The 284,646-nt window shown below is 52.2% G+C and overlaps 3 protein-coding genes and 2 long non-coding RNA genes across 29 annotated transcripts in view; 2 read left to right on the top strand and 3 right to left on the bottom strand.

The window, feature by feature from the left end:
- Positions 1-36,109: 36,109 nt before the first annotated feature.
- On the bottom strand, positions 36,110-42,034 carry LOC110366162 (uncharacterized). The gene is made up of 3 exons (XR_002426287.2): positions 41,503-42,034; positions 41,168-41,386; positions 36,110-37,115 (listed from the first exon to the last, which is right to left on the bottom strand). It is a non-coding gene; the product is annotated as an uncharacterized LOC110366162 (long non-coding RNA).
- Positions 42,035-43,996: 1,962 nt separating this feature from the next.
- NR3C1 (nuclear receptor subfamily 3 group C member 1) lies at positions 43,997-102,935 on the top strand. Of its 3 annotated transcripts, none has more exons than XM_065029405.1 (9): positions 43,997-44,360; positions 46,478-47,666; positions 80,780-80,943; positions 83,655-83,771; positions 87,132-87,401; positions 90,084-90,228; positions 95,413-95,543; positions 98,000-98,157; positions 98,964-102,935. In XM_065029405.1, exons 2-9 carry the CDS (start codon positions 46,492-46,494, stop codon positions 99,114-99,116), a joined length of 2,313 nt encoding a protein of 770 aa, XP_064885477.1. In that variant the 5' UTR covers positions 43,997-44,360; positions 46,478-46,491; the 3' UTR covers positions 99,117-102,935. The 3 variants fall into 3 exon arrangements, with proteins under 3 accessions (XP_064885477.1, XP_064885478.1, XP_064885479.1); XM_065029406.1 differs by lacking the exon at positions 43,997-44,360 and adding an exon at positions 44,450-44,569; XM_065029407.1 differs by lacking the exons at positions 43,997-44,360; positions 98,964-102,935 and having other exon boundaries at positions 97,981-98,157.
- Positions 102,936-112,130: 9,195 nt separating this feature from the next.
- ARHGAP26 (Rho GTPase activating protein 26) lies at positions 112,131-239,054 on the bottom strand. 3 transcript variants are annotated; one of them, XM_065029409.1, is made up of 23 exons: positions 238,628-239,052; positions 219,525-219,620; positions 218,704-218,765; positions 218,167-218,238; positions 216,869-216,970; positions 213,845-213,955; positions 212,937-213,041; positions 212,242-212,371; positions 211,773-211,873; positions 209,062-209,156; positions 201,116-201,194; positions 183,800-183,836; positions 177,385-177,450; positions 176,790-176,864; positions 169,882-169,969; positions 168,723-168,781; positions 167,748-167,853; positions 152,412-152,571; positions 145,376-145,514; positions 140,224-140,377; positions 118,734-118,844; positions 116,129-116,220; positions 112,131-113,674 (listed from the first exon to the last, which is right to left on the bottom strand). In XM_065029409.1, exons 1-23 carry the CDS (start codon positions 238,779-238,781, stop codon positions 113,586-113,588), a joined length of 2,283 nt encoding a protein of 760 aa, XP_064885481.1. In that variant the 5' UTR covers positions 238,782-239,052; the 3' UTR covers positions 112,131-113,585. The 3 variants fall into 3 exon arrangements, with proteins under 3 accessions (XP_064885481.1, XP_064885482.1, XP_064885483.1); XM_065029410.1 differs by lacking the exon at positions 118,734-118,844 and having other exon boundaries at positions 238,628-239,054; XM_065029411.1 differs by lacking the exons at positions 112,131-113,674; positions 116,129-116,220; positions 118,734-118,844 and adding an exon at positions 118,851-123,125 and having other exon boundaries at positions 238,628-239,054.
- Positions 239,055-266,038: 26,984 nt separating this feature from the next.
- LOC110366164 (uncharacterized) overlaps positions 266,039-284,646 on the bottom strand; it is a 61,275-nt gene continuing 42,667 nt past the window's right edge. For 9 of the 20 annotated variants that reach the window (XR_010466029.1, XR_010466033.1, XR_010466043.1 and 6 more), the window contains 4 exons: positions 282,214-282,329; positions 281,474-281,612; positions 278,786-280,207; positions 266,039-276,286 (listed from right to left, as the gene is read on the bottom strand). This is a non-coding gene — a long non-coding RNA (uncharacterized LOC110366164). The remainder of the gene's footprint in view (positions 276,287-278,785; positions 280,208-281,473; positions 281,613-282,213; positions 282,330-284,646) is intronic. The other 11 variants (XR_010466035.1, XR_010466030.1, XR_010466045.1 and 8 more) reach the window with 11 other exon arrangements.
- On the top strand, positions 273,201-279,768 carry FGF1 (fibroblast growth factor 1). Of its 2 annotated transcripts, none has more exons than XM_005512443.4 (3): positions 273,201-273,369; positions 278,052-278,155; positions 278,952-279,768. In XM_005512443.4, exons 1-3 carry the CDS (start codon positions 273,201-273,203, stop codon positions 279,144-279,146), a joined length of 468 nt encoding a protein of 155 aa, XP_005512500.2. In that variant the 3' UTR covers positions 279,147-279,768. The 2 variants fall into 2 exon arrangements, with proteins under 2 accessions (XP_005512500.2, XP_005512501.2); XM_005512444.4 differs by having other exon boundaries at positions 278,955-279,768.

Genomic DNA, 284,646 nt, shown 5'->3' on the forward strand with positions numbered 1-284,646 from the left:
TCCCTCGGCCCAGCAGCGGTGCGGGGCTGCAGCAGCACGTGTCGTCTCCAGGCTGCAGCTCAGCATCGTCTCTGCTCTTGGTGCTGTTTGCTTAGCGCCTGTTCCTGAGCCCCTGCCCAGAAGGACAGACTTACAAGACCAGGCAACAAAGAGGTTTCTCCATCAACCACATGGTGACTCTGAAAGATTATGAACAACGTAACATCTTCTGCTCCCAAAATCCCGCTCCTGAGTGCCAGAAGACAGGACTGCGCCTGGGGAAAAGCCGAGTGCTGCGCTGAGCATCCACGATCCACTGCTGTGAACATCCACGATGTGCTGCTGTGAACATCCACGATGTGCTGCTGTGAACATCCACGATGTGCTGCTGTGAACATCCACGATCCACTGCTGTGAACATCCACGATGTGCTGCTGTGAACATCCACGATGTGCTACTATGAACATCCACGATGTGCTGCTGTGAACATCCACGATGTGCTACTATGAACATCCACGATGTGCTGCTGTGAACATCCACGATCCACTGCTGTGAACATCCACGATCCACTGCTGTGAGCATCCACGATCCACTGCTGTGAGCATCCACGATGTGCTGCTGTGAACATCCACGATCCACTGCTGTGAACATCCACGATGTGCTACTATGAACATCCACGATCCACTGCTGTGAACATCCACGATGTGCTGCTGTGAACATACACGATGTGCTGCTGTGAACATCCACGATGTGCTGCTGTGAACATCCACGATCCACTGCTGTGAACATCCACGATGTGCTGCTGTGAACATCCACGATCCACTTCTGTGAACATCCACGATCCACTGCTGTGAGCATCCATGATGTGCTGCTGTGAGCATCCACGATGTGCTGCTGTGAACATCCACGATGTGCTGCTGTGAACATCCACGATGTGCTGCTGTGAACATCCACGATCCACTGCTGTGAACATCCACGATGTGCTGCTGTGAACATCCACGATCCACTGCTGTGAACATCCACGATCCACTGCTGTGAGCATCCATGATGTGCTGCTGTGAACATCCACGATGTGCTACTATGAACATCCACGATGTGCTGCTGTGAACATCCACGATGTGCTACTATGAACATACACGATGTGCTGCTGTGAGCATCCACGATGTGCTACTATGAACATCCACGATGTGCTGCTGTGAGCATCCACGATCCACTGCTGTGAACATCCACGATGTGCTGCTGTGAACATCCACGATGTGCTGCTGTGAACATCCACGATCCACTGTTGCTCACAGCAGAGAGAAGATCCTGAAGAGGACTGGCGGTGTGGGCTGGCCCAGCATGGACGGGCTGCTGCTCCCTCACTGCAATCACTTGCAGGACATTTTTTTATTAATATGTAGCTTAGCACCTGGTTTGAATTTTCTGCAACTGTCAAATTGTTTTAAACCCCTTATTCTTTGACCGATGAAGACTGTAGAAACAATTTTTCTCTTTTTTTCCCCCAGCTGTTTGATTCTGCTCCAGAATCGAGTAATTGTGACTCAGTCTGACAAATGCAAAGTGCAAGATCTCCCCTCTCGTCTTTGCAAAAGCATTTTGGGGTCATTTCTCCAGCTTTGCAAAAGTGCAGCTCAGGAACATTCACAGATTTCTCTGCCAAAAGAGCTCTGTGGCAGTAACTCCAAATAGCCGGGGAAACACTCGGCTGAGATAAATCAGCACGGCGGCTCTGACAGCAAACATCCATCTTCAGCCCAGACCACTTAATGGCCATGAGCTAATCTTCGGCAGAAATACCAGCTCCAATTTTGCTTCAAACAGGTGGAATGTCAAATGATGAGTGTTGGCCAGCTGAAATTATTTTGATCTTGATCAGAACCACAGTTTGAGCACGAGGTCTGAGGGCAAAGACAAAGATTAAGTGTCATTCTGCAGAAAAATGATATAATTGGTTTGGGGGAAGAAAGTAACTGAACTCCTTCTTTCCAAGACCCCTAGTCGGAATTATTCCAAGTGCGGGAGTTCAGGTCTGCTCCGTACCCAGCTGAAACGCACAGGTTTTCAGAGCATTGGAAGCAGATATGGGAATTTTAGACAGCTGATAAAAGTTACACTCCAGACAGTGAGTGACCTGCAGCTCCAGAGAGAAGCGCTGCTGCCCCAGCTCCTCATCCTCGGTGAGCCCGGGGCTCGCAGGGGCCGTCTGGTGCTCCTGGGGTGACCGGTCCCCACAAACCCCCATCTCTGCTCACATCCTTGGCAGGCTGATCTCGCAGGCGGGGTCTCCCACTGGCCCCTTGCCCTCCTGCCTCAGTTTCCCCGCTCTGGCGGAGGAAGGGGAGGATGGGGGTTCATATCACTCTGATTCAAACGCTGGAGGAAAGAGCAGAGGATTCCTGCTGCCCACTGTGATAATATTGAGTGATTGCAGCACCAGAGGCACTGGCAGTCTGGGTCTGCAGACAGGCGGGTCCCACACCCGCTGAGCCGCGGGCACATGGGGCTCCCTGCAGAGCCCCCGTCCGCACACAGATCCGCGGTACCTGCCCGCTGAATCACCCAGCGCATCACGCGGTTGTTTAGGTGCCGCATTCCTCCCACTTACCATTTTCTTTTATGCCATGACATTTTTTATATCCCTTCCACCAGTTCCCTGTGATCTCATCCAGAATTAACTGAAATTGTGTTTCCTAGCCTTTTAACAACTATTAGAGTGGCTTTACCAAATGATTGCTAAAAAAGACTTTCAAGCTTCCCAAACATAATCACATATTAAAAGAATAAAGGAAATAGCATGCTGTGCTAGAGTGACTTCACAGGCTTTTTTCTTTCTACCAATTAATGGCTTTGAATGAAGCTGTAATTGAGCAATGACTAATACCGAAGGCAGAGATTGTCTTCTCTCTCTTGTTTAGATCTTGTGCATCACTTTTATAACAATGCTGAATAGTAAAAATAGTAATAATAATAATAATACTACTAATACTATGTTGTGGTTTCTCCAAGGATTTCTATTTGCTTATTAAAATGACTGTACCAATCCAAGGGCTCTTAGGAAGCCAGTAGGGTTTAGGAGATTCAGGATTCAAATCAGGATGTTTTTAAAAGTAAAAGCCAGGCCAACAGGGTGGTAGTGCCCTGGGGCCCGGTTCTGGCAGATCCCTGCTTTACCTGTCCCGTTTTATGGATGCAGAGATCAAAATACAGAGATTGAGTGAGTGTCCTGAAGCAACAGCCCCTGGCATCCATCCTGCTGCAGCAGCCACGGCTCTAACCCGTCCCCGGTCCCTTTCCCCCTTCCCCTCCCTGCTGGCTGTGCCCCCGGCCGATGAGCCGGCACCAGCGCCATGTCCGGCTGGACGGTGACCCTGGGCAGGAGGGCTGATCTTGGTGGATCTTGAGCCAAATCACCATCCTGCTCCAGGGCCCCCTGTGGTTCCAGCGGTGCCGGTGCCAGCCCCCACGAGCTGCCAGCGCGGCGCTGCTGCCATGGCTGGTGGGGCCCACGTGGTCCCCCAGCACCGGCCAGTGCTGCAAGCATCCTTCATCCCGCAGGCGGGCGGAGGGGAGCAGGTGCTGCTCTCCTCTTCAGAGACCTCCTTCAGCCAGGCAAGGGGGTTCTCAGTTCCTGCAGATGAGTGTGTTGATTATAAACACGTGATGTACTTAGAAAAGTGCTGTTCAATTTACCAATAATGCTGTATTTATTTTTCCCAACTGTACCTAGTCACTAAGTCGTAATTCTGCAGCGGATTGGCTGCCTGCAGTGGTTTCTCAGGAAACTGGCAATTAAGGAACAGGAAAAACGTCTGTGAGTCACCAATAGTTATAAACAAGCAGAGGAGATTGATTGGGCTGCAGCAGTAACACCCCAGCCCCGCTGGGTCCCTGGCCACCGTGCTGGCGCGGCCGCCTCGCTGGCTGCGTGACGGGGCCCGAAGGCACCGCTGCCCCTCTGGTGCCATTTTGGGGTGGATTGCCTGTGTTTTGGTCCATTCCCAGCGCTGACGCGGTGACTGTCATCAATAGCATCACGCTGTGCTGCCGCAGGGATTCCTGCCCCTGCTGCCGCAGGGCTGCGGCGGGTGCCCGCGGCTGGGGCGCTGGTGGGGGCGCTCGGGGGGCTGAGCAGACACGGAGATGAGGTTCTCAGGGACGGGGGTCGGTGCCGGGGCTGGGAGACGGTTGGACTCCATGATCTCGAGGGGATCTTCCAACCAAAATGATCCAATCATTCCATGAAACGCTCTTCTCTTTTTTCTTAACCCGTCTTTCAGCACTGTACACACTTAATTTCTGTCAGTCGTCCTGTTACCTGTTTCATGCATTCTGACATACATTAATCTGAAATATAAAAATCTGACTTCATATTAAAGCTAATCTAGAATTTTGATTTAGTAAATTGGACCATGCTCAAGGAAATCAGAGTGAAATATCACCTTGTTAAGTTTAATATCACCAGCCTACTGATAGGTATAATATGGCAATTTCTGGTGAGTGAATTACCAGAAAGTTTTATGTGCTGTATCTAATCACCATTTCTGTCAGACAGAAATTACCACCTACCTCCCAAGGGATGGATTTTTTCTTACTGTTCTTCTATACAACTGTGAAATTAATTATGCTCTTTGGGGTGGGAGTTTCTGAAAAAGACACAGGGGGTGGTTCTTGGGGAATTATCTTACTAATGTTACTTCAGCCATCTAAATAAACACAAGGAATTCATTTGAAAGGCAGATACAGTCATCAAATGCTTTGATTCTGCATATGAACTCTTTCCCGCTTCAAAGTCTCATCCTCATTATTTCGCATCAGCTCCCCTCTTCATCCTTTTTTAAATGCCCTCTTCTGCTCAGCACCTTTCAAACAGTTCCCTAAGTGGGTTGTTTTTTCCACTGGCCCTTGTTGAGCTGCATCATTATTCTGCATCTTAATGGCACTCTAATCTTCTTCCTAATTACATGTAATGAGTATTTCGGAGTTGACAGAAGTACATCAAGACCTAATAATAAAGAAAATGACTAAATCTAGTCTTCCAATTATATTCTATTAGCTCAGATGTTTGGCATCTAGTAGATATAAAAATAGGCATTATTAAAATCCTCTAATCTTCCCTTGGTATTTCAACCCCTACCCCACACTATGTTTCCACAGTCATATCAACAACCGCCTTCTCGGCCTGAGCCAAAGACTCACAGAGTCAGAACGGAGTATTCAGTGTGAACTCCTGGCTGTGCCAACAGGCACCCGGCTTCACCGGGACCAGACCTGTCCCTCAGCTCTGAAGTTCTGGAGCAATTAAATATGCCCATAGTACACAAAGGTGCTAAAAATGCTGATCCTCAGCATGCAGCAGGAGTGAGCACTTCTTAGGATAAGGATTTTTTTTTCCCTGTTGCTTATTGAAAAGAAACAGATTTTGTTCATTCTCTAAGAGATTTTTCTCTTATTATCCCATTAGCAAATACCGTGTCACTTACCACCTCCTTCCAGAAGCGCTGGTTATAGTGTACATACAGATAGGACTTTCTACATGGCAGCTTTTCCTTCCATCCACTCCAGTGCTTTCTTACCCGCGATGCAGCCGTGGGTCAATACAGAGTGTGCGCCGCACTGCCTGCCGCTCAGAACTGGAACAGCTTTGATTATTAATTGGTTATTAATTCCATATAAAACAGGACTTTAGAATGGACACCAGCGGTGGCACAGGATGGTGGCGCGGGTGGAGGGGCTCCCTTGCTGCAGGCTTTGGAGTGCCAGGTCTGACACCTGCCACTGAGCATACCGGGGAGCAGTGGCCACAGTTAACCAGAGTGAGCGCCAAACAAGCAGCATCCCGCAGGGTGCCCTGGCCAGCAGCCGGCGTGGCAGCACGCACCGGGGCAGCGGCGCGGGAAAACCAGCGTGGGACCTGGGTGCTGAAACCAGACCCGCGCTGGAAGCGTTTCTGAACAGCTGCTTCTGCTGAAACGGTCGGCCCCAGCTGACAGACACGAAAATAATCATAAGGACTTTTGTAAGGACTATCACCTCTCCTTTTCCTCCCCCAGACCAGAGAATCGCCAGCTCCAAGCGCCTCGGGGAAGCAGCCAGGCCGTCAGCGAGGGAAAGGGCTGGGGCACGTCCCTGTGGCTGGGGATTGCTCTAGACTTGGAGCTGGATGCTTCAGAGACAGTGTGATTTATATATCCTGTCTGAAATAATGGTTTCAGCAGAAGAAAAGCACCTATTGAAATTGCTGCTGTCACTTCTGCTTCCTGTTTATAGGGCTGGATTCGGTTACACAGATGTCAGCGGTGGCATCGCAAACGTAGCATCTGCACGGGCTCCAGGTAGGGGAGAAAATAAGAGAACATGAGCTCTCAAATCACATTTTGGTGCCAATATCTTCCTCAGCAATAAGGGAAAGAAGAAAAACAATTTCAGAAAAATTGCAGTTCCTTCTGAAGCAGAACAATTATTGTTGCTATAAAGGAACCTGTGATGCATCATCTGCTCCTCAACAACTCTGGTGAGAGAAGGAGGGTTATCAAGGGACTCGAGGGGAGCAAATCTCTAACCCCAATCTTTAATAAAGTAGCTGGAAAGAAATCAGGAAATTATACACTTGTAGGGTTGATCTCAATGGTAAATACGAGTCTTCAGAAATTAATAAAGGATGAGGTCACATAACAGCTGGAGGAGTTCGAGTCCAGATGGTTTTTCTTTTTAAAGGAATAAGACCTTACCTGACAAGTCTGTAAGAATGTTCTCAGCAGCTGAGAGAGGAAACAAGACGAGATGAGCGGCAATAGTACCTGGATCAGGACGTAATTGAATATTCCTAAGGCAGCGAGCGGAGGGCTGAAGAGCACAGTGCGGGGGGACAGTCCGGAGCTGTGCCGTGATGTGCACTTGGCGCTGCCAGGGACATCGCACCGGCCTGGACGTTGCAGTGCTGTTGATGGGATCATGAGAAAAGAAACTGGTTGTGTTTTAGGGGGTAAAAGCCCCTCATTCCTCTTCGCCCTGCCCCGCTCCCTGCAGTGGTCAGCCCGTGCCAAATGCCGCGGTGGCTGCGGCGGTGCGGGGGGATGAAGGGGGCGCGCAGCCCCTTGGGGGCTCGTGCCCCTGCGGACACTCTGGAGGTTCACACAAGGCCAGGGAACATGAGGATCATCGCACATACATTTGTGAAGAATGTCTGGCTGGATTTCAGCTAGCGCTACAGCAAAACTGCCTGTCGTTCTGGGAGGGTTTTACAGACTGTCCTGCATAGCTGAGTCCTGATCCAACACGAGCTCGCGTTTGAGGCTGGAGCCAACGGGTATGCGCTTGCTTACATAAGTGTTAGATTTGGGGCTGAGCAGTCATCCCAAATTACAGGCAGTATGGGCTGGCTCCAGGAGGTATAAGCTGCAGAAAGATGCAGTTTGAGCTGAGCTCCAGTGTTTGCTGAGGTCAGGTTTTAGCGGCAGCCAGTCCCAGGCTGGTGTTGGCGGCTCCGGAGGCTCATGGTCAGCCCGACTTAGCCCTTGGGGCATATTAGACATGGTGAAGGGCTGGACTGGTGTTGGGGATCAAGAGCAGCTGGGAGGCTCCCAGGTTGTGTTGGATGGCGGGCACTGGTGGGACTGGCACGAGGGTTTGGCAGCCAGCAAGTATGGAGAGCTGGGACAGGAGCAGGGTGGTGGGTGAGCTCAGGGCTCCGGGGGGGCCCAGCTAAGCTGATACTTGCAAGACCCCAGAATAAATAAGGGCAAATGTTCCTGCATCTCACAGAGTGATCTGTGAGACCCAGCACTGAGTTCTCCTATACAGAAACCCTTAAAATCACTGGTGATTTCTGAAAATGGAGGGGACAGAAATTGCATAAATAGAAGAAAGTGACTTGACAACATGGTCTCATTCCCTACAGCATCCCATAAGATGTTCAACAAGGAAAGAGACATTTCAGTGTTTGCAGAAACTGGATCTGCCCGCGGTGGAAGGCAGCGCTGAGGGGAGCACTGTGTCCCGGGCACGCGGGAGAAGGCAGCGACCGGGGCACTCAGTGCGGGGCTGCTCCGTGCTCCCACTCCATCCTCAGCCACGGTCGGCCTCGGGACGGCCAGCTCGTGAGGTTTCGCCATGAATTTCACCGTAGTGTTTTCCTTAGCCGTATTTCAAAAACTCACACAATACATATATTTCTTTTGGTTTTAAGACACTATGTTGTTTTAACATATTACTTCAGGCCTTGAATTGCAGTGAAATGCTTGTGATGGGACATAGAGCAGAAAAGGAGCTGCAGGAGGGTCCGGAGCGGGTGGTCGGTGCTGGGCTGGTCCTGCACAGCGAGCCGGCATGAGCTCGCCCGTTTTCCATGGAGAACTGCGGCAAACCTTCAGCACTGAGCTGACCCGGAGCCGCTGTGAGCCAGCTCTGCCGATGGGAACGGGCTTTTACAAAGCTGGGGTGCTCTTGCAGCAGTTTCTTGACCTTTCTCTGTTGAAGGACCATCTGACTGCTCAGGGGAAAAAAGTGGGTCACCCTCAGCCTCATTGTTTTGCTATTGAGAGCAACGCGATAAGCAAATTAAGTTTTCAGCATTCAGTGAACAATGTGTTGTTTTGGAGAATCATAACAGTACTGTGGTGATTACAAAGGCTGTAATTAGTCACCGAGAACCGCTGGAAGGTGGCACCTGACACCACTTGACACACATCTCTCGATTGGTATCTATGTGCTTTTAAACAAAAAAAAGTGTGTTATTTTTCAAGTGATTTCTGATGCCTCGTAAACTTTTGCATGTCATGGACACGTGGGGACTGGACTTCATCCTTCTGGCTTTGCTCATCCGTGTAGCTGTTTCGGTTTTGACCAGCTGACCTGCCACATGCCAACTGACCCCAAGGTCCCTGTATACCAACTAATCAGTAAACAGTCAAATCAATTAGCTGGCAACTCATTCTGCGGGCTCTTTACCAGCAGCTTTTTTTTTTTAAGCTTATACAGAGAAACTTATTTAAGATTTGTATCATTTTTCTTTCCATGAAAAAGCTGACATGCAGACGTGTGTCTGAGTCTGCCCACCACAACCTTTCATGTCTTGTGCCTCTTTAGATGTTCATTTTATTTTTATCTCTGCTTTTATTCTTCTATTTTTAAAAAATGACGATTCACATATTTTTTTTTAAAACTCATTGCCAGTTCATTAAATCATAACGCGAATTGTTTAAAGTGCGGTTACAGTGCGCACAGCCATGAACAGCTAACGAATACATTTGTTTGTTAGCATCTGAAGGTGCCCGCTCCAAACAGATTTCCTTAGAGTCATTTACCGCGCTTATTGCTGACTGATTTACCAAAGTAATTCTTCCCTTATTTTAGGAGAAAAACCATGAAAGAAGAAATACTAAAGAGTCATTTCTTTCCAGTGGCATCACCTGTATTTGCTGAATCGGTAGCAGGTCAGGTTGGCACAAGAAGAGCTCTCCCTATACCTCCAGTCAAAACACATCTTAGCTGTGCAAAGTAGCGTCGTTAACATTGTGATTTGGAAATGTTGTTAAAAATGAATAGGGAAGCAGGCCGAGGTTCAGCCGGAGATGCACTTTCTACACTTTGTGTGGCTGCAAACGCGTTTTTTCCTCCACCGTTCTTGAGAATATTGAACAAGTCAGGAATTATTACAGTAATGTCCCTGTCATTCTGAATAATACATGAACAAAATTAGTTACTCTTCATTCGGATTGAAGCAATTATTTCATGTCTCCTTGCATGAGGCCATGTGCAACCTATTTCTGAGCTCTGCAGACAGAGCCATAAAGGATGGTGAAAGAGCAGCTGGGACTAATTGGAATTAGGGCCGACTTGATTCGCTCTGTTTATTTATTTATTTGTGTGTGTGCAGGAAGGGAGTAAACTCTAATTTAGTATGCAAAATATTTAAAGGGAAAAGAGCTGCAGCAGTTCTGCTGTGTGCAATGCATGTAAGCTTGGCTGGTTTAATTAACCTTTCAACACGAAGAGCATCCAGCTTTGCATTTGGGAGCTTATCACCTTATTAATACAAGTCAGTTCTTTTATGGGTATCTGTCCTCTCCACACCTTCAGAACCCACGTGCGGAGCCCCAGCGCTGCAGGGCACGGACACCAGCGCCAGCACAACCTGTCCACGCGCACACCGGCATGGAGGAGCAGTTATCAATACCTGCTGTCCCACGCAGGTGACACGGGGTGGCCAGCGAGCTCAGCGCAGCCAGAGCTCTGCCCAGCCCTGCCCAGACCCCAGCGAGCCGCTTGCACAGAAAACCCGTTTCCTAGGAAGTTGAAACCGTTGCACTGTTTATTCATCTGCATCTAATTACTCACAGGCATAACGAGGCAGCTCTGAAAATATTCAGGTATCTCCAGCTGCAAATGAAGAGGGGTTCTGGGTGCCTTGGTGCTCCTCAACGCCCAACAGGCTTTGGGGGGCGGGGTGGGACCCCACGCCCCCGAGATGGGGTGGACGGGCAGGAAAGGGGGCAAATTGCTGATAAGCCTGTGGGATGTGCCTCAAAACCAGAAGGTTTCTGCAGACCGGTTTGGGTTTGATCAAGCCGCATTGTTTGACAAACCCTCTTCTTCCCCTGAAGAGCCCAGTCCTGTGGCACGAGGGGTCCCCGTGCCCGGCCCGGCGCTCCAGCGCTGCAGGAGGCGTTGGGAGCTGGAGCCCATCGCTGCGGTCTCTGGGTGCTGATGGTTCTGTCTGGAAACGGACCCCTGTATTTTGAAAGTAGGAAAACGATACTCGGCTACGTTATGGGAGTCTGCAGAGGATTGATGTTTACAGGATGTTTTAGAAATGCTGTAGCCTCCTCGTTATAAATAAGTATGAAACCTGTTGAAGTCTGTTCTGAGTGGAGCACGCACTCATTTTGGGACACAGTGGGTTAACGTGGTGGTTTTTCTGCCCTACTTTTTTTTTTAAGATGTGGCAGGATGCTGCTGAAAATGTGTAACTCAGTTCTCTGGAAAGAATCCTGAAAGTTGCAGTGAGTAAATGCAGAGCAGGGAGTATAAAACACATGTGCTTTTTAATATTTATTCCTATATTAAAAACTCAATACAGTGGCTGAGATGAATGTTAAAAACTTTAATTAAAAACAAAACAACCCTCTCTCTCAGTTGCCTTAGCAGCGGCGAGAATGGAGGTAAACATCCTTCTCTCTGAAAAATGATCTCGTTCCCAGCAAATCCTATAACCTCTCATTCCCAATATAAATGTATCATTCTGCTGAAGTGAACCATAATACGACACTGCTGCACAATCCTCCAACGTCACTCTTAGTCTTTTGCTGGTCTTGCTGGACTTCTAATCAGTAGGTGGAAAATTACCTTATTTAATTAATTAGTTGGAGGAAAATGAAGTGTCTCCTTGAGATGACAGGCTTGAGAGGTGGGGCTGTGTGAACCTCACGAGGTTCAACAAGGCCAAGTGCAGGGTCCTGCACTGGGGTCGGGGTGACCCCAAGAACAAGCACAGGCTGGTGGAGATGGCTGGAGGTGCTGAGAGCAGCCCTGAGGAGAAGCGCTTGGGGTGCTGGTTGGTGAGAAGCTCAACAGGAGCCGGCAACGTGCACCACGGCCCAGGAACCACCCGCGTCCTGGGCTGCATCCCCAGCCCCGTGGGCAGCAGGTCAGGGAGGTGACTCCCCCTCTGCTCTGCCCTGATCCAGCTCTGGGGTCCCAGCACAGGACATGGAGCTGTTGGAGGGCAGGGCTCCCTTCCTTCCAAAACCATTTCATGAGCCCATGATGCTGATGCACGAGATTTTTCATACTAATTTCCCCTCTCCTGGGAAGTGTACGCTGCAGTTCTGGAGAGCCGTGGCGGTGTGTCCCCACGAAGGTGATGCACAGGAGGATGTCCCCTGGCCCAGCCCGCTTCTTGTCTCAGCCTTCGCCGTCTCCTCCTGCAGGACAGAGGCACAAGAACCATCCTTTGCCTGCAAAGGCAACAATTTAAAACCTCGCTGTGTTGCAACGAGCCAATGGAATTAGGGTACACTTAATCCTTCTTACAAAAAACACATTTCATCAAATTATGAAAGTATTAATAACATATTTCAACATGAAGACTACCACCAAGCATCATCTGCTCCATCGACATCCATTTCTGGGTGGCCTGTCCCACCCCGGTGGCTGCTGGTCTTGGTGTCCCACCACCCTGTGGGGCTCAGGTGTGGGAGCGAGGGGGATGTGGGGCAGCGGCTGCGCGGGGGACAGGGACACCAGGACAGCGGGTGCCTCTGGCTGCACATCTCCCACCCGCCCGCCCCCCGTGCTCCAGTACCCGGCATGGAGCCGCCGGGGTGCACGTGTGCTGGATGCCACGAGGATGGAGCTGAAGCAGATGGGGGCTCCGGGAGGCTCCGGGAGGGTGACGGGTGCTCTCCCAGCAGCGGGTGGGTGAGGACTCCCGGGGGACACTCCGAGCAGATCCCCTTCCTGTGGGACGGCCGCTGAGTGCTGGGAACGGGGCAGCAGCGCTCAAAACCTGCAGCTCCTCCCAATCCCAGCCCCACTAAAACTCTCACCAACCCGTGCAGCATCTGCAGACGCGGGCACGAGTGAGGCGACCCTGCCCCGAGGGTGCAGAGCACAACTCACGTCTGAATTTCAAAGATGTTTTATGAGCTGCTAAGAAGACGTGAGCTCCTGGGCATTAAGCTGAGCGTAAGAATTACAAACCATCACTGAAGAATTTTATGAAAATCAACTCCAGCTTGACCATTCACAACCACGGCCTGACATCTCCCTCTCTGCCTTTACATAGCGGGCGTGCTTTTCAATAGTCCAACCTTATATAAAGGCTCACTGTTATGAAAAATAATTTACATTGGTTCCTTTCCCAAACACATTAATTACAACCTCAATAAGAGCATGCGGTATTTGCATTTCCACTTACAACGATGTGTTTCTGAGAGAGAACACGAGAATAGCTGGAGCACTTCATTCCATCCACAGACCTCGGCATTGCCCAGCTCCACTGGGCCTCCCTTACGGAAAAATCAGAGTTCCAGAATAATTTTCCTTGCCAGGGGGAGACAATACAAATAAAATAGTTAATATAATACTAATTTCACTCCGGAGGTTGGCAATCAGAATAATTAGGCTTCAGGTTGCATTAAATATTAGCAGGTAAAATACCTATTTGCTCATTTTATCTTGAAGTCATGAAAAAATGAGCACTTACTTCACTTTCATCATTTACTTGTCAGCTCTATTCATTATAGATGCACATTCTCTAAGATAAGTATCCAGATTTCATGTCTGTATTATGATTAAGACAGGAAAAAAAGTGAAGGGGACAGATGCCATTTAGCATCTCTTATCAAATTACTGCTATTTTCAGACAGTTATTCAAAGGGGCATTTCCAGCAGTATCCAAGTCACTGCATTTTCCTGCCTCCCTTACGATGACATTTAACAGACCGCCTCCTGCCTTCTACAGCAGCCCCACTCAGTCACCCAAAGCAAAACCCACCTCGTGGCTCAGTCTTGTGTCCGTTCTTCATGAAAAGAAGAGAAAAGGGGGGTAGTGAAGTTGGGATCCCAAGAAACAATTTCCCAATGTGGATCTGCAAGGCTACGTTCCCCTAATGTCTGGATCCCATGTTATGTCAGCATTTGCGTTTCTTCTCTGCTACTGCACATGCGAGCGACATGCAGCAGCAAGCGCTGTTTACACAGGTGTGCTGTCCAGATCCTGCTTGGGGATGGGAACAGAAAGAATGCACTTGTTATCACAAACCATGATCTCATCTAGTCAGCGACCAAATATTTTCTTGCTAGACAGAAGGTCTGTTTAGGTGTTTGACTCGCTGAGTAAACCCGGCAGCTCTTGGGAGAGCCGGAGGAAGGGACCGGTGACACGGGCGTTTCTGAATGTCAGTGTGTGTGTACAGGAGACAACTGCGGAGCGAGACGCAGACAAAGAAAAGCATTTGCTATTTAGATTGGACCAGATGTGGCAGGAAAACTAACTCTTCAGCACCCAGAGTGCCTGTGTCAGAAGCCCAGCCGACCCGAGGTCACACAGTGCCCGTGGACGAGCGTGTGCAGGGAGAGCGTCGCACCTGAAGCCACCGGTGCCACCTGCGGCACGTGTCCCCGCTGCGCAGGACCGCGGCACCGCCGTTTGGTGGGGTGCACGCGCTCCGTTACACGCAGTGAAAACCTGCACATAAGGACGCGATAGCCTGGCGGGTACGTTCCTGCTCCCGGTCGCGCACCCGCCGGCGGGCAGGGCCGCGCGCTCCCCGCTGCCGCGCTCCCCGTCCTCCCGGAGCAGCAAGCCGCCTGCTCCCCCTTTTCTGTAGAAATTATGAGCTGGTGAAATGGTGTTAAAATGAGTTTTTTGGGCAAAGTAGCTCCGCTAATGTGGCTTAGTGGACTGTCTGAGGAATTGATTGCGCAGGCAAAACTTAATGGTTCTTTTTGAAGAGAAAGGAAAACATGCACAATTCAGCTCTTCACTAAAGGATAATTACAACGAAGCTGTTTGTGGTAGCGAACGACTGCTGTTTAGTGTCTCTCATAGTCAAGTAGACAATGGTTTTTAGCTTATATTAAGGTCTTTCATGCAGCTCAATTACCACAGATGCGTGATGATAAGAAATAAGGAATATCAAAGGAAAAATAGATAGAACGACAGGCCCCTAAAATTATCTAAATAACTGATTGAGGAGTCTGGTAAAGATGATTTTTTTTTTCATTTGAATATACTGAATCGTTATGTTTGTGGAATTATATCATCTCTTGGGGCTTTTCTAACATTGTGGTTTGTATGTTCCACACTCGCGCATAAGTAGCTGTCTGCATGCCAGGAACATTTTTTTCCCTTTATAAATGGCAAGATTTTGATTGCACACCATAGTTATATCAATATTCCGGTCTCCTGAGATCTCCTTAATGTGATGACAATTGCAATATTAGTTCAGGCCGTTAATCCCAGAGCTCCTATATTTTAGCATCTCCCCAATCTCATCAGAATTATATTCTTTCAAGAATATATTGTTGTATTTATCTTCATATGTCTCCCATCAATAATGCTGATGAGCACCCGAGCAGTAGTTAGAACAAGTGTCCAGGGGGTGTGAAGAACCGTATGTGACACAGGCGGGCACGCTGCGCTGCACCCGGGCAGGCTGCTCCCCGCGACACCTGCGCTCTGCTGCTTCACGTAGACCTCCTTTCCTTCACTTCTTGTTGTTTCCATGCGTATTACAAATAAGCTCTGGCTATAAACACATATTTTGCCTATGAGAAAAAATTTTCCCCAGTTCAAGTATACGTAGATGCTCCGTCTCAAGAGCAGATGCTGATTCCTTTCTGCAAGCCCTGCAGTTACCTGTCCTGACAAAGGGAAACGCAGCTGCTAAGGCAGAAATAATCAGGGAGTAATCACAGGCCTGGAAAGGCCAGATGATATAAATTGAGCATTAGGTTGTGGGTGGGATGTGGTTCTGGGGTGGCAGTGTTCTCTGCAGAGGGTGGAGAAGGGGGCTCTGGGAAGAAGGTGAATATGGGAATGACATGTGGGCAGGAACTTGAAGAACTGGAGGAAATGGCTCATTGGGAAAGTGAGGTAAACTATTTATATCCTCAACAGTAGAAAGCTCAGATCCTGGGACCGCTCCTCGTGAAAACGTATTTAGAATTTTCTAGAAGACAATTTGAGAAGGGCAACCCTAGTTCTGAAGGATCCAACAGACATTTTACAGGGTGAGCAACAAGGTTGCTGCATTTGGGTTGTTCTAGGCCAGTGTGAGGAAATCATCTTCCAAAGCCCCGCTTTGCAAGCTCAGCCTGTGCCCGATGGGGCCAGGGACAGGCCCCCGTCCCAACCCTGCCTGCCGAGCCTGGCACCCTGTGCTGCCTGGATCCTTCTGAAACAGCAGTCACAGCACCGCACAAAGCTGTGCGAAGGCGCTCTCTCTCTCTCTTTGCTGAGACTCTCATTAAATGTCTTTTTCTCTTGGTAAACCTGAGACAGTTTCATCACAACCTCTCTTGACTGTGTGCTGCTAAGAATGCTGAGAACAAACCTGGGGTTTTGTTGCCAAATGCACAAAAACTATTTCCCGGGATAAAGTGCCTTTCTAGTAATTTTCCACACATCTCTTTTTCAGATTTGCAAGATATGAAGAAAATAAAAGCTATTGTCAGTGCCAGCCAGAAGGCTGAGCTGGAAACTGCATCTCTGCAGATGAAAAGGCTGCAATACCCAACTAGCAGGTAAGAGACACTGAGAATAAAAAAGTGTATTTGTGCCTGAGATATCACTTTCAGATAATTTCCACATAAGCGCTGTTGGCTTAGGCCAAGTGTAAGACAGAGCAGAGATGTTTGCTCTTGTGGGCTGGTCCTCGTGCCCTGGAGAAGCCTTTGTGTGTCTTGCTTGTGCCAGGGACGGTGATTAACCAGATAACGCGGTGTTGCCTCGAGCTCTCTGAATAATCTCACTCTTACTGTGCAGGCAGCTTCTCTTCCGGTATTTAATTAGCCTAATTTTTTTCCCTTCAGGCAGAGCATAGAGATATATATGGATATAACTTTAGAAATATTATACGTAACTCCAGGAATGCCACCGCTGGATCTGTTAAATGACTGTGCTGTGCCACAATCCCTCTGTGCTGCTGGGAGTTTCACATCAACCTCATGAGTTTGGCAATAATTGAGGAAGAGTAGAATAGATATCGCGGCACGTTGGAAAATTAGAAGCAATGCATGTTCTTGTCAGTTCATGCTATTTTCATTTTCTGGCTTAAAATCATTAAGCGGTGATTATTTTGCACAAACAGGGTGGTGCCGGAGCGGGTGGGCGGCTGGCGCTTCCGCCAGCGCTGCTGCTGACCCGGGTCCTCCCGGGCCAGGGTGGAGGGTTTGGGCTTAATAACTCAATATGGACTTTCTAAAGTCTAAAATCTTTGGAAAGAGCCTTTGAGCGAATGCGGGTCATGGTCCCGACTGTGGCACCGTCCGTGTGCGCGGGGGCGTCCGTGTGTCCTGCGTGCATGGGACGGCTTCATTTGGTGCCTATGGAGCTCAGACTGCGAGATGCGGGGATGAACGTCTTCCCTCAGTCTTCTCCTTCCCGCTTAGAATTTCACCGGCTCTGTCGTACCCCCTGTCCCCCTCCTCGCAGCCTGATGTCATTGTCTAGTCATTTCTCACACAGAAGCTATTTCATACCTTTGCTCCTCTTTCTCTTCCCTCCTGTAGTGATCAAGTAAAATATTAAGCAACTCTTATGAACAGAAAACACCACGGAGGGGCTGACCACATCATTTTCCAGAGTAGGAGTGTTTGCTTCAGTACCCGTTCTTAGTGCTGGGTAATAGGCTTGTGGAGTTGCAAACTATTTTATTTAAAATATATTAATTTTTTTTAAGTAAGGACAGAATTTTATCCCACATGCTATTGGCCAGGTTCTGTCTGTAAGCTAAAATACAAAACACTTGCAAGAGCTCGTTAGTCGCTAAATATTGGCCATGCTTAGGGCAAAGGGAGGTTCCCCAGGCTGCCCTGCTTGGCTCTGCTGCCCGCGGCGGGGCTGGGTGTCCCTGGCTATGGACGAACTGCGCTGGGTTCACGTCTCTGCCCTGGTAAAGAGGGGCTGGCTGCATGTGCTGTGCTGAGCCTGAGCGTATGAAGCAATTCCCTTGCCTTGCACTGAAAAGAAATTACAACCTCTTCAATGCAAGACTTCATTGCCTTGTTCTAGAGAGAGGATCTGTTGGTGCCACCAGGATGGTGATACTGTAAAAGCCTTTTGTGTGCAGGAAAACTTGAAGAAAGACTTGCAAAGCTCTTTAGAAATGTTGCACGTGACCCAGAGCTTGCTTCGTCAAAGAATTTAAACGTGTAATCTTGACATGTAAATATTTCCAGAAATATTTCCTGAATAAATAAAATTCCTTCCAAAATGAGCTCACCCCTGGCAGCCGTGGCCTGTGTGCTGTAGGGCTCGCTGCGGGACGGCGCTGCGGGACGCGCGGGCTCTGCAGTGTCAGCAGCGCCAGCTCCCACGCTCACCTGCAAAGTCTCTCTTTCTGTCCTAATCCCACTCTCCTTCCAAGTCTGCGCTGCCTCTAATCCAGACCACGTATAGTCAGACATGAGGAAGCGGGAACTGAGCGTCACTGAGTTTTGTGGACCGTAAAGCAATTAGATTTTGTAGCTTTTTCTAAGTCTTATACCTTATCTTGTATTGCAGGTAATTAAGGCTGGCAGCAGGTTTGTCCCGGTTTCTGGAGCAGGTTGTTGTCAGGGTGCTATGCAGAGTTATTCTGGCTGACCTGGCCTTCCCAACCTCCCAACCGTGGGTTCTTCTCCATGTGAATTTTTGGAGTTGCCTGTCTGCGCAGCATCTGCCAGCTCCCTGGAGGGCACCTTGTGTGCCAGTGTAGAGCTGAGGACAGGGAAAGACCTTCCCTCTCCAAATCTGAGGCAGGAGATCTCTCCCCGCACAGCACACAATAAATAAATGTTATCAGTACCCCTCTTTTGCTGCATAAAGATGTTTTCCAGCTCTGGTTTACCCTGAATCCTCCTCCTGCCCACTCCACCTCCTCTCCCTTTCAGTTCTTCTTTCTTGCCGTGCCGGCTCTGGGTCATTGGCCGTGGTTATAGCTGTGACTGGTTTTTAGGTTGAAACCATGAAAGCTGTGCTGAGCGAAGCACAAACTACTAGTTTGGTGTCGTGTTTGGGTTTGTTTGCTTTTTTCCAATTATTTTCAGTTACATTTTTGTTGCAGAGGAAGGGGGGCAGTGCGGGCGAGGTGCAGAGCCTGTGCCTTCCACTCCCCTCGGAGGGCTAATGAATGCCCCTTTTGGCACGCACTTGCATGGAGGGGATCAGCTCTGCCTTCAGCAGAGAGTAAGTAGTTTTGTCTCTGCTTGTCTGAAGATATAAAAGTGATAAGAAATTCAAGTCACATTTTCAAGTTTGAGAAGAACGTAAAGAGACTCTTCAAAGGGTATCTCTTCTGAAAGAGTGGTTTTAAAATCAGTTTCATTTCTTGGCCAATTTATTGCTCATCCAACCAAGCTAAGCCCTAATCGTGTTATCAAAATACAGTGTTTGCTAGAATCAAGTAGCGCTGGCTAGAACACAGAAGTGTGACTTTCTGGAAAAGACTTTGCCATTTGTTTTTGATGTGTGCTGAACACAACAGAGCGCTTTAAAAACAAGAAACAACAGAAAAACCCAAACCAAAATGAAGACCAAACAAATAACCCCCTAAACAAGCAAGCGAAATAACCCGAAGCCCACAAGTAAGGGATGTGCCTGCACATCCCCAGGAACAGCATCACTGGGCTGTGCCACATCCCCCGCACAGGAACCCGGGTTCTGTGGGCGTGCAGGAACGTCTGTGCCCCGTGGGAGAGATTCAAGGTGATAAGATGTTTATCCCCCTGGGGCAGTTAAAAGCATTAGAAACGGGGCCAGTCAATAAGATTTTCTCTGTTTTCTGATGCTTAAAAACCCCCTGTGCTTGCTCTTCCTGAGAAAACTCTTTTTGCTGTGAGTAGGTACTTTCAAACTGTTTCTCAAAAACTGACTTTCCAGTTTTGTTTGTACAAAAGCAAGAACCTATTCACTAATTGAGTAAAGTTCTCTTGAGTTAATGAAAAAGTTCTGCTTTAAACTCTGAACTGAGAATTTACACTTAAACACTGTGAAGCCCTCTGTGCTCCAACACTGTGTTCTCAGCCTCCAGAACTCTGCAATAACACACTGTCCTCCCCAATTCTAACAAGTGGGTCCTTCAGGGAACTGACATTTTGTATTTCGTTGTAAGGCCACAGAAACAGCTCAATTTAGGAACAATTTAGGCCCATGATAAAGGGTTCCTGGGAGCCTTGGCCAGAGCAGGGTGAGAGACAAGGGTGCAGATGGAGCCGGGTCTGGCCTTCGTGTGGCTGTCACTGATGCTCTGGGACAGAAACAGCAGCTGGTGCTGGTGCCTGGTACAGCCGACCCGCCATGGCCAGGGCGCCCAAGCGCTTTGCTCTCCAAATGCAGACCTTTCTGTGGGAAACAGCTTGGCTGGTCACATCCCTCCCATCTGCATTAACTGCCAATATTAGTTCAGGGAAAGTCCTCAATTACTGAAAAAAAAAAAAACCCAGTGAACAAAAGCCCCCTCACTATTAATTGTCATTTTTGCACTGTAGAGTCATTTCACTTTTTTTTTTTTAATATACGATGGGCGCTTCATTGCCTGATTCATACGGTATATCAATAGTTTCTTCTGAAGTCCTTGGAGCAGCGAGGGTAATGCCTGCTGAGAAGAGCTCTCTGCTTCTCCCCCCTTGCCCTGGCACCGGCGGTTCGTTGGGAGCAGCTTTGGTGCCACATCCATCTCCAGAGCAGGAGCCGCGGGTGCTGCTGCCATACAGCGCCGGGACGAGCGGCTGGAAAGATGCTTAAGCACAGTCTATTAATCTTCAGTGACTACATAGAAATAATTAAGCATATTTAAGTCTGTCCATATGTGAAAGTTTGATTAAATATTTCTCGATGTTCCATAAAATACTAACCCGTACTCCCGCAGAATACACACATTGATTTCTTCAGGCCCTTCCAGCACCACAGGCTGTGGCATTCGTTCTCCAGCTATTGTTCTGTAGCTTTTCCCCTCTCAGCTAACGATTGCAGTTCTTATTAAATGATGCATTTGGGTTTGAATTCTATATTTCTGAAAGTTCTCATGCTTGTCTTAGCTGGAAATACGTTCTGGCCTGACTTGTAATTCCCTCTGCGGCTTCGTTGGTGTCAGGTAATTCATACAAAAATATTAAATCAATAAAGTTGTACCGTAAGTCACTGCATGTTTAAAGATTTTTTTTTTTTTTTTTAATGAATAACTATACCAGGCAGCCAGAACTAATTTCCAAAAATTCCAAGCCCTAATTAAGGAAATAATTTATGAATATCCTGGGATTTAAATGCACACCGAGGGCTTTGCCTGCACGGAGCTGCAATAAGCAGGTACCCAAGCGCAGCCCCTGGGGCTCTGCTGGTGGGAGCAGCAGCGGTCGGTGCTCAGACGACGCTGCTCGGCCCTCAGTGGGTGAAACGGATTCTCCTGACAGCTGAAAGCAGATGGGGAATACGTGGGAATATGTATCCTGGTGGCTTTGGGGGCACCTGCACAGCAGTGAGATGTGACTGAGAGATGTCACATCCTGCCATGGGCCAGGGCTTGCCACAGGAGCCGTGTCTGCCAGCCCTTCAGCCTTTGTAGCCAAAATAGAAGAATGGTCAAAATGGGGGGAAAAAAAGGCTAAATTAGAGCAATTCCTGCCTCAGTTTGCATTTGGGTTTCCTGTTATGATGAAAGTTTCTCATTGAAACAGTTTAATGCACTTCATCTTTTCACAAGCTGCCAGTAAACTATTGCAACAAATCTGTGAGCGTTTAGCAACGTCGCAGTTCCAGGTCAGCGGTGCGGAGGTACGCGCAGCAGCCGAAGCCCCGCGCTGGCTGCTGAAGCAGAGGGTGCTGCAGCGGAGCTGGCGCTGCGAGCGGCCGGCAGGGCACAGCTCACTGACCACAGCCAACAGTTGAACAATTGGCGCTAACAAGCAAACAGCCACATCCAGGTTTGGTTTTCAGGACTCGGATCATTTCCTGCTCGACCGCAGGACATTGTGACAGAGAAACGCAATGGCGGGAGGAGGTTTCTCCAGCCCAGGAGTGCCAGGGGTCACGGAGCTCAAATTCAGAAATTCCCAGAACTGAAGGGCAGTCCCCAGAGGGTCCAGGACAAGCAAGCGCGTGGGTGCAGGACGGGGCTGCGCGGGGACGCTGGGGACCAGCAGCTTCCGCAGCGCTGGCAGAATGAGCATCCACAGGAGGATCCCGCTGCAGCCAGCAAACGCCTTTCCCTCAGCGGATTCACTTCGGGTGACCCCAGCTAAGTTACATTTATAGGCCATGCCTTCTGTCAGATGTTATTTTCGTATGCAGCCTGCTCAGATTTCCCTTGGCGGTGCTGCCGGTGTGGTCCCCAGGGCTGCAGGGGCACAGCAAAGCCCCGAGCCATCGGGACAGCTCCTGGAGACAAATGCTGAGGCAGGGCTGGAGACTCCCCTTCCCTTCCCTTCCCTTCCCTTCCCTTCCCTTCCCTTCCCTTCCCTTCCCTTCCCTTCCCTTCCCTTCCCTTCCCTTCCCTTCCCTTCCCTTCCCTTCCCTTCCCTTCCCTTCCCCCATGTGCAGCTCGTGCCTTTGTGCCGAGCACATGGATAAAACAGGCTCAGAATTCTGACCCTCCTGCAGGTTTCAACCTCTGAGCATGAATGGAAGGTAGTTCTATGGGAGGGTTGTTTGCACTCAGATCTTAGTGTGGCTATTTATAAAGTCAAAAACCGACTAGGCCTCTAGACCGGTGTGTGCTGCTTTTCAGAAAGTGTTACTCTAGAGATCAGCGTATATGAAGAACAGTGGTGGGACACTTCAGAATTAGTATTTTTGTTTAAATGACGAATTCCACCTAACTCAGAGTCCCACTGACTCCAAACACAGGCAGAGCCTTCCTAAGGGCTGTAAGACATTATTCAGAACATCAGTGTTTGGAAGCATCTGTTACATTATGCTTAACGTAAAAGTATTTATTTTGCAGCATAATTTTAAATAATGTATTTTGGTTTATGTTTCAACTGAAAAGAATAACTCTGGTAAATGAGTCGGTGATAAATAGTTTCTCCCAGTGGCAGCCGTGTTTCTTCAGTGCTGATAATACTGATAGGGCAAGAGCTTATTCAGTCTCATAAACCAAATGAATGATTCACAGGCTCTGTCTCTACACAGCAACTCTATTTATATGATATGAGAATATTATATAAATACCATGCCTTCTTAATCATGCATCTGTATTCATTTTGATGGGAAGGCAATTATTTCTCCCTAGCGCAGTTCCGTTTAGTGACTTCCGAATGTGTCAGAGATTCATTATTCCAGAAACAAATGTTAAAATACCCTTTTGGTGGTCAGCAGCGTGTTGCACCGTGTTGTCCCCGTTGTCCACAGCAGAACCTGGACGTGTCCAAAGCTCAGCGCTGGGGACGCGGTGCGAGCGCCTGTGGCTGCTGGCACAGCCAACGGGGTAACGCATCAGATCAGCTCTTTTAGCATGGGAAGGACTCACGGGCAGGTTTACAAATCTGGCCTGGGGTAGGAACCAACAAACTCAGGAAAAGCCCCGTGTCGTTCTCTGCAAAGCCATGTTGCACCATGCGGTACCCGGCATGGGGACCTGGGCTTCTCCAGGCTCTGCCATCGCCACATGAACTGCTCCTGCCCACAGGAGATGCGGAGGGAAACGGGGTCTGGTAAACGCTTAAGCCTCAGAGTAAACAAGCACTCCGATAACTGGTCTTTTGGCCATTTGAGTTAAAGCATCTCTGTGTCTTCTGGAGCCATTACGCCTGTATAAACAAATACTCAGAGGCAGAGAGAGATGATCCTGACGGATGAGGAGGCGGGCTTGGCTCCTGGCCTGGGCTGTGCCCGGGACTGAACAGCCCGGCTGGAGGTGCTGGGGACACGCATGAGCCAGCGTCCATGTCTCCTCCCGTGTTCTCTAGAGCTGTGCCAAGCACTGGGGTGTCGGAGCCAATCCTGAAGGGTTTTGCCATTTTGCAGTTCCCTGCAGGAGAGCAGAGTCCCAGCCCCGTGCTCACATGTGCTGGACCCCGAAGGGCACAAGCAGTGACGGCAGCCTGGGCTGTGTGTGGTTGTACCTGCCCTGGGTGCACCCGGTGCCACACGCTGACGTCCCGGCAGGGATGGCGACAACGGGGGCTCCTCTGTCCAGCCCGCACATGGTGCATTAGGAGGAGCAGTGCAAGGACAAACCGGCCTGTTTGCAGCTAATTGTCTCTATTCTCAGCAACTTCAGAGAGAAGCTAAAAAAGATCAAGCCCGTGTTAGTTTGCATTTGTCTGTCCTGGGGCTGATGCACAAAATGTTCTCAGAGTTATTTCTGCCCTAAGTAGTGGTGAGGAGAGGTATTTCCCTGACTGTCATGTGTTTGGGAGTCACCAGTAAACACCAAGAGCATCATTCTTGTGGTACCCGCAGCTCTGGGGACAGGCAGGGGCTCCTGGCTGGAGGGTGGGGGTCCGGGGGGTCCTGCCCCCCACAGCCACGGCCCCAGGAGCTCCCGGGCTCAGCTCTTTACTCTCTGTTATGTGCTTGCCTGCTTTTTCTTAAGTAGCATTGTAAAGGGAAAATGGAACTTCCTAACTGTATGGGCTCGGGGAACAAAGTCAGGAGCAGCGAGTGTGCTCTGCCGTGGTTGGGGTTTTTCCAAAAGCATCACAGTGGCTCTGGTGCTCTGAACACAGGAGTGAATTTGCAACCTGGAGTCAGGTTTCATTTTAAAATATTTGTTTCCAATATACTAGAATTAATGGTCGTCTGAGGCCAGTGACAGATGTTATTTCAAAACACTTGGATTTGTTCTCTGAAGACCAAACTGTAGATACTGTAGATTTAGAAGATGTTTCCTCCTGGAGTCTGTGTACAAAATACTGAAGACATTGCGGTGCACTCCAGCCCACTCTCTTCCAAAGGGAAATTACTCCTGTTGGTTGATCTCATAAACAAGAAGTTAATTTTCCTTTGTTTCAGGTTACATGTCATCTGAAATCCCAAACACGGATTCAACACCCAGTTTAATACCCAGGCAAGGTTCTTGTTTTGAAGTTTATCAGATGAGAGTTTGGTCTGGGAAAGCCCTGTCCCCCCAGCACCCGAGTGCGGTGGAGCATCTCGCAGGGAAAATGCCACTGTCGTGGTGCTCCGGGTGCTGACGTCTCCATCCCCGAAACTGCTTCGTATGCACTGAGACCTGGCGTAATCATGTTTACTCTTTCCACTGCCTGGTAATATTGTTTTCAGCTCTCAAGCGCCCTGCCTGGTGTCCCGATGCAGCCACCGAGTGCTCCCCGCGCTGCACAGTGATCGCACTGACACACGGGCTCTTGTTTTAAAGATTAAAACAGCAGGTGCTTTAGAAGTTTCTTATTAAATGCATAATCTTGCTGAGCAAAACCATCTTTAACTTGTTTAACTTTTAATCCACATTTGTTTGTGCTTGATCTACAAAGTGGTTTCACTTTTGCAAAGTTTTATGAGTGTCATAGGTTGTCTTCTCTTGCTTTTTGGCTTGGGGGAGTTAGAATGTGATTTATTGCAAAGACAAAGCAAATGACACAAATCCAGGTTTGCTCTTCAGACATTTGCTGCCTCAAACTTTGTTGTGTTTCCTTCTCATAGCAAATGAGCCAGGGCAGTAACCAAAACCCAGGGTAAGGATGGTAAAACTGCTGTGCTAGACACCAGGTAGGAAGGACGATGGAGATCGTTTCCAGCTTGCGTTTCATGTAAACTGTAAAATTTGAGATGTAAAAAATCTAACAGTAGAACTAAGTGACAAAACCGCGTCAATAACGTGCTTCCCATTTCAATGTTTCTGTGTCCCTCTATTTAAAATATTCAACAACCCAATGGATGCTATGGTTCAGCATATGTGGGTTTAATACGTTCCCCTTCTGGTGGCCAGACGTCCTGAGGCACGGAGCAGCAGTGCGGGCAGTGCCAGGAGAGCTCTGTAAACCTGAGCCCGAGGAGAGGGGCAACCCAAGGAACAGCTCAGTGCTGCCCCGCTGCCCAAGGCACGAGGGACTGGGTTCCCCAGCCCAGATGATGTTTGATTGCGAGACGTTTGTGTGGGACGCACGGTCATCTCAGCTCTGCCCGCCGGGCTGCAGCGCGGGAAACTGTCTATTCCCAGGAGCAGCCGCACAAAATGACTTGTTGTTCCTGGTACAGACCTTTCCCACTGGAAAACCCCGTGCCCATCCGAGCCCTGACCCAGACAGCACAAGGCAACAACTATTGGGCCAGCGCTGCTGTCAGCTGCTGCCATTACAGACTCGTTAACAGGCAAACTCCTTGGTGTTAATTGCCGTGGATCTGGATTGCCCCAGCACATCTCCACCCAGCGCTGCCTCTGCACCCCAGAGAAGGGACATTTCACCGAAAACCCCCTCTTTTAGGGCAGCAAAGCCCAGCGGTGCCCGTCGATGTGGTGGTCACATGAGGTTCCTCCGGTCGGTTTGTTCTGTAGCCAGGGTGGACCTGTCACCCCCAGATCACTCAGCCCCTGGACCTGCTCCGGACACCACGATGTCCCACCTCGCTGAGCAATGCTCCTTCGGCTGAGGTGGAAATCCATTGTGGTTTTGACCCTCTTGCTATCTGTATTTTAGAACTATCTCGCTGTATGGCAATGAAAATTGCCCTGTAGAAGAGCTATTTCAGTCGCAGGGCTAAGCCTTTTCTTGCTGATCATGTTGGGCCGTTGTGCACTGACAGACTATTACTGTGACTCATCAGAACCTCATTTCTTGGAAGAGACCTTTGCGGGAGCAGGAGTTGTGCATGGAGCCAGGTTCAGGTTACCCAGGCACAGTCATTTGCTGACAACATCCTGCTTTGGCAAATACGAATTTCAATTCTTGTAGCTCCTTAAAGAAAAAACAGATCTGACGCCTAAATGAAATATCTAGATTCTATCAAATAATCTCACCATAAATTAAGATTGTTAAGGTGTTAATTTAAATGGCCTGTTCTTTTTTTTCTTTTTTTCCCAGCACTAATTATTATCATCTCTCTAAAACCTTGGAATGCATACAATTTCATCTATAATTTAGCCAGGCAGGAGCCTCTACAACTGTTCTCCTACTGTGTTCAAAAAACCTGATTCTACCAAAGGAGAAATGTTAGTATATTACTTTTGCAGGAAGAGACCACGTTGCTTCTGAAATATATTGAGAAGTCCCTCTCTCAGTGAGTTGTGCACATCGTGTACATTCTGTCCCTGGGAGACGTTAGTGAGCAGTGACCTTAGAGGGTCTTTGGAAGAGAAGCCCTTTATACCCGAATGGGTATCCTGACATGTCCTGAAGAGGTTGCCATGGCAAATATGCATTTTTTTAATGTCATCAGGGAAAATAAGTGAATAAACCACATAGTCTGATTCATAATTACTGCTGCTCAAGGCAGTAGTAACTGCTCTCTGCCTACTCATGGCCAAAGCTTTTTTGGTTAAAAAATGAAAAAAATATATGTTATTAGACCATTAAATTCAAATAAGGCCGTTTGAATTCAGGTTGGCTTCCTTTGCCTTGCAGGTCTAGAAATGTTTGATTACGCACTAAACACCCAAACCCCAACAGCTTCCCGTGTGTCTCCCCAGGGCGCGCTCGAGCATCGGCACCAACAGGTCTTCTCTATCCTTCTACTCCTCTTCAAGGGGGGGAAAATCCACGTTGTTTATTCAAATAGCCTGAGAGCACCTTACATTTGGCACTGTTGCCTGATTATATACACACATAAATCTGCTTATATAATTTTGCTTGAACAGCGGTGAATTGTTTTGCCAGCAATTTACACTCTGGTAGCTGAGCCCTTGCAGAGCTACTTTAAAATCTGACTTAACTCTTTGAACTCTCAGTTGCATCGAGTTGAAAGTATCCACGTTTGGTTTTTTACCTAAAATGATGGAGTTTTACTTCAATCAAAACCTTCCAGTCATAGGAAATGATAAACTCTTGGTGCAAACTGTAAGTGAAACTTAATTTCTGATCCTGTCACCGTGCTTCCTTTTTTCATTGGAACTTTGCTGATGCGTAACTCTTGGTTAATGAAGTCCCATGACATGTTTGTGGTATCATGGCAAGTGAAATAATTTAGGCCTTATATTAGTGACAGAGTAGTCCAAGACCTGCCTTCACAAGGACTAAAAACATGTTCTGGCCTTAAGCTGGTAGATTTTCAGCCTATAATTGGTAAAGTGAAGAACGCTTTGAGAAATAAAAGCAGACAAGAATTTGTGTGTGTGTGTGTAAATGTTGAACTTTTTCCAAACAGCAGCATTTTGTGTGGAAACATGACTCCTCCTGACCAGCATCTTGCCAGGGACACTTTTCCTCTGATTTGGGGGAGTGAGCGGTGCCAGAGGAGGAGCCAGGACCGCGAGGTCCGGCGCTGGGCGGGGGCAGATGGGAGCACCGTCTCCAGCTGTTGTCACCTGCTGTGCCCAAATGTACACATATATGTGTGTGTGTGGGCGTTGCTTAGTCTGCTTTTCCACTTGCTCCTTCCCTAAGTGCTTTACACATTTTCCAAAAGGTCACTTAGGCAATTAACAGCCCACAATGTCATTCAGCAACTATTTAAGCTCCCATAAATGAAATGACTGGCGTCCAACTGTTCCTTCCCCGTGACTTTCGGGTACTTTCACTGGGTTGACTCTTGTCGCGGCTCAGCGAATGCCCGGGCACCCAGGGGTGCTGCTCGGGCAGGAGCGGCAGCGCTGCGACCTCCCGCACCCCCGGCCTGACTTTAATTCCTGCAGCGGCTTCTCTTTTGGGTGCCCGTCGTGGCTGCGCCTCTCATGGAATCAATTCTGTTGGGAGAGACCCTGAGGATCATTGAGTCCAACCACAACCGAACTCTAGTGCTAAACCAGCACTGGGGGAAGAGGAGTTTCAGTTCCGCTTCCTTTGTTTGACCTAGTCCGTGCTGAGAAGGGCTGGATCCTGTAACCCTAGACACTCAGGAATACCTGTTTCCTCTGGACAGAGGGAAAACGTCTGGAATCTGAAAAATCCAGATCTTGTTTCCATCTCCACCCCAGAGCTGCTTTGTGATCCCCTTGCCCTGCCACATCACATCTCTTCTGAGCACTTTGCACCCAGCCCCGCTAAAACCAAGACTAGGTCTCACAGGGTCTGCTTAGCTCCTCCCCTCCATGTCTCTCATTCTCCAGCCTCAGAGCAGGGTCTCCTGCAGAGCTCGGACTCTCCCTCTCCTACCCTGAACTTCTCCTAACCACAGAATCTCTCTGCCTGGTTTTGCCATCCTGCAACTAAAAGAGGAGCCTTTGTGCCCCATCCAGACTCCCTGCGCATCCCCATGGTTCCTCCCGCATCCCAGCCACGGGACCAGGGTTGGTGCCACCCGGCTCCCCTGGCAAACCGCGCAGGTGCCCCTGGCTGGCCGCTCCAGGTCACCCCTTTGCTTCCAAGAGCTCTGAGCTGCGGCGGAGCGAGCGAGGTGCCAGTCCCTGCTGCGCTGCTGCCGGCCGCCCCGCGGAGCTGAACCCGCACCGGACCGGGGTGCCCGGGCTGTCACACGGTCACTCAGCGCTCGTGTCGCGGTGTCGACCCTCGTGCCGTGCTGCCCGTGTGCGCCGTCGGACAACGCGGTGTAATTAGCACAGCCCTTGCTGGACACATTGCTGACTACAGCTCAACTTTATCTTAATTAATGATGTTCTGTCTAGTATGAAGCGGGTTAAATAGCAAAGGGAGACATCTTTTTTTTTAAGGTACGAGACTTAATGTAGAAAAGACACAAATAATCCCACTTAACAGAGAATTTAGCACCATTTTTGGTACAGAATGTTTTCAGCTAACGTATAAGGTCGCATGGTAAATATCAAGTGCTAAAACTCCCGTTGACTTCCATGCAGCAGTAGGTTATCCAGATAATGGAAATTTACTGGTTATTATGTGATGCACGTGGACCAAACCAGGCCAGAGGTGAGGAGCTGGCTGTTGTGGTTTGCTGGGCTGGCGGGTAACGAGAAGTATTTACAAAACCCTCTGCCCCGAGAAAAACAGTAACTATCAAGTATTTACATGTTCAGCACCCTTTGTGTTTACAAGCACGGGCTGGTTTGCACAAATCTGTGTTTTCCTGCTCGGGAGGAGCCGCCGGGGCAGCGGGTTGAGGGGCACAGGGGCCAAAGGTCCGGGCAGGGACACTGGAAACGAGGGACAGTGGGACAGCAGGCGGGCGATGGGACCCGTCACCTACACCAGCTGAAGTACCTGGGCCAGCAACCTTATGTCAGTTGTTTACTGGATTGCTGCTTCTTGCAGACTGCGGTTTTAAAGCATGCCCATTAAGATCGTTAACCCCTATGTAATTAGCTGCGTGGTTTGGGATGTGTTCGCAGGAGGTAATGCCTTTGCCCTCCTCTCTGTCCTGTTCTTCACTTCAAAACCGAATTTGACCTTTTCGAGCCTTTTTATTTTTTCCTTTTCTGAGGGATGCTGTGAGTTTTGCTGAGGATGCTGCCCCGGCGTGAGGGCAGGGCTGGCACTGTGGGGTGCCCGTGGGGTGCAGGCAGTGTGGGGTGCCCATAGGGTGCAGGCAGTATGGGGTGCAGGCACTGTGGGGCGTCTATGGGGTGCAGGCAGCAGGAGGTGTCCATGGGATGCAGGCAGTGTGGGGTGCAGGCAGTGTGGGGTGCAGGCAGCAGGGGGTGTCCATGGGGTACAGGCAGTGTGGGGTGTCTGTGGGGTGCAGGCAGTGTGGGGTGGCCATGGGTTGCAGGCAGCATGGGGTGCAGGCAGTGTGGGGTGCAGGCAGTGTGGGGTGCAGGCAGTGTGGGGTGACCGTGGGTTGCAGGCAGTGTGGGGTGCAGGCAGTGTGGGGTGACCGTGGGTTGCAGGCAGTGTGGGGTGCAGGCAGTGTGGGGTGCAGGCAGTGTGGGGCTCCAGCTCACGGCTGTGACCAGGGACGGTGTCTGGGGGAATGGGGAAGGGAGCGCAGGCAGGCAGGGTCCATCCTGCAGCTCCAGGGCTGGGGTGCTGGGGGCGCGGGGCGCTGCCCTGAGCAGAGCGCAGCTCTGAAGGATGCGAGTGCTTTGCAGGGGAACTGGTTGAGATCTGCGAGGTGAAAAGGGGGCGTTTAACCTCCGTGAGGAGCTTCATTACAAGGGGAAGGGTGAATGTTTCAGCTGTTACAAACGTTACCCAGTTAGAAGGCAAAAGTGACAACCCAGCAGAACTATTAAAAAGTCTCTTATCGTGCTCGTGGCAGATTGTTTCTGCAAATGGAGCGATGGCTGCGTAATGGGAACTGCAGGTTTTCCTGGAATTCTGGATGTTGTACAAAAACAGCTCTTTTCAGCCCCAGCAGACATAAGCGAAGTAAAATAGGTTTGTCGAGTGGAAAACTGCCAATTATTCCAGATTGTTGTGATAGTTTCGTGATTCACGCAAGACTTCAGTAGACTGTGAGAGAGAACTTCCCTTTGAAATGCACTCCGGGTTACAAAGCGGATTTGTGAGGAAAGCATTCGCAATTCGAAATAAGCTTTCCGTGGAGGTTTCTCTGCTCCCCGAGGACTTTCAGCAGCCGAATGGAGCCGAATGGGGTGGGTGCCGGCCAGGAGCACCCACAGCACCCTCACCCGAGGGGTGCGCGGGGAGCACAGGACCAGATCAAAAAGGGGAGGGCAAAAAAGCCCCTGGACACGTTTTATAAAAGCTCGTGATCCACGTGAACCAGGCAGAAAGGAGAAAGTGTCATTTTTTGCAGGCTGCAAGGCCCGCGTTTCCCAGCCGGGCGCTCTGTTTGAAGGTCCAGCCTTACAGCCTCTGTGCGCAGGACCAGAAAGAGCAGTGTTCGTCACAGCTGGTTTTGAGGCAGATTTAATGCATCAACCACCACTTTAAATGCAGGAAACTTATTCCAGAACTCACACCAGATACCAACGCCTAGAAGTGTGAGTTGGACTGATTCTGAGAGACCGGCCAGCACTTTCCATTTTGAAGGAACTTTGGTATCTGATGCTGAAGTGCCTGTGCAGCCGCCTCGGCCACCAAAAACGCCACAAACTTCAACTTACATGTTCTCCCATACAGATGTGTTATTGTGTGTGTGTAATCCACACGCACACACACCCCCAAGAAAGAAATTAATTGCATTGCCTTTGGTCTTTTTGTGACTGTTTTGGATGACACAGTTTGCTCTATAGTCAATTAATTGCGTCACCCAAATTGTTTGCTGTATCCTTTGTAAATGATCCCTTCAGGACATCCATTATACTGTGAGCTAATTTTAGCATTCTTAGAACCGTTCATTCCTCCGGACAGCCAGCCCTTAGGCTGAGCCGGCCCTTTGGTTTAGCGGGGCAGCCGCAGGTCTGCGGCGCCGCGTCCCGCTGCCCTCGCTCCGCAGCCCCAGCCGCTGCCCACCCAGCAGATCTGGGGTTTGTGGAACCTGCATCATTAGAAAAACCCCGTATTAATGGAATTGGAAAATAACGATGACCAGATTTCTCCCTGTCCAAGGTGGAAAACTGTCAGGGAAGCGGGGGAACTTCATCCAGTTCTCAGTGACTGAGGTTTTGCTTGAACATCTTAGTCTACATGAATACAGGCTTAAAGATGGGAAGAGCTTCACAGTCATGACCTCTCTTTTCTGCACGCCTCTCCAGCATCTCTCCCAGCCTGTCGGTCTCCACAGGGCACAGCTGTGAGAAGCGTTCAGTGCTGGGGGAAAACATTACCTTTTAGCAGCAAAGTAGGATGTGCACATCTGTGTCCTCCGGTCCAGCTGCGCTTGCTCCTCCAGAGCTGTGGGTAAGGTCAGCGGCAGAAGGAACGAGTACAAGGTGTTTCACTTGGAAAGCAGCCTTGCGTTAGTCAGAGAGACAATCAGATCTGTTCTCGTGGCCGCTGAACACAGTTGAGCCCGTTGCTGCCGCGGTGCCGCCGCCCTTCCCGCGCTGGGACCGGCTCCGGTGGCAGCGCCGCTCCTGGGAACAGATGGGAGCGAGTGTGTCCTGGCGCGTGGTGCCTAACGACATCGCCACCATCGCTTGGATCTCCCTGTCTCCAAATCACGAGTAAAGTGAATGTAAAGGGGCCTCTTTAATAAATGCAAAGGTCTTGGATAGAGTTGTCCATGTGGTTAAAATGAAGTTGGCAGGATAGAAAATAAGCATTATATTCACTTTTCATTTACCTTACTTAAACTTCGCACTAATATAACATCATCAGATGCAAGTGATAGAATGCACATGTGATATCCATTCTGTTATAAATGCCAAAAGAATTCAATGCAGTTGACAGAACCCATGACAGATCTTTAAAACAAATGCTTTTTTTTGGTCTTTTTATGATTTTCAGTGTTGGCAGTGTGAGGAACATGAAAATCAAACCCATCCATCTGGCACTGGGAAAACAAACAACACATTTGTCTCTGTATTGTCTCTTCACTCTGCTTACAGATCCTAAATGCAGCTAAGTAAATGTGAAATGGTAGGGGAAGAGAAGGTTGAAATCACTTCCCCTCAGTTTATTAGCTTGGTCGAGTTTAAGGAGGTTATTTGAATTATTTACCGGCATTTCTCCTGTACTCTTGAGCATGCAAAGAATTACAGAGCATCTGAAAATGTGCAGTTGTTAAAATATTAGGAATGGGTCTGCGAGCGCAGGGTCAGTGTTGTTCCTCACATGTGAAGAAGCCCCAGGGCCCCAGGGACGCGGGCGCAGGGGAGGACCCGAGCCGCTCCCGCTCCCAGGTCATTGTTTGAGCCACAGGGATCTCACGGTGCTCGCTGAGGGGTCCACAGACGTCCAGAAATGAAACTACAGTCCTCTGCATTTCTCCAATCCTCCTCATCCCGGTTTCTCAGCCATTTCTTCATATGCTGGCTTGAAAATTCAGCACCCTCAAAGAGAAGGATGACCCCGGTGTTGCTTCCCTCTAGAGAAGGTGTTTTGTCCTTCAGCAGAATGAAACCACACCATTTGGATGCTGATTAAATTTTGAGGAAAGCAGCAGGAAATTCCGGATTTCAATTTTTATATCTGTGTTTAGATCAATTGGGGATTGAACACCTCGCTAAACAAAAGAAAGCTGTGAAGCGTCAATCTGTATCAGAAAAGCTATAAGCACACCAGCCCAATTATTTTCACTGAACTCCCTCCCCCTTCTATAACCGTGGTCACATAATCAGGAATGAAAATCATTATCTATTTCATTCACATCTGTTATTAATTTTTTGAAGCCTCCTTTAAATCTGATTACAACTTCTCATCTAAACCAAACAAATTCTGAACTCAAGGTTAAAATGCACCAGGTTAGTTTAGTAATTCACATAATATTTGTATTTTTCCCTCCTAATTGAATTTGTACATTGATTTGTGTTACTGTTCTCTCGACCAGTTATTATGAAGTGTTTATGAAATGCCAAGGGTACGCGGTGCACTGTGGAGACGCTGACAGCAAATTGCTTTTCTGGTTGATATAACCCGCTGTTCCTGGCCCTTGCAACCTGCCCCAGCTCCCCTGGCCGCTCCGCTCTCCTGCAGCCACGTCTTCCTGACTTCCTGGGGATGTATGTGAGACGTCAGCTCCCGAGGCCTGGGCTCTATGGGTGTCGTGAATTCTTAGGTGTCGGAACGATAAAGGACTCAGCATTCCGATTCAATGTGAATCATGCTAAAGCCATTTATTACAGAAACAAGCCCCCTTATATATGCAACTGTTCTCTAATCACGCGTCCACACTCCAGGCATGGATTCGCTAAATGAGTATAATGGGCTGTCCACGCGCTGGAGTCTCACTGATGATAGGTCTCATGACTCACGCCATGTTGGGGCCCCGTTAATAAAGAGGCACCCCTCTTTCTCACAGCAGATTCTGTTCTCAGCTTCTGGAAGCGGCCTTGAGATTCCTTTGAGCCTGACTAATTCAGCAACAAATCTTTATCTATCAAAACCCCTCCACACTTAGGGAACGTTCCACTTGGCCGGTGGCACCACAGGTAAAAGATAAGGCAATTTAATGCGTTTGCTTCGTCTCCTCATGAGCATCCCTGTCAGTCTCCATTGCCTTGGGGTCACCCCAGCAGCACGACAGTGTCCGTAAGAGCGGACGCCGGGGAAGACGCGGGGCTCCGCTGCACAGCCCTGCGGTTTCCTGCCTGCCTGGTCAGTTATTTAGAAAGGTCTCTCCCACAGATGGTGCCGGTGCCGCGGGGCGACGCCTGGGACGGAGCATCCTCCGAGCATCCCGCTGCGCCGCGGGGCTCGTCACGCCCGGGCGGGGGACAACCAACCTGTCGAGCTCCGCCGTCCTTCTGGGTGACCAGAGCGACAGATGCTCCCAGATACAGTGTGATGTAGAAATATCTGCGGGATCAGTGCTGCCCCACACTAAACGGCTGTACAATCCAGCTGCAGGCAGAGCTGGGGCTCCTCCTACACACACATATCCACAGTCTGCAGCTAATAATAGTGTGCTGCAGGGGCCGAGTGTGTTTAGGTTTAAGCAAACAGTCAGACAGTTGTGCTGCACTTTGATCGCACTGCCCTGCAGTCCCCTGGCAGCTCGCATTTGGAAACATGGGCAATTGGAGCCATATTGATTTTTCTGGTTTTTGTTTTTTTTCTTTTCTCTGTTGTTATTCGGTCTCTGGTTTGTTTTACTTTTACACTCCAGAAATTTGTCACATCCCAAATGGCCCTGATCAGAACCATAAGGCAGTTAACACTTCCCTTGGCTTTCCCAGCGGAGCCGAACGCACGCTGCGAGCGCTCGGGATGCGCTGGGAGACGGTGCCCGTGGAGGCAGGTGACACTGCAGGGCTGCTCATACACCTCCCAGAAGTGATGTTAATGCATAGGAGAAACTCTTTTTATAGGAAGTTTTGCACTGATCCGGAGAGTCAAAGTCTATTGCTTTATTAGTGGTTTGAATCCAGTTAACCTCACCAACATACGCTTGCGTAGATGTTTGCAAATTCATGAGTTTAAATAATGAGGGCAAATCTGTGCCTGGGAAAAAGAGAAACCACCCAACTCATCCTAACGAGCCAGGTGAGAATGGCGAGAACGGTGAGAACAGCCGTCCCTGCTGTGCAGGGGTAACTCAGGCTCTTGTTCCTAAGGAGAACAGTGAGAACGGCCGTCCCTGCCGAGTCACCTGTTAAGCCAAAGCGTTGAGGATCCACTTGTGAGCCCGGATCTCAGTGCTCCCGACAATGTAGAAACTCTCAGGTGGCAAAATAAACCCCAGTTTTAGAGTGCTTTACGTCACCATAATGTTGAGGTGGTCTTTAAACTTCTATCACTCCTAAATATGAGACAATACGATTTTCTTTTTATCTGTCTTCATTTTTGGCACTGCAGCTTCAGCACCGATTTCTGTGACGCTGGACTGACGCCGGGTATCATCTTACCACACAAATACTTTTTTAAGTCTTCAGGTTTTTTATTAGATGTCCCAGCATAGAAGAAGCCTGTTTAAAACTGAAGTCCTTTAAAAGTTATATTCGTGTAAATACAGTTACAATAAAACACAGGGAGTAAGGTGGAACACAAAGCATAAGGACAATTGTCTACAAGCACTTCTTCCATAAGAACTTAAGAGATTGAGAACTTGCATCTAATTAATTTACACAGTGTTCTTTTCTTGTTTCAAGAAAAGTATTTTAGTTTTCATGTCCTATCTCCTTCCTTAACTCCCTGTGAATTCTTCCATTTCAGCTGCGTGATATTTCAGAAAAGATTTTAAAATCCTTTTTCGACATGTAGCACCCACTGCAGTTCGAAGGATCCTTTCCTGCGGCTCCTGGCGCTGGCTCAGACTCCGAATCCGGACCCATCTGCAGTACTGAGAGCGGCATTGTTTGGAATTACGTTTTCAATTTAAAGAGGAGTCATTTATCTTGCAGTAAAGACAGATGTTTCAAAAGCTTTATGACATTTCACAAAACACGTTTTTAGCGGTAACGTTTCCTTTTGCTTATAACTTTACTGATATATCGTACTTAGGAGTCTGAGCTCAAACCTTGCACCGTGTCACATCCCAAATTCTTTTTCATTAGTGAACCAGCTGCACATAATTCTGCTTTATTGCTGACAAGCACTACATTTACAGACCGTGATTTGAAGTCACCCGCATGGGAAGGTACAGGACGCCGTGAGGACAAGCCTCGCGCGCTGTGCGGGGCCAGGGGCACGCGGGGGTGCAAACCGGGTGCGCAGACCCAGCTCCCGCCACCGCGGCCCCGGGGCCGGGACGCCCTCCCCTGCCCTGCCCCCGGCCCGCCCGCCGCTGCCGCCGACTTGTGTTGCACTTTGTGCTGCAGGAAAAACTACTGGTGAAATCAAAGGTGGTTCTTTTCTTGCAGGCATCCTGTAATTAGCTGATTTTCTTCATAGAGAGCTCTTGATGCATAAAACAAAAGTTTCCTCTTCCTTGCATGTTGTTGCCAGATGTTTCTGCAAAACTTAAAAACAACAAAGTTATTTGTGTGTGCTTACATATGACTTCACCCCAATGCCTGGCTCAAAGTGCTCCTCCTCCCCAATTAACCCGGTTAATTCCCCCCGTTTCTGAACAGCGCATTGCCATTGTCTGTCACAGCACTTCAGCACTTCAGCCGCTTGTCACAGATCCATGTGCTAGCATTCAGAAAACTGAATGGGACCGTAACTTCCTCAGATGGATTTCCAGTTGCAGTTGCGATTTCTTTTTTACACAAAACAGCTGCAGGAGAGAGGAGCCCTCCATGTTTTGTCCATGTGGAGCCAGGGCCGGGTGGATCCAGTGCTCACGATTGTTCTTACGGCTTCAGTAAACACTGAGGGCCAAGCTCTGTGCCGATGGAACTAGAAGGGGCTGATATCGCATCACGCCAGAAACAGATTTAACCCTGTGTGGGGATTTCTCAGTTGGACACAGGCTTCAGGTTTTTTTAGGATGAAGCTTGGAGGTGTGTTTTATTCAGGCATCTGCCATGAGTTCTGTTCCGTTGTATTGCCATACACAAGGTTTCCCTCTGTGCTATTTTCTCTTTTAAGATTTTGCTCTATTCAGGCACGAGCGTGAGAAGGACCAGCAGAGTCCAGCTGCCCTGGTTAACACCCTGCATTCTCCGAGCCGACCGTTTCCCAGCAGCACGCTGTGCCGGGTAATGCGCACACCGTGTGCCGCGTCCGCGCTTCCCGGGGAGCGCGGGGCCGGCCCAGCGCCCCGACACCCCGCCAGAGGCAGCGCGGGGGCCACGCGGTGTGTGCTCCGGGAAGGACGCGCCAGAGTCCGCCCGGCCAAAGGAAGGACGCCCGACGGGACGGGTTCTGCTCTCCGAGTGCTACGTGCAGGATGAAAACCCTGGGACAGGAGGGGAAGAAATAAAGGGAGTGGAGATGAAGCAGATCAATGCGTGCAAAGAGGAAGGATCCAGGAAGGAGAATGGCATTGCGGAAGAACAAAACCAGTGGTTCAAGTACAAGTGAAGGACCTGATGGGAAATCAAAGTACAAAATACATCACAAGAGATGAAGGACTAGCACAGGAAATGCAGGCAGGAAAAAACATGAAGAAAGCAGAAAAAATACAAAGAGTTATTAATCTAAAGAGGATGAAGGAGGGCACGGCACAGACCCTCTGTATCTCGGCCTATGACCTACTGAAGTTAACGACAAAATCCTACTTAGATCAAGTCTGGGCCCAGGAGTCCCCTCGGACAGCTGACAGTGCAGGTGAGGATGCTGCTCGTGGGGACACGGGGACAGGCTCTGCCGTCCCGCTCGCTGGAACACCCACGGGCTGCAGACACGGCCGCTTTGATGTACGCTCCAGAACTAAACAAAACGACTTACAAGCTGATAGGAAACTAAACTGACCTCCTTACAAGGCAACCAAGATCTTCAAAGATCTGTGTTTGTGAAGAGCTTTGGAGACTGGGCATGGCACCGCCTTCTGTAGAGACAGCAGGCTGCACGGGAGGAAGAGCTCTTCCTATCAAACCGTGCCTTTCCACGCGCTGCCTTTGATGCACAGCTACAGAATTAGCATTTCACAGGAAACGGCAATGCAACCCGTATGTTTTGGAAGTACTTCCAAGTAGGCTTAAGGACTTTATGATTTGTTATTTGTGGACTTCATACAGTATTTATTCTAAAATAAATTCTTTGTTCTGTATAACTCTGAGTAATCATCTTCAGATTCCTGATATCTCTGCGAATATTTCTTTGGTAAGGTTTTATTTCATTGCTGTGACTTTGGTCACTGGTGCGGCAAGGTCTCTGGTTTGACTGAATTCTTTCCATTCCCAACGTCTTTGATACGTAGCTGTTCTTCGGCATCTGGTTTTTTATTCCTTTAGCTTATCTTTATCAATTGCTTCAGAGATCAAAACCATCACTTTTGTCCAGTTCAGAGCTTTGAGTGAAATCCTGGTAGATCAATGCCTTAACTTCTCTGTCCTACCAAAAGCAGATCCAACCAATCGAACCTGATCTCCGTTAACTGCTAGCACCATTTTGTACACTCATTTCTTGAAGGTTACGGTTGCTATTCTATTCCACGAGCAGCACTTCCTCTGGAAAAACCCTCAATCACTTTCCTCCTGCCCCGCGCCCAGCCCTGCGCCCGGCGCAGCGCAGACCCACGTGCCCCGAGTGCGTGCAGCAGGGACCCGTGTGTCACTTCTGTTCTCACCGGGCCCGGCAGCAGCTAGTACCCAAAGCACTTTCCCCATACTGCAAACTGTGTTGTGTGGGATCGGTTTACAGCTGTTTCCTTGGGCCTAGAGGGGGTTAATATTTTCCCCAGTGTGACTCCAGACCGCTTCTATACCGAGACGCTTCCTGTGGATTACGCTGTGCACGCTCACTTCAAATCATACGCGGCACGATGTGCTTATCTCCGGGTCCTGCGCACCATCCGTGCACACCCTGACAGACAGACAGACAGACAGATCTCTGCATCTGGCAGCCGAGAGCTCCGGCCGAGCTTCACATGTTGCTTCCTGACATTTGGGTTAGAACACTGCACACAACTCTGAACTCAGTCCTCGGTTTCCATTAATTGCCTCTTCTCCTCTGTTAGAGTCATAGTTATATTTTAACAATTTAATAACATTGTCCACCTTGATATGTATTTTAATGTCTATATTTAGTATTTGAGACTCATTGTCTTTGCAAGATACTACATTGTGGCACAGGAAGGTGCAGTCATGTATATATTTTTAAAAGCTATCGTATGGCAGTTCACACCGCTCTTTGTGCGGCTCCCCAGCGTCACTGGGCCAGCTGCTCAGCAGCCCTGCTTGCTCAAATTCTCTTTCAAAATACCTCCAAAATTGCCATTGTCAATACAGTGCGGAAGCTGAAACTGAATTTCAAGCCTTCTCTTGACCCTGTTTTTTCAGGGTCTGAGGTTCTTCCTCAGATTCAAATTTCTTAGCTCGTGGAAATAATTCTTCCCTCTATTTACACAGAATTCTTTAAACAATATGAATATGTATGCCATTTGTAGGTATTTGGAGATGGACAGCTGAAGTCTTTAGGTAATTAAATATTCGTCTCTGAAATAGCCACCGTGTTTTTATGGTGATTGTTGTAGTGCACAACTTGTATATGTAGAAGAGAACCAGTGGAATCTTTGTGAACCCCCCCAAGCCTTCACCTCTACATTTCAAGAAAGAACACACACATTTTAGCAAACTACCATTCTGCTCGGACCAGTAGAAAACAACCCAACAACACTGACGTTGTGTGGTCAGCTTAAGATTGGTATCAAACGTGAGTGAAAGCCATAAGAACCGTTACCCCAAGCAGAACGTGTGACCCACGTTGGCACTCAGAGCAGGATGGAGAAATCTGGTGCTGGGTTGACCGGAGGGTCCTGCAGCCCCACATGTGCCACGTTCCCACTCCGCAGGAGGGATTTCCCCACTGTTTTTCTTGCGGGAGCAGCGAGGTTCCTGTGATCAGGGTCCAGACACCTCGATATCAGGGCTGGGAGATGTATTAGTGGGGGATCTTGATGACACTGTTCATCACAACAGTGCCCTCGCTTCTAAAACCCAACAACACATTCATTTCCATCTGACCGTAAGCCTTGATGTCTTTGAAATGTTAATATAAAACAAAACAGGTTGAACTCAAGAAACAGAAAAGTTATATTCAGTAACTAAAATATTGTGAAGGTTGATTATGTTCCAAGAAGAGCTGTCAATGCTGGCTGTTTAAGAAATTCACAGGTTTTTAGGGAACAGAATAATCAGCAGGTTAACAAAAGCCCCAGACTTTCAGCCGGTCAGCTTCTTCACCCGCTAACATGAAGCTGAACGGGAACGAATATCACACGTCTCTTAAAGTCTAAGTTATTTCATACATGATTATAAACTAGTAAAGGTGGGTTTTCTTTAACTCTGACCGTCATCACATCACATTTTTTGAAGTTGTTAAGTAAAGGCTAGCATGTTCCTAGGGTAAAATGTTAGCCAAAACAGGCAAACTAGCCAGGTTTTTACATGACATTGGTTTTTACCCTGTGGGAGTGCCCCCGGGAACGTTTCTGTCCGAAGGAGAACGGGGGGAACGGTGTGTCTGGGTGGTCCTGTCGCTCGGGTGACTCACACAGGGCAGGATGGTTTGGGAGGCGAGCAGCACGCGCAGCATTATCCCGTTATTCCCGTTATTCCCGATATTCCTCTATCAATGCAGGACTCTGACCTTTGTGCCCGCTCTGTTTCTGCAGCACCTGTAGCTATGAGAAGTCAGAATCAGCCATATTCTTTTCCCAGCTTTTTCTACTAGAAGCAGAAAACCTCTGAGGTTTTTAATCTGCTCCATTCAATACAAAACATTTTAAAGGGAACAAACCTAAGAGAATGACTTCATGTGTATTGTAGCCACTTGAAGACAAAGAGCAGATCTAACCTTGTATTCGAACACGACCAGTGCTTTGCGGTTCACCGGCAAATGGTGAGTTGTACCGGCAACGGCCTTGCTGTGGCTGCTGCCGCGCTTAGCAACAAGTGACAAACATCCTTGGGGAGAGGCAGAGGGTGACCTGGGTCCAGCCCAAGCGAGGGAACCGCCTGTGCCACGGCCCTGCTCGCTGCTTGTACCCGGCACGCTGTCCCTGGCTGGCGCTACCGAACAAACTCAGTCCAGCGACCTCAGATCAGGTCCTTTTAGATAACAGATTATGTTAAGATACGGAATTATTCATTAGAGAAGGAATGTCCTACCCATTGCTGTGCAAACCCGGCTGTAATTAACCATCGGAGTGTGTATATCTGTATAAACAGATGTCCTCATCGAAATGTCTCAGAAATAAACAGCTTTGTTAGACAAACCCCCCCGAGCTGCAGCACGTGGGGCGCAGCCGGCACTCAGTGTCACAGCAGAGGGTCCCCACACCCCCCTGTACCGGAGGTCACCCCGTGTCAGCTGCAGGGGGGTCCCCAACTGCGGGACAGTTCCTGCAGTAGAACATTGACAGAGCAATGAAGTGAAGTAAATTTTCCAGGTACAGTCCCCCAAGTACATCAGGATTCCACACTTCAAGAGCCATTCCTGCCTTTAAATCCCGAGGGCCCCTGCAACATTCCTGTACCTGGTAACAAAGATTTCACAGTATTTGTGAATACTCTGACTTCTGCTATTCTGTTTCCCTCGTGTGGGAAGAAGTGCTTCCTGTTAGCTGAAGTTCATTGCATCATTCGAAAAGCACCACAAGACAGTTCTGAGTGCTATTTTAAATACATCTTTCAAAAATGCATTAGATTGAGGGAGATTACAGAGGAATAGCTATATTTTTAGAACCATCTTTCATAATCTGTGAAACAAACCTATATTAAGCTAACCTTGCATGCATGTGTTTTGCATTTTTAAACATGAATCAATATCTTCCAAATGTGAATGTGGCATGCAAAAAACTTATTAGTTGTGAAAAAAACATAAAAAGGTATAATTAATTTTACTTTAAAATCTGTGCTTTTACTTGTGCCTTTCTTCCTTCCTTGTAGAATCCCCACATCTGCATTTAAACAGCTGGAAAGACAAAACCGTGTTTTACTGCTGTAACCTGTGTGATGTAAGTGATTGGGTGCCATAATAACCATGTCTAGATACTAACTGCTAGTCAGCATGGTCAGTGCAGGCATTACCAGGCCCTTATCTCCAAGTTCATTTAACTGTCCCAAACCGGAACGATGGAATCTCTACAGACAGACAACTGCCATTCCTCCGACCCCAGCACCTGGACTTCTGTCAGTTCCAGGGAGAGGCAAACCCAAGAGCATCATCGCTTGTTTTACACCAAATGGCAGCCTCTCCCCCCGTGGCTCTTTCTGCACTTTTCCAGGGCAGCAGAAGCTTCTACTTTTCTGGTTTATTTCTTGGATATTTGTAACTCCTGGTCTTTTCCTGCCCAGCACTGTGTCCCATAGGGGCGGCGGGTGCCAGGGCTGCGCCAGGCACGGGAGACCCAGCTCTGGGCATGTCCCACCCCAGCACTTGGCTCTTTGGTGCCTCTGCGTTCCGCAGCCAACTTCAGACCGCCGCGCTACCCAGTTGGTTTATTTATTAAAAAAATAAATAAAAAGGCGCCAAAATCTGTTAACTTCTCGACGAAATGCTACCATAATTTGTGAAGTTGACTCATACTTCTCAAAGAATACATCTGTACTTCCAGTGCTTTGCCAGGGGACAAATGTGTCTCTCTCCCTGCCCCCCTGGTGTCTTCAGCTATTTTGAGGGCTTTTTTTGGTCTCTTTTTCACGGATTTGCCCCCAGGCCGTCCGTCCCAGCTGGTACCCGCTGTCCAGCAGGCTCCAAGGTGGCTTTCCCATGGCTCTTGCCTTCCCACCCCGAACCCGACGCTTCGCTCCGAGGCCCGCGGGGACCCGCTGGGAGCGGCCGGGGAGCTGCGCCCGGGGGGAGCCGAGGAACTGCAACGGGAAAGAAGCGGCGCGGCCCCGCCGAGCTGGCGGCTGCCGGCCCCCCGGGCGGCCCCTCCGCGCCCCGGCAGCGGGAGGGACGGAGGACCGGGGAGGGCGAGGCGGCGGCGGCCCCTCCGCGCCCCTCCGGCTGCAGTTGCCCGGCTCGGCCAACAGGTCGCACCGTTCCCCCTCGCTTGGACCCGGCGGGCGCTGTCCGCGCGGTGCCGAGCGAGGGGCCGCCCGGGCCAGCGGGCTGCGCTGTGCCGTGCCGTGCTGTGCCGTGCCCAGCCGAGCCGGGCCGGGCTGGGCCGGGCCGTGCAGCGGACGCGGAGCGGGCGCGCAGCTGCCGCCCCTCTCGGTGCCGCGTCTCCACTCCCTCTCCACGTCGGGGAGGCGGGAGGAGGGAGGGGAAGGGGGAGGAGGCCGCCGCCGTCCTCCATTTTGTGGCGGGGGCAGAGCACCGCCGAACGCGGCGCTGCCCGGCGGAGCGACGGGGCGGGCGGCGCGGAGGGCACGAGGGGCAGGCGGGAGGGGGAGCGAAGCCCGCGGAGGCAATTAGCACTAATTAACGGAGGGGGCGCCGCGGCAGCGGCGGGCGGGGCGGAGCGGAGTCTCGGTCAGGTCGCGGAGGGCGGAGCGGCAGCAGGAGCGGTGCTGGCCGCCGCCGCGGCCCCCGGAGGGGCGGCTGTTGACTTCCTCCCGCCCGCGCCCCGCGCAGCCGCTGCCGCCCCCCGCCGCGGGCGCGATGGCAGTTGGCGGCTGAAGGAGCCCCAGCGCCCTCCCCTGGACGAGGTAAGGGCGGGCGGGGGTCCCGCGTGGGGCAGAGGCCGAGCGGCCGCCGCGGCTTCGTCCCGGGAAGTTCCCGGGAGGCGGGTGGGGGCGGCGGCGCCCCCGCAGGAATGCCCCGAGCGCGGGGGGGCGGCCGGGCCGCCCCCGGAAGGATCCCGCGGTGGGACGGGAGGGGTGCGCGGCGGAGCCCGGAGCTGTGCGGTGGCGCCGAGGTGGGTGCCCGGGGCCGCGGGGACCCCCCTGTGCCGCCCGGCCCGGGCTGGCCGGGGTGTGCGGCTGGTGCTGGGGAGGCGGCGCGGGAATTGCCGGCTCTGCGGGCCGGGAGCGGGGTGAGGAGCGCGGAGGGGGAGCTGAGCCCGGAGTGCAGCCTTGCGGCCATGGGCTGGTCTTATTTTGCAGAAGTGGGTGTGCCAGGGAGACAGCTCAACAGGTCTCGACACATTTCTCTGAAAACTAGACTTTGCAAAGGAGGATTTAGCGTAATCCGGTAGTTTTAAGGATTCGCAGCTTTTTTTTCTCCTTTGGACAGACTCTTGTATTTGATTTTTGACACGTTTCCTGCTCTGGATGGTTCGCTGGTTTTTGGGTTTTTTTTGACGATGGGGAAATTGTCAAATGGAATAACTGCGTTTTTTTCTCCCTTCATGTAAAAGAAAAAAAAAGGGGGAGGGGGGCGAAAAACTGGAGGTAGATAGATATAATTTTTCTTCCAGTCGCTGTTGCAGTGTCGACCCTTAAACGGCGCAGCAATACTTCTGTGCCATTTGCAGCCCGTGGGCTGCTGGGGCTGCCCCGTTCCCCGCGCGCCGTGGGCAGGGCCGGCAGGAGCGCGTCCCCCGGGACCCTGAGCCGGGGCGCGGGGCCGGGCTGTCGGGGCCGTGTCCCAGCGCCAGGACGGTTTTGTGCAGAGCTCTCCCTCTCCTTTCGCCCAGGCCAGAGCTCGCTGGGACCGCCTTCCAGTTTTACACGTGGGGACTTTTTGTTGATCGCAGCCTTAACTTTGGCACACAGAAGGCAGCGGTGTTTATCAGCAGGCTGGAGAACACGGGCAGCGGAGCCGGCGGGTTTGTCATGAAAACGGCCGTAAGCGTGAGCGCTCCCGGCTTTCTCTGTAAGGGGTAGTTCCGCGGCCGGGCTCTAACCGGGGCATCCCCGCTCTGCCGGGTTTGGAGCCCGCGGCTCTCGGCCGTTTGCTGTTAGCGTTAGGCCGTAGACAAACACTATCAAAAGTTTGCCCAAGAATTTACATTTCTCCAAATATTTATGCTTTGCGCTGAAAATAAATGTAGTAAATACAAACAGGTTAAACTTACTAGGTTTTTTTTCAGTGTTACATGTGTTTGGAGAATAGCTGTGAGCTGTTAGAGTGTTGCACGCTAATAAAAATTCTACTGTATTTTTAGATAGCTTTTGTTTATAATTTTGAGACTTATTTAAAGAATGGAGTGTATTTCAAGATCCAGGGGCTGTATTTTAAGCCGAACGCATGCAAAAATAGCAGACCTTGTGGTGGAGAGGCCGTGCAGCTCCCGGACAATAATAAACCACTTAGATTTGGTCTGGCTGGTGGTGCCGCACGCGAGCGCGTCGGTGTCTGCGTGGGGACGGGGGCTGAACGTCCTTCTCCCCTGCCCAAGATGGAACTAATACCAAGGAAAGCTACCTTCCAAAATTTGTAAATTGGGTACTTTTAAACAATTCTCGTGCTTCCCTCCTTGCTCGGGTGGGCGGTAGAGCTGGAGAGTGTGTTCAGGAAGGCGTCTTGTGCTGTCGGCTGATTTGGAGTTGCATGCACACAGACTTACCGCGTCGTCCACATTTAGCAAAGCGTTAAAAATATTCTTCCTTGTTACCAATCAAAAAAAAAAAAAAAAAAGACAACAAAACCCCACATATACAAAACCAACAACCAACCCCCCCGGCAGACCAACAAACCAACCCCCAAACCAGCGGGTTTGAGAAAGACGTGGCACATGTCAGTGCGCAGCTTGGTGTGCTGTGCTTTCGGTCGCAAAGCAGCTAGACTGGATTTGCCAGGCTAATGATTTAGACTTTTTTTTTAAGCTGTTATTAAAATATCCTTGCTGTGCTAACTCTGAATCCTTCTGATCTTTTCACAGCTAATGGTAAAGTAATGGATTCCAAAGAATTGCTTAACTCGTCGGATCAAGACGAAACAAGGAAAAATGCGCTCGTCAGTACCAAAGGAGGGATCGTGATGGACTTTCGTCCACCCTTCAGGGGTGGAGCTACTGTACAAGCCCCCGTGTCTGCATCGCCTCTCCCCGCCGCTTCGCAGTCGGATTCCAATCAGCAACCTGCTTTGGCTGACTTTTCTAAAGGATTAGTAAACAATGTGCCTCCGCCAGACCTTTCCAAGGCAGTGTCACTCTCGATGGGACTCTACATGGGTGAAACGGATGCAAAAGTGATGGGAAACGACCTCGGATTTTCGCAGCAGGGCCAAATCGGCATCTCTTCTGGAGAAACGGACTTCAGGCTCCTGGAAGAAAGTATTGCGAGCTTGAACAAGTCCTCGAGCCTGGCCGAGGACGCCAAGGGAGCAATATCCTCAGAGGTGCCGCTCGAGCCGGATTTCGCAGGCATGGCCGGTCGCAACGTCCCCTTGGAGTCAGGAACTGCCGTCCAGAGCCAGGTCGGCTCTAATGGTGGCAACTTGAAATTATTCTCTGAAGACCAAAGCACCCTGGATATTCTCCAGGACTTGGAATTGCCGCCGGTATCGCCTGGCAAAGAGCCCAATGGGAGCCCGTGGAGGCTTGACCCCTTGCTGGATGACGGTGGCTTGCTGTCCCCCATCTCTGCAGACGATGCATTTCTCCTGGAAGGAAACCTCGGTGAAGACTGCAAGCCTCCTATTTTATCTGACACTAAACCTAAAATTAATGACCGTGGTGACCTTTTACCCAGTTCCAAAATGCCAATGCCTCAAGTGAAAACAGAAAAGGAAGACTTCATTGAACTCTGTACTCCTGGCATAAAGCAAGAAAACATGGGCCCAGTTTATTGTCAGGCAAACTTCTCCGGGTCGAACCTGCTGGGTACTAAAGTCTCTGCCATATCTATCCATGGCGTCAGTACCTCTGGGGGACAGATGTATCACTATGATTTAAATACTCCATCGCTCTCTCAGCAGCAGGATCAGAAACCAATTTTTAATATCATTCCGTCTCTTCCTGCTGGATCAGACAATTGGAATAGATGCCAGGGATCGGGGGACGAGACGCTGGCTCCTTTGGTGTCGCTCAACCTTTCTGGCAGACCTGCTTTCTCTAATGGCTATTCAAGGTAATTAGTTTTTGTTGCTCTTTATTCAAATGCTCAGAGTATGTTTAGCACAACTGCATGTGTGTGTGTTTGGTTTGGTTTTTCTTTCAAAGTCGGCCATCCCCTTGTCGTTTGTACGTGTGCAGTGCCATCAGGCATCCCTGCCGTGTATTTATTCCATAGCAGCTTTAGCCGAGTGTTCAGCTATTGGTATTAAAGGGAAGAAAAGAGGAGAGGAGCTGCCGTGCTTTAAGAAAGAAATCAATAACTAAAGATACAAATTCTAAGATCCAAGCTAGAGGGAGAATTGACTATGTGGTGGAAGGGTCCGTGTGCAAGGCGTGAGGAAGGAGGCCGTATGGGAGGAGGTATTTCAGTGTTGCTTCATTGTCAAGAGTTAGAGGGTCAATCACTGTGGTTGTTTGGTTGGGTTTTTTTCTAGTGTTACTTAAATGTTACGCACGAAAATAACTCGGTTGCTGGGTAAATTTCTAGAATTACATTTAAGCTGAACTAGAGTTTTAGCTTTGCTCAGTATTGCATTTACCTTACATGGACAAGAAGATTCCAAGTAGAAAATCCTCAGCAGTTTGTTTAATAGCTGCATTGAAAGAGATAAGAATATTTGCAGTGAGATTTAAACCTACATGGAATTTAACTCTTCAGCAGAACTGCAGGAGGCCTGGCTGGGGGGCTTTGGAGAGCAGGGTGTTCTAGGGGACGTGCTTCGTTTGTTTATGAAGCGACTTTGCGGTGGTGTTTTCTACCGTAACTCAGCAGTGCGGATGTTCAGGGGAAGAACCTTTCCTGTGCCCCCGGCTCAGCGCGGTGGTGGCAGCGCTGGGGGTCCCCGTGTCCCCGGGCTGTTCTCCCGTAATGTGCGCTCGCCGTGTTTGCTCTCGGTGGAGAAGGAGCCTGTCGCTGGCTTGCCGTGGCGTCTTAGAAAATGGCTCTTCCAGTCTACATATGTAAAACCAGTCACCGTAGGCTTGTAATGGAGTGTCTGTTTTAGCTTTATGTTTTATTGCCCCCCTGACAATTGGTCCCCGAGCGTTTGCCGCCAGCCCCGGCCCTCCCTGCACGTTTGCTCCGCTTTCCCACGGCCGCAGTGAGGTGGGTGAGGGTTTCTCCTTTGTTTCAGGGATACAACTTTAACTTGTTTTCAGTCTGGATTTCTTTTGTAGTTTTTCATTTTTTTGTAATGGAGATGTGGGGTTTTTTTCTCTCAAAGTCTTTAAAACAATTTGTGATGTAAGGGATCCAGAAAGGAAAATCAGAATTTGTGGATAAATTCCACTTTGATATATGACTATTGAATGTGCCTTATCATTTATTTTGACAGTAGAAATCCTTTGTATTAACTTTTTCAATAATCAGTCCGACTTCCATCTTGGTTTTAGTTTGTTTCCTGGGTTTATTTTGCTCTCACTATATATTTAATGGCAGTCATTGTAGAATCTGTATCAAAGCGAGAACTATTGCTGGGTTCAGGGGGTGAATTTCAGTGGCTGTTCAAGTATGCAGGTTCCTCCTAGGAAATGGAGACATCGCTGTTGAGAACAGTTGTGTGAAGTTCACGCACTGTTTTTATTTCACAGAATTATCTAGGCAGACCCGAGCGCGTTCGGAGGTGTGTGGTTTACACGCTGATGTTTGTCTGGCTTCAGGGGAGTTTCGTGAACACCGATTTTCTATACTGTGTTTCTGAGAACGTTGTGATAACGACTCACTCGCGCTGTTAATGTGCTGGATGTGTCTGATCCCAGGGGAGGTGGACAGGGATGCCAGACGTGGCCGTGGCTCGTGTGGAGGGTGCTGGGAGCGCCGTGTGCTGTGTCGGGGCGGTGCAGGCAGTGCGGGCACTGCAGGCAGCACAGGCAGCCCGGTGCAGGCAGTGCGGGCACTGCAGGCAGCGCAGGCAGCGTGGTGCAGGCAGCACAGGCGATGCAGGCAGCATGGTGCAGGCAGTGAGGGCACTGCAGGCAGCACAGGCAGCCCGGGCGGTGCAGGCAGCATGGTGCAGGCAGCGCAGGCGGTGCAGGCAGCGCGATACAGACAGCATGGGCAGCGCAGGCAGCACGGTGCAGGCAGTGTGGGCAATGTGGACAGCACGGCTCCGTGCTCAACGGGCGCATCTCATGTCCGCATCCTCGTGCTGCTGCTCTGCCCGCATTCACGCCCTTGCTCCATGCAGGCTTCTCTTAGATTTTATTGCTTTCTTTATTCCGCACACCCCACCCCCCACTTTATTTTTTCTCGATTTGAGGAATGTGTAAAAGAATTTTGCGGTGGCTCCTAGTTGGGTTTTGCATAAAAAATTCATTATTTCTAGTTTTCATGGAAGCTGTTTCTCCTTCCCAAGGATTTTTATGCGCTAAAACTACCAAGTCCAATTCTAAAACCAACATGGTTATGGTCGGCCTTTTATTTTTTTCCCTATAAAGGCGACTTCACCTTCTTCAAATGTTCAGGATGCCTTGAGCCCTGTGTTTGAAGCAGGAATTCAATTTCTTCCTGAACCTTATCAGAAATATCTGCTCTACACTGGGCTAATTTAAGGTGCTGTATTGTGGATTAGTTTATCTTATGGAAGACAACAGAACGGACATTTGTTTCAGGAGCAAAGGAAGGGCTCTCAACAGGTCCCTGTGTGGTGTTTTTCTTTCAGGTGCTGATGATGTGGGGTGAGGGCTGGGGTTTGGGGGTTTTAACATTTCACAATTGCTAAACTTCCCCTAGGAAATATTTCTTGGTGTTGGTAGGATTGTTTGACTATTTATAACATATTAATTATATGCTAGACATATGGGAAGGAAAGCTGCAGTTCTGCCTGGGTGCTAAGGTAGTATTTAATCTGTTTTAATGGAAGGCATGTCATGTTTCCAGGCATGCCGTCTTGAACCGATGAAACGTATTTTTTGAGTGATTTTGCTTCTAAGGGCAGCCCAGCGTGTTGTCTTCAATGAGACAAGTGATAATCGGGACTGAGAACACTAATGCGCTTCCCGATGGACGGCAGGAGATGCTCTGAAGTTAACCGGCGGAATACGAACTGTGGAAATGCCTTTCGTGTGAATGAATCGGCCGTAGTTGATAAATCGCTCGGGGCTGTGGAGGAGGCTGCCGGGGCTTGTGCTGGTGTGCAGAACTTGGCGCTGCCGCTCCGGGTTTCAGCCGTTGGTCCTGGGAATCCCGAGCAGCAGCGACAGCTTCGTCCTGGGGCCACACCGGCCAGGTGTCCCCAGAGCCCACTGGTGTCCGGGTGTCCCGAGTGCCCACTGATGGCCAGGTGTCCCGAGTGCCCATTGATGGCCAGGTGTCCCCAGAGCCCGAGCCCATTGATGGCCGGGTGTCCCCAGAGCCCATTGATGGCCAGGTGTCCCGAGTGCCCATTGATGGCCAGGTGTCCCCAGAGCCCGAGCCCATTGATGGCCGGGTGTCCCCAGAGCCCATTGATGGCCAGGTGTCCCCAGAGCCCATTGATGGCCAGGTGTCCCCAGAGCCCATTGATGGCCGGGTGTCCCGAGTGCCCATTGATGGCCAGGTGTCCCCAGAGCCCATTGATGGCCAGGTGTCCCCAGAGCCCATTGATGGCCAGGTGTCCCGAGTGCCCATTGATGGCCAGGTGTCCCCAGAGCCCGAGCCCATTGATGGCCGGGTGTCCCCAGAGCCCATTGATGGCCAGGTGGTCCCAGAGCCCCATTGATGGCCGGGTGTCCCTGGAGCCAACACCCAGCAATCGCAGTGGGGCAAGCGTGGGATAAGGTGGGTGGGATGAGAAGAAGAAAAAAAGTAGGTTAACAGAACATGTGCCTCAGATTTTCTGTAACAGAAGAAATGGGACAGTATCTGGAAGAGGAATAGAACAGGCTGAAAACATTTGGTAAATGCTTCACTGAAGAAGAAGGATGGGGTTGATGGCGTCTCTCTCTGCTGGGATATTATTTGTGATTTATTACACAAATGCCAGTGAAAACTTAAATTTCAAGGAAATTATTTTAGCAACACAGAGCTGTAGGGCTGTTGCCTGGTAGATACATTAAATCCACGGCTGGGCGTTGCTGTCCCTCTGGCGTCCTGGAGCCGTGGTGAGCGGGGCAGCGAGTCGGGTCCGTGTGCTCCGGCGCGTCCGCAGCCCCCGCTGCAGCAACGGGCCCCGGCAGCGCTGCGGCCGCTCCCGTTACAGCCGAAATCACTCCTGCTGCTGCAGCTTCTGAGGGATAAGGGTCGTTTAGGAAGTTTCAGAAGGGGCAACGCTGGGAGAAGTGTGGCCGAGGAGCAGAGTCTGCAACGGGAAGTTCTGCAGGTTGGTCTCAGCCCAAAGCTTTGCTTCCAGAACGTACATTTCTGCTCCCGCTCTCGAACTGGGATTCTCCTTGGACTCGGCTCTTTTACTAGAAGGAAGAGGGGAAGTGGTCTCTTGCTGGAAATGGTAAAGGTCAGGTGTCCGTTTCTCTTGCTGCATTGTTTCAGCTTGGCCTTTGGCCAAGGCCTTTGGCTTGGTGCGGCTGAATGTAGGTCTTTAAGTGTTGTCTGACTCAGCAGGATGTAATGTATGGTACATATGGAAATGTGTCACTTCTAATAATTTTCATGCAAAACCAGGATTGTTACTTGGAGGGAGCGCTCAGGGTTTCAATAGTCCATGTTGTGATTCGTCAGCTTGATGTAACACTGTACTTGGGTTTTGAGTGTTGGAAATAGATGACAAAAATGTAATAGTTTTGGCAGAAAGGTAGGAGTCAGGAATGTCCTGCAGAATGTGCTGCAAGGCACCGTCTAAGGCAGCCAGGTAGATTGTAGTAGAATTGGTTTGGTTGGAAAAGACCTTTAAGGTCATCGAGTCCATCTGTAATGAAATGTGGTGTAAGGTGTAATCCACAACATCACCAGTTGTAGTTGGTGTATTCAGCTGGCTGATAGCTGAATAGGTTGTTTTAAGTCCAGCCCAAATGGTTAATTTCTGCTCATTTGTTTCCCCCTACAGTGATCTCTAGTTTAGACCTAGTTCTATCTCATAAAGCACAAGTCCATTGTTGTTCCCCATTGTGGTTGTTTTTTTTCAATCCATTTTGAATAATGGTTGAATCCCATCGTACTCTTCCACTGGCAGTGAAAGCAAAAATACAGTTGAACGAGCTCTACTCACAAATCTTCTCGTAAATGTGAAGTATATGTGTTACACAACTCCTACATCATACGTTTACTGTGTTAAAGATGACTTTCGCACCGTGAGAGCAAATCGTTTTGGAGATGCAAATGTCCCTTCTTTGCCTGTTACTGCCCATGCTGGAAATGAACAAGTGGCAACTAGTCTGTGTGTGTATGGAACTGCAAACTGGGGTGATTTCTATGCTGTAAAAGGCTTCCAAGCCCTTCTTTCTTCCCAGGTCCCGTTTTACAGCCACCACTTGGCAGCTGGGCCTTTGGGGGCTTCCTCTTTCCCCCTCCGCCCATGTTATCCAAATAGTGACAGTTATAGGGAAGAACGTGGCACTGTTGCCTTGGATGTAACACCTGTATCAAAGTTCGACTGTTTTTTTGTTACACTGTGCACAATTAGATACGTTGTTTCTCTTATTTCCACCCTCCATGGGGTGTCTGTCCGTGGATACTGTTCACCAGGGCAGGAGCTTAATTACCGCGTTGAGTTTCCAAGGCAGATGCTGTGGCTGTAGCGACCCAAACTCTGCAGGTTGGGGTGGGATGGGTGGATTGGAGCCCTTTCCTTAGGAGGTTTTGTTGGATGTCTTTCCAGCCGCTCCCGCAGCGCTGGGTGTTGCGCTCGGTGTCATCTGCACGGGCTGTGCAAGAGCGGGGCGACTGCTCAGCACTCAGAAATTTGCCCTGGAGAAAACGAACATCTGTTTCTTGGCAGTGACTTTTCTCCTCGCAAAGCCCTTGCTTGTGGAATACGGCAAGGCACCGCTGGATCTACATGGGTTTTCTGCGGTGATGAGCACTGCCCAAGCCAGTGTCCTACCACCCATGTGCTGGTATAGGTGCTGTGGCATAGCGTTCTGCAGACGGTCCCGGTGTCATTATTCTTGAGATAAATAACATGCCAATAAAGTCCTGTTTTCAATCCAAGCAATGGGAAAAGCTTTGTAGAGCTTCAGTTACAATTATCTTGGTCTCATGTTACTGAAATAACTGGAAGTGTGTCACCTCTGGCGTACAGAAATGAACTTTAAAATGCATTCATAAAACGATCAACTTGTGAGTGTTCTTAGAAACGCAGAAACAACAAGGTGGTTTCTGGGAAGAGCTCTGGAGTGTGAGGACACCGCGCACAGACCCGGGAGCTGGTTGTGTTCAGCTCTCTTTGGTTTTGGAGTCTTTGTCTCCCAGGCTCTGGCAGTGCGCACACATCTTCATCTCATTTACTGAACTATTAGAGTATTGCATTGTTGCGTGTACAGATTATTTGTTATTCTCATGCCAGCCGTTTTCTGACCGATTCACTGCGGTATGATGTACGTTTATAATACAGCCTTTGCTTGAACAACCGAGACACTCGTGGATCAGGAGTTGGTCATGCTCTCAGTGCTGGGTTGTGGCTGTCCTGGGCACATACTGTTGGTGGATCTCCTCATCCCCGGGGACACCAGTGAACCGGTGCAGCTGGAACGGGTGACACTCAGTTCAGAGTCCTGGCACTGATTTCATGTCAAATGGTTTCAGGCATCTGGAGGAAAAATATTAGATGCAGAAATGACAGTTACTTTGTCCCTGTGTGAGGTGAGAGAAAGGGTGACTGGGATCGCTGGTCACCTGCAGAGGAGTCGGAGCAGTGCCTGCGCGGAGCGTGTTCCGTCCGTGCGCTGGAGCGCTTAAGTGTCTCAGACTTAATTAAAAGGAAACCAAAAGCCGATGGCCGCGCAGCCTGGGCTGGAGCTGCGGGCTGTCCCCAGGCACGGAGTCCAGCAGCTCCGGTTACGGTGGTTACTGGTTGGTGAGTAATGGTGCCGCCAGAACTGGTGTGGTGGGTTGGGAAAACACTTCAGTGCCATTACCATGTCTCTCCCGGAGGCTTTTCTTGTTACCTCATCTTCACTACAAAGAAGGTGTAATGTTGTGCACATGCCTCCTCTGTCCTCACCGACAACCTCCACCATCACGTTTGCTGCTGGAATTGTTTTCCTGGCTGAAATGATGGGCTGTGCGCTGCACGGCTTGAAATACGAGTGTGCGCACATCCCTGCTGCTCCTGCAGCTGCACCTCTGGATCTGTCACTGCCTGTCCCCATGTCCCACGTGTGCGCTGGGCAGCAGCGCTCGGTGTCACCGCCGCATCATCAGTCCCGAGATGGGGACAGGGACGGGGACGGGGTGCTGGCAGCACCGGCAGTTCGGGTTTGGGACGTGGGTGATGTCAGTTTTTATGCTTTTACGTGAGACTGAAGTTGAGGTTCCAGGACACGGTGTTACTTACCCAGGATGTCATGTAGAGCTTTATAATAATAGCTCCTTAAATCAATAATCACTACAATTGTGTGGATTTCTGGAGGAAATGGTGCTCTTCAGAAGTCATCTTGACATCTTCTGTAGGGTATGTTTGCGTAGCAGCCAACCGCATTCTTAATATAGTCTGTATCAATTGGTTATCATTAAAACCCCATATTCCACCTGCACCTGTAGACCTCGCAGTCTATGTTAAGTCTTCCTAGAAGATTATACCAACGATGCAATTTGAAAATTAATATCCAACAAGCTGCTAGTATTTTGATGTGAGATGCAGTATTACATGCAGCTTCCAGTGTTTGGTCGAAGAACTCAACCATCCTGAGACCAGAAAGAAAAAACTGCTGTTGGGGAGGATTTCTAAAATAATAATAACGCTTTTCTTGAATTCAGTTAACTGATACTGCAGCTTCGTTAAGAAACCGAGTTCCATGCTAGGTTTTACAGTAATACATTCTTCATACTACTCGTAATATGTTTATACAGTTACAGTATGTCAGAAAACAGCTGGAGATCATGATCTTATTTATGCATCACGGTCACACAAGATTTAATATGAAACTTCTGAGCAGCAGGGCACAATTTACTCTTCTGTTGCTTTATTCCATATTTCTGGTCGCTTTTATTTGTGTAACAATGAGTTTTAAGTAAGTAAATACTGCTCAGGATGCTGGTTTTCTTTCAGAAAAGAGAGCAGGTCACAAATAAGTAGTTTGCCTCAAAATACTATGTGGGAAACTGGGGGAACTTGCTGTACTGTCAGGTAAGAGCGAATAATTGAGTGTCAATGCAGTATGTAGTTTATTCAAATAAGCAAATAATGGAAGTGATTTTATAGCTTGGTGGCTTGCGTTTGTTTTGGTTTTGTTTTGGAGGATCTGAGATCCGATGCTGTGATATTCAGCCTCTCAAGGCAGCTGGAAGAAGTCCTGTCCTTGTCCTTATCCCGCAGATCTGCTGTGGTGGCCTTTGGGCCGGTCTCCTGTTAGAACCTTGGAGCCTGGGGTGTGGTGTTTGGGGTTTTCCATGGGTGTGTTCCTGCTGAATATTCGAATACCTGGTTCTCCTGGAAGTTCTCGTTGGGAGGGGTCTGAGGGAGGATCACTCTGTGCACAGGTAGGAGGTACCTCGGCTGCTTCCCTCTGGCGGGGTGAGGAGGGTGTGGAAACGGGGAATCTGCGGCTGGAAATTCTGTGAAATGTTTAGAAAATGAGTTGTTGGGATGAGAATCCTCCAGTTGTTACACGTCTCCAACTGTGTGCATTGTGTATGGTGGGAAAGGCTTCGCTGGCTCGCTTCCTTCCCAGCTGGACCTTCAGAAGGTCGTTGCTGCTGGGGTGTGTGGGGTCTGGCCTCGCTTTTGCCTTCAGCACACCCAGCAGGTCCCTAAACCCCATGTGCCGTGTCCCTAAACCACACACCCTGTGTCCATAAATGACGCGTGTTGTGTCCCTAAATGATGCTCTCGCATGCCATCACAGCCTGCTTTGAGAGCTCGAGTGTGAAGTTCACAGCATCACAGCATCCCAGGGTGGTTGTGCTGCAGGAGCTCTGTAGATCCCCAGCCCCACCTGCTCACGCAGGGTCACAGAGCAGATCACACGGGGTCACAGAGCAGATCACGCAGGGTCACAGAGCAGATCACACAGGTGGGTCCAGGGGGTTTGAATGTCTCAGAGCAGGAGACTCCACACCCGCTCTGGGCAGCCTGGGCCAGGCTCTGGCACCTCCCAGCAAACAAGTTTCTGCTCATGTTCAGATGGAGCCTCCTGTGTTTCAGTCTGTGCCCGTTGCCCCTCACCCTGGTGTTGGCACCACTGAACAGAGTCTGGTCCGTCCTCTGACACCCACCCTGAGATACTGATCCATTGATCAGATCCCTCTCAGCTTCTCTTCTCCAGCTCCACAGCCCCAGCTCTCTCAGTCTCCTCAGCACAAAGATGCTCCAGACCCCTCAGCAGACTCTCTCCAGTAATTCTTGTCCTGCTTGAACTGGGGAGCCCAGAGCTGGACACCGAACTCCGGATGTGGCCTCCCCAGGGCAGAGCAGAGGGGAGGAACAACCTCCCTGACCTGCTGGTCACGCTGTTCCTGATGCACCCCAGGTACCGTTGGCCTCTTGGCCACAAGGACACATTGTTGGCTCGTGGTCACCCTGGTGTCAGCCAGAACTCCCAGGTCCTTCTCTGCAGAGCTGCTTCCCGGCAGGTCCAGCCTGGGCTGTAGGAGCCCTGTTCTGGGCTGTAGGAGCCCTGTTCTGGGCTGTAGGAGCCCTGCTCTGTGTTCTTCGTGGTTCTCTTGCCGGGGTCCGGAGGAGCTGCGGCTCTGCCGGGTGCCGGGCTCTCCGGGGCGGGCAGGTTGGTGTCTGACAGAGCACAGCAGCTGATGCGGTTGATATTTGTTGTCATCGCGTGGAGAACCTGCTCTCCTGGTCTGATAGTACATAATAATGTAGTAACGAGGTCTGGTACCGCTTGGGTACAGCGTGCTGTGGAAGGGGCATGTTCCGTATCGCTGGGTACCCATGTGTATTTGTTTCCTCTCGTTTGTTTTTTGTGTTCTCTGTTTTGTTTGTTTATACATATATTTATATCTATGAAGCGCCTATCACCATATCAATAAACATCCTTTGGAAGCACTGTGGCGGCAGAGGTAAGTCTAAGTGTTTTCTGTTACCTCTCTGGAGCAATAACTTCCCAAGGACATCAGCTAAAGGGTTTTAACCAAGAAGTGCTGAAGATGTCCGTGCGCCACACGCATACACGTGTGGGCTTGTTATGCGAGAATGCGGTTCGTGATGTTAACGTAAAGAAAATACACACTTGCAGAGGTCACGGTTCCATGTCCTGATTCAGTCTGCGAGTTACCCAGCTCTTCTCTTCTCTCTCGTGATTTTTCTTGGGTTACTTTTGCCGCCAAGTCCTTTGATGGTTTGTTTTGCCTGTTGAGTCTCTGTTAATCTCATGTCGTGTGTGAGTTGCTCTGAAATTTGATGTGTTGTGCCCCTGTGAGGTTGATGCACTTGTGGATGTAACCTGACTTTGTTTTAAAGAACTCTGCATTTTGGTTCTCTTAAAACATGGATTCGATTAGAGTATGAGCTAATATAAAATATGTAAGGGAAGCAGTGCTATCTGAACGAGCATTTAAAAATGCATTCAAAATTGAAAATGGCTTAAAGAATTTAGCTTTTTTTACCATAAGAGCCATTAGAATCAGACTCACTTCTGTTGAACAGTTTTCTCATGAATGCAATAAACTGTTCTGCTATCAAATTTTAACTTTTAGAATGTTCTTAAATCTTGATAAGGAAGATGTAAAGGTATATCGGTGAATTATTTTTAGTCTGCTGGTTTAGTTTCTTTATCTCAGTGATCGTCTCTGGTGAATTCTGGAGGAGAAAAACTATTGTGGGGATGAAGGGTCGTACCACTTAATTCTTTAGTTTCAGTAGAAGAGATTGCTGTGTTTTCATTTAGCTCAGTGGGATTAGGTCTTAGGAACATGCTAAAGTATTGTATTGAAGAGGTACTTGCTTTGAAAAGTGGTTTAAAATGGACTAAAATACAAAGAAAAAGTTAAAGGTCATAAGTCATGTTTATTTGAAAATAAATGGAGCAAGCTTGTTCTCACTGCCTTCCTCGGGTTTCCAAACCAGCAGATTCAAATCGGATTGGTGAAGAATGATAGTATGTCCTTTTTGCTCATTATTTTTGTAAATGATGTAAGCCCTTTTTGGAGGCGAGGGAAGACTTGTCACGTCTTTTGTGTTGTTTGCTTTGGCCACATGACAAATGACACTTAAGGTTTAAAAGAAACGTGAACATTCGGTGGTGTGTTCTCTGTTATTTGAGGTGGCACAAGCTCTGAAGAGGCCGGTGTCACACACACAGTCTCCCTCGCTGTCTGCAGACAAAAGAGCTGCTATTTTAACACATAGTTCAGAAAGGCGTTTTCTCCAACCTGTTCTACTTTTTTCCAGCACAGGCCACGCTGCTCAAAGGTCACTTGGCCACAGGGATTTCAGTGGGAAATAATCTCAAATCTGAGTCCTGCTCTGCCATCAAGTCCCTTGGTTCCATTTTCATAGAGCTCGATGGATTTCTGCTCAGCCCCATATGGCTGCCGCTTTCCAGGCTGGCAAGGCTGCTATTCTCACACCTTCATTTCTAACAAAACCAAGCTAACGAGTTTTGTGCTGAATTAGCTTAGAGAAGACAAGTCTGTTCACACGAAGTGTCAGATTATTTGCAAGTTATGTGCATGATTTAATAAAAACGAAATCTAGTGCTGAAGTTCGTTGTATGAAATGTAAATGTTGTTAAAACCTGAATGCTCAGTGTTCTTTATTTGGAGTAGCAGAGCATTCTTTTTCAAGTGAGCAGTTAATGGTGGGATCCTGCGAGATGACATTGAGTCACCCTGGATGCTCGGCAGCTACTTTGCAACCAGAGCAGCTGGTTTGACAAATGCGCTGGGACCTATTTTATCACTTTCAAGATTCTTTGAACGCATTAAAGGTTGGAACATCTGATATTTTGTTGAATAACAGTCAGGAGGTTGGCATATTGCTAATAGTCCTCTCACTCTGGTGCCTGAGTTTGTTCCATCTGGCGGGTCACAACTGTTGTCCATGGGTCGGTTGCCCAACAGGCGCTGGGGAGGGAGGAAGGAACTGGCGTTTCTATTCCTGGCCTGTAAACCCAGGACGAGCTTTAAAGGAAACGCAGCTCTGAGCTCTGAGGGTCGTTCCAGGCGTTTGTAAGTGCTACCAGCTCCGTCTTCCTGTATGCGACGCTTTGAGATGTGGACACCTTAAAATCACCGTCCTGGTCTAAAAACGAAACAGAACACATGCCTGACAAGGGAAGCCCTGAAACTTCATGGAAATAGATGGCAAAACTGCAATTCCAAATATTACCTAATACATCAGAAAGGTCTCTGTTGTTGAAATAGGATGTTTATTTCCCAAGCTGTTACTGCTGGTGTCTGGAGGGGGTGCATGTTCTTTTGGTCTGTTCTTTGTTTAAGAAGAAGCTCAAGTTTCTTTTTCGGATCCAGGAGTCTCTTTCTAGGTTCTGTATCAAAAAAGGGAAATAAGTTGAGCAAAGTTTTTTCTTCTCCTGTGCTTTTCCTGCTGGAAGCTCTTTGCAGTGGTTCTGCTTTTGTGAAGATGGCATAACGCCTTGGCTGTGCCTTGGGGCTTCGATTCCGAGTGTTACAGAGCGCGTCCCCACTGCCGGAGCCCACTGGCACTGTTCTGTGGGGGGGGTAAGACACTCGGACCTGGTTTGGTTGTGTAACCAAAACATCTGTAGAGTTCTAAATAACCCCCAAAGGTGCAAAAGGTGGTTGGGTACCCCGTAAGACTCTTGGTGACACACCTAACTCACCAAATGATGCCTGATGGTTGGGTGCTAATCCTAAGGTGGGTTTTTCTAGACCGTGTTTAAAATCACAGAATCCCAGGATGTCGGGGGTTGAAGGGCCCTGGAAAGCTCATCCAGTGCAATCCCCCCATGGAGCAGGAACACCCAGATGAGGTTACACAGGAAGGTGTCCAGGCGGGTTGGAATGTCTGCACAGAAGGAGACTCCACAACCCCCCTGGGCAGCCTGGGCCAGGCTCTGCCACCCTCACCGGGAACAAGTTTCTTCTCAAATTGAAGTGGAACCTCCTGTGTTCCAGTTTGTACCCATTGCCCCTTGTCCTGTCACTGGTTGTCACCAGAAGAGCCTGGCTCCACCTTCCTGACACTGCCCCTTTCCATATTGATCCCCAGGAATGAGTCCCCCCTCAGTCTCCTCCTGTCCAGCTCCAGAGCCCCAGCTCCCTCAGCCTTTCCTCACACGGGAGATGCTCCACTCCCTCCAGCATCTTGGTGGCTGCGCTGGACTCTCTCCAGCAGTTCCCTGTCCTGCTGGAACTGAGGGGCCACAACTGGACACAAGATTCCAGGTGTGGTCTCCCCAGGGCAGAGCAGAGGGGCAGGAGAACCTCTCTGACCTACTGACCACCCCCTTCTAACCCACCCCAGGTACCATTGGCTTCCTGGCCACACAAGGGCCCAGTGCTGGCTCATGGTCACCCTGCTGTCCCCAAAACCCCCAGGTCCCTTTCCCCTACTTTGCTCTCCAACAGGTCATTCCCCAGCTGACACTGGAGAACTGGAAATCTCAGGGCTGGTTTAGCGCTGATGGTTCACAGTTGTATTGTCAGAAACTCCATAGGTAAACAACGTCAGGATGGTATTTACAGGGTTAGGAAGTTAGGGGGAGTCCCAAAGGACCTGCCCATCGCTGGTGATGGTGGTGATGGCTCCTCAGACAGACATGGCCATGCTGGGACTGCTGCCGTGTCACCATCCCGCTGTGTCCCCCCACACGGTGCCTGCGGGCCGGGAGGCCAGTGCTTGCCCTTGGCTTGGGCAGGCTGTGGAGCTGTAAGGTCCCTTGGGAAGGAGCGGTTCCTGCTCCTGGAGGGACAGCAGCACCTCGTCCCGCGCGTCTGTGCAGCCGTCAGTGAGCCTGAGGGCAGCGGACATACAGCTGACCGGAATATAGTGGAATCTTTTCTATCAGGTCTTTGTCTTGCTTCCTTGCCAGAGGCCATTTGAAAAGAAAGAAACCAACAAAAAGCCCAGGTTGTCCTGGAACTGGAAGGTGCTTCTTTGGTGGGCTTGAGAGCCGGCGGGAGCGTCAGCAGCGAGGGGCAGGATTTAGGGGCTGCGTTTCGGGATGAGCCGAGTGCCCGGCTCCCCTGGGCCGGCACAGGGACGGGGCCTTGGGAGCTGCCGGCCGGGCTGACAGCGGCTGTTTTGGGCAGTGGAGTGATGGGCCCAGAGCGCTGGGGAAGCCTGGTGAGCTCTGGGGAAGCCTGGTGAGCTCTGGGGAAGCCTGGTGAGCTCTGGGGAAGCCTGGTGAGCGCTGGGGATGCCTGGTGAGCTCTGGGGAAGCCTGGTGAGCTCTGGGGATGCCTGGTGAGCTCTGGGGATGCCTGGTGAGCTCTGGGGATGCCTGGTGAGCTCTGGGAAAGCCTGGTGAGCTCTGGGAAAGCCTGGCGAGCTCTGGGAAAGCCTGGCAAGCGCGTGGAGAAGCTGGCAGGGAAGGTCCGGCCGGCAAATGTCAGGTTGTGCATCGGGGAACTTCACCCGGGTGCTGCTTGTTCTGGGCTCGGGGTGGGCAGGACACGGTCCTGGGTTGTCACCGGGGCTGCCGTGGGGTCCCTGGCCGGGCAGCAGCCCCAGCAGAACAGCGGGTTTGGTACTGGGGATAAGGGGACTAAGGGGCTGTGCGGGCCCTGGGGTGCTGCGCTGCTCCTCCCGTCCGCCTGCGCTGCAGGAGGTTTTGATTTACCACCAGAACATTTTTATTGCTTGTGTTTGGGGACTATTTCTTAAGCATTGGAGACAAAAATCAACAACAGACAAAATGGAGGGGAAAAGTCTCAGCAAAGAGAATACAGTGTATGATAGTGAGATCTACAGTGTTTGTAATGATGTCTTCCTGCATGTGTTTTTTTTCCTCATTGTTAATATTGCCGGGCTCCTGGGCCGCAAAAGGCAAAACCCAAACCAGTTGGGCCCAGGTTTTGCAAAACCTGAAGTTCTGCTGAGATTGCTGCGTTCTCTGCAACTCAACTGCAATGCATTCACAGCAACAAGGTCTGTAAAAAAACAAACCACACTATTAATTCTGTTTGTATTTATTCTAAATGTAACATTTAGAAGTACAAACACAGCGTATATTGTCATTAAAGAAGAGTTAGAAATTGACAGTGTTTTAGCCATTCCAATAATCTAATTGTTTGGGTTTTGTTTGTTTTTTTTCTAATAGGGAAGGATAGAACTCAGTGCTCCTGTATTTGTAATCACTGTTTCCTGGGGAAGGCGATGGTCCGTTCCTTTGGTAGCAATGCTTTCTGGTGCTTCTCGGCTCCTGGTTCTGCAGATGCATCAGACGGGGGTCGCTCACGGCACCGTCCTCCCTGCCGTACCCTCGCTTCAGTGCGTTGCTGTGCTCTCTTGCCCTTGTTTCCGGAGCTCAGACAAGTTGTATTTTCAGTGAACTTGAAAAGAAATAGATTTTGCTGTTTTGCTGAAGCTCGTGTCCGAGCAGCCGTGTCCCCGCAGTCCCGGTGCGCTCCCAGGCGCGGGTCGGAGCCGTCCCGCTCCGCGCCTCTGGTGTCTGCTCCTCCTGCGGCAGCAGCTGCTCCTGTTAGCTTCTCTCCGTTATTTTCCATTTAGGTTGCTGGGGGACATAAACTGGAGAATGTTATTGCTTTCTCTTTGTGCAGGTGTCTGTGTTGTCATCTGCTTTTATTAATATTTATGTAGCACCACGCTTTCAAAAACTTGTCTCACGAAGCTGTTGATGGTTGAGGTTGCTATAGTTATTAACATCCTGCGTCTCAAAAATCCGAGTCAAATGTTCGATTATCATTTCGTAGTGCTCATTACCATCGACACGATCGCCTTTTATTTTGGATCTCCGAGTTAGTCAAGTCTCTACTTCCTTTTTCTATTATTGGCAGCACAATGATGACAAGATCACTCTCTCTACATGTACATTTGCAGACGGGGGACACTTGAGTCCTTTTTGATGCTTCTGGGAGCTGTCGGCTTAAAAGTAGTTTATAGGAATAAAAAGTGCAGGAAAATGTAAAAACTTGTACGTAGACGTGCAAAAGGGATATTGCAGTTCCTTACAGACGGTGGTGTCTTAGACCTCCCTGCTATTGATGAGTTCAGTTGCATTTAAAAGCCAACTGAAGTTTTGTGTTTTTCATCCTCATGGTACTGCTGAGAAAGACAAATGGAAATTGAGATGAATTGTGTTTCCTCCTATATGCTCATGAAAACTAGATTAAAACGTTTGTAATAAATCCTCCGTTGCACTCACCTTCAGCAGGTCTTTGGAACCTGAGCAGTGCGTGTTTGGTTCGGGGCATTCGTGTTCCTTAATCTGAATCTGCCTGTTGGTAGAAGCACAGACAATGGGGGGAAAAGCATTGTTAGGAGGTACGAGCCAGGTGCGCATCAGCCAGTATTTTAAATCAGGACAAAATAGAATGGTTTGGAGGAGGAGAGTGGAAAATGTGAGATGGTGAAAGAGGGCGAGAGAAAGGGGAGAAGTTGGTACGTGGGGTAATGGACCCGCACACAGGCCGGCCGGGGGTGTCTCTGCCAGGCACGCAGCGGGGATTCAGCCTGATGGTTTTAAAAATGATAGCGAGCGTTAATTCAGAAAGAGCTATACTGAGCATTCGGACAAGGGAGGTTTTGCGTGTTCAGTTCCTCGTGTCTCTCATTGGTGCACAAGCGCACACAGGGAGTCACGGCCCCCCGCGCTGCTGCTGCGGCCCCGCTCCGGGGTCACCGCTCCGGGGTCACCGCTCCGGGGTCACCGCTCCGGGATCACCGCGGGACGGGCTCTGCTGCTCCCGCCTCTCCCAGCCGGCTGGAGCCGGAGCCTCCCTGCCCCCTGCTCCTCCAGACTGCACGTCCGCTGTTCGGAGCTGGAGCCTGGTGAGGGACCCAGCGAGACCCTCTCCCCTTGTCTTGACACCACTTTGTTCCCTGCACCTCGTGGCTCCTTTTGTGTGACCTCGTGCTAGTCCACAGTTCAGCTTTCTGCAGGCCAATCTGTCTCGATGGTGCTGTTCCATTTGGTGAATATCGAATTCCTAGGTTTGCTGTTGACAGGACAGGCATGTTGGAATTCACTTGATGAAGCATTTTGGCCAGTGAACACTTTTTTGTTCCCATCCTAGCGATGTTTCTTTCCATTGTATCACCCTCCGGCGATCACTGAAACTATATGCAAGTATATTTTTGAATCCTCAGAATGAAACCTGTTTGGTTAGTTAGACGTACACATAGAAGGGTGATATTTGATACCTGGTCCTATTTAAAGTAACACGCCAGTTGTGTCTCTGTAGACATGCAAATGTAATGCAAACATTTTGAGTCATGAGTTTGAAGTCTGTTGGTCAGTCCCAGCACGTGGGACAAGATCGTTCCAAAAGATGTCTTAAGTCTCTTTTTTTTCCTACAAACCGGGTGAGGAACAAACGTCTTCTCTCTCTTTACATCAGAGGTGGCTTTTTGGCTTATTTTAACAGAATCCCCATACGTCGGTCATGTGTTTTGGAACCTGTGGTGGTTCTGCATGGTCACTCCCAAACCGCCCCGTCAGTAGAACTGCCCTGGAAGCATCACGTGTGGCCAGTTTCACTCGCCTTTCAGCATCTGGGCTGTTTGCAAACACCCGCCTGCAGATTTCTTTCCCTTGAATCACAAGGCTAAACTTAAAATCTGAAGTCACTGGGAGCTCTCAGAAGGAATTAAATGTCTGTGACATTCAGTTGTGTACATGCGCTTGCTCAAGGAACACAGGGCCCTGAAAGCGGGCGTTTGAATGGGGACATGTCCATAGCAGCCGTGTTTAATAATACAGTTCCTGCTTGTATCTAAGTGGTTTTGCCTCGTTCGAAACATAAGTTTTAGTTTTACTTTAATAATTTTTAATCAGCTTTTAAAAATATATGCCGTACTGATTGAGAAGCAGCCACCAGTAAGCATTTTTACTGCTCTCCGCTGTGTTCTTCCTTCCTCTCTGACAGAAAACTGAGTTCTCTTTGGATTCCTGGATCCACTCTGCAGTTAGCGGTGGTTGGACAACAAGTAAACAAGTTACTGTAAATGGGCCGGGATCCAGCTGGCCCCGCGCGCCGCAGCTTGTGACTGGCTCCGGGCTCACCAGAATGCCTTTGGACTTGCTCATTTCCTTTCCTTTCACATACAAAAAAATAAAGCTTTTTTTTTTTTTTTTCCCCTCCAATTAAATAGCTTCCCTGGCCTAAATATTAAAATTAGGGGTAGTAGAGCTACTTAGATACTGGGTCCTGTGCACTTGGAAGGAAGCTCGTGCCGTTTGCTCAGCAGCGCGCAGGAAGCAGCCTTGAAGGTGCTGGGCTGGCAAGGGGCTGCTCTTGAAAGTCTTTTATGTGTTTTTCAGTTGTGAGCAGTTTTACGCTGATGTTCTTTCCCTGGTTGAGGTGTTGCTGGTGAAAGCTGGTGTTGCTGTGCTTCCCCCGGGCATTGTTTGGGGTGTTGCTGCCCCCCAGGCCAATGCCACCACGTACCTGAAACCAAGAGCTCGTCTGCTTTGAAAATCACCTTCCACCATTGTATTTTCTGCGTATCTTGAACTGTAGGGAAGGGGAAGACAACTCAAAACAGGTTAAGTGAATCACCCCAGGTATCCGGGCGCATCTGGCCAGAATAACCTGGCACGTTGCACTTGTGTGGCTAGATCTCTTCCAATAGTTGAGTGATCTAATTTATTTTACGTTAAATGTGTCTGTGCTGTAAACTGGAGAACAATTAGATGGAGCGAGTGCCTGTAATTTATCCTTTAGCCTGGGTGATTGTGCCAAAGATCTGCCAGGAAACTTGCTTCCCTCCCGCGCCCCTCCCCCCCGAATACCCTCATGTGTCCCAGAGCACAGCACCGCGCCGGGACGGCTCGTGGGACGGCTCGTGGGACAGTTCCTGGGACGGCTCGTGGGACGGCTCTGGGTCTTTGCAAAGGCACCAGCACGGCGTGTACGTCATTCCTTCCCGCTCCTGAGCTCTCCGCTCTGCGGGAATGGGTGGCCGTGTGTTTTGACGCGTCCTTTCGCCCGGCGTTGCGCACGCTGAGGAGTTACGACTGTTTGGATGTTAAAGTAAATCTGCTCTCGCAGGGAACTTTACAGTAATTGTTTCTTAAGCACTCTTAGATATAATCTCTCTTCTTGGCCTGAAGTTTGAGGTAAAAAAAAATTAAAAAAAAACAAACCAGAGGGTGCCTTGGCAATAGAGCTGGAACAGCAACACAGGTGTTCTTACGGTTGCTTATTCTATAGAACCCCTTTTCCACCTGAGTTTTATTGTTCTGCATTGGTGTGTATCTGTTTGAAAAGGACCATCTTGGTCCAGCGATGCTGTTTTCTGGTAGCCGTTGCCCTCTGGCACGTCCTGTGCTGGTTCTGCCCGCCCGGCGCTGCCGGAGCCCCCGGGACCGCGGGCGCCTGTTTGTGCAAGGAGGGTGCGAGGGGCTCTCCTGTACTCAAACTCCTGTGTGAAAACTTCATTGCCATATTGGAACTTAGGGCTGAATTCAAAGGCTGCTTTTGGAAGCAGTATTGCATAGTAGAAACTGTTCATGAGTAGTTTTAATGTTTTTCTTCATTATTAATTTTCCATTTTAACGCTTCAGAGCATATCCAGTGCATTTCCCATCTACACGATCAAGTTAAGATTACTTAGTGGTTTCTCTGGTTTCTTCTTTTCAAGGCCTTGCTTTGTAGAAATGACAGTCCCTGTAGTATTTACAAAGCTATGGGTTTTGCTAGGTAGCTTTATTACCAAATGGTGAACAGACAAGGCAGTCTGAAAATCATGGATTCCTTTATTTCTGACTTTCCATTGTTTTAAAGTGGGGTAAGAAGGAGACTGGTGCTCCAGCGGGAGAGCAGAAAACCCAGTTTACCCCGTCTGCGGAGGTTTAGGGTAAGGACGCTGAAGGTGGGTTTTCCTTGTGAAGCTCCAGACCAGCCCTGCCCGCGGTGCGAGGCTCCGTGCTGAGCAGCACCAGCACCAGCTCCCGCGCCGCGCCGATTTGGAACCCTGCCGCGGCTGTGTTCCACAGGTCCGTGCGGGTTTCTGGGGAAAGACTGATGCTCACATTGTAAAACCTTCGAGCAGAGCTGAAGGGAAAATGCCAGATGCTGCAAGACTTGTGATTAAAATTGCAAGAACAAGCAATTCAGCGCAGCACTTATCATTCTCTCCTTGAACAGGCCGGCCCTTTATCTTCGGCGCTTGGCCTCGCTCAAGCCTTCTACAGCTCTGCTGACAAACTACAGACCTTTGGCTCCCTTCTGGTGTTTCTTTAGGGGTTGGGACAGTGGAAAAATGGTTTGTGACCGTTCCAAACTTTTTGAAACACCACAGCTTCTGAAATACAGGGAAGGAGCATAAATAATGGCAGTTGGTTTTGTTGTTTTGGTGTTATCGGTGGAGATGATTATTACATTTCTCTCCTGTGCTTGCTTTGCTTTTCTTGTGGAACTAGAGGTCCTGAGCATCCACAGGTCTAGAAGCCACTGGGAAGGGACAACAGGTCAACCCCTTGGAGAGTCAGTTCATGAAGATGCACTAACAGTCCAAGTTCTTGTTACTGCAACGTGAGAAACACTTATTTAAAATCAGAATGTTGGGGTTTAGGTAAAAGAAAAGTACTGTAATGTGCTTTTTAGTTGAAAAATTAAAACTTTCTGAATGTCAGTATCTCTTCTCCTCTAACCTCAGTCTCTATGTTTGGGTGTCAGTTCAGGACTTGCCTATGAACCCAAGCCAGACTCAGGGGATGCGGAGGGGCAGCATTTAAAACAATTAGAGATTTGAACACTATTGTTATGCAAAATACATCACTTTTACACAATCTGTAAATTGTGATTTACCAATATTTTTATTTTTATATGTATATTGAGATACATATATATATATGTATTGAGAGATATATGTATCAATCACAATATAATTTGTGAGTCACAGATAGGGACATCATTTCTTGAGTTCCGGGTTTTTCCTTTTGGTTTCTTTTCCATGCTGAGTTTCAGCTGTTACTAGGGAAAGGCCTTTGATCTGTGCCGTGCAGTCTCCTGGCCGTGGCCCAGGGCTCCGGGTGCGTCTCCGTACCTGCAGCAGGGGTCTGTGTGCAGCGTGCGGTTGGGTTCTGCGGCACTGGAAAAGCTGAGGATGAAGGCGGGACGTGCAGACGAAGGCTGTACTGCAGGGGGGTCTTCTCAGCAATGTCTGGTTGACACGGATCTTTCTTTTTTCCCCTTTGCTGTATGTAAATATTTTTAACAGGTAGGATGGATGGACTGTTCATCTGTCAGGCAACAGCAATGTTGGAAGGAACTGCAGATAAACCTGCATTCTTCCCTCCCTGCCCGCTGTCTTTGCCTTTGCCAGCTTTTCACCTCTTGTGTGTTCATTTCAGGTCCTTACAGCCCCTCTGTGCTCTGAAACCCCTCCCAGCCGCAGCCCAAAACACACTCTTTTTGCATTTTTAGATTTTTTGGTTTCATGACATTTACAAGAAACTGATGAAATAACTGTTTTGTCAGCAACCTTTATATTTATGCTTCTGTGAGGAAGTAAGGACCCAGTGGCTAATACAGAGTCTTTAAAAATGGAATTAAACACCTCTTGTCTTCTGTTAGTGGGCAGAATGATCTCCAGCCTCTTCTAAAATCGTCATGCAGTGAATCCTACCTTATCACGTATTTCAGTAGTAAGCAGCTTTCCCTTTTTCCATAAGGAATACTACCGCTCTTTTACTGGAACTGGCTTTGTAAACTGAACAGCAATGACTTAAAAACTTGTTGCAGATGTGAATGCAATATGCATTACATTAAGTACATCTCAAAGAATGAACATAGCTAATTATAATCAATTAAAATTTCCAATTTGACAGATCATGACCTATTCTACTAGCAAATCTGAGTGACAGGATTGTTAGTGAAAGGTACCGAGCGACAGTGCGAGTGGTGGGTTGTCAGGGATTTGCAATGGCCATCAGGACCTTTGTAAGAGCGCGTCAGGTTGTAATTAGCACTGAAATTCAGACAATGAGAACATGGTTTGCCACTAGGAAAGTTTTTGGTACTTTTGGGAAAGAATGTTGGTGTTCCTGCTGTCCAGACGTGAACTGAGTGCACGGCGCTCAGAGCCGCCCCTGGAGCAGGGGGCCGGCGAGGAGGGTGCGCACGGGACCATCTCCTCCTCACCTTCGGGATCCTCATGTGAGGGCGGTGAACAGCCCGGTAATGGAGTTTACAGCTGGAGTTTAAATTGGGAGGCGTTCCCAGGGCTGCTCAGGAAGAGAAAATACACAAAGAGGCAGAAGTGAACAATGTGGCCAGGAAACGGTGTGAGGGGAGGCCAGGCGGGAGCGGAGCTTCCTTCAGCGCCGCAGGGCCGGGAGAACAAAGAGGAGGAATAACCTGAGACATCCAGCAGAGAAAGAGAGCGAGACCTGAGCCTATCAGCGGGAAAAACAAAACCAAGGCAAAGTGCTTGTAAAATCTGGGAGCGTGCAACAAGAGGGGGGTGATGAAACATCTTGAGTGTGTGACATGGATGCCAAGTGGAAATAAAAGCAGATAATAACCTACCGCGTATGCATGTTATAGCTGAAATTGTGTCTGTAATTGCTTAACAGTGTTGACAAAAGTAATTATAGCACTCTACTAGATAATTCCATAAAGTCGACTTCAAAGCACCATGAAAATGACATACAATAGCTATACACATGGTACAGGTCTATGATAGGATTTGTTGCTTGTCCTTCTGCAAATATTACACAAGTTTAGATGGCTGAGCTTATGTCAATAAACAAACTTATTACATGTTTCTCTTCCTGTTCGTGTGTGGGGAGAGGTGGTTTTGTCTGATGTGCATCAAGTGTGTCAGAGGCCAGTTGAAAGGACATTGTCTTGTTAAGGCATTCAAAGTGCTCGTGAGACTTTGGAGAGCATCTTTTAGACAGATTTGCTCGGTTTTTCGCTCTGTGGTGTACATACACAGGTCTGGGTATAAAGAATAAAACGCACCAAAACCTAAATATAAACCATGAAAGAAAACCTTTTGGTAGCATGTAGAGCGGGTTTGTCCTTCAGCAGCTTTTTAAGTCACGAAGAATCTTGATTTTGCTCCTGCTCTTCCCTGCAGGAATTGCTGTTCTCTCTAATGTGGTAAGAAAGAATCTTCACCCTTTCAAGTGAAGTTACTGCTCATGACTAAGCAGGGAACATAACCACACGCATTGGGGTAGCACCTTACACAATTCTTAATACTAGCTTGGCACCGAACCTCAATTCTGGCCTTTAGGCCCGAGAAGAACACCCTGCAGTCATCCTCCCTGTGACCAAGGTCTCGGAATCATCGCAAGGATTTTTGCCTTTTAGCAAAGTACCCAAGATGTGATGTTCTTAATGATTTCGTTTGTTTCTCGTGCTCTCGGAAGTTGTCGTGAAGCCGATTCCCTCCTTGCTGGGTCACTGTCACGACGCCCGGTCCCCGCTCCGCCGCGTTCCTCTCCTTGCACACAACTCCTGCTCTTCTGGGCTCGGTTCTTTGGCTGCTCATCAGTCTGCTGGACACAACTGGATATAACATTGACTTTCCCTCACAGGGGTCAAAACCAACGGAAAACATGGAATTGGGGTAAAATAGAGTGGAAAAACAACGAGTCAGGTAGATGGTGAAAATAAGAGGAATCAGCCCTCATTAAAATGTCTACTGTTAAATGCATCTGTGTAATGAGCTCACTTCTGGTCACATCCATGTCAAACACACCCATGTTTTTAAAACATAAGCCACTAGTATTTACAGGCTTCTCTTGGCGGAGCAGAAGTCTGCCTTCAGCCCTGGAACAGGGACTTTGGGGGCGTTTGTTTGAGTTCAGACTGAGTATTGGCTGAAGTGGATCAACAGTGTGCACACTGACTATCTAATATCCCAGGAATATTTTACAGATATGTTTTATCTCTCCAAGACATAGTGCTCAGTCACTGGCTCATTTTGCTTACTTCTCCTTCCCACCTTTATGTTAATGGGGAGAGGAGGGTATCTCAGAACGTCTTCAGTAATTTTGAAGGTACTATTGTGTGTTACAGATATTTGGGAGTATAACAGAAATATTTTGAATTGTGAGGTAGTTTTCTGGGTTTTTAGCTGTCTCTGCTAGAAGTAGATGTCACTAAAGGAGAGTATTTTTCATGCTTAAGAATCTTGTTCAAACTGCTTTGTCTCCTTTCTTTTTGGTTCACTGGTGTGTTCTGAGCTTCTGGACTCCTGTTCAAAGTTTAAAGAACAATAAGTAGTCAAATGTAAAATAATGTCAATTGAACCAACCTATGACTCAACAGTCAACCAAGTCATCCTGGATCCACACCAGATGGACTGGGGCCAAACCCTGAACCTGGCACGTGTCCCGTCCCTCTGCTCCGCAGCTCCCCGCTGCAGCCGGGCCCGGAGCACAGCGCTTGGTTAACGTTCCGTAAGAAACTGCTCCACGTGTAAACGTGTTCTTTACATTCACAAGAAGCGTGAAAGCCTATGCCGGGGGTACAGACACATCGTGCAGGGCTCCCTATAGACCGACAGGGAAATGGAGCTTGTGCATGGAGAATTTCCCATCTCGACTTGCTCTCAGTTTCAGTTCTGCTTTTGAGCCGCTTCCTTCGAGGTCTGTAGAAAGAATTAAGGAAGAAACATGACTTTCTGCTTCTCTTGCCTTGTTCCCATATTTTCCTCCTCCTATTCCTCCTCATCAGAGTTAAGGTTGTGTTTCTACTTTCTTATTGCCGTTTCTTTTGATTGTTGTTGTTTTTCTTTGACAAAGCAGGAGCAGTTATGCCGTGTTGATAAAAGCACAGACTGTGTTGAATAAGTCTGTGTGTACACATTCACAGAATTGGTGTCCAGATTACTGCAGAGGGTTATACTGGCAACAGAAGTCTTGATTTTTCTCCAGAATAGCAGAAATTAACTTTCTAATTACCAGTCTAAATTTATTTATAGCTTCATGACTCAATTTGACCATGCAAGTGTTATCCTGCAGCTTTTAAAATATCTGTGCAGTGACGACTGCAGTTTAGTTTAATCTTTTACTGCCTTTCTCCCAGCACCGTTAGTATTTTTCCACGTACGCTGGAGTCACTTTCCAGATGTCCGTCGCCTTCTTTCTGAGCAGCATCGTTGCGGCACTGCCGAGCGGTGACGGGCACGGCTCCGGTTGGGCAGACCCGGGCGATGCGCTCGGCTCGTGCTGAGGTCACCGCTGGAAAAAACCCTGCTTAATGTTCTAGGTTCGGTTCCTCTGGCACCGCAATATAAGGGTGCTATGGTAAGGAGTAAAGTACTTTTCTAATACGCGCTGGCTTCATGGGATAAGCTCAAATGCTGTGGCTGATCTAAGCTCATGAGTCTGTTCTAACAAAGACCACCTCTGTGCGACAGTTCTGCTGTCCTGTTGGATCCGGTGTGCTAGCAAGTGCAATTAGTACGTTAAAGGCCCTGTGTTGAGATAATACATTTTCAGCAGGTACATGGGCTCTCGGTTAGTTTGCAAGGTTTGGAAACCAAGGAGCTGCTTCTGCCGCGGTGTGACGCGGGTAGGACGGAGCTCCGGGCGCCGAGACGGGACGCGGGGCCGCTGGCTCGGGCTGCCGGCACCACCAACAGTCCCATCTGCTGTGCTTAGAATGGAAATGAATCTATGAATCTAATTCTGATTAGATTCTTCAGCTTTCTTCTCCTGAGTGCTCATCAGTCTTGCAGACTTTCTAACTAGGGTCTCTTTGCAGACACCTGCGTGCGCCCTAGTTGATAGTGGCGGGGTTCCTTAGTTGATAGTGGCGGGGTTCCTTAGTTGATAGTGGCGGGGTTCCTTAGTTGATAATGGCGGGGTTCCTTAGTTGATAGTGGCGGGGTTCGTACACATGCACATAAAGCTGGGTGCATCTGTGAGGCTGAGTTCTTGAAAGTCGAGTTTTCAGGTGATCCACAGCCTGTCTGTAAATATACTTGGATCAAATGCATATTTTGTTATCCAGCAAAGCATAAAGAATTAGAATGGCCCGGGGTGTTTTCATTCCGTGTTTTTAATGTAAAGTTTTTATTTAAATATACACGAAATGGCTTCTGTCTTACTCTTTTTGCTGCCCCTCTGTTTAAGGCAGCAAGAATGCACACTGAATTTACAAAAAAAAATCCTTTGGAAAAATGTTCATAAATTGGTCCATATAGAAATTAAGTCCTACCCTGGAAGGTAAGACTTTTGGCTGCTTTACTGGAGCACTGTACTAAATGTAAAAGTTTAGAACACATAATTTAATTATCATATTCTGGTCATAAATGCGTTAGGGCTGTAGTACATTTGAAATCCCAAGAGCTCTATCTAAAGTTGCGGCTGCAACATCAATTACCATTTATCCATTCCAAGAAAGCTTCGCCTGTGCCCTTGAAACCTTTACGTTCTGGAGAGTATCCAGAAGGGGAAAAGCCGTTGTGTCGCTCGCTCACGTTGGTGTTCAGTTGTCGCTCCCGGGCGAGCCCTGAAATGGTGGCGGTCGCCATTTCGGAGCGGGACGAAGGGCCGTCCCGCGCTGGCCTGGCCGCAGAGCGGGGTCACCGCGCTCCGGACGCGCATCGCTCAGCCGTGAGGGGGACACAAGGGCCTGGTGCCCACAGGGACCCTGCCCTGCTTCCTATGGACGTTTTACCCCCTTTGTGCTCTATCGGGAATCTTGGCAAATTATGATTCTGGTAGCACGCTGTGGGTATTTGCCTGTGCTCGCAGGGTTTATTTTTACTTAATAGACTGTAATTTATGAGATGTGAAACAGCAGTGCTCCCAGCGACAGGCTCGCTGCCCCTGCCGCCAGCCCCGAACCCAGCCCCCGCAGGCCTCTCCTCACAGCTCCTGGCGGGCAGGGGAGCTGCAGTAGACACCTGTATGGTGCGGTGTGTGCAGGTTCCCGTCTCCGGGTGTGTGTTTGGGTGTGTGCAGGGTTCCTGTATTTGTGTGTGCATTTGTGTGTCTGTGTGTGTGTGCGTGCACAGGTTCCTGTGTCAGGGTGTGTGTGTGTGTGTGTGTGCAGGTTCCCGTGCCGGGGTGCATGTCCCCTCCCCAGCCCCGTGCTGCCCGTGTCCCCGCCAGCGCCCAGGTTGCTGGGGACAAGGCAGGACTCCGGACACACACAGCTTGTATGCGCTGGGTTTTCTAGGTAAATACTGTTTCTTCATATACTTCTGGAGGACAGAGCTGAGGTTTGAATTCAGGTTCTTGTAAAGAACTCGGGACGGATCGGGGATCAGAACGCCTCCAGCACCAGGGTTTGGCGGGTTCTGTACAACAGTGCTCACGGAAAGGGATTCATTCCAGTTTGTTTTGTTTGCCAAAGACAGTTGTGTTTTTATACATATACCTGAGTTCTTGGAAACATCAACAAAAAACGTTTACAGTATTTGAGGTGACTTTATACAAAACAATGAATCCTACAGTCTGCTTTAGTGTATCCAAGGGATGGTAAAATGCTATGTTGTTCTGCAGACGGCGAGGTTAACTTTGAGCAGTTGCTTCTTTCGGTATGTCTCATATTCCAATTGTTTCTGTGAATTGGAATCCCAGTGCTCCACGCTGATGTAGAGACGATGTCAGGAGGAGACACAACGGCAACGGTACCTCCCAGTCTGGCTGTAAAATAACGTGTGTCGCTGCCAGCGGGTTCTGTACCCAGCGATGAAGCGAACGTGGCCGTGGCCTCTCTGGGTGGCACGTTCCTCATGTAGGTGTTGTCCTGGTTGTGTTATAGGCATGGGCACAGCACCAGACCCTTAGTTCAAAATTTGTTTTCGTGGTTTGTCAAGTCATGATACAGCATTTATCTGGGGGTGTGATAAGGGAAGTGTTGATCATTTTGGCTCAGAGGGGCTGTAAAACGGTAACAGTGGGTGCTTTTAGCTGCAGGCTCTGGTGGACTACTGTAATCTGTAGTAGATTTTTAATTTGTTATGGCATTACTGGGGACATGCTGGTCATCAAGAACAGCGCCTCCACCCGAGCAATTCAGTTCTCTGCTGCGAGTACGAAACAGGACAGAAAACAATGCAGAACCTACCTGTTCTTAATTAATTTGGAGGTCTGTTGTGTTTGTGTGGTGGGTTTGTGGGAGTTCGTGTGCAGGAGCGTGTGAGTCCGAACTCCAGGACACTTTACGTTGGGGTCACTCTGCGTTTAACTGCGGCTGAGCGGTGTGCGGACACACCGGGGCTGGCTGGGGCTCTTCTCAGCAACTCCTACCAATTTTCAGTCTTTTTAAACCGAAATGAGTACGTTAGAAGAGATCATTGTGACCAGTAGTTCGGGTTCTCAGCAAGATGCATTTTTGAAATTATTTTCCATTGACAAATGTACTTTTAGTATCATAATGACAAGCGCAGTGTCAGGAGCCTTGTTGTAAAATTTTTTCCTGCTTGAACTGAAAACTACTTCCCTGCCTAAGAGGGTATAAAAATAATTAATAGTTTTCCTAGTTAATAAAGAAATAAGTAAGCAATTCAAAAAATGTAATCAGTTGGTGTGTGCAGCTGAGTGTTTACATTGTTCTCATTGCTGGAAGATAAGAACGAGCCCCAGATGGCAATGACATTGAAAAGCAGTTCTTTACTCTTCGTTTGGTGATACTACTCACACAGATAAGTATCACGCTCTTAAGAACACATTAGTTCAATATTAAGGTGACATATGCCGGAGAGCAGGACTGTGTGGGGTGGGATGCTCGGGGTATCGGGAGCGAGTGCAACTCCTATCTGGGAAGCATTAGATTAGGAGTAGGAGCAAAATGAGTAGTCGTATCAAAAGACTAGTCAAAATAAATGTATTCCAATTCTGAACTGCTTCTTCCAACCCCAGACATGCTGCAGCCGTTTCTTTCCTCAGAGCTGGCAGCTGGACATTAGTAAGATTTTCTTACAGGTTCTTGGGAGCCAGTGGCAAGTGTTATGTTTTGGTAATTTATAATAGCACTTGTCTTATGCATTTCCTCTGAGCTTTTTTTCAGGGTAGGTGTTTTTGAACAGGTGGAAATGGCCGAGGTGACAATGGCCAAGGCGAGAGCTGCTTCCCTGCGGGGCCGGCCCCGGGATTCCCGAGATGCTGCAGCTCCGGTTCTGCAGCTCGCAGCCGTTTGCATTAAATGCAGTTATTCTTGAAATCGTTAACCAAGTTCTCTTCTCATTGCGTGCGTGTAACTTGCTATTGGTGCTGATTTATTTTGCATTTTAAAAAAGAATTTACCCTTCAGAATTCACCCTTCGGCAGACGAGCACCAGGGCTGGACGTGGTCCGGGGCAAAATGACTTGAGGCCGGTCGTCCTTGATTCTCATTTGCTGCTGAAGAGGTGTCAGTTGTAGGCTGTGAACGACCAATAGTTTTAGTTGCTGGAAGTATTTGTATCTTCATTATCTCACTAGAGAACTTTTGTTTAATGATGTAAAGTAACAGGAAGGCACTATATTTTTAAATGTTATTAAGTTCATCCTGTGGGAGTGTGTGTGTTTTGTGTTGGGTTGTGGGGTTTTATATTCTTCACAGTAAAGGTAAAAAGAAGAGCCGAGACCTGTCTGCCCCATCTGCTGCGGTGTTGGTGGTGCTGGTCACCCGGGTCCCACGGGGCTGAGGTGACCAACAGTGTCCCACCAGCCTCGGGGGGACAACAGGGAGCCGGGGGGACAATTCCCACCGCCGCCAGCACCACCACACCCGACTCGAACAAAGTCTGACCCTTGAGCCTGGTTTGAAAGTCTCTGGTGAATGATTAACACAGGACAGGCCTGGGTTGCGCAGCCTGGTTTCTGCAGAGCTCAGTTCTGCAGCTGCATCTTCTTTTCTTTAAGTATTTCCATTTTGCAGCCCCATGTTTCCTTGAATGGAAACAACAAATGTATCTATACCATTGAATAAAAGTAGATCATATGGAAATAGTCTCTGAAAGTTCATGGGAATGGAGCTCAGTAGCCTTAAGGAACTAACAATTTGCCTCCCAAAATAAAACTTAATCAAAGTTCTTGTGAATTTGGAACCCTTAAAATTTGGATTTCCCCTACACACACACCTGTGCTTCTTTTTCTTTTATTTAGATACGAATAATAGTTTATTAGCTTTTTGCTGAGTTTAAAAACATTTCTGCAAATAAGCGAAAGGTAGCATTTTTGTTATTGTATTCTCTCGGAGTGTAGCTTCCCTCCCTTGCCTCTTCCTTCGGAAGTGGGTGTTTCTCTTGTTCTGTGTGTATTTATGGGCAGGAGGCTCACGCTGGAGCTGCAGCGGGTTTGCTGTGGCTCTCGCCGGGCTCCTTGTGCACTCTGACCCTGCTCTGGCTCCCCGGCCAGCCAGCGCGTGTTGTGCCGCCGGGCCGGGCTGTCTGGGCACCCTCCGTCAATATTGGCCTTATCTGATCCCGCCCGCGGGGCCGATACACCGGGACCCACGTTAGATTGCTGGCTACTGCTTTGTTAATCAATGTAAGAATTTATTTTTAGTTTCGTAAGTCATATCATCTGTTTTCTTTCTCATATTACATTTTCTATGGTACCAGTACAGAAAAGGAGCCCTGTTTAAAAATTAGAGGTGATTGAAAAGTTCCAGTGCAACGTGTTCAGCACTACTATAGTTTCTATGACAATCAACAAATATTCCCTTAAAAATGCTTTTCTCAGAAATGTGTAAGGTGTAAAGAATTCAGTTTTTTGTATCTAAATTATCTGTTTTCAAAACCATGCACAGAAAGATGTTTCCATCTTCTTCTGGTTTTAATCATTTTAATGAAATTAAGTTCTCAAGTTATATATTCCTTCTTTAAAATTGTAAGCTACCAGTCTATATTTCAATGCTTAAACTGAGGTTTTTAGTATAAGAAAAGGAGCTACTGAGGCTAAAACTGTAGAGAAAATGAGGCAACTTAGAGTAGGTTTTGGCTGGCCAGTGGTTACTGGGTTTAACAGGGTTTGTGTTGGTTTGTTTCATTGGGTTTGGTTTGGTTTGGGTTATTTTTTGTTTGTTTTGTTCTTGAGGTGTTGGAGAAACAATTTAGTTCTTTTTCCAAGTACCAGCGCACAGAGCTTGGTGATGAGAGGCTGCAGGGGGTTCGACTCCTCAGCACCTTTAACCGTGAGGTTGCCACGCTCCGTGGAAATGAGGGTGAGTGTGTAATTAAAGATGCGGGTTTGTAAGGATGTCAAATAAACGCAACAGGGCCTAATTACATCCTGCCATTGCTTGGATGTTGAGTGCTGGATTGTGCCGCCTTAGTATTTTATTGTAGCTTTCTGCTCTTTAAAAGAAGACAAATGAATTCTAAACCACAGAAGAGCCGTGGGGTGGATCATAACCAGCGTTACGCCGCTGCAGCTGACAGACCAGCTAATGGTGGTCATCAGCCTCTTGAGAGAGTAACAGAGTAGAAGTGTTGCAGCATTTCACAAGTGTTTTCTGAACGCTAAGGAGTTATATGATGGATTTGAGTTCTTTTCCAAGTTCCGATGGGCTTTTTCCTCCCCTTTTCCCCTCAGCTTGCCTCGTGACTGCATTTCCCTGCCCGCCTCTGCTGCTGAGCCCTTCACACTCCCTGTCCTGCTCTTATCCTTCCCCCCCATTCCCACAGCGTTTCCAGCATCTTCGAGCTGTTGCTGTGTTTCACTTTTCTGTCTTGGTGACATCTCACCTTCTCCCTGGCTCATATCAGACAGTTTTTAGGAAAGGTGTACATGTACCATAGGTCTTTGCATGCTTTTACTCTCTCATTTTTTTCACTAACACAAGTAATGGTGGCTTTTCTTTGCCCTCTGGTTCCATACGTTCAAGGCGTGGGCTTCATTGACACGTTTATTCCGGTTTTACTTTTATCCCTCTGTATTTGAGCGGTCAGATTCTTGCGCCCTATGTCTGCGCCGTGGGATGGGGCACGAGGAGGGCGCCTGTTCACGACCGAAGCCTCCGACGTGGTGCAGTGTTTTAATTTGGGCCGGAATGTCAAGCTTTTTGTCAATGTTTGAGAACTAGGGTTTGGTTTTCTTTTAAAAACGTGTAACCAGATCTGGTCAGAGTTTCTTGGGGAGAGGAATTCTGCGTGCCGCAGCGGCCCACGCGCGGGCGTTCGGCCCACGCTGGGGAGCGGGACAGGCTGAAGCGTTGCCAAGGAAAGGCACCAAAGTGCTACAAAAGGCCCTATTTTCTGGCTTCATCTGGCTTCATCGCTTTAAGTTAAGCATGCAGCATAGAAATTGCATTTGAAAAGTTCGAAACTTTGTGAAAATAAACTCAGGCGAGCGGGCCTCACAAGCGGAGGTGTGGGGCAGCATGCAGGCCGCAGCGCCGCAGGTCGGGCCGTGCTGTCCAGCCTCTGAACCTCGGCACAACCGCCCTGGGTCAGCCCTTGTGACTGGCAGCAGCCCTAAGGTGATTACAATAGGTTGCTTATTGTTCTAACAATGAATTTTTTGTTAAAGAACTAGTGCTACATTTGTACGTGGCCTATATGTTTACATAGAAATCCCAATCCTGGAATTAGGAATAGATTCACTTTTCCTAAAATGCTAGGGTGGGGTGATCATTTTCTACTCTACATATATGTAAACATATGGCTTAATTTGCTCAGCTCCTTGCACAACCGTATCCCAGTATCATCTGTGCTGATACTGGAGGGGGAACTCCTGTGGGACTCAGCGCAGACTGCAAAGAATGTGACAGTAATGAAAACGATATGGAATGAGAGCGTGTTTTGGGAGCCTGGGATAATTGTGCAGTTGTGCAAGGACTTGCTTTGGAGATGTGTCAGGGAAGGAATCCCGACCTAGCCAGATAGGCCATGAAAAATCCATACAGCTTTACTTATGTTTTACAAAAGCCGTCGTTCAACTGTTTGAGAGTCTGGTGAGCTTTGTGTGCAGAACCGTGACGATAAGGGCAATCCATTTCTTCTAGTTAGGAATATTATGTTTGCCGGTATCCTCTTGATCCTAATTACAAATGTTTTGATGGGTTTCTAGCCCCGGACTGAGATCAGACGTAAGCTCTTCTCCATCCACAACGTCGGCGACGACGGGACCACCTCCCAAGCTCTGCCTGGTGTGCTCCGACGAGGCCTCCGGCTGCCACTACGGCGTCCTGACCTGCGGCAGCTGCAAAGTCTTCTTCAAAAGAGCCGTGGAAGGTAAGGCACAGTTTGCTGTTTAGAAATGTAAAATCCACATACGTCTCATCCACATTCACAACCAGTCTGTTTAATCTTACTGGGATCCATGGTTTTGCTCGAGTCCTACTGGAAACCCCAACCGTTACATCACGGATCTTTTCATAGTAAATAACGTTGATAATGGTGTATTATCTGAAGCATAGATTCCATTTACATTTGCAAAATGCTCCCATTCACTCACAGTGTAAAAGGATGTGTTGTTGTCTTGGCTTTTTGTTTCTTTCATTTTCTTTCACTGTTGTTTTTGTTTATTTGTCCTATTTATATCCAGATACTTGTGTGCATTACATTTGTAAAGTTTGTGATTTTTAACTTTAATGTTAGCTGGTTTGTGTTTAAAAATTTGTGAAACTTGATGCATCTCTTGTGTGCGAGGTTATGATAATTTTACAATTTTACCTATGAGCAATATCAGTTAAATTACATCCACGTCCATGTGTGTTATTTGCAGGGGTAGCTAGGTAACAGGAGCATGTGTGAGGTTTTGGATCCTCGAGATTTCTCTCTAATCACAAGAAGAGAATCATTCTGGAAAACAGAGATGATAGAAAACTAAAAGTGAAGAATCTGTGATTTCTGGGCTGCGTTAGAGCCATTTTGTAATGAGCTGGGTTGCAGCTCCACGTCTGACTCTTCGCTTTGGTATCAGAGAGATGCAGGAAAGTCAGAGTGTGTTCTCGGCGTCGCTGGAACGACAGCGATTCCTCAGCTCTGAGATTCTGTTGTTCTCAGTTCCAGCTTTCCAGGGTTTCCCATCTCCTGTGTTCTTCCTGCAGGCAGCAGCGGGTGTTTCACAGGGAACCAGGCTGCCATGTTTCGCTGGCGCTTTTGCCAGCTGGGTTTCCCTGCAGAAGAGGGGAGGCTGTTTTGGGAAAGACAAGCCACCCATCAGGCTTCCAGAAGCAGCAGCTCCTCCCACTTCCAGCGCCCTGGGTGCCATGGGGTGCTCTGTGGAAAGGCAGAGTCTCTCGGAGGGATCAGAAAAGCCACGTTCGTGTTACAGTTTGTGCTGTTCCCGGGGGGAAAGGATGGCAGCTCTGGGGGAAACGGAGGCTGCTGCCGTCCAGCAGGAGCCGGTATGGGCTCCAGTGCAAAGCACCGAGCCGGTCAGGGCTCCCAGCTGCTCCTGCACTCCTACATCTGTATCTTTGATTAAAATAAGGTCACTGGGTAGCCCTCAGAAGGAGTATAATATGGCAGCTGGATATATTACAGGACGTAGCCATGGTTTTGCCTGTCCTCAAGCTTAAGCAAGCCACAAAAGTATTGACACATGAACAAATCAACCCAATAATTTATTTTGATCAGGGATGGGACATGCCGCAGCTTACAGCATTGATGTTAAAAATGTAAGCGGGCTTGTAGCTGAAAACCTGCAATCAGTTCCTTAAGGTTTACCTCCACTTTCATTTTTATTGTTCCACAGATTTTCCCAACCTTAATCCTTGCGATTAGACATTGTGGCTGTTTTCAGGAACTCTTCCAAGATCCGTTACTTCTAGTATTCACTTTAAGGAACAAATAATTTGCTTTTTATATTTCATGTGTCTGCATGAATATTTGTTCCATGCGTATTAGTGTGCTAATGGCAAACAGAATTACAGATCATGGATTTATTTTTCAAGCTGTCTTAAACACAAAGATGGCACGTGTCAGTAAGTCTTCCTCTTCTTCAAATGGAAGAGAAAAGGGGGTTCATTCAGAAACACGTCCAGGCTTGGTTTGGGTTATCGGCTGGAAACACTTCCCTGCACAAGTTTGGCTACGACCACACTAACGGACTCTGCTTACCCATAGTTTTCACAGCTGACTTGAAACCAGTTCCTTAACCGGGCTCTTTTGCTATGGGGAGACTCTTGAGACACCATTGTTAATAACTCAGCATTTGGAAAATGTTTATTTCTCGCAATGTTAGATTATCAGGACTTGGAAATACGGTGTAAAAGCCTCGGTACAGCTTTCTGCCCTCTGAAGAGACGCGTCTCTTGATCCCGTCTGGGAGGAGCAGATCTCGTTTAGTAGCACCTTTCTCTGAATAAGTTAGATTGAGACATTTATTCATATAATTCAAATAATGAAGAGTAGATACGACTGTTGCCGTGCTCTTAACAGCTATGGAGTGCAGTTATTTTAATTTACGTAGTTTAACTTGCCATGTTTCTAGGGCCAGTTTTGCTCTGAATCTGTGAATCCATAAAAATGTCGGAGAACTTGGTTGGGCCAGTTCAGACTCTGCGTTAAACAGGAAGGTTTCATGGCTTTCAAAATGATGGAAACCATGTCTGTGTATCTGTAGAAATGTTCACACGTATACGTTCAAAATGTGTTTGTGTTATTTACATCTTTTGAAGCCAAACAGGGAAATGGGAAACACGCTATGGAATATAGATTTGAGAAACTTAAGAGAAAAGTAGTTTTGAAAGTAGAATTTGCCTGATATTAACAAACAGAAAGTGGGATTTCTACCTAAATTTATTGGCTTTCATGTCTAAATAAGAAAAATCTGTTTGGTGTGTAGATATGTGGAATCATATGGATACTGGTTTTGCGAGAATTGGAGTACACTAAGTAAAGGCATTATATAGCCGCCAGATCCTTAACGTGACTGAGCGATGACTTCATGTGCGGCTCTGACCGCGGAGCTGATGGCTGTTTGTCTGTGACTGCAGGGCAGCACAACTACCTGTGCGCGGGGAGGAACGACTGCATTATCGACAAGATCCGGAGGAAGAACTGCCCGGCGTGCCGCTACCGCAAGTGTCTGCAGGCCGGCATGAACCTCGAAGGTAACACAGCGCTCAAACCCTCCGCGTTTCTCAGTCCTGCACCATAAAGTCTGTGCTGCTTATGAAGCTAAACCAATTATTTGAGCAGCACGTTAACATGGTAAAAGTAAGCACTGCATTTTATGGTGTGTATGAGGATTTTAGTGAAAAACAAGGGTTTTTACGCTGCGATCTCTGCTGTCCTTCCCGTCTGTGTGCAACTGCCGTGTCTCGGTGTGTGCAGCAGCAGTGACTCATACGCAGCGAGCAGGGTTATTTTTGCCTCCTGTCAGCACATGGATCCTGTTGCTCTTCCCCGGCACGTGAGCAGCGGAGCTGCGGGGCTGCTGCTGCGGGAACGGGCGGCACCTGCGCACGGGACGGGGCCGGAGACCCACGCAGACCCGGGGCTGCAGAGGGGAGGTTATTTTTGTTCGTGCTCTGGCTTCTTCTTAAACGTCCATCAGAATCTCTCTAGGAAGACAGGTTAAAAAACAAGTGAATTTAAATGCACGCGTGCGTAGTTGTTCTCTGCTAAGTCCTGGGCGGTTTATGAGAAACTGAAGAACACACTGACTAGAGATTTAGCAGCGGTTGTAAAATGGCATAAAACATTTTTATTAGTGTCAGCTACGTTTTATGCTTGACATTTTTTTTTCCTTGAGCTGCAGAGGTTAATATAGTACTTCCTAGCGTGTTTATAATGGTGATACTTGTATAATGAAAATTGTCAGGTAAAATAAAAATGTCAAAAAATGTGTTTGTCAGATACAAATAGGAGCAGCGTTTCGTTTCAGTCGGTGATGATATCCTTGGTAAAAGGCAAACGGTGAGGTCTGTTAAGAGGGAGGTGGTGTGCGTATTGCAGCGTGCTCCAGGACGCGCCATTCGAGTTGCCTTTCTGCACCAAAGAAAATGAAAATGGAATGACGTCTGATGTCACTTTCCGCATGGAGCCTGGAGCCCTTCCAACTGTAGTTTGCTTGCCTGAATTTTGGCACAGAGAATCCTGGAGAACAGGGACTTTTTGGAAGATGGATGTTGTTATATAAGTTGTTGGAAAGGGAGGGGAAGCTGCTATGGCTGAGAGGAAAGAGAGATCTAGAAACTCAGCAACAGAAATGGAAGAACCCAAACTAGTGTGAAATAGCAAAAAACAACCACGAAAATGACAATTTATCGGGCCGATCTGAACAGATGGTGAATTGATCGCACAGAAGGACTCGCGGAAAAGAAAACTGGAAGGCAGCATAAAGCACAGAAGAGACAGAAAAAGATTTCCTTTATCTGGGCTGGTTTTGAGTCACAGTTCAGGAATTACTGTTGTTTAGAAGATAATTAAATTGGCATACTTTTTAGACAGAAATGTCTTTTTGAAGAGTTATCAGGTGTACCCTCAGTGCTGAGCCAAAGCGGTTCCGTGTGCACTGGAACCGGGTTACTGGTCATTTCGGTTCCAGTCCGGTCTGTCAAACCCTTGGCCCTGCTCATCACCCTTTTCCAGAACTTTCTTGTTCCCGTTGCCTGTTTTTTCGTTAGTGAACTGGAGAAACACAAAACTGTGAAGCTGTAGGTACCAGCGATTTATACAGTGCTGATATTTTGTACTCTAGCCTCTATTTCGCTGAGTTTTCCTTTCCGCTCTCGTCGTTAATTGACCCCAGGCACTCCTTGGCACTCCTCCTCTTTCTGATGTGTTTGAAAAAGAGATTGATTGTTAGGTTTTATGGCTGTAAAAAGCCATCTCATAATTTTTTAGCCTTTTCAATTGCATTTTATAGTTAAACTGTTGGCAATTAGTGTTTTTTTTTTCCTGTCATCTTCATTTTGAATTTCCTTCCATTTTTGGGGGATCTCTGATGACAGCCCTTGCCCTGTCTGTCTGTGTCTGTGTCCCCCGCGGTGCCGGGACCGCTTGGTGCCCAGTGTATCTGTCTGGATTATCCTCTGTCATTGGCCCTAAGGAGCTGGCTTTAAATTTGTGGTATTTTTATATTTGGAAATAAATTGTAAAGAAATACCTTATCTCAACCTTTTTTTTTGTGAGTTACAGCTATATAGCTCAAGTCAGTCCTAGTAGCACAGCCTAATAAAAATTCTTGCATAAAACAGTGTCTTATCAGATATACTTATTTTGACAATAATTTTACCAGACTTTCTGGGCTGGAAATACTCCACACCAGGTGTCTGCGTTAAGCTGAAGGTATGTGCATGTAGATTGCAGTCAAAAGTAGTTTGTTTGCTTTTGAGAACAAGGATAACGGGGCAATAAATGCCAGAGTGTTGGAAAGCTCTTGGAGCAGCCACTTCAAAATTTAGATGAGAATAACAAGGAGCCTTTGCTGCAAGGAAATCACCGTTGCACCGTTTTGCTCTTGGCAAAAGTGACCAGTGCATAAACCTTTGGGAAAATGCAATTTATACAAGGTCTATAGAGAATTTGTTATCTTGAGCAGTTTCTGTCCAGAGCGGTGGGAGGAAGGAGGTCGGGAGGGGATTTTGTGTGTTGCAGAGCTACAGAATCGGGGCATTGCTGACTATTAAATATTCCGAATAGGTCAGCAGAAACTCTGAATGTGAAACTATATTACATGTTACTTTTATGTGCTATTGATTTAGCTCGGAAGTTCAGAACAGAAATCAATGGAGCCCCAGAGAGAAGGGGGTTTCGCTCTGGTCCGGGCACAGCCGTGTGTGCGGTGCAGGACTCGCGTCCAGGAGCCCAAAGCCGGGCCGAGGCTCCTTGCTGACAATATCCTCATAAACTGTGGCTCCAGCTTTTTGTAGTTTGCAGTTAACATCTCTGTGCGATGTTTTATTTATTTGGCCTGTGAGTTTTATGGTTTAATTACGCAGCAATGATTTTATGTGCAAGAGGGCTGGCAAGAGAAAAATCTCCTCCTGCCCAGCGTTTTCACAAAAATGTTTTCCCTGGCTCAAGAGATTGAGTAACTTCTTACCCATTAAATATAGCTTCTCCTTAGATGTATTCTTTCCTTTCTTCTGTATCCTTCTATACTTGGTATTTTAAGGGACTTCCAATATTTCCAAACAGGTGTCATGCCATGACATGAGGCTTCGCTGAAATTTTTGCATGTGGCAGAGTGTGTAGGATCAGGCCTTGTATTTGTATTTACTGACATTACAGACATTATTTGACATTTGGAAACATTAACGTAAAGGTGACTTTCATTAAAATGTAAAATAGATAAGCTTAGTGAGAATTGAAGTGAAATTATTTATAGATCGATGAAAAGCTGTACATGTTTCAGGCGCCTGACCTGCCGGCAGGAAGCGAACGCGGCATTTCCTCCGCTACGCTTCTGCTGCCGCGCGGTCACTTTCCGTTGTCTAACCTGTGACCTACCCCTGCTTTCCTAGCTCGAAAAACCAAGAAGAAGATCAAGGGGCTGCAGCAGGCGGGCGCGCGGGACACGGCCGAGTCGCCGGGCAGCAAGAGCGTCGTCCCCGCGTCGCTGCCGCAGCTGACGCCCACGCTGGTGTCGCTGCTGGAGGTGATCGAGCCCGAGGTGCTGTACTCGGGCTACGACAGCACCCTGCCCGACTCCAGCTGGAGGATCCTCTCCACCCTCAACATGCTGGGGGGGCGGCAGGTCGTGGCCGCCGTCAAGTGGGCAAAGGCCATTCCAGGTAACGTGCAGATGCGCTGCTTACCAAATCCGCTCTTTTTGTTGTACTAGAGTCTGTCTCTTTATTTGGGAGCCTTCAAAGCCTTTACAGGTGAAGTTTTAGTAATATCTGGGCTTATTTGTGTCTTAAATACTTCTGGAGTGGAAAAGCAGAAAAAAATACAGATGTAAACATGTATTTACTGCTCGTATAAATTAGATCATTTTACCTGAACCCTCTGACCATTGAGTGTTAAAATTTGTTTTGCTTTTAAAAGTAGAGAACTATTTTTATTAGCTCTAGTTCCACCTCTTCGATAATTATTTCTTTTATTTTTATTATTATTTTATTATTATTTTTATTATTGTATTTGTATTATTTTTATCAGTGACGTTCTCTGGACGTTTATGGACTGTTGCTGCACTCCTGGCTTGTCTGGGCCTGCGTTCACAGGTGGTGCTTTTTTTACCACCCCTCACCGTATCTGTAGTTCTTCCTCGGCTGGGAACAGGCGTTGGAGTGTCTAGTCCATCGTGCAAGTCCAGGTGTCCGTTTTTTCCCAGGCTCTGTAGTTACACGACTGACGTGACTCACCTGCAGCAGGTGGAAGGTTTGTTGCTGGTTTGGCTCCACACAGGTGCCTTGCAGAAGTGCTGTTGAATCTCAGCCCTGGACATCACACACAGTGTGTCCTTGGGAGAGGCCAGAGCCAAAAAACCCCTGAAGATCTGTTTATTCCTGACCAAACAGAGACCTGCGGTTTCCTCCCTTTCCCTCCTAGTGAGCACCGGTAGCTACCTGTGTGCAGAAACCCCAGCAAAGCCGCCTCCTTGGTGCATGTGCCGCCCAAGAATAACATCACATAACAGGTCTGCCAAAATCAAAAAGCCTGACAATGACATCTGTGAGTCATAATGGTGTCTCTTCCAAGGCAGGGGAAATAAATTAGCAGTAGGAAAGAATGACTAAACTCGAATACGTACGTCCAGCAGAGCTGCGAGCAGAGATCGGTGTGTGTCGGGGCTCGGTGCCGCGGGCGTTAGCGGGACGGGGGCCCTGTGCACATCCAGCCGCCCCCCGCAGTGGGCTTTGCAAACAGGAGCTTCGGTACCGATTTTATACAACAGTTCTGTGTCCACAGTCTCTTCTGGACAATTTCCCTCATTAGACAAACCCTTCGGGTTACAACATGTGCTATTAATGAAAATGCCAATCTTCTCTTTAATAATTACATTAACAGGAACGATTCTTAGAATTTCTTATCTTCTTTTTTGGTTGCTGGAGTGGCTCTTCGTGGGGTGTCATGCGTACCCCTGGGGCTGTGCACCGTCAGGCACCGTGTGCCAGCACTGGTTGCCGAGCCCTTTAGCTGGGATTGCAAAATAATCTTCTCCTGAGGGGGGTTTGAGCAAAGATTTCAAGGCTTAACCCAGTAAGGCTGAAATAACTTTGAAACACTTTGTTCGTATTTTAAAAGTAGTAAATAGGAGTTACTGCTGTCTCCAAAGTCAGAAGCTGTTGTTGAAGTTATCGGCCATAGCAAGTTTTGTTATCTATTAATTTACTGACCGCTGTCTGTTTAAACACCTGCAGGAAGCAGCGCTGCACTGAGCTCATTAGAGGTCAAACCATTAATGAAACTGAGTAAAATCAACTTCAGTTCAGACTCTAGTGGTTCGATGTGGCACAGTACTGTCTTGCTGAATGTAGGTGCGATCTTACAGAACTAGTGTTGCAAGGTAAAAGCTGCCTACATTTTAAGACTGTTTAAGGGACTGGTTTTCAGATTTCACACATTTTCTCGCTGTTTAATTGGTGCTGTTCCTTCTACATATTCCTAGAAAATTAGAAGCAGTTGACGATGGTAACTCACGTGATACATATTTTGTAAGTTCAGTGTACAATTGCTGTTGAATAAGAATGAAATTTGACATTAAACCATTTATTGTCTCTCAAAAACTCAGAAAATCCTGTTAAACATCAGGGTTGTCAGCGCCCAGGGCTTTGTGTGCATGAGCTTTTGTACATGGGCTGCTGAGAATTTATTTTGCAAAGTACAGATTCAAGTGTGAATATGATGTACAGTGCAAAGTGCAAGAGTTACTCTTTCTGTTGCTCTCCTTTGGTTATTTTTCTATATTATGTATGTTTCGTATGGTTGACAGTAACACATCGAAACCAGCTCAAGGCTGAGTTATACCGGAGCTGTCTATGCGAACCTTTCATGTCTCTATGTAGTCATATTGTCAGAAGACGTAACTGGAGTCTTGTGGTTACAAATGCTTCATTTCTACATCTGCAAAATTTTGCATGTGCAAAGGATTCCTTATGGTGTCCTGAGTGTTTCAGTGTCACTTCAGTGGCTGGAAAATGGCATTGAAATTTTGCACCCCCTTTGAAGTGGAGGGTGTTTTGTCTACCAAGAACTTGCTCAGGAGAAACCTCTTACTGTTCTAATTTCTTTTTTTCTTCCACCAAAAAACCTAATCTGAAATACTTGACTGCATCAGATGATTGTAATATGGCAAGAAATTTGGTTATTTCAGGTAGAATCATCACAGTTACAGAAATTGTAGTCCAAGTGGTAATCTAGCTTGACAATGCTGATGTTGCACAGAAGATCAGCGTGGTCCTTTGCCAGCTTAGGGCAGTGTTCTTTTTTTTGCTACTAACACTGTCACGCCTCAATTGTCATTGTTCCAGGTTTCCGAAATTTGCATCTGGATGACCAAATGACCCTCCTGCAGTACTCATGGATGTTCCTCATGGCCTTTGCTTTGGGCTGGCGATCATACAAGCAGTCCAATGGAAACCTCCTGTGCTTTGCACCAGACCTGATCATTAACGAGTAAGTGGGCCGAGGGTGGTTCTGGTGTGCCCAGGTGGCTCCAGACTCCGCGCAGCGTTTTGGGATTGCGCTGGAGGGGTGAACCCCAGCTTCTTGCAGAGATCGCTGATCAGTCTGCCATGTGCAACTTGTTTTCTGTTAGCGGGTTGCTTAGAGTTTTTAAATAAGTCAAATGAAAGAAAGGTGGTTTAGAGATGAAGCGTGTTTACATCAAGAAGTTTTTGTGGGAGGTGTGTGTACTAAAATGTTCCATGTTGTGACTGTTCCTGCACCTTTCATTATGATCATTCTAGTAGAGCCAACACAGTTGAAGATAAGAGTATATCTGGTATGGAGAGAAAAGTCTGGCAGACTGCACGACGTTCTGTGTGTTGTGTAAGGTGCCGGTGTGGTCCCACCAGAGTGCTTGGCCAGCTAAACGTGTCCATCCCAGCCCGACTGAACTCTGGCTGAAACGACAGGGTTACACGTGGGAAAACTTGACGGACTTTTCTTTTTTGTTGAACTGTGTTATCAAGTTTCCAGGGAAGCTGAATTTGCTAGAATGTTTGGTCATCTCTTTTCTTGCCCCACGCATCGCTTTGCTCGTAGTGTTCAGATTCTGAATTAGTTGCTGAAAATACTCTGTAAATCCTTGAGCTTGCTGGCCAGAGCCATTACAAATCCAGCTTACCCATCTGCAGGTTCCAGTCCATTGGATGCTGTTGCTGTGGATTTGACGTTGTTTTGTTTCATGAAAGGGCCGGTCCATTTGTTGGGCCTGAAGCCAATAAATACAGTCACTGCGCCTCTGACACGCGCAATCACTGAACATTTATAGCATCAGAATTTCACTGGCAATAACTTGAAAAGTGATGCAAGTGTTATCCATGTCTGTTTTGCTGTCTCTAAATGGAGGCAATACTAATCCCTTCGGGCATCTTTTCAGACCCTGGTCTTATATTTTTGTTCCTGTTGCACTTTAGTATCAAATCTCCCAAATCTCAGTTGAAAAAAGCCCAGTAATTCTTACATTTTCTATGAGATCAGCCATTTACATTTCAGATGAGTTCTTTTGAATGAATATTTATTAACTTCATTTTTTCAATGTAAATATTTTCCCAGGCTTTTATGAACTGTAATCCTTTCTTTGTAATAAATATTTTCTTAAAAAAACTTGAGGAGTAGGTGAGAAATGAGGGTCCACCTGTGTACTTACATTTATTAAAGTTCTTAGAATATGTCTCTGGAGTAAAATAGTCTCCATGTGCTGGAACTGAAATAATTGATATTGTCGCTAATAAGCATAATAACATCTAATTTGCTTTCGGTCGGAGGGCTCCTGCTGTTTTATCAGCGGGTCAACAGCACAGAGCTTTGCAGCCTCGGCTGTGTCGGGACTGCTCAAAAACCCGCAAGGGTGATCCCGTTACACTAAATATTCATTTTGGAATTCATTCTAGTTACAGTTTTGGTCCATAACTTGTTTATCAAAAGGACGTTTGTTTTCAGTGAAACACGTGGACCTGCAGTCTGTTCTCCAGCTTCCCCGTAAAACTCTCTGGTCGTAAGTTTTTCGGTGCCGCTCCTCAGTAACGTCCATCCTGAGACCCGACAGGTCCTGGCCAGCACGTGGAGCCCCTGCGAGCGCCGGGAGGGGACGGGACGTGGGGACACGAGGCAACAGCGCGCTTGGATTTCAGTATCAGCTGTGTAACTTCATTTGACTTAAGAATCAGATATTCTATAAGCCTGGTAACCCTTATCAAATAAATAGGTAAAGCAGCATCCTCCAAAAGTCCAAACAGCTCCATTATTTGATAATTCTAAACCCAATTCTAGTATTAATAACATTACAGTGAGTTCTCTGGAATAATAGGAAAAGAGTGACTTTTCCTCATAAGTTTTAAAGCTCGATTCCCCTCAGTACAGTCACACGTAGGTGGTTGGTGTGTAGCCGAACAAGAACCTTCATTTTGCCTGTCTGAGAACCAGGGTCACGGTTATTTTTGCAGTTAACTGCAGCTGTCTGCATCAGATTTTTGGCTTCCTGTTGAGCAGTTTCAGGTTTCTGCGTGCAGATAAGGAGGCAGGAGTTGCTCAAACTGGTAATTTCTGAGATCTGCAAATGACATTTCTCCAAGTCTGTTCTTTATGGGAACATTTTTCATTTGTAACTAAGAATTTGTTCTGCCTTCCTATCTGTTAATTGCGGTTTCAAAGCATTGTTTCAGTGGAGGGCTAGGACAGAATGACGTGCCTTTACCCGCACCTGTAGGAATACAGCGGTTCCGGGAGCGCTGCCGTCTCCTCAGTGCACAGCTCCACCTTGACCGTGTGCTTGGTTTTCTGAAATGGAAGGATAAAGAACTGGAGGGCTGGGCGAGAGCTCGCAGGCCGCACCGAGCTGAGCTCCCCGGGCAGACCTGCGCCGTGGCAGCCTCACCAAATGGGGGGGATGTCCGCGCGGTGGGTTTTCAATTCTGGTGGGTAATTTGAGTTTACACATCAAACAAAATTGTATGTATCCCGTTATGTTATAGGCGATAAACACCTCACGGGGTATGTGGAATTGCACGTACTCAAATCTCAGGATGAATTTTTAAAATATATCTAGCCTACTTTTGACACCAAAGATTCCTTTCATTTTATTCAATAGCAATTAACCCTCAGAAGGATCATAAGAACAATACAGGTCCGATGTAAATCAGGTGGGGCTGCGTGGCCGGGGACAGGGACAGCCCATGGCAGCAGAGCACATGGTGCCCTCCCCCGTGTTAGTGCCGTGCTTACAGATAGCTGCCATTACTTCCATTTCAATTTTCATTAGGTTTCATATGAGCTTCTAGAAACCATTTATTTTGTTCAGTTTCTGAGCTTTAAAGACTTGTCCTCATGTTTGGTACAATTCAGCGTCTTCAGCTTCAGGATGAGAAATTCTTTGGCTTCGAAGGCTTCTCCGAGCTTTGGTGATTTCAAGGGACACAACTGCAAAGTATTTTTGCTCAAGATTGAGTTCTTTATGGGGCTAATAAGACTTTCTCTAGTTCCATGTATGTGCTGGAGCATCTGAGCAACATCAATCCTGCGTTTATCCCTCTCCAGCCCTGCCGAGTACTACCCTACGTAGTCACTACTCACAGCGATAGGGAGGAGCGAGATCCACGAGCTCATGTTGATGCTTTTCATAAAGTGTGTGTAACTGGGCTGCACGTAAGGAACCCGTCTGACCCCTGAAGGGGTTTGTCATGCTACGCTTTCAGCTGACAGATCCTTAGCATTTATAAATATCTCACCGTGAATGCACAAAAAGCTGCCCAGAAGTCAGTGGGTTTGTTTAGCTCAGTGCTCAGGTAGCTCTGGCTGCGGCGGTGCTGAATGCCGCTATTCATTAGCACCATCGGGGATGCCGCCGTAATTGAATTTTCCGAGTATCATTGATGCAGTCTGTGGTGGGAAAGAGAATTAAACTCTGTTCGTCTTAAGTCTTGAGCTGGCAGCGTAGTTATTTGACCAGCCTTCTCCGAAAAACGGAGTATTTATTGAATATGCCATTTTTATGTCTGTACTACTGGAATTTATTTGGAGGGGGAGGGAAGAAAAAAGTACATTGGCTCATGTATTTGAGTAGTGTTTATCACATTTTGGATACCCTAAGTTAATAAGTCTGATAGGGCTGGGTAGGGTGGATTATAATGTTGCTGCGATATGAAATTATTTCCTATAGCGTTTGTTGAGTGCAGGAAGGTTCACCATCCATCTCACGGGTTCTTTTCTGAGGTTGCTGGTAACAAAAGGAGAGGAAATCAGATACTTACAGAACAAGGTGGTTCCAGTTGGATTCAATGTGCGAGCACTAAAGCAGTGTCTGCAGGGCGGGCAGGTCTTGGGCATGCTTGCCTTGTGTTTTGGTTTTTGGTTTTTTGGGGTTTTTTGGGTTTTTTTGGTTGTTTTGTTGTTGTTGTTGTTTTAATTATTATTTTTTTATTATTATTATTTTTATTATTTTATTTTTTCTTTTTCCCAGGACTGCAGTTTGCGTACTCTCGGTATTACCAAACTCTGCATGTCTTCATACAGATTGTCAGGCTGGCGGCGGTGATTGCGTTTGCAGCAGATGGAAATAAATGACAGGCCGACCCATTTCCTAATGTTTATTTTAACCTTGTGCCCAGAAATGGCGATAGTTTTCCATGAGGAAAACTGCTGAGCCCTGTCATAGAATGTGCTTAAGTTACTCAATTTGAAGTGTGTAAGATGCCCTTTGATACAGCCCAGAGGGTTTAGGAGAGAATTTGCCAAATGGCCCAATAATGGCTTTGTGCCCAGTGCCCTGAGAAACACCCCACGGCTGAGCATCTGGCACTAGTTTCCCTTATAACTTACACCGGGATTCAGTTTTGTGTGTGTCTTTGTTTAGATTATAATGCTGAATAGGTGACGTCTTAGGAAAGGTGACACATCATTAATGAAAAGTTAATTGCTAACATCACTGTAGAGACATTGTGTAGTCGTCGCACTGGAAATGTACTATTTAGCCTGTCTTTTGCTCTACAAAAGCTCACATGGGAAAGCACGAATCCCTCCTGCACTCTTCAGAACTAATCTGGGCGTGTTTATTTCCCACCCAAAGCCGTAATGGTGCCATGTTCACAGTAACCAGCTGTAGAAGCCCATGGAAAGGGGTTGCTGCCTCAGCCGAGGTGCTAAAGAAAAGGAGTTCCTGTTTGATGCAGGATTTCATTAAAATAGAAAAGTAAAAGGAAAAAATTATAAATACATCATATTTGTCGTTCTGATTCCAAGGAAGTGTGTTCCAAGGTTTTCCTTTCGTTGTCTACATGTCTTTCTGTTTATAATTAGAAACTTTATTATTATTACCATATAAAGGTAACAACATTTAATTGTTCTTTCTAAGAACATAAAAGGAATATGAGAAGTATGAAGAAACTTTGAAAATGGAGAAGTTATAGCGAGTTGATGCAAATCACTAGTGAGCAAATATATATTAAATTTAGGTGGACATCTCAAAGATATTGAAGGAATTACAGAAATCTCATCTCATGTCTTACTCTAGTGTACCATCATGGGCCTTCATATGGACTACATACTTTGGGACTGCAAGACGGGTCTTGAAAACCTAGATGTAGGATTTTTAGATAGCTAGGCAGACATTTAACTAATTTTTCTGTTCTTATTTCTTAGGCAGAGAATGAATCTACCCTGTATGTATGAACAATGCAAACACATGCTAATGGTTGCCCGAGAGCTCTCGCGGCTTCAAGTCTCCTATGAAGAGTATCTCTGCATGAAAACGTTGCTTCTCCTCTCTACAAGTAGGTGAACAGTTCCATACCTATGTGAACAATGTAAGTTTGACACGCCGGTATTGAGTGTGCACGTGTAGTTTAAAATTGTGTTTAGGTATCTTACAGCAACTAGAAGGCAAATTGTTCTGCTTGGCACCTGATCATATAGAGTTAGTAAAGGCAGTTCTGCTTTTAGCAGATACGAGACGTTCATGCAAAGATATTATGGATTGTGTTCAAAACTTGCCAAGTCCAACAGAGGGGCCCAGCTCAAAACTGGAATTCAGAATTCTCCAGAAGTATATAAATCACAAACTGGCTGGGGAGTTCAGGACCCAGCGAACCAGGCAAAGCCGTGACTTTGTGCCCATAACATACCTTACAAAACCAAATAAACCACACGTGGAACAAACAAAAACACCCAAAGAAAACACACCAAACCCACCACCCGTGAGGAAGTTCTGAGCCGGTGAAGCAGTTTCTCCCCAGACAAGTTCCCAAACTCCCCCCAGAACTTATTTAAAATTAATGAAATACAACTATAGTTTTTTGCATTTGCATCTAAAAAGTATATGGTAGATTTCCAATAGATATTGTGAGATAGATTTATCTAACATACCAAAGCTGCTCTAATATCGAATATACTACATGATGGTTTTTATGTGTTCAGTAGAATATGCTGTAGTTAAAACAAGTCACAGCTTAGTGAAATTCTGTTGTCTGTACTGATTAACAACAAATAGTTTAAATATTTTAGACAGTTCATTACACCGAGGGCTCAAACGTTCCTTATCTTGAATATTTCCAGCGAATGGCAGCGTTAATTCCTGTAAGCAAATGAGGACTCGGTAGCTTTGGAAGGCAGTAGCAGAGGAAGGCGGGGGCTGTGGTGAGCAGCGCGGCGGTGCCGGTGCTGGTTTGGGCGCAGGCGGCACCGCGGCCGAGCCAGCACGGGACAAGGGCTCTTTCCACAGGAAACCTGCGGCTCCATGCTGCCCTGGGCATTGTAGGAACTTGAAACTGCCCTGAAACTGCCAATTTAAAGCAGTTTCTGAAACCTCTCCCGAAAATTCCTGAGGTGTTTTGGCTGTGGCGCAGGCCAACTTTCCTTCCAGCAACTGGAAATTCCCTTAAAGGAGTTTCCATGGCAGAAATGGGGAAGAGGCTCCACTCGCTGAATTAAGCCCGTTCACCAGTGAGGTGTGGCAGGCATCGACATTAACCAGCAGAACGCCTCTTTGTTGTATTTACAGTGAAAGACAATGTATTTTCACATTTCTTTTTGAGTTACATACATTGTGTACATCGTGGAACTTGTGGAAATTGAATAGCTGAAATTTATGTAGTGGGTTAGCCCATGACTTGACAATTTTAATTTGTGCCTATTGTGTTTCTGTGTAAGTTTGCCAAGAGAAGAGGAAGAAGAGGAGTAAAGCAGGGATGCCATGCAGTCCAGACACATAGCTCACACATACATGTAGCTCACAGACCTTTTCCATTTAAATCATTGAAGCAAGAGTTGACACGTTGTCATCTCCCGTGCAGACAAGGCAGATAAGATACTTGACTCGGACATCTCACAGATGCTGACAGTGCAATGAGGGCTGGGTTTTTTTAAGGAAGGGATCGTCCCTTGATGGGACACTTTCGGTCGGCTTTGCCTCAGGTCTCTCCTTTATCCTCAGCTCTTTCCATTTGCTTCACCAAGGCAATCAAAGGCTTCAAATCAAACACCTTAAAGACCACTGGAGTCCATATGCTCGATTTGTCCTGCTTTATTTACTAGTGCTTGGCCTCCACAAGGACTGTCCCAGTAGGAGAATGGAGACACAGGGACTGAACGTGGGTTTGAGTCTGACTCAGTGTGGGCCTTGGTCCCCAGGCCTCGGGTTTCCAGCCCACGGCTGCTCGGCCGTCACTGTCACGACACCCCACCTCTGTTCCAAGAAGCTCCCGCCTGCCTTGGGCCGTTGGGTCGTTGTCCAGTGTCTGTCCTTGCCTTGCCTGGACACGTTATTTGATCCACATCGGGAGGGCTGGAACGAGGTGACATTTCAAGGTCCCTGCCGAGCCAGGCCATCCTGTGATCCCGTCCTTGGGCTTCCTTGGCACACACAATTTTTGTGGAATCTTTCCAATGTCGTGTTTCCCCAGACACTGAGGACACGGGCGCTCCAGCCCTGGTGCTTCCTCATCAAGGCACTTCCAGGCCTTAGTGTTGTTGCCTGCATGGTCCGGTTCCCTTCGCTATGTTTCTTGTTGGTTACCTTTGGGGTTTTTTAAATTGTTATTTTAATTTTGCCAGCAGTCCTATGTTAATTGTTTGGTGAGTCATCTGACTCAGTTTTTACTCTCTTCCCTTGTCTCTCTGCTGTTATATCATTAAATCCGTTTTCTTCTTTTGGTAACTACTGTAAGAGAACTTAAATAATGACACAATTCATAGATGTATAATGTCTTAAAGGTTCGTATCAATGTTACAGTTCCTAAGGAAGGCCTGAAGAGCCAGTCTTTGTTTGAAGAGATCCGTATGACCTACATTAAAGAGCTGGGAAAGGCCATAGTGAAAAGAGAAGGGAACTCGAGCCAGAACTGGCAGCGATTTTATCAGCTGACTAAACTGTTGGACTCTATGCATGATGTAAGTTCTTAGACAAATGTGTAGACATTACGGATAAATAACTTTAGGGTTATGACAGTGATCTTCTTTATCCTTTTTTTTATGTATTTAAAGGGATAACTGTCGGGGCGGGGGGCAGTTATGCTCCCCTGCTGCCTGACTAAAGGGTTATCGAAAGAGGTGAATGTGGCGCTTTCAGACTACTTTTGCAGTGGGCTCCACAGCAATTAATTTTATAATTCATGTAATTTTTAGTGTCTTCCGTTTTTAAAAATCATGTTGCTTTAAAATGGAGGACCTCTGTAGTAGCAGAGGTTTGAAGTTTAAAACCAGTAGTATCTCTGAGCCAAACTGTTCAAGAATCTACGGAATTGCTTGAAATTGCGTTAAAATAACGCATCACTGCTGGTTTTAGTAGTAGTAGCGGTCCAGTTTTGCGAGGAATTCCAGAATTCAGGCTGCCTCCTTTCGTGGCGTGTTCTCTGAATGGTGCATACAGTACAAAGCAGTCCAGGTGATGCTTAAGCTGGATAAGGCAAGGGAAGCTCTGACACCGCTAAGTTAGTTTACCAAGCACCTGGGGAGATCCCACTGAGCTTCTCCATACGTGTGCTTGTTATATGCGAGAATGGGAATTGATAGGACATCTCTTGAGTACGGTCTGTTCTCTTGTTTTGTATTAGCGCGCCATTTACACGAGTTAGTGGTGAACAGGAGGATCGCGGTGCACGTCGGCCTGCGCTGCGGTCGGGAGGAAGGAGGGATGGGGGTCAAGAGCGTTTCTGCGTGTATGTGCTGGAAATAATTCTTTGCTTTGTCACTTGTAGGTGGTTGAAAATCTTCTGAGCTTTTGCTTCCAGACATTTTTGGATAAATCCATGAGTATCGAGTTCCCGGAGATGTTGGCAGAAATCATCAGCAATCAGATACCAAAATATTCAAATGGAAATATCAAGAAGCTCCTATTTCATCAGAAGTGACTGCCTTAATACAAAAGGGTTGCCTTAAGAAAACGTCAAATGATAGCTTTTTTTTTTGTAAAGAGAAAAACCTACCAGACTTGTTAATTTTGTCCTTGCAGCGGTGTTTCTTTTGTAATTATGCACTACATGTGGTTTACAGAGGGCCAAGGTTTAGGCTGGAGAAGCAGCGACTTCCTCACGCTCGGTAAATAGCTGGGGAGCAGGGAAAGGAGAATGCATCTCCCGTGTCAGAAATGGTGTCTCGCCCCTCGCGCAACACCCGTGGATGATCAAACCACCAGTGGCAGGATCTGAGGCTGTGTTATGAACATTCTGCTAATTAATTTCTGCAGTTGGCTGGAGACAATTTTCTAGGCTTTTTCTTTTTTTTTAAGGTGTTTTGGATTTTTTTTAAAGCTAAGGTAGCATTTTGGTTTATGCATGTAACCTGAAGAAAGTTTACAAGTGTATATCAGAAAAGGGAAGTTGTGCCTTTTATAGCTATTACTGTCTGGTTTTAGCAATTTCCTTTAACTTTCTATACCGTGAACTCGGCTTGTTCATTTTTTCTTACATGATTTTTTTGTAATACTTCAAGATGCCTATTGTACAGCTGGTTTTTTAAGGTGGGGCAGCTCGTAGCTTTCCTCAATGACCTCTAGACGTTAATCCGTGAGTATGTTCATGTGAGAATGGGTTGGGCTTTTCTAACCCAACAGCTTTCAGCTGTCAGAGTGACCATAAAGATTTGGCATTTTCTAAGGGCCAGGGTGGGTGGGAGAACGTCTAATTTAAATCTAATTTAAATAGATACGAATGAAACAAACACTTTTGGTATATGTGCAAACGTGTTGGATATGCAGATTCATAGAAAATTAACCCAGTCCTAACTGGATGTAAATGAGCAGGTTATTTTATATATTGAAAAAAAAAAAAAAGCCTGATTTTTGCATATAATGCAACAGCCATAGCTATAAGAGTCATGGGCTGCATTGATGCCAAGAAGATCAGTCCTGACTGCCCATCAGGAAATTTTCAGGAAAATATGCATAGCTTAAGAAAAGTTTACCTATGTGTGGAGAAACTCACATTTTCTATACACTTAAATCCCCCATTGTACGAGTACGTGTGGCAAAGCACCACCGACTCGAGAGGCAGACGTGGCGCGGTGCCCGGCGGCTGGTTGGGTTCCGCTCCTGTGCCGGTCCTGGGCGCCCTTCCCGCGGCGCAGGCGGCGGGGCGCGCTCCGCGCACCCGCGCTCCCGGCTCGTGCGTTGTGACCCCTTTTCCCGCCCCGCGCGTCGCCCGCGGCGTCGCCGCCGTTCCGCGGAGCAGCAGCAGAGCTCCGCCGCTGGCGCCGCGCTCTTGGAGCCGTCAGTCGACCTTGCTGTCTTTGTAAGGCTGCGTCCCCATCCCCACCGACTAGCGTGCCATAAAGGCCCCATAGGTCTTGTGGATTTCTCCTTGTTGCCATTGATAACTATATTTTAAGAGGTTTAGAAGCTGTAGTAGCCTTTTCTACGTGCACCTTAACAATTTTCTGTATCTCGAAATTGAAATATTTACTAAGCCACTCTAAAATTTGATTTTTACTCAAAGTGGCCAGATTATTTGTGTAATAGAAATGAGAAAGATCATCTGATAAAATACAAAACCTAATATATTTTTGTATTTAGTTATAGTTTCAAATATGTATAATCGGTATATTCGTGATCCGAGAAAAGAAGGGAAGGGCTACTGCAGCTTTAAAAGCAATTTATTAAATGATTGTAAAATAGCTTGTATAGTGTATAATAAGGATGATTTTTAGATGACAGATTGCTTTATCATGATACATGTAATTATATTTTTTGTAGGGGTCACAAATATGCTGAATGGTAACCCGCACCCGCTGTGGTTTGTCTGGAGGTAGCACTGAGGGCATCGGTGTTCAGTATCCAAAGAAGTTCTCTGTGTAGGAAGGAAAACCTGTGTTCGGTGGATGGTTTGGGGGTTGATTTCGTGTTTCTCAGATCACTGTGTAGGAGCTGGAGGTGGACGGAGCTCGGTGGGAGCGCCGGTGGCCGCGTGGCTGGGGACCGCGCGCGGCCCGTCGCTGAGTCCGGCCCCGCGGCACCGCCCTGTGTGTGCGTACCCGGCCATGGGCGCCGGGGCCACGCCACGCGCAGCCTCGCGACCGCAGCGAAACAGCTCGAAGAATGTGGCAATAATCCGCATACAGGTACCAGCAATATGTAAATAGAGAGCGTAGGTTGTTCACAATACACTAGTACGTTTCTGTTGTTCAGCAAAAGCTTGTTTCCAAGCGGAATAGGAAGCTAAATTTTCATCCTTTCTTAAATCTCTTTTTGAATGTTATATCTATTAAAAACAAAGATACTATATTCAGAACTTTGGAGTAAAACATCATCTTTAATAAAAAAACCCAATAATTCTCTTCTCTTTGAATGATCTGTAAAGAACATGTGCATTTTGTAGCACTGAAGGTAAAGTTCAGTATTTTAATTATGACGTTCAGCCCAGCTCAATGGAAACATTCAGGTGCCCGTTGGAGGAACAGATAGGAGCTGCAGTCTGCTTGGGTGCAGGGGCTGCGGGGAAAACCTGCGTCCCCAGAGACCTCCATCAGCGCCCACGCGAAGGAGCGTGTGTGTGTGTGTGTGTGTGTGTGCGCGCGTGTGTGTGTGTGAGCAGACGTTTGTGCATCTGGATACACAAAGATACAACACTTTTTTGCCAGCAGGAGAGCTGATAACGTAGGAGAAGAGGCTCTGCCCCTTTTTGTCTGTGTGCCTGTATGTTCAGTTTTAGTTACGGGTTTAAGGAAATAAAGGAGACTGTGATGTTGTCAGAAAGCGATTGTCCGAGCAATTGTCCAAGTGATTGTCCAGGCGATTGTCCAAGCGGTTGTCCCGTGCGTGCCGTCGAGTCCGAGCGTCCCCAGTGCCGTGTCGCTGTGTGCAGCGAGGAGCCGCGTCCGTGTCCGTGTCCGTGCAGCGGCTCCGGACACCACAGGGAGAGTCCGACCGGGTCCCTTAGTGCCTTATCACAAAGTGCACGAGTCCGCGGGGGCCGGGGCAGCTCCGACCCCCGGCCGGGGTGGCCTTAGCGGGGCGGGGGTGGGACAACCCCCGCTCACAGGAAAAAGGCAGAAAACCGGAGGAAGTGCCTGGATGAGCGTCAGGAAGCCCCGTGTGCCGGGGCCGCGCGAGCGAGGCCGGGGGCGGCCGGTGGGCTGCGTGCGGCAGAGCGCTGAGCTCCGTCCTCCTGCGCTCGGGGCTGCGGGCTCACATAGGAACCACGTTCTAGGAAAGGGCGCTGGAGCCTCTTCCCGCGGCGAGAGGCTCCGGCGTCCCAGGAAAGGCTGTTGTGTGTGAGAACATCCCCACCTCCAACTAACTCGCATAACAGCATAGAGTCAACGCTGTGTCATTATTCTATTTTGTATATTAAACGAAGGGTATATACTGGCGACAAATCCTATATCATACCGCTGTATGGCATTATTAAAAAAAAAAAAATCATTATTTTTATCACAGTAATTTTAGCATAAAAAAATTAAACCAGTGACTCCTGTTTAAAAATAAAAGTTGTAGTTTTTTATTCATGCTGAATAATTCTGTAGTAACAAGTCTGTAGTTTTCACCTACTCAGTGAAATGTTGGACTGTAAAAGCTTGTGTGGAGTTGTTGAACATTTATTTTTTCATTTAAATTTGCTGTTCTGGTAATACAAAGCCACACATTTGTACAGAAGTTGCAGTAAATGTGAGCCATTTACAGCAATGCCGAATAATGGACAGAAACCATATAATAAAACTCTGTTTTTTTCATTAAATGGCTCCAAAATGCTTTTGTAGAGTTGTTGCTGTGTGCCTGGCAAAGATTGGTTCTGACAGCCCGGTCAGCTCATTGATGTTGTTTTCATTAATCACCTCATATGCAAAAATTATCTATGCTAAAGTTAATTATTGCTGCTGTAGTTCTAGAGCGGGAGAATTTCTTATAATTAAATTCAGATTAGCAGTTTAATTGGCAATCACGACTCGCGGTGCCTGCACCGTGCGGATTTGCCATTGCATCCACAACGTCCATTTTCTGGGGTCTGAACCGCAGTTTTCTATTCAATCCAAAAGCAGGTGTGTGTGCGTCTGAGCAAACTGCCTCGGCCACACGTCAAACTGGCGTCAGCCAGCACCGGTAAACCAAGAGAAACAACACAAAGTGGGAAGGAAAAGAATGAGACTTCATCTAAAATGTATTTTGTTACTTGTCAGAAGGTTCATAAAAACTTACCAATGCAGGTACCGGATGCCAGAAAGTTTGTGATAGAAGGAAAACAAAGTGTAATAGAACAGAAGCGTCATAGAAAGGCTGGGGAGGTGGTGAGGGCAGAGACGGGGCTGGCATGGGGCTGGGACAGCGACCGGGACGGGGGAACCTGCCCAGGACCAGCTCGGGACTGAACCGAGCGTGTGGAAAGTATGTCCAAGGTTGGCCGCGGTGAGCAGAGCCCACGTTGGCCACGGTGAGCAGAGCCCACGTTGGCCACGGTGAGCAGAGCCGCATTGGCCACGGTGAGCAGAGCCGCATTGGCCGTGGCGTGCGGAGTCTCGCAGCCCCAGAACAAGAAAACTGCCACAAAATTCCTTTCCTGCCACGTGACCATTTGAGTTTCTAAAAAGCAAAATATCTTCAAACCACCACTAAATCCAACTGCTGATTTTTTTCCCTTCACACAGTTCATGCCTTTGCCCCATTGAATAGCGCTGTGAGATCCGTGCTGTAATAAAGTCTCGTTTAAGAGCAACATGAAATGCCAACTTCCCAGCAGGGAAGGATTTCTTCGAATTGTTTGCAATTAGAACAAAGGCTTACATAACCATCGCGTCGGTGCTTTCCAAGGTAGGTGGCTGCAGATGGGGGTCAGAGGCAGGACAAGAACAGGATTTATGATAACTACATTAATTCATGCAACAACTGTGCAAAGATGCTCTAAGATCCACAACCCAAGGTGCGATCGCTTGCTTGGGCTCTGTCTTGATCTTCAGGAAAACTGGGAGAAACCCAGCATGAGATTGAAATTTTTCACGCTATCCCAATTAAACGGTGGCAGTTTCAGAATGATTTGGAAAAGATGCCATTAAATGCCATTTTTACAGTCCTGTCATTTAAGATTTCCAGCCTGAGCACTGTGGATTCTTGTTTGCCTCCGGCACAATGTGCTGGTTTACCTCTGCTGGTCCCGTCGCCCCGTCCTCCCCTTAGTCCCGGCCTTGGCCACATGCTAAGCCCAGCCCAGGAGCTGAGACCTCTCATGAGTATCTTCAGGGGCCTTTTTTTGTTTCCTTGGCAAGATCACTGATGATTTCACTTATTGGTGGACTTGAAAATATATAGGACATGTACATTTCAAAACAAAAAGGTGTAAATACCTGGTGTGGCTGGAGTGGCAGGAACTAGAGAAACCTCCAGAGGCGGGTGGAAAGTTCATTCATCTCAAACGCCGGAGCCCGTGGCCAGCGGATAAAATCCTGTTCTGACACCAGCCAGGAGTGGCCATGGAGGTGAAGGTTCAGCGCTCCGAAGTGTGACTGAGGATGTTCGCTGGAGTCACAACAGGCAATCTTAAGTTAAAAAAAAAAATAACAAGTGAGTGGAATCCTTCTAATTATAGGCTCTTTTGATTCAAGATCACACCACACGAGAAGATGGAAGGGAAACTGCTGATGTGGCATCTAATACAGCCACTAATTGCGCTACTAATGCACCAGGACATGGCTCGTACTCTGCTGGCTGTGCTGCACACCGAGGAGGGGCCGGTTGTGCCCAGCGAAGGCTGCGGGCACAGCTGGGCGCTGCGGGCACAGCTGGGCGCTGCTGCCGCTCCCCGCGCAGCGTCTGCTCCTCGCCAGCTCACAACAGCCACGCTTGCTTTGCTTTTTGTTTTATTTTCCTAGCGCTTGCTGGGAGGTTTTTGGTTTTGGCTCGAGCGGGATGTTTCTTTGTGTTGAGAAGAATGAGCGCAAGCGGGCTCGGCATCGGCTGCTGGGACTCATCACCCCCCGCCGGGCTCTGCCCCACGGACCACGGGCCCGGGCTCTGCCCCACGGACGGCCCCGCTGCGGATCCGGCTCCAGGGACAGCAACACCGGCTGGGCAGCACCTCCTGTGACAGCCACTGGTGCTGGGGACACGGGAGCAGGCCCAGCTCAGCCCCCAGTGCCCCTGTGCGGGGGGAATCCCCAGGGCGTCATTTCTAAACTCTTGTCAAGACTTTTTTCTTCTCCTTACTTTTCTTTTTTCCTCCATCCTTCCTTTTTCCTCCATTCCCACCATCTTCCTTTTCTTCTCTCCTTGTCCGTGGAGCAGCCCAGGCTGCATCCACCACCTCCCCTGGGCGCGCAGCAGCTGCCCCGTCGCTCAGGGGTAACGGTGACGACCCCTTGGCCCGCAGATGGAGCCTGGGGGGACAAGGACAGCGTCAGGCTGAGTGCTGGGCGGTCACAAGGCTTCCACACACAAACGCGTGTGCATACTTACATCTTGCTGGTTTTCTCTCCATTGTCATCGCTATATGTGTATTATCTCGTGGCTGTGCCCGCCCGGCGTCCCCGCGGAGCCCCAGCTGCACACGCGTGTGCCCGAACTCCAGCACGGGGAGGAGGGGGAAATAAAGGACAAACAAACGCTGGCCCGAGGCACCGCGAATTGAATCCCCGTAGTTATGAATAATGCAGAAGAACCCAGCGGAGCATTAACCGGGGGAACGGCGGCGAGGACAGAGGGGCTGTTCCATGGGGGTGTCGAGCTGCTCCTCGCTGGGGACAGGACAGGGCCCTGGGGACGGGAGGTACCAGCAACATCTCCCGTGCTGTGGGCGCACCCCAGCCCCTTGCTGCTCACACTGTACAGCACGAGCTCCTGCTCCTCAGTGCCTGTGGAAAATAGTTATTACTAAAGAATAATATGGATATCTCACAGCTTTATGGAGCGTAAGGACGGGCTGCGTTACACCCGTGGCACCAGCAGCGCTCCCTGCAGGGTCCAGGTTTGGTGGCCGGTCCCTGTGTGTCCCGCAGCCCCATCACAGCCGGTGCTGCTGGGATTTGCTGAGCATAATGGGGCTGAAAAAGCTCAAAGCTCTTGGTCTAAATATATCATTGTTGCTGGGGAAATAAATAATAAACAGAGGAGTGATTATAATCTTGTGGTGTAATTGGTTCTCCTTATTGTGGCTGGAGGGCCGGCCCCGGGTGTTGCAGGCGGTTCAGGTACCAGACTAACACAAAGCATCGGTTATTTAGCAAAGAAAACAGCCAAGCCCAGATTTAAATGAATAAGTAAATAAATAAGAACAACAATAAAAGAATAAGAGTAAGAATAAGAATATAAAGTAAAATAAAAATAGCATAAAAAAAAATAACACAGATGCAAGCCAGAAAAAAGCACATGCATTTCCCGCTCCCAGAAATAATTATTACAGATTATGACTGCAGCAAAATGAATAAGCGCTAAAAGGCAGGCGCAGATCTCTGACTGAGGCAGCACGGCCGGTTCCATCCCCACGGCTCCCACTGCCCCCGGCACAGCCGCCCCCGGCACATCCATCCCCGGCACATCCATCCCCATGGCACGGCCGCCCCCGGCACATCCATCCCCGGCACATCCATCCCCATGGCACGGCCGCCCCCGGCACATCCATCCCCGGCACATCCATCCCCCTGGCACGGCCGCCCCCGGCACGGCCCGCGCGGGACCGCTCCCTCCGGAGCAACGCGTAGGTAAACAGCATTAGAATGAGCTTGTTTGCACAAGAGCTGCTCTGAGAGCAGCTGGAAATACCAACCAAACCCAAACCCCACAAGCGCTGCAGCAGCAGCAGCTCGGGCGGCAAAACCAGCCCGGAGGGTGTCGGGGCCGTCCCAGCAGCCAGAAATGGAACTGCTGCTCACACGAGGCTCCAGCGCTCACCTTTGAACCCGCTTATCCCAACAAGCTTTGCCCCCAGGTAATGTTTTCTCTTTGGTTACCAGAAGCCCTTGCTCCTAGTTGTATTTTACCACGTTCCGAGCCTGCCGCAGCCGTACCCCGACACGGCAGCTGTTGGGAGCACCCGCGACGCAGCCGATGGCTCTGGCACAGGTGCTGAACACCCCGAATGAGGTGTCAGCAGCAATGAAATCTGGGGTTAAAGCGATGGGAGCGAAGGGGCAGGTTGGGCGCTGCCCCCGTGCCACAGGGCACTCCCAGCAGAGGCTCTGCCCGCTCCCCCACTCGCATTTCAGCCCTTCTGGTGCTCACCCACGGTGCCTTTTTCATTACCCACTGCTTCTCCTCTGCTCTTAACTCACAGGTGGCTGTTAATGAAAGCTCTGATCAATTTGCAGGTCTTTAATTAGCTAATTGGCTGGGTAACTGGCTCGCCTGGGTGTAAAGCCGGGAAGGGGGAGCAGCAGGAGGGACGTGATGCTCTTGCAGAGCTGGGAGGGTCCCGGGGCCACAGAAATCTCCATACGGAAATGGGTTTATCTAAACTCCAGCACTGCTCCCACATCTTCCCTGCCGTCCCCATCTAATTTGAGCCCTGTGCAGGTTTCCGGGGTACCCGGCTGCCGGGGCTTTTCTTCCCTTCCTGAGTGCGTCAGTGGGTTTTAGAGCACAGGTGTGATTTTCTAGGCCCTTTTGTCTGAGGTTTAGAAGCAAGAATAAGATTCATTAACAGAAGGGAGGATTTACCATAAGTAATAGCGAGGTGCTACCTTGTGAGCTGTCAAACAGTTGTGCTAAATTACAGCCTGCTTTGCCGTGCTTGTCTCCAAACAATCAGCTCCTCACCCAGAGAACAGAACTTTAAATGGCTATTTCTTTAAAAAAACCCCTTGCTTTTAATCATTATTTCCCAAAAGCTAAAAATTTGAATTAGCCCAAATGTACAAACTATAATTGCTTTGGGCTTTCTGCTTCATTAGAATAATTAAAATACCACGCACTTGCTAAGCAGAACGTGTCCCCTCAGCACCGGGGTTGGTTTTTATGGATGCACAGGTAACCTCCATCTGCTACAGCGGAGAAAAAACATGGGGGAGGGGAGAAGGGGGAGAAAAGCTCCTCGCGGTGCAGGTGCCGTGGGGCAGGCGCCCCCAGCAGCCCCGGTGCGGGGGCCAAGGGCTCGGGGGGGACGGGTCCCGCTCCTGCCCAACGCGGCTTGTGAAACGGCCACAGAAACGCGGCACAAATGCCTTCCCGGCCAGTGGAAAACCCCTTTGTGCCATCAAGCCTGCGCCCCCTCCCAGGGAAACAGAGTCTCCTTGTTTTGAGCAGAAACGCGGGTTTGCTTTCCTGCCGGTGTCTGCGGCACGGCAGGCACAGCCGGCCCTGCCGGGACGGTATTTCTGTGCGCTGTATTTTGTTACCGAGCGCTATTCCGGGCTGGCCGTGATTTAGTGCGCGCGGCTCCGGAGCGCACCGCCATCACGAGTTTTGTGCTATTTCGATCATTTCTGGAGACGTGACGCGCAGCGGGACGGGGCGGACGGGCAGCACGGGGCCGGGACCCCGCGCGGGGCCGGGGGACAGTGCTGATGGGGGAAAGGGGCTTTGGGGGCGCGAGGAACGGCTCATTCACCCTTCCAGCACTACGCACTTGAAGGCTAAAAAAGAATAGGCATGACGTTGCTACGGGAAAGCTGTCTCACTGCAACACTGCAAAGAGGGAAAGAGCCTTTCCAAGAGTGTTGCGACAAGAAAAATCAAGGTTTGGGGTGGGTTTCTTCCTTGTTCCCCCTCCTCATGGAGCAGTAGCTGTAAGTTACGCCGCTTTCCCAATCTGCCGGCCGCTGGGGGGAAGTTGTGCATCTACCTGCGAAAAGCCCTTCCCGTGAGCCTTTCCGCACTGCACCTCCTGTGACCTCGTGCTTTTGTGAGTCCCAATGCCAAATGAATCCTGCCACAAAGTAATCTGAAATAAAGTGATGGAGGGATGCAGCGACCCGTGCCTGAGCATCACGTGTGGCCCCAGCACTTCTCGGCACAACCACGGCCAGAAATAAAGGAAAGGCTCTTAGAAGCACTGGGGGACTTAATTATTGCTTGAAGCCATTTGGATTTGTGCTGTGAAAACTCTCCGATAACTCAGAATATCTCTTCAGTACCGAGCGGAGCCCGCACTGCCCCCACTGCTGAGGCACCAGCACAAGGGGAACTAACCAAGCGATATCCGTCTTCCAGGGACAATTCCAGGGCTTCACCAGCAGTTCACACAACGAAGTGGCAGCAGGGCCTGAAATCGCTGTGATGTGTGTCAGGATCAGAGCGCAGCCCGCTCACCAAAGTGAGGTTGTTTGTCTGGCCGTGTCCCGGGGCAGACGGACACAGACAGACACACCGCTGGGTACGTACCCGTGTGCTCACAGACGGAGAACACTCGCATGGGAAGGTCCCGACCCTCTGGGCTCCGACGCTTTGATGCTCGGTCACAGCATCATCATCCAGCGTACAATGGACGCTCCATCTAAGCCTGGCTTAAGCAGAGCTGGGACCAGCAGGAGCTCGGCTGCAGCTGAAAGCATCAGTGCTGAGGACACGGCACCGACGTTCCCATGTCACCGCAATGACCCATCACTGCCCGCGGCCGTGGAGCGTGGCTGTGAACACTGCGACGGGCTGGGCTGCTGCTCAGGCCACAGAACTCCGGAGGAGCCTTCTCAGACAAGACCGTTACCAGGAGGATGTTTTGTCCGACTGCAGGGACAGATGGGAATCTGAAAAACCCATGGCCAGAGTCTGAAATTGTTGCTGTTAGTCATGGCCTGCTTGAAAAAGAAACAGCCAAGCCAACCCAAACCCATGAAAACATCCCCAGCCCAACCCAACCCCAACCAAACCCAACCCAGTCCAACCCCAACCAAACCCAATGCAACCCAAACCAAACCCAACCCAATACAACCCAACCCCAATCTATCCCAATACCAATCCATTTCAAACCCAACCAAACCCAACCCAAATCTATCCCAATACCAATCCGTTTCAAACCTAACCAAACCCAACCCAATCCAACCCCAATCTATCCCAAGACCAATCCATTTCAAACCTAACCAAACCCAACCCATCCAAACCCAACCCAAACCAAACCAAATCCAACCCAACCCCAATCTATCCCAATCCCAATCCATTTCAAACCCAACCAAACCCATCCCAAGCCAACCCCAACCAAACCCATCCCAAGCCAACCCAGCCCAACCCCAACCCCAACCTATCCCAATCCCAATCCAATCCAAACCCAGCCCAACCCATCCCAATCCCAACCCAAGCCCGCACGTGGGTGCCACGAGCGGTGGCAGGAGCGCTGGCAGCAGCCTGGGTGCTCCCAAACTACCTGAGGTGCTTCGTGTCCTGCTGCAAAACCCCGTGACATGAGCCAAGGGACACGGGCCAGCAGCTGGACCACGGGCCATGGGCACCTCCGAAACGCCACGTGTGTGTCCACAGGGTGATACGGACGGCGGCCGTGCCACGGCCGAGCCCTGGACTCGACTGGCTGCGCAGCAGGACTGCGCCCTGAGCCTCGCCTGACATCTGGCAACAGATACTATTGCACCAAGTCTCTTTGTTTTCTTTGTTCAATGCCTAAAATGATAAAAAGGGCAGCAAATACAGGAGAGACTTATCACAAGTCTGACTGTCCCTGCTTGCTTATAAATTTGACTCATGACTTTAATATTAAGTATCAAATGCCATGTCAAGGTGGTTTAAACCAATATTTTCTATCTTTAATTTCTCTTGGAATTAACCAATGTTTGCTTCAGTACTACAGCTGGCCCCAAACAGGAACATTTAGTAGGCGTTTCTGCCAAATTTTTCTTTTTGGAAAGTTTTAATTAAAAAAAAAAGATATATTCCACTAGCTCTCCTGCAAGAGCAATAACTTCTGCTTCTACTTTATTTTCCTTTCCTCTAGAAGACATCTTGTAAATACGTTTGTGTGGGAGTTTTGTTCCCAATTACTCTCCAGGTAGTATATCCTAAAGCTCCCGAGTGCCTAGGAAAAGGAATTTATTCCTGTCTCAGAATCACTTGAGCATCTCAAGAGCCAGAGGGGTCCCTGCACGGGAGGGTTTTGTGGGGACAGGGACGGAGCAGCCTGGGCTGCACTCTGCAGCCTCGCTGAGGGGTCTCTAAGTTCCACATCCCCCAATGTGCCTTTTAAGGTGTTCCTGATGTGTTTGAAATTCTCCTTTGTCCACCGTACGGTTTCTCTTTGGAGGCCAAGTCCCGTTTGGGACAGGGGCCGTGCTGGGAACGGCGTCTGCTGGCAGCGTCCCATGGAGGAGGAGGGTCCCGATGGACGAGCAGTGAGGGACGGGGCCGTCCCGGACACAACCAAGTAGTGTTGATGGATGAATCAAGCCCTTTCTTGTTTTGCTTTTTTCTCCTTTCCATTAGCTCTCCCCACCGCGCTCCTACCCCGAGCTGTGCCGGCGCCTCCGTTACCTCCCAGGAGGAACAGGAACCAGCAGCTCGCCAGCGAAGCGCCGGCTTCCCTCCCAAACCCCCAGCCCTCGCCGTCCAGCACCGCGAGGCAGCTTCGCCGCTGCCGGAGCTGCACCGGGGGGACGTGCCTGGTGTGTCCCCATGGCCGGCGTGTCCCTCACGGAGCCGTGACCACCCCAAAGGAGCCGCGCCGCACCGCGCCACCCTGCCCCACGCCATGCCGCACCGCAACGCCCCACCCTGCCCCACGCCACGCCGCACCACCCCAGGAATCACCAAAAAAAGATACATTTGTCCTCTTTTTTTTTCCCCCAAGACAAAAGTCCAGGAAGTTTAATAACTGGGAAGGAAACGTAAAAGGTTCTGCAATTCCAGTTTCCCTTATTTCTGCACGACACCAGAAGCGGAGGCGGCCCCGGGCCCCGAGGGCGGCTGTGGGCGAGAACGTGTTTGCAAACACTTTTCTGCAACCGCTTTCAAGTGTTCTTTGCTTCTCTCATCACAGGTCTTCCAAAAATATCAAATATAGATCTTTCCTTCATAATATTTTAAGATACTCTATTTATACATTAATTCTCTCAAAAATAAGAAGTGACACATACAGCAATCCAGTCACCCAGAGTCTTTAAAATCATTACAAAAGGACACGACATCCATCCCCCAGCAGCTTGCGGCAGCCTCACTTGTGCGCAGCAGTCTCTGCCAACGGGCTGGCAATTCTTTCATCATTTTCTATTACAAACTATAATCAGCCTGGTCCCACGGTCACACAGGTTCCTTCTCCACCCCCCCCGCTTAGAAATGATGCGAAATGGTGAGGGATTTGCAAACTCGCTCTGCCAACCCCTCGTTGCATGTCCACAGAGGCAGGAGCGTCCTCGCCGGAGCAGGAACCGAGGGCTGGGGGACCCGAAGGCGCATGCCTCGTTTTCTGTAGGCTGTAGGTTGGCCACACCAACAATAAATGTCCCGTGAGTATGGAAATAATTTACCTTGCACTGCACAGACTTGGCACGGACAGACTGCACGCCAGGCTTCAAGCAAGGAGACCACCTAAAAAGCAACGATGGGGAGGGCAAACACATCTCCAAAATGGCACGTCAGCAGCCTGGGCAATGGCGAAAGCACGGACGTCTGTGCGATGTGCATTGGAAAGTGGAGATACAAAACGGCCGGTCACACAAAAGGAGCGGTATCGATCCGGAGCTGCGTCGGGCCCTCCAGGAAGGAAACGCAGGCTGCACGGATCACAGGCGTTTACCTTGCAAAAATCTAAATCTTTAAAAACAAAAAGTTTGAGAGATTTGGTCCAAAACAGTCTCCCCTCTGCCTGCCGAGCCCTGGTGGCTCACGGCCGTGCCGAGCACACCGAGCACACTGAGCACACCGAGCACACCGAGCACGCCCAGCACCGAGCTCTCGCCCGCAAGAGCTGAGCTCTGCGCAGGACGGCGCCGCGGGCAGCTCAGCCCCGCAAACCCACCGGCTGCCGCAGGCACAGCCGGGGCTTGGGCACCGGCCGAAAGCTCCGCACCCCTCTGGCCACGGGGCTGCCGGGCTGGGGCTCCCGGCTGTGCGGGAGAGCGCGCGGGGCTGGGAGCAAAGGGCTCCTCGCCGATGGCTCCTCCTCCGGGTCCCTCCGCTCCCGCTCCTTCCAGCTGGCACAGTCTCCCCGCAGGCAGCACCAGGCTCGGCGGCTCTCGTGCTGGTTCACAGTTTGGAATGGAGCACCGGGGCTGGTTTTGTTATTGCTGCGACGGCTCCCGGCGGGGTGAGGGACGCGGGCACCACCCACGCGGCTCAAGGCTGAGGCGCCCCCAGGACGCACGCCGGGGGACACACACGTCATTATCCACACAAACATCTCGGCGGGCACGGGGAAGTCCTTCGCCCTGCGCTGCACAGCGGCAAAGAGCAAACTGGTCTGCAGGACTCCTGCCCGCGGCTGCCATGGATGCCATGGAAAGCTCAGCAGTGGCGCTTCTGATGCCCAAAGTTATAGGAACTCGATGTAGTTCTCGGGGATTAGTCCCGTCTTGCCGTTGAGGGTCCCTTCCAGCCAGCCAGGCTCCTGGGATGGATGAACTTGAGGAGAGAAGGAAAAGGCACATTACTACAGGAGGGGATTACAGTGCAGGGGCCAACGCTCTTTGTGTGCTGCCAACGTGGAAGCTGCTCTTGGGAGAGAGCAAGGCCTGTATTTCATGTTTATTTTAGAGTAAGGAAACTGATACACCAGGAGCTCAGAAGGCTGAGGCGCTCGCTCTGTCTGTGCCGGCTCCTACGCGTCTCCTTTAGCAAAGTGCTGGAGGTTTCCCAGTAAAACCAACTGAAGGACCAAGGCAGCCCCAAGCTGGGCTCTGGGCTGGGTCCCACGTGCTGCTGCTGCGGGGCTGGGCTAAGGGAAGCGTTTGGGCTAGAAGCAAGTGCTCAAAACTTCCTCCAGACTTGGGCTAAAATCTCTTTGAAGTTCAAGACAACATGGTTAATTCCATCACCTCGTAACCCTCACATCCCAGCTTGGCCTCGCACCAGGCCAAGAGAGAAAACCCATCAGCAAACACTCCCGGCAGCAAGGCAAATAACTCAATCTTATTTCTGTGAAATGAGAAACGTTATTAGTTCTCAAAAGACACTCTCTTTTTATTCAATCAGCTACTGAAAATGTGCTGATTTTACAGAAACCAGGGTTACGCCAACACAGGCGCAGCAACACTCCCTGTGCCTGCCATGGTAAATGGTGGCAGGTCAGGATTTCAGAGCCACCTGAGCTTCCTGGGACTCTCCCAGACACACTTCATTGCACGTTTTCTGGCTTCAGCTGCAAGAGCAAACTACAGGCGTTCTGCTCCTCCGAGCAGCAGAGCGGGGAGGAGCGGGGCACAGGTTCCTACCGCAGCCCGTCCAACCCAGGATGCCCATTTCCTCTGCAAAAATCAAGACTGACATTGACCAATGACAAAGATCCAAAAAAACACAAGTGTTTTAAGACCAAACATCTCCACACTTTGGCAGAGACCAGTCCTCACCAGCACGGCAAAGCCCATCGCTACCGGGTATGCCTGCGGAGGAATATTGTATGTAGTCATCTATTAGTGGAAAATACAAACCACAGAAAACTAACTAGTTTCTGGTCTCAGCAAATGGGCTGGGAAAGAGCTTTAACCTGAAGTCACACGAGTTCCAGCCACTGCTGCCACCTGAAACGATTCCTCGTGTCCCGTCTGCTCTGCACGGACAGGATGGGGAGCAGAGTCTCCTCTGTCACACGATTAGAGCACAAATGCAACACAACTTGGGATGCTGCTCTGCCCTGTGCAACCTCAGAGAACCTTAAAGCCAAACAAGAACCTGTCCCTAAGTATTTCCAAGATCCTTTTGCTTTCACTGGGTTTTATAAAACCCCTCCACCACAACAATATTTCTCCCACGCAGTGCTGTTTCTGCCTCGCTCCCCCCAGCCTCAGCTAAGTGCTAAGTGATTAGAACATGCTGTATAGTTTTTTCCCTTGAATAATCCATTGATTTGTATCTAGCAAACACAATGTATTTAATTCAAACTTGTTTCCCTCCTAGCTGCTCTAATTCCCATGGGCTCTCAAAGGGGAGACCATGTTTATTTATGAGATATCTATGGAGCTGCTTAGGAAAAGTATTTTCTTTATTTCACATGTATTCATTCTCTTCTCCTTTCTGCTATATTCCCATATATACCCCAGGGCAAAACCAATGCATGTGGTAGCAGTTTCCCAAATGACAATACTTAACATATAAAAGCCAAGAACTACTTGGAAAGTAGTAAAAAGTATTTTCTTTACATTGGGGTTATATGTAAACCAGAGCTGCTTCATTCCATGGGGCACAGTCTCTTTCCCTTGATGCGGGAAACAGAAAGTGCATATTCATTAACATCATCTCCAAAAAGCTGACGGACCAGAGCCCACCCATTCCAGCCCTCAGTGTCCAGAGGAAACAAGCACACGCTGCTTTTCCATCTCCTGCATGAAACCTTATGACAACTGCATAGGATATTTCTGGTGCTGACACTTGGAAACGAATCCCTCCCACCCAGAAAACCATAGAGGAATGGCTCTGTATACAGTAAACAGTGGTGTCAGTCAAACCCCTTCGGATTAAATGAATCAGGATCTTGAAAAGGCAGATTTCCCACTGATCCTAAACAGGGCTGGATGATCAGCTGCTTCCAGCACGGATATGAAAAGGCAAGATACACCTTGGAGTTAATGCCTGTGATTCCAGTGTTTCTGCTTTCTTCTTTCATGGGATTTCTACTGGTGGAAATGGGACGGACATTAAACAGAACTGCAAGGAAACTCATGAACCGAGGGTTCAAATCATTCCCTGGTACACAGGAAGAAAACCGGCAATTCGCAAAACTCAGCACTAAAGTGAATAACAGCTGAGTGTCCTTCTCCGAATCTTCACTCATCCCACTTCCCTGGGAACCGCAGCCCAAGCACCGCGCTGAGAAACGAGCCGTGTCCTCCCGCCGGGCTCCGGCGCTGCCCCGGGACTCACCGTTCTCGAACACGGTGCCGGCTGTGAAGGAGAGCTCCGAGTCGTGCTCTGCTTTGCAGGCGTACAGAGCCCGGGCCTTCCGCAGCGGCGAGCTGCAAAGAGAAAGCATTTATTGGTATAGAAAATACCGTGCTCATAAACACCAGCGCTCCCCTCCCCACTGCCTAACAAGGGGCACATTGGAGAGGGGTCCAAGAGCCTCTGCAGCTCTGCAGGTGTCCAAGGCTGTGCTGCGCAGGGGAAGAGCAAGAAAGACTCCAGAGGAGGCTGAAGGCTCTTAGGGATGAGCCCCCAGTTTTCACCGCACTGCAAATCCCCATCCCAGGCCAGCCGGCAGCACCAGGACCGGAGCCCGTGCCCCGAGCCGGGGCTCCCGGGAGAGCTGCAGGTGCAGAACATGCTCACCGGGGAGCACGGGATGTTCTGTGCGGCCCCAAAGGGCCACAGCTGCCCAGCGGGTGCGGAGCGAGGCCGGGCAGCAGGGGCGAGCACAGACCTGCGGGCACAGACCTGCGGGCACAGACCTGTGGGCACAGACCTGCGGGCACAGACCCGCTGCCACCACCAGACCCATCGCCCCTGAGTGCAGCTGCGACCACCAGGAGGAAACTGCGAGGAAGAATTAGCACTTGGGGAAGGGTATTTCAAAGCAGAAAAGTAGGTCCATGAAGAATTTTTGCTGCACTTCTTTAGAGACTGTACCTGAAGATAAAAAAGATTGAACAACCATGAGATTGTGCCGGGGAAGTGCCAGAGCGCCCACACTGCGGGGGATGAATCCGAGCAGAGAGAGCCAGAAATGGAGCAAATCACCAGCAGAGGCAGGAGAGAAGGAAGGACCTCAGGACCCAGCAGCAAAGTGCTGGCACACAGAGCCATCCCTGCCCCAGAGCCTCCCAGCCACGCTGTCCGTGCTGGGACACCGGGCCACGGTGACGGTGACAACCCGCACTGGGACAGCAGACCAGCCGTCCGGCACTGCGGCTGCTCGGCTGCCGTACGGACAAGCAAAGCGATGGAAACAGCCCCAGAGCTGCTGGGGTGACGAACGAGGAACCACCACTCCTAGGCTCAGCAGTTTCACCAACTTTTATCTTTCTGAGGACTTGAACTTCTTCTGAATTTCCTCTGAACGAGCCTGGGAAGCAGCACGCTTTGACCTCGTGGCAAGAGCGGTTCACCTGCACACAAAAACCACAAACCAGGGAAGCCGTGGGCGGTTTGATTTTGCTGTGAAGGCAGCTCTGAAGTCGAGGTCTCTCCTCTGCAAATTCCAGCTGCCTGACACGAGCAGCCACCAAGCACTTACACACCCAGGATGGGTGAACACTCCTCCAGCTCCAGCGGGTCCTGCTCCGCCGGGCAGGCTCCGCTCACGCACAGCGCTTGGGGCTGTCAGATGAAGAACTAAAAGCATTTTCATGCCTACTACCTTGAATTATTGAAGTAGCTGTTTTTCTGCTCAAAAAATGACCTCTGAAGCACAGCATCCCCGCAGCCCCAGCCTGCCCCTTCACGTCTCTGCACCTGTCAGAGCCCTGCGGGGCTCTCAGAGACTGCAACCCTGGACCCCAGCGATTGCTCACGCTTTGTTTCTGCCTCCAAGCACAGCACAAGGCCAGCAAAGCTCTCAGGAGTTGCACCCACCTGCCCCTGTGCAGTTTTGGGGACGACAAGCCTCTCTCCCCCCGAGGAGGAGGCTGCTCCGATGGTGTTACACCAGCGTCAGCCTCTGCAGACACGTAGCAAAGCAAATAAATAACCCTGCCTAACAGGCGGCCGTTGTACAGCAGCATTTGTGCGGCTGCAGGTGCAGGGAAGGAGCTCGGTCTGTGCCTGGAATGAACAAACAGGTCTGATGTGTCTCCCCGAGAGGAGGGATTGCTGCCCCGGCCCCGCGCCTGCACAGGGTTGGGAGCTGCGACCTGCCGGGCTGGGTCAGGGACAGAAACCTGTCCTGGGGCTCCGCACACGGGGCAGAGGCGATGCTGCCCCGCCAGCATCCCTGGTACCCGCAGCACCGGTCCCGCAGGCCGTGCCAAGAGCCCTGGGGGAACCTGCAGCACAGCCCGAGCTGCTGCTCCCACATCACACTGCAGATCTGTTTGTCTGTCTGTAACTCTAAGGACCGATTCACTCCAGTGATGCTCAGGCACCTGAAGCATGAGCACACAGCAGGCAAATGTCTGAGCTGCCCCATGTCCTTCACTCTCCTTGGATTCCGGAGAAGTGGCCCAAAAATGAGGTTTACAAAGGCTGGTTATCCCCGCCGCAGCGGGAGGGCAGCGCACGTCCCGCCTGCTGCAGGAGCGAAGCGAACTGCCGGAGCCGAGACGGGCAAAGCCACAGGAGCCACCAGCGACGCCGAGCGCTGCGAGTGGGACCCGCGAGCACCCGCTCACCCCTCCACGGGTGAATGGGGACGCCAAGGGTCTCCCCTGGGGCAGGAGACGTTTGAAAGCTCCTCTCTTGCTGAGTGCAGATAGCTGTGGTGCAGGAGTTTGAGCAGGATGCAAAGGGCAAGGAAAGCCAAGTGGGGGAAACAGGGTAAGGTAAAAATAAAACAGCAAAAGCAACAAAAAGCAAAGCGAATTCTGCAACAGACCTGATGGGGGATGAGTCGCTGGACGTAGAGGAGGTGGGCATAGGACTTGATGGCGCAGAGAACATGGGCCAGGACGGTGAGAGGGGTGACGTTGGGCTTGAATTCTGAGGGCTGCAAGACATAACCAGATACCTTATCAACGTGCAACCACAGAAACAAACACAACCGAGAGACAGTCAGACGACATCCGACGATAGCGAGTGCCTTGGGAATATTCAGAGCATGAGACACAGCTACGAAATGAAGTGCCAAGACCTTGGGGAGTGTTTCAAGGCCAGATCTGCATTTCTCTGGACAAGAGCTGGATCTTCCAATCAACTCCTGCTCCATCGCCCCGTCCAGGGAGCCCAACACCCTGTGTGCAGAGGGGCCGCCTCGCTCCCTGCTGCCAGCTCAGCCACTTACCTGCTGTGTTTTATTTCCCTCCCCGCTGCAAGAAAGAGCTGATGGTATTTCTGGACATCACCGATGCCCGCGAGCAGCCTCCATCCGCCTTTTGTACGTGGGCTGCCGCGGTGCCGGAGCCCGGGTGTCGATCCACAGTGCCCGGCCGCCACCACCTGTCCACATTGCCAGCCAAGGGCTCTCGGGAGCCCAGAGACTCGGCACGTGCAGGACGGGGCTGGTGTGTCCGTGCTGTCACCCGTGTGGACATAACCACCAGGAGAACATCTCCAGCCCCAGCAGGGTCAGCAGCACCCCGCTGCGCTGGGACCCTCGGCTCACACTAACAGCTCCCGGAGGTGCCCGCAGCTCCGGGGCTCCTGCCCTGCGTCTGCAATCAGCACCATGACCATTCCATTGATTTCTTTTCCACGTTTTACATTGAAGAACTCCTTTTTTTCTTTTTCTTTTTCTTTTTTTTTTTTCCCTTATGCAAACTGCTCTGGATTCCTCACTTTTAAGCTACTGCTGTTAACTGAAGTTGAATCAAGTTACTCAACTAGTAAATACATGCAGAAGCCAAGCAAGAAGAATTTGTTCCATCAAAATGGTTTGATTTAGGTCATTCTCAGGTTCAACAAAAAGCAATCATTGCACTAAAATACCAATTTGAGTCTGAGTCATCTTCTACTGTTCCTATGCTTATCAATTCATCTGTATTGTCTAATTCAGCTTGTCAACTTTGTCCATGATAGAACACCAGAAAAACCTCTCCACACTGAAAATGCCTGTAAAAACAACAAGTTTTGTAAAAGCATCATGATTTATCTTCCTTTCCTGAGAGAGGGGTGGTACCTCTGATCCCATGGGTGTGTGATGGGGTGGGGACTGGCTGTGACCCCACAGGCAACCCCTGGGCTGCCCCATCCCCGTCCCCATCCCCATCCTCACCCACATCTCCTCCGGTCACCCCGCGCTGGGCAGTGACGTGTCCCCTCCCCCTGAGGAGCACCGCTCATACCCGTGTCCAACGAGGAAAACAACCCAGCTTCCAAAAAGGACGAAAGCAACCCCCGTGCCCCAAGCTGAACAAAACGCACCAGCACTCACGGAGTGGGGCGAAGCGTGGGCAGGGGCCAGGACAGCCCGCGCTGCCTCTTCAACCTTCCACAAAAAGATGAATTCTCTGTGCAAAGGGTAACGGGCTAACCAGTGATCATTCAATATCTATTAGATCACAACAGCAGAAGTTCATCATTTCAGCCCCAGGTTCTGCTCCTTAAGCCCAGAATGAAACGTTTCATTATATTAACAGAGAAGAGAACACAACAAACATTTTTCTTCCATTTCAAGCTGAATGTAAAACCTCAACCTCTATCATTTAAAAGAAGAACAACCAACCTTCCCCAGGAAATATTTATGATCGATCTGCAATTTCATGTTTTTTTGTAATTTCCTCCTACTCTGTCTGAGTTACAGTTCAGCAGATTAAAACCGAAATGCCGCTCTCGGCCGCGCAGCTTCTCCCCAGTTCTTGCACCGGTGCGGCCAGCACGCGATGGCCGGTGCCCCCGGGGGTCCCGCTGGCAGCCAGCGCTCCCCGCTGTCCTCCCGTGTGACAACTCACATGGAGAGGGTACAGCTGTGGCCTGGGTCCGGTATCTGGGGGAACGTGGCCGTGTCAGAAATGTCACCACCTCAGAGGACACTGAGGAAGGTTAAATTGTTGGCCTGAACCTCTCCTGGCCAAACTCTTGGTCTCGTTACTCCTCACGGGAGCTGTGTCACTGGGTTCAACACACACTAAGGATCTACCCTCACAATTACAGGCGATACCTTTATTATGCCAGAGGATTACTTGCATATAGAAATGAGATACAGAGTGCATCACAACTTTCACAGGAGGGCTGTAAAACAGGCAGACTAACAGAAATCCTCAAAACGTTCTCCTAATAATTGCCACTATTTAAAACCAACCCTTTTGCATTTTTCTATCATCAAAATTGTCAGTCTTGAAAAATGAGTAATTTACCATCTTACTTAGTCTTTAACAAATTGTCTAGGCATTGGTACTTACCATATCTTAAATCTCTTTCCAGTTTCAAACAGAAGGAGGTGCTACCAAGACCAAGGTAGCCCAAATGGCAGAAATTAACCCTTCAAGCACCAGTTTGTGCTCCTTTTTCTTTCTAGCAGGTGGGGTTGTCTGGCCATCCGTGATGACGTCCTACTTTCCCTAATGCAAAGGGCTCTCCAGCCAGCCTATGGGGTGGGTAATTCTGGTTTATATTATCTGTGCACAAGCCTGCTCCTGCCCTCTAATGGAGAGCGCACGTCGGGTGCATTTGAAGACACGGAGAGGGCTCTCTGAGTAGCAGGAACCTGAATATTTCCTTCACTGTCAGTACTGCAAGAGGAACTGGTACTTTGGAAGCCAGAACCTGTTGTTTATTTTACCTGTATACAATATTCTCTGGCTCTATACAGCTGAGCTACTGCACGAGCCTCCCAGACAGTACATGTCTACAAGGCAAACTGAGTATGGACGTGTGGGTTTGTCACCTGGAAGGCGGAGGACCTGCTAGATGTGCCTTTTGTCTTACCATGGCCTCTCACCATCCACGCAGACTCCTCCACCAAAGCTCTTCACCAAACGCACGTTACCTGTTCCCCGCGTGGATTTGCTGTGGGCAAAGCGCGTTCCCCGGGGAAGCAGAGCTCCCAGCTCCGGCCTCCCAGCGGGGCCTCTCCACCTGTCTGCAGGTGGGATGAGTCCTACGCCAGCTCTGACACCTCTGGCTACCTGCCCATCTTCTCGCTGGTTAGAAATCCAGCAGGCAGCAGTATCTAGTGCACCACAAAGGCCCCGTGCTGGGGTAGGAGAGGGCAAGCGAATGGCACAGCGCTGTCCTGCTCAAAGAGCAGCCTGGCGCAAGGTCAACGACGTGGCCATGAGCTGGTGACCGAAACGTGGCCCAAAATCAGCCACCGGCACCCACCGCCCCCGCCACAGCTGCCACCCTCTGCGGGCAGCGGGTGATGGGGACATCTCACTGGGGTGCGTGACCCGTGGTTTGGGACGGCCACCGTCACCGACCCTGGCCCCACCGCGTGGCAGAAGGAATAACCCACCCCACGGGACTCCGGGATTAGAAATTCCCAACCCACTTTTTGGGGTGGAATCATGGTAATGGAATGCAGCTCTTGCTGCTCATAAAGTCGGCTCTGTCATCACTCCGCCAACTGCGCAGCCTGCTACACTAATTACAGTGCGGAACGCAGTCAATACAGTTCTCAGAGAAGCTATTTCTGGGATCGTGCAGTAAAAAGCCTTACAGCAAGAACCAGCACTTGGGCTGGTCTCTAGCTAAGAAGCTATCAATAATCTGGAGCGGTATTTCAGTGTCTTTGGATCCCTGGTGGCAAAGAAAACACTCTTTGTGCCCACCAAAACACCTGAGAGAACTATTAACTCATGACAACATGTGGATTTTTAAGCATGAAGAGCATCCTGTTTCCACCAGGCTGCTCACAGGGGATGAACACGGCCCTGCGTGACCGAGCCCCACGCAGCCCCACTCCACAAGTCCTTCCGGCTCCTCAAGAACAAATGGACCTTTCAGCCCTCCCAGCACCTACAGACCGTGGGCTACGATGTGCACGAAGGGTTCAGCTCCCTTCCGTGAAATACAGGTATTTACTTCAAAGATGCTGCTTGAGTATCGCCCTTCTGAGCTACAGGCCAGCAGGACCTTGGTCCTGTTCCGCTGGAAGAGGCAGCGCACGTGAGCGAACAGACTATTCTGAGGTCTCTGGCATTTTGGAAATGGTTTTCTTGTAGGATCCAATTTCCTTTCTGTTTCTCCTGGAAAGAGCAGAGGTGGTGAGAGGCTTTGGGGAATGCTGGCTGTGCCTGTTGCAGTTCTGCCTGCAGAAAGCAAATGTCATCTGCACCTTGGGTTTTTCTCTCCTTCTTCTTACTCTGGAGGACTTTGCGAGGGGCTCTTCCTGTTGGGTGCACAGTGGGAAACAAAACAGAGAAAAAACTGCTAAGAACTGACAATACCAGAAGCAGGAAACAAAGCAGTGGCTAAAATTAGAGCCTTCGAGGTGGGTAAGGGCTTTTCTGCAGCAGAAGTGGCAGAGGGAACTCCACAAGTCCGCAGCCCAACGGGTCCCAAGGCTTTTGCCTTCGTGCAGTCAGCAGAGCCCCCGAACAGCAGCGCCCGGAGGGTGACGTGCCGGGGGCGCAGGGACACGGGGTGGCAGCCGCAGGGACGTGGGGTGGCAGCCGCAGGGATGCCTGCGCCTTCCCTGCATCGCTCCCTCTCAGCCCCGCGGCTCCAGCACACCAGCATGCTCAGAACGCATTTCAGAGCTAAATCCTGCTCCCCGCGTCCCGCACCTGCTGCCTTTCCCGTGCTCCTGCGTCATTCGCTGCCTGAACATGCAAAAAACAAAGCAGCAACTTGTGTTTCCAGGCTCCGGTCTCCTTTCCAGTTGCTGTAGCTAAAAAATCTCTTTTCTAATCCCTTCTCATAACTCCTTTTCAACTCCCCTTTCTCTGCAATCTGCCTCCGGCGCGGTCTCCACAGCTCAAGCCCTCCCGGCATCTGCAGGTCTGAAGAGTTGTTCTCAGCAGGGCTGCCAGACAACTTGTGCGGCTTTGTTCTTCTGGAGAGAGGACATCGGTTCCACTTCAAAGATGTTTACAACTAGTTGTTTATTTTTGTGGAACTCGGGGCTATTTCTGACAGAGAACATCTAACAGCTATGAATGGGCACAGGCTACTGATGAGTTAAAGCCCTTTCATGAAATAGCCTCAAGAACAAATAACAATATTCCCATTCTGACATTATCACTACCTGCCTGCACTAAAATACATCAAGAACCACCCAGCCCTTTACCTAATGTTCCTGAAATGTGAGAAAAGTTATGCTAAAACTCTCTCCAGAGTTGTCCTCTCAAGAGTTATCTTCCTGCGAAATGATTCAGGTGCTAAATGATGACACACTTAGGGAAATGGGCAACAAAATACATTGTGGTCAAGAGCACTTGACCAAACTGGCCCCAAAAAGTTCATCGTCTTCAGTCTGGACTTTCCCCACATCTCAGTTTCTTAGCTCCTCTGTCTCCATGAGCATGGATTCAGAATCTCATTTTGGATAATATGGACGTGCCCCTCTTTGGACTCTTGCAGACACCCAGCACATTGGTTTGTCCTGTCACTTTGCTGCTTGGCTCATCTCCCATATGTAGGAATATTTCCCTGTTTTAGTAATTTCATAAACCGCCTAAAAGCTTTTCCACTTGAAGAGAAGAGAGAACAGGAGGGAGAGCTGGAGGTTCTGTTGTCCCACTTAATCGGCATTTTTCCATTTCTAAACACAGGTGGTTGATACTTGATGTTTCAAAGGGATGCAATGGCTGCTGCTTTGGGAGAGCCTTCTGGCGTGAAGTTGGAGACGGCTGTTAATGCTGGAGAAAGGCTGGGTGAATAAGCAAGAAGAGCAGGATGATTTTCAGCGTGAGCAAGTGGTGGAGGTGCCGCGGGAAGCGAGCTGCTGGCCTGGGGGTGTTGGTCCCGTGGGGAGGGATCCAGGTGACAGGAGCACCGTGCTATCATCATACAGAACAGCATCTCAGGAACGACCGCACCACTCGTTTATCACACCGAATTCACAGTATCACAGCGACTTACCAACCATCAGAGAAACCCCGCAGCAGCGCTGGGGGGACAGGCAGGGATAGGGAGGGGACCAGGAGCAACCACAGGCCCACACTAACGTGTCCCCGGGTCCTTCGTGGCACCAGCCCAGCAACGACGTTCTGCCTCACTCCACCATGTGCTCGGCAGCTGGATCTTCTGCTCCGCTAATAACCCTCTCCCTGCTCAAAAGGCTCTCGGCAGACTGGAAATCAAGCTGGCAGATTTTATGTTGAACCGAATGCTTTCAAACCAGATTAAAGCTCTTAATTATTAATAGCAAAGTTGTAATGTGCCAGTAGGAAGCCAAACGGCAGTTTAGGAGGGAAGTGTTGGTAAAGCAGGAGCCAGCATCTCAGTCACAGCTTTTCCATCGCGCCGCTGCTTCTGATACATGAGGTAATTCTGCGAGCCTGGATGCATTAGTCACCAACAAATTGGATTCACAATTAAGGAGAACTCGACACTCCTCCAGAAATATCTCATTTTTCTCTGGCATTCAATCCACTGCCATACACATCCCGCAGACAAGAAACCTCTCCCATCCGCCACCCCAGCAACCGTATGGGATCCTCAGGCAACGAAGGGAATGAGAGCCCTGTGGGATCACAGCCCCGGCTCAGCCGGGGGCGTTTGGTGGGACCGGACAGCGGGGTGAACACACGCTGCACCCCGGGAGCCCCGCTGGGTCACGCTTGCCGACCACGAGCAGCTGGGAATTGACTGTTTGCCACACGCGCTCTCCAACACGAGCCCCAGAGGAAAAGTGACGTCCTACAACCAGCCACAGGGCCCGGGCCCCACGGACGGGCAGCACCGGCACCCCAAAGGAAAAGTGACGTCCTGCAGACAGGCACAGGGCCCGGGCCCCACGGACGGGCAGCACCACTTCCCCACAGGTGGCCGCTCAGCTCTCTGAAGGAAGAAAAGTTGCTTTTACTTCTAAAGTCATTTTGGGAAATGGTCAGAAAAGTTACTCCACACCATAAAAAATTCATTCCTGGCTAAGTCATCTTCCTCGCATAATTTGATAGAAGGCCATTTCCAGACTCGAATCCTGACAAAAAACAAAGACCGTTTATTTAAGCCTTCATAACCACCACGAGCTAAAACTCTTCGTTTTGTGTTGTGCAAATATTCTTCACGCAGTGTAACGAAACAACACCTGCCCACATAAGTCATACACAGTGGGAAAAACAATGAGGATTATTTTGGCCTGTAAAAGTGATTTGAGAATAACGTGTGAGTAAAGTCACTGCATAATAATTTTGTGCATTTACTTGATTTGCCTGATTTCCTTTTGTGTATTTGTTCTTGTGCTGCTTTGTTTTGCAACTGTTCTGCAAACATCAGTAACAGACAGCAGATCAGAACATTTCACTCCAAAACCCAAAGACCACGATACTGAGATGATCCAATTTGATCATATTTATCAAAAGAAGTTCTGTTTTCATTCTGTTCTTTCTTTTTTTCACTTGAAAAGCCCCAACTCTGTAATCCCATTTTTCCCCACCAGCTCCCACCAGTGAAATCCTCCTCCCCCAGCCGCACGTCCCCCAGTGCAGCCCAGCGGGGAGGGGTGAGCACCACAACCCTCCCAGTTTACTGGCCCAACCTCCATTCCTCAGCCTGCAATCAAGCTGAAAACGTGGCCTTTCCTCCCTGCCCCTTCATCAAATACAGTGAAGATTAATACATACAATTCACTTTTTCTTTTGGTTGGTTATGTTTTCACTTCTACACTGATACACATCAGTGTTACAGAGACTCACAGAGCGGTTCGGGTTGGAGGGACCTTCCCAGCTCCCCAGTGCCCCCCCTGCCATGAGCAGGGACATCTTCAGCAGCTCAGGGTGCTCAGAGCCCCGTCCAGCCTGGCCTGGGATGTCTCCAGGGATGGTTCATCCACCACCAAGAATTTGGCTCTTGTAAGAGACCTGACTTTTTATCATGTCAAACGCAACTAAAGCCACAGAAAGACACGTAATTTTAAGTCCAATCTTGGGCTGCCATACTTAAAAGCTACAGATATATTGGACAGAGATGATTAGTTGGACAGAGATGACTAGTTGCTCTCATTATCTGAAGAAGCGGTGGTTGGGGAGCAAACCAGCATGAGTCCAACCATAACCCAGCCCTGGCACTGCCCCGTGTCCTGAGAACCTCATGTCCGTCTGTCCAGCCCTCCAGGGATGGTGACTCCACCACTGCCCTGGGCAGCCTGTTCCAATGCCCCACAGCCCTTTGGGGAAGAAATTGTTCCCACATCCAAACTCACCCTCCCCTGGCGCAACTTGAGGCCGTTTCCTCTGCTCCTGGCGCTTGTTCCTGGGGAGCAGAGCCCGACCCCGCTGGCTCCAAGCTCCTTTCAGGCAGTTCAGAGATCAGAAGGTCTCCCCTCAGCTCCTGTTCTCCAGCTGAACCCCCAGGTCCCTCAGCCGCTCCATCACACTTGTGCTCCAGCCCCTCACCAGCTCTGTTCCCTTCTCTCCACTCACTTTCTTGGTGTGCGGGGCCCAAAACTGCCCTCAGGATTAATGGTTTGGCCTCCGCAGGTCCCAGCACAGGGACGGTCACTGGGCCTGCTGGCCACACCAGTGCTGACACGAGCCTTCCCACATCCGCCACCACAATGCCAGACGGCAGCCTGGGGTGGGCGGGCATCCCAGCGATATATGGGCATCCCGGCTGTGCTTACAAAGGAGAAACATCTCCCCTGCTCCTCGGAGCTGCCCGGGGTCTCCAGGAGCGAGGGGTGGGGGTCTGTTGAGGGCAGGCAGCTCTGTTCCCTGCCCGCGGCTCCCTCCCCTTCACCCGGCGCAGGCAGAAGCCAGAGGGGACTTTCCTCCGCTCCGCTTGTGCTCATGTTTTGACAAGCGCCAGTGCACACAACAAAAGATGAAATACTGCTCCTTCCTCCCGTGATTTCCTTCCCCACTGCCCGGTGAATCCAGCCGGACACCGTCACCACAGGAAGCCTGTGACCACTTCAAACCTGCTGGCTGCGCCGGAGCCGCCTGCCACCGCGGGCAGGTGCCGGGCGCGCGGAGCGGTGCCAGGACGCGGGGGCAGGCCCATAATTAGCAGCGGTTCTTACGCTACTGATAATTTCCCAGCTTAGCACAGCCCTGTCAACAGTGTCTGCAGAGCGGCTTGTGCACAGCCAGCCTGCAGCTGGGCGGGAAGCGGACAAGGGCAAATTAATCAGCGGGCAGGATCCCTTACGGCGGCAGAAAGGGCCAGGGAGATTGTGTTACCTCCATTTTGGGCGGTGGTGTTGATGTGTTGTTGTGTTCCAGATGACATAATATCCAAAGCATTGTATGACTTTTTTTTCTTTTTGGTGCAGTTTTTGGTGGTGGCGTTACAGCTCCAGCTAATTTATGAAGTTAATTAGGCACAAGGATCTTCTTTCAGAGGGAGACAGGATGTCTTTGCGAGCCCGTTTGCCTCCTGCCCTTTGGGGGAATTGTCAGCGCTTCGCTGGGCAGTGGGACGGGCAGGAGGGGTGGCCGGCCCGGGCCACCCGAGGTGGTCCCATCGGAACCCCGCTCACGTGCCACTGCTCCGCTTGGCACCGGGCGCTGCTGGGGACGTTCGGTACGTTCTCAGCATTTCCAGTGCCTGTGTGGTAGGGCTGGAAACCAGCACTGCCTTCAGGAGACACTCCCACATTCATCAAAAGACTTTTACAAGCGAGTCTCGGCTACATCCTTGATTTTGAATTAAATCCGTCCGCAGAAAGACAAACCAAAGAATGCGTTCAACCGTTCCTTTAGAACATTTTGACGGTGGTGACATTTATAGGTGGCAGAAAGACCTAATTTACTATCATTTCACTTTCAGCGGTCTCAATAAAACTTTTGGCCAGGCTCGCGCTTGGGGAATTCTGCCCAAAAGAGACGGGGATGCGGAGGCGCTGGCAGCACAGCCGGGATGCGGGGCTGCCGCGGCCACCCGGCGAAGCGCAGCCCGGCACCCCCGGCTCGGCCAAAGGCACCGGGAGGAAGCGGGACCGCAGGCAGGAAAGGGAAAAATGGAAAAGAAAGGACTGGCCGACGAGATGAGATGAGTCGAGTTGGAGCTGTGCACATCAGCTGATAACAAACACAGCCTGTTCTGGGCTGCCCCAGGGAAGGCTTTGTTGTAGCATCTTTGATTTCTGCATCCATCTCCCCACAATGGCCTTAATGTATCTTCAAATACCGCTTTATTTGAAAGTAAAATTTCCATTAGCTAATATTTGTCTGAGGCAGTTTCTTTGAAGAAAATACTGCTAGGCAGCTACCTCCTCACTAATTATATGAAGTAAGTGCAGTGTCTGTATCTTCTCTGCAGGGCTTTCAGAAAGCTGCCTTTTAAGCATACATGCTGCTAAAGTTTGAGGTGCTTTTGCAGATCTCTTGGAGGGAGATCGGAGATCTGATTTAATCTGTTTGTGAGAAGCACCCTTAGCTGTCCCCAGAGCAAACCACATAAACAGCGGAGCTGTTTGAGGCAGAAACTGCTGCAAGGTCTCTGGAGAGGCAGCGCTGGGGAGCCCCGGGCAGCGGGACCCGGCTGGAGGAGCCGCAGTCCCTGAAGGGGCCGTCTGTCCGTCCATCTGTCTGTCCTGGTAGCGCCCACGCGCCCCAGGCGGGCAAGAGCATCCAGAATAGCTCACCCACGGTAACACCAAAGCAGCCACAGAACCGATTCCCGCTGAGAAAAGGAAGATCGTTGCCCTCTCTGCTTACTAAAAGGGCTCTTATCCTGACGAATTACCTCTGTTTTAACGGACGGATGAGCCTGCAGAAAATATTTTGATGTACGACTCCTAGTTCACACAGGGTTAGCCGCAGAACTGGAGACTTATTTTATGAGAATATTTGGCTTAATTTTCAAGTTCAATTTGTGGAAAGTTTCTAGACCAAGTGCCAACTAAGCAGCGAAAGAGCTAAAGCTCTGAAAAGCTGTCATGCCAAACTCTGGGGGATGTGAAAAGCCCACACAACAGCACAGCAGAGAAACCGCCCGTGTGCCAGCTCTTCGGCCCGCGAGCCCCGAGCAGCGGGACGGGTGCTGGGGCCCGTGGGCGCCCGCTGCTTGGCCAAACAGGCTCACACAGCACGGCTCGATGGGACGCTGCGATTCCCCCTGCCCTCCCAACCAAGATCGCTGCTCCCGCAGCCTACGAACCGCTCTTCACACCTCTTAAAATACCCCATGGAAGCACACAGATGCTTAGAGAATAAATCCAGGACCATTCAAACACAGCATAGGAAAGAATTACAAAATATGTATGTATACACGTATATATATGCAAGCTTTAAAATGTATTGCCATCAGCAACTGAGCCTGAAGTATATTTATCTGCGGAGCCTACTGTGTATGCTGCATCATGGAACAGGTTTAAAAACGTTTGCCAGACCCTTGAATCACTAATGTTTATGGAGTTTTCTAACTGCAGGCACAAGCTGGGACTCCCAAGTTAAAACTGCCTTAAAACCCCCCAAACACACAGACACTCTTTTAACAGCCTGCACCAAAAAATAAATAATAATAATAAAGTCATACGATGCTTTGGATATTATGTCATCTGGAATAAACCAAGCAACAGACTGGGAATTTTAGGATCTTTTCTCAAACAAGAAATCAGGAGATAGGCGGTTTCTGTTTTAAACTGTAAATAATCTCTAATCCTCTGAGCACGAAGCCAACCCCATGTCTAAAATACAAAATGCAACGCACCCCGGAGACATCTGCCTGAGTCCCTGCCTAAATCCCTGCCTAAATCCCTGCCCAGCCAGAGCAACGCCCGCTCCTCTGCGGACACCGGCACCGGCAGCTCGCTTGGCTGGCTGAGTATTGGGCTTTTTCTTGCAGAAATGTGGCATTTTCTTGCAGAAATGTGGCATTTTCACCTGTCCCCGGGTCCCGGAGTGCTGCCCAGCGCCCTGCACACCATGCTCAGTGACCCACCGCAGCAAACTCCTTTTTCTTCCCGGCACAGAAGCTGACACCTCGTTTTTGCTGTGGTGTCCCCAGTCTTGCTCTTGTAACCTTTTAGTATTTCCTATGACTCCAAATAGGAGAGGAACAATTACATCTGGGGTAACCTCACCCCAATCTGTGTCAAATGCCACAGGTTGGCTCTGTTAGAAGACAGAAAAGATGCAAATCCAACCAGCCACACAAGGAGGTATCGAGGGAGGGAAAAACAAAACAATTGTGCACCATGACACCTCTTGGAAGGCAACACAGCGATTGCCATGGGGCTGGTGACCACCCCGGGCAGCTCTCGCACCAGCCCTGGCCATCCCAGCCAGGACGTCCCACCCGGGACATCCCACCCTGGCCATCCCAGTCAGGACATCCCACCTTGCTGGGACCACAAACTCCCAGCGTAACACCCCCAGTCCCAGCACACGACTGCAGCCGGGAACAGGTCTGGTCACCTTAAAAAGAAATTCAGATAAGGCTTTTCCGGAGGAGCTATGACTACAAGATTTTACCTAATCCCTTAAAAATGCCATATTTTGTTCGGCAGTCAGCAGATCCGCCCCTCGAGGCCGGCCTTCGCAGTTAAAACCCACATTAGGCAAAAGCCCAGTGTTTCGGGGTCTGGGCCGAGCTTTGCTTGGCTGCACCAGCAGGGCTGGTGGGAGACGCTCCTCTCCAGCCCCAGCAGTTTCCAGCTGCGGTTTGCCGTGTCACCCCATGGTGCTGGGCACATGCTGGCAGTTCAGGGCTTTAATTACCCCGACGAGGGGCAGCAGGAGGGTCCCGGGGGACCCCGGCCCCGAGTCGCTGCCCTGACAACGACTCCCCAGCTCTTGGCTCGGGCTGGAGCCGCAGTGGCTCCTGGCCAGGCGGCCACAATGAGGTGGAAGGAAGAAAAAACGGCTTTGTTTTGCCCAATGCCTTGCAATTCATCAAGTTCCTATTTCCTCGTGGCCCTGCTTTACCTATCCCGAATGCACCAGGCAGCGTGTGTGCGAGAGCCCAGGCACCCTGCACCCACCACAAGGTTTTGTTTGCGATTTCATCTGAACAGAGAGAATCAGAAAGTTAAGCTAAGGTAAAAAGAAACGTCTTTAGTGCAGCAAGCACTGCTTGGATGGCACCAAGAGCTGGCCGCAATGTGGGCACGTCCCGAGCAGGCTGGTGGCCCCGTCCCCTGGGCTCTCTCACCAGGAGGAACAGGACCCTCTGAGCACAAATAACCCCATGTTTGTATCGATACGTGCCAATACACCTTTTCCTGGTCTTTATCCAAATTAAAAGTGGGGCTGAATACTGGGGTGAGAGTAAGAGAGTGGGTAAGAATCCGGGCTTCTCAGGGACAGGAGTAGTTGATTTATAAGACAATTTCTTGAAGAGAAGTCCCAGAGATGACGTTTCAGAGACATTCCCAAAGCGGCTGACAGGAAGGCAGGATGAGGGTGGGACCTGCTCCTGCACCTCTAATTGCCTTTATCCTCCATGAACATCAACAACACAAGCAAATAAAACAGAGCCACCAATACCTCTGGAAAACAAGGGCAAGTCAGCTGAATCTTAAAAGTGTCCAGTGTTGGGGAATTCAGCGCTTCCTGGGGAGATTATTCCAATGGCTGATCGTTCTCATCGTGAAAAATTTCCCTCTTGTGTCCAATGAGAATATCATTGTAGGGTTCCCATGTCCTGAACCTCACTCATCCTTCTGAAATGGCTGATATGTAGGGAAAATACAGCTCAAACCCATGAAGCACATGAGTTCTACATCTCACTTACATCATTTGGTAACAATTATTTCAGAAATACTCTGACTGTGAGCCTGACCTCCAAGAAACTGCACACAGAGGGAAAGAGAAGCTCAACAATTCCCCAGGGCCTGGAGGCTTGTCCACACGCTGGCACGGCCGCGCCTGGCAGCTCATGCCAGAATCGTTTGTACCATTGAACGGGCAGTGAAAGAGGCGGAAAAGGGGGAAGAGGCGTTTGACACGAAGGTACCGAGGATGTTCGCACAACGCGCCGGCTCCCAGAGCCCTGGCCAGGAGCGCAGAGCTGAGCCGCGCAGACACCGCCTGGGACGAAACCAACCTGCCGGACTGGGACGTGGCTCAGACACAGACCCCCCAGGGCGCCGGGGGCTCTGCGGCCCCTCATCCATCGCACGGGCCGATCTCATCCCGCTCCTTCCCACACGCAGCATTCAGCCCACACGGATGGTAAATCCGTTTTGTCGATTCAGCAGGATGCTATCTGGTGAGTGCGACAGTTGGCTATTAACCATGTTCACTCGCATTTTAAAGGTGTGAAAAATGCGTCGCTGACTAATGAGCATCTCCCCGGCTGGTTCCACTTCACCCGACAGCTCATCTAACACCGCTGTTGGAATTAGTAACTTCAGCTGCAACCCGACATTTTCCCAGCGTGAAACCCAACACTTGTGAGCAGCTGCTGAACCCCGGCTGATACAGACGGGATTTACTTCTAGGATGCAAAACCCAGGGCAAGGCTGAGAGCAAAGATTGCTGCTGCTGGGACCGACCACCTTGGCCTCCTGCCTCCCTTTGCCCAACTAGACTCTCAGTTTCACAAATATCTGTAAAAACAAAATGCAATTGAAACAAAAAAAGCACCTGAGCATTTCTAGAACTTCAGCTAAAAAGGCAGAAACGACAGTATTTTGTGGCAGCAGCTGACGGACATGAAGCTCGTCACTGATGGGTGAACTGCAGGCAAAGCTCAGCTTTGCCAGGATGGCACCAGTTCACCAATGTTTTAAAACACGTATTTTATACAGAGCCACTCTCGAGGACAGGTTCCTCCCACTGGATGAGTTAAACTGGCCTGGAGACGGGGTGCCAGGGCGACCGCCGTGTCACCCGTGGGGACCAACGCACACACGGAACCGCGCTGCGGTCCCTTCATCGAGGGAGAACCAAACAGCCCCATCTCACAGCTTCTCTGTGCCGAGCAAAATGAGAGCTGAATATGTCTGTAAAGAGTTCCCGGGCTCCCACAGCCCGCAGTGACTGCGCGGCCACGCTCCCTGTGCGCCTCCAGGGGCGTCTCGCTATAAATAAAGGGAGTTTATTCTAGCTGCCAACTCCACACAGCATCCAGAAACCAAGAAACTCCCCCCGAATTCCTGACCCACACCAGCTCTTTACACCTGGCTAATCGTCCTGCTGACAGCGGAGACACGGCTCCTGAAATAATACAGGTTTGTTCTTACAGTAATTTGACTAATGAAGACGGGTACAGTAAAGTTCACATCACTCCTACTACTGATGACTCCACAGAAGTTTTTCTATAAAAAAGAACAGCAAAGCTAAACAATCTATTTTTGCTGCAGAGATTTGCATTCTGCGCGGGTCGGGAGCAGAGCTGCTGAATAAGGCTGTGTCATGTTTACGTGGTTATTTTTCAGAGTGGAAAATGTGACTTCAGCTCTGCAAGGAACCAGCAGCATTTAAAGGCCTATTTACTTCTCCTCGTGTGCTTTTGCTTATGTGTGTCACAGCTGATAACTGCTGAAGCTGTTTGCATTCTTAGGAGATCGTTTATTCCAAAAGATGCTATGCTGTCCTGTTTGACACACTGATGGCGCTACACCGCTCTGTCCCCTGCTAGAGATGGACGTGGGACGGTGAGGGACTGCGGAGCGGAGGGACGGGGCAAGGGGAAGAAGGTTCGGTCCATCCCATGGATCCCACGTGCCCATGGCCACCAGCACCACGGCTTCGGGTGCCATCACCCGCCAGCCCCCGGCCCCACCAGCGAGACCTCACTGATGGGGCCTGTTTTGTAAATACAGTAATAGTTGACATTTCTTGCGTTTTCAAGTAGGGATAGAGCAATGTTCAACTGAGATGTCTAATGAAGATTTATAGATTTATTCTGGTCCTGTAACCCAAAAGCACATGGGAATTATCTCTCTTCCGTAGATTAACTGGGTTATTTTTCTTCATGACCACTAGACCTTCGATCCGCTCCTCATTTCTTTCCATACCCGTAGAGGGCAAGAAATAGCCATACTTGGTCAATGAGAAAAGCAAGTTAAATGCAAATAGCGACGTGATGACTAAACGCGAGTTTCCCAAAGCGATTATTTCCCTGAAGACAGAGTCCCCGGGCCACGGGGAGTCGGGGCTGGGTGCGGAGCGGGGCTCAGCTCGCCCCCGAGCGAGGACGGGGCTGCCATGGCCCCCCTGTGGCTCTGGGCACGGCCCCCTGGCCAGGCCCTGCTCCCCAATCCCTTGGGGGAACCCCGACTCTGAGACCTCCGCCACCCCATCGCATGGGAGGTGGGTCTGGCAGGGCAGAAGAGGGGAGACATCGTCCAACTCAGGCAGCTTTGTTGGGTTGGTTGTACCTCCATGATAAATCAGGAAAAAATGCCCAATAATATTTCATTTTGAGGCAGCAATAGATATTATCTCATTCATCAAGTGTTTTTTTTCCCTGCACGCATTATTTTTGACCCGGTTTACACATACAGAACGAACCCTGAGGGCAGTCGGTAAGGGCGCTGATCTTTGTGAAGGGAGCTGCTCTGCAGTGGCGCAAAACGGAGCAGACACGGACCAGCTGGCCAACCCATCCTACGGTAAAAAGACCCCCAGATGGCCAGGCCGTGTGCCCCAGTGCTGTATCACACCGGCTGAAGCTCTGTCCTTCAGCTGCCTGGTGGCACCAGCCTCACCGCCTCCCGGGGACAGCGAGAAGTGCTACAGGACAAATCCCACACATGGGAGGGCAGGGAAATCAAGGCTGCAGGGGCCATAAAGCAGCTTCAGTTCCGGCATTTCCTTGTGCGTGGGGCTGATTCCCAGCCCCAGGGGTCCCTGACAAAGTCGGGGGCTTCTTGGGGCTCTGGAGAAGCAACGCAGCCGGTGCTCGGAGCCACCTCCAGGAAACAGGACCGCGAGGACTTCAACAACATCCAAGTGTTAAAACCAGTCCTGTGCAACCAGAAATGACTCTGAAAGGAGAAACTGAAACCCCTGTGACTCCGTCTACCTCCTGCAGTGACTTTTGACCACTGTTGATTTTCCGAACTGTAACACACGAGTTGTTCAGCTTTGCAAACAACTGTAGAAGCCCCAGCAAGTCACAGGTAGGATGCCAGCCACCAGTACCTAGCATTACACCTAGCAGCTAGTTTAAGACTAAGGTATTATGCTTATTTTAAGCCCTAAAAGATAATTCTAATAAAGCTGTGTAACGTGATCTGGATATTGCTGCCTGTGTTTGCAGCACCCACCTCTGATTTGGCCCCAGCCAGATTTAAGTGCCGCCCATGCCCCCGGCACACAGCACCGGGCTTGGAATAATACAGGGACAGAGATGAGGCTGACACAGAAATACAACAGACAATGAAAAATACAAAGCCCACGGTGTTGGTGATACACCCCATACTGGAGGCTCGCATTACAAAGGTACCATAGCAAGGTACTTTTTAAAAAAGAATTTCAAAAAGAGAGCCATCTTAAATCTTCTTCTTTTCATGATCACACAATTTAGTTTGGAAATTCTCTCACTTGGGCTGGCGTATGTATCTGTGCTAGAAACGCGGCACTTCTGGTTCTTGTTTTGCCGTGTTTTCTAAGGAAGACGTTTTCTGCAGGGACAGGATAAAGAAACCCGACACTTATTTAGCAAGAGTCCCCTCTGCGGGGCTCTGGTGGCCCTGGGCAGCCCGCCCGGGTCCCCCGCTCCCGCGGCCGCAGCGACAGCTCCTGGCATGGGGCGGCCGTCCTGCTGACTCACCGGGTACAACTCCCGCCCAGAGCACTTTTTCCATAAAAATAAAACCAGCCCTAACAAATAAATGCATTCCCATCGTAAAACCCCCATTGGTGGCTGGGAAGCAAGAGCCTTCACCCTGCAGCAAAATGATTTCCCTCCCGGTTGGCGAAGGAGGAGCGGGCTCCGGGGGAGGCAAGTTTGGGAATGACTGCGTGTCCCCCGGGAGGAGGATGGGGGTACCAGAGAGCTCGGCCACGGCACGGTGTCCCTCATCCCCGCCAGGCCGAGGGACACGGTGGGGACAAGGCACACACGAGGATTTAGGAACCAGCCCGGCTCCCCACAGAGCAGACCTGGGGCTACACGAGCATTTAGAAGGGAGCAGAGAGGATTTGTAAACAAAAGCTCCAACAAACATCTCTAATTTCACAGTGGTCACAATATTTAGCATTGTACATTTAAAGGCAACCTTTGAATGCATTGGTCCTCATCGCAGCAAAAGGCAAACAAGAAATCCCCCAAACTTGCAGTGTTCAGTGTTTGTACCCCAACGAGTCTCCCACCGAGATCAACGGGAGTTATTTTCACAAGAACATCAGTTTTTGGTTTAATAAGAAGCAAGAGCATCACAACCACCCAAGGCCTCTCCCTGCCGTTCCCCCCGTGCCTCGGCAGAGCGTGAGCAGCCGTGTCACCGCTCCTGTGCAGGCGGGGCCGCCGGCCCCCCACGTGTGGGGACACCCCCTGGGCTGGGGACACCCCCTGGGCTGCGTGGAGGCTGCAGCACCGAACCCGCTGCAGCCCGCGGGGCCGAGGCACTGGGCTGGGTTTAAGCAGGTTTGGTGGTCTGGGCACGTGGCTGCCCCTGCCACCGATGGCACGAGACAACACCAGCCGAGATTTCAAAGCAACATTAACGCCAAACATCCTGCCCATGCGGGCAAAGGGTGAGAGACACACAAACACCTAAGGGCACCAAACCTCGGCATGAAGCAGGAAAAGGCCCATGTTAACAACAGTGTTTCCCCTGCACAGAAACATCCACCAGAGCATTTTTTTTTCAGTGATGCATTTAGCAGAAAATAAGGATTAGGTAAAATTCTGGTGTGGAGTGGTTTTTAATGTACCAGCCTTTGCTGTGGTCCTGTTAGGGAAGCAGGGGTCCCTTTCTCAAAGGGAAGGAAACATCGAATCCAGGATTCTTTTGTATTTGTTCTCTTCAAGGGTTCCTTGTTCAGAAAGAAATCCCTTTTTCTTTCCAGAAGGAAAGTGGCGCTTCCTGGCCCCCGCACACCTGGAATTTTACAGCTCCCCCGCTGCAGGGTTTGAATTTTGGCAAGCGCTGGCTCCATCAACCCACGGGCAGGCGGCCGGGAGACCCCAACCAGGACAGCCCTGCTCCACGGCCGAAACTACAGAACACGGTGAGCAATGAAAGAAAAACCCCGAGTCCTGAAGCAAAGCCCAAAGATGGGTCTCACAGGACCAGCGGAGAACCTGGAGAGATTTTGAAAGAGCTCCAAGAGCCCCCTGAGCCTCCCGCGCTGCGGCCGCGCTAATTGTGGGTGCGGTGATTAGAGGGGAGCAGCAGCACCAGGCACTGCAGATCGCTGCCCAGGGCTCCCCGCAAAGCACTAACGACTCAGCTGGCTACAAAACCAGAAGCCGCTTTACACAGACAGTATTTGGGTAGTCCCACAGAGCAGCAAGGCCAGAAAGGATCAAATGAAGTCAGATGCTCCATTTATCAGTGAAAGATTTGACTAAAGGTATTTCATTGAAATAACTGAGGTTATAGAGAAGGAAATATTTGCCTAGTGGTATTATTCACCTTAAGACTCACTTTTCAACCTTCAGCTCAACATTGCCTGGGTACTTGTGTATTACTGCTTGTGTAAAACTCATCACATAATCACTGGATTTGAGGGAAAGCACCGAATGCCCCGGGGACTGTGAGAGCCACAGGAGCTGCGGTGCTCCCCTGCTCATCACTGTTTCACTTTGCAGAATTGGAAAGGCCCCTAAACTGCTGGCAAGCAAACAGTTTCACTGCCAGTCTGCTCACTAATTCCTCAGTAGCATCCAGATGCCTCCATTCCCCAAAGCCCCACATAGCTTGAACTGATCTCTTCTGCTGAACTTCTATACGATTGCCTTTAAAAAATAAACTATTAAGAAGAGGCAACTCTTGGAACCTGAAAAACTGTGAATTTGGTAAATAATTCCTGTGAAGACACAGCAAGACTCAAGCTCACAAACCTTGTTGTATTATAAGTCACATCACTTTTTTCCCCTCAAAGGATAAATAAACTGAAAACATCCTGTTGAGGGAATGGGATGTGACCGACTTCCAGAGATGAAGCTGACAGTACGGGTGTGAGATATCGCCGCATCTTTCCTCAGTACACGACACATGTAACGCACAGCCTTAATTCAGAGGCGTCCTACCTTTGGGATGCTCCATTCTGCCACCACAACGCTCCTCGCAGGCGCTTTTCTCACGGCACTCGAGGCAGGGAGCTGAGCCGAGCTTTACAAAGCCCGCTCCCAGAGCCAAGGCCAGGCCGGGCCGGTTGATGCTGGTGCAGCTCATGGTTTAGTGGCAGCGATGGTGAGGCGAGGCAGCGCGGATGGATGGAAGCCAGCGCCTGTCCCTTGTCCCCTGCTCACACCCACCTGCACACATCTCCCTGCCCTGCAAATCACTGCAGCTGCACCCCAGGCCCCCTAAACCCCGACCCTGCTGCCAGCCGAGCCAACAGCAACACACCTCAGCACCCCCCAGTTCCCTGGCGCTCAGCCATTCCGAGTCCTTCGCAATCCTGATAGCCAGAAAGAACAGCCAAAGCCAAACTTGCACTGCCTGCTCCCACGGGACCGGGGCTTCCACGGCTGAGTGGGAACTGAAAGTGTTGGGAGCCCGGGGGAGGACTGGAGGGGTGGGAGGGAAGGTCTCCCTGAATGGCGAGGGTCACTGCATACGGCAAAGCCATAAATTGCCGCGGCGGGAGCCACGTTCCTCTGGCGGGGAAGGTCAGCTCCGCCTCGCAGGGCCCACGGGGCTCCGCAAGAGCTGAGCAGCTCTTCGCATGTACGAGGTTCTGTGGGAAAATGCTATGGGGCCCGGCAAAGCCGCGGCAGGAAGGAAATTCCCCCGGCAGAGGCGGCCATCGGTGCGAGGGCTCAGCTGCCGGGTTCAGGGGACTTCATAAATAACGCAGCTGTCCCCAGGGACTCATTGCTAAGGTCACTATTTTTTCCCTTGAACTTTCCAGATGAAGGAAGCAATAGCAAAAGCAATGGCACAGATCTGGCCGGAGATCAACTGTACTGACAACAGCCACAGAATTTAACTCCGAAGAAAAGTCCTTTGTGTTCACTGGAGTTATCACCAGAGGGGTCGAGCGGTTCAAGCAGTAATGTGGAGTTCTGCTCGAAAAATATTCTGCATGTGCAAAATAATCAGAGCTGAGCTCGCTGGCAGATGTAACCCCAGTAACTAATTCCACCACTTAGACCGAGTTAAAAATGCAGGGCACACGCTAGATGCCCATTAAAAATTAAAATGTTAAACTGTATTCTTCAACAAACTGCTGGGACTCAGAGTAAGAAACAGCCCTGATTAAAGATTAAGGACGGAGAGCCTATAAAACACTAATTACCACTGTACTTACAGTGAATTTGGCCTGTTGGGTTTAATTACTTCTAGTTCAAGATCACTCGAGTTCAGGCTGGGCTGCGGAGCGCTGGTGGAGTTGAGGAAGCTGTTGACGTTTGAGGAGATGACGGATTCCAGGCTGGAGTTGATGATGCTGTTCCTGTTCTCCTCTAAAAGACACCAAAGGCCAAGAATCAGCTGGTGCACAGGAGGGAGGACACGCTGCCGCGGAGGCACCGAGCGCTGCCGCGGAGGCACCGAGCACTGCCACGGAGGCACCGAGCACTGCCACGGAGGCACCGAGAGCTGCCGAGCGACCCGGTGGTACTACCGGACCCCAGAAAACGGGCACTTATTTACAGCCATGTCTTCTAAATATTACACATTGAACTATAAGAAATAACAAGTAGTCTTTTTAGTTGCAGCTACATTTTAAATTAATACCATATTCAGCACGAAAATATTCATTTTTCTCAATGCATTAATATTTTATATTCCCTAAGACAGCCGAAGTGCCACACAACCTGAAAACAATTAAAATGCAAACTACATACAAGACTGGATTTCTGTGGGACTGAAATCAGCTGCCAAGGGCCTGAGCATTTGTGTGCCGGGGCACAATAACGCTGCAGAACAAGAACAGGACAGAACACCCAGTTAAATTCGACTTGACATCAGTTACGATCGATCTTGTCTATAAGCAGGAAGGGGTCAGGGGCTCGGCTCCTTTTCAGCTCGGCTCTTCTGCAATACACAGCAGCTGGGGGGCAGAAACTTGGCTTTATATTAATATCTGATCCAATATATAATAGTGCCTCCTGCGCTCTGCGCTGGGAACACTGGCGCTGCTCTGCCGCCAGCCTGGGGGTTTCTCAGAGTTTCTCATTTCCCTTGATCGTATAACACTCTGCTAAGGGATTTCCCCTTTATTTGTGTAACTTCAGCAGCGAGGAGTGAAAACATTATGCATCCCAAACTGACACCCGCAGCATGGGCTCCCCCCTCAGCCCTGCGCCAAATTACGGAAAATCGCATTAATTCATTTTCATAAGATGCCTTTTCTGTATAAGCAATAATTGTAATTGTGGGAAGCAATTATCATCCCTGACGGCACGGAAAGCAGCCCTGCTGCAGAGAACCGCTGCTGCTGTGCTGGTGTCTTCCTGAAGGATGGGCACCTGCTGGAGAACGTCACGAATCCTGCTAAAATGATACATCTTTCGAATATTATTCTTCCAGTGCACACCAATACGATCAAATTAGTACCAAAAAGCACATAGTAATAGGGAATGCCTTGTTCTTAAACCCTTTAAACTGTACACCTCTGCTTGCGTTAGGGGACTGTGTGGTACCCACCCGTATCCTGTACACATTTAAAGAAGGATAAAGAGTGCATGATATATGAAGAATTCATCCTGAACACAGAATCACAGCATCATAGGTGTGTGGGTGCCGGGGGAGAGCAGAGTCTAACACTCCTGTCACACTCCTTTGCTGGAGATGCTGCATTTTCCTGGCACCTGGACAAAATCAGGGCTAAAACTTGGTTTTGCTCAGGCTGAGCTTATCTTCCAGAGATCAGCCAAAGCCAAGGATGTGTTAATTATGTTGATACATGTCAACACATTCCTGAAATTGCACTTCATTAATCCCGATGTGCAATGAGCCACCAAGGGAAGGAGCAGCACATGCACCTCTCTGTCCCCTTCTTTGTCCCCCCAGGGTACAAGCTGGGCAGTTCCAACTCACCACCGTCTGACACGCCAAAAGGGAAACACAACCAACCTCGGCACCGTATGGTGGCTCCAACAAGCCATGCCTCCCCTACACCAAGTGAGAAAAGCTCCTACAGAAGAGTGACTTCCCTGGAGCGCCCGTTTTAAAGCCATTTACCGCCCCCGGCTCCAGGGCCAGCCCAGCAGCAGGCGGGAGGTCCGAGGCTGCGGGTGTGCGACCGGCTGATGGAGACGCGGCAAGTCCAGCTCGGCACCAAGCTCTGAGCTGGCCAGAGCCCACCTGCGACTCGGGAGGCACAAGCGCTTTGTGATGAAAAACATCACCCATGCAGAAGAGGCAGAAGGTTAGAAAAGCAGAGCGCTGACCTCCAGAAATATCGACAGGCAGATGCAGGACCCAGTGGGTGAAAGAAGACAGAAATTAAGCTGCCAGTGGATCTAAAAACCCCAAAAGGGCAATGCAAACCACTTCTCTGTTTTCGGAGCTGGCGGTGCAGGTTTTAAGCCGTGCGGTGACAGAGGTGGCCAAGCCCAGGGACCAGCCACGCTGACCCCAGGGCTGCGAGGAGCCTGAGCCGATGCACTGCGGTCTAACGCTACATCTTATTATTTCCAAACATCTTCTGCCTTAGGCTGAAGTCTGAAAATAAGCTCCGTAAGCCCAACAAATCAGTGTCAATTGTCTGCCTAATCTCAGAGCTAGCTACCAGCCAATATTGAATTAAGGTCCCTATCAGCCAAGAAACTGGAAGTGTTTCATCTAAAGCAGGGGGGAGATGAATGGCAGAATCTGAAACTCTTGCTTTATTTTATTTCCTCCTTCTTAAAAGGCTGATACCGTATTTTACTTCATGTTTTTAAAAGCTTACAGGAAGGATTCCTCGCTGTGACATTTAATTTGGTCTTACAGCCACACGAGCAGTACCGCTCATCCGCTAACGCGTTTCTGCTCCATCGCGCAGAACAGAAGAGCCACTTTGCAAAGCGGCCGCAGCTCCTCTGTGCCGGCACCGTGACCCAGCTCCCGGCAGCAAGAGAGCTGCCCTGAATCACCCAAAGCAGCAGCTGCTCCCCAAGAGCCCCAAAACCCTGTTCTTGGAAAGCGGGGCTTAAAGAAGAGCTGGACCCATGCATTATTTGCAGCCCTCCCTTCAGCAAACAAAACTCTGCCCATCGCTGAACTGCTCGGCCGGTCTCGGTTCCGCCTCTCCCAGCTCAAGAACCAGCAACACACCAGAACAAGTTTGAGTTTTCAGCAGTTAGCCTTGTGAAGGTTCCTGGCAGCGGAGGGTGGCGTCCAGCAGAGCCCAGCGCCGGGCACTGTGACAGCGGCTGTCCCGGGAGCGCAGGGCGCTGACAGCCCCCGCACCGCAGGACAGCCCAGGGCACTGCTGGTCATGAGGAACCGATACCGAACAGAATGGGGTATCTGCTCTGTTAATGACACGTGTTTTGCAATATCCACTCAGTTCCTGGGTCAGTTGTGGAAAAAAATGTAAATGTTTAACACCACTATAATCACTATAATTATCTAGAATCACTATAATTATCCTATCTGCTCTCTTGCATGATTCCGTCTGTTGAGTATTGTAATTTTTTACTTACAGCTTTGTATGATGAATTTTAGTGAAAATTTTAGAAAGATATCTGACTTCGATGAGCAGATTTCAAGTAATGGAAAATTCACTGCCCACTTGACTTCTTTTTATGGTTAAGTTGCTCTTAGTCTTAAAAAATGTGCACTGTTTCCATTTTGGATGCGTCTAGCTTCAATTTCCAGCTGTTAGATCTTATTACACCTTTATTTCCTAGATGAAGGACGGCAGCACGCCCTCGGGTTCTCCTTGTGCTCGGGGCTCCTCGGAGCCACCTTCACCTCTTGCCACACAGATTTGGAGGCACAAGCGCCAAAGTGACCCTGTATGTCAGGGGTACTTGTCCCTCGCCCCCAGACAGGCACCCGCACAGGGAAGAGGAGCGTCCCCTGTGCCCATGGCGGGTGCCAAAGGTGCCGGCTCCTCCTGTGTCACCGTGGGGCTATTTCTGCGTCACAGCCCAGGACACGATGCAGACGTGGCACCACTTGCGCCTCAGCCTTGGCCCATCTCTGGACCAGTAAAACCAGAAAACTCGCATTATTCCTCAGGTGACACGTGCAGTGGGGATGGCAAACACTGAATAAAACGGTAGTGGCTTCCCATAGACACAGGAGATTGCAGATGGTCAGGAGGAAAGCTGAGAAAATATTGCTTCTTGTGGGAATAAATAACTGCAGATATAAAGTAACTCCGTTCCTCTTCCAGGCCAGGGGAGGATGCACAGGAAGGCCCCGGCAGCCGAGCCGCTCCAGCGTCTAACGAGCGACGGCTTCGTTAGCAGCAAATCAATGACTTGGGCTGAAATTTTTCAAAAGCAGCTTTTGATATGTGAGGCTCCACCGAGAGCGGTGTGACACACTATTTCCAGAGCACGCCTGGGCACCACCGCTGCTTCCTTAAACCCACATGTATCGGTATGACATCCTCCGAAAGGAGAGCGCCTGATAATTAACAGTAACTCAATCAGAGGCGGACGAGCCCACGCGTTTTGAGAGCCAGTGAAGTACAGAACAACCACTCCACAGGTCTAAGTCCTGGCAAGACGGGTTCCCCGGCTCCCTCGCACTTGCTCTGCTCACCATGTCACTCTCCTGCTTTTTCAGCAAACGGGGACAGTTCCCTGTGCCCGGCGCTGCTTCCAGGAGCAGCCCCAGGCAAGGCTTGGGAGGACAGGGCCGGGAGGAACGGGAGAGCTGGGAGCGGGGTTTGCGCTGTAACGTGAAGCAGCAGCCTGAGCCGACGCATCAGGGCTGCTCCATGATGGGCACTGACTCTTTCACCTAAATATCTGGAGCATCAATTAGTGACAGAAATGGAAAGATGATCTTCAACATTTTTAAACTGCTGTGGTACATAATCCTCAGAAAAATGCAGAACGTCCTGGCCGAGTTTTTCATGTCTGTAAAAGGCGAGGTGGCTGTGGGCATCCAGAACGGGTTTGCCTTTTGGGGAGGCAGGCGGGTGTCCCCCCGCCACACGTGCTGCACCCCACGGGCAGGAGCGCATCTCGGCAGCTGGTGACGGCGGGGACGGCGCTGGGAACATGAGAGCCGGAATGCACAGGGGCCCGTCCGGCGGGGAAGGGACAGCAACACTTTATACTGTGCTAACGCTGCCGCATTTCAAGCCCCTGGTTACGGGCTTGGATGCCACACAATCTTCACACCCGCATCAATGTGATGGCAGAGGAAAGCCAAGTCCCATTCTGTTACAGGAATTGTCTCTTCCATTGATAGCAGCAAAATTACATTTTGTGGCATGGGAGTGACAATCAGAGAGTCACGATTAGGGCAAGAACTAAGCCAAGTGGGAGAGCCGGGCTCGGCACACTTACGCTTCTCGTTGGGCTGTGCGGTGTGGAAGAGCGTCAGAGGCCTCTCGCTGCAGGACGGAGGCTTCGAGTCCACGCTCTTCTTGCGAGATAGCAGCAGCTGCGAGTTCGACGGCAGCGTCTCCGGCACCGTGTTAAATATCTGTTAAAAATAATAAACAAGGTGCTCTTTGGCATCACCCCTTCGAACAGAAGAGCTGCCTACCTGCCTGGTCTGCACCGCTCTGTGGAGCTGCGCCTCAGGAAGGCATGCATTCGACCGGGCAACATTTTGGGTGTAATGTCCTGAATTCCACATTCCCGCCCTGTCTGCACTTCTCTCTATTCTTCACCCAAGACGCAGGTTGCAAGGTGTGACATACCCTGATAACCCGGCACTCCGCTAAGTTTGGAGGGTGTGTGGTGCCCCAGCAGATGATGGCGAGTGCCCCCGGCATGACAGACTGGTGTGTTCCCATACACGTCCCTGCAGCGTGGCCCCCGGTGCCCTCACACCCACCAATGCCAACCAGCTCGGGAAAGTCTTTGTGACTTCCAGCTGTCAGAAAACTGAGCAATCACATTTTTCTCAAGGGGATGGAATTTTGAAACTGCACGAATGTGAAGAGCAGCAGTTCTGTTTGCTGTTGATTTCTGGTGACTTATTGTTTCTGTTCTGGAATCCCAGGCTCCGACAACAGCAGCACTGCCGCCGGCCCAGCCCTCTCAAGGTTTGCCTTTGCTCGAGCACGTCAGGCGCCATCCCCCAGAGCCTTTCCCCGCTCCACTGGCCCTGCCAGACAGTGACCAGCAGGAAAACCCTATTTCAGAGGCAGCTGGTGTGCGTCGCAGCCCGGGTGACCCCCCATGGCCACCGGGCACCCGCGGCCCTTGCCCCGCAGAACCCCCGAACGCGCCCGCCAGCTCCGGGAGCGGCTGCCAGCACTTAACGGGTTTGTTTTGTGTAACAGCAACCAAACCCTCACACGCACACAAACCCTCCATGCTGATGGCTACAAATAAACACTGAAGAGCTAAGATGCGTCAGCCAAAAATGTTAATGTCACATCTCTCCCCAAATGCATGAAGAGGCGGGTGCGAAGGGCAGTACTTACAGAGGGGAACTAACGAACCGTCCTCAATGAATCAAACCCCTCGCACTAAGGACATCGCTGCCCAAGCTTTCTATTTGCGGGGACTGGCTGCCTGGGCTCCGGTTTGGCTTCCGAGCCTGCGGCGGGGTGAGGTGCAGGAAGCAGCGATGAATCACCGTGCAAAAGTCTGTCCGCCCGGCAGGACCAGCACCGGCCCCAGCCAAGCGAGCAGTTGGGTCTGCCCGCGCAGCGCTGCGAACAGATGGCCGGAGCACAGAGCCCCGCTGCAGCCCTGCGAGCCCCGCGAGCTCACCCACACGGTACGGACCCGCAGGGCACGAGCAGCCCCAGCCGCGCTTTCCGCACGTGGCACCGCTCCTCTCCACCCCACACGCCTGCCCGGGCCCTTCCCACCTCCAAAGTTGCTGTTCTCCAGGCTCCCCATGGGAGTTTGGGGGGTGGTGGCTCCCCAACCTCTTGCATGGCTGCTGCAGCCCAGTCCCTTCACCCTACCAGCACCACAGCACCGGTGCTTGGGCCACCAGCAGTCCCGGCTAGCAGGGCTATTGGCAGCACGCTGCCCACCGTGCTGGAACACCACACAGCTGCCCGTGCCTCATGTGCCTGTCCCGGGGGCTCACCCAGCTCACAAGCCCTTTGCTCTGTGTGCTAAATGCAGCTTTTCCCGGGCAGGACCCTCAGCACCAGGAGCCAAAATGGGCCCAGGGGCACCTGGCCCACCCTGGGCTCCCTCCCCATGCCCAGCACAGCCACTGCCTGCTTTGACATGCTCTCGCTTTCAAATTGCTTTTCAATAGTAAGTTCTACTCGGGAAATATAATGAAATATATAAATCAAGCAAGATAAAAGTATAGATTTATGAATCGCATTTTATGCAATGATTTCCCCAAGTACACTTGAAAATAAACTTCCAGGATGCCACTTCCCTTTTTGCTCTTTAATAAGAGAAGATACATGTGCTGTTAAATGATGAACTCTGTGACTAAAACCAGCCTCAGCTTATAAGGAGTTTGCATTTTTAAGCACAGCTGGAACATCATTATGAAACAATTCCACTGAAAAGCTCCAGTGCCTGGTATCTTACACAGCGCAGCTTATCACAACCAACCCTGTATTCCAGTCAGAACGCCCACCCAGCCCCGGTGCCACGCTGCAGATGGCCCAGGCCGGTCCTCAGCCCCGGCACCGCGCGGGCTCAGCGACGCGGGGGCGCAGGAGCGACGGGGGGCGGACGAGGGGCTGCTAACAGCCGCTCTCCACCACCGCGGAGCCGTACGAAGCACACAGGCTACATTTAGCCACTCACAATGGAGAAAAGTCAATTAAGAGCTACATTTGAGAAAGCAGAACGGTGATTTTGGAGGTCTACAGAGAGAGGAGTCTGAGACCCCCAGAACCGTAAGATAAATAGCCCATTGTAGATGCTTTGCTGTTACCATGCACCGGGAAACAGCACAGATCTCTTCATCAGCAAAGAAAACCAGCTCTGCTGGACCAAAACCTCCTGCTGCATCTCTCCCAGCTCAGACATCGCTTCGCAAAACCCCCACTCTTCTTCACAGGAGAGTTTCTCAGGTTTGTTTCATTTTTTAATATAACAAGAATAGCTGAGACATGCTCCTCACTGCACAAGCCTGTGTTATAGCTCTCCCAGTCACACAGTCCAATTAATGGGGAGAGAGAGACAGTTTAACAGCTGAAGTGGGAGAGAAGCAGCCAGGATTCATAAATCACATTTACAGCCGTGCCGCGCTCGCCCGGCCTGATGCAAGCGGCAGTTTCGCGGCTCCACACCAACCTCCTCCTGTCTGCAAAACAGCAGAGACCCAGCGGCACCTCATCTTGCATGGGAGCTGAAAGGCTGTTTGTAACAAGCCTCCCGGATGCGAGTGGACACAGCAGGTACCCTGCCCAGGTGAGGGGCCGGGATGCAGCGGCACACGCGGGCCCTGGTCCCCGCTCCGCCGCAGAACCTGCGCACAGCTGCACCGGGACCCGCTCGCGGAACCGGGTCAGCAAGGACCTGCTGTGCTGTTCAAAACGTCTGTGGGACTAAGTCGTACACGAGGACCAGCTAAAACTGCCCACAGCATCACTAAATGTTTCAGCTAACAACAGAAAAGAATAAAACCAAGACGAGGTGCTGAGGTCATTGGCTGCAGTGTCTGTCAGCCCTTACCGGCTACTGAGGTCCGTGCAACTCCCTGCACGAACCATCTCCTATTCGTCATCGACACTGGCTGTATTAACGTTTCACTTGGGCAACTCCTCATCGGGAGGGAACATCATCAAGCCACTAAATCGACCTTTTAATTTTGTAACTCTTCAGAACAATGGCCTTTGCCAGAGAGCTACACAAATTCAGGCTTTGGAGAAGAAAATGGATGGATGGACGTCTACAACTGTCAGATGCAATAATACTTCGGTATTACTTTGGGCTAACTTTCAGTTTTTAAATCAGCAGTCACTTGAGTAACCAGGCACACAGCACAGCATCTTTATATATTTTGCATAGGATGCACTCTTGGTCTGCCTGTCATGGCAACATCCAGACCCACAGGAGAAAAACAATGTTCTCCATATAATTATATATAATCAGGATATATTTTATAACACATTACCTTAATGTTCACAAACACAGACAGAACAGGCTGCCAATTGCTAAGGGATAAATCTCATAAAGTGTCAATTTGACATGTAGTTGGTTCGCTGGGCAGCGCGGCAGTGAGAGCCGGGCAACGTGCTCCGCTCGGCTCCTTCGGGGCTCCCCTTTCCCGCGCTGGAACATCTGTCGGGCGAATGGAGTCAGCCCCCCCTCCTCCCCAGTCCCGGATCCGACACTCATCCCAGCGCTATCCCACATGTCCAGGAGCTCTGGTGTCCGTACAACCCACCGCACATCAGCCGACGTGCCGCAGCTCCCAGCCGCAGCTGCCAAGACAAGCGCCAGGGCTGCGACGCCTCCATTTCCAGGAGAACATGTCTGGGAAGCTTTAAAAACATATCAGAGTTTACTGCTGTTATTGTGAGTATAACAAACAATTTGGATCCGAGACCTGGAAACCTGTTAAATCTCCCAAAATGATTCAGTTTTTTGGATTACACGTAGGGTTTAATGGTCTGTGTCGGACGTTCTGGCAACAAAGAGCAAACTATAATTTACTAGTTGTTCCGGGAACCTTCAGAAAGTCCCTGATTTGCTGAGTATGGTTGCAAATTGCACGTGGGAAACATCGTGTGCGGGGCACACGTTAATCCAGAGGTATCGCCGAAGGGGACACGAGTCCACGTTCATGGGTGAATACACTGGACGATGGGCACCGTACCCCACAGCATCCTCCTCTGACACTTCCTGGCTTTGGGGTGAATGTCTTTCCCGGGGACAACGTCCGTGGAGGATGAGCCCAGTCTGGGGTGGCGTGACCGCAAACACCGGGACCGCTGACCGGCCCTCCCCAAACCCTCCCAGCAACCAGACAAACCGCCAAAGCGCCTGTAAACAACCTGCCAGCGGTTATTCAGACCAGGAGATGTTATCACCACGCCTGCCTTTTTTTATTTTGGTTACACAATGACAACAGTCATTTTGACAGGAGGCATTCCACTTACCTGGGGAAATACAATGCAACACCAGATAGCTGCTGATTGCCAGGAGCCATTCAAATCAATTACATTTTCTCTGCAAATGTACTTAATCATAAGCAGTGTCTGAGTCACCAGTGTAAAACAATACAAAGCACCAGCAGCAAAGCGCAGGCAACTTGGATATTGCTAATCACCTACAGCAGCCCCAGTGGGGAACCTTCAGTGAGCTCCAATCAGCTCAAATTAAGAAACACACTGAAACGAAACAGTCCTAAAGCGGGAGCTGAACCGGCACTAACGCTGCATTAAGAGATTTTCCCCTCCTGGAGTTACCTTGTCCCATCTCCCTCCTCCCCAGCATCTTTTCCCGAGAGCCCTGGAGACAGGTGGACGGGGCTTCACAGGCGTTTCACTCACAGCATCCTCAGACAGTCCCGGCCCCTGAGCGCCGCGAGAGCGGCTCAGCACCCGAGCTTCAGCCCAGGCTGCACCCCAGCACCTCGGGTAGCAGGCACCCCCGCCCACGGAATTAACTGGTGACAAATATACATGACTAACTCGCAGATTCACCTTCCTGCTGGTGCCATAAATCACTTCCAAGGAGAGGGAACCAGCAAAACGCCAGGACAGCTGGGTAGGAGCTGTAACTGGCTGGGGAGCAGAGCCGAGCCCCGCAGCCCCCCAAGGCGTGATCACCCCAGAAAGCTGTCACCGATTCCTCCACACATGTAACCGATGGAAGGCTGGCACAGCAAGAGACTCGGCTCACGCAGGAAAATATCAGTGTCTAAAGACGTGTTTCTATAAAGGCCCGGGAGGGAAGGGAGATAAACCGCGATCATGGGATGCCGAGCTACTCGTGATGCTGAGGGCACAGCCAGAGCCCATCGGCACCAGGGACAGGCGACCAACACTCCCCTGTGCCAACACAGAGGTGACAGACAGGTGACGTGACCATCCAAGGCCAACACGAGCTTCCGTGGGGGTTTGTCTGCTGGACCTTGCCAACAACCGTGGGTTCGGCACCGCTGCTCTCATGTCCCCTGGCACAGCAGCTCCTCATTAAGCCGTCATTACCATTACATTCCATGCAGAGGAGCAGAAAACAGCTTGTCCATCCTAAATATGCACCATGGCCTTTATGTGCCCATGGAAGCAATTTCTCCAAGAATATACAAAACAGACACCATCTCTGTCCCCGCTGGCTGCACATTCACTGCCCCTTTGCAGCCCCAAAAAACGTGTCCCGGGGCTGCTGCTCCCACTGCCCGCTCCAGGGGCTCAGCCTTGTCCTGAACCTGCCCTAAACCTGCTCCAGGGGCTCAGCCTTGTCCTAAACCTGCCCTAAACCCGCTCCAGGGGCTCAGCCTTGTCCTGAACCTGCCCTAAACCTGCTCCAGGGGCTCAGCCTTGTCTTAAACCTGCCCTAAACCTGCTCCAGGGGCTCAATCTTGTCCTAAACCTGCCCTAAACCCGCTCCAGGGGCTCAGTCTTGTCCTAAACCTGCCCTAAACCCGCTCCAGGGGCTCAATCTTGTCCTAAACCTGCCCTAAACCCGCTCCAGGGGCTCAGTCTTGTCCTAAACCTGCCCTAAACCTGCTCCAGGGGCTCAATCTTGTCCTAAACCTGCCCTAAACCCGCTCCAGGGGCTCAGCCTTGTCCTGAACCTGCCCTAAACCTGCTCCAGGGGCTCAGCCTTGCCCTGAACCTGCCCTAAACCCGCTCCAGACGCCCACAGCAAAGCCCAGAGGTGTGATGCAGCCTGCCCCGCAGTGACAACCCTGCCTCTGCTGCTTTATCTGCAGCCTGAATGCACAAATTAATTAAGTCTTTCCAACCAAAACCAGAAAAAGAAAAGACTGCAAACAGGGAACTGTTTGAATTTAGAAGAAAACGTCCTTTTTTCAGCTGCGGGGGAACGGCCAGCGCCACGGCCCCAGCGAGCTCCTCGCTCCACCGACAGACAAGAGCGTCCCTCCGCCGACAAACACAAACGCAGCGTGATTTAGGAGACCAGCATTGCGGATAGAGCTGGTATTTGAATAAACACGGATTTAGTCAGAAAAGCAGGAAGCCAACCTAGGCCTTTACCTCGCACTGGTTTCTTTTAGCACTCACCTCTCTGAAACTAAGGACAAATTTCTGTTAATGCAAAAGGGAAAGAAAGGGGGATTTCTGTAACGGCGACGCGGACACGCCGACTCACACTGAGATGGCCATAAAAGAGGCTGGTTACCAGCAGTGCTGGTTACACAACTACCGCCCAGAACTGTCCGTTTTGGAGAAGCTGCAGCTCATGAAAACAGACAAACTCATTTTCATAAATTAACGGCACTGAAAGAAGCAAGAAAAGCCATTACCTTCTCATGGTTCTCTATTAAAATTTCAATCACGATGTTCTGAAACTTGATGTCCATAATGGCAGCAACTGTTTCCTCTTGAGGTCGGAGTAGCGTTGGCCCAAATACCACACCCAGATTAGCAACAGTCATCAGGTTCTGCTTGTGATTATTTGCAACTCTGGAAAAAGAAAAGAAGAAAAAACAAGTAGGTGACAGAAGTAATTCTCAGAGCAGCCCTCGCAGCCCGGTGCCTGTGTCACAGCTGGCACCGACCTCACACCGCTCTGTACACTTCTCACACTCCTGGTGAGCTCCTTGAAGGCTCAGCCATGTGGAAAAGTACAAATTTAACTGTTGTGTTACACGAGACCTTTGAGCCTCAGTGAATTGACTAATCCCGCAAAACCCCCACGCTACGCTGGCCGCCGAGGCTCGGGTTGCAAACCACTCCCAGGAAAACATCTTGAATCACTAATGCTCAAAACCCTTCTGAAAACAAATTGTTGGACCTCTGACACACGCTGCTCTCCAACTGAATGAGTGACCTAATATGTTCCAAAATCCAGCTCCTTCTCACCCGTTTAAGCTTCTGCCCACACCACAGGTCAGCCGCATCCAGCCCAACCAAACTGGGATGCGAATGGGGCTTTCCTGCGGGCACACGAGCCCTTCCCGGCCCACCAAGGAACCCGACACAGACACCTGCTCGACACTCGAGCCTTCCTCCCTGTCATCTCCAGCTATTTTTATGTCCCAAGTGCCGCAGCCCAGTGGGAGCAGATCAGTTCAACAAAGCGCCACGGCCCGTGCTGAGGACCTGGTGCGACTGGGCGCCTGGGGACGGGGTGACTTTGGAGAAGCTCCAGTCTGGCCACTGGTTTTACTGGCGCAAAGCATGAGGAGCCCGACTGGGGCAGGCCCTCTGCTCCGGCCCAGCCCGAGTCCCGCGCCACGTCCCGCTGCCAGCGCCGGGACCCAGCTGCTCGGGGCAGACGGCCGGTGAGGCACAGACCAGCCCTGCGGGCCCGCGGCTCCGCCGGCTCACACGCTGGAGTGACACGAGGACACGTAAGCGACGCCACGTGCCCGGGTGACACCGGGGCGTGCGTGACAGCCCTACAGCCCCGTCCCCACGACTCCCGTGGTTTTCTCCCGACTTCTTCAAGCAGGAATCTCGATGACTTCAGCCAGCGCAATCACACCATTTCAACTCCAGGGGTTTTTTAAAGTGTCTCTTTCCTTTACTCTTTCTTTCCCTTTTTCTCTGGACAAACACACCAGCCTGGCACAAAGTGAGGCTGAGACTCAGATCTTGCTGGATTGTCCTAAAAAGTTATCACCGTGAGCTTTTCTTACTGTCTGATGGCCAAGACACCACAGAGCCCATTTGCGTGCATGTTTAGCTTATTTCAGCAGTGTAAGCTAGGGCTGGCTTACAAGAAAAGATCCTTTCCATCCTCTTTTATCCAAATCTCACTTGATCCAGCAAAGAACTCTTCATTCCTCATCCCTACGCACGGCCCCTCAGACAGAAGAGGAGCTCCTCACCGCGGGACTGGCTGCGCTCCCCCACAACAGCAGCTTCAGCCCTGTCCCCTGTCCAGGCAAGAAGTGTCCCCTCCGGTCTGTGTCCCTGGAGAACACACAGAGCTGTCGGCTCCACCGAGTCCTGGGGCACAACTCAAGGGTGCAGAGGTCCTGGCCAGAGTCCCTCGGGAGCTCCATGGGGCCTCTTACCCACAACTGTCCCGCTGGCAGGAAACTCCGAATATTTTATCGCGAGTGTCTGAGAAATGAGACGGGCTGCCCGGGAAAGGCTCCGGTTACAGGAGCAATACCAGAGGAGGAGGGAGCCCTGTGCCAGCAGCGATGGTTCGATGGCGCCTTGATTTGGTGGTTCCATGATTTGATGGCTCGATAGCTCCATGATTTGGTGGTTCCACGATTTGATGGCTCGATGGCTCCATGATTTGATGGTTCCGTGATTTGATGGCTCGATGGCTCCACGATTTGGTGGCTCCAAGATGTGATGGCTCCACGATTTGATGGCTCCACGATTTGATGGCTCCACGATTTGATGGCTCCACGATTTGATGGTTTGCTGGCGCAGTGCCGGGCACAGCTGCTGCCACCAGCCTGCCCGAGCAGCAGAGCTGGCAGGGTAGAACCGAACTGCCTTTGGGAGATCACGACCTCACCGAGCAGAGAGAAGGGCAGAAGTCCAACAGGAAACAAATTCTTACTCAGGAAAAAACTTTCTTACTTACAGGATAAAACCTCCTACTTATCTAGAGATTCAAACCTTTGCCCCAACTCCAACCCAGCTCCTTATCAAGACATTCACAAATGCCAATGACATTTTTACATGGCAACAATATCTCTATTTCAGACACAGGTTCACGTGCTCCTATTTGGATTTTGAAAAACGCAGCTGTAGTTCAAATATTTTTCAAAAGTACTAATAAAATAATAATTTTAATGATCTTCTGTGGTTAGTAAAACAATGTTCATTTATAAAAAAACAACCGAATTGATCTAAGTCTCGCAAAATTAGGTCCCTCCATTTCTCATTACCGTTACCATGTAATACATCACTCTAATAAATTGCATTGTCACTGACTCATTACAGCTAAGCAGCTGGGCACGGTCCTGTTAATTATTTCAGACTGGACTATTAATGGTTCCCCACAGGACACGGTCCCGCGGCGCCGGTTCCGCCCGTGCGGGGAACCCCCCGCACCCAGAACCCAGCTCCTCTGGGTTCGCGTTCAGTCTGTGCAGTGGGGGGGGATTCGGTGACCGTGTGGGTCTGGTGGCCCCCGACGTCCTGGTCCGTACCACGGGTACTTTTCCAGCAGCAGCTTCACAATGCTCCGCTACCAAAGCTATGCTACAAAACATGATTCACCTTTGCATCCTTCAAATTCCACATCCATTATCCACATGATAATTTACTATAAATTATACCTCTTCATCTTCCTTTGTACTAGAAAATAATGCTGCAGTTTATAAGGATGATGTGTTCTCCTCCCAAAGGGTGCTTAATGTTGGTGCTTTTCGGCAGGCACTGTTAGTGCCATTCCTGAGCTGCCCTTTAGAAGGTTTCCAAGTATTTGCTGCATTTTCCTTTTAACCTGCTGTTTCTTTCTGGTCCCTGGTACATTCTGAAAGCAATTGCACTAATATTAATTTAGATGGGTCCTTTTTCAGTTCTCTCTCCTCCCACGCTTTGCAGAAGCCACTTCCAGCACAAGCAGGAGCTGGGAATCAACAACCGAAGGAGGAACGTGCGCAGCAACATCTCCGCTCCTGCTCGCTGCTCACAACGTGCTGTGCCATCGCCGACTTCGGGACTCTGGGCTGTTCCTCCTCCTCCTCGCAGCACACGACGCTTCCTTCGTGTCTCTGGGATCAGCCCGGCAGTGCAGGACACACCACGGAGCCCTCGGCCCAGGGACCAGCTGCCCCAGCAACGTGTCACCAACCACCCTGCAGAGGGACTTTGTTCCGTGAAGACATGACCCACGGGTGCAAACCCGGAGATGTGCTGGCTCCTGCAAGCATCCAGCCAAAGCAGCTGGACACACAGCTCTGTCCCCCCGAGGGGACACCCCGAGGGGACACCCCGGGCCGGGTGCTCCCACGGAGCGGAGCGTGTCCCTGCAGGGAAGGGACAGGTCGTGTTTCCTGGGATGTCCCTGCACACCCGCTCACTTTACATTCACTTCCAGAAAAACAAGGAGAACAGGAGTGGAGTAAATCTGTGTCGTGTGTTAAATTAGATTATGCCTGGGTTGCTTGGATACTGTATAATCACTGGCATGACCAAACATAATTTAATACAGAGTACTTGGTAGTCAAGCTTCAGTGCACAGAAAGCATACAGGAACAGTAAATATTTCTTTGTTGCGCTGGCTTGCGATCGGCATCGAGTCACAGAGGAGAAAGGCGGCGGAGCGGGGGCTGCGATGTGCTGTGCTGGGCCTCGGGTTGGACAGACACCAACGATTTCAGTTCCTTCAGCCTGGTCAACAGCTCATCTCTATTTTCATGGAAATCCAATTAAAGAACTCATTTACTTCTCCAGCAGCCTCCAAAGCAGCCTGTATTGCAGGAGCAGTGGAGAATGTTGGGGTGCAGCAGGTGGGAGCTGCCCAGTCCTCCCAGTAACACGGCGGGACCCAGCACCAGCCCAGCGCTGGGGACCAAGCTGCAGCTTCATGCCACAGACAGAGCCGAGGGCGACAAAAATCATACGAACTTGAGACGTGTGGGCTGTGAACTGGCACCAGGGGGATGATGTAGCCGCGGCGGACGCTGGTCTGTGCTGTTACCGGGGTGAGCACCCGGCCACACCGGGCACTGGCCACCTCCCCAGGCAGCATCTCCAGGGCTCAGCTCCCACAGAACGCTTGCTTTCTGTGCCTGGAATCTCTTCTGGTTGTATTTTATATGTAAAACGAACACAGAATCTGGTTGGAAAAGCCCTTTAAGATCATTGAGTCCAGCCATTAAACCAACACCACCAAGTCCACCACTAAACCACGTCCCTAAGAACCCCTTCTACGTGTCTTTTGAACACCTCCATACAGCAGCCTCAGCCAAAGTGCTGTTACTGGTTCACATATCTTCTCTGACTCAGAGAAAAACCTCTGAGAAAACAGGCATCTGAGCGGGAACAAAGCCAAAGGCTGGAGTGTTTCTATTTCCATGCCTGGGACGAGTCTTTGAAAACAAAGTGCTTGTTAAGGCTGGCCTAACAAGACCCTATAGGATGGAAAATAACACAGCTAATTCATATTGCAACAGGTAAAAATACATTTCATGTCTGCCAGCCTCGTTAGAGCTTCTATTTCACATGAAAAGCTGGTCATGCAGAGGGCTGGCGATCCTCAAAATCATTGAAGCTGCTCTGGGCAGTCTGTGACAAATAAACACTTACATTTGACTCCAGACATGAACGAAGGATAAAAAGCACAGCGCATGCTGACAGCACGCTGGGCAACAGCAGCACCTTCGGATCCAGCGTCCCCTGGGCGGTGACGTGTGGGTTTGTGGATCTGCTGGACAAACCTGCACTGCAGGACCCAGCCGAGCAGCAGCCGCTTTCCCACCGCCAACTCGCAGAGGAAATCTCGTCTGGGGGAGAACGGCAGCTCCCTGCCCCGGCAGAGGCTCAGCAAGGCTGCCGGCGATCCAGGAGCTGCTTTCATTGGAGCCAAACCCCGCAGCCGGTGTCCCTGCCCCACCAGCTCCCCCATTGCCGCCCAGTTAATTTGGGTGGCACGCGCTGCCGGATAGAGAGCAGGCGGCTGCGAGCGCACACAATTGGTGGTGTTTGTGGGATAAAATCTAATGAGTTCTGGGAAATGTTCCTGGGTGCATTCGAGTCATCCCTGCACATCGCTGAGTTTAACTGGGCTGCAGCTGATGAGCGGCCTGGGCTGCCCCCCAGGACACCACAACCAAGCCCATCCGTGCAGTCACCTCCGCGCTGCCACAGCTCAATGGCATCTGTGTCACTCCTGAACCCACACACAGAACCCAGCACTGAGCTCTGTCAAAAGCAAACTTGGGTCAGGAAAGACACAGCTTGAGTTTCACAATAAGACTAATAACAATAATGATGGAAATATTTCAAGGTACTAAAAGCAGATTTTGTGAAAATCAAAGCTTCCCTCCTACAATATCAGAAACAGAGGAGATTGGAAAATGAAATCCTTCATCAAGTGCCCTTGTGAACACAAACGCCACCCATTGCTCCCAGCAAGAAAACCAAAAAGGCTGTGTCATGTTAAAAAGAGATTCTACCTGTGGCACTAACTGCTGGTGTCCCAGGCAGCTACGCCTGTCAGTTGTGCATTTAGCTAAGGGTTCTTACAAGGCACACGTTGGGGAGCCGGCCGGGCAGCGGCCGTGCGAGCGGGCACGGGGAGCACGACCAGCCCGCCGCACCGCCCAGCCGGGGCACGCTCTGCAACCGTCCACCTACGAACCGCACAACCGCCGCTTATCCTGCAGCGTCCACGAGGCTCTGGATGTGCCGGCGCTCCTCGGGCTGCTCTTGGATGCGGGGAGCTCTGCGAGGGCCAGAGGAGGCTGAGCCGGGGGAGGACGAGCGCCTGGGCTCGCTCCGCTGCCGTGCGGTCACTGCATGTTCTCGGCACGCAGGACGGGGCCGGGAGCGTGGGCACGGCACCACTGGCTGCACAACGAGCCTTCTGCAGAGACCCACAGCACCGCGGCCGGCCGCCCCGCCGTGCAGCGGGGAGAGCCAAGCGCCGAGGAATGCGGATGGAGGCCAGCGGATGCAAAAGGAGGGCAGATCACCAGGGAAATACACAGAACTCCCAGCAAAGACAAGGGGAAACTTTCGGAAAAAACCTGCAGATGCAACGTCTAGAATTAAAGGGGTTTTCAGCAAGCAGCCGCATTGCTCTCGGGTTTCCCGGCTCAGCTGGGACGAAACGTGCGCCTGCTCTGTTTCTGGGCGGTTCGACTTGCTCCAACAAGACTCTCTTTTTCTCCCGGGTGAATGTGGCCACAGCTGGATGCTTGGGTTCACTCCCAGGAAAAAAAAATAAGCGCTCATATCGCAGCGAGCAGATGCAGAGGCCAAACGTGGAGTTCAGTATCTGTGAGCCTGATCAGCGTGAATACCACACGTGCTGCGACTTGCAAGGAAAACACGTACGGGGCTGCAACACTCCTCTGGTTCAGGTTTTTCAGACCAAGTCACCTTGGTTTCCAAACCATCACCTCTGGCTTAGGGCAAGCTGAGCTTGATGTGAGATCCCGGGGGATCCCGAACCCGCTCGCCAAGCCCCAGCCCGAGGCCGCAGGTCCCCACGCCCCGGCACGGCGTCAGCAGCGCCGCGGTTCCCACTGCCGCCCTGCTGAAAGCCAGGGGCACGGCCAGGACTTGATGTTAGAACGTCGCTGCAGAACACAGCCAGCCAAAGGGGGTTTCGCCCTAAACGTCCCCAGGGACAGAGCTGCAACAGCAGCTGCCCAGGCTGCAAATGCTGCCCCCTGTGCCAATGCCACCGCACGCCGAGACCGTCACCCTTCCGCAGCACCCAGCACCACCGCGGATCTGCACCCTCCAGGGACCAAACCCTCTTATGATAATAGTTATTATTGTACCCAAAGAGCCGTCCTGCACACAGGCGCTGCCAGCCCCGCTGCCCCCATCAAAGCCCCCGCTGCACAGGTGTGTTTGCCACTGCAAACAGAAATCACCGAAGCTTTCACACCGAAATAAGAAAACGTGCATTGCCAGCGGGGCTACGTCCTTTGGAAGATCTGCCGCGGTGGAAAGCGACCTGCCGAAGCCTTCCCGACAACACAGCCAGAGGCAACGCGCTGCCGGAGCGGGAACCAGCACCGGGCGCAGCTCCCACAGCGCTGCAGCCCCACGGGAGCACGGGAAAGAGCCCACGGGCACAGCCTGACCGCGGGGAACGGGCAGAAATACCCTCGTGTCCACCTGCGTGTTCATACAAATACGTCAGCCACAGGAAGAGTAACAAAGCAGGGTTTTTGACGTTTTTTCTTCCACTTCAGAGGTATTTTGGAGCATATTCACTTCACAAACGCAGGATTAGTGCCCTTCCCTCCAAGACACCAAACTCCTAAAAAGTTCGCTTAAATGGAAAGGAGAATCAAGGAATAACCAGCTTTGTAGACTAAATTAAAGTCATGGTTAACAACAGCAGGTAAATGCTTGTCCCATCTTGGCCAGCAGAACAAGGGTTTGCCCAACAACTGGAAGAACAGTCCCGCAAATTCTGTGCATCCCGTCACGCGCAGACAAACCCGCTCACCCGATGCCCTTCCTGCCCTTTAACACAGCACGCAGAACTACCTCAGAAGAGCATTTTTAAACATATATCCTTCTAAGCTTGGTGTAGTTACAAAAAGTCCAGGTCTCGACTAGACGGGTGGTTTAGTCACTTGAAGATGGACAGAGGAGCCGGTCCAGCTGGGGCCGGGGGTCACCCCAGCGCCACGGGGAAAACCGCAGCTCCAAGACACCTTGGCGCTGGTGACTTCTATTCTCTTTTCCACTGTTGAAACAACATTTGACTGAAATCTATGCAAGTGGATTTGGTTTAGTATTGGGTCTGTTCAGCATAAAGAGCAACCCAGAGAAGCTCTCATTAAATGTCCAAGTCCCACTCTGTCTGTGGGGATGGAGGAGACGCCAGCTATTTATTGGAAATCTTTTGCTCACTCTAGATTCAACCTGTTTCTGTACTTAGTTTCAGTTTCACCGTGATAAACAATTAAAATGAATCCAGATAATTACGTGCTATCAACAACTTCTATCCAACAACGTAAAGTTCAAACATGAGCCCACGAGGATTCACACTTGGGTAACACCAAAGGTCTGGTGCTTCTCCTGAAGGTCCCGGCCGCCCCGTGGGGGCTCGGCAGAGATGTTCAACCACCGAAACGCCACGGAAAACCCAGCGTGTGCCACGTTCCCTGCTGCTAGATGATGTGCCGCCCAGCATCGGTGATGTAAGCTTTTCAACACACTTGTTATCGTATCTAGAGAAATGACTCTTACACGGGACGAAGACACGGGAGTTGGCAAAAACCTGACAAGGGAGATGCTGCAGGCTCTGAACTGCGCTCCTCTCCGGGTAGAAACTGCGCGGTCTTCAGAAAATATAAGGACATTTTGGAGAAGGATGGAAGAAAAAGCTTCCAGAAAATGCAAACTGCTCATCTACCAACCACCCCGCTAAGGAGGTTAAGAGTTCATTTGCAGAAGCAGAACAAAGCCTTTTGCTAATTTACACATTACGAGAAGCCCAGCCCCAAAAGCACAGCAAACACCTACAGCTTTTTTCGTGTCTTTTTTCTTTTTAATTCTGCAGAATCTCGTATTAAAAACAAAACCAGAAGAGTGAGAGGGAGCCGGAGCTGGCGGGGCGGGAGGACACGCAGCGGCCTCACGCTTCACACGGTGGGGCTGGTGATCCCGGGGCCGTGTCCCCAGGAGCCGCACACCCCATCAACACCGTGTCCCCAGGAGTCACACACCCCATCAACACCACATCCCTGCTCTGGAGTGTCACCAGCCCCTCAAACACAGCACACCCCAGGAGGTGCCCCTGTCCCACGGGGCTTTGGCACCTCTGGAGCATGACTGCTCCATAAGGACCCGCTCCATCGCACCCGAGCTGCTGCGCCAGCACGGGCTTGAGGTGAGGAAGGATCTCCCTCGCTGCAAACCATGAGCAGAGAAAACACCGGGAAATCAAACAAATGCATTCCCAGCGTCATCGTTACTGCCGCTGCTAATTGCAAACGCAGCTCGGGACCGCGCTGGCTGTGCTGCTGCTGTAACGCGCTCCCAACTCGAGATGGAGGAAGGAGCTGAGCTACTGGTACATTGTCAATAATCCGGTGGGTTACTTGGTGGCAGCAGAAGAAAAATGGATGCGGGCCATTTGCAAACAAATCAAGACCATCCAAAAGACCGCCTGCAGCAGCCGGGGAGGTCCAAGCACCCACCGACCGCGCTCCAGTGCTGCCTTTGCAGGATCTGAACCCGCACCACAGGGGATTCCCGCAGGGAGCGGGAGGAGGCACAGCGCAGGCTCCTTCCTCCCTGCAAACCTCCCTGGTTGAAAAAAACACCCCCTAACAAATTATGTCAAAGGTAAAATCATCTTCAGGAGCCTAATGCAAAAACTAAGAAAACAAGGCAGACGTTACGGCAAACACATGCAGATTTCATTAGCGCCGGGTGCGGGGGAGCCCGGCCGGAGGCTCTGCCAGGGGACTGCGAACCTCTGCAGCCTTTGTCTTGCCACTGAGCCACAGGTGGTTCCAGTTAAACGCTCTAATTAAATTAGCCAGGCAAGATGGGCACACGAAGATTTCACACTAATCTGCAGAGCAATCTCCCATGCACTGCTGAGAATACCCCGGAGTTTGCACAGAGCCCGGCTGGATGGAGGAGGGAGACTCGGAGGACGTTGGTTCCAGTTGGGAACAGGATGATTTAAAATAGTTGCTTAGAATTGTATTTTCAAAACCAAGGATGCTTTTGTCTTGGTTTTAGCTTGGTCAGCCTAAACTTTCCTTCTCCCCTACTCTGGATGCTGGTTCACCCCCTTCCCCTGCCCGCGCAGGGTACGTGCAGGCAGCGCACATACCCAGACACGCAGCTCCACGCACACCAGCACGCGATGGACCCGCAGGCACCGGCGCTCACCAGCTCCAAACTCGATGCTCCAAACCAAGACACAAAGCACAGAAACAAAACAGGATGAGGAAAAGGGAAAAAAGGAAAGCGGGGGGAAAAAAATGTCTGGCAGGAGCCAGACCTGGGACAGACGAGCCCCGGGCGGGATTCTGCAGCTCCCGCAAGGCAGAACGTGCCCACGAGGAGTCACCTCCTGCGTGACGAATCTTCTGCTGCCACCAGCGCACCCAGGTCCTCTGGGTCACTCGAACTGCTGGGGATTCACCCAAAGGGATCAGAAACAGGCGCCAGGCTAAAGCCCCATCATTTCCCAGGCACGGCGAGCGGGCGGCAGCGCGGGAGGATGGCGGCCCGGCCGGGGAGGTCAGGGGAGCTCGCTCACTATTTGCTTTTGGCAGCCAAATCAGGCGAGGAGCACAAGAGAAGTGCATCTCAGAGGCCTCAGCGGCTAGTGGAAATTTCCAGAACGTCCTGGACAAGAATGACTTACTGGAAGTAATACATAAATCAAGCAAATGAATAGTTACCAGACAGCAGCATAAACAGCTGCCACGGGGATGAAATCAGACCTGCTGTGCCAAGAGGCGTCAGCCTCCTCACCGGCTGCACCTTCGGGGAAAACAACCCGAAGAAAAGCACATTTCTGGGGAAGCAGCTGCCCCTGGTCCTGCACAGGTGCCTCGCTGGGTCTCCTGAAGAAGCCGCCGAGCACCACGGACGGCAGGGCCGGCGCCAAGGATGCCACGGCCAGCACTGCAGATGGCAGGGCCAGCACCGCGCCGCTGCCGGGGACCACGGCAGGCAGCACGACCCAGGGCTGCCCCACATGGAGTAAAACAAGCAGCGGGTTGTATTTTTAGGCAAAAGACCTGGAGGGTTTTTTTCTCCTTCTCCTTTGCCAAGAACCCCTCGTGCTGCAGAGCGCCCTCCCCAACGCCTCGCTGCGCGTGCACCCCTGCCCGGTCCCACCGACGGGCTGCAACACAGCGGGGTTTGCCGGATCTCTGGGCTGTGGCCAATAGCAGCCGCCCTGCAGACCCCATGGAAACCATCTGCGCCGATAAGTGGAAAACAATTTGTGCTAGAGATAGCAATCACTATCATGTTGGTTAAAACACGTAAACTAGAAAACACCACCGCAGCAAAACCAAAGGGAACTAGTCGCTGCTGGCCAGGCCGCAGCTGTGAACGATTAAAGATAATTAATTCTGCTAAATACACGTACGCACTTTTCTTCTGCAGCCTCCTTAATTGTTTTGACCTTTTGCCAGGAGAGGAGTGGACGCACAGGCAGGGGCAGCCCTGCTGCGCCTCGGGCCGGGGGATGCAGCAAGAGATGCAGGGAGAGATGCAGGGAGAGATGCAGGGAGAGATGCAGGGAGCAGCAGCAGCAATGCAGCAGGAGATGCAGCGAGAGATGCAGCGAGAGATGCAGCGAGAGATGCAGCGAGAGATGCAGCGAGAGATGCAGCGTGACACAGGATGCAATGCAGAGCCATGGGAGGGCTCGAGAGCCCCACACAGCACCATCTGCAGAGAACCTGGATCTCGCTGCTGCAAGAACAAAGCAAGGCTCAGATGTCAAATTATGTCCATGCAAAAAAATAATTCCTGAATGCCTGAAAGATAATCAGAGCAAAATCCTCCTGCTCTACACCTATAAATTATTTACTACTTAATGAGAAAGCACATTAAAAGACAAGAAAAGACAGGGAGTATATTGCAGCTCCACTAACAAAAATGGTGATTTTCCGCAAGCAGCTCCGCTGCCAGCAGCGCCGCGGGCACAGCGCCGGCAGCACCGCGCACCCCTGCTCCGCTCCAAACTGCTTTAACTCGTTTGGCAGAGAAAAAAAGACATGTGTTTAATCAGAGCCAGCCCATTCTATTGATAACAAAGCATTTGAAAGTACGGCATAGGCATTCCTGGAGATAGGTGCTGGGCCAGAAGGAGATACCTGCAGCTAAACAACCAGAAGCACGCGAGCAGCACGTTGCTAGGCGACGTGCAGCGGGACAGCACCGGCAAGGACCGCTTTCCTCCCTTCCCGGCTAGACACAGCGGGGAAAAACTCCCGGAATAAAGAGAAAGCAAGCCCTGAAGACAGCATGAGGAGCTCCAAGCCATGCGGAGCTCCAGCCCGACAGGCGCGGGAAGGGTGGGCACAGGCTGCTCAAAACTGATGCTGGAGAAGGGACCAGGGGAGCGGGAGCCCACAGGGCGAGGGCCAGTGCCACATGGCAAGCTCACCATGTCTCCTGGCATCAGTTCTGCAGGGAGTTTTGGAGAAAGCGTCTGAATTTTAAAGCGGGGGGTGAGAAGCAATGTCCTGAGCCATCCCTGCAAACACCAAAAGCTCCGAGGGTCCAAAGGACTAAGTGACAGTAACTCTGGTAACTGAGCAGCCACAAGAAACAGGAGACCCGTGCTGGGTTTGCCTTGTGCTTCTTCAAAAGACATGGGATGTCCTGGCCTGAGACAGAAGAAACCAGGCGATTTTGAAGACCATCCACAGCCTCCCTAACCCGAGCTGCAGCATCCTCAGCCGCGCCTGTTGGACCAGCAGGTGCAGGCACGGCGCTACGGGGACGGCCCGGACTGGGGTGCTCAGGCTTTCCTGCAGAGATCCGCTGGGAAAAACACCAGAACAAAGCGATCTCCTCTTTCCGGAACAGTAAATCACGACTGGGTTTATCACAGGACTCCTGACAATGTGAACAAGTCCCAGGAAGGAAAATTAAAGGTTTCACCTACTCATGGGTCAAAGAATAATATCGTAATAATGAGTTTCACTGGAACTGGGGTCTGCAGAGGAGGAAATTCGCAGCATTACGCTCCCGATGAAGGGAGCAGACGGAGATTGCTCACACTCGGTATTTCACAGCGGATAATTGCCTGGACGCCTGAACACGAGATAGAAGGCAGCGCAAATAGGCTCAGAGATACAGCGAGGGGCAGAAATCAAATTCAATGTCTATTTATATGCTCCCCTCCCTCCGCCCTGCCCGTGCCTGTCCCCGCGCTCTGTTCTCCCCCAGCCCCTGTCCCCCCATGCAGGGACATGCCCAGGAGCCCCTCTGGCCCCACGGCGGATTGTGGGGAGCCCCCCGGCCCCATGGACACCCACGGCACCTCCCCCGGCTGCAGGGGAGGGCACTGCCCAGCCCCTCCCAGGCACTTATCCCCGCTGATATTTGTGCTAATTGCCATTTTTTAATGTATCGGCGGTGTTAGCACGGCTTTATTGCTGTCATTAACCTCAGCCCCACACCACACCAGGAGCCCTGAGTCCCTTTTCAGTAGGCAAGAAAAAACACCAACCAAAAGAACCAGAGATACAAGACAACGTGGGACAGACTCTCATTCTCTCTTTTCTGCTTTGAGCACAACAGATTTCCACAGTAAAACTGTGAGAAGAAGCTTTTAGCTCATCTGATAAAAATGCAAATCTCGATTATTTATATATAACTTAAAAAAACCAGGCAGAGGAGGCAATCCCCTGCGAGGAGCGCCGCGCCGCAGCGCCAGGAGGGGCCCTTTGGTTTGGGGACGGGTGCCCGGGTCCCGGCTCCCCCCGCAGCGACGGGGCAGCACCCACACCCAGCGCAGAGCAGCCCCCGCACAGCCCACCCCGGGCCCCGGCGCTTCTGCACCTCCTCCCTCCCTGCAAACATCTGCTGCAGACGGAAAGCTCTGCTGCACCACCAAGTCTTTAACCCGGCTTTGTGGTCATAGAACAGTTTGGTTGGAAGGGACCGGCACAGGCTCCCCTGGCCGAGCCGCGGCGCTGGCTGGAGCAGCAGAGCTGCCGGGGCTGCAGGACCCACCGGGGATGCCGGGAGCGCAGGACCGCGCGGCCAGGATCCCCCAGCAGCGCGGGGCCGGCGGCTCAGCAGGGCAGGCGCTCACTCCTCAGCTTCCTGCCTTTCTCCGAGATAATTTTTTCCCTATTAAATAACCACTATGAGCTGTTTCTCTTCCCAATATAGCACACACCACTATGCTCATTGTTTGTGTTTTGTTTTACTTCCTTCCCTACTAAAGCAGCATGAAACCCATTGTATTATCCGCCTCCCCTCTCCACGTCTCTCACTCAAACACCACCAGGTTTTCCTATAAATGAAAAGCACTTAAGCAGTTATGAGATTCTTTGCACATATTTGGCCGATAGGAGTACCTGGAACCGCCTGGCCCTTGGCTTGAGCCTGTAAACACAGAAGGTCTTGAAACCGAGATCTAAACCAGCTCTCTGTTTTTTTTAACAGCCTTGACAGGGAGTCCACGGAACAGATACAGGCCCTTGCCATAAGAAAGCATCTGGAGTCATTTTTAAGCCTATTTCAAGTATCACTTGTTATTTTCTCTCTTAAACAGATAACTTCAAGTCCTCCCAGCCCTTCTGCCAAACGCTTCTGCCGATTAACTCATTCCCCAGGTTTCCGATCCGCTCACGCGGCACCGGTGTGAACAGCGAGGGCAGCTACGACCCCGCAGCCCCGAGCCCGCCACAACACCCACGATGCTTTCATTTCTTAAACACTAATCAAAGGTTTCCATGGGAACCTGCAGGAGCAGGAAGAAGATGGGAAATCATAGGTCAGCTCTATCACTGAAAGCAAAAAAATTCTATTCCTTTGCCCTTGAAAAGTTTCAAGGTGACCAAGAAGTACTGATTAATCAGGTTGCATAGAGGCAGAAAATATGCCTGAGAATCGTCTTCCATTGTAGCCAAGAAATAGCTTTTAGGCCTTTAATACTAGGCTTGATCTGAAACCCAGCGAGGAGCTTAACCTCCGCTCTGCCTTCCGGGCAGGCAAACCCCATTACCACGCCATTAAAAGCTGGGCCATGTTCCCAGCAGCGACTGGGACCCTCCTGCTGCCTCGGGGCTGGGGCGGGGGACAGCAGACACAGGGGACAGCAGACACAGGGGACAGCGGGGACAGTCCCCCCGTCCCTCCTGCCCCGCTCCGTCTGCCAGCCCTCGTTTCACTCTCACCCAGGTTTCCAGTTATTTGCCAGCCAGATATGACTCAACACTGCACACACACAGGGAAACTTTTCTACCACTACTAACTTTCAGAGGAAGTGGAAAAAGGAGAGAAAAACATATCAGTCACAAACGTACTTTGCCAAGTGGTTCATGAGCAAGTGCAGCATCTGCCTGTTTTTCTCTGGGAGCCGATGAACGAGGCTGTGGATCTCGGACACCCTCGACTCCTGATTCTCCAGTTCTGCAGTGGAAATAAGAGATTATTTATTTCTGCATCAGGGGGGGTATTATAGGAAGAGACATGCAGGCTTGAACACTAACACCAACAGACACCCCAGGGACCCAAGGCTCCCGCTCCCTGCCCCAAGCTACCCCGGCACACTGCGCAGACCCCCCACAGCCCTTCTGCTGCCACCAGCTCCAACCAGTTGTTTCCAAAAGGAAGAACCCAAGAGGCTGAAGCAGTGATCTGAGAGCAGACACCAGCCGTGCAAAGACACAGCTGTGACAGCGTTTCTCTGCCTTCAGCAAGGGGAAGCATCAGCCTGTTCCCACCCGAAGTGTCCCCAAGCACCGGCAGGACATGCTCAGCATCTGCTCCTCGACAGGCTGGTCGGGTCCCCAAGTGACATGACCCAAGAGCCTAATCAGGAGCCACTTGAGAAGCCACCACTGATGTGGCCACAGACCACAGGACTCCCTGGTCCAGCCACGGGTGCCCGGGCTGCACGGCTGCCCCCACAGAACAAACCTGCCAGGGCAGCCAAAGGAACGCGGCACAGGCACCTCAGCCACAGCCGCTCACACCAGACACCGCAGGCGGTGTTTGAACAATGGCCTTCCTGCTTGGGCAGGGGATGTCAAAATCCGAGAGAGCGGTGGCAGCAGCAGCACCGGCCCCAGCCCTGAGCTCGGCCTGCACCGCCTGCGCTTCCCTTTCATCCACGAGCCCCAAAGCACAAGGCGCCCCTCGTCTCCCGCTCTCGTTCTGCTTTCTGGGACTTAAGAGAGAAGGAGGTTGGCGGGAAGCAGCAGGGCAGAGGTTGCGCTCAGTTGCTGCCAAATCACAGTCCCTGTTCAGATTGGTGCTCTAAACATCAACAAACTCACTTGCTGCTTTGATGAAGCTCCTTTGAAACTGGTACATCATGAGCGGCCCCGGGAGCATTCTGGAAGATGAAAAGGTAACACGCGCAACAGGCATCTGAGTAACACAATCCACAGGAATAAAGCTTTGCCCTTACTGTAAGTTCAGCTCCATTTTTAAAAGCACAGAATTAAGCAATAGCAACTCTAATTAATTCCCCACATCAGAAGGAACAGGATCTAATGAAGCACCTTCAATTTATTCTTTCTCCCTTTTCTGCCCCACACTAAATTCATTTTCAATTTTAGAATTCCTTCAGTAACACGGAGTTTCGGTACTTTAGTGAGCTCATGATTTCCAAGGAAGTTTAAAAATAAATTTAAAAGAGAAACAAGCCTACTCATAAAACTTTAACAACCACCGTTCCCATTAAGTTCCCAATTCCCTCCTCCCACTTCCACATCCCTTCCACGGGATATCTTGGAGCTGCTGACGTTCTGCAAACAGTTCAAAGTCTGGAGCAAAGGGTGCCAATCATGCAAAATTATGTCGTGTTTTGTGATTTTCTAGGCTGGGATCCACCAAGCTAATTATACTTATCACCCTAATTGGATTTAGCTTCTCTCCCTCTCTCTCAAATAAAACCCAACGCGCAGAACAGCAACAGCGAGCAAGAAGCTGCAGTCGCGACAGGTAGGAGCATGTTGTGGATAACGAGATGCTGACTGCTGCCAACAAAGCTGGGGAGATAACCCACGATGATAACGGCATTAACTTGCAGCCAGAAATTATCAGTATGATAAAGCTCAGCACCAGGTTCTGGAAAAGCACTGCAGCCACGGCCCTCGGAGGAGCCCAGCTCACCTCTGCACACACTCGTTAGGCGGAGGCCCACGGTGAAAAGCTTAGGGAAGAGCTTAAATCACAGCAGGTACCAAAGAATGAGCTTTTAAAATCATCTTTGTATGATCAGCATCTTTCAGAGAGCTGATTGTATTCCCTGAGCCCCACTCAAACACGCTGGGGGGTCAAGGGAGAAGCCAGAATAAATTCTTGAAGAGCAGTTTCTTCTTTGTTTATCGAAGCGCTGTCGTTAAGGATCTGCGATCCCAGGCGGTAACGCCCCAGACCATCCCCCAGTGCACCCCCAAACCCCACAACAGATGGGGGTTTCTCCCTTACCTCAGGTAGGTTTTCAGTGCACTAGTAATGGTCTTTATCTCCCACTCTGCACAGATCTCTGTCTCTGTTTCTGTGGCTGTTTTGGGATCTAAGGAAAAAGACAGAAAAGAAAAAAGTGAAGGTAAGCGAAGATCATACCAGCTCGTACCAGCTCGCCAGTTCAGCTGTGTGGGAAGACGGTCACACCTCATGTTATTTGCTGTTCCCCAGCCCGGTGCCACAAGCCGATCCCCAACCAACACTTGTGCAGGGAAGCAGCTCGTTACACGAGATGGGCCACACTCGCACAGGACAAGAAAAAGAAAAACATTAATCACGAGCAATGAGACGGGCAGTTTGCATGACATTAAAGCGTGACATTACACAGGGTGCAGGACACAGCGGTGTTCAGCGAGGGTGGGGACAGACAGGGCACAGCCACCACATGGACCCAGATGAACGGAGACCCCCAGGACCCAGCAGAGTGAGCAGGAGCGGCGGCAGCAGCGGTGGCTCAGCCTGTGGAGCAGGACGGGGGGGTGGCGGAGGCAGGAGCCCTGCCTGGCTGGGCGGGGGGACAGGAGGTGGCTTGTTCTGCCACCCAAGGTGTGGAAGAGGCCCTGGAGATGGTCCAACCTGCTGCGAGGGTTGTCCAACCGCCTGGCGTGGGGACCCTCGCTCAGCTCACCGCTCTGTGAACGTGCCACCGAGCACCGTCCTCCAGCCTGACGCTGGGACGGGAAAGCTCCTGTTACTTCGCGGGTCGGAGCATCCTGAGGCCACAGAACGCTCTCCCGGAGCCAGGCAGCGGGATGGCTCGTGGAACACTGGCCAAACTGCCACCCCAGGGCAGCGAGGTCCCAGCAGCGCCGTGCCACACACGGGCTCAGCCAGCCCTTCCCAACCATCTCGGTGCTCGTGCCGTGGGGGTTCGGCACCCGGCACCGCCAGCCCGTACCCCGCACCCCAGCTCTGCCCGGGGGGTCACGGCACCGAACCGCGGAGCTGCTCTCCAACCCTCTGGTTTCCAGCTCTGCACAATGGGAGCGTCTGGAGCCACAGGGCCTCCCGAGTACCCCTGGTTTTATTTTCAAATGCTGGAGCGAAGCGCCTCTGTTTCTGTTGTTGACTACTGCAGCATAGTTTTCTCCATCTCCTCTGGGGCCTTCCCTTCCTTTCCGCATTTTTCCCCTCCTATCTTTCCTTTTAAAAACTCCTTTAAAGAAATGAAAAAAATGGCACAGCTGTTCCGGATGATGTAAATAGGAGGCTCTGGACGAGCAGCTCGTTCCTTCCCAAGGCGGATCCGAACCATCCGCCTGTAAACCGGGCTCTGCTGCTCCCTGCAAACCACCAACGCCGGCCCGGGAGCCAGGCTTGTTCGCACAAAGTTCCCTACCGAGATCAATAAGGCGCTATTTGAGTGATTTCTGTGAAACGCTTTGACAATAAAACAGCCTCAGGAAGCAGCGACCCGCCCCATCTGGGGCACCCCCGCCCCGTGGGACCCCGCTGCCACGGGGGCTCCTCGGTGACCGCTGCCACCTGCCCTCCCGCCCCGGCAGACACCAACGGACGTGACATCTATTTTCGTCTTTCATCTTTGCTGACATTTCAGTCAGTTGACTCAAAAGCCGCCATCGGATCGGCACTAAGTGGCCCGGCCGTGGATACCTCACGCACCGCACCGAGGCACCGACACCAAGACTAACGCCGGCGGCTGCTTGGGGCAGGTGCGAGAAGAACCGCGTGGGCAGAACCGCGTGGGTGGTGGCTGGAGGAGGTAGAAGATGGGCACAAATGTGCCCCGTTTGCAGATGTAAGCGCCTTGTTTCTCTCCTGTCTGGATGCTGTTTTATGAACGCTCTTTGCTAACTCTGCCTGGCACCTCTCAGCCGCTCCACAGCACAAACGGAGCTAAAGGGCTTCGGTGGCACCGAGCAGGACCTGCAAGTGTAACACGGATGCTGCTCCCAGCTCCCCGGGACGTGCTGCGGGTCCGGTCAGCGCTGCGGCAGAGCCGAGCGGCCCCGTGGAGCCGGAGCCGGCGCAGAGCACCCGCTGCTGCCGCGGCCAAGCCTGACGCCAGATCCAGCTGCCGACGCCATCTGGTCCCACCGACTCAGCTCAGCGGGTGTTTGTCTTCTCACAGACACGTATAATGTGCTGGTGAATTTTAAAGCAATAGGTAAGTGGAGGGTAATTTTAAAACTAATTAAAATAATGCACTGAGTAACAGCGAGGCTTTCCCCAAGGGCAAAGGGTTTAATTAAAAAAAAAAAGAGAAACATTAAGAGGAGCACTTGAAAAAGTAAACGCTGAAGACATTTTCACACAACGACCGCTCTCAGTAATCACAAGAATGAACACCATCCTTCCTCAGCAATGCCAAGGCAACTTCCGATTGCACTACCTTTTTAAGGAGGCTATTTTAATAGATTAAAGATAAACTGGGCATAGTGAACCTCCCCCACAAATATAAATAAAAACCCAAAAAAACCCCAGCTTTCTAAACCCAAAACTTTTTAACGGCAAGGCCTTCCCTGAAGTTGAACAAACAGCTCGAGACTGGATGCCTTTTGAAAAGCTCGTCCAGATTCATGAAACACTAGGCAAAGCTCTACAGTCGGTCCCATGAAAAGGCTCGGAGCCGATAATCGGTTCCCCTTGACCTTCACATTTCTGAGTCTGCAGAAGGTCGGCTGGGCGGGCGCAGACGTGGCCCGTGTGTCCCCGGGCAGCGATGGCACAGCCAGCGCCGCGCCGAGCCCATCTCCCACCAGGACACGTTCCCACAGGAACCGGTGGAACTGGGAAATGGGGCGCGTAAAAGCACCCACAGGCCAAACTCACTGCTAACCCTCAAGTTGCTTATGGCTGCAAATTACCAGTCTGATGTCTCCTAGCACATATGGAAAAGGCTGAAGTGAAAGGGTGAGGGAAAAGGGAGTGGAAAATTAACTTCCCCAAGCTTTTTGTTCCAGCAGACCCTGGAGAAGGCGCTTTGCTCACCCGTGGCACCGCCGGCTGCCAGCACATCGCCCCCTGTCCCGTTGGTGCGTTCTGCGTGGTCACAAATGCCACGCAGGACAGCGATTCCTGGCTCTCTTGGGCTGTGAGACCAAAAGGGATTATCACTTCCAGCCTCATACGGTGGATATTTGAGGAAAGAAAAGGGAGCTGTAGCGCTCCCAATCTAAATCCAGAAGAAATCAGAACGTGCTTTCAAAAAAGATCTACATAGAAATTCCGGGGTGGGAGGAATCCATTCCCCAAAAAATAGTTCTGCTGTGTTGTTTTGTTCCTGGAGGCACAGAGCAGCAGCAGTGGAGGGGACGGGGACCCCGGTCATCTCCGTGTGTGGGTCCCCGCAGAGCCCGGGTGCCAGGACAGGGGCCATGGGGCAGGGCTGGCCATGGCACAGCACCGCGGGGGGACACCCGGGCTGATCGGACACCCCCAAACTCACAGCTGTGACAACCGCAGCAGGACACCCGTGTGTGATGCCGGGTCGGTCCCCCAGGCTGCCATCCCCAGCAGCCGCACGGCCCATCCCACACGGCCACTGCCAAACCCCCTCCAAGGAACCTCTCCATCTCCTTCCTGAGGACGGAGGAAGCTGCTGCCCCAGCTGGTTTCAATTCCTCACTCATTTCTCCCTGGCAAGGGAACTGCCTGGGCACCGCCCCACCACCCAGCCCAAATTCTCATCTGTGCCCAGGCTCCAGCGATCTCCAGAACAGCCCCAGGGCGCGAGTCCCAGCAGCAAGGGGTGCAGGAGACCCCACTCCCCAGCCCTTGCAGCTCACTTTGGGAAGGAGAAAAGAACAGATCAGATGCTGTGACCCTCCACTCATCTCAGTGCTGAGCTCCGGCGGCGGATCTGCCGGCACCACCGCCGTCCTGGGCACACGCGCTTCCACAATCAGCACTTGATGGGAGCTCTGACTGATAAAACTTTGTTTATTTGTTGGGTTCTGTCCTCATTTTGATGGCGCATGGTGAAGGTGAATTCTGGGAATGGCAGTTTGCTCTGCCACGGGTGACCTGCCTCCCACGAGCTGGGGTCACCGGCACCGTCCCCACTCCAGCCCGGCTTAGGCAAAGACAGGCTGTTCAGCCCAACCCAAGCCCCGCACCGGCCCCGGCCCGGCTGCTGCTCCATGCTCAGCCAATGCAGAGCCGACCTCCCGCTCGTGCCAAAGGGCTCCCAGCAGTGTCATCAACACCCGCCACCGCTCGGGGAAACTCGATCTTTTTGCCATTTAAACTGTATGTGAGTCAGTAGCGCTGCCCGCATTCATTTCTAAATATAAGGGCAGCCTGAAGTTGTAAGTGCAGTTTGGCTCCTGTGTTCACGAGGGTTGGATCCAAACACCAGTGTTGGAGCAGAGCGGTGCCGCTGCCGCAGGATGGCAGAGCCCAGAACAGGGGTTTGGGCAATGGTCACGTTTCCCTCTGACACTGACTGCACAGACAGCCTGAACGCTGGGATCAAACACGATTTAATCACCTGTGAGGTGGAGAAAGATACCAAGTCCTGGGTTTGCAAAACATCCCAGTGACTGATGGCACAGGAGATCCCCAGAGGGTCCCGCTTCCAGCACCCACCGGCTGCCCAAGCGGCCCCCCAGCACGCACTCGCCTCTACCAGGGCTTCCAGCACCGACAACTAACAAAGACATTGCCAGGATAAAGAAAAACCACCGACAATATATCACTGCATTATGAGACACGAGGTCGACAGCTGAGTGGCTTCAGCCGCGGAGGAGATAACGGATCCTGGATGGTGTCCAAAGCTCTGGGTCCCTCCCAGCTCAGGAGAACTCTCGAACCCAGCAAGTTTGCCATCTGTCACGGCCCCGGCACCTCGACCTGGACTGACACAGCCCGAGGCCGCCCTCGTGACAAGAAAACAGGGTCTGTTGCTCTGCCAGCCCGCGAGGTGATGCCCACTGGCATAAACAGCACCGGCACAGGACCTGGCACCTCAGATGCGCTGCACCATGGGGCACCCGGTTCCCAGCCTATTTTTATCGGTGGGCAGCAATGCTCTTTAACCAATGCCCTAACACAACAGTGCCAAATGTGTGTGCCATGACACAGCCCTGGCTTATCTGCGGGACTCGGGTGGCTAGCAGGACATACTCACATGTCCCAGAACCTGTGCCAAACTTCTGCTAATAAAAGAGAAAGAGTCAGCCACCAGCTCTTGTGACTGCAGCGAACTTTCCAAATGCCAGCCCAATGCTGGTGCAGAGAGGTCCCCTTGCGTCAGCCTCTGATTTAGAGCCCTACCCTTCTGTTGCCTAATTATTCCTGGATTATCAATTTTGCATAGGTTAATGCTGACAACTCTAACAGCCACCATGGGCTTTGCTCAGTGAACATCTTAATGGTGGGAAACGAACGGGGAGTTGGAAGAGGAGAAGGAAAGATGTTGAAAGTGAAACACAACAGATTAAAACTTTTTGCAAGGAGAGATACACAGAGAAAGGAGCACTGGCATCTTGTGAAGGCAAGGAGAAGGAAGTCACATCACAAAGGAATGATGAAAAGGGAATGGGAAGAGGAAGAAGACCACAAATGTCACTCATTTCCCCACAGGAGTAGCAAACACATTCACAAGGGTGCTAACAAACCATTAAGCATTTGTTTCCTCATTATCACACCTATTTCGCACGTGGTTTTGCCAAGTCTGAGAAGGATGAGCTGGGACTGGCAGAGCGCAGCTGCTGCTGCTCCAGCCCAAGGGTGTGTGTTCTCAACACGGTTCTTCCAATGTCTGTCTCACGCGTGCCTGGACAGACAGATTCCCACAGGGCTGCAGCTGGGGGATGGAAATTCCACCTGCTAGCTCAGGGGGTGAAATGGTTGGGTCACACACAGCCAACCTCAGCACCAGCCTGGGCACGGACAAGGGCACGGGGAGCAGGGGAGGTTCTGCTGGAGGGACCAAGGCTCGGGATGGCAGGGAAAAGACCAAAAAGGGGAACAGCCCGCATGTCCTTTCGGCTCAAGCATGGGCTAGAGCTGACACAGAAGCTGGGCTGGAAGTCAGGCTACAGATGCTCCAATACAGACCAACAAGTGTGACCCAACATAGGGCTATGGGTGATGGAAACCCAATGCCACCACCAAGGAACCGCTCCAGAAGTCAACCATAGCGGTCCCAGACCTGCCCCAGGAACATAACGGAGCTGCTGCACGTTGCAGTCGCGGCCCATGGGTACACCAGTTCAGAGCACAGCGGCACTTGCAGCAAACACCGCAGCTTCTCTCTTGCTGTCGTATCATCTCGGGGTGGGCAGAGGTTTCTGAGGGCTGCTGGGCAGCGGCAGGACGGCTGCACCCCGGGGCCAGCGCCCACACAGCTCCACGACATCAACACCAAGCTCTGCCGTGGGGTGACCCAACGGCTCCTTTCCTCCCGATCCCCCAGAACCGCAGGACCCGATGCCTCGGGCAGGAGGGAAACGCGTGCTTGAAACATCTGGCCAAGACCGTGTTAAAACAGGCACAAGAAGGTCCCAGGGGAAGGTAAGACGAGCCACAGGCAGCATGCAACACACAAGAGAAAATTGTTTCAAATATTCCTGGAACAACGTGGCAGGTACGAGATTGAAAACAAAACCTTTCAGCGATTTCTTTGAAGATTTTAGTTTGCATTTGGGAAGGCTGCCAAAATTTGTAGCGCATGTGAGCAGGACACCAGTGACTGCACCAGAAGCCCTTTTGAAGCGATGTCCTCCGTGAGTCCTACCTTAGCAACCTGCCCATGGTGACCGCGACCTCCCGGCCTCTACCAGCACGTAGCCCTAAGAGCACATTCACCACGATTAGAGACCCGACAGGAGCCTCTGCTCTTGGCTGGCAAGACTTCAAAGCAGCGCAATCTACTTGCCTTCAACAGCAGAGGAGATACTCACCCATTAATATACTCAACAGCTTTTGAACTCTGGAGTTTACTCCAACGATTCGGTAGAGCCCTTGCTCATTGATCCCTAGGAAAAATAAAGAGCTTATTAGCAGAATGGCAAAAGAGCTACTAACATTTCTTTCACTTCTTTGGCTCCTCTAATAGCGAAAATAATTAAACCCTCTCACCAACTTCATATAAAATTATAGAAGAGGGTAAAATTTTATTTTGATGTCATCCAGATGCTAACAAGATAGCCTGTCTGTATATAAACAGGCTATGCAAGAGATTGAGGGCAAGGACTGAAACACAGACGTGTCTGTTGTCCCACACAAGAGGAAATGCTTTGCAGTGGCACCGCACGAGGGGATGCTCTGACAGCCCCAGCTCCGGCCCCTTCCCCCTGCTGAACCCCGCTGACCCCGGGCCCAGGGCGCACACACGTCTCGGCAAAGGCCTGAGCTTATTACACAGTTTATCTGATGTGGGTCTTCGAGGGTTAATGAATCATTTTTGTTCATGAAAAGAGCAGGTAAGCTATTGCTCTGCTACCAACAGCTGCGAGGCCATCCCCCAAAACACAACCATCTGGTGAGCTGCTCTACCTCTTGTTTCGACAGCGTGTATGCATTTCTTGATAATGCTGAAGCCGATATTATCCAACTGGGCAGCTGAAAGGGAAGAGGAGAGAGAAGCGATAAAGGCGGCGCAGAGGGATGGCTTCCCGCTGAGCACAACGCTCATCCCGCGGCCGCCGCCATTCACGGCAACGCTGCGCGAACCGGGGGGGAGGACGGAGGAGGAGATGAATTAGGTGATCCCAGCGGAAAGGCACGACTACGGTAGCTCGTACCTGGTGTACCCCGCGCGAGCACAGAACACTAATCCGTCATTTCAGCCCCCGCATCCCTCTGAAGAGGCACCTCCCACGCCTGCCGAGCCGCAGAGCCCCGGGCTATGCCAGAGATTTACATCTGTAGTTGGTCAAAGCATTCATTTAGGATGAAGGCCAGGTAACCCAAAGAGACCTTTGCCTTTGACAACAGGTTGCTTGGAAGAAAGGGCAATCATATATGACTCAACAAATCCTTGAAAATGGCACATGAGGCAGCTTGCTTGATGAGTCCCAGGTAATTCCTACAAATCCTTCCAGCTCTCCGCCCAGCTGACCGAGCTGTCAATGTGCTGGAGAGACGCCTTCATCTCGAGATCATCTCCACGACCCGTACCGGGGCTGCCGCGTACCTGGGGTACGGGACTGACCCCCAGGCTTTGCCTGGGGCAGCGTGGGGGCCCTGATGGGAAAAGGAGAACTAAAGAAATGAGTGGAAGAGAGAAGCAGGAAACAACTGTGAGCAGCAACTGTGAAAGAAAATAAGAAATCAAAAGAAAGGTGAAAGCGTGGAGGTAAAAACAGAACACAAAGAGGACAGAGCTGGTGGCGCAAGAGCAATAGGGACTGGGAGATGGGAATGAATTTTAGGTCAAATCTCTGCCTGAAGCGTCTCCTGTGCGCAGGAGGGGACCTGTCCCTGGGGCACCAGCCCACACCAACCCCAGACCGCCCGGTGCCTGCGCCACGCTGGAGGCAGACACTCCTGCCCCCGGCGAGACAACACTGTCTCACAAACACTGTACATACATCTCATTTACCCTCGCTCTATGCAGATGTGCACAGTTCAAGTACAGCCCCTTCTTTTATTAGCACAAATTAAATATTTATTTGGCACAAATTAGGATGTCCTGAAGGCAGCTGACTCTGCCTGAGAGTAAGATCTAAAACATTCGAGTTAATGGAATGTAAAACTCAATTAACTCGTGTCATTGCAGGTTTTCACATTTAATTTCAAGGAATTACTAATACGCAGATCCAAATATCTGCTGGAAGAATTCATCCCTTAGTCAGCTTTCCACCACTGTGCGGAAAACACTGTCTGCAGACAGCTATTTGTTAAGGACAATTACTTCCTCCCTACGTAAAGGTTTGGGAAACCCTTCACGTGGCAGAAGGCACACAGAGAAGGGTTCCCTGGGCTGCAGGGCTGGGGTGAGCGGCCTCCGCAGGGACAGAGGCAGGACACGCAGCCGCCCGCGCCGAGCCAAACCTCTGCTGCCGGGATGCACCTGCCCCTGCCGCCGGCCCACAGCAGCACGGACTCGGAGATGGGAGGAGCATCACCGGGGGACCGAGCATCACCAGAGCTAGCAACCAGCTCCGCTCCCGGCCACCACGCAGAAGGTGCGGGGTTTTCCCAGCAGCGACTGACAGGGACCATCAGCACAGCTGCATACGGCAGGGCTGTGTGGTTTAGGATGTCGAATTCCAGAATGTAGAAAAGGCAAAGCGTTAGCTTAAAAGCAAAGTACTTCACATGTGCACAGACTTGAGGGAATGCCATGTTGTAAGAGGCACAAAACTGCATTTTATCAAGAGCACAGCAGGAAGGGATCAGAGCCTGGGGCTGGCAGTGTCCTCACAGCAAAGCACGTGCAGTTTTACTCCTTGCCATTCCCTCTGTTCACATCACTTATTTAAACACAGCTTCGCTGCTGGTGCCGATCAGCTGCCAGCTCACTGGCTGCCTGTGGCTCGCGTGGTGCAGTCCCTGTCCCGACTACTGGCTTGGTTTGAGCTCTCTGCTGGTGGTGGTTCTTGTGTGATGGATGGCACGAGAACCTGAAACACTCAAACAGCTCTATTATATTTTTCTGGGCAAGCACACTGAGGTGCTGAGCCAACATAAGCACACGAGTTGCAGGATGCCTGTGCCGTAAGATGTGCGAATATCCAGAGCTCCAGAGCCCTTGGCGTGGCATCGGGAGGGCTCCCCAGCACTGCTCCCAACCGCTCCCCAAGCACAGATGCAGCACAAAATCAACGTGCCATCAACCAACGGGGCACAGCCAACCACACCACCGATCGCTGACAAACACAAGCATGAAGGTACCCGAGAAGCAAGAAGCCACAGTGTAGAAACCCTTCTGTACAGGCAGACCCGGTTCAACTGGCCTTATTAGTCTTGGCTTAGTACTGGCCCAAACCCTGAACTTTCACCATCCCTGCACGGTGTTGTCCAACACCCATCACCATTTCAGGCTCTCTGCCACGCACTTTAGGTGTCAGCCCACTCCGTAAACCAGCAGTTTTCCCTCAGTCCCTCGCACGCTTGAGCTCGAGCAGGAGACACGGCCAGGCTGGGCCCTGTCCCCGCAGAGCCCCGCAGCGACATGGGGCCAGGCACTGTCCCCACAGAGCCCCGCAGCGACACGGGACCGGGCCCTGTCCCCACAGCGCCCCGCAGTGACACGGGACCGGGCCCTGTCCCCACAGCGACACGGGGCCAGGCCGTGCCCACCGCACTGCTCGGTCCCTCCGATGGAACTGACCCAGCATAAGCCCCCGGGGAGATGAAGCAGCTTTTCCACTCATTGCTGAGCTCTGGATCAGGAAAGGTCGGGGATTTATTTGCAGTAGTTACATCCAGAAATAATATCTGATTAAATATTCAAAGTGCCTGTATCCACCCTTAAATTTAACTTTTAATGAGCATTGTAAAAGCTTGATTTCCCCTCTCACAGAATCATTTTGGTGGGAAGAGACTCTCAAGCTCATTGAGCCCAACCATAACCCATCCCTGTCCCTGCCCCATGTCCTGAGAACCTCATCTCTGTCCAGCCCTCCAGGGATGGTGACTCCAGCACTGCCCTGGGCAGCCTGTTCCAATGCCCCACAGCCCTTTGGGGAAGAAATTGCTCCCCAGATCCAACCTCAACGTGTTGCAGGGGCAAAGCCCACAGCCCTGCCTCCTGCTCTTCCCCATCGCGAGGCTCTCGCTCCCCAGGGAAAGACAAGAACAGCTCCAGGCCAAGATACTCCATGTACAACTGAGATGCAGCATTCGCACTGTGATATAGCACAGAAATACATAAAATCAGCCAAGGTGATAGACATAAGTTGTACTACGGCTGCTGCACACACACACATACCCATCTGACCTTCGAGTAGCATCATATCTCCAGTGCTGCTGAGCTGGTCTCATCCTGTTCTATTTCTGCCTAGCAGATTATTTTTATTTAATCCATTAATTCCTTTACTTTACGCTGATATGGCATATCAGAGCATCGGTAAAGGGGTTAGAAGACTGAATCAGCTCTGTGCAGCCTCAGGCAACCTTGCTGACTCCAGCTGTGTGAGCATCGGCCGTGGCAGCGCAAGGTCAGCCTCAGCTCTTCCGCACACCCACCGCACGGTCCTGCGCCAGGTAATGGAGCACCACAGTCATTACTGCTACAAACTCTTCCAAAAACCTTATGGAATTAAGAGCAACAGAGAAAGGGAGAAACCAAGAAGCAGAGAGAGATGAGTTCTCAAGCCTTACTTCAAGCCTCAAGCTACCAGTGAGCTGCCAAAATTGGGAAATGGAGATTGCTGGAGAGGGCCGGGCTACCAGACAAGTGCACCAGCAGATGGGACAGCCAAGGAACTCGAGGTCTGCAAAGAGCTTATGAAACTAAAGACAGCTTTTGAAAATGTCCTGAACTAACAGGGAACCACGTGGATACGGAGAAAAGAGAGGGAAATGGTGGGGAGGGGAAAGGACTTCTGTGCTTTTCCATGCAATGAGCACAAATGGCCTGGAGGACATTTCCACAGAGCAGGGCAAACTGGTGCAACTGAATTCATCTGGCTCCCACAGCTCCCTGACCCCGCGCACTGCGTCCTCCCGGCTCCCAAAGAGGATTAAGACAAATCACCCCATAGGCCGATGGCCATCTGGCCGCACAGCAGGGCATAAAACCCAAAAGCTCTGTCAAATGAGAGAGTGGACAAAACAGAGCCCTTGCTCCAGCACTGCGAGTCTCAGCGTGACCGAGGCTGGGCAGCAGGCAGAGGGAAGAGGGACACGGGGCTGCAGGGTCAAGAATTGCGTCCTGACCCCACTGAACCATCGTGCTCATTTCCAGCCCTTATAGGAAACTTTGGTATCGAGGGCTGTGTGGCGAAAAGCCGGCCTAAAAATTGATTTTGGGTAGAGCTGGTGAGGGAAGCAGCTCACTGCAGACACGGGTTTGACGAGGGCTGAAGGAGCCAGATGTCTGAACACCCCAGGCAGAGGCCGCTGTGACAGTAATTGCCACTGGAGGGTCCAAGGGTCCCCGTGTGGGGAGGACGGTCTGCCAAGCAGAAAAGGAGGATTGTTCTCATTTTTAGCACAGACCACCAAAATGGAAGAGGTGCTAAAAGATAAGAAACACTGCCAAAGCTCCCTCAGCTGATTAACCCCCGGCTTCATGGTGAAGGGAGAATCACGGCGTTTGGTGCCTTTGTCAAGGTCTCGCTGCCCATTGCCAAACGCTGAGCTGCTTCGGAGAGGCCAGACCAGCGCATGGACCCTGCCCAGAAAAAGCCCGAAGAGGCGTTTAGGAGCCCAGACCTGGGATGCACTGCAAGCCTGGCAGCTGCAGACCGGGCTCAGACAATGCCAGTGACCAGGAGAGCCGTGGACACCCTCCACTCGAGCTCTGGCCGCCTCCAAAGAGCCGCCGTTCCTCTGCAGGATGACTCTGGCGTAAGTCACGGCCCCACGAGCATTTCTGGCTGACAGCACGTAAGATGGGAAGGTCACGGTTTGACAAGAGCTTCTTTCAGAAGCAGTAATTACTTCACCAATTGCTTCACCAGTCTCTCCTCCCACCCCCAGCCCTAATGTTTTCCCTGCTTTTGCATCACCCCTCAAAGTTTAGAAAATGATTATTTTAACACATTTCTTGAGCCAAATCACCACGTACTGTCCCGGCAGAGCCAGCAGCTGTGTGCAGAGAACACAGAGCAGCAACAGGTCGTGGCCAGGCTAGGACAGCGCTGAGCGAGTCCTGCGCCTCAAAAATCTCATTTTACCTCTCTGTAAAATGGAGCTAAGATGCAGCTGTTCTACATAGACTCCACATCCAGCTGGGGCACTCGCCATACTGTCCTTCATGAGCGTGAGGCACAGCATTTAACCCTGAGGACCATCTGGGTGGCACAAAGCCAAGAGGAATACGTAGGGCATGAGATGGATGTGCAGCTGCCAACATGGAGCACAACAGGGAAGGGAGAAGCTACATCAGAGCGGAGGGAGAGCAGAGAGGAGGGAGAGTCTGTTTTGTGCAAGGGCTGAAAACGGGTGTGAGGAACATTATCTGCAAATTATACCTATTATTGCAAGCAAAATGCTTCTACTCAAGATGAAAACGCCCTGTCTGAGGGAGCATAAAAACGAACTGTTTACTAACCATCAGCCCAGGCTGGGCTCCCGCGTGACCAATGACTTTGGGGGAAGGAGGAAAAGGATCAGAGTTTTGAGTATTGCAATTATGGCGATTCAGACCTACTGGGAAATGGCTCAATTAAGGGCTTTGAAACACAGGACATAAGAGCCAGGACCAGGTGCAACTGCTCCTCTAGGAGGAAAAACAAGTGCTTGCTTGACTCAAGTCTTTGATTGCCCGAACTACAAGAAAACCAGCGGTTTTTTTAGGGGCTCTTGTTGAGAATCCTGATTAGGTGGGAACTTCTTACTCTTCATATTTTTGCTCCAATTCCCTTTGGAAAAGACACATTTATCCTCCACATTCTGGTTCAGGAAGGAGAGCTGGTTTGTCCAAGGTGCCCCCTGCACCTGTTGGCTCTGATAAGCGACAGGAGCCGGTCCAGGGACACACCAGCACCCCCTGTGCCACTGCCCGGTCTGGGGACATGGGGACAGGAGGGGACGCACCCTGAAGTGTCAAGGGAACCGCTTGGCACCACTCCCCATGGCCCCAAGTCTCCCCATCAGGTTTCCGCACCACCTCCCTGCTGGGCGCTGGATCCAGCTGTCCCCAGGGCCACCCTGCCGTCCCCACGCCGAGCCCCATCACCCCACACCCCCGTCCCAGGCCGGTGTCACCACCACCGGCCACTGGGTCTGTCCTGCCGAGCCCCGAGCTCTGCTCACCACAGCACACCCACGGCTCTGCCTGAAAATCAATACTTACTGCCTTCGCTTTGGTTGTCCTTGTTCGAGTTGTAGACCTGGAAAACACAAGAAGAAAGTCTTGTGAAGATTCCACCTGGAAAGGGACAGCTGGCACGTCTGGTGTCACCCCGACCGGTGGCAGCTGTTGGGAGGACCTGCCCTGACCTCCCCCAGCAGCACAGACCACCACAGCCTTCCACTTTCCAACATCAGGTCGCCACAGCTTCGGAGTCGTATTAAGATGACAATGAGGATGGTTCTTAAAACACAAGAACGTGAATAAGATGGACTAAATAAAAACAGAAACTAAAGGGGCTTTTAAATGAAACAAAGGCAGGCATTCCTCTCCTCTGTGCTCTTCTCAAAGATGCACACAAAGGATGTTAACTTAGAGCAAAGCAGACGACTCCAATAACATCTCACAGCGTCACAGTAACACCTGGAAGGGGCCACCCAGGCAAGGAGTAGGGACCCATCCTCACCCCCAGGTACCTACAGCCTGACCAAGAGGGTTGGGCAAAGAGGAGAAGAAACGTCATTACTGTAGAGGAGCCTGAAACAAAGAAGGAGGTGACGCTCCCATGGCTGGGGCTGCATCCCAGACCCTCCTGTCCCCAAGCACCAGGGCTCTTCCCCCTGTCGCAGGCACTGCTACAGCTTGGCTACTGCAGATTAAAGCAGTGTTTCAGTAGATACAATAAAAGGGAGAAAAACTACAGCAGAAGGTTTTAATCACAGTTTGAGGACAATTCGAAAGCCCAGCGTAATGAAAACCGCAGCTGTGAGAAGATCAGCCTTCACACAGGTTGTACTTCTGAAGTTCAAAGTAAAATGTTTAAAAATCAAAAACCCTTCTCCAAGGCAGAGCCACAACAGAAACCCCAACCGGCGCCCGGTGGGCACCACGGGCCGGGCCGAGCGCGGCAGCCGCACTGGGCAGGACCAGGGGCCGCGGAGCTGGTCACCGGCCAGCTGTGCGAACACCCCCCTGCCCGGGAACAGCGCCGGAGCCCCTTCCAGCCTCCGTGTCGTCACGTGCTGCCTCCAGAAATAGCGAGCGGGGAAGGCGAGTTTCCGAAGGCGATGTTGATAGCAACGCGGGGCAGCAACGGCGACACGGCCGCGGGAGGGGGAGGCTCCGAGCTGCAATCAGGCAGGCGATTCCCAACCTGTCCCACCGCGGGCTCTCGATTAACAGTATTAACACTGAGGGTGGAGATTCAGAAGGGTGCAAGGGTCTGTGTGCTCCGGGTCCCTGCTGCTGGGATTTCCCCAAGGAGCCCCAGCAGAGGTTGGGACGCTGTGAGTACAATGTCCCCAAGGGAGCGGTGACCATGGTGCTCACCACGGGGACCCCAACACCAGCCCACATACAAACAAACAACAAACAGAAAACCAACACCACACCACACACACGACAAGGCTGTGTCACATAGCATGTCACCATTAGGCCACTTAAACACCTGCCTGCCTTGCAGGACACCAAAACGCGGGCTGTCCCTCTGCTCTCCTGCCACGGCCACGGTGCCAGCCCCGTGGAGAAGCCACCAAAGCTCCACAGACACCTCTGCAGTGACAATGGGGACACAAGCAGCTCTCGCCCCGCACGCCAGCTGACCAAGGGAGCGGAGCCTTGAACAATGAAATGAAGCTGTTCATTTGCCTGCTGCAGGTTGATCATTAATGGAGGGAGAGCTGTCCCTCGGCGCCACCCGCCGCAAGGCCGCAGCCGGAGGGTTCACATCAGCTCCGACACCCCAGACATGGGTTCACATCAGCTCCGACACCACAGACACGTTCAGAGAAGCACAAGTATAGAGGAGCAGCCCAAAACTGGGGGTTTGGGCACAGGCTGTGCCCTCAGTGCTAATTCCCACCCTCCCTGGAGCGTTTCCGTAGGAGCACCCTCCCCGGCACCCCGGGCACCCCGCGGTGCAACGCAAGACTAAGCAGAGGTTTTCGTTTGCCAGAGAGGATCTATCATCCCACATCTGGAAACTGGGGGATGATTCAGCAGCAAAACCAGCTGTAATCAGCAAGTGGGTTTTCCTCCAGGAACAGTGTTTATATCAAGAAAATAAAATACATTAAAAGAGGGAAGGAAACCAGCAGCGGGCTCCTCCGCCACTGCTGCTGTCTGGTAGCCATGAATTCGGCTTTCCCTAAAGAAGGTTTTCTCTCCAACCTCAGCCCCAGTCCTGGTTCCCACGCAGTCAGTCCCTGCGCTCCGCCAGGCTCAGCCCAGGCACACAGCTTAACGCTATATACCATAAAGGTTAACGCTATATACCATGCAGGTTAACATGACTTGCACCTGCCATGCTCCTGGCACAGGTTCGCTGTCTGCTGTCCTTGTCCCCGCCACGCAGCTCCAGTTATGGTACAAAGCACATCGCTACAGGGAAAAATGTGCATATTCGCTCTTCTAGGTTGGTTACACGAAACAATAGAGAGGTTGTTAATCATCAGAGGCTGTTCTTTAAAAAAAAAAGACAAAAGGACAGACAAGGAAACACAATATGCTTATGCCATTAATTGCAAATATGCACGCAGTGAAAAGGAAATTTCAGGCAGAGGTCAACTACACAACCATAAAACAAGGAGATACTGTCATCCTGCCTCCATCTTATTAAGGACAAACGTTTCATCCATTGTCAGTGTGTTAATCCATTAACACCACTCTATCGCATCAAGGTTTTAACCAGCCACAATTCTGTAACCCCATTTCCTTTTCCAAGGAAAACCTTACTTTTAAAAATAAATCCTTTTCCTATACTCGAGCCTTTTGAAACGAGAGATATTTTTAGGACAAGAGAGAGTTTCCAAGCCAGGAGAATAGTCCGCTGTGTCAGAGGCCCACGGGTGAGGCTCCAGCACCATCACCTGCCCCGCGGTCAGGAACGTGCCCTGTGTGCAGCCAGACGGGCTCTGGGTACGGCCAAGGTCCTTCCTGCCCAGGATGGACGGGTATTCATATTCCACTCTTTCCGAAGTAGCCTTGAATATATGCAGCGTAAAGCACAAGCACGCATTTTAAGATTAAGTCTCATCAGCAAGTCAGTCGGCTGACGGACCAACCTTCTTCCCTGTGAAAGGGCGCTGAATTTTAACAACATTGTTGCTATTCATTATACCCAATTCTCCATTGATCACTGACAAAAATCAAGTTACAGACTGTTCAGACAGGAGCATACGTTTCACCTGCAGCATCCTCCTCATAACTCCACCTCACTGTTATACTGTCAGTTCATCTTTACAGCACCATAGAAAATTATAAATCCAATGGCTTCTGCCAAGGGACATTCCCTAGCGCTCCCTGCGCTGCCCAGTTTGGGTGAGCAGGGTCAGCAACCCCGTCCAGAACAGAAAACCTCAGCATACGGAAGAACTCGGCCAGGCTGGGGAGACCTCCAGTAACCCCATAGCTATCCGGTTGCCGGATCTCTGTTCAGACAACAAGGGCCTTTGAAAGTCCCTGTGCAGAGCTGCCATTCCAGCAGCGGCTGCGAAGCCACCCTGAGCACCAGCGTTGCCGGGATGGACGTGCGGCACCACCACCACGTCTGTCCTGGGAGAGGTGCCGGGCAGGATGGGCGCCAGAGCGGGAGCACACGGCCTCAGAGAATCACAGAGTCATTTCGGTTGGAAAAGACCCCCAGGATCACTGAGTCCAACCATAACCCAGCCCTGGCACTGCCCCGTGTCCTCAGAACCTCACGTCCATCTGTCCAGCCCTCCAGGGACGGTGACTCCAGCACTGCCCTGGGCAGCCTGTTCCAATGCCCCACAGCCCTTTGGGGAAGAAATTGTTCCCAGATCCAACCTCAACCTCCCCTGGCGCAACTTGAGGCCGTTTCCTCTGCTCCTGGCGCTTGTTCCTGGGGAGCAGAGCCCGACCCCCCTGGCTCCAAGCTCCTTTCAGGCAGTTCAGAGATCAGAAGGTCTCCCCTCAGCTCCTGTTCTCCAGCTGAACCCCCAGGTCCCTCAGCCGCTCCATCACACTTGTGCTCCAGCCCCTCACCAGCCTCATCGTCCTCCCCAGAGACCTCTTGTGAGTAACTGCCAAGAGAAGAGAAAGGCAGGCGGACTTTCCCCCATCCAGCCCCTCTCTGGTGTGCCCATGCACCATCCCCACGCTGAGGTTTGCTGCCGGGGGACGGGGCCGTGACACGTGTGCCAGGGCGAGGGTGTGGGGATGCACATCACCAGGGGATAAAATACTGCCAAACACATGTATTTGTAGATGTTTTCCTGTTGTTAACACGCTCTGGAGAAAACAGACCTAAACCCAGATAGCTGCTCGTGAAGTAAAAATCTCCTTTCGCTTTTCAGTATTAGTCACTGACACAGGGTAGGAAATCAAAGAAAGCGTTTGCTGGGAGGTGAAGGGCCCGCGTCCCAGCGCCGCTTGTGGGAACAGGCTCAGCTCTAAAACTCACAAAACTGGGGCCAGTGACTAAACTTGGAGCCAAATCCCTGCCCTGCAGCACCGCAATCACTTTAACATCACGCTCTCGCTAATTAGTCCCATTTGATTGTATCTTCAGAGCCAAAATATCTTTACTAGGAACTTTCAGAAGCGATGTGTGTAGGAAAAATAAATATTAATCTAGGGGGAAATTCACAGAGCTCTGTGCCTTGGATTTAGTTTTGTAAATTCATGGTCAAATATCCCAAACAAAATCAGATCGTATCTTTTTTTAGTGGCAGCTGCTGCTGCTTCATTTCTGCAGAATCACGGCTACTTGGAGACTTCACCAAGGCCTTGACAACCTACTACTGAGAAATGCTGAGACTCACCTGTAAGTAATCCAGAAGCATCAATTGTATAAAAGCACAACAGAAATTGCAATTCATGGTTATTTTGACAGTTTCCTGCAAAATTCAAAGCACTCCCCGTGGAACCCTTGCACTTCGCTCAATTACCAACTCAATATTTAAGACAATTTGCCAAACAACAAGTTAATTCTTCCTGGTGAAATATATACACAAATACGCATACCAAATATACACTGTGTTTTGCAGAGGAAACAGTTGCCTCTAGCATCACGTAGACCAAAGGATGGGCAAAAGTACCACAGGCCGTTGTACCCACTGCAGTCCCGCCAGCTACAGTTCTCTCATTACCGCATATAAACACATATAAACCTCGCAGCTCTGGGAAATAGGAACATAAGCTGCAGATTTTCATAATCAAAAATCCTCCAAAAGCCACCACCCGTAGCTTACAATGCTTCTCCAGCCACCATTCATAGCCAGATGCCATCTCCTGCTTGCACACAGATAAACCAAGAAGAATATGATCCACTTGTCTTCCTCGTGATCCGAAATAAATCACACACGTGAGCATGCAAAGAGCCAACAGGTACATGGGTTGTTCGGGGTGAAACCGGGTTGTGCGAAAAGAAAAGGAAGTCACTGGGGTTTGGAAGAGGAACTAAGGAAAAATGATGTTGAGTAATTGTATATTTATTTCCTCATTTCAGGGTTCACGCTGGCTGCCCATGATGTCTACTAACCTCCCCAATAAATTAACAGTGCTTTCATACAGCAATTGCGTGTGTGCACACATCCTTTAATTGAATACACTACATTTCAGGTACCAAGTAGTTTGTCATTTAAAATTCAAAATATCCCAACCTAAGCTGTATCCCTTGGAGGCTGCACAGCACTCACAACAGTTCCCAAAATCTTCCAGGTTCCAACATCAGCACGAAATCCTGCCTAAATGGCTAAAATCTAGAGGAAAGAACTGCCCGGCTTCCCCGGGGCGGGAGGCGCAGTGGTTTACGGCAGCGTTAACCCACACCGGGGCCGGCAGCCCTGTGTCGCAGCCACACAGGGATTGTCACTGGAGAAGGAACCCACCATTTCAACCACCTGCTCCATGCCTGGCATGGGAGATTCCACCTTACACTCCTTTTACTAGTGCTGGGACCTGCCCTTCAAGCCAGACTTTCCATTTAGACTAAAACTACTGCCAAAATGGGCCAGTCCTGCCAGATTTCCTCGGTCTCCCCGGAGGAGCGTGGTGTTTGTAAAGCCCTGAGCAATAGGAGGAAATGCTGCAGAGTTATGCAATTTCCTTGTGATTCATATTCAGAAATCCTCAAAACAACCATGAGCGAGTTTTTCAGCTTTCAGCTCAGAAGATGCGTAAGCCAAGAGCATAAATAGAAATCATCATATTTCCTCAGAACTGGTGGTCCAACTGGCCTGCCAGCCACCCAAGGCCCGGTTGGGAAGACAAGGGCAGGAGGAGCACAGACATTTTATATGGGTGTTTTGCAACCTTTTTATAAAGGAAAAGGGAAAATGGGGTGAAAACCAGCAGGCGAGCTGGAGTCCAGCCCCTCAGGCTGGCTCAGGGGGTGCTTTTCATACCCGTTCAATTGCCCTACGTGAGGCAGCAGAAGACCCACCTGGAACAAGCCTTTTCTCTTAACCTCTTTCTCACTTGGACACCAACGATGCACCCAACCACTTCCCCGCAGTCCAGACCCTAAAGTCCTTGTGCCCTTCAGAGCACAACAGAAACTGAAACGCAGCAAGATCACTCCTGGGGAATATATTTCCAATCTTACGCAAGCAGATGGAAGCAACTGCTAAGGAAAAGGTTTATTAAAATTATCCTGCAATGCCTGGACAAAAGTCCCTTCTGGATGATGCCGTGCTCAGGTGCTCTCAGGAGAAGGGCAGAGAAGACCAGCTCCTGCCTTCCCTTAAAGCTCTGGCAGCACACAAAAATCCCTCTGCAGAACCATAGCAAAGGTGCGGGAAAGGACAACACACAGGTTTTCCATGGAGATCTTGGGTAACCCAAAGTGATTTCAAGACAGCAAACTTCATATTGAGCACATTCCGTTTAAAAAGGCATTATTTTGTTTCTACTGTTTTTGCCACCAAATGCTCCATTATTCCCACAGCAATTCAAGGGAAAAAGAAAGTGAAAAAACAGCATTTTCAAGCCTAATTTTAGCAGATATAGGTGGCACATTGCCTGCGAGGACTACGAGGAGTTACCTCCCCTATTCCTCAGACTGCTGCTGGGTGCCAGCGCTTCCAGGGACTCCCGGGAAGGCTCAGCCTGTGGGTTCCCAGTTTCTTCAGGTGAGGCACATTAGTGCTCACTTTTATTTTCATGTGGCTATTGCTGCCTTTTCTGCCCAAACTGGCCCTCCTGCGGGCCGGAGAGCCGCACGGCACACCGAACGTGCCGTGTCCTTGTGCCGGCTGTGCCGCGGGAGGTGGGGTGGCCCCGCTCAGCCTGGGGCAGCACCGCGCTCCGGGGTTTCACAGCTGGCTTGGGTGTTCTCACAGCACCCTGCAGCTGGAGGGAACCCCTGCGCAGCCGCACAGGCAGGTGGATCCAGCCAAAAATTAACCCAGCAGGCTGGTTATTAGTATCAGTATTACTGGGCAGTCACGGCAGCAGGACCAGGTTCCCAGCGCGGGCACACAAATGTTCGGTCCAGCACCAGAGATGCTGAACAGCCAAGGATGGAGAGGCTGGCAGGCTCACCGCTGCCCAAAGCTGCCCATGGAGCGAACCAAGGATGGAAACACACCCTTGGGGACAGAGGGAACCTCTCTGACCCTGCTGTCGTACCCCAAACCTGCCCACTGACACCCAGAGCTGCACATGATGAGGTGCGACGCCTCGACAGCCCCGCTGCAGGGACTACTCGCTCAGCCCCAGGTTCCCACCACGCTGCTCAGCCCCATCTCCACAGAGACCCATTGCCCAGGGTGAGCACAGGAGTGCCCGGGGCTGGGCCAGGGCTGGGGAGGGGGCGACACCATATATCCACCCCCTGCTGCAACTGGGAAGGGGAAAGAGGAAGGAAGTGAAAAAGCAAAGACGAGGTGGGCACAGGTCCGCAGCAGGCGGGATCCTGCGCACCTGCCGCGAGCGAGCCTGGCACGCAGCGCTGCGGAGCTGGGACGCGGCCCAGGAGCAGAGTGCCAGCCAAGCGCAGAGCAGGAAGGCTCATGTACAAAAAAGCATATTTCCTTGTTAAAGGCAGGACACCTGGCAACCTTGACGAAATCAGCCCTTGTTTCTGGCTCTGTCTTATCAACCCTGTTCTATTTTTGTCCGAGCGCCAGCTTTTCATACTACAAGCAGGATTTTCAGAGCTAGACTACACCATGTTGTGGCTGGAAATAACCTTCCTTGCTCTCAGAGCCAGAACGATATAGATAGGAGCAAGATCTTTCCCAGCCCACATCCCTGCAAGAGGAGGGGCGGAAAAAATACGCCTTGCTTCCCAAGTGAAAGACTTGGCAGGGCAGCAGGAACCCGCTGTGAAATGCTGGTTTATGTCATTCAAACGAGGGCTGTTCATTTGGAAGAGGGTGGCCCAGGGTCCCTGGCAGCTCCTTCCTTCCTTCCCTCCCAACCTACTGTTCAGCGCTGAACTAATGCATCCCAGTTGGAGCCACCCCCCCACCTCACTTCCCTCCTTCTCCCTCTCCTTCCAACACTAATTTCACTCAGAACTTACACTGATGCCTGAGCCTGATTAAAAGGAAAATAAAATGTCCATCAAAAGTGAAGCATCTGGGGGCTTGAGTCCTCTACACGGGTCTTGCTCTTCTGTCTTTCCAAGCTGAACTAAATGATGGTTCTAATTAAAAACAAGCCCACATTTTATTACAAGTACAGGCATTCCCAAGAGTCTCCAAAGCCGAAGCTGACCGGGCCACCCGCCAGCCATCTGGCCAGCGCCGCTCAGCGCCGCTATATAACCCACCGTGTTTGTCACCCAAGGAAAACGTTACCTGAGTCGACCTAAGGAAAAACTACCTGGGTCAAACTATCAACCTACCATGTTTAAATGGTCACGGGAAATCAAGCAGCAGACACTTTGGGGGAAAATACAAGGGGGCAGGAGGAAGCAATGGGGAGCAAAGCATGTTAGATACACAGCAGTCTTGAGAATAATGTAACTAAAGGTCAACTTGGTTTAGAAAAATACATTTTTGGAATAACTAAAGCACTTAAGGCTTCACAAAGCAGCATTTTTAAGCAAGTTCAGCAGAGTAGATACGCTCAGATCACTCAAGTGACTGATTAAAAGTGAAAACTTCTACTAGTTTCACAGCTTCCCGTAAGTTTCCTGGGATGCTTGAGCAACGACTTGCGCATCCTCCCTGGGCAGCTCTATGCGCTGGAGCCCGGCCAGCTCCGCGATCCCCGCAGCACACACGCCCTTCCTCCCCAACACGGAGTCTGAGCACAGCAAACCAACCTCCTTCGCAACGACACTGTCATCTTTATTTTTAAAATAACCGTAGCACAGACGTGCCCCGCGTTCCGCCTCTGTGAAAAGAGGCTTTACGCTGCCCAGCGTTCTCAACAACGGCTGGTGGTTTAATGCCAGTGCTGTAACATCCTGCCCCCTCCAAAACTGCAGCAGGACAGCTCATGGAATCATCAAATGCCAGGCTGGAAGGGACCTCAAGGATCATCTGGTCCAGCCTTTCTTGGCAAAAACACAGTCTAGACAAGCTGGCCCAGCACCATGTCCAGCTGAATCTTAAGTGTCCAGTGTTGTGGAATCCACCACTTCCAACGGCTGACTGTTCTAATCGTGAAAAATTTCCCTCTTGTGCCCGATCAGAATCTCCCCAGGAGTAACTTGTACCCATTATACCTTATCTTTCCCATGGATTCTTGTAAAAAGGGAGCCTCCCCCGTCTTTGTAGCCACCCTTTAAATACCGGCACATGGCGACGAGCTCTCCCCTCAGCCTTCATTTCCCAGGCTGAACAAGCCCCGTTCTCTCAGCCTTTCCTCACATGGCAGCTGCCCCATCCCTGGATCATCTCTGTAGCCCCCCCGGCCCCTCTCCAGCCTGTCCACAGCTCTTTTGCACAGTGGGGACCAGAACTGAGCACAGTATTCCAGGTGGGGGCTGACAACCCCTTTCCAGCCATGACCTGCAATTCCGCAATGCTAAAAACCTTCCTGGGAAACTCCTCACCCAGCACCTGGTGGGACCGTGGCAGGACAGTAAATCACTGCTTGAAACGAAACGCCAGGACCAATAAAGGAGGAAATAAAGAAAGAGGGCAGTTTTGCAACTGATTGTATGATGAACCACTTAGTTTAATTTTTAATTTATAGTAGAAACAAATTAACAGTCTACTCAAACTGGCAGAGAAGTTTGTTCTACTAACGTGGAGCTATTCCCTGAATTTCTACGTGTTGCTTGAATTGTCTTTCAAATAGTTCAAAGCAGAGGTGACAGGAGAGCAGAGAGGAAAGGAAAGCACGCACAGTCTCTTTGGTCCTTCATTGCAATCAAGTGCTTTGTGCCCCCCACAGAGGTGGCCAGCACAGCTGGACAGATGCAGCTGGAGGCAGCATAACAGCATCACTTGATGCAACCGCTCTGCAACCTTTTCTTCAGCTGTTTCGTCTGTCCAGGCCCAGACTTAGGAACAAGTTGCCACACAGGAGCGGATCTATCCCGCTCACACGCCGCACTCGTGGCCAGCCCGCTGCAGCTCAGGCTGTTCAAGCAGCTTCCCCAGGGAAACTCAAGTCGCCTCTCAGCACCTCTCACCTCCTGGCCCGAACCCAAGTGAAAGAAAAGCACGTGCTGCAGCGGGGCCGGTGGGGGTCCCACAGGAGATGGGTGTTGTACCATGTCCTTGCATCTGTGACCTGACCTGCACTCAGATCCTCGGCGGGTTTCCCTCGGTGGGTGTCAGCAGCGAGATGACACGATAGGAGACAGGCAGCTGCCAGCGCCTCCCCAGCAGAACAGTATCTCCCAATGGGAGAGCAAAACCCACCTCGTGTCATAGGACTCGCCATCTTCCTCTCCAAGTAAAGCCCAGCTTCTACCGCCCTATTGCGCAGCCCAGACCACAATGAAGAGAGCTGCGGCAAAGCTGGCTGCAGCAAAGAAGGCATTAAAAAATGGTGAGGCTCTCATGCACAAGAGATGAAAACCAGAGACAGCAGCCCCTGCTCTGCTCCTGGACAGCCCCAACAACAGCACTAGAAGAAAGAGGTCACAAACTTTCTCAAAGTGGGTGTGACAGCAGTTTTAGGTTTCTAGAACAGTCAAGAGGGCTCTTTAATCTTTTTAAGATGACCTAGAACGCTTCTCTCAGTATTTTTCTCTTTATGACCCAAACAGCTACTTAAGCAAAGGACAAAAACCTGACAACCTGCGGCAGGAGTGATTCTGGCTGGGTGAGCCACCGAGGCAGCATTTGCTGGAGCCGCTCCTAAGAGCCTCAAGTCAAGGCTTAGGACCTCACTGGCTTAAGTGCTTTAGAAACAAAACAAAAGCCTATAAACCCAATATAAAGTTACTAATGCTATAGGCTTAAAATAGGTTACAAAACAGGAGACGGAGAAGAAGGGAACAATGGTTAGAGCATGCGATATGTGACAAATCATCATTCGGCCTGAAAGCTCAGGCCGATTCTCTGAGGATCCTCTTCTACCACCTCGGCCCCAAAAAAAGACAACTTTTCTGGGCAAAAATCCTGAACTGGGAGATAGAAGAAAAGCCAAGCGGGAGCTGTGCTGGGCCAGGCTGTGCATGGCTCCGCTGCGGCACGCGTCTCACCGACACTGGTGTTGCGGTCGGAGGCGGCGCGGACGCGGAGCCAGAGCGGGCGAGACTGCAGCTCCGTGCAGGGGAAGTTCCCTGGGCTGTCTGGGTCGGGGAGCAGGGCAGAGGCAAAGAGAAAAGCAAACAACAGAAACTTAGAGAGACTGAGAGGAGGCAGAGTGGGGGGAAAACGTTCTGCTCAGCAAAGACAGAGACAAGGAGATGGAGAATCAGCAACTGGAATGAGTCAGGTCATGGAAAACAGAACAGAAATAAAGAATTTGCCATTAGCAAACAAACCCAGACAGGAAGGCCACAAAAAAACCCTTAAAGATAAAACAGAGACAAATAAGCACCTATCTCTGGAAAGCCCACAGAAACATACGACTGTGGGACTGAGCGGCGTAAAAGATTGGCGTGGAGATTCTGCGAGGAAACAAGCTGAGGAGACAGACACGGACCAAACCCCCGAGAGCACCCAAAGAGCAAACTCCGACATCTCACCCTTGTGCTCTATCATGCAAAGAGAAACCAGCCAAAGACCACCATCTGTAGTCAAAGGTGTTCTGGGTGAGGATTTTTCTCCTGTCTCTAATAATCCACTTTTCTCAGTGACGACTGATTTCCAGCTAGCACACCCAAAGGAAAGGGCTGCTGATGTTATCGGCAGGTCCTCGAGTCCCATCTGATGCTGGTGCGTCCGAAGCACCTGCTGGTCCCTCTCTCCACCAAAGAGGTTTTGTTCTCTGCTGGAAACAGCTACAGAGGTAATGAGTGCAGTACCAAAACCAATAAAGAAGAAAGTGACCCCCAAGGAGTCGGAGATGAAATGAATTAAAACAATAAAGCAGATCTGCAGCTTCCAGTGAGTCTCAGTGCAATAGGAGAAGGTTGGGAAAGCGGGTGGTCAGTGCCCAACGTCCCCTGTGGTGGCACGGGTGTTGGGACTCAAGTCCTTCAAGTTAATTCATTTTTTCAATGAGCCAAAGTGACAGGAATGCCAAGGTTGAAAGCACTGGATTGAGTTCAAAAGACATCATTTCCACTGGGAAATTAATCTCTCACCATTTTGTATAATTAGACAAGGAAAATGAAAAAACAATTTCAGAACGAATTCCCCGAAGCAATATCGGAGGAGGCGGCGGGAGGCGAGGGTGCTGCGTGTCGGGCAGGAATGCAAGGCTGGGCTTGGTTGTTACGCCGGGGTTCGCTCCTCAAGCACGGCGCCACGTTTCCAGAGCAGCAATGCCGAACCTGCGCCAGTGCCGCTGAGCGGCTCAGACAGGGAACCAGGACCAGGACCGGGGCGGTGGGAGCTCCAGAGGAGGGGAAACGCCATGGGTCTCGGCGGTGCTGTGCAGGGCTGCCTGCCAGCAGCCCCCATCTCACTGCTGTTCCTGTCCCCAAACCAAACGCCCACCACCACGGGCCGGCTCCCAGGGGGGCACTGGCCCTGCCACAGCGGGACACCCCGGCATCCAACACAGGGACTCCAGCAGGACCCCCAGGGCCAAACTGGAGTGACATGAGATGGTAGCAGAGGCCACCATGGAAAAGCCCAGCCTCAGGCCTGGAGGCTATGGAGGGACAGGGACCCCCATGGCTGGAGAGGGAGAAGCTGAAACCCCCTACAAGATTTAAAGGTCTGGGCTCATCTCCCCTCAGTTTACTGTGATTAAATGCTGCCTGCCCCCAGAATTATCATTTGCTCGTTTAGGGGCAGCAGAAGGAAGACGGAGGAACGAGAAGAGAAATGGCTCTAATTCTGGGCTGTGCTGGGTTTTGGGGACCAAACTGGGCAGCAAGCACTGTCCCCAGCCCGTGCCGCACAGGCAGCCATGGCTGAGCACAGGAGCCGGTGACAGGCACGGGCAGCCCGGCTCGGGGGACACATCACCCCCCAAACACACAGCACCCCGGACGGGTGGGCCACGGCAGCCCCAGACCCCATAGAGCCGTGGGGGCGCAGGGGGGCTGCCCTCGCCCCGGGACACCAGTGCGATGAGCGGGCTGGTCTCAGCTTGCCATCTAGTGGAGAGCGCCCGCACGGCCGCCCCCCACCATTTTGTGCTGCCCGCACGCCTGCAGCGCTGGGGGACGAGGATGACGCTCCGCACCCAACGAACACCCAGGGTGCTCCATGGCCTGGTCACCCAGTGCTGGGGCGGCCACCGCAGCCCCAGCGAGGGTCATGGTGGCCTTCACAGCCACAGAGACGAGGAGGAGCTGAGCTGAGTCACGGCTGGGAGCCTGGAGGCGGCAGCAGAAAGGAAATCGAAGCCTTCACGCCCACCATGATCCGTCTGATGGCCCCGAGCTTCTGCTGCCTGCAAGCGAGAGCCCTCAGCACCCGCAGAACCGGGCAGTGCCAGAACTGCACCAATGAAAGGCTCCGGGCGCTCGTGCAGGTTCTCAGACACACTGACCTCACCTGGCACCTAATTCAATTAGGCTAATAAACAACAGACCAGTGTTAAACTCCAGGATGACCCATAGCTACAGGTGGCAGCCAGGTCTTGACTCAAGGCTAAGGAAGAGTTTGCTTTGGGTTCAGACGGAGGGAGAGAAATTAAGGATAAGACAAATGAAGCACGCTGCTGAAGCGGCGGCCGGGAGCGGGCACAGGGCGCTCCTTGCCCAGGCAAAGGAGTGGCACATCGAGGCAGTAGAACGCTTTCAGCGAAGGGCTGCTGGTGCCACCAGCACCAAAACAGGAGCAGAAACCTCATCTGCTTTCTGGAGGATGGTGCTTCATCACCCAAGGAGTGCCAAGAAGAACAGAGCCGACCCCAGGGAGGTCACAGGACAAGACCCAACAGCCTCCACAGTGCTGCCTTGCCATTCCGTGCCCAGCCTTGAGCTTCCCGAGCCACACAAGGGGCTTTGTACTTTGTTCTTGCTTTTGTGAACTTGCAGATCATGTCAAAGAACTGCAGAGAGGGTACGGGGAGCAGAGAAGGAAAGGAGACAGCACTGCTGATGTGTCACCAGAGCCCTCCCGCCCTGCGAGGGCACGAGAGCGGCCGCTCGTCCCCAGCCCGTGGTGCAGCACTAACAAAGCCAGTTCCGATATGAAATGCTGGCAGTATTTTTATAGACTTGTATTGCTTTAAAGAATGAAAAAGAAAACCATAACAAACAGAGCAAAGGGCAGCACGATGCGAGTGCCAGCACAGCTCTGCTCAGATCCCCTCCGTGTCTTATTTCCTCTGACAGGATCACAGGTGGTTGCATTTGCCATTTAACACTAACTTCTCCATCACCAGCCCAGGTTATGGACAACAGACTAACTAACACAGCTCAACAGGGATGCGATCTAACACGCTTCATATCCTTAACTCTCTATGCACCCTTACATTGCAAGGCTCGCTTTCATTGAGAAATGTTTTCACGTCCCCAAAACTTCAAACCCAGTACTACGCTCTGCCCGTCCTGATGTGAGAAGGATTTCTAGGATTCCCAGCTTGCTGGGAAGGGAACAGCAGGAGCTGCCGACACCAACACCTCTCTCTTGGCTGGCATGCTTGCTGCAGACTTGGCAAGCAAAGCCACAACCTTACTAAAAAGCTTATCTTGTTCAGCTCTTTGCCACAAAGCAAACAGCCTAATTTGTGCCTCTCTTAATCCTCCAGCCTACTGCAGCTGCCACGAGCCAGCACGGCTTTGCTTCTTCACTCAGGCTCCGACGGAGCTCCAGAATCACTCTGGCCTCCACCATTTACATTTGCAAACTGCATCGCCAGAGGAGAAAAACCATAGGAAACTTCTGAATATCCTAACAAAAATGAACAAACTGCTCCGTTACAGAGTTAGCGTCTTCTCCTATTGCAAGCCTCCGTAACATAAAAGAAAACCCTAAGTCAACACAGCGTTTTTAGCCAAATTAATAACAAGTGGAAAGAGTTAACAGACTGATGATAGCTATCTGGAGACTGCTTCAACTGTAATATCTATAATAAATCTTTTCAAGTTGTGACAAATGTCTTGGCTAATGCAGCCCACATTCTACGTTCAGATATTACTAAAATGTAATACAACATTTGGTTTTAGTTTTTTAATTATAATTAAGAAACAAACTCCAGTCCACTTCAATCACTCCCCAGCCTGAATTTGCACATGGAATTACTGTCCCCAGCATGCCAACCTTTCCCACACTCAATATTCAAATCAAAGGAAAACCAGACTTTCTTTCCAGTAGGGGTTTTCTGGTTACAGAAACACAGTCAAAGTGCAGAATGGGTATTTCTAGGAGTCCAAAGGTTAAATCCTTGTCCCTTGCTCAAGGAAATCTCTACGGAGAAGGTAACATCCCACACTCTGGTGTTGCAAGATAAGAACCCAAACAGAACAGACCAACAGCTCCACTTTGATGGATCAAGGAGGATAACTGAGGACAAGCGGCTACCTTGTCTGTCAACACACACCATCTCTGTCAGTAAAACGCCCGTTGGATCCATTTCCATACAGGCTCCATTCCCAGAGCTCCCACACCACACCTGGAAAGCCAAGTTTAAACGCCATTAGCATTTAAGTGCCAAGAGGCATTGCGTTAATGTTCAGTAACCATCCTTGGCCTGCTGGATGAGCAAGATATCCCAAACTGATGGGCATGATAGGGAAGAACAGAAACAAGCAGGCGGCAGCACGAAGACCTGTGCGTGTTTTTGAAGGAGTTCACACAACCAGATTCTGAAACAGGATAATCCAGGCAGTCCTGCGCTGGTTACTCCACAGCTCCTTTTGTGTGTGCAGCACTTGACAAGCACGCAAAGTCTCTGGCTGCGCTTCTGCAACCCAATCCTAACAGACCGGCTCTGCCGCTCTGCCAAATGCTGCTCGCAGCAGCAGGTCAGAACGCAACGGGACAAGCGTGTTGGTGCAGCTCCCGCGGCGGGTACCAGTCTGTGGCAGCGGGGCTGCGCTGGGACGGGACACCCACCGCCCCACAAGGACTGTCCTCTCTGCCTCACGCCCAGAGGCACAGACACCCCTCCAAAAACGTACGGGCCGCCCGCAAGGTTCCGGATCCTGCTACGCTTCTGGCCGCACCGAGGCACAGAGGCCCATGGTGGGGTCTCGCTCTGCGTCTGCTGGTCGCTGGACGGCTGCCATGCCGACACTGCGCAGCGCCGCGCAGCCGCAGGCCGCACCAGCGCCGCTCCGGCCAGCTGAGCCCCCTCGAGCTCGGCGGTAAAGTTTGCAAGCACATTAAAAAATAAAAAAAAACAACAACCGTGAGTTTTATGAAAACCTCCCTAATCCCTTCCAGAGGTGAGGATGCCTGTGCAGTTTGGCAGCAGCAAACCCAGCAGCGAGAAGGCTATCGCTGAGCTCGGGGAACGGGGCCTACGCTCCTCCGCTCACGCTAAATCTGCAGCTCTCTACAAGACCCAGGAACGGCTGCCAGCTGAGTTGCAGGACCCAAAAAGCCCTGGAAATCTACAGCGTATTTTCTTCCACCGCTCTCTTTGCCATGTTTTCCTTTCAGCTCAGCACAGCAGCGTGTTTGTGCTGGCCAAGCCTACCCCCCTCCCTTCCACCACACCTTCGAGCAATCCAAGCGCAGGAGATACAGTATTACCTCAAATATTTAACCAAGGGATTAAACTATTCTCTTGGCAGAAGGTGCGAGGTGCCCCACGGGTACGGCTCTCGCTGCGGGACGGCCTGCTTTGCGGCAAACGCTCTGCCCCGGGCTACGAAAAGCTCTCCGCAGTTCTCTTCAACTGCTTTTTTTGGTTAATATTTCTGCTCACCGGTTCCCGGCCATCCATTGCCTCCATCCACAGCCTCCGGTCCTCTTCTGAAAGCGCCTGCATGGTGATCACACCCGGCCTGTGGAGATAAAGGGAACACCATAAATAAACCGCAGAACGGAAAACAAAGATGGCAAAGATAAATTTCCCAGGAGAGAGAGAAAGAGGAAAACCTTCTTGCCGGTTGAGCCCCAGCGGCATGGGGCTGAGGCCAGGCTGACCTCCCCAGGGACAGCCCCGCAGGTCTTGACCAGGACCAGCAGAAGAGCAGAGGAAATCCCCAACAACTGACACACATTGCCAGTGTTTTTAGTGTACGAGAGCTGCGTGCCAAATTCCTCCTCTGGCTTTCGGCCAGGCAGCTCACCTGCACTGGGGCTGGGCAGAGCAGGAGAGGAAGGCGACCGAGCACAGGGAGCCTCACCTGTGCCAGAGCGGCTGCACCGGTTCCCTGGGCACGTCCGCGCGCCGATGTCACACGCAGCAATGGCAGCGATGTGACCCTGCCCGGAGCCTTGCGGGGCTCCCGGGAGTCCTGCCCAGCCCTGCACCCCATTCCATCGCACACACAACAGCCAGACCCAGCCTTCAAATACATAACATGCTTATTTATTTTAACAAGAAGGGGAAAGAAGAGGCTCAAGGGCCTGCAAGCCAAGCCTGGGGAGCCAGGGGACACCACCAGCGCAGCCCTCACCTGAGGACCAACACCACCTCCACCGCTCCTAAGAACACCCTAAATCCACCCCTGGCCTTCCCTTTCGATACAGGAGTTAGAACTGAATTACCTAGCTCTGAAAAGCATGAGCACCAAGGTCACGATGGATTTAACCCAGCGCAGAGTATTTGCACAGCTCCAGGTGCGGCTGTGTGTTTGCACACGACAGGAACGTGCTGCAGAGGGCGGAAGCCGACGCTGCACACCCACCGGTCACGCCGTGGGCTGGCCATTGACTGCATGGCGCTCGGCTGCGCTGTCAGGCTTTCCCCGGCACCCCAGATCCTCCTGCAGCCAGCAGACCCAAAATCCCAGCCAGCCCAGCGCCTCCTCAGCCTTGCACCTCTGGTCGTGGTCTGCAGCCTCCGGGCTGCCCGCACAGCACCTGGGGGAGCAGGAGACGCCAGACAGCCCAGATCTGTCCTGTTTGTTTGATCAGGGCATTCTGCTCCCTCTCGGGCTGTTTTCAGAAGCATTAGCAGAGCGTGGCAGCTATTTCTGCAGGAGGAGAGCAGGCAGATGCCCTGGCAACGGAGCTGCAGGCAGGGACAGAGCTCGGCACGACTGCGGGCGGCTAGCGGTGCTCTCTGCAGCGATGCTCCTGGGGTTTCATCCATGAAGTACAACAGCAGAGAAGCTTTGACGCTGCTCTTCCCACCCGTGGCAAAGTGCAGCGGTTCCAGAAAGGCAGCAGAGAGCCAGGATCATAGAACCATAGAATCAGTTTGGTTGGAAGAGACCCTCAGGATCATCGAGTCCAACCATAACCTAACTGCAGTACTAACCCCTGTCCCTGAGAACCTCATCTCCGTGTCTGTTCAAACCCTCGAGGGATGGTGACTCCACCGCTGCCCTGGGCAGCCTGTTCAGTGCTTCACAGCCCCCCGGTCACCGGGCAGCAGCGGCACCGGGGGGAGCGATTTACCGACCGCCTGCAGACAGCGCTCAGCACGGCACGCTGGCTCTTGTCAGTACTAAATCCTCAAAAACCAATAAGGCCTTGCAAGAGGGGTAATTTCTAACTTGCACATTCCAAAAGCGATTCAGCAGGAGAATGTGAGCTGCAACAACACTCTGCAAAAGTAATTTGTCCCTCAATAAGAGCCAACCCTCTGTCAGAAAATAAAGCACTAACAGGGGCTCTCATAGCGGTGGGTTTGGCGCATCGTCTGTCGCTTCTGTGATACGTACCAGCAAGGAACAAGGGATTAACCCTTCTCCCGCCTCCGCTCCCCAGCCAACAGCCCAGCAGCTCAGCGCCGCTCCGCCAGCGGAAGCCGTGCGTTCAGCCCTGCAACCAGCCCGGGCCCAAGTAAACCAGACATAATGTGCTTGATCTCCGCTAATCCCATTGGTGAGTCAGTCAATACTCACCAGCTTAGTGGTTTTCAAGTTTACTCATTTCGAAGGGAAGAGGAAACCACTTAACCATCGCCTCATTTGAGAAAGAAAACGTTCAGCATCCAACACCAAATGTATTTTCAAAACACTGAACAAAGCTCCTTGTTGTGCAGAGACAAAGCAGTTCAAGAGTTGTCCCTGATAGCCGAGGAGCTGCAGTGGCACCGGCTACGGCCGACAGCAAATCCTTCCCAATGGCAGGAGCAGTCTCTGCCTTGGGTGACCAGAGCCCTCGGCTGCACCCCCTTTAAGCCAGGGCTTAAGTCTGAGTTTAAGGCAAGCTGCTGCTGAAGGCACAGATAACCCAGACAAAAAGGTCTTGAGCTCAACTAGGAAGACATAGGAAAAGGAAACATTGGGATTTCTATCTCTTTAGCCAAGACATTAAACTAAGGAAATTTAAACTGTTCACTCATGGTAAATCTGACACCGGGCTCCCAGCAAAGCCACCAGGTCCTGGGGAGATGTGCTGGTATCTGGCGTGCCAGGCTCCCTCACGCACAGGGCAAGAAGGTGATAACGTGAAAATGTTTGTTCTGCCTTTGAGCAGATAACAACTCTTCAGGCCCCACTTCAAAGCCAAACTTATTTAACAGCATGAGGGGAGGGGCTGTGAAACTGCAATAAAAACCTATTTACATTGCAAATAGCTCTGTGTTTCCTCCCACAGCGTTCACTTGCCAAGGCATCCATTGCACCACCTTCTGAGCAGAGCCGGCTTCCTGCGCACCCCACCACTCCGCCTCATTCATGACTTATCTGCAGGATGCCCACGGGGCACCACGTGCTCAATAGTCAGGTATGACGGTTGGCACGGACACAGCATCCTAGTGCTGCTATCAACAGCATCCTAGTGCTGCTATCAACACGCAGCGTGCTCCGCTCGCCGGCTGCAGCCAGCCTCCTTTTCACGGGCTTTCCTTGAAGATCAACGGTTTCCAAAAGTGCGCTTGTTAGATTAGAGATATCTCAATTATTCAGTGCGAGAGCGAAGGCCCTTCTCTGACTTCCTTTCCCAAAAGATAAATAAAACGGATCTTTGTTCCCTCACCCAACACATGAACGATCCTGAATCCTGGAGCTTAGCTAGATGGTGCTGTTGGGAGCTCCCATCCCCAACGCGGCATCCCCACGGACACATGCTGCCCCAGCGGGACAGGACACCTCCTGCACCCGCCACCCAAGATGCGCCAACGTGAGCTGTTGTGGCAAACAAAATAAGGGACCCGCTGATTCATTACTAGATGCTGTCTCATACATTTCAGCCTCAGCCACCAAACCCCTTTGCCGCCTCCTGGGATGCAAGGGGAGGAAAGGGACATTTTGTGATCAGAGGGAACACACTTCTAAACTGAGTGGATGCGGGAGCGTGAGACCAGAGTAGAACACGGTAAACACTTCTCAAGAAAGTATATTTTCAGTATGCGGCAATTTAAAAACTAAAGAGATTTTTCCATATGAGACCACACAGGAAATTTGAATTTTCTCAATATCTCAGCTCTTGTGAAAAACAGTCTGCTTTGAAGGAGCTATGACTAAGCGCGCAGAGAAAATGACAAGTCCAATAGCTTTTCCTTCTTCCAGAAAAACAAACAAATAACGAAAGCAATAGAAACAGATAAGAACTTTCAACTCCTGCAGCAGCTTATCATGCCGAGACTATCTAAACTGCTGAATGAAAAAAACGTAAGAGCAGATTAATAACAGGGTCTGGAGGGCCGAGCGGAGCTGAGCACGGGGAGAGGTTTGCAGAGCAGCGCTGGGGCCCCAAGCAGGACCCATGTGCTGGTCCAGGCACCAGAGCCAGATGTGGCCCCAAAACAAAGATGAGAAAAGATGTAAATAAGGGGGAGACTTCATTCTTGAGTTCAGAAAGTCTCACTTGCCCATGTCAAGCTTAAAGCGCTGTCAGTACAAGCACCGCCAGCACGTTCTGCAGGGGCCGGCGTGGGTCTCAGTGGCCGCTGTGGGGGAAATGAGCTTCGTCTGCTCGTTGCCAGCCTGCCTGTGAAAACCTGCAAATCGCTTTGTTTAAAAGGTCACGGGAAAGGCGACACCAGCAGAGGAACAAGTACAGGTTGTATTGCACGTGCTGTCCGCAGCCCCAGAGCCGCGGGAGCGCCGGCGGCGCAGGGGCGGCCATCGGCACGGCGGGCGCGGGGAGCCCGGCACGGGCAGGGGGGCTCAAAGGGACATGCAGCCCTGCAGAGCGCGGCCCGGAGCAAGGCCAGCGGCACACCTGCAGAACCCAGCTGGCCGGGGACACGCTGGGACAGGTGTGCGGCAGCTCCCTGCCCCGACGCCAACCGCCGCACAGCCCCCTGGGGACACGGACACACCGCGGTGACATTACGCACAGAGCTTACTGCCTTTATGAACAACTGACAGAGCAATACCCCCAGTTCTGAATACCATAAAAGCCAGCTGGTATTAGAAGCACTTCGCTTCTGGCCCAGAGCAATGACCTACATTATCCTAAATTACAAAGCCTTTGTCATCAGCCACATGAGACACTCTTCCTCCTAAGGCTCATTTTGTAGACACTGGCTGCCAGCCCTGTTTACCTTGTTTACAAAACTGATTTAATGCACAGAGACTACAAATAAGTTTAGTTAGAAAAAAAAGCATTACTAGGAAAACACAGCATCCATCACATGGGGAATGTATTTCAGCCAGGCACTAGAACACCATTCTGTGGCTCATTTTGCTGTAACAAAGCAATAAAATACTCCTAACTTCCCACAGAGACAATCAGAACTATTTGTAAATGCAGTGCTAGGGATTGCTTAGACCTCTCACAAACACCCCCACCGCAGCTCTCAGCGCTGGGAACTTCAGCGCCTCCTTATCAGACAATAGGAAAAGGAAGCGATGTTGTAATAACAGATCGAGCTCAAGATTTTCAGCTCAGTAGTGCTGAATCATCTTTACAGGAGAAAAAAACAATTTCTTTTGCTCTCCAACAAGCAGCAGCTCCTGTGGGTGCTGTTGCAAAGCTCCAAGCCTGCGCCTGTGTTGCTTCTATACCAGTTTCCCGAAATGCAACACTGACAAGCGGCTCATTTCTGCGCCGACAAAAATAAGCGGAGAAGAACCAGCCGAGGCTGCCACCTCCAGGCTGCAGGACCAGCCGGGAGCCCGAGCACGGCCCTCGCCCCTGGGCTGCCAGCACCACGGCACTGGGACCATAACACGGCACTGGGACCATAACACGGCACTGGGACCATAACACGGCACTGGGACCATAACACGGCACTGGGACCATCCTGCCAGCTGGTACGGACTGAGCGTGAGGAGCTACACAGATTTTATGGCAATAGGAGATAAAAATAATGAGTAGAAAGTGTAATTTCCTCCTCTGTACTTACATGTGTGTGTGGCTGTTCGCACGGGATTTGAAACACAACCAAACCGTGACTACACGCAGGTTTTATCCTGCCGGCCCCAGCCCCACCAGTGCCGCCTCCTCCTCCTGCCCAGTTAGTAAGACAGACACAACTTGTCACGCTATAATAAAACAAAGCTGTAACTAAGCCGGTCTGTGCACAGAGAACACACAAAATGTTTGAATATGCTTTAGGAGAGCCTGGGACCGTCATTGTCCCCACGGCACCCAGCGCAGCTGAGGCTCCTGTGAGCATCACAGTTTTCTCCTGGGCTGGTGTAATGACAGGTGAGTGCATGGACGTCCCAGTTCCAGGGCACCTGACTCTTGCTGGACGTTGTTTACAAGTCTAATTTTCATTTAGAAGTTGCATAGAGAAAAGAAAGTGGAAAACTGCTGTAAGTCAAAACACAGCACACGTGTGAGACAGAGAATCATCCTGGGGATGTTTGCTCAAATCACATCCAGACTTCCTGCGGGGGGCTGCAGAACAAGACATCAAGATTCTAACTTCTCTATTAGTGGAGACAATAAAAAACACAAAACAAAAAGCCAAGAAACAGAAAGATGATAAAACCAGCCCACGACTGAAGCTGAAGCTTTAGCCTGTGCTTGGATCCTTGAGCTGGAGCTGGTCCCCTCCAGCACGAAATGGGAAGCGACGTCCCCGAGGCATCACTTCCCGCTGCCCGAGCCCGGTGATGTCCTGCGCAGGGACTCGCGTTTTCGTCCCCACAGTGCACAGGTGACCCAGCACTCTGCACTGGGAGCCCCCGGCCGGCCGTGTCCCCGGCTGCAGCAGGACGGCCGTGGGGTGGCACCCTGCCCTGCCAGCCCCCGGTAACCCCAAACTGGTGAGGAAAGCACTTGTCCATACACACCGCTCTGTCACACAGGACAAGTGTCGGGTGCCGGGCGAGGTGACGGTGATCCCAGCGATCCCGGTCACCGCCAGCGTCCCCGGAACTCTGGGGGTGCCCAGGTCTCCTGAGGCTCAGCACAGGAAGGGCACACAGGGCAGGCACATCACGCTCTCCTTTGGCCAGGGCAAAACCTCTTGCCTCCTGCTCCTCTTAGTTCTGCTATTCTGGAAACAACCATTATTCTAGACAACTAATGACAAATTCTGATACCAAAAATATGCAGAGTTGCCTGCATCTTGGGGGAAAAAACCAGCCTTTTGCGTCACGTTTTCTGCTCTCGCTGATCTCCCAAGCAGAGGCAATGTTGCAGAGCAGGAACGAGTACAAGAAATGTGCAGTTTCTCAGGTTTCCCCGCCTTTGCCACTCCCCGCCATTATTTACATTTAGCAGGCACATTTCTGGAGCAGCTCTTGATCCCGTGCCCAGCAGGCTCCAGACATCAAGGGAAGGTTCAGCTGCCCGTGAACACGCCGCACAAGAAAACGATTGCGGTGGCTGGCTTCTCCTCCGCCCACTTCTATTTTGATTTTCACATTAAAAAAACCCAAATCCCTGTGTCAGCAGAACTATTGCAGCTTTCTGGAGGAAAGTGCAGCTCCGGAGAGCGGGAGCAGCCCCGGGGTTTTCTCATCCCTCAGCCAACGTGGGCAGAGCTCCAGCACCCCAGCCCCGGCCCGGGTGGCACCGCGGGGATCCCGGCGCTATCCGGCACGGCGGGTTTCCCGGGCGCTCCCGCGGCCGCGGAGGGGAGGACGCTGGAACGGGACCAGGCGCACGGCTGGGAGGGCACAGCCACCCGGGGACTCTGGTAAACCATGGAAACCTCCTGCAGCGAGGAAGATGGGAGGTAGTGACTAACACCGCTTGGAAGAGCAACCCCAGCCGGGCTTTCCTGTTTATATATGTTAGCCGTGCGTGATGCTCATTAGTTATAATAACAGGCTCTCACTCCTAGGTGCTATGGATTGAATCCACACATACATCTGGTTCAGCTGCTATGTGCTAAATCACATCAGGAAGCATTTTACTCCTTCAGGAAAAAGAAGTGAACGTGGAGTGCTGCGAGGTGCAAACCGGACTGCCGCTATCGCCCACCCGCAGCCGACCAGCACCAGCACAAAAGCTGAAGCTATTCCAACACATACCCAATACTGGAACGAGGCATCACATCCCTGCCAGAACAACCACACAGCATCATTTCCAGACTTGGGACCATTTACCTTACGTGGCCAGAGGCTGCAGAAGTGCTAAAAGACCGTTAGAGAGACTTGAGTAAACTCAGCACCTTGTAAACCAAAGCACTAACTCAATATATTGAGAGCACCTGGCTGGAAGTACCAAGGAGAAGTGTGTTTCCATGGGCTAATGCTTTCCGCTCACAGAGGATATAAAGGAGAGGAGAAACACAGAAACCACAGGAGAACTACCCAGGGAAGCCAAGTACAAGGAGCATCACCTGTCCCCACACACAGCTGGTGTCACCCCAACGCGCATCCCTTCGGCGCCCTTGGCACTCACCGATCCACGGCTTCCACATCAAAGCAAAACCTCTTCTCGATCGAGTCGGTTTTCCGCCGTGTGCAAGACTTGAGGATAACAGCTTCGTCTTCTCCCTGAGAAGAGACAAACCCGCAGGTGAGGCTGAGGACAATCCACCAACCCTGGGCCTGTCCCCAGCACCCACTGCGCCTTCAACAAACATGTGCAAACTGGGGGGGATTTGGCAGTATCAGCCTGCTAGAAATACAGACAAATATCTGACATGAGGACTTGGCTTTTCACCCTTACAATCGAGTTTAGCCCAAAATCTTTCAAGAGAAGCCTTCCTTTCTGAATGCACTTGATTAAGTTTGTGCATTAAGCATCACACAACCCACATTTCCGAGAGGCAGGGAAGCTGGACCACAACTTTTGGGCAAAGTCAGCTTTATTTTCCACTGCTGAACAATGCATCCCAGTCCTGGCTGTCAATTTTCATTCCAGGCTGCATTTTTGGCAGCATTCTGCACGCGAGAACTCTCAACAGGAGCAAACATGTCTTAAAATGTTTATTATACAACAAAGCAACGGCAAAACCATCCTCCCATCCAGGCATCTGCATCCAAGTTGTGCTGGATCTCCGCAGGGCGAGCAGCGATGCGGTGGATCCGCGTGCACTGCTGGCCTCTGCTGGAGGAAATCCCGGCTCAGCCCCTGCCAGCACGGACGCTTCTTCGGCAATTGTTAAAACCCACGGATGACCTGACAGAAAATGAATTCTGAACGTGTTCCTGGAGATGGGCACTTCTCTGTGCGCTCTGTGCTGTTCTTGGCGACAGGCTGGCTGGCCACCCTGTTCCCTGACATCACCACTTTTCCAGAAAATGCACTTAGGGACCCAGGACATACCCAGGAAGATGGAACTGAGAGAGTTCCCTGTAGGGCTTCTCCCCGGGGTTGGCAGCGGTTCCTGCAGCCCGGTCCCCCCGCCTGCCACCATCCTGCTCCCAGCCTGCCACACTCCCCGTGCGGTGTCCCGGGAACGGCCCCGCTCCAAACCCACCAACAGCCCCAGGGCTGCTCACGAGGGCTAAAGAGCAGGCGATGGGTCTCCTGCAGCACCTCGGCACATGGGAGCAGGGCTCCTGCCCTGCGTGACAAGGGTGACACCGCCGTGTGTGACAAGGGTGACACCGCTGTGCCGGCAGCGCCCGCGCCCCAGGGCAGAGGGCAAGCCATGAAGTGGGAACAGACCACACGAAACAGCGCAGCAGCTGATGATTACAGGGCTGGGATATTTTAATGCTGAGTTATAATGGAGATGCTGCGAGGCAAGAGGAAATTAATTGGAAGAGCTGCCCTCCCGCAGCAGCTCCCTTTGGCAGCAGAGAGCCGAGTCCTGCGGGGCTGCCAGCGCGCTCCCTGCACGGGGACAGCGTTTGCAAACCGCGGGCCGGGAACACGCCGGGGGGTCTATTGTTCCTGCTGTTCCGTGGAGCAAAGTCCCGGTCCCTGCGGGGCCAGCACTGCCCTGGGAGCAGGGGGGACACGGCCCCCACAGCTCCCCACCCCTCCGGGAGCTCCACGCTCCCCTGCGGCTTGAAAACAAACCAGCTTCGTTGGACAAGTCATCAGCGCTGGGGAAGGAGCACAATAACAGACGAGCTCTCTTCTCGGGGCCTGGAGCGGGCTGGGGGAGCAGGGCCCGCGGGGCTGGGGCGTGGGGCACAGCGCAGAGCACAGAGCACAGAGCGCAGCCCACTGCCCAGCACCGAGAGTGGAAACCAGGATGCCACTGCGCACACCTCAGCTTTTAAAAGTCTCTCCTTTCACAGAAGCAAATTTAAAAAAAAAAAAACAACATCCCTCAAACCTGAAAAAACCCAGCCTGCTGCTGTTTGCTTTTACTGTAGAAGGGCTAGGGAGAGAATTGCTGTAAAATGTGAAGGGAACCAGTTTCTGAAGCCATCAAGAAGGGAAATCTGGTGGACAGTAACATACAGAAGGTCTGAGCTTTTATGAAAGATGAAGGGGAGACCTTATAGCTCTCTACAACTGCCTGACAGGAGCTTGGAGCATGGACGGGGTTGGTCTCTTCTCCCAAGTAGCAAGTGATAGGACAAGCGGAAATGGCCTTGAGTTGCACCAGAGGAAGTTTAGATTGGATATTAGGAAAAAATTCTTCATGGAAAGGGCTGTCAGACATTGGAACAGGCTGCCCAGGGCAGTGCTGGAGTCACCATCCCTGGAGGGGTTTAAAAGGCACTTAGATGAGGTTCTCAGGGACATGGGTTAGTGCCAGAGTTGGGTTATGTTTGGACTCGATGATCCTGAGGGTCTCTTCCACTGAAATGATTCTATGACAGCAACAAGTAAAGAAAGGACAGACCTAAACGCAAGAGGCACAAAGCCCAGATTCAGCCCAGCAGCAGCTGCTGCAAACTTGTCCTCACAACTAGGTGTGTGCAGACAGCCTGGAACACGGAGCTGGAGCGCGAACAGAGCCATGTCCAAGGGGCTCTGTCCTCTGGGAAACAGGCTCTGCTCTCACCTTTTTCTTTTAACCAGTGCAGAGTTAACTCCCCGTGTGGCACCCACTCAGCCAGGAGTGAATCTGTCCCACTTCATGTGCATTTGTGTCACCTTGCTGAAAACGGTTCTGTCTGGGCTCCGGGAGCCGCGGCCGGCAGCTCCGCCACGCTCCCCAGCACGGAGCCCGGGACGCAGCCCCGCTGCCCACGGGCACTCACCCCTTTGCCTCCAGATTTCTGGTCAAACGGCACCATCGTGATCCGCTTTGACTCCCTCTGGTAGGTGCAGTAATGCTTCACCCAGGACGTCCCAAAGTGACCTGACAAGCAAATGCAGTTTTTATTCCCAGGACTAGCATAGCTTCCGTGCCCTCCCCTTAATAACCCGTTACGATTAACAATCATTTCACATGACAGATTTCTGTACTTATGGTTCTTCTTGGACTTTGCAAGTGGATTAAGCATTATTAACCCCTTTCTGTTCAGGGGAAAGACTTTGATCAGGCACTGGCAGTGATTCTCCCTCCCAGGGAGAACTGGCTCCCACCTTCCCATCCCTCCCAGGCCTCTCTCCCATGGATTCCGCACCCTGCTGAATCACCTCATGCCCCATCACCTCGCCCTCATGCCCCAGACCCTGATAAACCACCCTCCCCCGGCACAGGCAGCTCCGCCACCCGCCACCTACGTTTCTCCTGCACGTAGAGGTAACCCTCCATCGTGTACGGGCTGATGTTTTTGTGCTCGTGAGGATTCTCCTTCATCTTCTTCATCAAAGATTCAACCTCTGACCTCGTTCCTTCAAAACGATTTCTCGTCTGCAAATAGAAACAGGAATGCCTTGTCCTGCGCACAGACCCAGCGCGGTCCCCTCCGCAGCCAGGAGGGATGGAGCCCCACAGCTCCTGGGGGACGGGACCTGGGGAGCCACAGGACACGTTTTCTTCCTGGGCCTGCGTTTAAGCTAAAAGAAAAACATTATGAAAATTGGCAAATTGTTGCTATTGTGGACTTTGTGAAAAAGTTGTGCCAACAGAAAGGGCTCCGCTCCACATCCCGGGGACTGGGACGGCACAAAGTGCTGCCCCTCCAGAGCGGACGGCGCCGTGAAACACGCGCAGAATGGTTTGAAACCGCCACCAAAGCCACAGGGCACACGGCGCGCTCTGCCCACCAGCGGAGCCCGGGGACACGGCTGTGCCGCAGGGAGCCAGCTGCCGTGTGGGGTTATCGACAAAACAGAATTTGCCTCCAACGGCACAGTCAAAGCCTTAGCTTGATGGCTCACCAAAAAAAGGAGAACAAAACCTTTGTTAAAACATATCAGGAAGTGTTGTTCTGCTCTGCGGGACCGTCATGGTGACGGGCACACGGCACACTCACGTTCTGGATGCTGATTGTCAGCTCTGTCTTGAAATCGCTGAAGTCCTTTGCAAGCTCGTAGCCGTGGTGGTAGAAGGTGAAAAGTCCCTGCAGAAAGGCCAGCAGCTGTGTTGGGGTAAAACGAATCAAGACGGTCAGTAGAGACCCAGAGCCGCTTCCAGAGCACCCGCTGCCGAGGGGACACGTCCCTGCAACACCCCCGGGGCGGAGGGGTTTGCTGGCCATCCCCAGGGAGATACTCTGTTCACTTTGCTTTCAAAACCTCCTCTGAACGGACCCCAGAGCCGAGTCTGTGCTTCCTTCCCCCAAAGCCAATCGAGCCCCCAGCCCAGGACCCCTCGTCCCCTCTGTCCCCCCTCCCCGCATCACCGAAGTTGCGGGGTCACCGCGGGCAGAGCCAGGAGGCGCAGGAAGGGACCACAGGCAGCACCTCTGCCCACTCCCACTCACTCCTCACTCAGCAGGAATCACCTTTGCAAAGAGCTGGGGAGCTCTGGCGCTTCCCCCAGGAGCTATAAAGGACTGAGCACCTGAGCAGCAGTAGGTCTTAGAAAACTTATTGTCCTGTTTCTGCCACTCCCGCACTCTTTCTCCCTTGTGAGCACTACAGTTCTACTTTGTTTTTTTCCCCAATCAAGCCTGTTTTACTTTAATTGCCAGCAGGCCCCTCGGTCCATCCCATCACGACAGAGATGGCCGCACGATAAAATCTGAAGTGTTTCTAGCGTGCACATGGCCACCAAGTTCACGGCCCCGTGCCCCGAGGCTCTCACGGGCACTTTCTGTCCCTGAGCAGGGGCTGTGGGGTGAGGCTGGAGCCCCCGGCCACACCACTCCCCCCGAGCTCCTGCTTCTCCCCACAATCCCCCATTTTTTGGAGGCTGAGGTGGCTTTAAGCCCTCACTTACAGGTTCCACGAACTCAAACATCTTCCTCTCCTGGACCTCTTGCACCTTGAAGACATACTCCAGGGAGACTTCGTAGAAATGCTGTCGAACCAGGTCCACCTGGCTGTCTGCCTGCAAGCGCCAGGGAGATTAAAGGGGAAATCTGGAGTTACTATGGACAGGGAGCGCTTGGCCTCGGCACCACAGGACATCTGCTTCTAATGGGAACGTGTCCGTGCAGAACAAGTCCAGCTTCAGACCTTGGTCCAGAGCCGGACAGATGGCACAGCGATTAAATATAAACCTAATTCACATGAACAGGCTCTTTCTTCAGCTGAAAAATGACTCATGTTCTCACCTCCTTGACAGCTGTGTAGAAATGTACGCATTAGAAGCGAGAAAAATGAGAAGTCGCTGCATACTTGACAATAAAAGGCAATTCTCTGCTTTCTGGAAAGTGCCGCAGTGGGAGACGGCCCAGAGCATCCCGGGCAACACGCAGCCCGTCCCCCTTCTCCAGCGAGCGTGTCACTTTGGGGGTCAGCAGACAGCACGCCCCCTCTGCTCGGAAGCTAAAGCCCAAGTGAGCAAAAAGCGGGATTTGCCCCAAAGCCAGTGCGTAAAAATAGCCTGGTAACACAGATGGAGCGGAGCCGCTGCACCGCAGGCGGGGTGAGGGACACGGGTGTCCCCGGCACACACTGCTGCCGTGTCTGCAAGTGACACTTGGTGTAGAGCAACCCGGGCTGTCACCAATGCCAGCGGTGCCCACGGGGAGGTTGCTCTGGGTGACCCAGCACTGCTCTGAGCTCAGCTCCAGTAAACCCTGGTCCAAGAGCCTCAGCCGCAGCACAAACCGCCACCAAGCCATTGCTCCACAGGAGGCAAATCCCTCCGTCCCGCTGAGGCGCCCCCGCCAGCGTGACCCTCGCTGTGCCCGGGCAGAGCCGGAGCTGCAGGAGGATCCGTCGTTCCACACACCCCATCAGGGCTGGACACACGGCCGCTCCGCGCTCTGCAAAACCCAGCTGGCAAACACCCGGCACCTGAGCGGCAGCTTATTCCCCATTCCCTGCGTGGCGCAGCCACGAAATGGCCCGTTTTCCCCGTGACCTGACACCAGCACTCGCGCTCCGTGCCCACAGTGCGCAGCCCGAGGTATTTAGCAAACCCAGTTCTGCAAAGCAGAAAATATGATGCAATCAAATAACTTTGCCAGGAGTTAAATGGCAGATTAGACTCTGTGTGTAACTTAATTGGCCAACAGCCAAAGCAGCAGAGAATTCCCATGGTTTCCTCCTCTCCCCACCGTGCTGCAGCAGTTGCACATCTGGCCGCTATCACCATCCAGCTGTGGACAGCAACAGGAGGTCAGGAAATACAATATGAACCACCAAATCTCTCAGACACAACCCGCATCTCTCAGGACATTGGGGCGTCTCGTGGAGCTTCAGACTGCTCACAAACGGGTGGTGCTCGCTTTCCTAAAGCCCTGCCATCCACCATTCCCTGCCGGCACACAGCTGGCGCGGCGCAGTCCCCACCCGCAGAGCCCCCGCGCTGGCAGGACCGCGCGGCAGCCCCGGGGACGGGACCCGCATCCACACGCCGCTGGACACCACATCCGCGGCTCACAAATACACACTGGACCGCTGGTCCAAAGGCACTTGCTCCTCGGTGGGGGCTGAGCCCCCAAAACCAACAGATGTTTCCCAATGCCTGGTGGGAAGAGCCCCAAGAGCTGAACCTGGAGCAGGCGCTGCCGGCTCTGGCCTCCTCTGGAGTCCCGGCAACAGACGGACTCACCGATTGAGCTGAAGATGCCAGCAGATGGCACCAGCAAACAGAATCACAGAATCACAGCACGCACTGTGCTGCATCCTGCACCACATCCCGCATCCCACGCTGCATCCCGCATCATGCTGCATCCCGCACCACATCCTGCACCACATCCCGCATCCCACACTGCATCCCGCACCCAGCCACTGCCTGTATCTGCACCACATCCCATCCCACATCCCATACCACATCCCACACCCCGCACCGCATCCCATACCCCGCAGGCCCCACAGGGCCGTGCTCTGGCCAGGGCACAGGATCCCACCTCTGAAAGTCACTGCTGCAACCCTGAGAGCCACAAGTGGCTCCTTCCTTCCCCCAAAATAAATCCTTCCACTCTTGTGTCTCAGGACAGTATTTCAAACACCAGCTAAACCAGACGTTTAAAGGGTTATTTAAAAGCCATGCCAATGGGACTCTGTCTTCTGGGATGTATGCGTGCTTCCACATGGTAAGTTATTTACAAACACAGAACACCTATGCAAGGACAAAGCTGCTTGCAGGCACATCAACCCCAATTCTCACCCCTCTGCAGCCCTGATTTGGTGGGAGATGATTATTTGTGCCACAGACGTACCTGCTCCCGCATCCCCAGCTCTGCTGGGCGCCGCAGCCCCACCTGAGCCACCCCAGTGCCCACCAGGGCCCCCGGAACGGCTCGGTGCCACACCAGCGTCACCCCACAGCAGGGACCTGCAGCTCTGGGCCAGCGCAGGGAATTCCAGACTTGGAAGAAGTGGCTCCAGACTCAACGCACTCACCCAGGGGGCATCTGGCACAGCTGCTCACTACAGCCCCGGTCAGCGAGAGGCTCCTACAGCGCCTCCAAAGCACGGAGCCTGCTCGCCACCCCCGCAAAGCCCAGAGCCAGCGCAGCCACTTCCAGAGAAGGAAACTGAAGACACCCGTGATTTGCGCTGGCACACAGGAAGCCTGCAGCAGAACCAGTTCCTTGCTGGTACGCTCTTTAATTATAAACTCTCTCTCTTTTTTGATTGCTATCCATTTTGGGACCTCTCTGATTTACTCACCAAAACAACGCTGTCCCCTTTGATTAGAGGAAGAGGGGAAAAACCCGCCACTGGCAGCCAAAATGAGATAAAAAATGAGTTTACAGCCAGAAGAACCAATGCTATAAGCTATGTAAGCATTCAAAAAGCTCACCGCAGTTGCTGCTAGACATGGAAAACCAGAGGTTGCTCTCACCTCCTGAAGCTGGGATTCCTTCTTCTTAGAAGACAAGTTCAAGTGCTTTTCTAGCACTCCACAATATTTCTCTGTCTCCTTGTCGTACTTCTTTTTGGCATCCTACAAAACAGAACAAAAAGTGCGATGCTGAGCACGACGGCACAGGGGCAGCCACAAGGATCCAGGGAATCCCTGCGGCACCGCGCTGCGGGCCCCGCTGGAGCTCACCCCGTCGGAACAAGACAGGACCAAGGCCAAGGGGCATTGGCTGGAAGCGAGTAAAGCTGCTTTTACCCATGAGCATCAGGCAGCTACAGGAAAATGGCTCATGCTGCCCATACCCAAGACTTTGGGCAGCCCCTCCTCAATTGCCAGAGCCCAAAGCTCAGCAAAACATCCAGTCCCAAGGCTGGGCCAAAGACAACACAGCGAGGAAGGTGCTTGTGAACCAGCACATCATCACAACTTCACATCCCACTCCACCACCCGCAATGGTTTATCATCTGTCACTTGGGACGACGACACAGTGATTTGGCTGTTTGTGGCAGAAGCGTAAAGAAGGATGTCGACCTCAACTTTTCTTCTGCACCTCTCATCCCAGCCTCGCCACCCCGACACGCCAGTACGAATCCACCGCTAACACCTGCTAGTAACAGGCTCCTTTCTGAAACACCCCGTTTTGTCTCTTTTTTCAGCTGCACGACCCAGCGCGGCCTGGCCAGGGAGCCGGCACACCACCGCCACGCACACCACCGCCACGCACACCGCCGCCGCCACGCACACCGCCGCCGCCACGTACACCACCGCCGCCACGCACACCGGCCCCGCCGTGCCGGCATGAGCTTCTTGCAGGCAGCAGCAGGTTGTTGTAACAACAGGAGAGCTGCAGACAGTGGTTTAAATTTCAGAACAAAGGCAGGAAAGAAAGGGGGGCCAGGCTGCCTCAGAGCTGCCCTCACCACGCCAGCGCTTCCTTGGGCTCACCCGTCCTGCCCAAATCCATCCAAACTCCCCCTTAGGCACCCAGCGACATGCTGGGGTGGGGGTGCAGACTGGGGGGCTCAGGCAACTGGGAACCCCTCTAAGAAAGTACTAATTCTAGTTTGGAGGAAGAAAAAAAGAAGTTCATGTCAACTGGCATGTGATTTTTGGTCCTTGGCATGTTACTTGGTTGTAGGTGAACTTGGAACACTGAGGCACTTTCCCAGGAGCTGGATTGTGCCGTCTGCATCCCTGCAGCGTGCTGGGTCCCGGCCACGGCCACACAGCTCAGGGCTCTGCTCCGAGCAGGGACAGAGGTGACAGCAGCAGCCTACCTTAGCAGCCCCGATCTGCTCCTTGCGAAACTTCTCCAGCGGCGTGATCAGCACCTCGCTGGCGTTCTCGATCTGCGGGCAGAGGCCGGCACAGCTCAGCACAGGACACCCCAGGTGCTGCACAGGCTTTCCCGCAAAAACCCTCCTGCAGCCCGGGACAACCCCCTGCAACCCCAGCACACCTCCCTGCAACCGAGGGACACCCGCCTGCAGCCCCGGGACACCCCCCTGCAGCCCCCTCCCCAGCCTGGCACTGGCTGAGGACCCAGGGGAGGCTGAGGGGTTTATACCAAACCTGCTCCTCACCCCAATGGGTCCCACCAGCCAGACACCATTACTGATGCCCTTCAAGCATGTCCTCCCACCAAGGTCACCCTGCCCACCCTCTGCTCTCCCCTGCGGCTCTGCCCGGCCAAGGGAAGGGGCACCGGGGCTCGCAGCCACTGCAGGTCATGGTGCCACAGGTGCCAAACTGCCCACCACAGGTGCCAAACCGCCCATCACTGGTGCCAGCACCCCCGTCAGCTGGAGCCGTACCATGCGCATCCGCTCGTCCTCCAGGTTCCGCAGCACCGTGGCGAACTCCTGCAGAGACTTGGCTGGAAGGGACACACCCCCACAGTCAGCATTTCACAATGTTTTATTTTTAGACTGAACGGGGATTTTTTGTTTGTGTCTGGGGGGACTGGCTGCTTGGGGATTTTCTGTCATCCTTGCTCTCTCTTCAGAACAGCTTCCAGCTGCCTACAAAAGCAACCAGCGGCAGAGCGCCCCCAGCACCACGTTCCCACCTCGCCTCGGACCCCACAGCCCGCTCCCCACCAGCCCTGGCTCAGCGCCGGCCGGGCTCAGCGCACGAGGGGCCGCTCACCAGCGTGTATCACAGCGAGGGAAGGGGATGAGAAAGCTATTTTTGCTGAGAGACTGGGCACAAAAGTTAAATCAGGGCTAAAGCTCATTTGCTCTCCTGGCTCCAGACGATGTGCACAATAAGCTCTAAAAGTTCAGCTGGGGCAGAAGCAGGATAATGTGAAGCACAACTGCCTCTCCAGACCCCTGCTCTCCCATGCGAAAGGGCTGGGTAATCCCGATTTCAGGTGTCTAGGTCTCAGGTACAGGCAACCTTCCTCCTTTCGCATCTGGCAGGACCAGATTTAGGCCAAGAAGCAACCATTAATTTCTTTGGGAAGTCTTTGTGATGTTGAACCAGGAGAAATTTGCCATTTCCAGGGAGCAGGGAAGCACCCAAACTCCCGGGCCCCTTGGCGTCCTGGTGCAGGTTTGCCCCCCATGTCCCGCTGAGCTCAGGGCTCTAGAGCGCGGCCCCCGGGCTCCGCAGGGACAGTGCCGGGACTCACCAATGCAGATCTCGTCATCCGTTTCGGCATCGCCGATGCAGCGGAATTTAAACTCGTTGAGGGAGTCCGCGAACTTGCGCTTGGCCGCCGACAGGTCTGCGAGAGAGGGGAAAACACACGTTAGAGCAGGAAAGAGCCCACAGACATCACAGTGCGGGCAGAGGGGCGAGCCCAGCCAGTCCCGTGGAGAGACCCATCCGATGGGACCCCCATCCCCAGCCTGCTGAAGGAAGGACCAGCACGGGTGGTAGCGCAGAGGTTTATTGCTCCCCAAGCTGCAGATTCTCTCCGAGATCTCCATCCTATTAAGTTCTTACTTGCAGTGACCTGAGCAGATCCAGGACTGGCTTTTGGGGCCGGCCCCGTCACCCTGCACACGCAAACACATGCACGGCTCGCACGGAACTCATACTTGAGCATCGCAAGGGACTGCAGGCACACAGATGGCATTAGGAAGATAAAATGTTAATTTCCCTGTGCGTTTCTTCACTGAAAATCAAAAAAATCGGTGTTTTTTTTTCCTTGCTAAGCACAGGTGGAAAACACACGTGTGCACACAAAGGCTGTTTCCTCCTCTTGGACACCAAGCGCCAGAAGATAACCGCAAAGGAATTCAAGTGTTTTGCTTTTCCCATGGGATAAGAGAATTTAAATGTTTCTTGAAGCATTAAAGCTGCTCTCCGAGTGTCTCTGCTTAGAGCCCCGGGGCTAATCCTGACACGGCTCAGTCCCCACTGACTTCACACACCAGGACAGCCCCTTCCCGCCGGGCAGCACCAGGGTTCGGGTCTTTACCCCGTCCCCAGAGCCGGTGGCCTCCTGCCTCCTCTGGAACCGTAACACAGATGACGCTAATGACGTTAATAACGTTAATGACTTAAGGAGCCATTTCCTCTCCCGCAGCTCCCAGCTGACCACCAGCAACGGCCCGCGAGGGGGAGGCAGGGGAGAAGGAGATAATTCCTGGTGCGACAGCGATAAAGGAGCGTTGGCAGCCGCCTGCTGAACCACACGGCCAAGTCGCAGGGACAAAGCAGATGCTAAAATTAGTGGCAGGCTCCGCCAGAAAAGGAGAGAGGGGCACCCGTGCTCACATCTGGGGGCAAGCGAGGAGCCGTCACGAGGGACCCCATCATCCTCCCTGTGCCATCCAACCGCTCATAGAATAGAGTCACGGAATCACTTCAGTTGGAAGAGACCCCTAAGATCATGGAGTCCAACCGTAACCTAACTCTAGCACTGCCCCATGTCCTGAGAACCTCATGTCCGTCTGCCCAACCCTCCAGGGCTGGTGACTCCAGCACTGCCCTGGGCAGCCTGTTCCAATGCCCCACAGCCCTTTGGGGAAGAAATGTTTCCTAATATCCAATCTGAGCCCTCCCTGGCACAGCATCCCATTTTCCTAAATGCCTGAGCTTCTCATCTATGTGTTGGGGAGCAAACCCTGCAGTGGAAGCAGCCAAAGGTCCCAGCTGCGCTCACAGGGGTGCAGGGCGGCCCCTCCGCTCAGCTCCTCGGGCTTCTTCTTCCCCAGGGCTGTGGACAAGCAAGCCCAAAATCCTACGCAGGCTCGACAGAAACTTCTGTTTCCTCTTGCACATGAGTAAAACCACCCAAACCCTGCACATGAGTCACAGGCTGTGAAAGTTCTGCTTCCAAGTTCTCCGGCTGGATTCATCAGTCGACTGCAACATCGGGGAAAACCACCACAATGCCAGAAAAATGCAATACAAGCAGCCTGGGGGGGCAGACACCCAGACGGTGGTCCTGATGGGGAGGAGCAGGGATGGCCGGGATGGACCCGGGGACGAGCAGGTGCCGGCAGTGGCACCAGGGCTGCGATGTGCCCGTGGGGACACGTGGCAGCTGCCAGCCTGGGGTGCCCTGACCCGCGCTGGCAGCTGCAGCCCCCGAACCTGTGCCCGTCGCACCTCGCGGCTGCAGCACCGCGCTCTGCAGATCTCCCGGGGCAGAACGGACGGTGCCACGTCTGGAGAGGCATCCCAGGAGGAGAACACAGCCCGGCACGAGCTGCCCACGCACCGGGAGGGCAGCGGTGGCCCCTGGCACCCCCGGGCTGCAGCCACCTGCACCCAGGATCCGACACAAATCCACAGGAGAAGGGACCAGCAAAGCAGAGCTCTGTCCCCCCTGCAAGGCACACCCGGGTATGTGCCAGGGCAGCCGGGGCCTCTGCCCAGTACATCACAGTGTGCGGAGAGTCACCTGAATTACCCTCTCTGGCCAATTTATATTGTGCTAAACAGCCACAGCTGCCGTGCCAGTGTCCCCTCTGCTCCCACCTGGGACTGTCCTGCCCCGCAGCCCCACGGACACGGCTCGCTCCTCCCCGCTGGGGTTCCCATCGCCGTCCCACTCCTCACGTCACCTCCCGCGGCTCCCGTTCCCACCCCCGCGCTGGCAGGGACCAACATCCCTTCGGGGAAGCCCACTTGACAGAAAACAGGCGCACACCCCGCACGCCAGCGGCCCAGCTGTGTAGCTACAGCAACCAATAATCTAAATAAAACGCTCTTTTAAAAGTGGTGTATCGGCTCATTACTGTGATACAGGGTCACCCGTTCAACCGTTTAGGGAGCAGCCCAACGGCGCTCCCCTTCCCGAACACCTTCCCACCCTGGAAGAGCGTTCATGACCCAAACTGGGTGCAGCGGGGCAGAAAACTGCACAGGACGGGGACAAGTGACGTGGAAGGAGATGTGCCCTTGCAGATGGCAGAGGTACCATGTCTCCCCGGTACCCCACATCTCCTCGTACCCCACATCTCTCCTCCCTGCAGTTCCCATCCCAGCACCAGCGCTCCCTCCAAACGTGGCTGAAGCCGATGTCACCCCGGCCCCCAGCAGCCCTGCAAAGGATCAGCAGCACAGGAGCACCTCGTGCTCCCTCTGTCATCACCCCAGCATCCCGCCTCCTCCTCCGCTACAGAGAGTTCAATCTTCCTTCTGGGAAGTGGTCACTATTACTGCAACGAGACTGAAGTGGTTGCTTTTTACATAAAAAAAAACCCTTCCAAAGGAATTTGGAACTACTGAAAAAGGCTGTTTCCAAGAGGAAGACATCATTTCACAACTCTCTTCCACATGTACAGCCCCCAGCAGGACGGGGACAGCCCCGTCCCGGTGGGGTCCGCAGCTGGGATCCCTGGGCGCGGGTCTCAAAGGGACCACAGAGGTTACAGTGTGCTGAAACCTGAAAGCCAGAGCAGATGTACAGCAGGGAGCTTTTCCCTTAAATCAAAATGTATAAGGCGCTAAGAAGAGATTGCAGCCCCTCTGCCCAGACGCCTCCCCCGGCTGGGAAGGACAGCTGGAAACGGGACCACGGGGGACACGGAGGGGAACCGCAGCCCGTCAAAATGAGACACATGTGCCCTCCTGCCCGGCCCTGCCGCCCACCAGAGAGTGCAGTCCTGCGTTGGGAAGATCAGGTTGGCCAGAGAACAAGTCAAACTGCTGGTTCAGAGAGTGGGGCTCTCCCCAAAGCTGACTTTGCAGCCAGCTTGTTATTTAAGCTGGGAAAAAGCAAAAGAAGCTCTGGCTCAGCTGCATTATCAGGGCGGCCGGGACAGCAGCAAGAGCAGCAGGAGGCTGTGGGCAGCTCAGGTGAAGGACAAACCCTCCGCTGAGTCCGGGAGCGAAGGGTTAACGCTGCCACGGAGGGGAACGCGGAGGATGCTGCTGAGGCCGGTTGCAGGCTGCAAGGCAAGTTCCAGCCTTCTCGGTGTGTGACAGAGGTTGTGCTCACACAGAGCAGTATTTCTACACTTCCTGCAAACAAAATTGCTTAATAGCCTATATTTAATGCTCAACTGGACAACAGGAACCAAGACTCCTGCCCCTTCCTTCCCCCGCGGCAGGGAACGCGGGCTCGGGCTGCACGTCCCCGCCAGCCCCCAGAGAGGGACAGGAGGGTCCCCAGCAGGGCCGGAGCGTGTTCCCTCCCCGCGCCAGCACTGCCTGGCCCCCCAAACTAGCCCCCGCCACCCTAAGCGGGTCCCAGCCCCTCGCTGGGGAGGTGACCACACTCCCAGTGGCAACTGCAAGGACAGAGGCCACCAGCTCCCCCATCGTGGGCTCAACAAGTTCCTTAAAGCTTCTCTCAAAAACCTGCATCTACCTCACAGTCCAGCTTCTGGCTGCTTTTGAAGAAAATCCCTCCAGCTGTCTTTCCTGCGCGTGTGCTCGTGGGTGTGCAAAAGGTTCCTGGCTGCATGGCAGCGTGTGCCACGGGAGCTGGGCTGGCTCCGGCGCTCACTGGGGCCGACACACGGACAAGCTGCTTTGGTCCGCTGCACCGCAGCTCCCCTTGCAGAAAGTGCTGGGTCCCGTCTGCTGGGACAGCGGAGGTGAAGCCTCAGGGCCTGCAAAGTGCCTTGGGATCTGCACACAGCGGACACTGCACACGTGAGAGGTCTGACAGCCATGGGACATCACCTGCCCCAGCTGCAGGACAAACCACACACACACAGAGCCCCCATGGAAACACCAGCGCAAACCGCGGAGCAGCCGCACGGTCTCACTGTTCGCGGGGGTGTTGCCGTGCAGGTGCCCGCAGCCACAGCTCCTGGTCCACAGCCCGGCCGGTCGCCCCGGGCGCAGCCGCAGCTTTGGGCAGCGCTGGTGCACCAGCAGCCACCCAGGATAGGGACCAGCGCGACGCGTGAGCGACACGGGCTGACCCCGGGGCAAACCCGCCGTGCCATGCAGGCTGCTGTGTGCTCACCGTGAACCCGGCGTGCAAGCCATCAGCCCAGCGTGTAAGCCAGCAGCCTGGTGTGCAAACTGTGAGCCCAGTATGAGGACCATAAGCCTGGTATGCAAGCCACAAGTCCAGCACGGAAGCCATCAGCCTGGGATGCAAGCCACAAACCTGGCATGTGAGTCACAAATCTGGTATGCCAGCCACAAGCCCAGTGTGCCAGCCACAAGCCTGACATGTAAGCCACGAGCCCAGCATGAGAACCACAAGCCCAGCGTGCAAGCCCTGAGTCAGGTACGGCGGCCACAAGCCCAGCATACAAGCCATGAATCCGGTATACTGGCCACAAAGCCAGCATGTGAGCCACGCTGCTGCCAGCACGGGGAGGGGCTGGGGAACTGCAGCAGGACAGGGGCAGCGAGGGGCAGCTCCTCACCCCACACTCCCCGCGGGGCCTCTGCAGGGTCTGGGTCACCTTCACCACCACCTGGGGTTCAGGGGGCTCCTCTGCCCACACTGGGGCAGGATCCAGCTGCAGATCTATCCTGTGAAACAGCCCAGATGCAGGAGCCCAGCGGAGGCAGATCTGCCCCCCCACCCACAGCTCCCCAGCCGCGGCAGCCGGCACCGAGCAGCCGGGACGGGTAATCCGGGGAACAGCCGCTCTAATCGGCAGCCAAAACAGCCGGATTACAGCCCGCCAAGGGTGCTTAGAAAGCAGCAATATGGTGTCTGTCCCCGCAGCGAGCACCCGCTGCCGGCGACCGCCTGGCAAACCGGGGCTTTGGGCACAATGCCGGAGCAAAGCCGCGTGGGGTCACGCAACGGCCTGCGGTGCTCAGGGATGGGGGTTTGGGAAAGGTCGGAGCTGGGAACGGCTGAGCACATCCAGCCCACAGACAGACGAGCTCTCTGCTCTACAGGTCATGCAGAATCCAGCAGTGAGCGTCTCGTGCCTCCAAATCACTGTTTGCAGCCACCAGCATCAAAGTTCAGCCCCAAACGGAGCCGGCCCATGCACTGCTGGGGTCAGCACGAAGCGCTGGGGCAGCATCGCTCAATGCTTAATTTGTTCCAAAAAGGTTCAAATCCTCTCTCTCTGTGTTTTCCCACAGAGGTCAGCCAAAGCCCCACCCCCGTGAGACACCACGGTCCTCTGGACCCGGCCCATCCCCAGCCTGCTTTCACACGTAATTAGCAACGACTTGTTTATTAAATAACTTCTCCACCGGGTGGTTGGAGTTGATCAGTGATTTAAGATGGGACTGCAGCTGCTGGCAGGCTCCTCCTCTGATTCATCATTTGAGTAAATACATAAAACCAGACAAGCAGAGACTACCCCACCTCCGGCAGCAGCTTCTGCCATCGGATTTGTGCGCAAAGCCCCGCGGAAAGGCTGCCCGGGCTCCACACGTGCCGGGGATGAGGTCTGGGGTGCCACAGGCCCCATTTTGGAGCCTTTACCACCCACAACAGCCTTTAGAAAACACAACACCAAGCCTCGTCTCACCAGCACACGCGGGGAGGACAAATCCCACCTCCCCAAATCCCAAAGCTGCACTTTACCACGGAAATTTTACACATATACGTACCCTACGAACCAGGCTTCGAGGGACAAACCAGGAACCACTCAGATGTGCAAAAGCACGAGAAAAATTGAATGATCTGTCCAAGATGGCCCCAAGATCGAAGATCCAGGAGGCGCCACCGTTCGTGCTCGGCGCGCTGCTGCCCAGCCGGCGTCCCCGTGCGCCTCGCTTCACACACCCGCACGGCTCCGCGCGGCAAAATGTTTGCCAGAGGGACAGAGAACCCACTGTAGGATGAATGGGACTATTGACTGGGCTCAAATAGCAGATCAGATTTGAGTAACACGCTGAAGACATGAATTATATCCATGGGATTTTAAGAGATAAAAGTTCTGTGCTTCATGAAAGGAGTAGTTAGCCCCTGGAAGGACTGCCTAGTTGCACAGCTAAAATCATCCCACCAGCCCGGCACCGCAGCCACGTCCTCCTGCCGCCCCCAAATCAATAATGTTTGGAGTTATCTTGGGAGCCTTGCCAGGCTGGGGCACTTTTGCAAAGCTTCTGAGATGTCCGATGAAAGGCACTGAAAATCAAAGGGAAACAAAGCCAGAGGGACCGGCAGGTCTCCCGGAGAGGTGGTCGAATTTCCAGACAGACAGAGGAGGTTTCACACAAGGTGACCCTGGCCCGTGGCGGCCGAGGCCGCAGGCGCTGGGGACCAGCAGGGTCTGCTGGCAGCGCTGCCCGTCCCCTGCGCATCGCAGGGCAGGTCGTGCCCAGGGAAAAAGAGGCAGCTCTAACTCTGACCTGGATCCAGCCCTGACCTTTCTCGGCTGCTGGACACTTGCCTGGTGCAGAGACACCGGCCGCAGATGCTTCGAGCAGGATCTCACCACCGCTCTCCATCCTCCCTGTGCAGCTTTTCATCGCACTCGCCCTTCACTTCCTATTACAGCGAAACCTGAACAGCAACTCCCATGACTCCAATCTTTATCTCACGGTGGTTGAGACTCTTTAGAAACCCGGAGTGCGCGAACAGCTCTGCCTGTTCCCCCAACCCCGCGCCACTAGCAGGAAAGTAACTGGCCAAGGCAGCAGGGATGGGTTAACAAAGCTGTTAATGAAGCAGTTAACGAAGTGGTCCTCACTGAGTGTCCCACCCAAAGGGATGCTCCATTCAGTGATGGGCTCCATGACCCCTCCAGCCCTCCAGGGAACCAAGATGTGGGGCGGCTCCTGCCTGTCCTGTGGGGACAGTTTGCGCTGTTTTCTCTGCTTACCCAAAGGGGATATTTTGGAAGCAGCTGCTCCAAAGCGAAGCGCTCAGTTTAGCACCCAGCGCGGTTCAGCCCTGCCCCGGTTCTGCATTAACCGGGTTATTTGTGGGGAAGGAGGCAGGTAACATGCTGCAGCAGCTCTCGTCTCATAGACACGGGCAGAGAGCAGACAGGGAGGATGCCGGATGGGGGCAAAAGAAAGCAACAGAAAATAAAACAACCTGCGAAATCTGGGAGCAGGCTGCGAGCGCAACCTGCGTGTGCCGGGCTGGCAGAGCACCGCAAGCCGTCCAGACCTGCGGTCAGGGCGAGGAAGGAGAACACAAAACCCATGAATGATGCAAGTGACCCCCAGAAAGGCTTCCTGTTCTTGGAGGTGCTGAGAGAACAAGTGTCTGCAGCTGCAGGAGGGGACACCCCACAGCGGGTCCTCGCTCCCAGCAAGGAGCATCGGGGCTTGGAGAAATGCAGGGGGGCTGCCCATGAATAGAGACCTCCTGGGAACCGCTACGAAACCCCCGGGATGCTCTTTGAAGACAAAGGGCCCAAAGCTGGGTACCAACACACCAGCAGGCAGCGTCACTGTGTTGGGAACGGGCAACACCGGCTCAGCACAGCCACCCTCCAATCCAGCAGCACCGCAGCGCCCTCTGTGCCCCCCGCCCGGGGCTCCTGCTGCTCTGCACGAACCTGGCAGCACCCCAGTCCTCCCACAGCTCCCAGCGTGGCCCGTGCTGCACACCCAGCGCAGCCCGTCCCCATTGCACGCCCAGCGCAGCCCGTCCCCATTGCACGCCCAGCGCAGCCCGTCCCCATTGCACGCCCAGCGCAGCCCGTCCCCATTGCACGCCCAGCGCAGCCCGTCCCCATCCAGGGACGCAGCAGCATCCTCAGGTGCCGCCCCCACCCTCCCGCTGGCCCTCAGCACCCAGAGTTTCATGCACTTAGCAGCAAAACCAAACAAAACAAGGTTTCTCCACTTTCCCACCCAGCTACCAGGTCTGGCACTTTTCCCTGTGTTTATTTTTGTTCACATCCTGGTGCTGTTTTACGGCAGAACCCCCCGGCCCAGCCCAACCTGCAGCCGGGGGTGTCTGCGGGGCGGGAGAGAGGTCTCCCAATAAAAACAAATGTAAAAACCCAACACTCAAACACAGAGGAGGGAGGTGTCGAAACAGCAAATGCAGGTGATGGCTTAAGTGCCTGGAAAACGTCAGGGACACAATAGTGACATGGAAAACCACTGCTCCGGCTGGCACCTCCAAGGGCAGCCGACTGCCCGAGCAGAAAACGTGTGAGGGTGCAGTTATGAAAATCCCCGGCCAGGGCCAGGGTGAGGCATTTGGGAACGGCGCTGGCACGAGGGAAGTGATGGGACAAGGGATGGGACAAGGTTGTCCTGCTGCTGCACGCTTGCTTACTGCAAGCCTGAAACCACAAAGGGCATTTCCAATTTCTTCCAGGCAACAAGGGCTCCGAACACCACATTTCCCCACCCGCGAGCTGCGGCTGCTCCGCTCTCCTGCCGGCTCGTGCAAACACATCCAGCCTTACACCTACGAGTAAACTGCCTCTGACAGCACCATGGAAATGCCACATTTTACTCACAGCTCCCTGTTTTCCCCCAGCTCCCTCACTGGGGAGCGTGGGTGAGCCTGTGATACAGTAACGTGTTCCCTGTAAATTATAGTCTCTCCTCTGAGCCTTTTCTGTTTCTCTCTTTCCCCAGGCCCTGGACCGACCCACAGAAAGGCAGCCAATTACTTTACCCTCGTTGCCACAATAATTCATCGACTGGAGCCTGGAATCACATTTCATTAGAATAAAATGCCCTGCCCGAGACAGCTAATCGATTTAGAGGATGCTAATCCAGAAGAAATTTACTGACCGAGGCAGTGCCCATTAGCGGAGCAGAAGGCTGGGGGGTCTCACCGGGAGGGAACATTGGCAGAGCCCCTGGCCAGACACCCCGTGCCGGGCGGGAGCAGATTGCCGCAGGCACCACCAACCCCTTCGGATTAGCTCATTATTAAATCTAAGCAGTTAATAGCCAGCCCGGCAGGGAGCCGCTTGGCTTCCCAAGAGGCAGGTGCCAAAGCATTGGGATCCCAGGGGGATGACGGGTCTATGGACCCCCCCACCCTGGGTGGGGAAGGGACCTGTGCCCCGTCCCTGTGGGCAGGACAGGAGTCGGCTCAGGCACATGATGCTTATGGCACGGGACAACGATTCGTCTGTCCCCCTCGGCTTGGCAGCTGCCCCATGCGAGGGGCTGTGTCCCCGGGCTGTGTCCCCCCTTGCGGCTCTGGCCAGCGGCCGGTGTGCCCACAGCCAGGGCAGGAAAGCGGGGTCAGCTTCCAGACCCTCAAAAAGTGTGTTTTTGCAGCAGCCGGCTTCCTTCTCCTCCCAAGGAGGCTGCGGAAATCCTTTTGTCTCCAGTGCTCCTCCACCTCAGCTGTAAGAACAGGAAAAATCCCACTGTGCTCACAGGAACATCACCGGCAAGTGAGTCAATTGAACATCACCGGCAAGTGAGTCAAATTTTCCTGCTTCAGCAGGAAAAAAAGAAAATAAATTAAAATGTGCAGCAGAGCCCAGGGAGGCACACAGGGTGAGGAACGGGATGCACACAGGGTGAGGAACGGGATGCACACAGGGTGAGGAACGGGATGCACACAGGGTGAGGAACGGGGATGCACACAGGGTGAGGAACGGGGGATGCACAGCCCAGGGAGACACACAGGGTGAGGAACGGGATGCACACAGGGTGAGGAACGGGGGATGCACACAGGGTGAGGAACGGGATGCACACAGGGTGAGGAACGGGATGCACACAGGGTGAGGAACGGGGGATGCACACAGGGTGAGGAACGGGGGATGCACACAGGGTGAGGAACGGGGGATGCACACAGGGTGAGGAACGGGGGATGCACACAGGGTGAGGAACGGGGGATGCACAGCCCAGAGCACATCGCTGCCTTTAACCTTGGCAGCGGCTTCACCCCAAACCCCACAAGGGAACGGCTGAGCTTCCGCTGCCCCCCAATGCGCTGGGGAAAGCCAGGGAGAACACCCGGCCCTTCTGCTCTGCAAGGGGCTTGGGTTTTTTTTGGAAAACATTGCTAAGCAACCAGTACTCGGCAGGGCATGGCTCTGGATAGACGCTGCTTCAGCTAGGAAAAACAAAAAAGAAACAGCAAAGAGATGCTCTGCTGGGCAGCATCATTAGAAAGGCACACACCAGCTCATTTTACAGGTCACTCAGCTGGTGCAGAGAACCCTTTACCCTTCCCTCATCCAGATACTGATGCAGGATGAGAAGCAGATGAAAAAAGCACGTGGGTGTGCACACATGCACGCTCGGCACATTGAGTGCACCTGGGTAATGGCAACTAAACACGGGCTGAGGTAACGTCCTCGAGCACATCGCTGCACATGATGGGAACCTCGTGAAGGCAGCGCCGCGAGCACCGGCCCTTCCACACGCTGTTCCGGTGCAGGACACGCAGCACAGCACAGCTGCACAGACCCTGGGTGCGCCGGTGATGGGGTGCACGGGGAGCACTGCACCCCGGCTGCGGGTCCGAACCGAAGCAGCACCCGAGCCCCCGGCTGCCCCAGGCCCCGCCAGCAGCCCCGGCCCCCGCACGGCTGCGCCCGCCGCTCCACGTGCCGGAGCCAGATGGTCTGCAGGCTGCTGTACTTCCCACCAACTCCAACTAGAAAACAGCTTGGCACCACCACAGAGACAGCCCCGTCCCCGTCTGCACCGCGGTCCCCACTCCACGGAGCATCCCATGCCCGCCGTCCCTCCCCAGCACGCATCCCAGATGCACCGTGACCCCCTGGCTCCCATCGGCACGTGGGAACGGAGCCAGAGAAGCACAATTCCCAGCTCCTCCACGCCACCCTTGAGACCATCCTTGCTATCAGGAGCCGGGGCGATGCCCTAATGAGCACGGCTCGTCAGGAGCGGGCAGCCCGCGGGCCTGGGGCCGCTTGCACGGAGCATCGGGGAGGAGCAGGTGGAACAGTGCAGGATGGCTCGGGGAAGGTGCCAGGAAAACAGCGAATATAGGCTCAGCTCCGGCAGCCGCCGTGACAGCCGCTCGCGTGCCCAGGGGAGGAGGGAGGGATGATTCACACCGAGAAGCGAACAAGCCGTGCGGGTTTTGGTACGAGCTCCCCCTCGCTTTGACTTCCCACCCACCCACCGTGGTCACGCTACAGCTACTCATCACGCCGCATCCGAACCCACGGCGCTGCTTAAAACCCCAAGAAACCCCAAGTGCAGCTGCAGAGACCCGGCAAAGCCCGTCCTCCTGCAGCCCCGCGGCTGGACGGTGCCAAAAGGCTGCCCAAAGCACCCCAAACAGAACCACCACAGCACGGGCAGGGTTTGCTGTGCCACGCTGGTGCCCTGTTTCTCGGGTGGAGGAATGCAAACCCCCGAGCACCCTGCTCTGGCCATGGCGTCGCTCCCTTGGTGGCAGGGAGGACAAAATGATTTCAAGGTGTCTGCAGGGAGGGGGTGAGAGCAGAGGGTCAGTGTTAAGAGCAGGGGGTCGGTGCTAAGAGCAGGGGGCCAGTGGTCCCCTCCGGCAGCCAGGGACAGCACCGCAGGTGACATCCTCATCCCAGCCACAGGCTTGTGCCCAGCGGGGATCAGCCAGGGAAGCACCGCGTGTGCCAACCTGCAGAAAGCACTGGACACATGGCAGAGCCCCGGCACCACCGCCCACTCACCCCACAGCAACCATGGGAACAGCATTTCCTCACGCGCATTTCCAACGTCATTGTGAGCTGACACCCCCAAAGAAAGAAAGGAAATCAAACCAGCCCACCACCCCCCGGCCGCATCCCCGGGCACGCGGGTAACACCGGTAACACCGCGTGCACCGCTCGGCACGGCGGGACGGCAGGAACAGAGACAGAGGCAGCTGCGCTGGCACATCTGCAGCCTTGGAAAAATGGCCTCTTGACCCAAACCTGGCAAATCTGCTCCAGGCTGGAAGTATGAGCAGGACCCAGCAGGTTCCCAGCTCCAGGACACTGGGACACCCCCCCCACCCTCCACAGCCCCTCTCCGGGTCCATCCGCCTCCTGCTCAGGTTTTCCGCCTGGACACACCGTGCACTTTCAGGCTCTGCTGGCGTTGGCAGCGCAGTCAGTCCCAGCCCCGGCCTCTCAAAGCTGCTGTTTATTCCCCAGTTCATCCCCACCTACCCAAAAGGGTTGAGTTTAACCCACTGCTGGACACCCGGTCAGTGCCGGTGCCATGGCCGGGCAGTGGCACACACAGGCCTGGTGGCTTCTCCAGACACCATCACCACACCGGCACGTCAGGACGTGTGCCCAGGGGTGCTCTGTGGCACAATCCCAATTAAAGAGATCTCCAAGCCCTGTTAAAGGGCCTTTTGCCAGTGTAATTTAAAGACATAATCACAAACACACTCCTGCACACCCAAACCCTGCTGCTCACCGGGGTCCCTCTCCGGCGCTGCCGAGGGGCTGGATCTGCCTGCACGGAGGGGTCACGGTGTGTATGGGGGGACCCCCGGGGGACCCCGGAGCGATGGGTGAATGATGCCAGGGGATGTCGGGGACGTGGCCAGGAGCCCCCCGCACAGATCACAACCGTGACAGTGCGCACAGGTGAAGCACTGCAACATCCCTGGGGGGCAAATGGCTGTCACATCCCAAGCTTTCCTTCTTACAGTCGGGCTGAGCTGCACGGGTAAGCGTGCAATTCTCCAGAGCCAGCCTGGCTGCACCACGATCCCTGCGGGACGCACGGGGGGACCCACCATCGGAACCAAAGAGCATCTCCCGAGCAGGAACACGTTCCTGCTGCTCATTTCCACCAGAATAGAAGAGAAGGAGCTTTCAATCCGTGCAGAAAATAAAGCAGAGTATTACCATTTGTACTACCCCTTGTTTGAATAAAACACCAGACGAGCTATGAAATATGTGACTGCACAGGCCACACAGGTCATGCAAAGGAGGAACAAGCCCGCTTCGCCTTCGGCCCTGCTGGCACGGGACTGGCTGAGCTGTAATGACATACCTCTCCTGCAGCACAAAGTATTCCCCGCATCGAACGCTTCCTACAGTCCCCCGAAAGGAAAACTGGGCCAAAAACCACCCTGACATGGGGGAGCCACATTACACCTTTGCTGGGTGAACAAAGCATTAAAAATCAGAAGCAACTCATCTTAGCAACCAAACCCCAAACCCACGTGCTTCCCTCCCACATCAGCCCTGCGGTTTGCTCACCCAGACGAGCTGCAGAGCCCAGGGTGGCCGAGCAGGGCTCTGGCCGTGCCCCCCGAGCGCAGGGCAAGCTCCTTGGGCAAAGCTGGCCCCCGCCCAGGAAGGGACCGGGTTTCTGCCCCCACGGATGCGGTGCTGCCCAGAAAGCCTCCCCGCCGCCAGGCAGCAATTTCCACAGCACGTGGAAGCTGCAGAACAGGCTGCACAGCGATCCCGGCGTGAATCACCCCCAGCCCTCGCACCCTGGAGCTGCTAGAGGCGCCAGCACCCATTGCTCGATGGCAGCAGGCAAACGCTGCTTCCGATGGCACGAACAGAGCAGAACCGAATGCAAGCGGCCACAGCAACCCCATGAGGGGTAGGGGTGGGGTGTATTTTTATTTTTGCACCCTCCAGAAAGTGTAACACTCCTCCTCCTCCAAACGCAGGTCTGCAGCAGCACCGCTGTCTCCCAGCCAGGAGTGCGGCTCTAACCGTTAACGTTTGCACCTGCAAAAACAAAAGCCATTCCCGGAAAGGCCAGACCTGAACCTCTGTACCTCAACCCCTCCTCTCCTCTGCACGCAGGAGATAGGCAGATTGGGCCCATTACTGCTTTCTTAAGGGACCAGAAGGGAAAACGGGTGAAAATAATCCAAGAATGGCTGCAGGTTCCTCCTCCCTGTGGTTCTGGGGCTCAAGAACCCGTCACGCCCCACCGCACTGGAGTACGGGGCAGCCCGAGAAACGAAATGTACCTGAAGGTATTGGCCAGAGCCTGAAACATTTCCTTATTGCCAGGCTAAGCCTTGTTTGTATCCAAAGGGAATTAATTGCTCAGGTTAAACACTGGACAGTTTCACTTTCGGTTCCAGGCAAGCTGTGCGGGTTGGTGGCAGCTCTGGGCACCGCAGCCATGGGCACACGCGTTCCATCAAGGCTCCGGTTCGGTGAGAGGCTGCTGAGAGGTGGAACCAAATCCGTGTGCCAGCACATCCCAGAGCACGCAGCCCACGGGCAGAGCCCGGCACTTTGCCGCCCCTCTTTGCTTTTGAAGCTGCACAGGAGCCACAGGGAAGGACGCGTCCCAGGAGGAGCCCCCACCCGCGGCGGAGCCCTGCGGTGCTGCCCGCGCTGGCAGCACGGGCTGCCGGCACAACCCCGCTGCTACGGGGCAAACGTGGATCGTCCCACCGGGCAGGCTGTTAAACCACGCGCTGCGGGTGTGGACCAGCGGGTGGCTGTGTGTCCTGGGACAGTTTCACGTGGAACGTGCCCTCACGCACCGGGCTGCACAGCTGCAAAGCCGGCCGGGGAGCGGGGACAATCCCCGCTGCTCACCGCAGCCAGCATGGGGACAGCAGAGCCGGTGACACAGCACCTGCCCCCAGAAGCCAGCGGGGCTGGACCAGCTCCCGGCCACCGCAGGGCCCAGGGCCACCCCAGCATCGCCCATTCCCCACATTCCCCATCAGTCCTGCACCTCCTCACTGCTCAACTGCAACTCTGTGGTGACCCGTCCAAAAAGCAGCCAAAAGAAAAACGATCCTAAAGCCCAAAGCAGCCTGACTGCACCTCTCAGGAGCACGGGCACCTCCGCCCTTCCCGTGGGAGCCCCGGGCACAGCCCAGCCCGGCTGGGGTCCAGCCCTCACGCCCCACGTGGGGAGGGGGTTTGCAGAGCCCCCACCACACAAATTGCAGCTTGCGACACGCGAGCGCAGCAGCGGCCGGGGCGTGGACGAGCTCCGTGGCTTCAAATTAGTGCTTGGCAGCTGGAGGAAGAAGCAAAAGAAAACAAGAGCAGAAACGTGGCAGGGCACCGGGCGGCAGCCCAGCGCCCAGAGGGGACAACAGCCCACAGCCCCGTCACCGCGGGGACACGGCGCCCGTCAGCGCAGGGGGACAGGGGCTGCAGGAGGAAGAGGAGGAGGGGACCCCCCAGTCAGCCCCAGAGATGACACTGGGGAGGCAATGGCCACCAGCCACCTGCACCCCCACATTCTCCATCGCTACGTGCACCGCTCGTTTGCCAAAGCTGCAAAGCATCTTTGCATCACCACCTTGGCAATGGGCTTGGTGTCCCCTCCACCGAAGTGGAGGGGCTGGAGGCGACGCTGGCACCCCCGGCAGCCGCCGCACCCGGTGGGACGCAGCTCCCTGCCTGTCCCTTTCGCCGGCACAGGGGACACGCAAAGGGGCAAAAAGCTTCTGTATCCCTGGTACTCGCGGTCACCACAGCTCCTTCACCGGAGAACAAGTTTCACAGCATCCAAGCTTCAGGTTCATTATTTATGTCTCACTTGAGGTCTTAGCATTTGCAAAACTTTCTGAATAATTTATGTATGGTGTATAAGGGAGGAAGAGGGACGTGTTCTGCTGAAAACCAGGTCACTCCTAATACCAGCCAAGCAGCAAAGGGAGACAATGGAAATGGGCACAGATACTCACTGGGGAAAAAAAACAACCCAGTATTTATAGATATATACACACTCCAGAGATGCCCTCAGCATCAGAGGATATTTAGCAAGACCAGTCCTTCAGCAAATTAGGATATTTTCAACCCTTCGAGTTTACTTTTTTTTTTTTAAACGAAGAAGAAAGTGCTGTGAATCAGCCCCATTTCTTTCTGTACCTTCACGGGGGGCAAAAGCAGCGTGGCTGCAGATCAGCTCCTCCACCACCCCAGGGAGAGACCCTCCCATGTGCCTTTACCCCAGCCTCACCGGCCCTGCACGCCGGGTCCGTGTCGGGGGGCTGCGAGGGGCCAAGCAGGGCGGTGGGGAACAGGAGAGGGCTTCTGGCCAGAGCTGTGGAGGGTTCCTCCTCCCTCCTGCACAACCACGCTGCAGCCCCATCGGAGCTGCCCCTCACCTCGCTCTTTGCTGATATACAAAGAGTTATGTTCCCCTCACGCCTGTCTTAAAACAAAGAGGATGTGAAACATTCAGCAGAAGACGCAAGAGGAAGGAAAATGAGAGAGGATATTGCCAAGACTCCCAGTAGCTGGGGCTGCAGGCCGCCTCGCTGTGCCAGCAGCCGAGACGCCCTCTGAGCCCCCACTGCCAGGGGTCTGTGCCCCCTGGACCTGCCCACCCAAGGAGCGCGCATGGAGGTGACACCGGCAATGAGATAAGGCTGCCCTGCCCAGCCACTGGGAGAAGAACCACTGGGAGATACCGGCGAAAAATAAAATCCAGGTAAGAGAAGTGAGCCAGGACAGCTACCTGGTCCCACCAGCTCTGGCTCCCGGCAGTGCTGTCCCAGATACCTGTGGCAGAGACGCGGGAACAACACCGGGCAAGAGGCTGCACGGCAGCTCTGCACCCCGGAGCATCTCCAGCCGCGCTCAGACGGATGCCAGGAGGGTTTGTAATGGCCCAGGCAACACAGCCAGACCCATCACACACCGAGGGGAACACACATGGAAAGAGCTGGGCCAGACCCGGTCCTGCGCCAGGTCTCTGTGCTGGAGCCGTCAGAGGCATCACGGGTCACTGGCAGCTGGTGAAGTCACTCTCACAGCGCGAGAAGGGGCTGCACGTGGGAGAACGATGCAAAGAACAGCCAAACATCGCAGTCAGGGAGGGGACACTCATCCCCATGCTCCCATGCAGCCCCCAAACCCTCCCCCTAAGGGCCCTGCAGACCCCTCTGCGGGGAGCAGCCCCTGTGCCTGCATGTACATGAGGCCGGGCAGCGCCAGGGTTGGGCGTTCATTAACACCCCAGCAAAATCACCATTATTCATGCTCCTACCGCAGCGCGGGCACCAGCGGAACACACCCCCGGCCCTGTACAGGAATTAAGGTCTAATCCAGGAACGCATTCAATAGAGGCTACAAAACAATTCAGCCATAAAAACATCCTTATCTCCAGAGGCCGGCGAGCGTTCTTCCTGCCCGGCGCTGCATGGACACGGGAGAGGAGCGCACCAGCACACCCAAAACACCCGCTGTGCAGCGTGCCGGGGGCACAGCCGGCGCCTCGGACAGCACCTGCCGAGCGACCTGCTGACTGCACCCAGAAACAAACCCCCTGGGACCCACCAGTTAATCCCTAAAATGTATTTTTGGTGAAAAATGACGCTGTAGGATTTGTTCTGCGATAAAATGAACGCTCTGGGCAGGGCCAGGCATAGGCTGCCGTGCAGCTCGACAGGCAAACACATCTCAGCAGAAGACAGCTCAGACCTGCAGAACCATAAATGAACCGGTAGCTGTTGGATTTGGGGTTTTTAAATCCAAAATGCCAAGAATTGGTACAATGGGGGTTCCTGTAATCCAGACATTACCAGCTGCTACTCCAGCGCAGGGGAACTGCACCATGGGGCTCAGTGTGAGATCTGGAGGGGAGGGAGCAGGAACCAGCCCCGTTTTTGCGGTTCAGCGCTCCCGGGATGGGAGCGACTGGTGGGCTCAGCCGGAGCATCACCTGCCTGTGCGCCCCGGGGCCACAGCACCGCACCCCAGCTCCCAAAATAACCCACCACGTCCCCGAGGCCAGGCTGGGGTGTCCCAGCAATGCCACTGGGTCTCCACAGCACAGGTGTGCGTGGACGTGCCCTCTCCTGCCCCACAGCACCCACCGGAGCGGGCTTGGTGCGGGAAACCCCCCGGCTGGGGAAGTGATTGGTGATGTCGGCCAAAGACATCTACAAAAAGAAATAAATCAGAATGACCTCACGGGGGGAAAAACAAGAACGGAGCCGCTGCCCGGGGAGCGGTGGGTGGCCGGGCAGAGGTGTCCCCAGCCTGGGGACGGGAGTCCAGCCCGGGTGTGAGTGGGGACCGGGACGATGCCGGATGGGGCGAGGGTGTCCCCGGCCCCACAGCCACAGCCCGTGTCACCGCGTCCCCGTCCCGCACGGCCCCCACCACGAACCGGCAGTTTGCAGCTTTGCCCCCAGCCCGGGGCTGCCCCACACAACCGGCCCCACTGCCCCATGCACCGCGTGGGGCGGAGGAGACGGCACTATTGTGGACAGCTGGGGACACTGGGCATCCCACACCTTGAACAGAGAGGAGACAGAGGACAACCGGGGGAGTACGGCACCCACCCATCACCCCTGCCAAAGAGCCATGGGCTGGGACGCGGTGGAGCAGGACCAGGCACGTCCCAGCAGACCAGGCAGACCCCGGAGGGGACGGGGGTGGGAGCAGGTGGCCCATGATGGACCCGGACCGGGAGGCCACGGACCAGGATGGGCAAGGGCGGAGCAGGCGGGACCGGGCGCAGGGGGCCGGCCGGGCGGTCCGGGCCGGTGCCGGGGGCCGGCCGGAGAGCGCAGGGTCCCGGCAGGGCCGCCCCCGACCCCTCACTTACTCTTGAGGGCGGCGACGAGCGACTTCCCGTCCTTGATGAGCTCCTTGATGAACTTGTTGGTCTTCTCCAGCTCGGCCTCGTGGGAGCGGAGCCGCTCCCGGAACTGGGGGCTGTCCAGGCAGCACTCGCTGAACTCCAGCGCCGGCAGCCCCATGCTGCCCGCACCGCGCACCGGCCGCCAAAAAAAATTAGAAAAAAATTAAGAATTTAAAAACAAATGTTTGCTGAAGCCGAAGCAAGCGCCCGCCTCTCCGGGGAGCTGGCGCAGCCGCGGGGCGCCCCGGGAGCGGCCGTGGCGGGCGGTGCGGCGGGCCGGGCGGTGCGGAGCGGAGCGGAGCGGGGCCGGGCGGAGCTCAGGCGCGCCGGGAGGGGGCGGAGCTGCCGCTGCTCGGGGGCCGCGCCCGCGCCCGGCCCGCGCGCTGCCCGCCCGCCCGCGCCGCCGCCCGCCCCGCGCCGCGCCCCGCCTCCCGCGCAGCGCCCGCAGCCAATGGGCGGCCTCGCTCTGCCCCGCTCCGCCCCTCGGCGCCGCCGCGCCCTCTGCTGCCGTGGCCACGCCCACGCCTCCCGCTCAGCCAATCAGCTGCGGCGACTGCGGGGGCGGGGCGGGCGGGACCGGGGGTCCCAACGGTGGGGCCGGAGGGAGCGACCGGCCCGGCTCGGGGCCGTGGGGGAGACCCGGGGCCGTGGCGGAGTCCTCGGGCGGACCCCGCCCGCACAGACCGCATCCGCGATCGGCACCGAGAGGCAGGAGTTGTTCCTCCAGGGCCTCGCCCGTGCGTGCCCCGTGTCTTGCCCCGCTCCCCGCCCCGCTCCCCGCGGACCTTCCCGGCCCGGTGCCGCGGGAAACCCGCACGCACCGCCCGGTCCCTGCCCGGCCGGTCGGACCCCTCTGGGCTGAGACTTAACGCGTTTTTCTTGCCACTAAACATCTGTGTCAGAGATTATTGCCCCAGGTTTAACAGCGCGGGTTGAGAAAATAAACCCTTAATCTGTTTAAAACGGCTCGTCACGAAGAGGCACCAGCTTCGAGCAGCTGCCCAGCGCCACTGGGGGAGCGCGGGTTCGGTTCCCAGCGCAGCGCAGGGGCCGGGTCGGGCAGCGCCTCTCCCCGCAGCCCGCTTCCTCCAGGAACACGCCAGGAATTCGGCCCGGGCTCGGCAGCTGCCCCGTCCCCTCCTTCCCTCGGCTGGGAGCTCCCAGCAGCGAACTGCAGCCCACAGAGCTGCTCCTCGCAGATTTGGCCCCGGCTGCCATCAGGTGGATGACAACAAACGGGCAATAAAACGGGAGAGACTGTCAGTGTGGACACAAGAAAATCCATTCTTGCCATAAATGATGGTACCAAGCCACCCCGCAGCCTCCCCTGGGCAGGGACACAGGGACATGCGAGCCGGCAATGGCCTCTGAGCCCGGACCGTGACAAACAGACACATTTGCCGATAATCCCCGCGTGGCTGGAATTCCCCGTTCTCCCCGCGGGCCTGGCGAGGAGGGCACGGGGCCCTCGCCCCGCACGGCCAGTGCGATGGGACAGCATTCCTGTCCAGCCAGCCGTGAAACAGCGCCGGGCCCGTGCCAGCTTTGTGCTTTTTTGCAAAGTGGGGAAGATGGATGGTCTCACACAAAGCTTGGGCTTCACGTAGGGCTGGCGGAATGGGATCCAGCCCAAGCTTGATGTTAAAAAGTTAATCCACCCATGTTTTCCAGCGGATGGGTCCAGCACAGCAACCTGATACCCGCTCAACCTTTTGTCTCCGCTTTTTTTATTCACTGGCAGGTTTAAAGCACGATTTTCTCAGTCTTCACGCCACAGCCTAATTCAGGCTGAGTCACTGCCTTCAAACGTGGTTTGCCAGACACATATTTTTGCATGAAGTCTCCTAATTATAAAAAGGATGTAATACTAATTACATGCTTATCTTGTAGGCAGGATATAAAGTTTAATTAGCTGTCATTTACGCCTTATGCAGCCCTGTGACAGCAGTAGATGTTATTATTTGGATTACACTCCTTAGATCTACACTTCACAAAGCCACAGGAGCGCATATTTGGTTTTGTCCTTCTATTCTGCCATTGTTCGTATTAAAAGATTGTTCCAGCACTTAGAGCTAACTCAGAAGAACCTGTAACTAGATTTATAGGACACTGCCTTAGAGGATCAGAATATTTGGGGCTGGAAACTTAATCTCTTTCACCACTTTTCCAGAACCACAGAAAGTAATGATGCTCAGACTGTCATTTTCCGATGAGGACGGAACTGAGCTATTACAAAGCACTGTCACGTGTGAAATACCGCACACGGCGGGTCTGGAACCGAGGCCTCGGGCAGCCAGCGACTCACACACCAGAGCACAGACTCATCTCCCCTTTTCCTGCCTTACACTGCAATCACCAGCACACACTCGTGTTTGAGCTCAGGGTGTGGGAACAGAGCAGGGCACCGCGGGAACACCCACGGACAACTTCCAGCCTGGTTCTGCTGGGACTGTGCATCCAAACCATAAAAGAATACCACTGAGGGGGGAAATAAACAAACCAAAAAACCAACTTCCACATCCTCCTACCTGTAGCTAATAGCTTGCAACCCTCCGCAAGCCCAGTGTATTTGTCAGCCTGCTTTGATTTATTTCTAAGGCACTTGGCTGTCTCACCAAGCCCATGGGATGCTCTGTGGGTGGGGGTGCAGCAACGCTGCTGTTTAAACCGAGAGGAACCTGCCCGCTGCGCCCGGGGCGCTCAGCCCGCGCTCCCGGCCTCTCCAAGGCCAAGCTCACACTCCGGCAGATAAAAGCTGCGGCCGCGCGGCCCCACGCTCCCACCTGCGAGCCCGTCCTTGGCCGCACGTTAACGCGTTCTCCCCGGCTCAGTCGCCCACCCACATCCCACAGCCGACTCGCCCAGGGAGCAAAGTCAGCAGAAAAGTAATCCAACATTAAAAAAAAAACAAAAAAAAAACAAGGCAGTTTCTACGTAGTTGAGCTCATTTTGGGATCAAATAACCAGCGGTGCTGGTGCAGGGGTGGGGGCCACGCCAGCCACACGAAGCAGGAGGAAGAGGGAGCTGCAATAGCATCAGCTCAGCCCCAGCTGCTCCTCCCAGCCCTTGCTCTGGGTGGGTCACATAGCTGGACTAAACAGGGTTTTTTGAACATTAACAATGGTTTTTTTAGAGCTAGTTTTTGGCTGGGTCAGCTCCCTAACCTGGCTGAGCACAGCAGCCCCCACCTTCGTTTTCCCACCCCCATCCCTGCGCTGGCTGCTGCACCTCTGTGAACCAGCCGCGTCTCCTCCAGGAAAGCTTTCTGCCAGTTAAGCGGGTGCAGTGGGGTAACGCAGAGCGGGGGTGACAGCAGGAGCAGTTAGTGGGAACAGCCCCGTCCCCGTGCCGAGCAGCGTGTCAGCTCACGGCATCGCACATCCCAGCTCCCTCGCAGCGACAGATGCCTGCGGGGAGATGAGGCCGGCGCTGCCAGGGAGGTCAAACCCGGTTATCCCACCAGTGTCTCACACTGGGGATTTTGGGGGCTCCCCTCCAACAGCTGAGCCCCATCCCAGCAGCGCTTCCACTGCTTCTGGAAGGAAGAACCAGTTGCAGTGGGAAGGAAGGTAGAAAACCAGCCCCTACTCCAGTCTCAGAGCACCAGACCCTTGGGCACACTAATGCATTTCTCTAAACCCCAGGAGACTCCAACGGGCATCCTGACTGTCAGAAAACAGGAGCTACAAGAGACATTTCTTGGAATTGCCCTCAAGCAGCAATGTTCAAGGTCTATTTATTATGTGGTTATATATCACACTCACATCTGTCTTGCTCTTGAGGATTTTTTTTTTTATTGAGCTAGGCACAGATGAAGCATTGTATATCGCCAGATAATACATCAGACCATCGCAAGAGATCTGCATGAATTCCCTGTTGTAAACCAAAGGGCATGTATTGACCTATCGTACTGCCGACCTTCTGATCAGATCCTTGGGCCTGGACCGCTTGTGAGCTGTGAATACAGCCCCAGAGCAGACACCGAGAGCTGCCCCTCGGCCAGTGCAGCCATGCCAGCCTGGAAATACGCTCTGGGTATGTTCATATCAGATAGACCTCCTCCACGTGGCTGCAGCAAATAGCTGTAGAGAAACCTTCAGAATGATCGAGTGCTCCCTCCACTGAGCATTCAGGAGTTTTACATATAGCTAACATTATATGCATATACAGATATATATATATCTTTCTCACAGCAGAACAGTACCTTTCCTTCCCGAGTTGCACCTCTAAGAATCACACATGAATTTCCACCTCCTTATTTGCCCTCCTTGGCCAACTGCTTTCCTCCTTGCAGCCGCTCCTCCTGGCCATCAGGCAGGTTTGCAGGGCTGGGCGACACAACCCAGAAGATGAGTCTCTCCACTGAGCAGCAGTGACATAAATGAGGGTCCACATGGGGGGTCAGATCTCCCTGAAGCAGACAACAAGCAGGACTGGGATCCCTGCTCCCAGCCCACAAACCCCCTTCAGCTCCCAGCTTATGGTTGTTCACTTTCAGTATCTTTTCTTTTTTTGCAAACCTCATCATTAGCCGCTTGCGCTACCAAGTCTTCCTGGGCTTCACAGACGCCACAGGTTTGGTGATTGGCTTTGGAACCTGGTTTCTTTTTGAATGGAAATGTCTGAGTGAGATGCTATTAATCAGTGTGGTGTCCTGCTCACAGTAGAAATGATCTCCACATCCATTTTCTTCCAAGTCTCCAGCTCTGTTGTTTGTGCCTTGGGCAATCGGCGATTCTCCCCTGTGGAGTGCACATTACTGTACCCGTAGCTGCTACAGACCTGTCATCTAAGGCTGATTGGCCTCTCCCGCTGTTGCTGCGCAGCACTTGCACCCCCCACACCTGCCCAGCTCACGCCGCCTCCTCGCGGCGCGGTCCTTGCCAAGCGCTCGCCTGGCACGTGCCCCGCGGAGCCCCGGGAGCACCCGGGAGAGCAGGAGCCGCGGGAACAGCCGAGGGGACCTGCCTGCAGATGATGCACCGGCTCCTCTCGCCTTCCTGGCAGGTGTCAGAGCAGATCGAGCGAGGTGGAGCTCCCAGTGCAGCAGCAGCACGTCTGGAGCAAGCACAGGAGCGCTCCTCGGGCCTGAGAGCTCTCTATGCTTGTGCTTTCAGCTGATTCAGGAGGTTTGTTTGCCATGATTCCTTGTTAAAAAGAAAACCTTTTTCAGTACTCTCTAGCTAAGTCTGAGAAGCTACACACATCATCAGCCCTTCACTTGACCCCTCAGTTTTGCTACCTGGCCAATCCTTTCACCCTGGAAACAAGAAATAAGGCTTGCTGCGGGAGGTGGCATGTTTCCCAGCTCTGTTGATTTTTGGCACAGTTCTCTAGAGTGCTGTTTGCCGCCTCCCGCCCCAATTTCAGTGGCAGACTACTCACATTTTCACTCCTTCATTAGATCTGTACTTTGCTCTAACACCTGCCCTGACTGGTGAGCTCCCCTCTCCTGTCCAGGTTTGACCCCAAACCAGGACCCTCCCCAGAGCACAGGGATGCTCACAAATCCCTTTGCCTTTCCTAGTCTGATGTTACACTTGGACTTTTCTTTCCAGGATGATGGATCGTGGTGCTGGAACAAGAAGGCCTGACTTGTACACTCAATGTCGCCTTTGTCTTCCCGGAGTTTGGGGTGGCAATGGTATTGATGACTGACAATCAAAGGCACTGTGAGACCCTTACACTGTAGTGCCACAGACAAGCAGCTTTTAGAATCATCATCCTTGGGTCTGTGGTCACGTTGCTCTGCCCAGGAGCTGGACATAGAACCATAGAATCATTTTGGCTGAAAGAGACCTTCAAAATCAGAGAGTCCAATCATTAAAAAGAATAACAATATGCAAAACAGAAACATTATTTTAGAGTAATGCCTGAACTGGGAGCTCACAGAGGCTCAGTTACCCGGCAGCACGAGTTGCTGTTTGTGTCAAGCCCCGGTGACCCCTTGTGTATCTCACTACAGAGCGGCATTCCCGCTGTAAATGTTAACGGCACCGTGCAGGCACATAGAGACAGCACAAAGCACCGCGTTATGATCTGTTATCTGCGGTGTGGTTTAGTCTGCGTTGCAAATCGTGAAGACAGTGACTGTGTGGCCTTAAGTTCTGGGGATGTGACGATCATTCAAGCACAAAGGCAAGGGTAAGAAATTACTGGGTGAGGGCACTTGGATGCCTAGAGGCATTTAGCACATTTAACATGATGCAGGAAGAACACACAAAGGAGCTTCAGTGCTTACATGTGCGTTTGTGTATATAATTACCTTCCAGGCAAAGACGGTTAATCGCACTGAAGATCACTGTGTCCTTGCTCAAGGTCCAGGTTACGTTTTACCCCAAGAGGAGGGTGGACTCTCAGTTTCACTGTGCCCTGCATCCCTGGTGTTGTGCTGTTCTGCCCAAGAGCTTCTGTAGCTCCTTTCCCACCCCAGCCTCACCTGCACGGGGATCGTGTGGAGCAAAGTGGTGCTTATTTGGAAAGATGGGAGGAAAAAAGAATCTGCTCCCTTTGCAATTGCCAGAGAAGTAGCAAAGGAAGCATTACTTCCCCCGTGGGGAAGTTCTCACTGACACAAAAATGACAAGAGATACCTGAGGAAGAAGAGTTTCAAGTGTGGGATGTTTGGGGGGTGAAGCCCTTAAGAAGAGGAGCTGTGCAGCACACTGCAAGGAAAACCCACCATGGGAGCCAGAGCAATCGTCCTGCTCCCAATTCCACCCCATGGATCTCAGAGGGCTGAGCGCATCCCATCTCCTACAACTTGTTTTGCCTCTAAGCCAGCTCAGATAACAGCATCTGGGGATAAGGAGGGCAGGGGGAGCCCAGCCCCACATCACAGGGTGCTCTGCAAGGCTCCAGCACCACCGGCCCTGAAGCTGAGGTTCAGTATTAAACTGACAGCCACAGTGAAATTCCTATGGGACGACCTCACTGTGATGAAAAGGCTTCTGAAAAAAGCAAAGTGTTGGTCATCAATGGTCTCCACATTCCCTGCGAAGCTTTTCCTAGAGGAAAATAGCAGGACGGACAGGTGCATTTGGGGCAGGGACAAGGCAGTGAGCAGGCAGCCCAAGCTGCATCTGAACACACAAAGGCAAAGTCAGAAACAAGTTCTCAATTAAATGGAAAAGTGAAATTAGTCATGCCCCTGGGAATCACTGCAGCACAGGAAGCCAAAATGGAAAAGTAATAAGTGAATCAAGGGCTATTAAATCTTCAAAGATGTTCATGGAAGAATTATTTAAATAACAGGGTTAATTATAGATATGACAAAGCTTGGTTGTCAGGAAAGGCCAAACAGTCTGTCTATTCTTACTCTCATTTTTGGGGGGAAATACGAAAGCTTGTTGAAGGCCCAGCCAAGCAGCTGCCACTCATTTCCTCTGCAAACACAAAGTATTAGTCTCTATCCATGTTCTACACGGCAGCTCTGATCTTTGTAATTCTCCATGGAAAAACACTTCCCCAGGTCGTTGGACGGGGTTTTGTGGTGAGGAGAGGGGGCGGCAGCAGGGCATGCGGGAGCAGGTCGCCCTCTGCCAGGCGTACTGACGTGCACCTTGAACGGCAGCAGGCGTCACCCAGAGACGTAACCGACCGATTCGATACCCAGCGCTTCCCAAAGGCTGGAAGCCGATTGCTTTGCGTTGCACACATGCCACACAACCCCTTTGAAAGCCATCCCACAGATTCATGCCAAGGAATTTGTACATTCCTCAGCTCTGCTTTCTAAGTGACACCCTTGGAATCGGTCGGGTTAGGGGAGAAAAGTCACAGTCTGACACAGCCCAGGCATCACATTCGGCTAGAGCTGCAGCCCTGAGACCCCGGGTGCACCAGAGGAACCGCGTGGCTGGGCAAGGACCCGAGCTTTGTATGAAACCCGTGAAGCAATCCCCAGCTTCTGCAGCTTCTGCAAAGCTTTCAAAACCTTCCTGGTTTGGAGGAGACCCACCGCCCTGTGTTCCTTGGCAGGTTCTCCTTGCAGGAGCAGAGTTCAGCTTCTCGAGGCTGGACCCAGGAGGGGAGCTGAGCTCTGGGGACCCCGAGGTGCCGCGGGGCGCTGTTGACACAATCTTGCTGACCACGGGAGCCAAGGCAGCAGAAATACATCCGCATCCCCAGCTTCATAAGGCAGGCTCTGAACAAATAGCTGAAGGAGACAACTTAGAATTAAACCTATTGAGTTTAAAGCAACTTTAAGCCTAAACTTTTAAGGCTCTGACTGTTTGGGCTCTCAGTTTCTGAGAAGCGGGGGAGCAGCCTAGGACAAGCAGGGTGCAATTTTCACTTGCAGCCAACACCCACAGCTCCCCCTGGGCTGCAAGGGCTGAGCCCCACAAAAGGGCTTTGCCCTACACCTCACAGCACCAGCCACCAGTGCCTCACCACCCACAACAACCAGCTTTTGCCAGGGTACATACCCGCAAAACTCACCCAGGTGAGCTCCTGCAGCAGAACCACCTCCCCTACATTGAACCCAAACCCAAGGCAGGATGGCTTTTGGCCACCACGTGCATTAAACCCCTGTTCTCCCCATCCCAGTACACACCAGTACCTGCCTTTGGCTGTGCAGGAGTTGGAGACAAGTCACAGTGCCACAACAGCAAAAGTCCCAGCACACACCCCTGTACCCAGGCTGGGTACCCAGCAGGGATGTTGCAAAGCTCCCCAAAGGCTGCAGCCACCTGGAGCAGCCGCATTTAAACCCCACACCCCATGTCTCCCATCAGCACTGACACCCTGCAGCTGGTCCCTGTCCCAGCTGGTCCCTGTCCCAGCAGCACCAGGGGAAGGGGAGCCCAGAGTCACAGGATCACAGAGGGGACCTTTGAAGATCATCTGGAGCCTGGATTCTAGACCAACCCCCTGCCAAAGGCAGGGACATCTGTTACTTGACCAGGTTGCTCAGTGTCCTGTCTAACCTGACCTTGAACACTTGCACTGATGGGGCATCCACAGCTTCTCCGGGCAACCTGCTCCAGTGTCCCACCACCATCATAAAAAATCTCTTACGTTCCATCTAAACCAAGCCGTTCCCTTGGCCAGCGCCAGCCCGATGGGCAGAAGAGCCTCCATCTGCCCCGCAGCCCCGTTTCTCCCGGCCTGGCGCTGAGCCTGCGTGCTGCCGCCAGCGCCGCGCGGCTCGCCCGGAGCAGAGGGCTCTGGCTGGGACCAGCAGGTCGCGGCAGCTCCAGCCCCGCGCCAGCAGATGCGCTGGGCTGGCTTCCTGGTGTCTCCAAGGCACAGGGCGGGCTGTAATAAACCGGCAGACACGCGGTGGGTAAACAGTCCCCAGCCATCCCAGGGATGCGTGAAGCAGCTGGGGACCCCTTGCAGGCACCTTCTAGGGTGGTTTGAAGCCATAAAAAACCTCGCACTACTGAAGCAGGGTCATATTATCATAAGACAATTCCAAGGAGAGGAATGTTTTCCTCAAATTTGTATAACCAATGGAAAAAAAGTCCTGGACCACTGTGAAATGGAGCTGAAGCCGTGTTTCCAGGAATTAGAAGCAGAAGTTCCCAAACCAAACCCCAGTTTCCTTTCTGGAGGGTTTCCAGAGATGTGCGCTGTGCATTAGCCCTGGTACAACCCGTAAGATGGATGTAAGTGCTGGCTCTCCCTGTGTAAATATTAATTTCCTCTCGGTTCTGCTCAGTGGTCCCAGCCGCTGGTGTTCCCCCTTTTTCTGTCTCTGCTCCTGGAAGCTGGAGGGAGATTGTCCTCCCCCCGGCCCTCGGTGACCACCCCTTACACAGGCTGCTTTTGCTGCTGTGCCAGCTTCACATCAACTCCCCGCTGTTGGCTTCTGGGGAAACAATTTTCATTTTCATAATTACAGCAAGGCCACTGCCTCCCCTGGATAAAAATATCTCCGAAAGTAGTTAACGGTATCTCCAAAATCCTGTGGAAATCCCCACTGACTGTCCCGACTTTGCCTGGAAACCCAGACAACGGGGTTTGCTCTCGGGGCTGGGGTTGGGAGGCAGGAGCTGTCACTGCAGCCCCCGTGTCACCCCCTGCCCACACCCATCCTGCCCTTCATCCCAACCCTTCTCTGCAGCCTCAGGGATTGATGTTTCTTTTGTCTTCTCTCTGCAGAAGGTGGGGACCGGCAGCTGAGCAAGAGAGACCCTCTTCTCCTGGCCAGCCGGGGGGTGCCCATGGGGCTGGGGGTGACGTGGGACCTCGGGGACTCCGCAGGACAGAGCTGCTGGCTGAGGGGAACTGGAAGGGAGAGTGATGGAGATGCTGCAGCCAGGCTGCCCTACAAGAGACAAGAAGAACAGGGTACAGATTTGCATTTTGTTAAGTTGGTGAACTTAAGAAGGATGATGAGGAGCTGCAGCAGCCCCCGTCCCTCGGCCGGCAGCCCACCCCACAGCCAGAGAAAGACTTTGAATTCAAGGAGGGTTCACCCCGCTCCAGGGAGGCGGCTTCTTCCCAGCCGAGATGATCAGAGGCCAAAGTCACAGCGGGGCTGCTCGTGGCGGGGGCAGCGGGGGCTGCACCGTGGCACTGGCGCAGGTCAGCGCTGTCCCGCAGCCGGGGGACGCAGCCCCCTCCTGGGAAACTGATGGCTGCATGGAGCAGGACACAGCAACAGCAAAGACCAGGTTGTATTCAGCTGTTTGTGGGGACTTGTGGAGGGTGCTGAAGTACCAACAGCCACCACTCTGTGGTGTGACATTTCTCTGTCCCCAGAGCTCTCCAAGGGGACGCATAGGTACTGATGGGGCTGTTTTGGCGATGCCTGGCGCCTCGCTTAACCCAGTTCTACCATGTCAGCATGTAAACATATCGCCCTGCCAGAAAACCTGCTTGTCCCCGCAGATCGGTACAGTGGCTTCACCGCGCTGCCTGGGGACACGGGGCCTGGAGCTGCATGAGGCGTGCAGCTGCGGGAGCAGGAGAACAAAATTATCCTCATCATCTCAATTATTTTTCCAGGCATATATTTCATCTGCCAAAGGTTATGGTGTGAAGTGTCCTCACACTGCACGGTGCAGGCGTTGGGGTGGGGTGCAGTAAGCAGATCCCCTCTTTGTGTACATCTCGCTGTGGAAAACCCCATCGCTGCGCTGTATTTACTTTCACAGCAGTGTTTGCAGAGGACGTGCCCTTGAAGCACGCAGATAAGATACTGATGACTGGGAGCAGTTTCATTTGCTATTAAAAGCACAAAGTGCCTGGAGAGCTCCTCATCTGCTACCTGCTGCAAGGGCACATCGGGCACGGCGGCAGCCCCGGCTCCCGCGGCATCGCTGCCCGTGCCACAGCGGGGACACGTGGGGACACGCAGCCCGGCGAGCATCAGCATCCCGGGGGCAGCACCGAGCTGCCCGTCCCCCCAAGACACCCTCCTTCCCAGTCCTGCTTCTCTGCCGCTTGTCCCTCCAGTTCTGGGACAGCAGTGGCCCCTTTCCCGACACAGCTTTCCCAATGAAAGCAGTGACAGTTCCCAGTTGACGGCTCTGGCCCTGCCGGGTCCTCCCCGGTTCGGGGCTCGCTGCGTTCCCCTCCCGCCGCAGGATGCAGGAGGGCGGGGGTGCTGTGCGAGCCGGGCCGCACGCCTGTTTATATTCACTTGGCTTGTGAGATATGGTTTGAAACCGGTCTCTCTTAAAATAAAGATGTGTTATTTACTCTACAATTAAATATTTGTTTCCTAGTAGGTGGGACTTGAGTGAACTGTATTTTCTACAATACTGTTTAAGCATGACTTACATTCTTTCCCATTGCCTTCGTTTTTGTATAATTAGTTTTCATACTCACTATGCCTGTATTAGCTGCAGTGAGGTTTTCCTGTGACTTTACATAGTAAAAAATTAAATAATAAAAAAAAGATTCAAAAGAACAAAGCCAAAGATTTGAAAAATGACTTCATTGAATTCTTCATTCACTAATTCGATCTGTAGGAAGTACAGTGGCAAATCGAATACAGAATATTTCTTAATTATTCAAGAGTACTTCCCCATGCAAGCACTTTGGCCCAGTCTGGGCATGCAATTACTGTATTTTATAATTACAGTACCGTGGCGTACTGCCGTGGAGCGTGTCAGCCTCCGCCCGCAGACAGGCTGCTTCACCAAGCCTTCCCGTGGCAGCCGCGTTCAGCTCTGGCCGGGCTGTTATTTCCAGGCAGGGCAGGGCTGCATTCCCAGGCTGGGCTCCCCGCGTCCCCCACCGCGGCTGCAGCGCCCGACACGCCGCTGTGCGGGGCCGGGACCGGCTCCTCCGCCCGCCGGGACGCGCCGGCACCGCACGGCGTGGTCAGAGCCGGGCAGGGTTTGCAGAGCCCAAGCCCGGGTGCTGGAGCCACCCTGCCCACGTATCTCTGCCTGGCCCTGTAGGATCAGCAGTTGGGTCACCGCTTGGAGGTTTTGCCTGAAATATTTTTGGGGAAAAAGTCATATGTGCCAATAAATACTGGCAATGTTCACGTCAGGTTGGCCACATTTGATCCAAGGTGACTCCTACTTCTGCTGTTTTAGGGACATACATTTCTTTAAAATAATTCAGTGTGAAAACCCAAATGACTGTCCTCATTCATGGAACTGGGTGAGTTCCTCATTCATTTCTTATTTTCCAGCCGGACACCAGCCGCTCCATCGTCCCGGGCAGGCAGGGGCCACGCAGCCAGCCCCCCGGCCGGGCCAGCCGCCCCCCGCACAGCCCCGCGCTCAGCGCCCAGGACAAGGGCGAGCTGCGATGCTCTGGGTTAATTGCCAGGATGCCAGCGCAGGAGAGAGACAGAGATTTCTTTGTGCCGGCTCCAAGTGCCTCTGTTCCAGGAGAACAGCTTATAACCGACCTTGCTTTGTGTGGCCAGCCCTGGCCAACACTATTTGCACAAGTGACTGAGCTGACAAAGAGAAAATCAGGAATTCTTGGAGGTTTTGGGCAGTGAGGTATCTCCTGGAGCAGCCCCAGACACTGAAGCCCCAGTTTTGTCTTCCTCCTGGGGTCCACATCAGAAATGCTGCAATGAGCAGAGCTGCTGTCCCAGAACGAGCCATCGTGCCGGGTCCCCAGGCCGCCCTCCCTGCCCTCCCGCACACCCAGCGAGGGAGAAAAACCATCTTGGGCAGCAAAGCAAAAGAAAAAAGATCAGCCAGTGACGCAGATCTGGAGAGCTGGGCTCCTCTGAGCCCGTACCTCGTGTGACATCCGGGGGTCAGCACAGTCCTGCCGGATCCAGCACCCCCGCAGCACCCACAGCCCTGCCGGCACCACGGCACCACGGGCGGCACCTGCTGTGCCGAAACCGGGCAAGAAAAATCTGTTTCTGTTGTCAAACATGTGGGAAATCAAATTAAAACCAGTCAGTAGAATATGAATGTGGCAGGACTGGTGATCAGCGTCACATGCTTTCCAGATGCAGGAAGATGTATTTTAATGCTCTTGTCACCCAGTTCTGGGCGCTGGGCTGACATCTGGTGCAGGTTGGGTGCTGGGCTGGGTGCCGGGGTGCTCGGTGCCCACCAGGTGAAGGTGACAGAGCAGAGACCTGTGGTGCTCCCCTGGGAAGGTCCTTGTGCTGCTCAGGACGTGGCGAGCCCTCCCCAAAGCCAGGTGAGCCGTCCCCAAAGCCGGGTGAGCCCGCAGCACCTCGCTCCTGGGGTGGGAGATGCTGGCAGGCAGTGTGGAATCACACGGGACGTGTCCGGAGAGGGCGGCTCTGCCAAGGTGCAGTGTTTTCCTCCAGCCTGGGAGCTGTGGCACTTGCACCATCACCCCCAGCATCCCCAGCAGAGACAGCACATGGGGACCACCCGGGACAGCTCTGGGGACACGCTCTGACGGGGCCATACCCACCTTTCAGAGCCGCCACTGCCAGCAACGGACACCGCTTGGGCTAACAAAGTGCCTTCCCGAGCGGGAAGAACGCGCCTTGGCTTGGCTTCCAGGGAAACGGGGGCAGCTCTGAGAGCTATGGAAACCACAGAACAATCAGAGGAAAGAGGAAAGTGATGCTAACGAGCAGATATCAGCTCTGGGCCTTACCTTGGGTGGGTTTTGTAAACAACAGCAGCCATGGCAAAGGGCGGCTGTGGGAAGCATCACTTCTCTGTGGCAGGAATTTCCGGGGCGTCAGCAGCTCCCCGGGTCAGAAAGGTGAAAAGCAGCTGGAGCCGGATCACCTGAGCCCCGAGGAGCCTCCTGGGCTCTTTGTGTTCATGTTTGGTAGGTTTGAGAAGGTTGAGACAAGTGAAAAGTGAGTGTGCCAGTGGGCTCTTGGCTTGATGGAGCAGGAACTGCAGGGAGGAAACAACACCAGGCAACAAGGAGCAGGGAAAATGGATTCTGTCAAGCTAAGTTGATCTGGTTTTAGATAAAACTGTAATTAAGTCAATACACGATAACAGCAGTACTTTTAAGGTAATAGGGCTTCTGTTATGTATCTGATTTGTAATAAATGCAACATGGCACATATTAAATGAATCAGAAAAGGTCTGCTGTCACAGAAATGTAATTACAGGAGAAGATTCCTCATTTGGTTAGCGTATCCAGGAGAGGCCTTTGGGAATCAGCTCTTGACTCTAAACTAGTGCTGAGCACCAGTAAACAACATTCGTTTCAATATATAAGGTCACCCGTTAAGAAACAAAGGATGGGAGTCATTCTTCAGGAGGGAGCGCTCCCTCCTGGGAAACGCGACTGGAAAAGACCAAAGGGATCCTGGTGAATGCGCCAGGGCTGAGAGCAATGCGCAAGACCACAGGAAAGACAAACAGAATTACTCTGCTGCGTGTCTGGTGGGGAGGATGGCTGGTTTTGACAGAAATCAGGGTGAATGAGATGATCTTAATGAGGAACAGTCTTCCTGCCTGTCTTCAGTTCCTTCCTGACCCCCCCGGTCGCACCCCGGAGGAGCAGAGCGCTGACACCACCCGCGGGCACCCAGCAGGTGAACACGAGCACGGAGCAGCTGCAGCAGCTTCAGGAGCCAGCGGAGGTGACCTGGGCCCACAGCTGCGTGTGCTGCCAGATGTGCACAGTGCCAAATGTGCCACAGCTGTCAGCTCTGCTGCCACCCAGATGTGCTCCAGCCTTGGATGCTGCAGCTGTGAGCAGCATCACTCGTGTGACACCCCACAGCTACCAGTTGTACCACATCTGCACCAGATGTGCCCAGGCCCCGCCTGTGCCCTCCCCGGCAGTGCTCACTCCACCCTTCGGTGCCATACCCCCCCTTGCCCACTCCTGCTTGTGTCCCAGCCCCACCTGCTCTCCCCTTCTGCATCCAGCTGTGCACAGCTGCACCCCAAAAGCCAGCTGTGCCCGGCTTCTCCCCGCATCCAGCTGTGCCAAGTGTCTTCCCCGCATCCAGCTGTTCACAGCTGCTCCCCATCCAGCTGTGGCCCCGCGGCGCCCCCTGGCGGCCGCGGGTAGTTCCTGCGCCGCCCTGTCCCGCAAGAGTTTCTCCTCTCAATCCCCTAATTCATCCGTCCCGTTACTAAACACACCGTCACGGTTGTAAAGTCCCGGTTTTCCCTGTGAGCCCCCACACGTCACTTGGGCCGAAGGGGACAAGGAGCTTTCGGTTACACGTTGTTGTCATTCATTTGCAGACAGCACAAAAGCAAAGCTTTTACCCTGGGGTGTTCACACAGTGAGAGCTTCTATCCACCCCCACGCAGCGAGAGTTCCTATCTGCCCCGTGGCAAAAGAGAACAGGGCATTTGAGGAGTGTCAGAGAGCAATAATTTATTTCATATAAAACTGGTTAATGGGAAGCAGGAAAAAGAAAATAATTGTACATGTTATCTAAAGATTGTGAAACAGACATAAAAACAGGGTGGTTTCTAATTCTCGGACCTGAATTTTTCACTTGTCTAGCATGCATATGGAATAACCCATTTCTCTGTAAACCAAATCATATCTACCTGTGATTAAAGTCCCACGCGGTGCGTCCAGTGCTCCAGTGGGCCTGTGCTGCTGCGTGCCGCCTGCCCGCTCAGCGCCCCCGGCCCACAGCGGCTCCTTCCATCGCTGGAACGGGGACAGTTCCTCAGGAGAGGGAAATCCAGGTTTCTTGGAGCCCCCTGCAGAACCCACTGGCACCCTCAGCTTCCACCCAGAGGGATGAAAGACACAAATGGGATGGAAATAGTCAGCCCTGCCAGTGCTGAGCATGTGGGGATGGAGGCACCAAGATGTCCCCAAGGACTCGGCCCCAGAGGAGTCCCCATGGCAGGGACAGGCAGGACATGTGTGGGCTGCAGCGCGGCATCTGGCCTCCCACACTCTGTGGGGGGACGCCCAGCAGCCCCCACATCCATGCACACCCATCTCCTCCCAGCACTCACGGGATGCTCACAACCGGTGCAAGGGGGACGATGAGCAGTTTGCAGGGTCAGGCCTTACACTGGTTTACGTCAAGGCTGCTGCAAGCCACGAGTATTTTTATTTTAATTTATTTATCTCCCGTCAGCTTCCTGACAGGTTGTTTCTGGGGGAGAAATGAGCAGAAAGAGGGTTAAGGGTGCTGAGGAGACTTTGACTCTGCAGCAATGCCAAGTCCCAGCAAGAGCCCTGGGGAACACGGGGCAGCCGGGCACGGCTCACACACCGCAGCCTGTGTGCCATCGCTCCCCGCTGCTGGACGCGTCTGGGGACAAAAATGGCTTTGCAGACAGAGAGGGAGAGGGCTGGGAGGCACACACAGAAACAGAGCTGGCAGAGGGTTTAACCCTGTCCTCCCAGCACACAGAGGTCCTGGGAGACCTCTGGCTGATGAGGGAGGTAGGCTGGATAAAATCCTTGTCTTTCACCTGGGCTGGAGTCCAGCCTCAAAATAGCAGTCCAAAAACAAGATCACATGAGAGGAAAAAAATAGCAAGGCAAAGGATTATCCATACTTCCTTGTCCCATGTGGGTGCAGAGCGCCGGGCCGCGCTGCCAGCCACGGTGCCGCTCGGGTGCCGGTGCACCGCGGTGCCCGCCGGCACATGCCAGCGCTTGCCTGGATCCGGCACAGCCCCGATGCCTGTGCCCGTCTGAGGGACGCTGCCCGGCTCCGGAGCTGCTCGTGAGTGCTGCGGGGGTGTGCGGGGGTGGGCGTGCGGCGCTGCAGGCACTGCTGCCCCAGAGAGGGGGCGAGGGGCCGGGTGACCACGGGCAGCTCACAGGGTGGTTCAGTAGCGTTGCCCCCCAGTTGCCCCCACGGTGCTGCTGCCATCGCCACCCAGCCCTGCACATCCCAACCCAGCAGGCAACTTTCCCCTCCAGCATCTCCCGATGCTCCCCTGGGCTTGGAATCCTGCAGAGCTGCAGCCTCATGGCGGGGGTTGCAACCCCTTCCCAAACGGTCTGCAATGCGCGTTCCTCAGCTCCTGGCCAAGTTTGAGGCTCGGCTGGGCGTGTGTCGTTGGGGGAGCAGACGGGGTTTCCTTTTCCTCTCCCAGGAGCTGACAGCAGGGCAGGATGGGGGGACATTCCACTTCAGTGCTGTCCCCAGCCTGTACTGGCCTGAGTGGCACTTGCTGGGTGGTTTCAGCGGTACAGCCCCAAGGAGAGCAACAAAACCAAAGCCTGGGATCTGGGGGATCTCATGGGTCTCATTTTAAACCAAACTTGCAGAAAATCTTGTGTAAATTGTCTCTGCTGTGTAATGATGGTTTGAGGGGGAAAGGAGCAGCTCTATGGTTAATTATTCACTGCACTTCCAAACAACCCAAGAAGCTATATTAACTATGGGACTCATAGCCGAGGAGGCCCACGGATGTTCAAGGCTGCAAGGTTCCTCACCGCAGGAAAGAGCAGGAGCCAGCCATTGAAAGCCACCCTGGGAGCATGGGAGGTGACACAGGCACCTGCTGCAGCAGCGGTTTGCTGGGCAGGGAGGGCAGGAGGAGGCAGAGCTGGCTGTGGGGGCAGTGGCCCCCGTCCCCACCAGTGACCCCATCCCCACCAGTGACCCCCTTCCCCACCAGTGACCCCATCCACACCAGTGACCCCTGTCCCCACTGGCTCCTGGTGCAGGGCAGCAGGACACCACCTGTGCTGTGGGTGCATTAGGAGCCATCCCCACTAGCTGCTAAACCACAGTCAACTAGAATATGTTTTTGTCAAAACATCTGGGCTTGGTATACTTGCAGTCCAGACTGCCTGTCTAAATATACAGGCTCCATGTGAGCCAGGGCTAAAAGCTTATTTATTCTAAGCAAGCCTTAGATAACACAACTTAAATGCCACATCAAAGCGCTTGTGGAGGCAGGCCAAGCTATGAAGTCATCGCACTTGCTTCTTCAATGCTGCAGGCAGCTAACGCGCAACCCGCAGCCCCCACACACCCCACAGCCCCCACACACCCCGCAGCCCCCACACACCACAGGGCCTGAACCATGAGCCCCCGGTGCAGAGCTGGAACGCCAGGCACACATTGCAGCAAGGCAGCCCCATCCTCGGGGAGACGGAGCCGTATTTTGGCACACTGACAGTGACTCTTGAGAGTGCTTTGGCTTTTAAGGCCAAGCTCTTCCCAGCCTGAAGCGCAGTGCTGGGGTTGACGCCGGTGTGCCTGGCAAAGCCCTGTGACAGTGACAGCGACAGCCGCCTGCCCCAGCCCCTTCACCCCGGCTGCCCCAAGGGAAGGGCACAGACCCCCATCCTCGGGAACTGACAGGGACCGGGGGGGTTTATCACCTTCCCAGGAGAGCACAGAAATACCCGCGACTTGCACAAAACGAAGGAGCAGCGGCAGCAAGAGAAATCCCGCTGGCTGGAGGATGTTCTCCGCCCGGCTCCGCGGCGAGGGGAGGGGACGGTCCCGCCAGCCCCCGCCCCGGGGCTGAGCCGCCGGTGCCGCCCGGAGCAGCCGCTCCCGCCCGGCAGGTGACCGGCCCCGCCGCCCCTGCCCCGCATCCTCCCGCCGCCGAGCGGCCGCTTCTCAGCAGCAGCTGCTCTCTGTTTTTTTCCCCATTATCGTTATTTTATCCCTGCTCTGCCCTCGCTCGACACGGCCGAGCCGCCGCCGGAGGACCGCGCAGCCGGCGGTAGGTGCCGGGGCCGCCGCGGGCGGGGGGGACGCGCCCCCGGGGCGATGGCAGAGGGAAGGGCTGAGCCCCCAGTACCGCAGGATGCTCGGACCCCGCGGGGGCCAGAGGGGGAGTTGTGGGGTGCAGAGCGGGGCTGGGGCGGGGAGAGGAGGCAGGATCCCCCTCCTGGGAACAGATTCAGGATTTCGGGGAGTGCTGCTCCCCACCCGACTTTGCCAAAAAACCCCAAACCCTGCAGGTGCCTGCGCTGCCTCCGGCAGAGAGGAAGGGTTCAGGAAACGGGGGCGTCATTTCAAATAGCAATCTCAAAATTACTGCAAATTAACGTAAAGCTCTGGGTCAGAAGCCCAGGTCTGAATTTGAATTGAAATATGAAAAAACATTTAAATTGCAAACCACAATATTTGAACCATACAAAAGGAAGTTTGTGGAAGTGACACAGCACTATAAAATGGTTCATTTTTAATGCAAAAAAAAAAAAAAATAGGGCCTGCGCTAGCCAAACGTGCAATTCCTGCTGAAAAATAATCTTTTACTTGCAATTTGCATAAGATTTTATAAATTCACAGCTTACTAGAAGTAATTGTACATACCCAGGCTGTGCTCCCTCTGACCTTCTCCTGCCCCAAGGGGTAAGCACTGAGCTTCACCTCCTCCTCGGGAGCTGTGGCTCCCTGGGCTGCTCTGGTGTCCCCAGGTCCCAGCAGCATTTGGGACAAGTGGTTTCAGTCAGCGCCACCCAAGCCAGCAGGGAAGGGTCAGGATCCATCCTGGGAAACGCTGATGAGGGCAGTAAAAAGAAAATGACTAAGAGCGATGATAGAACGAGACAAGATGGAGGCAAGGTGGGACAAATCCCTTTTGTGCGGCTTGCCTGGTTTCCTGGCTGGACACCCGGTGACACCCCACTCTGTGCCTGTGCTGTTTGCACAAACGTACCCCGAGCTGCTCAGCACCCCGTCTCCAGCATGGACCTCTTGCATTTCTGGGGCCAAGCACTGGGTGCGACCCACACCCCCAGGGTGCTGCTACCATGTGGGTGGCATGTCTAAGGTGCCTCAAGGTCACACTCAGGAGCCGCCACCCCCAGCGGTATCAGTACCCCCCAGTGCACCCCACCAGCAGCCCTCAGGGTGGCTGCCATGGTGGGAGCATCCCCTCACCACACCCTGCTCCTGGGTTCACCCCCAGCTCCAGCCCAAGCGGGGTGCGAGTACCCCATCACCCCAGTGGCTCCTGGACCTGACGCACCGGCCAGGAGATGGGCTGTGAACGGTGGTAACGGGGAGCCCAGGCGCCGCTCAACCCCTGCGGCAATCGCCTTGGAGAGTGCGTGAGACGTACGGGAAGATCTGCACAAACAGGGGTGTAAAGTTTAATTGGTTCTCAGGGCAGGCCTGGGCTCGGTGGCGATAAGGCAGTACAATGTCCAATTGTTCTCCGTGCAGCACGGGGTCGGCCCCGCTTCCTCCATGATGCTCAGAACACGCACTTCGGGTTAGGGCTGGAGAGTTCGGGTCCACTGAGGTCTCCAGGCAGACCCAGAGCTTTGCAAGCCCTTTGGATAAACTTTCCTTCCCAGCTCCACCCCAGCCCAGGGGATAAGACTTTCCCTCTCAAGCTCCCCAAATGACTTTGGCCTTCCTCCCACTCCTGAGACCTTGATCTTCCTCCCAACCGAGGCAGCTCATCATGCAGCTGGCTGCAGCTCCTTCCCCTTTATTCCCCATCAGCTGCATGGCTCAGCTCCTGTCTGCTGCTCCTCCACCCACAGCCCCACGGTGCCCAGGTCCCCTGTCCCCAGGCACAGCTGTTCCCTCTGTGTCCCCCTGTGTCCGCTTGCTCAGAGTTTTCCCCTTTGCTAAATGGCACGAACAAGCAGAGACGCTGAGGGAGGTGGATGGGGAGCGGTGGGGACGCGCGGGGGCTCGGCAGCGCACAGCACCTGCACCCACCCAGCCACGGCAATTAGAGCTCGCAGCAATTTGTCTTTATATTTGGCATCTTTGGTTTGGCTCAGATAGCAGTTAGCAGCTCAGAGCGTAGTAGTGATGAGGAGTTAGGGCTAAGTCACAAGGCCCATAAAGATAATAGACACAGTGGTTTTATTCCAGTCTCTTTCCTCTTATTTCAGTGTGCTTCCAATGATGCATTCATGGACAAGACCAAAACCAGAATTTCCAGCACCTTCTTAAATTTGTTTTCTCTGAGATCAAGTCAGAAATTTAAAAACTACCAGAACTCAGCAGTTAGGAAGGACCTTTCCCTCCCCACTGCGCCCGCGGTTTTCCTGCCGCTGGGGCTGTGTCTGCCTGTCGCAGGGAAAACTCCCGGCATCATTTCGGAAGCACCACTGCCCCTTCCCTGCAGAAATGAGCCTCCAACAGGAGCTGGCTGCAGTTTTCACCAGCTCCCAGGTGCTGGATGTCGCCCTTAATTAGTGCAGGAACCCAACCAAACCACAAATGCTTCCATCCATTTCTCAGCCAGCCCATATTTCTGCGAGCCGCGGTCGGGAGGAGAAGGCATGCAGAAGGATTTTAAGAGACATTGCAGTCCCGAACTGCAAGCACACACATTTCAGCAGGAAGTAAGCCTAGCTTTAGGGTACTAATTAGAGAAAGAAAGTCGTAACTTTTCAATGAGGAAGCAATCACTGATATTTCTTTTTAAGGGTATAGTGATTGCTAGCTGGTGATTGAGTCAGTCCGGATCTGGTGCAGCCTTTGCAGGGCTGCGTCCCCTCTCAGGGCACCCACAACCACCCTCAGGAAGAGGTTTGCTGTGGGTGCTGCTCGCGAGAGTGCCAGGTCAGCCGTGCACCCCTCAGCACCCCTGCAGCAAAACCCATCACTGGTGCTCCACTGCCCTCCCCTCAGCCCTGCGCGACCGCAGGGAAGGGGATGGTTATTTCTTACTCTGCCTGGCACTAGGTCAGTCCTGGCTCTTCCTCTTGAGTCTTTTTTTGTCTGTAAATATTTGCCTCAATTTGCCAAACTCGCAGGGTTGGAGGGTGCTGGGTGATTTTCCTCCGTACAGGACAGATACAATTTTCTGGTGTTTGTTTGCCATGGGAAGCGGCTGCAGAGTTTTGTGGGGCGAGGAGTGGCGTCCGCTGCCCGGCCGGCCGGCGCTGCAGGCGGGAGCCTGCCCGGCCCACCAGCCCTGCCTGTTTGCAGGCAGCTCACACCGCGCTGGGCTGGAGTCCGTCCGTTCTCAGGCACTTGGCAAAGGCTTTGAGGAGCAGTGTGTCCCCAAGAAGGGCAATCAGTGGTCTGTGCATCCTGGGGAGCAGCTGTAATGTTCCGTGTCTCGTGTCCCATGTCCCTGCAGGCTCCAATCGAGATCATTGCCAGGCTCTGGTTACAATGGTTGCATGCTTGGGTACATATGAGACCTGCTCTTGTGGCCAGCAGACCCGCTGTGTCCCGGCAGGACAGCAAGAGCCCCTGCCCATGGGCCCCAGCTCTCCTAGCAAACATCTCATGATGATTTAGGTGGAGGAGAGGTGAAGAGACACCTTCTCCACATCCACAGCTACAAAGTCAACCCTTCAAGCAGCCCTTCAAGAGCCAGATATACCAAGCTTGGGGTTGTTTTGCCCTTAGCAGAACAGTGGACTTACACACACCGGCACAATTCAGACAGACTTTTCTAAGCCACGTCCATGCACGCTGCTGGGAGCTGAGCAAGCGGAGGAAACAAATGCATGGGAGCACGTGCATATTACCGAAACTCCTATTAGCTTTTGACTGCGGCTTATCAGGAAATAAGATTATCAAACAAGAGCTGCTGCCTCCCGGAGCCTGGCACCGTTTCAGTGTGCAATCCATCACGAGAGGCCGTGGGAGCGGGACGAGCCACGGGAAGGCGGCTGCGGTGCCCTGAGCCCTGGAGATCCCCATCGGGGTGGGGGTGTCAGCCTCGTCCTGTGGTGCTTAAACTGCTGGGGATATTCAGTACCACAGAAACATCTTGGTGGGAAAATATCCTCAAGATCACCAAGTCCAACCATTAACCCAGCCCTGGCACTGCCCCATGTCCTGAGAACCTCATCTCTGTCCAGCCCTCCAGGGCTGGTGACTCCAGCACTGCCCTGGGCAGCCTGTTCCAATGCCCGACAGCCCTTTGGGGAAGAAATTGTTCCTCATATCCAATCTATTTATCTATATGATTGCAAGAGAGAGACCACAGCCCGGGCCCTGCGACACGTAGCATGCTAGCACTTGCATCTCACAAAATCCTTTGAGCAAATATTCCCTAAATGAGAACATCTACCCCAGGGAGGTGTTCGGCAAAGCTGCTCTGCGTGGCTGACCCTGGGTACTGACGCATCCCCCTCCTGACCATGGTGGGCAATGGCCATGCTTTGGGGGCATTTTCAGATATCCTGTATACATTGTCTGCCACTGCAGAACTGTAAGTGATGAGCTGTTTGGGCTGAAGGCCTGGCTTTGTCTTTCAAACCGCTCACAATAGAAATGTCTTTGCAGAGAATTTGTTGAAAACCAGTTCAGCAGGAGAGAGGGACCATTGCTTTGTCATGGTGTGGCCCTGGTGAATGCAGTAATCCTCCCTCTCGCTCCCCATTTGTTAAGGATGCCTGACTCAGTATTTCTCAGTAATGGCAGTTACTATTTTTTGCCTTGTTTTCAACACCAGCGTCTGTTGCTTTAGTGCTGGTGGAGAACAAAAGCAGACGCTGGGACCTTGCAGAGTGGTTGCAGAAGCCATTGGTGACTTGCACATTTTATGTGCTCTAAGGGCTGTAAGCGTGTAGCGTTTCACACGGCGGGTGGCACAGGGTGGCACGGGGTGGCACGGGGTGGCACGGCTCTCCTGGGGGGGGTCTCGGGGTGGGAGGCAGTGATGGGCTTCGGCCAGGAGAGGCAGGTGGGCCCGGTGCGGGGTACCTGGCATCTGATGGTAACAAAACTCTGCCCACCACCAACGCTTCTTTTCTTTCTAAAAGCCTGCTCACACACTAAGGGAAACAGCGTGACAAAACCGCTTCATTTCCCCAGCTGCTCAATAGGGCAGATAAAGGCTGACACAGACCCCCAAAGAGCACTAGGGTTAATATTTATAAATTCCTTTGAAGAATAGCTAATACACAGACAGGGTAAATATTATTCTATTAACCCCAGCACAGCATCCTAACATGCCTCCATGGTCCAGCTTGAAGTCTAAACTTTGTTTTAATAAGGTAACGAACCCCACTCTTCTGGGTCTTAACTAACTCAAAAGTGAATTTCACGAAGCGCCCTTTCCCCTTCTGTTTGTGCTTTCCCTCACCGGGGTGCCTGCTGTCTGGGCATTTTCCAACCCCGAGGCATCCAAACCTGACCCTCGGGACAAAGACAGAGGCAGAAAAGGGCTTTCTGCGTGACCCGCGGTGCAGGGCGCAGGAGCCGGGCTGGCTGCCGTGCCCGGGGTGCCAGCCCAGCCCTGGTCCCACACCACTGACTCACAGGGTGACATCCAAAACCCTTTTGTCCCCTTCAGACTCATTTCTGGAGCGCTGTTGCCCTCTCCGAGTCGTCCTCCCAAAGATTTGCACTTTGCCCACAATGGTCTAGACACACAGTTCATAAATGACTCATTACTTTGTGTGTTCACAAAGTCTGTCCTTGCTTCGGACTCTTAATTTAGATCTGTGTTTCAAAAGTCAAAATCTGGCCGTCAGCCTTGACCTCAGGTCTTTTCTTCCCACGTCTCTGGATTAGTAAATCCGCCTGTCCCACCTCCAGACGAGCCCTGCCAGCCCTTGCCCGTGCAGGGACCTTATTTCTGCTGCAAGCCCATGCTCGCCAGCAGCAGCTCCCTGAGCAGCTCCCACCGCTGCCCTTCCCAAGGCACCACCACAGCCCATGGCTGGACGGCTTCTCCTCCAGAGATGTCCTCAGGCACCCCCACGCTGCTCAGGGACAAGCTGCTGGTGCCCAGCATTGCCTGTGCCCTTCCTCGCCAAGCTCACACCCCCTCTTCCTCAGCCCGTCCGCACGGACAATCTCCGCTAGCACTGCAAGCCAGCGCTCTGTGCCCCCTCGGGACCTTCCCTGGGTCCTGCCAGAGGCACCGACCACGCCGAGCTGGAGCCCAGCCCCGTGGTGGCCCAGGCCAGGTGCACGGTGGCCCTTACAGGTTTCTGCCCGGCACCCCCAGGCCAGGGCTCGCAGCTTGCCCAGGCAACATCCCAGTGTCCAAGTCACCCTCACTTGCTTGGGGTGGCCCCTGAATTGCACACTGAGCCTGTCTGATCTGCACTGGGTCACAGAACAGGAGCAGGAGCTCTGAGTGAGTGATTTCAGTGTTTTCTCCATCCTGCGCTGCCCAGGCAGACAGGAGGGGGAGATCTTTACCGCAACAAATCCCAGTCTGTGCAGCAGAGGATGAACTCCAGATCCAGGCTGTTCCCTTATACCAGAGACACTCTGCATGCCATAAAGCCCCCTGAAAATTATGCCGATTGCTGGAGCTCAGTGCCGGACAACCTGGCCACTTTCTGCCCATCTCCCCGGCCACACGCTGCCCGGGACAGCCACACGCACGTGGCCATGGGCACAGGTGACTTTCTGCATCCCTGCACCGCCCGAGCAGAGATGGGCCACCCTGTCCCCTCCGCACATTTCCAACACCCCAGCCCGCGTTGCCCTGCCTTGCACCCCCTCTGGGGAGTCTTTTCCCCAGAGAGGTCACTCATTAATTCTCTAACAGCTGCACATCCTTACAGGGCACGCTCATGTTACACAGCAGAATAGTAATCAGTTGGGTACATTTTCCACTGGAATTTCCACCTCCCTTCATATTTGAGTTTCAATTGCAGGTCAAAGCTTGCGCATAAAATACAAGTATTTAACAACAAGTAAGACACCCTCCTTTCCCCTTCCTTAATATTCCCTTTGCTGCGTGGTGTTCTAAACAGCTTCTGACTGATGGGAAGAGTTTACTGACTCCTAAACTACCAGTGTGGGTTTTGTAGCTCCCACCGAACCCAGCGTGGATGCCATCGCCATGGGTGCCACACGAACCGCAGCGGGCGGTGCCAGCTGGCAGCAGCGTGTGTTTTGGGGGACGTGATTGTGCGAGCGCAGTTTGGATCTGCCCTTTCCTACGCTGCGAATAGGGGATGTTTGTGCCATAGGACCAGCCAGTTTCAAAGGGGAAAGCTGCATATGCCAGCATGCATTTATGTAATTTAAAAAAAATTTGGCCAACCTAGGACAAGCATCTTATAAATTGCACTGGGACAGAGACGCTCCGTAACATGTGAAACATTAACATTGGCATTCAAAGTCCCTGAAGGAGCCCCAGCACTGCAGCCTGCTCCTGGCGCTGGGACAGCAATGCTCGCATCCTGCAGGAGCTGCGGGGCTGCCTTGGTTGTCCCAAAACTTTTCAGTTCAGTTTGGACATCTTTCTGCCTCCTATCACTGCTGGCATCCTCGGCTGCAGCCTGCGGGCCAGCTTGACCCGTGGCTTTCCCCTAAACGGGCTGTGGAAACACCAGGCACGACAAACATCGCTGTGTCTCTAGCCTGCCCACTCGGGAGCTGGAAATAAAACGGTGTGGGTGTCACCTTTGCGGACGGGGCTCTGCCAAGCGCACTGGTACAGCAGCCGAGTTCCATCAGGTAGTTAAAATTGCAGCCTTCTCTCCTGCAATGTGCTTTTTATGGTGGTTTGTTGTTTACAGGGATGAGAAAGGGTAGAAGAGCCTTACAAAACAAACCCCTCCTTGCCTCCGTGGGTGCTGTTATGGAAACTGGCGGCAGCAGCCGAGGCCGGGCGCTGTTTTCCTTGGACGGCACAGGAGCAGCCGCCTGCCCCTGCCCGCTGACACCAGCCTGCGGTCACGCCGCCTTCGGCACTGATGTCACGGCAAGGACCAAACTGGTGCCCACGTCTTTATGGGCACAGGTGCCTCGGTACATCCCTGTCTGGGACATGGGGACCAGAATTAGGGCTGTATCTTCTACCAAAGTCTGACACATCCCAGTGCGTGATTCAAGCTCCTTTCTAGGCTGGAAATGAGGATGACAAACGGACAGTCCAGTGTCCCTGGGCCTCCTGAACCACCCACTGCCTTCAACTGGGAACCCCCTATTTTTTTGCCTAGAGCCCGTGGGTCAAAGCAGCAGCTCTACATGCAGCAAGACGTGGAGATGCTCGGCTGCTCTCACTAGTTACCCCAGTGGATAGTTATCCATGGCTAATGATTCTGGGTTTTTTTTGCTGACCCTCTAATCTGCACTTAACCAGATTCAGCCTTGAGCTTGCCTTGCTCTGATCTTCCGTTGGAAACTCTTGTGCGCTCTTATGACTGTGGTTTCACACTGTAAGGCATCTTCTTCAGCCATAAAGTCATGCAGATAAGAAAATTATTATTTATTGGAGGATTTTCCTGGTAATAGCAGTTATTATCTCAAGCTTTTGTCACATTTTTAAGTTATTGAGCAAGAGTGTGCACAGGAAAACACAACCCAAGCTGTTTACTTAGGCAACTCAAAGCAAAAAAGCCAGGCATTAGCATCTGTAGCTACTAGTCACTAGATTTAAAATAAGATACCAAACAGCAGAATTAAGCACAGAATTCTTCCAGCCAGTTTTTCTTAGAATTTAACAAGACAAGCTACATAGTCCTTATACAAATATTTCATAATGAACAGAATTAACTCCCTGCACATTTTCAACATAGTGAATCACTGCTGAGCTTATGGTGAACCTAAGTGATTTTCCTTGGAGTGACCGAGACCGAAACTATGCTGGAGGAAGTTTGATTTCTGAGGGGTGGTGTGTCTACTGATGGTTAACCGCGAGGATGGATGTGGGGTTTCACTTGGCCTGGAGATAAAACCCTCAATTCCAGCATCCTCTGCTTCTTTGGGGAAGGACATGGTATAAAGCCTGAACCCAACCTAAATCCCAGTTTTGAAGCCTAAGCCAGGCCTTGATTGGAGCTTGGCCACCCTTCAGAGGGCCCAGCTGCAGGAAGCATTGCATCTGATACCACATGAAAATCCCTGCTTTTCACTCCTAATTCGAGCCTCATGCCTTATTAGCAACAGCACCCGGAGATTTCAAACCTGTCTGAGTGCTGGGGGACTGGGGAGAGCTCGAGGGTGAGGAAGAGGAGCAGGGACCTGAGCAGGGGCAACCAGCACAGGGGTTGTGCTTGGGTGGGACCAGCAGGCTCAGACGGGATGTGGTACAACAGGAGAACCAGCCCAGCCCCTTGGCATAAAAGCATTGCGTAGGGTGAAATTTTGGGGCTAGAGTCTGTCATTTGGGGTCAGCCGCGCGTTTGACGGGGCAGGGCTGGCCTGAGACGGAGCAGCCCCCCAGCACAACCAGCCATGCATTTGCATCTCCCGTAGCGAAATGCTCCAAGTGGGAAGGGAGGAGAGCTGGACAGGAGCACCCACAAGCAGAGCAGAAACACAAGCCACGAGAACTCTGCCGGCGGCCAGGAGTGGTGGCAGCCGGCACTGCTGTCTGTCCATCTGTCTGTCCGTCTGTGGGCACACGGGGCAGGAGCTCAGACAGCCCAGGCGCTCCAGCTCTGTGGTCTGATGTCCTGCGGCAACACCGGGGGTGGGTGGCAGGGCGGACAGTGACATCTGCAAGCCAGGTGAAGTGTCCCCTGCCCCGGAGGGTTTCCTGTATCACCACAAAACATTTCCACCTGCCTCAAGCAATTAGTTTTTACAGCATCCCTTGAGGTTTTCACTCCCTCCAGATGCTTTTCCCCTGGGAAGCAAATCACGCACAGACCCATGGAGGAGGGAGGCACAGAGCCCTGCACTGAACCACCCGCTGCCCCACCGCAAACACCCAAAACAAGGTACCTGCACCTGGTGCATCCTCCCTGGGTCCTCAGCAGCCTCAGCAGCCCACAGCCATCCTCCTTGGGCACCAGAGATGAGACCACGAGGACTGAGTAACTCGTGTCTTGTGTTAGTGGCTGCTCCCAGCCGGTCCTGTGTGCCAACACATCTCGGTCTGCATGAGCGAGGTGCCAGGGAGCAGTGCAGCAGCAAAGCACAGAAGGGACGATGCTTTATAGAGCACAGGAGAAGGGACGATGCTTTACAGTGGTCTCGGTGTGAGCCTGCAAGGGGAAAGGCACTCGTGAGAGCCCAGCAGTGCGGGCTGTCTCCAGAAGGGAAGGTGTTACTCCCTTGGTGTTACTCCACTAATTACCTTTTGTAACCAGGATGCCTGTGACAGCGCTACTGGGGCAGGAGAGCTAGAGGTGCCCACAGCGAATGCCCTGGGGTGCAGCTGGGCCCCAGGCTGCTCCCGCTGTCACCCCTGGCCAGCACCAGCACAGCAGTGACAGGGCAGCCCTGGCAGCCCAAGCCTGGCCCCATGGTCCTCACTCAGACCTGGTCCCCAGGGTGGAGCTGCTGCTCCAGCGCTGAGCGCACTGCAATGACAGCATCCGCCTGAGCTGGACAGACCAGTCACACTGTCAACGGTGCCTTAAAATAAAGGCCAAGAGGAAGGGAGACAGGGAGCAGGCAGGGGAGCAGCAGCCACCCCGGCCTCCCCCCAATAATCAGGCAATTGCATTACCTCTCACTGCAAAGCCCAAAGGACGCTCTGGGTGCAATACGTCAGCCAACCCATCCTTTGCTGGAAAGACTGAGCTTTGCGCTTCTCCATCCAGTGTTTTCTTTCCATGCAGTGGGTCCCACGCATCTGGCTTGCACTGGCAGTTAGTGCTTCAATCCCCCACATGAGGCAATGGGATTTGCTTCTGCAGCCGGTGTTGCTCGTGTATGTCTCTGTGGTCTTGGTCTGAACCCAGACAGGACACATGGAGCAAGACCCTCCTGGCAAAGCTCCTGCTCTTGGGCTGGATCAGCTCCTGGAGCTGGAACTGTAATTAAGTTAATCACCAGATTGCAAAAGGGCGTGGGTGGGGAGGCTGGAAGATAATTAGAAAGCAGATCATCACCTTGTATTCCTGTCTCCCCACGGATGCCACCAGTTTGCTGAGATGTTGCAGTGTATATCCCAGCTGAAAGACGCAGCTGGGATGTCCCAGTCTCAAAGCCACACAGAAGGCACACGCGGCTTTGGAGCAAAATGTGCAGCTGTTGGCAGGTTCAGCTGGGCCTTGCACAGGGGGTCCTCACCTGCACAGTTCTATCCCAAGACACACGCATCCCCACAGCCCCCTCTGCTCCGCAGAGACAGGAGCTAAGCCAGAAAATGGCCAAATCCAGGATGCAACCTGCTCTCATTCTGTGTTTTCCCGATGCTCCTGGTGTTTGTCATCAGCCTCCTTTCAGCAAAGAACTCACTCACTCGCCATTCATGAAACTCTGTCAATTGCTAAAGGTTTCACACTTGCCCTCCTGCCTGTTTTACCCAGCGCAGGTCCCGTGTGACACAACCCCAGCGACTGCCTCCACGTCCTGGGGAGAGCAGGAGATGGTGACAGCAGGATTAGTTACATTAATTTCTACTGGTTTGGTCACACTTTATACCACATATTCCACTTGCAAAGGGTAAAACCTGACTGATAAATATTCCACTAAGCAGTTAATCATATTGCTAGAGATAAAATCATCTTGGCATAAACACCAACTAGAAACAAGCCAACGCTTTCTGCTGACATGCACAAAATGATCTATTACATATTTATCATAGGCTTTGCCTAATGATTTATTGAGTCCTTCTAAGAGGATGCCTAGTCCAAGGAATGTGAGCCGTGCCTTGCACCGCCAGCCCTTCGAAGGGAAGGCAGCGCAGGCAGGCTGACTGGTGGATGGAGCTTTGTGGATGGTAGCAGAAGATGCTCATCTCCCAGCTCACAAGCAACAAGTTTCCATCCTCGTGGTCTCCAGCTACCGTGTGTGTCCAGAGGGGCGGCCAGAAACGGTGTGGGGAGCAACTTGCCAAACTCAGCAACACCACCTTTGTAAGACAAGCAAAGGGGAGACCCGTCCCAGCGGGTGAAGTCTGCACTGATTTTAAAGGAGGACAGGAAGAGTACCTCACTCCTTTTGCACGGCCCCTAGCACACCCTGTGCTTCTGGAGCTCACACAGAGTTCGCCTGTTACTGCCAAAATAACCGGCCCAAGATGCTCAGGCTCAGAAGCTTGCAGAGTTTGGGATTTGACATCAAAGCCACTGGTCTGGCTGCAGCAACAGTGGTCGGTGATAAAGTCTGGAACCAAACCCAAACTTCTCAGAATTTCCCATCTCGCCTCGCTCCACGAGCAGCATGCACGCTGCAGTGCTCCGGCCACCAAAGTTCAGGAGGACTTGGTTAAAAATAGCATTCAGGCTTTAACCCTCTTTTTAAGTCATTTTTCTTCTTTAGAAAGCTATTTCTGACCCTTTGGGGCTCTGACATCTCCTTCCAGAGCCTGGGAGGAAGAGCCAGGTGGCTGGAAGGACCGTCTGCTCCCCATGTCCACAGCCAGAGCTGGGGCCACCCCAGAGCAGATGTACTGGGTCCCACCCCTGGTGACAATGCCATCCGCTCCCAGCAGTGCTTTTCTCTTAGGCCACGCAGCCCAGGAAAGCTTCGGGAGGGAAGTGTGGTGCAGAAAAGAGGAGAGCCACAAACACAGCCGGTCTCGGACAAACACTCCCCAACCCCGACCGGCAGCATCAGCTGCTCGGCAGCAGCCATCTCCTCTTGGAATATTTTCCTTTCTCCACGGGGCACCAAATAACCGCTGGAGTGCGGTGTCTGTCAGCTCGGAGAGAGTTTGCTGTTCTGCTTTGAGCTATTTAATAATTTTGTTGGGCTTCTACCCAAAAAATAAGGCCCTGTATGTTGTCTTTGGTTCAGGTTCTCTCTCTCACTCTTGCTTTTTAATTCCCATAAAAACCTAACATGTTCCTGCCAAACGGATAATAGTAGGGCCGTGAGCGGTGGTGTGTGTAGAGTACCAACGCCACGGTCATAAAAGTATGAGAACAGCAATAGTATTTAGCAGGGAGAGACAGTGGGAGTGGAAAATCGTGTTCATTCAGCTTGTCTTGTGGAGTCCAAGGCAGCTGGCGAGCACTGAATTCATTCTAAAAATAGCAAAAAACCCTTAAGGGAAATATGTGAAAATAAAGAAGCCATTTCCAGTCGAGCTGCTCTGCTCAGGTCGCCCATAGATGCCCTCGAATGCACAGACCTTGCGGTGACCACGGGGAGCGTCCTGGGATCCCGACTGAGCTCTGGCCTTTGGGATGTTTGTTCCTCCCTTCTACCTGTTGTCTACCCAGCAGACTTCCGAGTGCCCTTTACCCTCAGATAAAGGGTCAAGAAAAGCTTTAGTTCCAGTAAATTACACAAGACCACTGATCTTGATTCAGACTCAGAAAAGCACTAACGCCTTATATACAATGTTGAATTACCTGAAGGCTTTCGCTCAGAGAAAGCTTGGCTGCCAGTGGGCATGAAAAACTGAACTGTGACAAGAAAAGTACGATCTATTGACTGAAAAACAAGTTTTGGGAGGAGACTGTACCCAGAGAAGAACCCAAGCAGGTTCCAGCGCAGAACAGCACACAGCTGGGGCAGCGCGGGGCCGACCAAGGAGCGCCCCCAGGTACCGCAAACGGGACTTACCCAACAGGATCAAAACGGTTCTGGAGAAAGGGCAGTGGGGAAGAGCTTAACACAGAATGTCCCAGCATTTTGACTCCATGTTGTGCTGTTGTATTTGTGATTTAACACCATCTGCAGCAAAACATGGGCTGGTAGTTGGGAGGAAAGAGAAGCTGTCATGAATCAACAGCTGGCAGAGAAACCGTGGCCTGGGAGGGCAGGGAATATTAGTATTTTTTGCTTTATGGTTATGTTTTCCTCTCCTAAGGAATCGCCCTGTTTTGCTAGAGGCCCCCGGGGTACCCACCTGAGAGTCAGGGATGAAGTCTATGTATGAACCAAAGCTGCTTGGAGTGGTCAGATGCATTTTCACCAGTAGCAATGGAGTCTTAATTTCCACTGTTTTGGCTTTTGCAGTCCAACTTTCATACATTTTTATCTTTCGCCGGCTTTTGGGATCCACTTGAAGTACTAGCTGCCCCTCCTTGCAGCTGCATTTGCAAATTTACACACTTAAGAGTTTACAGCCAATTATTTAGAGATTATATCTACATATCCACGCGCGTGTTTGTAAGCAAAGAGCTGCAGTCCTTCATGTTTCCCGGGTCACTCTTTAAGTACCACGGCAAACCCACCATATGACACTGGCTCCGTCCTAATGTGCCAGTAGCACAGCTCAGGACTAAATAGACATTTTTACAACTTATAAATATGTATAAACAGTGACTAAATGATACTTCCCATAATATAGCTACAGGAATACATTACATTTAAAGTTGTTTCCTGTTTCTAGATTTATACTGTGGCCTTTTTCTGTGCATAAATCCACTCCTCTATAAGCATTACAGAACTTGATATATGAAAGACAGCATGTTCATATGGGAGGTTTTAAATGCAGTTTCCAGGCCAGAAACACTCAGATAAATTGGAACATACCTGCGTTATGTGTGGGACCCTGGTCCCCGCCCACGACACCTCCTGGTCCCACGTCTGCAGTGTCAGTTCTCACCCTCCGACAGTCACAGCGTCTTTCTCTTATGGGCCTGATGATGCCTTCAGGTTTTGGGACAGCATCTGCTTGGACACGGGTCATGGTGCATTTAGCAATGAGGTTTCCACACAATCCCTGTGCATGTCCCAGCCCCAGGCGCCCCATGGGGAGCACGCTCACGGGATGGTGCTCCATGCCCAGCTACACCCTCTGTGTCAGCCAGAGCTTTGCCTTTCCCTTTTAAACACTTTCACTGAGACGCAAGGGTGCACAAACATGGTACAATCTAGACTCACATTGATTTTTTTCCATATGCTATTGACCAGTGCACAGGTAAATGTCCTGCTCACTGCCCAGGTGGTGACAGGCTCCTGTCCTGCTCATCTCCCACAATATCCAGCCTTTGTTCTGATCTTTAGCATGTGTGTTTCCCTTGGCCAGGTGAGATGCAGCGTGCCAGGGTGTGATGTAATATTTGCTATCTGGCATGCCGTACGTGTCGCAATACCCAGTCATAATCATGTTTGGAAGTTATAATAGTGGAGAGAGTTATTAACCTGGGCTCCCTTCCTGCCTCCTGTGGGTTCCAATCAGACACTGGGTGTTTTTCAAGCTTTTTTTTGAGCATATAATTTTAGTACGTACGTCAATCGAGAGCAGAAAGAAAACAGAATTTACTATGATAAAATTAAAAGGACAGAGTCCCTACCAGCCGGCTACAGCCAGTGAGGAGACGATCCCCCCGCCACCTCCCACGCTACGGAGCATCACCTTAGGGCTGTGACACTGTGTCACCATCGTGCTCTGAATCACCTGCCCCGCAGTCAGCCCGGGCACCGGGACCACCGGGCTCCCTCCCTCCCTTTAAAAGGCCGGCGGCAGCAGCGTGTGCCACGCACCCCGTGCCACCGCTCCTGCCACCCGCTGCCGCATCTCTTGCAGCCCGGCCGCCGGGAGAGGCTGAGCAATGGCCGAGGGGGAGATCACCACCTTCACCGCCCTGACCGAGAAGTTCAACCTGCCCCCCGGGAACTACAAGAAACCCAAACTCCTGTACTGCAGCAACGGTGGCCACTTCCTACGCATCCTCCCGGACGGGAAAGTGGATGGGACCAGGGACCGAAGCGACCAGCACAGTAAGCAAACCCGACGGGATTTTTGGCGCTCCTCCGTGCTCCTGTCAGCCAGGAAAGGGGCAGCTGGAGAAGACGGGCTCTATAGCAGGCTCTTTTCCTCTTGGGGTCAGCACACACAAACACACCTGTAGACTATACGCAGAGCCTGGGGAGGCACGGGACATACACAATTTACATCTGCAGAGCATTAAATATGAAACTGGTCATCAACATAATTGCAGGCAGGCAGACCATACAGGACCCAAGTGCTAATTGCGGCACAGCTGGCTTACACGGCAAGTTGGCAGCTGGAAAAGAGCTTAGGCGCAGCCTCACATCCTACACACAGGCAGTCAGCACACATAATTCTACGGTATCTTTGCATTTGCTCTGGATTAGGAGATTCAGCACACCAGCGGGCTGTGCAAATACAACACTGCAGCCGGCATCCTCGCAGGCGAAGCTGTCAGCCGCAGACTGTGCCGAGCGGGTTTTAGCTGTATGTTCTGCACATAGTCCTTCGGGGAACTTCCCTCTCAGCAGCAAATTAAATGCCTGCAGGATGCAAAAGCCCAACAGAGGCAACAATCAGCTGAAAGAGTTATTTTGTGACTTAGAGCTTTAGAAATGCACTTGTGTTACCATTCAGTCAGTGATGCCGGCGGCTCCAGCCCATGGGACACTGGGGACCTGCTGCTTGGATGAACAGCAGATACCAGCGCTTGTCCTACCATTTGCACATCCCACTGCCTTTCTAGGAGCGTGTTCGTTCTCCAGAATTGGCATCAAAGTTTACCCCAGGAAACTGGCAGGACTCACTCACTAAAAAGTGCTGTTTTTGTAAATGCTGCTATAAGGTACTGCAGACTACCTGATGCAGGGCAAGCCTTAATGTCAAAAATTCATAATATTATCCTGTAGAGGAAGGAAAGGTGCGTGTTTGTCCTATTCAGTAGTTGACCATGTCACTAAAGGCATGAAGAACTCTTTCCCTGCCAGCCGCTCACAGGACCAGCGCCAAGCCATGGTGCTGAGGCTCTTCTTGCTTTGACCAAGCTGCGCAAAGGTGTCAGATGGAGCTGAGCACCTGGCCCTGGCACCACAAAGCCCACAGCAGCTCTCCGGGTTGCAGAGCACCCCCGGGCAAACGGCTCAGACAAAGGAGAGAACGGCCGTGTGAGGAGACAGACATAAAATCCGAGGAATTGGTTGGGCAGTTTAAAACTTTTAGGGCTCTTGCACTTCCAAAATGCCCGAGAGGAGTTTTAACAGCTCCCAAGGAGAGCTGGACCAGCAGCGCAGCCAAGCGCCCTGCGGGGCTGGGCTCTGCCCCACCGCCACGTGCCGGAGCTCTCGGTTCCCAGCAGGAACCTCTGGGCACATCATATCCTGAACATTTACTGGAATGTCACTGGGACCTGCCAGGCTCCTATCCGCTTAACAAGAAGTACTGGGAGGAGCCAAGTCCGCCTTACAAATTCTAAGAAAAGCACTTTTATTTTCTTTAAACCACGAGCATACATGTGGCTTTCTCCCCATAGATTAACCTTTCTCCTTGTTATTGTTGTTTTAATGAAATGCAGTTTATAGCAAAATTTTAATTATAAACGCCACTTCCCCAGCGCTCACGCAGAAGGCGGCAGTGCTGGAGGATGGCTGAGCTCACCAAAGCTGGACAAACACAGCGCAGGGCAGGCAGCCTGGAACAAAGCCGGCACTAACCCTTCTCAACCCCCTGCGAGAGGCGGACGAGGCCCCTGACCCAAAGGATCTGGGAAGGCAGGACGGGGCTTGCAGGACCCACAAGCTGGCAGCTGCAGAGGTTGTACCAGCTCAACAGGCAGCTCTGCCACGTTTTACCAGAGCCGAGATTTTTCTGGAGTCAGAAGGACACAGAGACACCCGTGTGTCCTGGGGAGCTCAGCATGGGTTTGCAGAGCCAGCGGCATGGTGACATCCCCAGGGACACAGGGTGCTAATCCAGCCCCAAGCCTCAAGCCCTCCATGTCACAGCACAGCTTTTTACCCCTGGCAAAGCGAGCTCGACACCTTGGAGTGAGTGTTTCCAGCCCGGCCGCTGGTCCCCACAGCCACACCATGCACACAGGCAGGGGGGCAGGCAGGGGTGCGGGCAGCACTCCTGTGCAGGGCACCCGCTGTGCCCCAACACTTGCATCTCCCCAGCTGCTGGCCTGGCGCCACGTGTTCGGAAACCTCTGCCAGAAAGGAACCTCCTGTAAATGATCTTGTAAACTCGGATACCTGAACGGACAAATATTTACAGGGGAAACTCCCAGCAGGGCTGCGTGCCAGCGAAGCTGCCCTGCGGGGCCGTACCCGGACTCCGAGCACCGACGGCTGCCCGCAGAGCTGCTCCGCACCGGGTGCACAAGGGGAGCAGCCCGGACTGTGACCTTGGCCGTGGGATGCACCTTACACAGTGGGGACAAGCACTGGCCAGCGTGGAGCGAGCCAGAAACCTGGGGAAACCTGGGGGTGACAGCAGGGAGAGAGGTCCCGGGCAGGGACGAGGCGCAGGAACGCTCATGGCTCATCGGGGTCCAGCAAGCACAGCTGCGTTAGAGATGTTTTGGTGCTTTGCAAACTGCCCGTGACCATGTGCATTTTGTCCCAGCTAAATACCAAGAATTCCTATTTTTATCTTACATCATCTTGCCAGGTGCCAGGCCCAGATTCAGGGAGGATCTCTAAGGAGAAGTCACTCACTCCAAGCCCTCCCCGTCCAGCCCTACGTAAGGATTCCCTCACCGTGTCCTTTGCTGCTGTGTGTGGACACCAAGTTTGCACCATGAAATGAAAAGAAAGCTTACCAGGATATCGTAGACCCTTGAGAATGAAGCCCACGTCCATTTCCACAAACAGCCTTATTTTCTCTCTTTCATCCCACTACTTCATGGAAGGAAATATCTGTACAGACCTGTAAAAAACGCAATAATTTGTGTGTGAGCTCCTTCCTCCAGACCCACCGTCCTCCCTCCCCCTGCGGCTGGGCACCTTAATGTCCCCATCAGCAGCTGGTGGGTCCCTCACTCCCCTCTCTCAGAGGCAGTTTTTGGGACAGTATCATCATTTTTATCTCATTTCCCTCCTGCCCGTCTGGACTTCTCCTGGGCCATGTCCTGGGGACACGGGGAACGCGAGGCGGGCTGGGCTCTGCTGCTGCCGGGTCCCAGCACCGCGACTGCGTGTTACCGCACATCTGCACCCACGCCATTTAATAATCAACCACCATTTACTGAGCAGGAAATGGCAAAAATGAACGCAAACAATCACAACAAGATTTCACTGGGACAGGGGCTTCTGCCACACCAAAAGGTAACATTACCTTTCGCCCCATCAAAAAAAAAAGGATAAAATAAATTAAAAAGAGAAGGAAGAAGCTGGAGCTAAGGCAGCTGTTCATACTTGGTTCAAACCAACATAACTATTTCTGTTACAAATCTCTACTGTACAAGCTCAAGAGAAAAAGCTGCATAAGGGATGGGAATCGTCCTTCAGAAGAGCTGGCTGTTGCAGGTCATGCTGGCCATGACCGCTGGCCCCTGTGCATGTCGGCGGGGCCACCGATTGTTCAGAACCCAGTTTTCCTGCCAGCCCATGGGCACAGCGGCGGGTCCTGTCCGAGCACACAGCGCTGGAGAGCTGCTCCCCAAGGCTCCTCTCCAGCCAAGTGGCCTCTTCCCTTGCCTCTTCCTGATAAACACATTCAACAAGAACCTCAGCCAAGTTTTAATCATTTTCCAAGACTCCTGTAATTAGCAAAGAAAGAAAAAAAAAGAACCCACAGGGCAAAAAAAGAAACCAGACAAATAGCAAGGTTAAATCTGCCGTGTTGGGTGCAGGACGCCGAGCAGAGGAGGGAGGTGGCCCAGACACCCCGACCTGCCGCTGACCCGCTCTCCTCCCACGGTGCAAGAGCAAGAAGGAGCTTTTTTTGCCCCAGAGTTCCCAGCTGAGGTCCAGCATCAGTGACGGGGACGGAAAGCCCATGCCCAGAAGACTGCAGGAAGCGATGCAGCATCACCACAAACCCACCGCTCCTGCCCAGCCCGCACCAGCAGGCTCAGAGCTGGGGTTAGTGCCAAATTCACATTAGCACCACAAACTAGGACAATCTAATATGTGCCTCATGGCTACCTATGGGAGGTATTAATATCTTTAGGATGAAGATCCGCCCTTTCTGTTTCTCCACGACCCATCTACGACATGCCAGACAACGCACGCTGCTGGATGGGACGCTTTGGAACAGGGTTCCGCAGCGCAGGCATCGGAAGTCTGCCCGGTTTAGCTCTTTAAATATTTCTTCATATGTCACTCCTTAAGTGTCTTGTCAAAACCACATGAGAAATTTGTAAATTAGAGCCAGAATTAAAACCCCAATCTCCTGTGTCCCGTTCCAGCGCCTTAACCAAAAGGCTGCCCTTCCTTTGATGTAAAAGAAGAAAAAAATTGGTCTTTGGTTCCTAGAACATCGCTATGGGGTTTCTTTGAAGGAGAGGGTGCAAGGAGACACTTTTATTACACACTGTACTGTTTCTTACAAACTCTTTACAAACCAGGCTTCAGAACAAAAATACCCTGCAAACTTTCCCAGCAGCTCGGACTTTATCTCTGACAACCATTGTTCTTTTCCTTTTCCTATTTTCCTTTCACTTTTGTTGTTGTTTTGTTTTTACTTTCAGTTCAGCTCCAGCTCAGCGCGGAAAGCGTGGGAGAGGTGTACATAAAGAGCACCCAGTCCGGGCAGTACCTGGCGATGGACCCCACCGGGCTGCTCTACGGCTCGGTAAGTGGAGCTCGGAGGGACCGGACACCAGAGGCTTTGAGGTTCGCGGAAATCTCGTAGCGCTGAGTAATGCAAACCGCAAGCAACAATTAGCCTCTGTTTGTTATTTTGGTAGCTGGATGGCCACTCTCTATCCGGATTTATTTTGGGGGGGGAAATAAATAAATAATCAAATGACGCCATTTACCACCCTGCCTCAAACATTTGACAAATATTATATTTCATATCTGGAGCGGCAGCTGCTTCACATCCCCTCGGCAGCAGCACCCGCAGCACCGCGCTGCGAGCAGGATCGTGCAAGGCAGGAGCTCTGCCCCCCGTGCCCAGGAGCTGTAGGGCACAAAGCCACCAAAAATAATCTGGGTCTTTGAGAACAGTCCCATTTATAGCAAAGTGTGTGACACATAATCCTGGTCACGGGCTGCTTAGCGCCACCAAAGAGCTGGTTTGTTCCCATGCTCATGCTCTGAACCCACAGCTCCCACCGCACAGGTTAGTGCCAGAGCAGGAGCCAGTGCCAGGACCAGCTTAACAGAGCGCTAGCCAGGCTCAGTTACTGCTGAATAAAACACTCAGATCATGGACAAGTTACTGCAGAGTAGCCCAGGGGACTAAATCAAGGCTACTTACCTCCATGCTTTTAACATGAACTGTCCTAGGGAACAAAGCTCTGTGAGGTGGGTCTGGAGAGCGTCCTGGCCAGGGAGCACCCGAGCGGGGTCACTGGGTTAGGAACGCGCCTCCTCCTCCCCGCAGCACAGCCGTCTCACTGCCGGTACCCGGGGCTCTCTTTCAGCAGCTGCTGGGCGAGGAGTGCCTGTTCCTTGAGAGGATCGAGGAGAACCATTACAACACGTATGTCTCCAAAAAGCACGCGGATAAGAACTGGTTTGTGGGTCTGAAGAAGAACGGGAACAGCAAGCTGGGGCCGCGGACACACTATGGCCAGAAGGCCATCCTCTTCCTCCCGCTGCCCGTCTTGGCCGACTAAGCCGGCCCAGGAGCGCAGAGACAACCCGAACCCCAAAACCCAACTGCTGCCTCCTCCTTTTCCCTCACTCTCTCTTTTTGGCTAGTATGACAGAGCCAAACGTTAAAGCTCTGAACTGTAAGTAAAGGCTTTACCAACATTAGACAAGGCAGAGCTCTTCTGCCCTGCACAAAGCTTTGCAGAGCTGAGGGGAAAAGCCCCAACACCCCCAAGGTCCCTGGCACCCCCACAGACCTGTCCTGGGCAGGCACCCAGAAACAGGGCCAAGGGGGCTCCCCAGAGACACCCCGGTGAGCAGAGAAACACAGTCTTCTACTGTCCCTGGCTATCCTAAGGCAAAACCTCTCTGGATACTCTGTGTTAACATATTTATCCATCTAAGTATGTAGCTTCTAATATGCCCTTCAAGCTATTTCAGACTGCGCTAGTCACGTTACCGAGTGCCGGTCTGGTTAAACACTTGCCGACACCCTCGGCATATTAAGCTAAACTAGCATCAGCCAAAAGCTCCAAGCCCTTGACATTTAGCCTCCCTTACAACACCAGTATTGCTGTGTTACATGCTAGTACCTGCCATATGTTATTTGTATTTATTTATTAAGTAAATATGTCTCTTCTACAATCTGTTCATAAGTAATTCTATGCATCAAAGCCAGCGGGGACCAGGCACGAGCTGCATGGAGGGACAGGTCAGCGTGGGCACCGTGGGGCCAAGCCTTGCCGAGTCAGCACGCCTCTCGCTTCTTCCTGAGCAGCAAGTGCGTTTTCCCACACAGCGAGTTTCCTTTAACTGACCTTTTCTGGTGATATTGCATTGAAAAGTAATTTGGGAACAGGTTGAAGTCTGTTGCACCCGTGTGACTTGTGACAGCCCAGCCGTGGCAGCAGGTGAGGTGTATGTGGAGATGCAGTCAGGGTGTCCGCTCGATGGCATGGATTTGGTAGCCAAGGAAGCAAAAGTACAGGAGTCCTTCACCTCTGCGAGGCTGGAGCTGGGGGCAGCACGGGCAAAATTCACGCTCAGCTCAGTCCTCCTGCCGGTCTTGGATGGAGGATTCAAGCTGTAAATAAAATATGCTGGTACAGTGGCAGAACAATAACGTTTGGTAGGAACTATTGCAGAGGCTCAAATCCCAGACCTAGGTCAACGAGCTGCAGGAGGAGAAGGGACAGGAGAAGGACCCGGCCACCACCGATGGCCCTGGCACCACTGCTCTGGTGGGTCCAGCACTGGGGAAAGGCTACGGATGCTGCCCCCATGGCAAACACAAAGCTGGGCAAGACAGAGGGATGTGGATGGCCAACAGCATCACCGCCTCACCTAAACACTGTGGTTGCTTTCCCTGTGAAAGCCTGGGTTGTTGCTCCTCTCAAAAAATGAATGAGTGCATGACCAGGAGACCCAGGTTTCTAATTAAACTGGAAAGCTGGAAGGTGTAATGCCGGATTTAGCCATGCTGTCTTCCAACACCTCATTAACTGCAGGGCATTCCTCTCGTTAGCTTTCTGCCGCTCAGAAACTACCACCACAGGTACACACTTGATGCCCAACCAGGGAAAAATGTCAACACTTTGTCTGAAAAATAATCCCTGAGGAAGCCACAGTAATTGCTTCAGCCAAATGAACAAGCAAGGATGACATTACCCAGAGAAACTGGGCTCACTTTGGAGAGTTTTGTCCTCAGGGGGAGAAGCAAAAAAGACTTGTAAGATTTAATACAATTATTACGCTTGAAGATATTCCCCAGTAAGCATAGTGAGTGCCAGTGAGCTGCGAGAGGGCTTCTGGAGCATGTTGGAAGGAAGGTAAAGCAAGTGCTGCTGCACAGGAGGCTGAGCTAGGGAGGCACGGCTGGGCGCTGTTCTGTGCTCAGGTCAATGTACAGCACCCTAATTCAGCAGCAGCCAAGGGCACCCGATGGGCTGGATTTCAGCCTTTGTCAGCTGTGACCTAGCACTGTCACCTGGCAGATCTCGCCAGGATCTTGCAAGCTTCCACATCCTAAAGAAGCAGAAGGAAGAGGTGGTGCAGGGAAGGGAGGGCCCTTGGTGATCCCACAACCCCTTCTCCCAGTGCTGATGCCTGCGCCATCCACACACACACCTTCACCAGGGCTCTCCAAAGCCACAGTTTTGCCCCACGCCTGTCAAACCTCTCCTGGGTTGAGGGCATTCCTGATCAGCTCCTTTTTTCCATGACTGCCTGATCCAGAAGGGCTCAGACATGGGAAGAGCAATAAAGGGCCACAGATCCCACCCAGGTCGCACAGCACAGGAGTTTGTCAGCTAGATCTGAAAAATCTGCAGAGATCTTAACAGACCACAACCTCGACAATATGCCGGCAGGCAGGCAGAGCCCCAGGCTGCAGAGTGCTCCAGGTCTTCTCCGCTCCCTCCTTCTGTTCGGCTCTAGAGTCCTCTGCAGAGATTTAAAACCCCACTGCTGCTTCCTGTGAGCTGTTTATCCTGTACCAGGAAGAAGGGCGTGAAAAGTCACACAAACTATTGCACTAGAAGTGCTGAAGGTATTTTTAGAAAATATCACACTTTATGTTAAATAAACAACACCCTGACATGCTGCCACGCTTTGGTGAAGAATATAAATCTGGGTCTAATGGGTCCCATCTGTGCTCCATGTATGACATAAAAATGCCCAAGAAAGGTAAAAGCTGGGCAGGGCTGGGAGGCACGGCCGGGTTTGGCTGTGAGGTACGTTAGAGGGTGGTCACACCTCTGCTCCACAGGACAGACGGACCAGGGGTCTTTCAGTCCATCACCAGCTCCCCTGCACCCCACACACCGCTGTCTGTTCACAGCCCCTCACCGCTGCCTGGGACTTCGGGGACAGTATTCCCAGAGGTGCCAGACCTTTGTGACAGCCGCTGCCTTCGCAGCACTCCCGGAGCTGGTGGCAGCACAGAGACGCTGCAGCGGGGACCCCAGGGAGCAAGGGGCCCCAGAGATGCTGTGCCAGCTCCCACCCCCAGCACAAAACCCAGCACAGCCCCTGGAAACAGCCCCGGCCCCAGCTGCGGGTTTAGGAGACAGCAGGGCTGGCCCAACACACCTGTTAGCAGGGACGTTTCAGCATCTTCAGCCGAGGAAGCATCGCGAAAGCCACAGTGTTACGGTTTGTCTCCAGTTTTCGAGCGGGACGCGGCAGGAGCGGGCACGGATGAGCTCCTGGGACAGGGCGGGGGACACAAAAAATAAATAAAACTAAAAAGTAACGAACTCACCGAATTGTTCGTTGCAGAGTGCGCAGGAACTAACGCGTTCCCTCTGCGGGACGCACCGCTGCCGGTGTCCCCATGTCGCGGGATGCCCAGGAGATGGCGATGCGGAGGCGCCGCTGTGCCGGGAGGGACCGGGACACCCCCCCGCGCTGCTGGTGCCAGCGGGCAGACACCGGAGCGCCAACATCTGGATCGGCATCTGGCTGACAAATGGAGCCAGAGGGAGCTCCAAGGGGCCCGGGAAGTGGGGGGTCCCCCAGGACCCTTCTGTCCCCCATCCCCCGGGGTGAGGCAAGCCCAGGGTACCCCTGCTGAGCCTCCAGGACTCCCATGGGGAGCAGGACGGGCAGAGAGGGGTTACACTCCTGGCAAGCCTCGGGGGAGGGTTTGATCACAGGCAAAACATCCATCCCACAAAGTGTCTTCTCCTTCCTCTTCCTCTAACCCCGAGGGCTGCTTTGCCCATGAGACAGCGCTCAGCCCCAGCCCCACAAGCCAAAACAACTGAAGCAAGGAAGCCTGAAATCATCTATTATTAAGCTCTGGGAACTGATGGGAATCCAAGCAAAAGGAAAGCTTGGGTTTCTGCTGCTTTCCTGTGGTTGGCATTTTGGAAGGGCTGCTGGAGGACGCACATGTTCCGGGGCGAGTGAGGCTGTGGAAGCCACGGGACGGGGCTGAGGGCACACGATGCCAGGGAGCATCGTCCCCTCGGAGGCCCCAGCAAGGACCAAGGCAGCCCCCACAGCCACAGCCAAGCCATCCTCAGCCTTCCTTGGGCACAAACCATGGGTTGCACCAAACCATTTCATGATGTTCCAACAGAAATCAGCTCTTGGGACAGCACATCTATATTCCCACATGTGCCATGACTCGGCTTTTAGAGCCAGTATCTGCAGCACTCCTGAGCTACGGAGGGGGTTGGGGTAAACCTCTGTTCAGCGTACTGGAACAGCGTAAATCACTTCATTAAAGAGGAGAGATTTTCATGGCGAAGGTCACATTAGGAAGAATGGGGGGGCATTTGCCAGGGCAAGGTCTGGCAGACTCCCACCTCAAAGCATTGCCACGGTTTGCGCAGGTTGAGCTGTTTCTAAGCACGTGCAGCAATTTGTTCTGGCTCGTGAGGGAGGCTTGTGGCCACCACTAATCCCAGCTCCGGGTCGAGCCCCTCAAGAGGAGGGAGAGGCCCCTGCTCACGGTCCTCGCTCCTCCCCAGACACTGAGCATCAGGAAGCAGCAGCTTAAACCTCAGCGTAATCCCCACACAAAGAGGTGGTCACTGCTAATGGGTTTACCTGCTTAATTCTCCCCGGCCGTTCCTGGCTCTCAGGATTTTCCCTTCCCCACTAAATCTGTGCTGCAGGAAGCTCTGCCTCCCACATTAAGCAGATTGACTGCAACAGTACAGGCAAATGCATTTATCACGCTGAATTCCCGAGCTGTTCCAGTGCAGAGTTTCCGGGATATGAATTCTCTGTCGCTCACATCCTCCCCTGCCCCGTTTCCGGAGCTGGGCCATGACATTTATCACTCAATGCAGAGAACATCTTCACCCCCCGCCTCACCCCGGCAGCTCTTCCCATGGGACCATCTGCTCTGACCACCCATCACACAGAAGAACCCTGGTGACCACCAAAACACCTCCTGCCCCACTGCCAAGGCTTGCTTCTGCCCCACACAGCCCCACGGCAAGGGCTCCTGGGTGGTGGGTGCACCTGGGACAAGCTCAACCCACCCACCCTCCCCACTCTACTGTTTCTCTGCAGAAATTACCCCAACACGGATCTCCTCCTTTTGCAGGACAGGAGCTGGGGAGGAGGGCAGGTGGGCACCTGCACCCACACACACCAAAAGAGCCAAAGTCTCCAACGTGCCTCAATTAAAAGGTGTTTCTAGACCCAAATTAGCAAATACTGGCCTAATTCTGGAAGGAAAGGCTCAGTTACAGCACCGCTGGGCAGGACGCTGCTCCCGGCCATGCCTGTGAAGGGCTCCCGGGGCAGCCAAGCTCACACCGCTGCATTTGCTGTTCCAGATGTGCCCCTGGCATCTGGGGAGCTGGGCTTCTCCTCCAGCCACCCTTCCTAAACTCATCTAAATTGCATTTATCCTGCAGCTGATGTTCTCTTTTCTTCTGAGTTGCTAACAATTTCTGTGGATCCATCTGGATGCCATCAGAACGCAGTCTCAGTCCCCCGAGGCAGCAGGCTCCTTCCTCGCTGCCCCGGTCCCGGAGCCCCGAGGAGCCGCGATGTCGACAC

This window comes from Columba livia, chromosome 14 (genome assembly GCF_036013475.1).
Source record: "Columba livia isolate bColLiv1 breed racing homer chromosome 14, bColLiv1.pat.W.v2, whole genome shotgun sequence".
In the NCBI taxonomy this organism is placed as follows: domain Eukaryota; kingdom Metazoa; phylum Chordata; class Aves; order Columbiformes; family Columbidae; genus Columba; species Columba livia.

What these genes read in the sequence shown, in the direction of transcription:
- ARHGAP26 (XM_065029409.1), bottom strand. Translation starts at nt 238,781, where the DNA reads ATGGGGCTGCCGGCGCTGGAGTTCAGCGAGTGCTGCCTGGACAGCCCC. An exon ending in GATGTGGAAGCCGTGGATCG is followed by an intron (nt 201,195 to 209,061) that starts GTGAGTGCCAAG and finishes TTATCTCCACAG; the next exon opens with GCCGGGTGTGATCACCATGC. An exon ending in GGACAACCAAAGCGAAGGCA is followed by an intron (nt 177,451 to 183,799) that starts GTAAGTATTGAT and finishes CTTCCCTTTCAG; the next exon opens with CTGCCCAGTTGGATAATATC.
- NR3C1 (XM_065029405.1), top strand. Translation starts at nt 46,492, where the DNA reads ATGGATTCCAAAGAATTGCTTAACTCGTCGGATCAAGACGAAACAAGG. An exon ending in GTGGGCAAAGGCCATTCCAG is followed by an intron (nt 87,402 to 90,083) that starts GTAACGTGCAGA and finishes TCATTGTTCCAG; the next exon opens with GTTTCCGAAATTTGCATCTG. An exon ending in CCAGACCTGATCATTAACGA is followed by an intron (nt 90,229 to 95,412) that starts GTAAGTGGGCCG and finishes CTTATTTCTTAG; the next exon opens with GCAGAGAATGAATCTACCCT.
- FGF1 (XM_005512443.4), top strand. Translation starts at nt 273,201, where the DNA reads ATGGCCGAGGGGGAGATCACCACCTTCACCGCCCTGACCGAGAAGTTC. An exon ending in GGACCGAAGCGACCAGCACA is followed by an intron (nt 273,370 to 278,051) that starts GTAAGCAAACCC and finishes TTTTACTTTCAG; the next exon opens with TTCAGCTCCAGCTCAGCGCG. An exon ending in CCGGGCTGCTCTACGGCTCG is followed by an intron (nt 278,156 to 278,951) that starts GTAAGTGGAGCT and finishes GCTCTCTTTCAG; the next exon opens with CAGCTGCTGGGCGAGGAGTG.